The 259,190-nt window shown below is 43.1% G+C and overlaps 1 protein-coding gene and 1 long non-coding RNA gene across 6 annotated transcripts; one reads left to right on the top strand and one right to left on the bottom strand.

The window, feature by feature from the left end:
* Positions 1-31,513: 31,513 nt before the first annotated feature.
* Positions 31,514-215,375, bottom strand: TSPAN5 (tetraspanin 5). Of its 5 annotated transcripts, none has more exons than XM_032632315.1 (8): positions 214,884-215,375; positions 62,392-62,442; positions 45,162-45,308; positions 40,749-40,919; positions 38,348-38,473; positions 36,294-36,341; positions 36,081-36,197; positions 31,514-33,687 (listed from the first exon to the last, which is right to left on the bottom strand). In XM_032632315.1, the coding sequence occupies exons 1-8, from the start codon at positions 214,962-214,964 to the stop codon at positions 33,622-33,624; spliced, it is 807 nt and encodes a 268-aa protein (XP_032488206.1). In that variant the 5' UTR covers positions 214,965-215,375; the 3' UTR covers positions 31,514-33,621. The 5 variants fall into 5 exon arrangements, with proteins under 5 accessions (XP_032488206.1, XP_032488208.1, XP_032488210.1 ...); XM_032632317.1 differs by lacking the exon at positions 214,884-215,375 and adding an exon at positions 144,413-144,550; XM_032632319.1 differs by lacking the exon at positions 40,749-40,919 and having other exon boundaries at positions 214,884-215,356.
* Positions 215,376-215,449: 74 nt separating this feature from the next.
* Positions 215,450-216,764, top strand: LOC116754118. Its single transcript, XR_004349958.1, has 2 exons — positions 215,450-215,607; positions 216,138-216,764. It is a non-coding gene; the product is annotated as an uncharacterized LOC116754118 (long non-coding RNA).
* The last annotated feature ends 42,426 nt before the right edge of the window (positions 216,765-259,190 follow it).

Here is a 259,190-nt window from a genome sequence, read left to right as displayed (position 1 = left end):
ATGTGAAGATTTCAAAAAGAAATACTCCTTGGTATCATTAGAAGGCTTATTATCTAATTCTGTTGAACATAAGGGGTGAAGATGTCTATCACTCAGGTAAGCATTATCCTTTGTATCCAGCTGTTACTAGAATCAGTAAGCTTAAAAGACACTTCTTAACTCTAGGAAGCCATACATTTGAATCATACAAGTGTCTATTAAAAAGCACTTAATGAGGGGCTTCCCTGGTGGCACAGTGGTTGAGAGTCTGCCTGCCAATGCAGGAGACGTGGGTTCGTGCCCTGGTCCGGGACGATCCCACATGCTGCGCAGCGGCTGGGCCCGTGAGCCATGGCCGCTGAGTCTGCGCGTCCAGAGCCTGTGCAGCGCAATGGGAGAGGCCACAACAGTGAGAGGCCCGCGTACCGCAAAAAAAAAAAAGCGCACTTAATGATATCTGGGGTGAATCTTCATGGCTGTAACCAGGAAAATTGAGGGTTTTTTTTTTCACAGATGTGATCTCTTAGTTTACATACAAAGATACATCATTATATGTCATGTGGTGTCACAGATATGTTTTAAAGGTCTGTCTTACTAAAATGTTGTGGAAACTATTTGAAAAGTGTGATAAGTGGAAAGAGTAAGGCCTCTGGATACTGCCTCTTCCGTAGTCACATCCTGGTTCTATTACTTACTACCTATGTGACCATTGCCAATTACTTAAACTCTCTGGGCCTGTTTTCTCATTGAGTTTAATAATTCCTCCTTCCCAGGGTTTTTGTGACAATTCAAACTTTCGGGGGTTGACGGTAAAGCTGGAGGGAACTGCGACATCTTACGGCCTAAACTATATTCCCCACCTTCCCCCTACAGGATTCCTGGCTAAAGGAATTCAAAGAACAAAAGCCAAATAGGAGAATTAGTTCTAGAGAGATTGATAGAGAAATTGAGATTTAGATATTTGTCTGACTTCAGAGAATTTTTTTTGATAGTAGACTCTGTCTCTATTAATAGTGTATTAATAATGTATTAATAGTGTCTATTAATAGTTTGAGGAGCACCCAGTTATCCTCCATACAGAGTGTATAACCTCTTACCTCCTTCCCCCTGAAACTAAGATGGCCTTTCAGTGTAGCTCCCACTGTAGTACTTCCTCTTCCTGTCTCAGACCTCTTCATCTGTAAAGTGGGAATAACAGTACTAGCTCAGTGATATTAGCTTTTATTAGTATTATTACTAAGTCAATATAGATAAAGCTGTAGTACTGAGTTTTTCCTCAGTATAGAAACAAAACAATCCCCCCTTCCCATTTTCAGTGCTGCCAACTTTTTATCAGTACGTATAAAATACACCTTTTTAATATATATACTTCTCATATGTCTTTCATCTTTTTCTTATATATAAATGCTGTGTGTTTTGCACAAAGGTTTATGGTAACTGTGCTCTGAATCCTGTAATAGAATCCACCCATTTATCATTATGCTTCTTGACTAGACAGGCAGAGTCCCTTGTTGGAGGTTTCCAGGGGTAAGTTATTAGTTCCTTGTATGCCGTGAATGGTAAGCTACAGTATTTGAAGGAAAAAGTGAGCTTTGCATGGAACTTATGCTCCTAAGTTCAATTTATTTATTCTTTCCTTCTCAGCTGACTTTTTGAAGTTCATTATTTCCTTATCCTTACTTTGTTTCTTCCCAGAAAAACAAACCAACCCTTTTACCAAATTGAGCTTTTTAGCCATGGCCACAGAGATTGTAATCTGTCATCATTTCAGAAATGGACAATATGCGTCTGTCTGCTATTTAGAACACTAGGTAGACATTTAATATGGCAACCATTCATTTATATACTGGAACCAATTATAATTAGACCAAACTTAAGCCAGGTAGGAACTGATGCCTGGGTTCTCCTGACATTCGTTTCCTCAGTCCCTGGCTTTTCTACTGCCTGATGTCACATTTGTCCAAAGAGAAATGTAGAGCCTCCCACTTCCTAAGCAAACTGGAGGATCAGGGTGATGTCTTCTCCCAAGTGGTTTTAATGGTTTCTCTGATCCCCAGCATTATGAATGCAGCTTTTAAGGAGTAAAAATGGAGCACGTAGGATGGTTAAGTCATGGACACAGGGGTTCAGGGGAGAAGTGACTTGATTCAAATACCATCCACAATCTAAAAAAAAAAAAAAAAACTTCATTTTCATATTCACCCCCAACCTCAGAGTACATTCTTAGAATTTATCCATGACTCAGAGATCTGTGGTTTTGCTGGTAGGCACGTGTGCAATCTTATATTAATCTGCTTAACCATACAAAGGTAAAACCACACTCAGTGTGTGTGGGACTTTATAGTGTTTAGTTGGTGTTGGTCACATATAGAGAGCATTTTGTTTCAGGATTAGGTTTTAAGAAAATTAGCTAGGTTTTTTAATCTTCATCAAGGAAGTTTAAAGCCTAATCCTGTCATACTTTGAAGCCTCTTAGTTTCAAGTTTGGGATTTTTTTTAATTAAATAATTCAAAACATCTTTATTAGATTTCTGTTATCTCAAGATAAAAAATTTTAAAGCTTTAACCCAGATTTCCAGTATATAAACTTTATACATAGTTTTAGAAGATCTATGGCTGGATTTAGTGTTCCTTGAAAAATTAAAAATAGAACTACAATACAATCCAGCAACTCCCCTTCTCTGTATTTACCCAAAGAACACAAAAACACTAGTTTGAAAAGATATATGCACCCGTATGTTCAAGATATGGAAGGAACCTAAGTGTCCATCAATAGATGAATGCATAAAGAATATACAGTGGTGTATGCAGTCGTACCTTGATATCCACTGGGGACTGGTTCCAGGACGTGCCTCAGATACCAAAACTCCATGGATGCTCAAGTACCATAGTTGGCCTTCTGTATCCATGGTCCTGCATCTGTGAAATCAACCAACCACAGATTGTGTAGTACTGTAGTTTTTATTGAAAAAAATCCGCGTATAAGTGGACCCGTGCAGTTGAAACCTGTGTTGTTTAAGGGTCAACTGTACTTACAATGAAATATTACTCAGTCATAAAAAAAGAGTGAACTCTTAGCATGTGCAACACCGTGGCTGGATCTAGAGGATATTATGCTGAGTGAAGTAAGACAGAAAGACAAACACCATGTGATTCACTTATACTTGGAATCTAAAAACAACAAAAACAAAACAGAAGCAGACTCACAGATACAGAGAACAAACTGGTGGTTGCCAGAGGGGAGAGGGGTGTATAGCCGGATGAAATAGATGAAGGGGATTAAGAGGTACAGATTTCTGGTTATAAAGTCACGGGGATGTGATATACAGCATAGGGAATATGGTCAATAATATTGTAATAACTTGTTACTAGACGTGATTATTTCATAGTGTATTTCAATGTCAAATCACTATGTTGTACCCTTGAAACATTATATTGTACATCAACTGTACTTAAGTTTTTAAAAAATCTGATTTTCAAGTATACTTGACAGATATCACTTACTATTGCAGTAGTTATTTTGTCATTTATTGATTCCCAGGAATCCTGAAGGAAAGAAACTCACACTATACCCTCAGATTACTGTCAAAAATAAATTCCTATACGAATTCTCACTTTGAATTTTATAACCATATCTACTTTAAAATAGGCCTCCCTTCTAGCCAAATGGTGTTTTTGTGGTTTCTTCGGTTCATTTTTAATGAACTGTCATACAAAGAACAGAGCTAAGCCTGCTGGGAAGCTGGCTACACCCCTGCCCTTAGGGTGTCCGTGCCCTCAGATGAAAAACGCCTGCTCCTTCGAGGACATCTCACAGTTCTCTCGTGTGGTCACCATCACCCCACCACCAGGACCAGAGAAGGTCAGCTGCCTTCGACCTTGAGCGCTCTAAAGGGGTGTCTGCTCTGCTTCTCGGCGCTCCATTCTTCCCCGTGTCTAACATAAGCACATCAGATGAATACCTGCGATTACCTAGAACTTACGAAGGAGGTAAAGGTTGAATCATACTCTTAAGATTGCAACCCAACAGTAAAAGATTCAGTGCTGCCCTGATCAGAGTGAACCACGGGGAGGAAATACTAACCAGAGCGGCTTTGATTTTAGACTCGCCTCTGCAGGAACCCAAAATGGTCCCTAACTTCAACTGGTGCCAACTATCCGTACACAGTTCCTTCACCCTCACCCTCCGGTTTTTTATGGTTCTAGAATGTATCCCACTCTCCACCATGCCTCTCCTATAATGACTTCCCTTTTCGTGCAGGTAAGTATGGAAGGAGTTATTAATGACTCATATTCCACTCTTTTCACCCACACCCCGCACCCCCTGGTGCCCAGTAGAAGTTAGGGGAAGTGACACAGCGAAGTGACCATTGAGCTTCATAATAGCACGGTCTACACGATCTGTTAAATCCTCTGCTTCCCCGTCTCCTACCCCTTGCCCTCTTGTTCCCCTTATCAGGGTCACTGTGAGACGCAGGGCCTTCCCCTGCACTGACCAAAGCGAGATTACCTGTACATCTGGACGTTTAGAACCTGGTTGGGTGGTCCCTTACTCTGTAAAATGCAGGCTTCCTCTGATGCCGTTTCGGAAGGATGTTCTGGCGTGCTCTCCACAGCAGTTGCCCTGTGTGTGTGCATAGTTTACATAGTTGAAGTGTGAAGCCACATGTAGCTACCTCCTTTTTTTTCCATTTACACAATAAGCATTTTTCCACATTACTAAGAACTGTTTCATAACCTCATTTTTAATGGCTGCATATTCTCCAATTATATGGATGCACCATAATTTACTTAGCCGTTTTCCCACATCGGGACATTAAAGACATATTCCAGGTTTTGAAAAACAAACCTCAAATGCTAAGTCGTGAGCATTTGCAGATGCTCAACTAAAAACATCTGACCTGTAAGTCCCCTCTGCTTTCTGCCCCTAGTCCTAAATTAAAAACTCCATTCCTTTCTTCTTCAAGAGCCCTTATCAATTTCTCAATTCGGCCTCTTTGTACCCTTCCTGATCCACTTGTACGTGTCACCTCCTGGACACTCTGCTCCTGCAAAGTTCTTTGCTCCTGCAAAGCTAGTCTCCTAAGGGGACCCACCACAAGGGGTAGTGGCGTCACAAGGGTGGGGTGGCCGCACCTCCCTCCTGGCATCCGGGCCTTAGATCAGCCACACCCACGCACCCTTCACCAGCGCCGCTTACCAGATGTATCAGAGAGGGCCTCTAAAAAGAGGTGGCACAGAGCACACCTCCAAGTACCCACTGGAGCTGGTGTTTAGCTAACTGGAGTCTAATTGCCTCTTAGCACTGTCATCCACCTCTCCCAACACTTCTGCACCTGCTGCCAGGCCTGTGAACTGCCATTCTGATTGATTCCAAGTGATAAACACACTCCAGGCACCACTCACATGGAGAGAGGAGAGAGGGGTGCGGGGCCTCTTCTTCCACAAGAGTCCTCATTTAACACTCCTGAGGCATCTGTGACCTGGCTAACCCATTTCTTCCTCTAGAGACCACGGCAGACTGGGGGCCTTCATACATCTGCGTTTGTTCCACATGGTATTTTGAAAAAGAAAGAAGAAAACAAACAGCTGTAAACACTGAAATTTTGGATGATTCTGCATAAAAATCCAGTTATTGGACTTTTAAAAGGGGGAGAGCTGGCAACCAGGCATTCTGCATCCCAGGAGGGCGGTGTGTGGCCGTGACCCTGTGCCTTTGGGCAGGGCATGCGTCTCCAGCCTGTTAAGAGGCCCCACCCGGCCCACCCCGCCCTGTTCCCCTCAACTCCAGAGCCCCCGGAAGCCTGCGTGGCTTGACCCTGTGGAGACCTCACGTGTAGTCTGTCTGCTCCCAGAGCAGAAGGGGTGGGGATTTTTAGGGGAACAGAAGCAGCGCCATGGGAGGGGCCTTGTCAAACAGAGGTCCAAATACTTGACCCCAGGGCATTTTTATGACCTGTGCAAACTTGGATTGTTTTTATCCCCTCAGAGAAAAGACTCGACATTCTGAAGGCCAGTGACAGCTGCAGTCTCACTGTCAAGTGTCAGGAATCTTGGAAACCCAAACAGCTGTAAGCCGTACCCACGCCCATACCCACGCCATCCTGCTGATAGAAGTGGGCTGGGGCTGACCTTCCTGTCCCCTCACACGGCTGGCAGCACCCTGAGGGGACTGTAGGAATTTAGGACATCCTTTCTTGGCTGGATCAGGAATGCAGCCCTTCTCCTGAGGCCAAAAATATCCTCCCCACCCCCTTTATCCCATGATTCAGGAGCTCTTATGGAATACGCAACCCTGCTAACCCAAGCGATTACACTCTGCTCTTTGAGAAGCAGAGAATTCTAACACCTGCCAAACTCCCGGGATAACCTGATCAACCACAATTTCCTCTTTGTAGCCAACCCTTCAGATATGAGTCTCCTCATTTAAAAAGGCTCATACAATTAAAAGTTTCAATCCACTCTCAGCCGAAACACCCCTGAAGAGAAACAGCCTGCTCCTAAATGTTTCATTGACATAACGCACCAAAGGAGAGTATGTTCCTCATATCCCCCAGCGTGCGGAGGCCCAGGTAAGTCTCCACGCTTCAGCCCACCAGGGAATGCACAGACCAGGAGCTGAAGTGTGGCTATAGCACAGGAATGGTTGTCAAACCTTGTTTTCTCTAGAGGTGACCAACCCAGGACCAAAAAATGCCGGAACTCCCCACCTCCCTGCCATGGTTGAAGAGGAATATAATATCAATAAGAGACACAAACAAACAAACAAAAATGCCTTCAGTTTCTGAGAAGACAAGGCAGAGCATGAAAGGGAAAGAGGAAGGAAAAATCATTCAGGACTCAGGACATGAATGTCCACAAAGCCATCGGACACAGGAACAGTGGGCCTGGGCAAAAGCTCACGTTGGTAGGACCAATAAATAAAGAAACTACAGATTAGCAGATGCAAAGTATTACGTATATGTATAACTGAATCATTTTGCTGTACACCTGAAAGTAACACAACATTGTAAATCAATCTGTACTTCAATGAAATAAAAATTTTTAAAAAGAACAATACAAAGACAAAAAAGAAAAGGGACATCTGTCTTTGGGACAGATATTGCGAGTTATTTACCCAATATCCAGCTACCCCTTCTGCCCTATTTACGGAACCCCAATTTTGTTCAGGAGGACAATGTACCAAGCTTAAAATACTCCAATTCCCTGGCTTTCCAAGTTGGTGTTACCACTCTAGAAGTTCATGGGAAGGGCATCCCTTAGTAAACAAAAAGGCAGAGACCTGCTAGAAGGCCTTTGGCCCTTCGCCTTTTCATTTCCTTCCTTTTCCCTACCTCAGATGTTGATATGGGCCCCAGAAGTGCAGGAGCCCTCTTGCAGCCAGGAAGTACGAACATGAGAATGAAAGCCTCCACATTAAGCACAGCGGAGCAGAAAGGTGGAAGGAACGTGGATCCCACAATGAACCAAAGGATCAGCCCTGAGGAACCTTAGATAATGCAGGAGACACACACCTACCTGTTTAAACCCCTAGAGCAAGGTATTCTGTTATTGGGATCGGAATGAAATCTTGATTCACATGGCTAGTCACTAAAGCATCGAGACCTCCCTAGAACAACTTTTTTTTTTTTTTTTTTTTTTTTTTTATGCGTTACGCGGGCCTCTCACTGTTGTGGCCTCTCCCGTTGCGGAGGACAGGCTCCGGACGCGCAGGCTCAGCGGCCATGGCTCACGGGCCCAGCCGCTCCGCGGCATGCGGGATCCTCCCAGACCGGGGCACGAACCCGTGTCCCCTGCATCGGCAGGCGGACTCTCAACCACTGCGCCACCAGGGAAGCCCTAGAACAACTTTTTATGCTTATAGGTTATGGCCACAGAACTCAGGAAAACAAAGCCCGGAGGACTGAAACAACTGGGGCTACCAGCTTTAACCCTCAAAGTTCAGAAAAACCCCAAACAGCCTGACTTGCTGACCTAGCAGCCTTCCTCACTACACAAAGATCTACTGACCACATACTGGGTACATCAGGCACCATGTTGGACTATGGCTAGAACAAGGAGATAGATAGGTTCCACTGGGGGAGAAGATGAGAAACCTATTTATCTGACTACCATAATAAAGTAAACAAGGAAGGATATTAACTGACGTATAAACAGAGTCATAGGGGTTCTGTAGAGAGACGACTCAGCTCCAAGCATCCTGGAGCAGAAGCTACTTGTGAAAGCAGAGTAGAAGTAGAAGAGATAAGGAAGGAAAAATAGAGCAGAGCAGAGCAGAGCAGACCAGATGGGATGGGGCCTTAGACATTTTAACTTGTTATTATGTAGTGGAAAACCAAAGTTTAAACAGATGATCGGCATATTTGCTTTATGTTTTGATCTAGAACCAGAACTATTGCTAGTGGAAAAGAGACCAATAGCAGAGATTCATAGGTAATTGTGATGAGTTCCTAGTGTTGGGAGACAATTCTCCATGGGTATCTCATGTTTCTATACTTCTGTGAAGAGCTTTCATCTCAAACTATCTCTTTGAGGATGTTTATGTAACAGCCTTGTAAGATAGAGATAGGGTCTCCTTCTGAGGGCAGGGGCATATTTTTGTACTGTGTGAGATAATAAAGATAACACCTCCCTCGGGGCAAAGTTTGGTCGGGATTGTTTGCAGACTCCTTAGAAAGTTGGGGGATACCTGGGAATTCCCTGGCGGTCCAGTGGTTAGGACTCCAGGCTTTCACTGCTGGGGACCGGGTTCGATCCCTGGTCAGGGAACTAAGATCCCGCAAGCCGGGAGGCACAGAAAAAAAAAAAAAAAAAAAAAGTTGGGGGATTCCTGAGCTCAGTGCACCTTGCAGCACAGACACTGTGTGTGCAGTAGCCACCTGGGTCACTGTCCTCTGAGGGACTAGGGGCTCAGGAACTATCACAAACATGAAGCTCACACCATCTGCAAGGCCGTCCTTTGTCTCTGACCCAGAAGTCTCACGCCTCCTGTGAGCGTTGGTGAAACCGAGACAAGCTAAGCAGTTAGCCTGCGAGAAGGGTAAAGCCTCTGAGCCTTCACAGTTCTTGGTACTTGAACTAGGACTAGAGAGACGGCGAAGGTCTGAGATATGTGTGTGTCGTGGAGATTGGAATCAAAGATGATTCCCAGGGCCTCCCTGGTGGCGCGGTGGTTGGGAGTCCGCCTGCCGACGCAGGGGACATGGGTTCGTGCCCCGGTCCGGGAAGATGAGCCATGGCCGCTGAGCCTGCGCGTCCGGGGCCTGTGCTCCGCAACGGGAGAGGCCACAACAGTGAAAGGCCCTCGTACCACACACACACAAAAAAGATGATTCCCAAATGTCTGCGCTGGGAGACAGGGCAGTGGGGACGTGAACTGAGAGCAGGAACAAAGGAGGAGCAGCCTCCCGTAAAGGAACGTGAGCTGGGCTGAGGTGCTTAGGGATCTTGAGGAGATATCCAGGGGGCACTTCCTCATTCCAGCTGAGCCTTCACTGCACGTGCTGCTCCACACACAGAGGGAGCCCCTCAGCCCACAGCGCTCCCTTCAGCGCTTCCTGATTCACATGGCATTGTGTCACATCGGAGTCCCCAAGAGACACCAACAGACCCCTCTAAGAAAAGAAAAAGGGGTGATTTACCCAAAACTTACAGAATCAAATCTTTGGAGCTGGAGCCTGGGCATCTGAATTTCTTAAAGCTCCAAAGGTGATTTCCGATCTGCAGCCAGAATGGAAAAGCATTGTTCTATTAGAATGAAGGGCAAGCAAACTTTCCTTAAAGTCCTCAGAGAGAGGCTGACCTAGCCAACAAAAGGGTCATCATCCTATTTGGGCAAGCAGATGGCCATTTACTGCATCAGTAACCCAGGATTACTATTCTACTTCCATCCTTTTTGAGGCCCCTCGTTTCTGACCCAGGGATCCATTACCACTTGCCAAGTAAACTGCTGCACTTAGAGCAAGCCAGCTTCCTGAGCTGTTCAACTCCAGATGTGGTCTATGGTAGATCTCTCCCAGAATGGTACCCTGAACTACCTGGGATCTGTGCTGCCTGACACATCCTCTGCAGAAATCACCTGGATACCCTCACGCTTGCTTAGTCTTACTGGGCACAGCCCGGAAACAACCATCCACCACAGCAGCCTGTCCTCCATCACCCTGATGGAAGGCCCAGGCGTCAGGAGCCTCTTGCTGATAGTCTGGGGCCCTGAGCATCTAGAGAAGGCAAAGGGAGTTGCTGCATTCCTGAGGGGCACAGAGCCTTCCTCGTAAGCTTTCCATGTGTCCAAGTGAGTCTGACAGCCTTACAGTCATGGCTGACTCATGACTTCCGCTTGTCTTGGAAAGCTTGGTCTCCCTTTGCCCTGCAGGACATGAAGGGTAGCCACCTACTCCAGCACATACACCCTTTTTTTAAAAAAAAATTACTTATTTTTGGCTGCATTGGGTCTTCGTCGCTGTGCGCGGGCTTTGTCTAGTTGCGGCGAGTGGGGGCTACTCTTCATTGTGGTGCGCGGGCTTCTCATTGCGGTGGCTTCTCTTGTTGCGTTGCATGGGTTCTAGGCATGCGAGCTTCAGTAGTTGTGGCTTACGGGCTCAGTAGTTGTGGCTCACAGGCTCTAGAGCGCAGGCTTAGTAGTTGTGGCTCACGGGCTTAGTTGCTCCATGGCATGTGGGACCTTCCTGGACCAGGGACCGAACCTGTGTCCTGTGCACTGGCAGGAGGATTCTTAACCCCTGAGCCACCAGGGAAGTCCTCCAGCACATACACTGTTATACTGGTTGAACCTAAAAGCATGAGATTCATGAGGGTCTCAATTCAGTCTGGCAATCCTGCACGAGTTTTTCTCAGCTTAACTGTGATTCCCACCTCCTGGCAACATAGCTCTTTCAAAAAATGTTGAGTTCAGAAATCCTGCAAGCCTGGAAAAAACTCAGAATTCATTAGCGAAATAATGTCTTCCAAGGCTTAATCCTCACCCACCTTTGCCTTTCCTGTTTGATGCTTAAACAGGATTGGTGGGCGGGGGAGATGGAGGTGCCCTGGGAGGATTAGGCACTTGCTGTACTCAGTGCACAGGCCTGAGCCCATCCAGGGTTGGCTGACAGATGCCAGGGTCAGTTCCTCTTTGAAAAAGCCATATTACAGGAAAATAGAAATCGTTTTCTTTTTCAGAATAAAAGTCCATCTGTTAGGTGAGCACATACTCTCTACACAGAAACAAAGGTATGCTCATCCCCTTTGGCTTGCTCAAAGCAGTAGCCTGGTCTGGGTGCTAGAGACATAGAGGTTCCTGATTCCACGGAAAAGAGATGCCAATCAAGTAAGTTCTTCCAGAGACGATGCTGCAGGCGCACATCTTGGTGTGGAGAGGAGGGGGCTAACGGAGCTCCCTGAGAAAGCTGATTTAGGTGAGATCTGAAGCATGAATGGGGTTTGGGGAAGAAGGGCAGTTCGATACTTCTCATCTTTGCAACATTCCTGTGGTATAGGCATGACTATCTCCATCTCATGAGGGAGGCTCTGAGGACAGGAGAAAGTCACGTGTTTAAGGTCACACCCACACTATAACCAGTGGCTAAGCTCTGAGTCCAACCAGCACACACACTGTCTGTGACTTTCTTACTTCGCCACGCATGGGTTTCCTTCGCTAAAGCAACCTGAGGAGCTTTTTCACTGAGTACAGATTGTACGATACTCTTCAGGCTTAGCAACTGACCAGCCTCCTAGGGTCTCCCCAGAGACCGAATCATTAAGGCATTTGTCCCCATGTCCAGCTTGACTCCAGGTCTTTCCATGACAGAGTCAATAAAGGAATCAAATCTCTTCCAGCCTTTGCTCCGCACTGCAGTGAAAGGAGTAAGCCCTGCCTTACTCTTCGTTCTGGTTTTAGTACGTCCCGCTCTTCCCTCTCTCGCTCTAGAACTTAGTAGAATGTTTGATATACGTGAGGCTCAAAAAATGTGCACTAAGCTTGAGAAACAGCAGACACAGGGAGGGCTCTGGGACTCCCCCTTTCTACCTAAAAGCAGGACATGAAATTTCCCCTGAGAAAGGTGCCCTCCCTGTACCAGGAAGAACATTCATATCACCAGAGACTGGGAGGCAATGCCGAAATGGACCTGTACAAACACACCTACTAAAATGACCTTCCATTCGTTTCCCATATTTAGTTGCTAGTGACTGTCCCACAAGATACTGCTCATAGCACCAGCCCCTCTGTCTTGTCACATCCCCACAATTTATTGTTCGCTGTGTAACAAGGTATTTAAGCTTTTGGTCCTAGTGACTTCTGGTCTTCATTTTCCTTTTGAAGACTCCCATGTACATGCAAAAAAATTAAATTTGTTTGCTTTTTTTCTTGTTAAAAAAAAAGTGTGCTAAGAGTCCTCATTACCAATTAGCATCAGTAGAAATTAAATTAGAACATGAAGCCAGAGTCCTGAGATGATCTTTCCTAAAATGGCCTGACAGAATCTTGAGAGCCGTTTTCTCATTTAAGTTCTCACACTCCAAGCAAAAGACAGGGGTAGAGCATGCAGCTCTGCACTCCAGACACCACAATGGTAATTAAATACCTCCATTGCAACAGGTCTGGGTTTGTGGTGTAACTGGAGTTCTATTTTTGTTAGGTAAACAAAAATGCTAATCTGGAGACATTAATCTTTCCTCTTTTGATTTGGGTGCAAATCTTGACTTAAACAATTTTCACTTTAAAATTTAAATGTCTATGGTAAGGTATTCTTTTAGTGCCACAAATGAGACGTTTTTAATCCTTTGATCCAGTCATTCCACTATTAGGGCTCTATCAATGTGCAAAGTATAAGAAATATATAAGAAAGTTCACTGTGGAGACTGGTTCAAGATGGTGGAGTAAAAGGATGTGCACTCACTCCCTCTTGAGAGAGCACCGGAATCACAACTAACTGCTGAACAATCATCAAAAGGAAGACACTGGAACTCAGCAAAAAAGATACCCCCACATCTAAAGACAAAGGAGAAGCCACAGCCACAGTGAGATGGTAGGAGGGGCGCAATCATAATAAAATCAAATCCCATAACTGCTGGGTGGGTAACTCACAGACGGGAGAACAATTATACCACAGAAATGAAGGTCCTGAGCCCTGCATCAGGCTTACCGACCTGGGGGTCTGGCAATGGGAGGGAGAATTCCCAGAGAATCAGACTTTGAAGGCTAGCAGGATTTGACTGCAGGACTTTGACAGGTCTGGGGGAAACACAGACTCCACTCTTGGAGGGCACACACAAAGTAGTGTGCACATCAGGACCCAGGGGAAGGAGCAGTGACCCCATAGGAGACTGAACCAGACCTACCTGTTAGCGTTGGAGGGTCTCCTGCAGAAGCAGGGGATGACTGTGGCTCACAGCGGGGACAAAGACACTGGCAGCAGAAGTTCTGGGAAGTACTCCTTGCTGTGACCCCATTAGCCCCACCAAAGTGTCTGTGGGCTCCACTGCTGGGTCACCCAGGCCAAACAATCAACAGGTAAGGAACTCAGCCCCACCCATCAGCAGACAAGCAGATTAGAGTTTTACTTAGCTCTGCCTACCAGAAAAACACCTAGCTCTACCCACCACCAGTCCCTCCTATCAGTAAGCTTGCACAGGCCTCTTAGATAGCCTCATCCACCAGAGGGCAGACAGCAGAAGCAAGAAGAACTACAATCCTGCAGCCTGTGGAACGAAAACCACATTCACAGAAAGACAGACAAGATGAAAAGGCAGAGGGCTATGTACCAGATGAAGGAACAAGATAAAACCCCAGAAAAACAAATAAATGAAGTGGAGATAGGCAACCTTCCAGAAAAAGAATTCAGAATAATGACAGTGAAGATGATCCAGGACCTCAGGAAAAGAATGGAGGCAAAGATCAAGAAGATGCAAGAAATGTTTAAAAAAGACCTAGAAGAATTACAGAACAAACACCTAGAAGCACTAAAGAACAAACAAACAGAAATGAACAATACAATAACTGAAATGAAAAATACACTAGTAGGAATCAATAGCAGAAGAACTGAGGCAGAAGAACAGATAAGTGACCTGTAAAACAGAATGGTGGAATTCACTGCCACAGAAGAGAATAAAGAAAAAAGAATGAAAAGAAATGAAGACAGCCTAACAGACCTCTGGGACTACTTTAAATGCACCAACATTTGCATTATAGGGGTCCCAGAAGGAGAAGAGAGAAAGAAAGGAGCTGAGAAAATATTTGAAGAGATTATAGTTGAAAACTTCCCTAACATGGGAAAGGAAACAGCCACCCAGGTCCAGGAAGCACAGAGTCCCAGGCAGGATACCCTAGGAGAAACACACCGAGACACATAGTGATCAAATTGAAAAAAATTAAACACAAAGAAAAATTATTAAAAGCAACAAGGGAAAGATGACAAATAACATACAAGGGAACTCCCATAAGGTTAACAGCTGATTTCTCAGCAGAAACTCTACAAGCCAGAAGGGAGTGACATGATATACCTAAAGTGATGAAAGGGAAGAACCTACAACCAAGATGACTCAACCTGGCAAGGATCTCATTCAGATTCAATGGAGAAATCAAAAGCTTTACAGACAAGCAAAAGCTAAGAGAATTCAGCATCACCAAACCAGCTCTACAACAAATGCTAAAGGAACTTCTCGAAGTGGGAAACACAAGAGAAGAAAAGGACCTACAAAAACAAAACCAAAACAATTAAGAAAATGGTAATAGGAACATACATATCGATAATTACCTTAAACGTGAATGGATTAAATGCTCCAACCAAAAGACAAAGGCTTGATGAATGGATACAAAAACAGGACCCATATATATGCTGTCTACAAGAGACCCACTTCAGACCTAAGGACACATAAAGACTGAAAGTGAGGGGATGGAAAAAGATATTCCACGCAAATGGAAATCAAAAGAAAGCTAGAGTAGCAATGCTCATATCGGACCAAATGGACTTTAAAATAAAGAATGTTACAAGAAACAAGGAAGGACACTACATAATGATCAAGGGACAAATCCAAGAAGAAGATATAACAATTATAAATATATACGCACCCAACATAGGAGCACCTCAATACATAAGGCAAATGCTAACAGCTATAAAAGAGGAAATCGACAGTAACACAACAATAGTGGGGGACTTAACACCTCCTTACACCAATGGACAGATCATCCAGGCAGAAAATTAATAAGGAAACACAAGCTTTAAATGACACAATAGACCAGATAGATTTAATTCATATTTATAGGACAGTCCATCTGAAAACAGCAGATTACACTTTTTTCTCAAGTGCACATGGAACATTCTCCAGGATAGATCACACCTTGGGTCACAAATCAAGCCTTGGTAAATTTAAGAAAATTGAAATTATATCAATTTTCTGACCACAACACTATGAGATTAGAAATAAATTAGAGGGAAAAGAACATAAAAAGACACAAACACATGGAGGCTAAACAATACATTACTCAGTAACCAAGAGATCACTGAAAAATCAAAGAGGAAATCAAAAAATATGTAGAGACAAATGACAATGAAAGTACGATGATCCAAAACCTATGGGATGCAGCAAAAGCAGTTCAAAGAGGGAAGTTTATAGCAATACAATCCTACCTCAGGAAATAAGAAAAATCTCAAATAAAAAATCTAAGCTTACGCCTAAAGGAACTAAAGAAATATGAACAAACAAAACCCAAAGTTAGTAGAAGGAAAGACATCATGAAGATCAGAGCAGAAATAAATGAAATAGAAACAAAGAAAACAATAGCAAAAATCAATAAAACTAAAAGCTGGTTCTTTGAGATGATAAACAAAATTGATAAACCTTTAGCCAGACTCATCAAGAAAAAGAGGGAGAGGACTCAAATCAATAAAATTAGAAATGAAAAATGAGAAGTTACAACGGACACTGCAGAAATACAAAGCATCATAGAAGACTACTACAAGCAACTCTATGCCAATAAAATGGACAACCTGGAAGAAATGGACAAATTCTTAGAAAGGTATAACCTTCCAAGACTGAACAAGGAAGAAGTAGAAAATATGAACAGACCAATCACAAGGAATGAAATTGAAACTGGGATTGAAAATCTTCCAACAGGGCTTCCCTAGTGGTGCAGTGGTTAAGTATCCGCCTGCCAATGCAGGGGACACGGGTTTGACCCCTGGTCCGGGAAGATCCCACATGCCACGGAGCAACTTAGCCCGTGTGTGACAACTACTGAGTCTGCCATCTAGAGCCGATGAGACACAACTACTGAAACCCTCGTGCCTAGAGCCCATGCTCTACAACAAGAGAAGCCACGACAATAAGAAGCCTGCACACCACAATGAAGAGTAGCCCCCACTCACCACAACTAGAGAGAGCCCACTCACAGCAACGAAAAACCAATACAGACAAAAATTAAAAATCAAATAAATAAATTTATATAAAAAAAAATCTTCCAACAAACAAAAGTCCAGGACCACAAGTCTTCACAGGTGAATTCTATCAAATATTTAGAGAAGAGCTAACACCCATCCTTCTCAAACTCTTCCAAAAAATTGCAGAGGAAGGAACACACCCACACTCATTCTACAAGGGCACTATCACCCTGATACCACAACCAAAGAAACTACAAAAAAAGAAAATTACTGACCAATATCACTGATGAATATAGATGCAAAAATTCTCAAAAAAATACTAGCAAACAGAATCCAACAACACATTAAAAGGATCATACACCATGATAAAGCAGGATTTATCCCAGGGATGCAAGGATCCCTCAATATACACAAATCAATCAATGTGATACACCATATTAACAAATTGAAGAATAAAAACCATATGATAATCTCAATAGATGTAGAAAAACTTTTGACAAAATCCAACACCCATTTATGATAAAAACTCTCCAGAAAGTGGGCATAGAGAGAACCTACCTCAACATAATAAAGGCCATATATGACAAACCCACAGCAAACATCATTCTCAATGCTGAAAAACAAAGCATTTCCTCTACAATCAGGAACAAGACAAGTATGCCCACTCTTGCCACTATTATTCAACATAGTTTTGGAAGTCCTAGCCACGCCAATCAGAGAAGAAAAAAAAAAGGAATAGAAGTTGGAAAAGAAGAAGTAAAACTGTCACTGTTTGCAGATGACATGATACTATATGTAGAGAATCCTAAAGATGCTACCAGAAAACTACTAGAGCTAATCAATGAATTTGGTAAATTTGCAGGATACAAAATTAATGCAAAGAAATCTCTTGCATTCCTGTACACAAAAAACCAAAGATCAGAAAGAGAAATTAAGGAAACGATCCCATTCACCGTTGCAACAAAAAGAATAAAATACCTAGGAATAACCCTATCTGAGGAGGTAAGAACCTGTATGCAGAAAACTATAAGACACTGATGAAAGAAATCAAAGATCACACAGATGGAGAGATATACCATGTTCTTGGATTGGAAGAATCAATACTGTGAAAATGATTATACTGCCCAAAGCAATCTACAGATTCAATGCAATCCCTATCAAAATACCAATGACATTTTTTACAGAACTAGAACAAAAATTCTTAAAATCTGTAGCGAGACACAAAAGACCCCAAATAGCCAAAGCCATCTTGAGGGAAAAAACTGAGCTGGAGAAATGAGACTCCCTGACTTCAGACAATACTGCAAAGCTACAGTAATCAAGACAGTATAGTACTGGCACAAAAACAGAAACATAGATCAATGGAACAGGATAGAAAGCCCAGAGATAAACCCACACACCTATGGTCAACTAATCTATGACAAAGAAGGCAAGAATATAAAATGGAGAAAAGACAGTCTCTTCAATAAGTAGTTGTGGGAAAACTGGACAGCTACATGTAAAAATATGAAATTAGAACACTTCCTAACAGCATACACAAAAATAAACTCAAAATGGATTAAAGACCTAAATGTAAGACCAGACACTATAAAACTCTTAGAGGAAAACATAGGAAGAACACTCTTTAACATAAAGCACAGCAAGATCTTTTTTGACCCACTTCCTAAAGTAATGGAAATAAAAACAAAAATAAACCAATGGGACCTAATGAAACTTAAAAGCTTTTGCACAGCAAAGGAAACTATAAACAATACGAAAAGACAACCCTCAGAATGGGAGAAAATATTTGCAAGCAAATCAATGGGCAAAGGATTAATCTCCAAAAAATATATGCAGCTCAATGTTAAAAACACAAACAACCCAGTCTAAAAATGGGCAGAAGACCTAAATAGACATTTCTCCAAAGAAGACATACAGATGGCCAAGAAGCACATGAAAAGCTGCTCAACATCACTAATTATTAGAGAAATGCAAACCAAAACTACAGTGAGGTATCACCTCACACCAGTTAGAATGGGCATCATCAGAAAATCTACAAACAACAAATGCTGGAGAGGGTGTGGAGAAAAGGGAACCCTCTTGCACTGTTGATGGGAATGTAACTTGATACAGCCACTATGGAGAACAGTATGGAGGTTCCTTAAAAAACTAAAAATAGAATTACCATACGATCCAGCAATCCCACTACTGGGGATATACCCAGAGAAAACCATAGTTCAAAAGGACACATGCACCCCAATGTTCATCGCAGCACTATTTACAATAGCCAGGTCACCAAAGCAACCTAGATACCCATCGACAGACGAATGGATAAAGAAGATGTGGTACATATATACAATGGAATATTACTCAGCTATAAAAAGGAACGAAATTGGATCATTTGTAGAGACGTGGATGGACCTAGAGACTGTCATACAGAGTGAAGTCAGAAAGAGAAACACAGATATTGTATATTAACACATATATGTGGAATCTAGAAAAATGGTACAGATGAACGGTTTGAAAGGCAGAAATAGAGACACAGATGTAGAGAACAAACGTATGGACACCAAGGGGGAAAGCAGGTGGGTGGCTGGTGGTGGGATGAATTGGGAGATTGGGATTGACATATATACACTAATATTTGTAAAATAGATAACTAATAAGAACCTGCTGTATAAAAAATAACAAAATTCAAAAATAAGTTATTTAATGGGGAAGAGTCTAAATTTCTAATAGTGATGGGTTGGTTAATTAAATTATAGTTTATCTACACCAGGAGTTCCCAAACTTTTTGGTCTCAGGACCCCTTTACACTTTGAACAATGACTGAAGCCCCTAAACAACTTTTGTGTATGTGGGTTATTTGTATGAGTATTTCCTATATCAGAAATTAAAAGGGAGAAATACTTAAACACAGAAATGTTCAATACACACACATTCCATTAGCTGTCAGAGTGATGATATCACATCATCGTGTAGTCTCTGAAAAACACCACTGTACACTCAGAAAGAATGGTATCAAAAAAGGTAAATAATGTCTTATAACATTATGAAATAATTTTGAGCTTATGGACTATCTGAGAGGGTCTTGGGAAGCCCCAAAATTCCCTTGTCCACATTTCCATATTTTGAGGACCCCTGATCTATACAATAGAATACTATATGACCACAAATTTTTATTGTGTAGAATATTCACTGACATTGAACACGTTCTGTTTTGAAAAAGAAAAAAAAAAGAGCAGACTAGAGAACATTATAAACAGTATTATACAATTTAAAACAATCAAAAAAGTAATGGAAAGACACACACGAACATACCTCTAGATGATGTATACCAGCATAGGCCTCTAGATGGTGGAAATTCACGTTATTTCTTTTTCTGTTTTCCTGTGTTTTCTGCATTAAGCACATTTTTCTTTTGTAATCAAAATAAAATGTATCTAACAAACATATACCCACTGCCTATTTATAATCACCCTGTATTTTCTTACCCAGACCTGAAAATTTCAGCTTAGTAGTTTTAGGAAAGATATCACCCAGAAATGTCAATAAGGTATTAATTTTGCACGGTTCTAAATAAGGCCTACTTGTAGATTGTCCTTGCCTCTCAAACTGTGCTCTGCAGATGACATCAGTGTCACCTGGGAGCCTGCTGGAGCCTCAGACTCTCTAGCTCCGCTTAAGACTGGCTAAATCAGACCCAGATAATTTAAAGTGAAATATGACCCAGGTGAATTAAGACCCAGGTGATTTATATATATTGAAGTTTGAGAAACTCTGGTGGCACATTAGAATTACCTGGAAGCTTTAAAAGGGGGTGGGGGGTGGGGAAGGGCTGCGCAGTGGTTTGTTTGTGTGATGCTCCCGGGTGATTCTCACGGGCATCTAGAGCTGAGAACCACTGTCAAACGCAAGGACCTGGTCACCTCCAACCTCTACCTGCTTCAGGGCAATGTCCCCTGCTGCAACATGGTGAGCTCCATGCCAGCCCCCAGCTCATAGAAATTTCAGAGGCACACTGGAACTGGTTGGAGGAAAAAAGTGGATTCCAGAACAAGGATAAAACACAGCATTTCCTGTGGCCTGTAAAGTTATGGTGACTTCTTTAGAAGGCCTGGGGTGTTGCAACTGGCACTGCCTTCCGCAGAATGCTTTGATAGACAATTCTGGCAGACTTTTTGGAATGGTTTTTTTGAATATTCCCAGATGGCAGGGGGTTTGCACCTGCAGACACTGACCAGCTTCACCCTAAATTCTACTTTGCATCAGTCACCTCTTCACTCACACCCATCACCTCAATTATCTCAACTCATCATTCAGTAAGTTTTTGAGTGCTTGGCATGGGCCAGAGGCTGGCCACGACTCCAGCACTCTCTGTACCTGAACTTCTCATGGCTTACCTGCACTTCTCCTCACTCCTGCATTGTGGAAGCTCTGGGGCCTCCCCATCTCCCCAGCGGCACTCACCTCCTCATTCCTCCGCTCTCCCTGAGGGCCCAGGTCAGGCCTCTCTTCTTCCTCCAGGCCTTCTTCCATTACCCGTGATCCTCCCATCTCAGCCAGCACCACCTTGGAGGACATGCTCTTGACGAAGTTTATATTTTCCAAGAGTGTGGGTTTTTTCTCTCCTGCAGTTTACATTTCCTCAAAAATGTATGCAGAGTGCTTATAGCACAGTGCCGGGAACACAGTAAACTTTCAGTGAATGTTACCTGTTATGTCAAGGGATGGATGATGCATTCACCTCTGGTAGCTGGCTTGCAGCAGGGGTTGGTGAAGTAGTGGGCTGATTCGGTCACAAACTAACAAGACTAAAGAAAGCAGAGTCATGGAAATTAGCTGTTTTATTTGTAAGACTTTAATCACTCACACAAGTTGCATTTAAGATGGTTTACTTCAAAGAAATACATACTGCACTGTGACCATTTTTTTTTTAAGTTTTATATATTTTATTTGTTCAGTGCCGTTATTTTTTTTAACATCTTTATTGCAGTATAATTGCTTTACAGTGTTGTGTTAGTTTCTGCTGTATAACAAAGTGAATCAGCTATATGCATACATATATCCCCATAACCCCTCCCTCATGTCTCCCTCCCACCCTCCCTATCCCACCCCTCTAGGTGGTCACAAAGCACTGAGCTGATCTCCCTGTGCTATGCAGCTGCTTCCCACTAGCTATCTATTTTACATTTGGTAGTGTATATATGTCACTGCTACTCTCTCACTTCATCCCAGCTTACCCTTCCCCCTCCTCGTGTCCTCAAGTCCATTCTCTACATCTGCATCTTTATTCCTGTCCTGCCGCTAGGTTCTTCATAACCTTTTTTTTTTTCTTTTTTTAGATTCCATATATATGTGTTAGCATACAGTATTTGTTTTTCTCTTTCTGACTTCCTTCACTCCGTATGACAGACTCTAGGTCCATCCACCTCACTACAAATAACTTAGTTTCGTTTCTTTTCATCGTTGAGTAATATTCAATTGTATATATGTGCCACATCTTCTTTATCCATTCATCTGTTGATGGACATTTAGGTTGCTTCCATGTCCTAGCTACTGTAAATTGTGCTGCAGTGAACACTGTGGTACATGACTCTTTTTGAATTATGGTTTTGTCAGGGTATATGCCCAGTAGTGGGATTGCTGGGTCATATCGTAGTTCTATTTTTAGTTTTCTAAGGAACCTCCATACTGGATGTATTAATTTACAATCACACCGATGGTGCGAGAGGGTTCCCTTTTCTCCACACCATCTCCAGCATTTATTGTTGGTAGATTTTTTGATGATGGCCATTCTGAATGGTGTGAGTTGGTACCTCATTGTAGTTTTGATTGGAATTTCTCTAATGATTAGTGATGTTGAGTATCTTTTCATGTGTTTGTTGGCAATCTGTATATCTTCTTTGGAGAAATGTCTATTTAGGTCTTCTGCCCATTTTTGGATTGGGTTGTTCGTTTTTTTGATATTGAGCTACATGAGCTGCTTGTATATTTTGGAGATTAATCCTTTGTCGGTTGCTTCATTTGCAAATATTTTTTCCAATTCTGAGGGTTATCTTTTCGTCTTGTTTATGGTTTCCTTTGCTGTGCAAAAGCTTTTAAGTTTCATTAGGTATCATCTGTTTATTTTTGTTTTTATTTTCATTACTCCAGGAGGAGGCTCAAAAAGGATCTCGCTGTGATTTATGTCATAGAGTGTTCTGCCTATGTTTTCCTCTAAGAGTTCAATAGTGCCTGGCCTTACATTTAGGTCTTTAATCCATTTTGAGTTTATTTCTGTGTGTGGTATTAGGAAGTGTTCTAATTTCATTCTTTTACATGTAGCTGTCCAGTTTTCCGAGCACCACGTATTGAAGAGACTGTCTTTTCCCCATTGTACACTCTTACCTCCTTTATCAAAGATAAGGTGACCATATGTGCGTGGGTTTATATCTGGGCTTTCTATCCTGTTCCATTGATCTATATTTCTGTTTTTCTGCCAGCACCATACTCTCTTGATTACTGTAGCTTTGTTTTATAGTCTGAAGCCAGGGAGCCTGATTCCTCCATCTCTGTTTTCCTTTCCCAAGATTGCTTTGGCTATTTGAGGTCTTTTGTGTTTCCATACAAATTGTGAAATTTTTTGCTCTAGTCCTGTGAAAAATGCCATTGGTAGTTTGATAGGGATTGCACTGAATCTGTAGATTGCTTTGCATAGTACAGTCATTTTCACAATGTTGGTTCTTCCAATGCAAGAACATAATATACCTCTCCATCTGTTTGTATCATCTTTAATTTCATTCATCAGTGTGTTATCGTTTTTCACATACAGGTCTTTTGTCTCCTTTGGTAGGTTTATTCGTAGGTATTTTATTCTTTCTGTTGCAATGGCAAATGGGAGTGTTTCCTTAATTTCTCTTTCAGATGTTTCATCATTAGTATATAGGAATGCAAGAGATTTCTGTGCATTAATTTTGTAGCCTGCTACTCTACCAAATTCATTGATTAGCTCTAGTAGTTTTCTGGTAGCATCTTTAGGATTCTCTATGTATAGTATCATGTCATCTGCAAACATTGACAGTTTTACTTCTTTTCTGATTTGGATTCCTTTTATTTTTCTTCTCTGATTGGTGTGCCTAAAAGTTCCAAAACTATATTGAATAATAGTAGTGAGAGTGGGCATCCTTGTCTTGTTCCTGATTGTAGAGGAAATGCTTTCAGTTTTTCACCATTGAGAATGATGTTGGCTGTGGGTTTGTCATATATGGCCTTTATTATGTTGAGGTAGGTTCCCTCTATGCCTACTTTCTGGAGAGTTTTTATCTTAAATGGGTGTTGAGTTTTGTCAAAAGCTTTTTTCTGCATCTATTGAGATGATCATATGGTTTTTATTCTTCAATTTGTTAATATGGTGTATCACATTGATTGATTTGCGTATATTGAAGAATGCTTGCATTCCTGCGATAAACCCCACTTGATCATAGTGTATGATCCTTTTAATGTGCTGTTGGATTCTGTTTCCTAGTATTTTGTTGAGGAATTTTGCATCTATGTTAATCAGTGATATTGACCTGTAGTTTTCTTTTTTTGTGACATCTTTGTCTGGTTTTGGTATCAGGGTGATGGCAGCCTTGTAGAATGAGTTTGGGAGTGTTCCTCCCTCTGCTATATTTTGGAAGAGTTTGAGAAGGATAGGTGTTAGCTCTTCTCTCAATATTTGATAGAATTCTCCTGTGAAGCCATCTGGTCCTGTGCTTTTGTTTGTTGGAAGATTTTTAATCACAGTTTCAATTTCAGTGCTTGTGATTGGTCTGTTCATATTTTCTATTTCTTCCTGGTTCAGTCTCGGAAGGTTGTGCATTTCTAAGAACTTGTCCATTTCTTCCAGGTTGTCCATTTTATTGGCGTAGTTGCTTGTAGTAATCTCTCATGATCCTTTGTATTTCTGCAGTGTCAGTTGTTACTCCTCCTTTTTCATTTCTAATTCTGTTGATTTGAGTCTTCTTTTTTTGGTTGATGAGTGTGGCTAATTGTTTATCAATATTGTTCATCTTCTCAAAGAACCAGCTTTTAGTATTATTGATCTTTGCTACTGTTTCCCTCATTTCTTTTTCATTTATTTCTGATCTGATCTTTATGACTTCTTTCCTTCTGCTGACTTTGGGGGTTTTTGTTGTTGTTGTTGTTGTTCTTGTTTTTCTAATTGCTTTAGGTGGAAGGTTAGGTTGCTTATTTGAGATGTTCCTTGTTTCTTGAGGTAGGATTGCATTGCTATAAACTTCCCTCTTAGAAATCCTTTTGCTGCATCCCATAGGTTGTGGGTCGTCATGTTTTCATCGTCATTTGTTTCTAGGTATTTTTTGATTTCCTCTTTGATTTATTCAGTGATCTCTTGGTTATTTAATAGTGTATTGTTTAGCCTCCATCTGTTTGTATTTTTTACAGATTTTTTTCCTGTAATTGATATCTAGTCTCATAGCATTGTGGTCAAAAAAGATACTTGATACAATTTCAATTTTCTTAAATCTATGAAGGCTTGATCTGTGACCCAAATATGATCTATCCTGGAGAATGTTCCGTGAGCACTTGAGAAGGAAGTGTATTCTGTTGTTTTTGGATGGAATGTCCTACAAATATCAATTAAGTCCATCTTGTTTAATGTATCACTTAAAGTTTGTGTTTCCTTATTTATTTTCATTTTGGATGATCTGTCCATTGGTGAAACTGGGGTGTTAAATTCCCCTGCTATGATTGTGTTACTGCCGATTTCCCCTTTTAATGGCTGTTAGCATTTGCCTTATGTATTGAGGTGCTCCTATATTGGGTGCATAAATATTTACAATTGTTATATCTTCTTCTTGGATTGATCCCTTGATCATTATGTAGGGTCCTTCTTTGTCTCTTGTAATAGTCTTTATTTTAAAGTCTATTTTGTCTGATATGAGGATTGCTACTCCAGCTTACTTTGGATTTCCATTTGCATGGAATATCTTTTTCCATCCCCTCACTTTCAGTCTGTATGTGTCCTTAGATCTGAAGTGGATCTCTTGTAGACAGCATATATACGGGTCTTGATTTTGTATCCATTCAGCCAGTCTATGCCTTTTGGTTGGAGCACTTAATCCATTTACATTTAAGGTAATTGTCAATAGGTATGTTCCTATTACCATTTTCTCAATTGTTTTGGGTTTGTTTTTGTACGTCTTTTCCTTTTCTTGTGCTTCCTGCCTAGAGAAGTTCCTTTAGCATTTGTTGTAAAGCTGGTTGGGTGGTGGTGAATTCTCTTAGCTTTTGCTTATCTGTAAATGTTTTAATTTCTCCATCAAATCTGAATGAGATCCTTGCTGGGTAGAGTAATCTTGGTTGTAGTTTTTTCCCTTTCATCACTTTAAATATGTCCTGCCACTCCCTTCTGGCTTGCAGAGTTTCTACTGAAAAATCAGCTGTTAACCTTATGGGGATTCCCTTGTATGTTATTTTTCCCTTGCTGTTTTCATATTTTTTCTTTGTATTTAATTTTTGATAGTTTGGTCAATATGTGTCTTGGCATGTTTCTCTTTGTGTTTATCCTGTATGGGACTCTCTGTGCTTCCTGGACTTGATTGACTATTTCCTTACCCAGGTTAAGTAAGTTTTCGACTATAATCTTTTCAAATATTTTCTCAGACCTTTTCTTTTTCTCTTCTTCTTCTGGAACCCCTATAATTCGAATGTTGGGGTGTTTAATGTTGTGCCAGAGGTCTCTGAGACTGTCCTCAATTCTTTTCCTTCTTTTTTCTTTATTCTGCTCCCTCTCAGTTACTTGCAGCATTTCATCTTCCAGCTCACTTATCCGTTCTTTTGCCTTAGTTATTCTGTTATTGGTTCCTTCTAGAGCATTTTTATTTTCAGTAATTGTGTTGTTCATCACTGTTTTCTCTTTTGTTCTTCTAGATTTTTGTTAAATGTTTCTTGTATTTTCTCCTTTCTGTTTCCGAGATTTTGGATCATCTTTAATATCATTACTCTGAATTCTTTTTCAGGTAGGTTGCCTATTTCCTCTTCATTTATTTGGTCTTATAGGTTTTTACCTTGCTCCTTCGTCTGTAACATATTATTTTGTTGTTTCCATTTTTCTTTTTTGATGAGTGGTGCTGTATTCCTGTCTTACTGCTTGCTTGGCCTGAGACATCCAGCACTGGAGTTTGCAGGCAGTTGGATAGAGCCAGGTCTTGGTGCTGAGATGAGGACCTCCGGGAGGCCTCACTCGATTGATATTCTCTGGGGTCTGAGGTTCTCTGTTAGTCCAGCGGTTTGGACTTGGACGTCTCCCCACAGGAGCTTGGGCCCGACATCCGGCCTGGAAACCAAAGTGGAGCGGTAAATTTAAAAAAAAAAAAAAAAAAAAAAAAAAGGAAGAAAGGAAAAAAAAGGAGCAGTACAATATCGAAGAATAAAAAACTAAATACAAGTAGAAAAATTTACAATATATTAGGAACAATAAAACTATAACTGAAACAACTGCAACAAGGTAAAATAAAACTACAACAGAGAAAAACAAAAAAGGGTGAGGGGACAAGCCAAAAGGAGAGAACAATAACAAATTATAAAGAATAAAATAAAATTAGAAAAATAAAAGATTTGTTAGGAAAAATAAAAATTTTAAAAGACTCAACAAGGTAAAACAGAACCCCAATCTAAAAGAGGAAAAAAGAAAAAAAAAAACAAGCCTTGGTTATGGGGACGGAGTTTAGGCGGGGGGGAGGGGGGTGGAACTTAGGCAGGGTCAGGGTTTTGGGTGGGGCAAGACCTAGGCGGGGCGACGTTCAAGCGTGGGGTGGGGCCTCTGCTTAGGACCTCCGGAAGGGGAGAGGCAGCAACTAGAAAGGAGGGCCTCTGGAGTGTGGAGTTCCAGACTTTGGAGGTAGGGCCCTGAGTGAGGGTGTGTGGGTGGGGTTTAGGCCCAGCGCCTTGGAGGGGGTCTCCAAGTGTAGAGGTGGTGCCCTGGGTGGGGGTGTAAGGGTGGAGCTTGCGCTCTGCGTGGCAGGAGGGAGGCTCCGAGGGCAGAGGATTAGGCCCAGGAGCCAAACAGGCTCCCTGGGGCCTAAGTGGACAGGGAAAGCACAGGCCACGTTCCCTTCTGTTCCTTCGCATCCTTCCCCCACTGTCTCCCACAGGGTCTCCCCTGTCCCCACTGGACCCCTAACCGTGGGTGGGTCCCGCTGGGTGTAGGAACTCCTCCCCTCCCCCAGCCACCCCTCAGAGGCGCCAGTCCCATCCCTCCTCCACGTCTCCTCCCCCCTCACTCCCCCCATGCCCCACATCCTACCCGGTAGCTGGGGGTTCCTCCTGTCCCCTTAGGTGTCCGTGGTCCCCCACTGGTGCCTGGTAGGTGCCCTCGTTGGAAGGAGACGCAAATTCTGCATCATCCTAGTACAGCGTCTTGATTCCACCCCAGTGTGACCATTTTTAATCATCATGTAATAAAGCATCCCTTGTTTTAAATGCCCCACAAAACGTATCAAGGCTGTTTTCAAAGAGCTGAAAGCAGATACAGAGAGCAAGTCCTTAGCCATGTTCCGGTGCATCCATTCAAATAATAAGAGCCACATACACATTCTACCAGCTAAAAGCAGCACATGGTCCTACCATTTCCAGCCTGAAAGCCAGCAATAGGTGCTCAAAGTCTATTAGGTTCCTAGCACTATTAAAATGCCACAATGTAGATGGCTTAAGGCACAGAAATTTATTGTTTCATAATTCTGGAGGCTAAAAGTCCAAAACCAAGGTGTTGGCAGGGTTGGCTCCTTCTGGAGGCTCTGGGGGAGGGTCGATTCCATGCCTCTCTCCTGGCTTCTGGTGACTCGTTCGCAGTCTTTCGCATTCCTTGCCTTACAGATGCATCGCCTGATCTCTGCCTTCATGTTCACATGGCTTTCTCCCTGTGTGCATGTCTGTGTCCAAGTTTCCCCTTTTTATAAGGACAATAATCTACTGGAGTAGGAACCCACCCAGTATGACCTCATTGTAATTACGTCTGCAACAACACTATTTCCAAATAAGGTCACATTCTGAGGTCCTGGAGGTTAGGACTTCACATGAATTTTTGGAAGACGCAATTCAACCTAAAACAAACTCCTAAAACACAAGTTACAGTCAGGAACACTCTACCAGTCTTCACAGCCTTTAAAATCAAGGTTGCAAATTCTCAGATCAAAGCAAACTCCACAGGGGTGCTTTTAGAGGGAATACAAGGAATATCTAATCTTTGTTTCAGAAGACTTGCTTGTCTTGAAGAGGAATACAGATGCAGATCAGGACACTGGGGCCTTGTGTCACAGAAGCCTCCAGAGTGCCAGTGGAGGGTAGGGGTGAGCTGGGAGGGAAAGTGTAAAAGCTCAGTGCACCTCCCCTCCTCGTTGGGCATTTTGACTGAGGCAGTGCCTCTTGCCTGGCAGATTAGCAGTTTCAGACTGTCTCCACCCCTTCTAGAAACTTCGTCTGAGCCTAGGCAGGAGGGCAGGGCCCAGCTTCAACCTGTACACATTGCTACAGTGACCTGGAAAGTCCCAGCCATAAGATTGGGACTTAGATGGTGAAGGGAGCTTAACACCTGCTCCCTAACTTTCCAAAAGCAAACTCTGTCATTTTTCAGGAGTGTCAAAGGAATAAAACACCTACCCACCCTAAGCAAGCAACATACAGCTGTACACCCTCAAGTTTCTCCAAAGAGCAAGGGTCTCTGAATAGACTGTAGTGACTCTTCCAACTCAAGTCAGGAGTGGTTCTACAAGGTCGCCACTAGAGGGCAGGCTGTTAAAACGTTCCTTTCAAACCAGTCGTTCTGCAAAAGCAAAAGCTAATACAAGCTGACAAGCTCCAGGTTTAAAAGGCGGCTTTCTAGCTGGCCCTCTCCTACACGTACTGCAACGACACATTCAGTGGAGCGCAACACCATGCGAAGCACTACCTTGTTTGCATGCTACCATTTTCTTTTCAGAGTAAATTCACAGGGTAAAGCCCAGGAACGAACCTGCTCTTCCTTCAGCTTTCCTCCTGTTGGGGGTTCCTGGAAGTGAAGGAATTACTGGCCAGGGCAGGTCCTGAGGAGTTTGGTTTAGGTTAAAGGATACCAGGATGAACTCACTCAGGCACCCATCCTCTCCTTGGTGCCAAGCTTACAAGAGTACTACTCAGCATGAACACTCCCCGAAGGAGACTGTATTTAATACCTCAAATAAGTCTTAAAAACCATAATTTTATAAACTCTTCTGTCACAAACTCTTCCAAAAAAAGAAACGCTCAAGTCTACAGATGGCTTTGGTCCTGTGCAGAATTTGGCTTCCCTTCTCTGTCCCCTACCCACACCTAGATACATCTGTCTTGTCTGTTGTCACGTATAGACTTTATCATGTCACCATGATAAGGCCAAAACTAAAGTATTTCCAAACAGTGCATTTTCCTTCTCATTCAAAGACTAGGCCTCCTACTGCTGAAAGGGCATCACTTAGAAACAGCCCCCCGGCCTCCCTGGAGAGAGCTGGCCACCAACCTCCTTGGCCAGCGTTTATGGAGAGCTTCCCAGTTCTTCCTTGGAGGTCTCAACAGGATTTCCCTAGAGGAGGAGGGCTTCGTGGAGTAAATGACAAAGAGCTGGGGAAGGCCTGCCAGGTCGCTGGGCCCAGGCTTCTCATTGTTCAGCCCACCGGCTTCCCAGGGCTCTGGTCCAAGGCCGCAGAACCAGGAAACGGCAGAATTAGTGCATCCACCCACCCGCTACACACACACACACACACACACACACACACACACACACACACACACACACACACAGGGCACGCAGGAGGAAACAGTCTGCATAATAAGAAAAAGCCAAGAGACACTTCTCAGCACCCCCTTGAGAGAAGGATGACTGAGACCTGGGGCAGGAAGAAAGCTGCAAGAGAAGCAGAGGTTTATTCTTTGCGAGAAGGAGGGAGAACAAGGAAAGGCACTTCTTTTTCAAGTGCTTCATGACACGAAATTCTGCTTTTGAATTCCTGCATTCATTTCAAAAAAAAAAAAACTATCAGATATTTTTAAATCATAGAAACAAATGATGTTTGTGGGAGCTGGTCAAACAACAGAGACAGAGAAATTTAATAATCATCCCCTTCTAAATATGGAAGAAACTTCCTGTAAGTTCTGAGTTTTGTAGACAAAGCACCTTTTTACCTCTGAGCTGTAACATTTCTCCTTTGTTGGCCCAGAGTTTGCTCTGAACAAGGAGGGCCAATTACCTCACGTGCACAGATAAGCTCTATAGCACAGCTAAGAAAACTCAAGAAATAGGGATTAGTTATCTCCAGTTACCCCTGATAAACTTCCTTATAGTCAAAATAACATTTTTGTCTTAAATATCCAGGGAAGTGAGGCACATTGTTTCTCAAACAAGTATTGAGACATAGTGTCAGGGTCCGAGAATACTATGTGAACCATAAAATCTTGTTTTCTTTTGATCTTTGAAAATCGTCTTTAATAGTTTGAAAGAGGCTTCTGAGGTGATACTTCACAATGAAAGGACATTTACATTGGCATTTTAATCTTAAAAACTTAGATTTTTAAGACTCCTGCTCTGAGACTGCTAGAAATTATTTTCTCATAAAAGGCCTGTGAATATTATTAAGATTTACCTAGGTCCACGGGTCCTAAATCTCACTGTGCATTAAATTTTCACGGGAGCTTCTTAAAAATACAGGCTCTGGCTCTCCCACTCCAGAACTGCTCGGGGCAAGATCTGATCTGTATTCTACGTGGTGCCCAGGTGATTGTGACCAGCAGACAATGATTTCAGAGACAGAGGTTTTCCTCCATCCCCAGCTCTGCCCCCGTCTCTCATCAGTCCGTGTCCAGCAGCACAAAGGGCCTTCCCCTCCCCAGCCACAAAATGTCCCCTCTCCTTTTCCCCTCTGAGAGAACCTGATCAGAACGGTGCCTTTCCAAGTGTCCTTCCCAGACAAGGAGCAACGGTGTCACCTGGAAACGTGTCAGCAATGCACATTCCATTCTCAAGCTCCACCCAAGACCTACTAAATTAGAAATTCTGGGGATGGGCAGACCCAGTAACCTGTGTTTTAACAAGCTTTCCAGGTGATTCCAATGCACACTTAAGTTTGATCACCACTGGATTGGAGAATTTCACAACTGCAAGAGAGAATGAAGACAGACATAACTCCACGTAAGGTAGAACCAAGTTTATTAATGACAACCTTTAATTACAACCACTCTCAAGTGTAAAAAATAAAGGGTGATTAATTAAAATTTAGAACTCACTTGAACTTGCTGTTTGGCCTTTCACTGGATGTGCCAAAGGGTGGGAAGCTCGCCTGATTCTTAATCAACTGGTCAGGTGGAGTTCACTGGAGAATGAGGTAACAAACAAGACAAGAGTGCCAACTGGAGAGCTCAAGTCTTCCCCATGTTGGAATGACAATACGGAATGACAACAGTGGTGGGGGCAGAGATGAAACAAAATAATCTTACAGCCAGAATATGGAACGAACATCTCTAACTACACAGAGACACAGAAACACACACATGCAGAGTCATACACACCTTAACTCTGGAGCCTAGATTTTCAAAGAATTTTTGTCCTTTCTCTGAGCAGACGGACACATTCATCAGCCACAGCGATGCAACATGGGGCTGAAATGGAAAACCTTGCTAAGTTTCCACCAACTATGCTAGCTGGCTGCCCAGTTCTGTGTTGGTAAGTGTGTCATCACCGTAAAATACACCTGTGGTCTTCCCAGTGCTCCAGACTAACATCTCCTCCCCAGGGGGTGCGACATCCTGGTGGACCTGGATGATTAAAACATGGGGGCAAAACTCGTCCCTCCCACCTGGAATGGGGGCAGGTGGCAGCATCTGGAAGTGTCTCCCACCTCGTGTCACAGAACACTCGCCCCATCGATGCTCTCCCCTCCAAAGAGTTTGTGCTTTGTTACCATCCGGATGGTGAGTCTGTACTAAGAAAAGAAGGAGCTCTGGCCATGCACTCTGGGTTTTTTTTGTTTTTGTTTTCGTTTGTTTTTAATAAAAACGAACTAAAACCAGAAGAAAGAAACCATCGGAAGCTTTGATTGTGTCCACATTTCAGAATTGGGTTTAATTCCCTTCAAAGAGAAAGACGGGGAGGCTGCAGAAGAGGCCACGATGATCAACCGACACGGTTCAGAGAGTGCTGAGTCCACAGAAGCATCTGCGATGGCCCAGGTGGATCCTTCGCAGACAGGGAGGACACATCTCTAAAGGCTGTGAACCCAAGAAAGCAATGCTGACCGAATAACGTTTTTAAAGGTTTGTAGAAAAGACGGCAGGTAAAGGAGTTGGTGGATTGATTCACAGGTCATGCAGGGAGATTATATAAAAAATTAATATTCGAGCTGAGTAAAAAAAAATCTTTAAAATTTAAGAAACTGTATCATAGCTTTCACTTTTGGAAGAAGAAAAAAACAAAAACAAAAAAACACCCACAACAAAACGAAACCCATAGTATTCCAGAGTTTCCAAAGAATCCAGCGACTAACTTGGTAGGCTGCAGTATTTACTACCTCTTCATTAACCTCATTTTCTCCTTGGATTTCATTGATAAATAAAGCTCAGGCCTACTTAGAAAAGAGATCAGTCCTGCTAAAATTCAGCATCGTGAAGTGTTCCAAAGCCCCTGCTCAGCACACAAGGAATATACAACTTCTCTTACGAGGAGAAACTTCAGGAGAGACCAGACGTGCCCACCCAAGTTCCTTGTTGAATGCGGTCACAAAATCTGAACCCAAAGGCAAGCTGTTTTCTTCTTGGGACCATGGCTGTAGCAGTTCCTTGAAATGTACAGTGAAGGGATGCCGAGAAACCACAGCCCTCCCAGGTAAGGGGTTGAGTTTTAGAAAAGACGCACTTCCTCAGGCCATGACACAGGAGGCAGCCTTCCAACTACCGAAGCAGAGAACAAGCCTTTTCCACAAATTCAGTACATCTGGGTCCCCCACCCTCCCTTTTTTTTCTCATTTGGTAAGTGTCCAACCATCCAGAAATTCATGGCTACAACAGAGATTCACGGCGCAACGACTTTCATACTGGTTAATTTTTTTTTTTTTTTAATTCTGTCAGTGAGCAGCATTTCCCAGTTCTACCCCCCCAAAACTAAGTTCTGATGGCAGCTCCATCAGGTGGGATCGCAGGATGCCTCTGTGATTAGGGTCCGTGCAGCATGGGTATCAGTTGGGCGCACTGGAGGGTCAGGAAGGCGGGGTCTGTCCAGTGTCTGGAGGCAGCTGTTGCAGGCGCTCTACCAGCTAGCCCTGACAGCTTCAATATCACTCACCAGGTTCTGGGCCAGGCAGATCCCAAAAATCTGGGCAAGGAAGGAAAAGACAGTCAAATAGTAGAACTTTTAACTTGAGGTTAGGCTTTTCTTTGGCTACTGAATTCCACTTTTTAAAAATCTTTGATTTTTTAAAATTAAGATAGAATTCACATCCCACAAAGTTCATCCTTTTAAAGTGTATAATTTATAGTGATTTCCGGTATATTCGTGAGGATGTGCAACTATCACCGCTATCTAAATCCAGAACATTTTCGTTACCCCCAAAAGAAACTCTGTACCCATGAGCAGTCATCCAGACCCCACCCCCATCCCGACAGGCCTGGCAACCACTAAGCCACATTCTATCGCTATGGATTGGCCTATTCTGGACATTTACTATAAACAGAATCATATAACATATGGCCTTTTGTGTTGGTCTGCTTTCACGTAGCAAAATGTTTTCGAGGTTCGTCCATGTTGCAACGGTAGTTCAATCTCTCCGATGGCTGAATAACATTCCATTATATGGATACACCACATTTTGTTTATCCATTCATCAGATGATGGACATTTAGATGGTTTTCACTTTTTGGCTATTGCCAATAATGCCGCTCTGAACATCTGTGTACTCTTTGGGTGAACATGTTTTCAGTACTTTTGGGCACACACCTAGGAGTAGAGTTGCTGGGTCATATGGTAACTCTGTTTAATTTTCTCATGAACTGACAAATTGTTTCCCAAAGAGACTGCATCATTTTCATTCCCTTCAGCAATGTATGAGGGTTCCAATTTCTCCACATCCTAACCAGCTCTTTTTTGGTTTGTCTTTTTTATTATAGCCATCTTGATATGTTTGAAGTGGTATGTCATCGTGCTTTTGATTTGAATTTCCCTCACAGTTAACGAGGTCATCACAAATAGCTAATGTGCATTTTCTTTGGAGAAATGTCTATTCAAATCCTTTGCCCACCTTTAAATTGGGTTTGTCTTCTTTTATTGTTGAGTTGCTTTTCATATGTTCTATATACAGGATCCGTAACAGATGTACTGATGTGCAAATATTTTCTCCCATTTTGTGGGTTGTCTTTTCACTTTCTTGATAGTATCATTTTCAGCACAGAAGTTTTTAATTTTGAAGAAGCCCAATTTGTCCACTCTTCCTTTGGTTGCTTGTGCTTTTGGTATCGTATCTAAGAAAACACTGCCTAATTCAAGGTCACAAAGATTTACGCCTATACTTTCTTCTAAAACTTTTATAGCTTCACCTTTTACATTTAGGTCTTTGATCTGTCTTGAGTTAATTTTTATTTTTTGGCCAAACCATGAGGCTAGCAGGATCTTAGCGCCCCCCCACCCCCAACCAGGGATCAAACCCAGGCCCCCTGCAGTGGAAGCACAGAGTCCTAATCACTGGACCGCCAGGGAATTTTGAGTTAATTTTTATATGTGATGTGAGTTAGGGGTCCAAATACAGTCTTTTGCATATAGATATCCAGTTGGTCCAGCACCGTCTGTTGAAAAGACTATTGTTTATCCATTGAATGGTCTTGGTTTCCTGGTCAAAATATCAGCTGACCATAGATACAGAGGCTTTTTTGAACTTTCAGTTCCATTCCACTAATCTGTAGGTCCAACCTTATGCCAGTACACTCTATCTTGATCACGGTAGCTTTGTAGTAAGTTTTGAATTGGGAAGTGTGGATTCTCCAACTTTGTGCTTTTTAAAGTTTGTTTTGCTATTCTGGGTCCCTTGAATTTCCATATGAATTGTAGGATCAGCTTGTCCATTTCTGCAAAAAAGGCAGTTGTAATTTTGGTAGGGGTTGCACTGAATCTGTACATCAATTTCGGGAGTGCTGTCACCTTTACAATATTAAGTCTTCCAATCCGTGAATGCGAATGGCTTTCCATTCATTTAGGTCTTCTTTAATTTCTTTCAACCATGGCGCCTCATTTGTGACCCTCTAAGTTAAAGGTATCACATCACCATAAGATGCAAAGCCTAGCTCTTGGGACTTCCCAGGAGGAAAAGCACTTTGGCAAGGTGGCCCAGAGAGAGAAAGGAGCAGAGCGTATCTGTGAAACTCCAAAAAGCCTTAGCCTTGCCACTGGGCAAGGCTCTACATCTGACCATTCCTGTCTGACCGGTTGTCACAATGCCGCATTACTGAGCCCATGGCAATGTTGGAATGCCAGCAGGCAAATACTGACCCAGTCAATTTCTCTTTCTTGAAAAGGAAAAAAAAAAGGTTTCCTGAAGTCTTTCAGGACAGTAGCATCTAAAATCAGAGCTTCAATAAAATACAAACCAAATACAGTTGAGGTCTGTTCCCCAGCCCTCCAATGTGTCTTAAAAACTGTGAAATGATGGTGAATAAGCAAAGCTCCTGTCCTGGTGAGCGCTCTCCCAGGACATCATTTCCCTGCGACATCCATCTTACCTGTAGCAATGCAATGCCTATGAAAATACCAGCCACAATGGTTAAGTTGTCCTGCAACCACTTCTCAAACTGGGGCACACAGCCTTTCGTGTAGATTACAATCTGCTGATCGACTTCCTTCAGAAGGGAAGAGGAGAGCACAGCATCACTAAGCAAGTTCAAAAGCTCCTCCAACACCCTTCGTGCTAAGCGACAAGATGAGTTTCCACTTACTGGTTTTTGCCTGGCATCATAGCCACACTGAGTGTTGATGACATCTTCCTGGTGGAGAAAAGAAACAGAAGAGTGAAATTCACTCTTGTCAGAGAGAAAGCCCACCTAGGGGTCAGCAGAAGACCCCTGTTAAGTGCTGGTCAGAAAATGCTTATTTGGGCACACAGATGTCCCAGGCACCATGTTAAACACCTTTACACATAATTCCATGGAATTATTATAACCATCCTCGGAAGTAGGTATCAAATATCCCTTCCTTTCCAAGTGAGGAAAACTGAGACTCAGGAAATATCAGAAAGACTAGTAATTCCATTATGTGGAAGGCTCTAGATTCAAAGTTGATAATCTCAAGAAGCTTACGGGTTTAGGAAACTGGAGACATAACAACCACAGTTAAAGGTTTCTTATAATTACTTTCATAATGACTATCTTCACTTATGATCTTTTGGGGGGAATTCTACTTTTGAATCTATATACTTGTATGTGATTTAAATGATTTTTCAATGAGAATGAATTATTTTGATAATTAAAAATGATACCCTGACCACACAGCACACGGACAGATGCCCTGAAATCTTACAGGCCTGATCTGAAACGTGGGTTGCGCTGCTCTAGGTTTGTTTATGTTTCCCCTCTGGAGGGTATGGGGTGGATTTTATTAGCTTAGCATTTATGGAATGGGATATCTCTACCCAGAGGATCTGTCGTTGAAAGGGGGACACAACACCTGAGAATCTTCAGAATTCTTCTGATGGAACGGTAACTCAGGGCAGGGGCTGGAGACGGAGACAGCAGGGCTTGCATCCACTGCCTGGGTGGGCGCCCTGGGCTCTGTGCTGGGCGCTCTCTTGCCTCCCAGCCTCCTCAGAGGAAAGGAGAAGTGAGCTAGTGGGAAAGGCTGGCGTTGCCGCTGAGGGCTCAGAGCAGTCCTCACCGACTCTGTCCCCTTCAGACCACCTCTGGTGGGCAGCCTACGAGAAGCTGTGCTTTGCTACCTCAGACCACTGTCCCCTCTTCTCTCTCTCTCTCTCTTTTTTTAAATCGAAGTGTAGTAGATTTGCAATATTGTATTAGCTTCAGGGGTACAGCATAATGATTCAGTATCCTTACAGACGAACCACGCCCCCTTTTAAAGAGCCCCGCACCCCCGCTACCTTGCAGGGGAAAATCGGCCATGAACTCATCAGCGCCCACTCGGCTCTGCTCCTTGTGGGGAAGGGCGGGTCTGGGAGAGGACACCTGGGGACTGACCAGCCAGAGAGAGGCTGAAGAGGGCGGAAGGGCCGGGGGCACCTTCTCTCTCACATTCATTGTTCTAACCCTCAATTCTGGCTTTTAACTTACAGCAGGGGTGCTGCATTTTAAGCTGTTCTACATACCAGGCACATGATTTGACTCAAAATACAATCAAACCTGTGGTGAAGAGGGTGGCTTGTGAACAGGTTTTATGTTTTTGTTTCTGATTTTTTTAAAAAAAAGAATGACTGTAGTCATTCTGGCCCAGAGTCTGGGCAGCTGCAGTCTTCCTGCAAGTGGTCTCGTCCTATCTTGTCTCAAACTCTTCTGCTATTCCTAGGATTCCTTCGGAGCTAAGTCGGCCAGAAAAGGGTTACCAACCCCGAGCAATGCCGAGAGCTTCCACACAAGCCCATCCTTCTCGCAAAGAAGGAATCACAGGCAACACAGGCAGCTGCCTGAGTCTAAGCTCGGTTCCATCACTTGCCAGCAATGTGAGCTTGGGAAAGTCACTTAAACTCCACGGGCCTTGATTTCACCTGAAAAGGGAAGATAATGGTGGCATCTACCAGCAGGGATGTTCCAAACTTAAGCCAACACACAAAAAGGCTTAGAATAGGAACCAGCACGTACCGCTAAATTAGCGTCAGGGATGGTTACTCCTGCTGGGAAGATCTGAGCACTAAGCCCCTACAGGAGCTACAGTTAGGAATAAGAGGGTAAGAAGAGGTTTCCAGAAAAAGCCCACTCTGCTCGTCCCACACACGCTCTCGGTGTGATGCGCGGAGCAGGCCAGCGGGTTGCCGGCAGCCACTTACTGCGGGGTCTTTAGTACAGCAGGAGAAGGGCACACCGCATCGCTCTCGACTTGCATTGGAATCTGTGCAATTGAAGTAAATATTTAGGTTCCAATCATCAGCTCCAAAAGCCCCACAGCACTGCCACTAGAGCAAACAGGAGAGAATTAGAACATCTCGACTTGGAGGCGACCAGGTGCCTACACTTGCACCCGCCAGGATGACCCGCACCCAGCTTCTGCCAGCTCTAACCTTCTCTGTATCTCAGAATTTATTTTTAAACCAACTGAACCTAAAGGGCCCCTGTAAAAGCTTCCAAGGTAAGGCCGAAGGTTTGTAAGGATGTGTTGGCGTGAGACTTAGAAAACAATTGATGAGACCCGTGGTGTTAGGTGGAAGACGGGCAGAGCCTGAGTTGTACAGCAGGGCCCAGTTAGAGATAAGCAAGACAGAAAACAGCGGTAGTGTCTGAAGGAGGCAGCTGGGGTTGTGGGTAGGAGATCTAGAGGCTTACTTTTTTTTTTTTTTTAATTTCCATCTCTACACCTGAACGGTTTTTTTAAAAAATCCATTTTATTGAGGTGTAATTGACATACAATAAACTGCACATATTTAAAGTATACAATTTTATAAGTTTTGACACACTTGTACATCGTAAAACCATCACCACAAGCAAGATAGTGAACATGCTCGTTACCTTCCCCCAAGTTTTAGAGGCTTACTTTTCATCCTATATCTGTTCCTACTCTGAATTTTTCTAAAAAAAGAGCGTGTATTTACATTTTCAACCTGAAAAAAATTCAATCATCTAATTAAAATATAATCAAACAAGCCGTTAAATTCAGTGGGTCTTAAACGAGGCCTGATTCAAGGGCCGCTCCATCATAAGCCCCTTTGACACTCCCCATGCTGGACTAGCCCTGCTTCTCCAAGTTAAATAAACATTAAGCCTTGACCATTTTAAGGGTTTCAAGACCAATAGCTACTTCAAAGTATTAAAGGCCACGACAGAAAAGTGAAATCACATGAAATAACAGAATCTCCATGTAAAGCAGACAGCATCTCAAGAGAACGTGTATCTGCACAGTCTTCCAGCTCATCGAGTCCTCCGAGGGCTTGGGTTGTGCATCTCCAGTTTGCCTACAATGCTCCATCAGATTTGTCACGCAAACTAGTCAGCAATAATACTTGGCAAGGTGTGAGCTTGCATCCATTATGACCCAACAAAACAGTGAAGCCTGCTGAGGAGATGAAACAGGGCTTAATTTCACACCTGAGGGACAGCAGGCTCCAGGACAGTCGTTGCTGTCACCGAACAAAGGCAACACAATTCAGCTCACCTCCGAGCACCTAAGGAGGGCAGGGGGCCTCCCTCACGGCGAGCGCCGATGCAGCCCTCTCCTCCCTTTATCAAAGGGACCCCAGCTCACTCTGGAAAACTGTCCAACCAAGAGACAGCCACTGGTCCGCTGAGTTTCTGTGTGCCCTCCAGTTGTGCCGTATACGTGAACGTCACGGACACGGCTCTCCAGGTCTGCTCACCTTATCCAGTTTCTCAGTGCGTGCAAATAAAGGCCTGTCAGTTTGTAGGACGATAACACCTGAAGCCTGATATAAAACCATGTACGTCTTATGAGAGTGGCATGATATCCCCATGAGTTAAGTAGTTGCTACTATTATTCCCATTTTACTCTTGGGGAAATAGCTCAAGGTCCTATTAGCCCAAGGTCACTTAGCTAATCAGATTCTGGCACTAGCTGTGTCTTCCGAACCCTTGTTTATACCATTCTGCGTTGTGAGTGGAACAGGGCATCCGCTACTTCGTTCGCGTCGCAGGGGCTGTCACGTCGTAATGTTGAGAAACCTGAGTGGGATGGCTCTACTCCACAGGTTCTTCACTTGTGAGAAGCCACCAAGGCTTGACTTTCAGTTTTAGCTGCGGGTGCTATAATAATATTTGGATAGGCACAATTCTAGGAACTTCGTGGATGAACATTCTATTGACTAAGTATATTATTATGAGCTATGAAGTGCGGAGAATGATCAAAAAGGGGGCCACGGATAGGAAAGAACCCACATCTAACACCAAAGAACAGGGTTAAACCTATAGCAAAACAATAGTCTTCAAATGTCCACAGGAATGGGCACCTTTGACGCTAACCTTTTTGCCTAAGAGTTTTCTTCCTTGTTCTTAGTAGAAGTTGAGGTAAGTGAAAATAAGACATTTCCCATTAGGGTACATATCGTGTACGCCCTAGAACAAGTCAGAAAGTAATAAATACACAAGCAAACAGACAAACACCCATGCAGAAAAGTCAGAGGTAGGTTCCAGCTGGCAGGTGCAGAAGCCAGGAGGAGTTTTCATTGGGGTCATCCTTCCGAGAAGGCTTTCAACTTGAAAATAAACCACATTTAAACTTACATATTCCTGGGTGAAGTCTATGAGGTTTTGCAAATCAATGTCATCCCTGTACGCTCTGATGTTGTTGTTTATAAAGAAATACAGCTGGTCTTTGATCCAGTCTTTGAAAACAAATGCCAGAACCCCGGCAGTGAGCTCCAGGAAGAAAATGATTCCCAGGAATACAGAAAACTAAAACAAAAGGCACATACACAGACAACAGTTATAAGGGCTATTTTGATCCTATACAGTCAAATGCTTCCTTCTAAAAAGCTGTATAATACCATTGGGTTGTTACCCATGGCCAAAGCAGATAACCTTCAGTTTCTTAAGATTCATTAACAGAAATATGACACTCCAAGAAAGGATTTTTAAAAACCACTTCATAATCACATCTTAGGGGCTCTGGTGTTCCATGTGGTAATTAACCCACAAAGCCCATAAGCAGACATGGAAAATAGGAATTCCTCATTAGACCCACATTACGGCCTAATGAATCTCTCCTGATGAATGCATTGGACAACGACCTGCTCCTACCTCTAGTAAGCTTTTGTAACGCTGAAAAGCCCAGTATTTTAAGATCGCCTGTCATTTGTTACTGTGGCCTTGATTCTGTGAGCAATACAGTCCTTTTCCGGATTCAGATGCTGTTGTGTTAACTCCCCTTTGCACCTGCCACACGGGGCAAAACAGCAGATGGGTTCATTTTAGGTGGAGGTCAAAGAGGAACTGGGTGGGAAGGAGGGGGCAGCTAGGACATGAAAATAATTTCCCATGATGCCAACAAAACGAAACCACTGGGCTGAAGGCTTTCTTGGGACAGCAAGCTGTGCCCGTTTTCCTTTGTGAAGCACCAGGCTCAGAACACTTTAAATAGCATCAACGCGCAGCCAGAGGAAGACTTCGGGTTGACGCAGACAACAAGAACTTAAAAGGAAGGCTGGAGACCATGGGTTACAGGGTAAATTGCCCACAAATCTGCAGAAATTTCCCTTTCATCTAGAAGACCCAGAAGTGTCTCATCTTAGTCATATCAACGTCCCACTCACGCCCATGGTTCTTTCCACTTCCTCCCACCCCCATGTTCTCACCCTTTTCAAACTATTTTGCTCAAGCCATTTACGAGAAATGAGGCTGAGAAGGACCAGAGGGTAAACGGCAGGCAAACTTCTGTGGACAAGGGCAGAGAGGGTGGCACTGGGGCCACCTGCTGAGCCGAGCTCCTGAGGGCTCCTGCCACACAGGGAGAGGCTGGGGAGGTAGAGGGGCTACGGTCTGCTGTGCCTACATTCAGCGAGCAGACAGCATGCAGCCAACCAAGAGGAAAATATATTGGCAACGGGTGCAAAGGAAGCTACAGCTACTTATGAAAATAAAAGACAAAAATGGTTTATTCACTCAGCAAACACCTACTGAATGGCCCACGAGAGATCAGGCTCGGGCCTAGGTGGGCTTTGCAGAGGCAAGGATAAGTAGGACCACAGCTCTGCCTCCAAAGAGCCCACAGTCTTATGTGAGGGTAGGAAAGGACCGTGGGGTCAGGTCTTTCCACATTAGATGTCAGTATATCTGGCAGTGTTTATCCAGGGTGCCAAGTGCCATTCTGGGAGGATGGCCATGAGGGGAGGGGTGGAAGGAAGAAAGAAGTGCCTGCCAAAGTCTAGGACCCCAAGGTCTAGGTCCCAATTCCAGACGCTCCAGCTCAGCCCCTCAGGTTCCATAGAGCTCCTGGTCATCTGTCCTTGATGAGTTCACTTTAGAAATAGAATCTAAACAGTTCTTAACAATCATCAGTAGTACCCATAATTTCAAAGTGAGCTTTCCTCAATCTAGAAAAAAGGAAAGAAAAAAAATCCTGTCACTTTCACACAATACCTACCCCACCGCATAAAACGACTCCCTCCTTTATCGGGTACTACTCTACACATGTAAATACGACAGTTATCACACTATAGAAATGAGAGAATCATGGCTAGTTCACAGGGGCGCACATGCAAAATAGCAAAACACAGGTCAGGCAAAGGTTTTAATTAGATTTTTGTTCTCACCTCTATCAAGGTGAGGCCCAGTCACCCTGGTAAGCTTTCTCATAATGTTACATAATATATGTATCAGAAATTGAGTCCAAATTAAATTCTTATCAAATATTTGGCAGAAATCAGCGTCATTCAGGTCCTATGAGCTAATTTCCCCCGTTTCTGAAGGTGCAGAGACTGACTCCCAGGCTTCATCCAAGGGCCTCAGTCAGGAAGCTCCATTTTCTCAGCTCCCGGATTTTCCCCCAGCAGTTCTCTTAGCCTTATGACATCAGATGTTTGAAGCTGTTTGGAGCCATGTTGACATTACTTCCTACTTCCTCCATAGCTCCTGCTTCAAAGCATATTCTAGGCCAGTTTTGACTGTTTGTACTAAATGGAGAGAGAGGGCATTTAAAATATTCTCCAAGACTTAAAAAAGCCAAGAAACAACACAGTTCTCTTCCCTTCCAACGTGGAACTTCATAAATTAAGATGCCGATCTAGAGAAATGTATGTATTTCTGCCTGTTCAGTTAACTCTGGTATCTTCAACTACAAAAATCGTCAACTATATTAAACAGGCAACCCTTATAAACTAAACTATATGCAATCAAGTCACATTAAAGGGGAGCAAGGAGACTAACGCTGATAAAATAGTGGCCAGTGGTAAGTATGATCTGTGGCCCAATGAGGCTACAGAAACGCTGAGCGAGGTGAGCTCAAGCATTTAGAAGTACCTCACACCAAGACGACTGGCAGGTTGGTAGGTCACAATCAGGGACAAAGCTCTCCTGAGGGCTCCAGAGATCAAGACTAGGTGAGGAATGAAGTAATTGTGTGTGTGTGTGTGTGTGTGTGTGTGTGTGTGTGTGCGCGCGTGTAAGACAAATGGAGTCTTGGAAAACTATTCCCAACACAGACCTATGTATAAAGAACAGAGAGCCAACTGCTCATTAAATTGTACACAGCACCAAGCATCCCTTGGTTTTCCCTGTTAGCATGAGTCATATGAACTTTCAGAACAGCCTCCAGAACCTTGTCTGAGGCAGAGCCGCCCAAATGCAAAATGAGCTATAGCCCAGGGGGCCAGTGAGGAGACAGCGTCTGCTCTTCTTAGGGCGATTCAAGAAAAGATGCCAGAGGAGATGCGGCAGAAGTGCGGGGGAAGGGAATCACATGGGGCAGGGCCGTTGGGACTAGTTCTGGTCAATGCTCTTGTTTTAAATGAAAACGCCCTTAGATGATGATGTGTCAGCGGAGGTAGAGAATGACCCTAGGAACAGGGGATATAACGCTAAGGCCGTTCTTCCAAAGTCCCACCATCTTGCCTCCCCACAGGATGGTGGGGTTTTGAAAAATCATTTTTCTGTTCTTGGAGAGGGGTGTGGATGCTGTCGTACATGGGGCTGTGAGACAGACGCTCACCAGAATGCCAAGCTCGAGACAGACAGGCACACTTAGCTGAAGGCGGCCACTGGCTACACCTCCCAAACTGATTTCAAACACACACAAGTAAACACAGGCCATTCTGATCTCCTGAGGAAGGAATCTCCAAAGGAAAAGGCTTTTACTTTTCATTCTCGACTTTTTTTTTTGCAGTACGCGGGCCTCTCACTGTTGTGGCCCCTCCCATTGTGGAGCACAGGCTCCGGACACGCAGGCCCAGCGGCCATGGCTCACGGGCCCAGCCGGTCCGCGGCACGTGGGATCCTCCCGGACCGGGGCACGAATCCGCGCCCCCTGCATCGGCAGGCGGACTCCCAACCACTGGGCCACCAGGGAAGCCCATTCTCGACTTTTAATACTCATCTACCCCCTGGTTAAACTCCTCCTCCAAAAATATTCATGCTAACAATGATCACACCAAATACCCCGCAAGGGATCTAAAAATTATGCTGGTCACACAAAGGAGGCCTTTGCGCTGGCAGAGGACACAGGAGATATGCATTTACTGTTTCTCTTTATTCGCCAGAACCTACTGCTTAACAGATTTAATCTGGACATGTCACAGACACTGTTAGGTCTGGTTTCTCTAAACCAACTACCTAAACAGCTTTCTATTGACTATGTGCTTAAAAGAGAGGGCAAAAAAATCATTCAAAAGAAGAAAACTAGGTACCTAGGTAGACCTACCTTAGTCCTAAAGCGATTTTAGGGATTGGAATGCAAACTCATGATATCCATGTACAAAGCCTCCATGGATGGCATGGGGAGGGGCTGGTGCTGATATTATTAAGGAGGCAGGAGCAGAGGAGGATGGAGGGTGGGTATCTAGAAAGCCCTCCTAAAAGAAAAGCATTACCCAGGCTACATGCTCGCCAGTGCTTGCGGTACGGCTCACTCTTGCTGGTAAGGGTGTCCTTTTGATGTGAGATGAGAGTTTGGCTCTCAACCTGAGAGCAGAGTGCGGTACTTACAAACTTGAGAAGGAAAGTGTTTTCCCGTAGAGCTCCAATGCACCCAGCAAATCCCAGAATGAACATCACTCCTCCTACCACGAGGAAGAGCCAAACTGGGTCAAAGCCGCCAAGATCGGTGATGGAAGAGATGTTGGACAGAACTCCCTGGAAGCGGAAAAGAACACACAACAGGGTGCCAGGAGGCGGGGTCAGTTTTCTATCATGAAAAGATGACTGCCACTGTCTTTCCCCACCCCACCCCAAGAAAACCTTGAAAGGCATCTGACTGTCACATCACATCAAGAAACACCGCCAGACAGAAAGAAAGAAAGATAGATAGGAAGATAGGTAGATAGGTAGATAGATAAAACAAGAGAAAAGAAAAACTACTTTCCAAGGTCTAGGTGGGTTCATATTTTTGGTAAAACTACATAAAGCAAAGACATGACCCCTAGAAACCGTCCCCAGACCCTGTATGGAGAAGATGTGGATGTTACTTTGCTTTCTATGTCTCCAAATATAAGTGGTCTGAGTGAAAAACAGACGTGTAAGAAAGACACCTCTCAACACCCAAGAGGTGTCATTCTTACATCCCCAGGGCATGCAGATGCCAGACAAGGGCCACCTTCAAATCACTGGTGCTTCTCAGGAAATAGGGTAGAGCTGGAATCTTAAAGCTAACAGGGCAGCCAGTCCCAGCCACAAGCTCCTAAAAGTTTTCCAGGGAAAACTCACCTCAGGTCCACCCTTGAGCTCCCTGGGAGACCCTATCAGGCTCAGATCCCCAAAGCCCACCTGGGTGGTTTGTGCCCGGCTGTCCCACACTGAGTTATTAGCGTATTTCCTTACCCTCATTTAAATGACTTAAAAATCAAAGGTTACTCCCTGGCTTGCAATCCGTTTGTTCTCCTGCCAAAAGGACCCAGAGTAATTTCATTTCTCCACAAACAATGCCACTCCTTTACAGAAATTTTTTCTCCCTTAAGTGTGATACCACATCAAATACCACCCAGAACCTAAGTTAGAAATTTTATGAGATGTTTTCCTCTACGATGGAAGGTATATATTTACTATTCATTCTTACAGAGGCCAGCTACTGCTATTTTGAAATTGTGGAGGTATGTGAGTCTTAAATACCCGATATCATCAGTATTTTATTTTCTTATCTTATTAAATTTCTTTTGAGCTCTCAAAATACCCCCAGAGTACCATGGTATAGTTTGCTGTAAAGTTTTAATATTAAACAATTTGTTTTCAAAGCATTCCCAACAACCTGGAAAAACAGGAATACTCATCTCATTTTATCCTCGAGGAAAACGGAACCCAGAGAAGTTTGGTGATTTGCTGAAGGTCACACAGCTATTGATTTTTTAAAGAATCAGAACAGAATGTCTACTTCAATAATCTTTCTCTACCAAGTGGAAGCTGTGTACTTGCTTCCCAGCACTTTTCAGTCAGCACTAATCAACACCTGAGTTTAGGGTTTCTATGTTTTGACCCATTTTAAGGTTGTAGGAACACTGAACAAGAGAATTTTGTTTATAAGGTTTCTGTTTCTTGCAGGGGTGGGCGCAGGGTGGGCAGGAATCACTTTAAGGCCAATAATAGGATACTAATAATAGAACACGTATGAGGCACAAAGGACTCCTAAAATGCACAACTTTAACCTTATGAAAAAGGCCAGAGTTTAAATAAAGTCAGAGATGAAGGGCTGAGAGATTATTAAACACTTAGGAATGTAGGGTGTATTCACTAATGTCTGGGGTGACATCATACGAGGCAACCACACCCTTCGTGAAACTGCCTAGATCAATGGTTTGATCCAACCTTGTGTTTCTTAGATTTCCAAGCTCTGAACTATGAATACTCCAGGGGAGAAAAAGGAAAACCCAGAAATACTGTAACCAATTCTCCACCTACGCAAATGATGCTGAGAAAAAAAAAAAAAATTGCCATAAGTCAAACAAAATCTAAGCGACAGTGGTGAGGGTCCAGAATTGGAAGGAAATCAACTTCTCCCCTCAGAATGCCTTTAAACAGAAGTGGTAATATTTAAGGTCTTAATGTTTCGGACCTGCTCAGCCAGGGGAGGAGAGGACTTTGAGGGTGTGTGATAACATTCTTAAACTTTAAAAAGTCAACATAATTGGGCTTCCCTGGTGGCGCAGTGGTTGAGAGTCCGCCTGCCGAGGCAGGGGACACGGGTTCGTGCCCCGGTCCGGGAAGATCCCACATGCCGCGGAGCGGCTGGGCCCGTGAGCCATGGCCGCTGAGCCTGCGCGTCCGGAGCCTGTGCTCCACAGCGGGAGAGGCCACAACAGTGAGAGGCCCGCCTACCGCAAAAAAAAAAAAAAAAAGCCAACATAATTATGGAAGAAGAAGTAGACTCAATTTACTTGGCACCAAAAAGAGGCAGCAGAGCTGGAAGGGACAGGAGGAGATGTCAGTTCCAGCATAAAGAGGCCTTTCTAATACCAGCGGGTCTCCAGCAGTGGGGCAGAGAAGGCGGCCTGAGAAACATGGGCTTCCCCCGGCGGGAGCTGAAGCTGTGAACCTCCCTCAGCCGCGCTCCAGGAGGGATTCTCAAAGAGGAGGGGAATTTGGCACCTACTGCCCTTGAGGTTCCTTCCAGTTTTAAGACCATTCTATGATTTCATCCATTTTTAATGGGCTTTTTATTTGTGATTCACACCAAAGTCTGAGCAAAAATCAGATTGTTCCCAAACACTCTTCCATGATCCATGGCTGTACACAAAGAGCTCCATGGATAACAGGACAGTTATCTGAGGAATTTAGCAAAACAAGCAAACCAACACACACCTGTGCCTGAAATACCGAGACCCTCCCTCGCCAAAAGGCAAAAAAAAAGTATGGTCCCAACTGTCAGTAGACTCCTGGAGCACTGTCCTCTCTGGGTTTAATTTGGAGGATGAGAACTTGGCTTCTCAAACTCATTTTCATACTTGGACCCTCCGCAGCCTGCAGGGGCAGTTTTAATTGAGGGGCCTTCAACTGTTTCCACGGAAACAACAATCATTTGGGGGCTGAGCTGGACTGAAGATTCTACTCATTTAATCCCACATTCTGGCAAAAGACAGGGCTGGAGACAGATACTGAGAGCTTGCAGGAAATAATATTCCGCAGAGGACAGAAAAGACAACCAAAAACTTAATTTTTAATGGATTCCAGGTAGTTATCAGCCGCAAACTAACCTGAATCTTAAAACACAAAGTACGGCAGTCAAGGCCCAGTTTTCTCTTCCTGAGGATTAGGATAGCTAACCTGGATGGGGCTGGAAAAAAGACTTACTCTTTCACCTGTGCAGTGTCTCCAAATACTCACTGAAGAGCAGTCTTACTGTTTCTAACTACACAGAGAAACCAAAGAGGAGCTGAACATAATCCTGGCAACGATGACTGGGGACTACAAAACCGACAGGCAGTTGACAGCTCAGCCTTCTGTTGTCTCAAAGATGGGGTCTTTCACTGGACTCCTTAACTGTGTTAAACTCAAGTTGACAGATGAGTAAGAAGCGCTAGGACATGCCAGCTGAAGAACAATTATAATTAAAGCTTGTAGTTGACAAGAAGCCAGAAGAAAAAAAAATCCAATATTACAGTTAAGTCTGCCAAGTGATTTAAAACAGGCATTCAGATTCGTGGTAAATCCTGAGGAATGTGCAAGCACACCAGCGGCAGACACCTTATCTTCCGGGCACCTGTGGGCACCACCCTCTCCTTCAGAGAACAGCGCCTCCCTCTTCTTGTAAGGATTCCTTTTTCCCAAACCCACTCCACCACCACCTCAGAGCTGCCAGCTCTCACGTGACCCCACCGCCCCGGTAGGAGTCGGAAAGCCTGAAATTCCCTGCCTCCGACACCAGGATCTGGAACAGGCATCTGTCTCTAGCGGCTGAGGCTGTAAATGGCCCAACACTGGAGCCACGTGCAGCGTGTTTTTCACCTCGTGGAGAAAGTCAGTCTGTAGCGAGAAACAAAGAACGAGGGTAGGGGAAGAAAATCCTGACAGTATTATAAGCCCTGGCCTGACCGTGAGTTCTGTGAGTCACTCAGGATCCTCAGACCCCTTGATCGCATAGAGTGGTTGTATCTGGATCTGAATTTGCACCTGAGGAGTCCCACACAACACGACAGCTTCGAATAAACTGTGCTTTAGTGTTGCATGTATGTGCGTGCGAGCACACACACGACCGAAACTAAAGCTCACAATCTACCCTGGAAAAAAGTATTGGGTCGGGGGTGGGAAGCAGACGGGGCGGGGTGGGGAGTATAGAGGGAAGTGTTGGATTTAATGATGCCTTTACTCAGACGGCTGGTATTTCCAGTCAACACAGCAACTGAACCAGTGTAAATAATCTCCTTCACGTTGACTCACTATTGATAGTGAGTCAATCAGTTCTGGAAGGAACTTTTAGGTTTTGCCTACGTCACCAACGATACGTACATGATTTCAGCTCCAGTTCTCCACGTTGACTTGAATGGTCAGTCCTTGGGTTTAAAGAACCACTTTTTAGAACTCAAACTTATTGAAAAAATAAACCAATACAAAACGTTATCTGGCTACTCTCCTTTGTACCCAGAGCTGCTGCTGATGTGAGAAGAGCACACACAGAGCCCGAATTTGCACCCCAGTAATAAGTCCTCCTCCTGCCTGGATCCTGCAGCAACACCCCGGGAGTTAAAGACGTCAAGGGTACTGGCCTTGTGCGTAAGGTCAGAAAATAGCATGCTATGAAGCTGAATCTAACCGGAATAAGGATAAACGGATGAAGAGCAGGACAGCTGTTCCTTTAGCCATCTGTTAGGGCTGACGTGAAGGTGGAGTTCACAGGAGCAGCAAAGACAGCAAAGGAACGAGTGAGAACGAGAGAGAGAGCCAGAGACCAAGGTTGCAGGTCACGAGAAGCACATATTCGAACACTACGGAGTCAAGAATAAAAGGAGGATTTCTCATACACATATCCTTTGTTAAGACATGAAGATTACATTAAGAAAAACTAGTATAAGTGAACCTCCATAAGAATTCTTCATATTCATACTGTAAGTATACACCTGTACCTATATTCTTGTGACCCTCGCTCATCTCCTCCGAGTCTACAGCTGTTGCTGCAGCAGAGGCAAAAACAAATCGACCGTAACCAAGTGCTGCCGTAAAGACAAAATGAAGAGCAGTCGATTTAAAAAGTTAAAACAAATATTTTCAGCAAATTAGCCATTCCACAAATTGGCTGTTAGACAACCAGCTTTTGGCATATCAATCTGGAGCCTGTAAGAGATGACTGCCAAGGAAAATAGGAGATTCCCATTAACCCCTACGTACTAGACAGTATCTCTCACACTTAGCAAGGAGACCAAGATGAGTCTAAGAAGAAATAAGACATTAATGGAACACGGCTGAGGCAATACCATTATAACAGAAGTTTAGAAAGCCAACAAACAAAAAATGTACTGACGTGTATCTGTCACCATACAAGGGAGACTCTGAAATTCCAGCTACTTAGACAAGTCTGCTCTAGGGTGTGGCAGAGAGCAGTCCAGGGTCGGCCTCCTCCCGGCACAAGCCACCCGGCTCACCTGCAATTTCCCCTGGAATCCAGAAAAAGGGCAGCCTGGACAAGGGCTAGATGTAGGGCAGACAGACAGACGGGACATCGCAATACAGACTACCTTGTCTTGAATCTCAGTTCCACTACCTATTACCTGTGTGATCTCGGTTAAGCTACCAAACCTGCCTAAGCCTCAATCTCCACATCTGTGAAATGGTACCCTACATCATAAGGTCATCGTGAGGATGCAGGAAATAATCTAAGTCAAGTCCGAACACTGTGCTAAGTCGTTGGCACATAACGAGAATTCAATCAAAGTGTATCAGCATCGCCATTATCATCACTACCATACTGGACCAAGAGGAAGACATCAGATGCTCAGAAAGCACACCGGAGGGGCTTCTAACCCAACGGCTTTGGAGAGGAATCCATTCTGCTTTGGCACTTGCCCTGCCTGTCCCCCTTCTAAGAAACTCCGTGGCCACACTGGATGATCGTGTCTAAAGGAGGTGGCAGGAACCGACGTGCCGATCACTCTTCTTTCTTGAGAAACTGGAAGTCACCTAAAAGGCATTCAGAGTAAAGGCAGAAGGAAGAGGCCATGCGTAAGCAAAAGCCAGGGGCAGGCAGAGGCCACGAGGGGGTGGAAGCTGAGAGTACACAGAAGCTGTGCAGCGGAGAAAGGAGCAGTGAGAAGTCAGCCAGTAGCGGAGAGCATGCCCAGCAGCCGGCAGCCACGTGGCCGGGATGCTGCACACTGAACCAGGCCAGGGATACCACCGCTGCCAAGAAGCTGACTGCGCACGCTGGTCGCTGAAGATTCATGGCTCCTGAATGACTTCCCAGTTACTAAACCATGTCCCATTCCCTTCGAGATCTCGTCCTCCAATGGTCTGATGAACATGGTAAGTCTCAGTAAGGATATGACTCCACCCTCCACCCTCCACCCTCCATCTCCCCATCAGCACCTCGTTCATTCAACAGTCTCTGGAATTTAAGCAGCCCCTCCCCAGGGTTCGGCGATAAAAGACTATATTCTGAGCGTCACTATTTCTTCTCGGAAGAGGTTTTTACACACCTGCAGAAATGAAAACACAAGCAAAACTCCAGAAGGGTTTCAAACCAATAAACCTCAGGAGTGTCTGTGGTTTTCCCCACCAGCACAGAGCAGCCTCTGTGTGCCACCTGGCAAGCTTCAGTCTCTTCTCTCTCAACTCAGCAAAGAAATGCAAAAATAGCATTAATAAGCCCCTAAAGTCTGGGACTCTTCTGCTTTGGCATATACAGGCGCATTCCTTCCAACTGCTGGATAAGAAACAGAGAGACAGGCAAATGGAATGTGCGCCCAAAGCCAGGCCAGATGGACCCCTCGGAGATTTATGCCCCTGGGCCCTGATTCACCCACCCTCCCTAAACTACTACTGGGTGAAGCTGGCAACACTTTTCCTAGAGTAAGAGGGGGAGAAGCATTTCCCTACCTGAGAAAGAATGACAAGATAGGACATTTTCAAGAAAATGAGCTACTCAGAGAGGATGGCCCTGGAGAGCTGGCGATGGGGTTTTGAAACAGTGTCCACAGGAAGTCCAAGCTGGGACACAGGGGCACAGGGAAACGTGCCCCCTTAACAATTCATTGGAGCTCCTCAAGGAATGTTACAGGGCAAAGCCACACTGCAAACTCCAAAACACCCATGTATCTAAGGAATTCCTGCAGGATCCAGAGAGAGGACGCAGAGGAATGGGAGCTTGCTGGGACCTGAGTTCAGGGAGATGTGAGGGTGTAGGGGCAGCATAACTCGTGGCCTGGCGAAGAGATGTAAGGTTAAAGGAAGACCGGACGCTTTCAAGATGTGTGGTTTTCCATTTTTTTCTTGTCAGAAAAGGTCATCGGTGAGATTCAAGTAATCCCTTCTTGCAGATAAAAAACGGCCACGGCCTGCTTTTGTGGTGAGAAAGAAAAGGAGGGGTAGTCGTATCTCAGGGCTCCATAAACGCCTGCAATCAAGCAGCCACTGGGGAGGACAGCTGCGCCAAGTCCCCTTGCTGGTACCACTCTCAGGCCGGGAAACTACCATCACCACCCTGGTGGGAGTGACTGCCTCTCTGAACAAGGAAACAGCCACTTGCAAAAGTGTCGCTTTTCAGAAATCCAGCATGTTCCTAGCCACTCTCCAGATATTTCATTTGCACGTTCAGAAGATGAGAGACATACCCAGGAATATTCCTGAGTAAAAAGTTTAAACTGAAATATGTAATAGAGGCTCTGATCACGGTGGCCCTGCAACTAAAGAGAAAAAAAAAAAAAAAAATCCAAGTCTAGCCTAGTGGCTGGTGATCACTGTATTCTAGGGCTTCAGAGATACACAACTCATTCAGACCCTGAGCAAACAGGAATCACCTGAGAGGTGCCGGGTGCTGTGCTTCTCATGCGTATTCGGAGAAAACGTATGGTGACACCGTCAGGAGTTCGTCTAGAGGGAAGACAAGTTAGCAGGAGTGCGCTGGGCAGAGGTATTAGCAGTGTGTGTTATGGGGGTGTAGACAGGAGGGGCAGAAGGTCACGTCAGCAAGTACAGAGACAAAGCGGCAGGACCAGGCCCACCGAGAGGTCTACCTGTGAGTATGACAAGTGGTGAGAGGAGACAGAGGTTGGTGGAGCGGGGCAGGGTTTGAATCTGAAGGCCTTTTGAGCAGAGGAGGGTCATTTGTGCATTTAGAAAGCTTACTCCTTGGGCAGCGGGTAGGTGCTAAGGAAACTTACACCTGCTACAGCTGCTAGCAGCTAAGGAGCCGCTACGTTCCATGGTGACGCAGGCGAGAGATGCTGAACGCTGGGACGAAAGCCACGTAAGAGCTCCCCTACTGAGCACGGACTCTGCCAGGCACGGGGCTACCTGCGTTATTTCCCCCTCACAGTAAACCTTCCAGGTACGGCTACTATCCACGGCAGGACACAGACCCAGAGATGGAGTAACTTGCCAGGTGACCCAGGTGAGAAAGTGGCAGAGCAGGGGCTTTGAGCCCTGCCACCCGACCCCAGAGCAGTGTTTTAACCACGATGCTCTACTGTCTGAAGAGAGACAGCAGCAGTGGGCAAGCCGGTTCTTGTTTCCAATGTAACATCATATGCTTGTTTCTAAAATGTTGAGAAAAATATGAAACGTGATGTTAGAATGATAGTCATACCTCAGACTTTACTGATAACAATCTGAAAACCAAAGTGAGTAGGAAACGACCTCCCCCTACACACACACACACACACACACACACACGCGCGCGCGCGCAAAGACTTCCTTCTCTTGCACATCTCAGTGAAACCAAGTGGGTGAGGGAATTGAGATTTCTCCGGAGAAAGCAGTTGCTGTGCTGTGTGACTCTCCTTCCTCGGTAGGGGAGCAGGTTTCTTTTGATTCAAAACCTAGTAAGGAAGTTTCAGGGGGACCCCTGAGGAAGCTCTGAGACACCACAATGAGGGCCTGAGTCTGCCCGGGAAGGAGGCTGTGGCTTGAGGTCTGACCCCTGCCCCGGAAATCTGGGGTTGAGGAGGGCTGCAGGGCAGACAACGGCTGTCCCGGCGGGACTGGCCTCACCCCCCGACGAGCGTGCCCAGGAGAAAAGATGAGGGCAGCACAGGGAAGGCAGCTTGGGGTGAGAAGAGACCCGAGAAGCAGATTTGAGAGGAGCTGGTGGACGGCACGTCCAGGCAGGGGTGCAAGGCGGCCACGGGGAACAGAGATGTCCACCAAGCTGAAGGGAATCACCAGGCAGAGGGACTCGCAGGGAAGCTTCCAAAAGACCAAGGCAGCATCCCCTTTACCAGCTGTCAGGCCCAGAGGGGGAAGTCCCACCCCTACTTATGGCGTGACAGGAAGTGGGTAGAGGAACCTCAGGGGGACCGGGGGAGGGGTGACAGGAGGAAGCAGGGGGCGGGTGAAGGCCTCAGCCCTTCCTCTCTTCAGGGGCGCAAGTCTCACGGTGCTGGGCAAGGGAGGACACTTTAATGCAATGTTAGGTTTGGGGTTTTGATTTATTATCCAGCCCTGTCTAATAACTGGGCCTGGACTTGGGCCTAAAATGAGCGCAGGACTCTGGTATCTGAGGGTAAACAGCAAAGACACTCAACTTTTGACCCACCTGAATTTTCATTCCTGAGAAATCCTTCTGCAAAGTTTACTGGGACATACGAAAAGTGAAAAATTAAGGGTTTTTCCAACATATTTCATGTGTCTGCTGACCATACTGGGTACAGCACCTACAGATCATAGGCTGACTTTCCAGGTACTGAACGATAGCTGTGGTTTTCAGATTTTTTTTTTTTTTTTTTTTTTTTTTTGCAGTGCGCAGGGCCTCTCACTGTTGTGGCCTCTCCCGTTGTGGAGCGCTGGCTCCGGACATGCAGGCTCAGCGGCCATGGCTCACGGGCCCAGCCGCTCCGCGGCATGTGGGATCTTCCCGGACCGGGGCACGGACGCGTGTCCCCTGCATCGGCAGGCGGACTCTCAACCACTGCGCCACCAGGGAAGACCCTGCTTTTCAGATTTTTAGCTGCAACAGAGAACCTGAGGGGATTACATGGACAATTGAGAAAGAGATGCAAACTTCCTACATTTCAGGTAATAAACTGACATCTTCGAAAGTATTTTCAGCATCTCAGAGATGTCTCCTTGAAGTAGTATCTCAGGCGCCTTTTTCTGTTTAAGTGACCTGGTAGCCACTTCCACCTACCACCTTCCCTCTGGCTACCTTGACCGCTACTGCTAAGAACTGCCTGAATCACGGAATCTCCTTGTCTAACTTCTCCTTCCTGGGAAAACAGGGAAGGTATTTCCAAGGCGAGTCTACTGTACGATTGTGACAGCCAGCAACTGGAGGGTTCTGAAGTGACACTGACAATTACAGTCAGTGGTCAGGGCGCAAAGCCTCCAGGACAGCCAGGAAGAAAAGCGATAGAAGCTAGAGCCCTTCTCATTGCCATTCTGCCTCCTGGGGCAGGACTGTGCACCAACTCTCTCCTTCCAGCTGCTGCCGACAGAGCCAGGCCAGGCGAGGAGGTTGGAGGAGCAGAGAGGGGACTCAGGGAGGGAGAGCCCGTGGGGGGCACTCTTGCATATTCTCATTCACTTAGTCACAAGCAACAGGGCATCCGCAGTACAGGAGGCACGGTGCTAGACCCGAGCGTAAAGCGGTGAAGGAGACGGGCTCCTGGCCTCAAGGAGTCTTCAGGTCAGACAAGCCAGGCCCGGCACCCCCTCTGCCCAGGGGGCTGGTGCTGGGGAAGCGGTGGCAGGACGCCCAAGAGGAACCAGGAGCTCACACTGAGGACCAGGGAAGCGCACTTCTCCCACTCGGAAAAGCCGAGTCTCCCCCTAGCGCTCAATAGCTCTGCTGGCAGCAGCCTCACTGGCGGCTGTCAGTGATCTGTCGCTCAGCCTCTGGCCCCGACCTAAGACTTAAGTAAAAAGCGTAAACATGGGAATTCCCTGGTGGTCCGGTGGTTAGGGCTCCAAGCTCTCCCTGCCAAGGGTCCGGGTTCCATCCCTGGTCAGGGAACTAAGATCCCACAAGCCACGTGAAAGTGGGTGGGGGAAGGCATAAACATTGGGCAAAACGGAAGAGGAAAGGTACCCCTAATTTTTCCACAAATCAAAATCATCATATATAGGGTCCCACTTTTATGCCAGAAATAAATAAAATTTTTCCCTGATATCCAGAATTAATGGATGTAAGAAATGTGCTATTTCTAACACTGAACCCCTATCATATCAGACATCAGAAACCACATGTAATTTTACTTCCTTTTAGGCTGTAAGAACTGATAACATGCTTACTAGAGATCTGAGGTGACTACTGACTTCTATACCGCGTGATAGAGCCAGGGTTTAAAAGAATGCTTTCATCTTCCCTTTTTGCTCATTCATTCACATAACGTCTATTATGTGCCAGTTAATGTTCTAAGTACTCGAGTGTAGCAGTAAACAAAAGTCCTTCTTTGGGGGGGGGGGGGGAAATCCTTGTTAGCACAGAAGTGATAAGTCCTATGAAAACACAGAGGGGGAAAAACACAGGGAAGAGGGGAAAAGGGCTGGGATTGGGGTGAGAGTGGCTGCTTCAAACAGGCCGGGGAGGCCTACAGACAAAGGTGACATTTGAGCAGAGACCAGGAAGTAAAGGAAAACACTCATGTGGACGTCTGGGGGAGAGCATACCAGGTAGGGGAAGAGCAGTGCAAAGGGCCTGGGGTGGTGGGTCCATTTGAGATGTCAGAGGAACAGCAAGATGATGAACGGGGGCTAGAGTGCATCAGGGGAGGGCACAAGGTTTGTGGGAAACAAGGTCTCAGAAGTGAGGGGGCACCACACCTAGCTTTGAGCGAGACAGTAAGTGCATTGGAGGGTTTGGAGTAGAGAAATGACAGCATCTGTCTTATATTTAAAAGAATCACTCTGGCCTGGGGTGGGAGTACAAGAGGGGCACAAGAGCAGAGGGGCACACAGAGCAAAGGGGCACAAGAGCAGAGGCGGGGAAACAACAGAGGCTTCTGCACTAACACAGGCAAAAAGTGGCAGCTTGGACCAAGGTATAGCAGTACAGGTGGTGCAAAGACATCAGATTCTCAATGTAGTTTCAAGGCAGAGCAGATGGTGTTTGCTGAGAGACTGAACACAGTATGAGAAGAAGAGATAGAAGGGTGTCATGAACACCCAAGTGGGTGAAAGGACAGAGCTGCCATTTCCTACAATTGGGAAGAGCAGGTTTGCGGGGAGAAATCAGAAGCATTGTTTTGGATTATTACGCTTCAGAAGCCCGGTGGGCATCTAAGCAGAGATGCTGGGTAGGCTTGCGGATATGACGAGTCTGGGATTCAGATGAGGCCAGGACCAAATATCTAAATTTGGAAGTCATCAGTGACAGATGGTACCCAATGCTCCAAGCCTGGATGAGAGCTCCCAGAGCATGAGTGAAGAGAGAGAGGGGTTTCTCCAAAATTCGGAGGTCCGAGAGGCGAGCTGGACCTTGCAAAGGAGTGTGAGAAGGCAGTGCTTAGGAGGTAGGAGACCCAGAAGTGCGTGATCTCTTGGAAGCCAAGTGAGGCAAGTGTTCCTGGAAGGGAGGAATGATAAAACATGGCTTAGTCCTTGCTTTGCTGGTAAGAGTTTCAGGGCACCTGGGTGAGAAAATGATGTGCTTCAGGACCCATATGGTTTCAATAAGAAAGTGCCAGGTTGAAATAAGTCCTAGGCTGGTTATTCAGAGAAAAACACAAGATGCAGAAAGACAGTCTGACAGTAATGACAAGTAGATGGATTAGAAATTCCTTGACTAATGACACCCAAGGGCACACGTAAGTGAATGAGTGTCAACCCCAAAGCAAAGTTCTAGTGACATGTCATTGGGTTCTGCCCTTGGCCTGCTCAACGTATCAGTGGCTTCTATCAGTGATAACTACACTTGACTGCAATCAGAACAATATAAGAGGCTTGCTAAAAGAGAGCCTCCCTGGGGTGTCTACCCCAGACCTACTGAATCTGAATTTGCCAGGTGGCACTGGGACAGAGAGCTAAAGGAAGGCCTGAGTTAAAAGAAGGAATTGAGGGAGGAGGTTGATTAAGAGTACAGCTAAAACCAAGCTAAATGGAACGGGGCATGTGCTGGATGACAGCTTTGGGCTCCAAAGCAATCTTAGCAGGTAGACACGCAAGTAGAATATAACTGGGTCAATTTGGAATCTTGCATTTGCCTCTGAAAATCAGCCAGATGTGGGATGGATGGAGGACACCTAGCTGGATCTGAGACCAATTTGGGACTCTCGGTGATTAACTGTGTGATCTCAAGCTGCACTGACAGCAGACAGGAGAGAAGGGACATGATCCAGCCATACCCTCTTTGGCCCCTAAAGCACCCTCTCCCTGGTGCTCATGAAAGGGCTCCACCCAGAGAGAAGCAAATGTGCAGCCTGTAAACTCAGAAGGAACCAAGGACTAATACGGAGAAGGACTTACTGTGGGATCCAACAGGGCAGACCCACATTCAATGAAGGAAAACTAGTAGGCTAGTAGGACATGATTCTAATGGGGTGGGAGGAAGGTCTTTCCAACAGTAAGAGAAACCCAGAGAGAGAGAAGGTCTGAGCACTTTGCCAAAGGAATTGTTAAACTTCTATACACTCCAAATTAGCATTACTGCAATGTGTTGTTTTATTTCTACATATGTATATGTATTATGTATATATGCATGCCTTTCCTAGACCATAAATTCCCTGAGGAATTACTTGCCCAGAGTCCAGCGCAAGCCCTGCCCCATGCCGTGTGCTTGGCAAATGTTCTTTGAATGAATGAGTTGATTATGGCTGGACGTTGCCAAGCCTGTTGTAGAGGTGCTTCATGCTACACGATGGTTAATGTTCCTTCTAAAACAGCAGACCCTATGATTTCTGAAAAACTGCACACAAACCAGTTCCCTCTGGAGACACACCCATTCTTTGCATCTCGACAGTCTATTTGGAATTTAGATAATATAAATTATTTAATTATTATGTCTAATATTCAACTGTAATATTAGTCCTAGGTTTAAAGCTCAGCCTGGTATTAAGTAAGTATGAGGGGTAATAACTTTTGCCTCCAACGTTTCTGTACTCCACACAAAAAAGTGCAAAACCCCATCTGTTAAGGAAATCTGATCCTTCCAGCTGTGACCCAGTTTGGGGATTTACCCTCTAGGCCTCTTTTCAAGTAAATGTCACCACATCTCCACTGGGGGGATTTACTGACTCATGGGCTGGTGTGATCCGCCCTGCAGGTGCATGCGGCTGCCACCCTTGGCCGGCTTTGGTTCACCTCAGAACGTCATCCCATCAGAGGCCTGGTCTAGCTTAGAAGTTAACCCAAAGGGCTTCAATAGAGTAGCCTCTGCAGTTACCAAGTCAATCAATGCACGTCACATCTCCCTTAAGAGACCCCAACACAAAGCCAATTCTCGGGTCCACGGATCAGAGCCTGGAACTCTCCTAAAATTTGAGGCAGCTTTCAAAGCCACCGTTCTGCTCTTTTCCCCATGTAGGAGTGGACGTACCGTAGTAATGCATCCAGGGGAGGGAACCATGTCTCCAGAGAGCATTTACCTCATACCGGGCACTGTGCTGGGAGCCATCTCATTTCATCCTCACAGCAACCCTATGAGGTGACATTAGCGGCCCTTGCATAAACAGGGCAAGGGTATCTCAGATGTTAGTGCAGTTGCCCAAAGTCACACCGACGGAAATGGAGGGGTCAGTATCTGAACTCTGGTCTGTTCAGCCTAGAGCTGTGCTGCTTTTTTCCTCACGGCAACCAGAGCGATCTTAAAACAAAAGCCAGATTAGGACACGCCCTTACCAAAATGCCCCGGTGACTGCCTCTCATCCAACTTCTGCAGGACGCTGTCGGCTCCGGGCTCTGCCTGCCTCTCTTTCCACATCCTCTACTTCTTCTTGCTCTGGCTCTCTCCCTTCCAGTCCTACCGGCCTTCTTCCTGTTCCTTGGAATCGCTAAGTCCCTGAGACTCAGGGCCATCATACTTGCTATTCCCTCTGCCTGGAATGCTGTTCCCCTAGTGCTATGCAGATCCCTCTCACTTCATCCAGGTCTCTGCTCCAGTGCCCCCTCCTCAGGGAGGCTGTTCCCAACTACTCTACCTAAAAGAGACCCCTTTCCCCACCACTCTCTAACTAGCCCTTACGCTACACCTGACGTTTCTCAGCAGCACTCACCATACCTGCGCGCGTATTCCTGGCAAGTTGACTGCTTACTGCCGAGGCCCCCACTAGAATGCAAGCCCCACGGGGCAGGGACTCTGCATCATTCACTGCTGCATCCTCACCCCCAGGCTCAGGGCCCAGGCGCGTAGCCAGCGCACACCAAATTGGGCTGCTGCGCGTCGTTTACCCTCTGCTACCTCCGCTTGGTCCCAGCTCACAGAGCCCTGCTACACAGTAGCTGGGTAACCTTGGCCAAGTAACCTCAGCTCTCCAGAGAAACCTTCCATTTGCTGACGCCACTGGCCCTGACCAAAGAGGGAACTGCTGTTTCATCCCTCCCTAGAGACCGCATCATTCCCTTGCTCTGATATTTGTATGACACTGCCAGTTTTAGAATTTTGTGATTTTATCAGAGAAGAGACATCTGGGGCAACTGATGAAACAAAAGGATAATTATATTTCACAAAGAGAAAAAAAAAACCTTCAAAACAATGAATTTTCTATGTATTGCTAGAATAGACAATGAGTTCATATAATGCCTTCCAGCATCATTTCAGAGCTGACAGAAATGGATTGATTAAAGGAGAGCTATAGAGAGCTATATGATCTGTCACTGAACCAAACAGAGGGCTTCTAAAAGTGGAATTTCTGAGATTCCACCAATACAAATCTCCAAGCTTACAAGGGGATTGAGGCAGAAGCTGATCATAAACCACAAGGCCAGTATTCAACAGAACAGTTTCTAGAGATAAAATTACCTCTGTTTTGGGAACGTAATTTGTCTCCCTTGATGTATAATCCCCGCCCTTCCTCATAAGGTGGCTGGAGGGTGGTTCATTTTCCATAAAACACTTCACACTCTGTAGAAGTATTATGTAAATAAACAGAGGGTGGTTCAATTTCAAAACTCTGGATTTATTTTGAATTTATTGGACGCAGTCTATCTAAACATTGTTTTACTTGTGGAAATTCCTTCCTACGTCTGAAGGGCTTTTGTTTGCTGGACTTTCGTAGTTTTTCTCTTCTTTCTTAGTACATGTAATACTTCAAAGGAACTCCTGACTTTGGGCCTTGGTCAAGCTCAGAGGGTGAAATACCAAAGTGATAAGAGAACGGTCTTCTGGGGAAATTTCAGCCAATGTCTTCGTTTACAACTTTTAACCAATCCATCCACTCACTCACTCTCACAGGGGGGCGATAACAAAGCTTCACTGTGTAGCCAAATACCAGAACAGATAAAATGCTGTCAGTGATCTCACATCCAAAGAAGGAAGCAAAAAGGAGTTTGTGTTTATTTCTGAATTCCACTGCTTGGCTTCAGTAGAAGTTGCAGAGAAAAAATGGAAAGGTATGGATGGGAAGTGAAGTGGAGGAATGAACACAGGGCAGTGGTGTCGTGAGTGTGTTGTTTACAGAACAAACCACCCAGAACACCGTATCTTCACGCAGCCTTCTCCTGCCAGATTTATCCCTTTCTGTGCTGCATTTGCTTACAAAGTTTGAATATTCCTTTAAACTTTCCATCAGCAGACAAGTGTTCACATTCTTTAGCAACAGTGGTAAGTTTATCTGATGTTCAAACATGAATTATATCTAGCTTCCTTCATACATACCGCATGCTAACAGCTCAGCACGTAATGCTCACGCTAAAATACCATTGTTTATGGATTGAATAATCTTCCAAAGGGTTTTTTTAAGAGTAAAAGAGAAAAAAGGCTACAGGTGCTTTAGCATTATTTGTAAGCATTACTGAAATTCTTGTAGAGCGACCAATTTAGGCTCCACGCTTAAAGCGTCTTTGAACTGTGACGTTACCTTCCAAGAGTACTTTTTCATTAAAGAGCCACGTTTCCATATACTTGGCAGTTGTCAAAGAGGAAAAAGAGACAGCATATGATGTGCAGCTTCTTACAACCAAAACGTGTGCATTTTAATGACGTTTAACTTACTTTTTCATTCCACGCCCACAGTCCAATTCCAAGAAATGCTATTCCCAAAAACTGAAAGAAAGGGAGAAAGTGGTGTAAGTATGAAGGTAAATGCCATGTTTTTACTAGTACAAAGTTTTCAATCACTTTTTTGGTTACTTTACCTGCTGAGAAATAGTTTTCTCTAAAACCTAACAGTCTTTAACAGGAAAAGAAATACCATCGTCCCCTTGATTAAAGTTATTACAGTATGAAGAAGGGCACCCGCTTGCTGTTAATTAAGCTGAATGCTTAACAGATCATGAAGAATAATAATTAGGTAGAATCTGGAGTAAAATTAAAGTCATCAGTAATGCTGAACGCTGCCTGTTGGCTAGGAGAGGAAACAGTGAGTAAATCTGAGCACGATGTTCGCTAGAAAATGGATAAGCAGGGCCATGAATTTAGAAGAGCTGGAGGTTCTCTCCTCGCCATCATGCCGCCATGAATGGGCCGGGGCAGGGAGGGCGTGCCGAAGCCCCCAGTGTCCCTCAGCAAGCTCTCTATCACTCCTTCAAAAGGGAACGTGAGGGACCTCTCTGGTGGCGCAGTGGATGAGACTCCGCGCTCCCAATGCACGGGGGCCCGGGTTCGATCCCTGGTCAGGGAACTAGATCCCACACGCATGCCACAACTAAAGAGCCCACCTGCCACAACTAAGACCCGGTGCAACTAACTAACTAACTAAATAAAAGGGAACGTGAACCTTATCAAGTCCAGGGTGACCCAAAGAAAACACCTGGATTCTTCTGTTTGTCGGAAACCTAAAATACTTATATTGCAGTTGGGAGGGCTTCCGTGACTCAGCCTGGTCTCAGCTCAGTGCTATAACTGCATGCATAACACAGAGTACACAAATAACCCCTGAGATCGAGTTGAAAAACACACAGACTCCCTCATCAGCTGCACTGCGTATGCGGCTGCGGAGGGGAGCAGTCAGTAACCAGGGGGACGGTCCATTTGAATTAGTTCTCACTGTACTCCACCTCCTTTGAGATACACATTTTCCACCACATTTTAACATCTCTGAAATTGGGATGTGTCTTAAGATCGATGAGGTCTCATAGTCTGCTTTTTTTCCCTTGATCGTACCTAAAATAATGGTGTGTCTTATAATCAGAGTTTCACAGGTTTGGTGACACATTGCACAGGGTGGTCCACCCACTAAGAGCTCAGTGATCAAGACTGGGCGTAACTGGCCATGAAGAAAAAGACACGTCTTAGTTCTCTTCTTTATTATCAACAGCAGCTCTGAGTTTCCTCTCCAAACAGTGAAGTGAAAAGAGGGTGGGCAGGTTGACAAGCAGTTTCAGTCTCACAGCAGCTGTTTATTTTGCTAACATCTTGATCAAGTTAAGTGTCAGGGAAGCTGTCCACTGAGAGGGGGGCGTGGAGAAAACAAGAGTGAGGGTGGCTACTCTCTCCAGTTTCAGGGTTATCTGAGACGGGTCCACCTGGCGAGGTCTCAGCCATTCGCAGCGGGGAGTTACTGACACTTTGTAGGCAAGGCTTATAAATCCGAAAGGGCTGGGAAAACAGCAGGAGCAGAGAGGGAAAAGAGGGGACTGCAAAAAACACCAAGGAATGACTGCTCTGAAAAGGTGGTGGTGTTTTTAAAAGCAGAACTTGCCAAATTCCCGGACAATTATCTGACACCGCAGTGAGACAGCATTCAATGCCTTCTGAGTCCCTACACAGAAAAGCTCAGCAATGTGTCCTTGATTTAGCAAAAACCGAAGACCCCTTTTTTCCTACCCTTGCTCATACAGGTTTGAAAAGTGTTCAGAAAAATCTGTCTTCAACATCCCAGCAAAAAAGCCCACTACGCTCAGCCCCTCCACTGCCCAGGCCAGCATGCTATTTTGCTTTGCAGTTCTGATCCGAAGCCACAAATGCACCAGTCCTCCAAATGACTCAAAAGGTTTGGGGGACTCTGTATACACAGATAAAGCAATTCAGCAGGTCACTCTCATATTCATAGGTCCTAGGCACAGTAGGGTAACAAGGGACAAGTGCATACACAGGAGCCCTTCAGACCTTAGAAGACACAGAGCGCTTGACTTCCACACTGACATCAAACTCAGCCCAGTGAAATGCAAGATGTTCTGATGCTGAAGCTCTTTGTGGACAAAGGTTCGGTCACTTGCCTGATGCAGTATTTAATCACAGTGTCGCCTCAAGCAATGGGTGAGATGTTGTGGCAGAGGACGTAGTGGTCCACTGTCCCTCTTGCCGTCGAAGAGGGTGAACGTATCATTGCTGAGGGCCCCTGCCTCATCGCTAACATTAAACTTCTCTTTATTACTTTCCAGGCACTCTGCTTAGTGCTTTGTATGCCGTGTCTCTCTTAAGCGTCACAATAATTTTGTTCTGAAATAGGCACTATTATTAACCCTATTTTAAGAATGAGACACATGAGGCTGAGAGAGTTTACTCCGCTCAAAGGCACACAGCTTCCGAGTGGAAAAGAGATTTGAACCGAGATGAGTCTAAACATCAACGTACGTGTTCTTACCAGGTTTGACACATCCCCCTTTTCCCCTATGGGACAGAAAGTGGAGGCATTCAGGTTAGAATTATATGGGATGTGACATGGGCATCATATATTCCCTCCCCAGGAAGCAAAGGGGAGTTGAGGAGGTAAAGAGAGATGAAAACCTTGCCTTCACATTAAGAACTGGTTGTGGAACAGACGTTCCCCGTGCTGGTGTCATCAGTGGAGTAAAGCGGAAAACAGAAAACTTCAGCGGTGGGTCAACTTTCTCCTCTTTGTGCGGAGTTCTCCTCTCTCTTCCTGGCACTTTGGAAAACATTTTCCTCTCCCAAATCATATATAAACAGATTGGAAACCAAGTTTTCAACAAAGAGAAAAAAATCAGGACCTAAAGAAGACTCACAATTTCCTTTATAATCTTGCTCCAATTATTTCCTGCCTTAACTGTGACTTTCCAAACAAGGTTTGAGAATTTGAAGAAAGAACACTGAATCTGAAGTCCAGGAAAGCCGTCAATAGCTAAGCGAGTGCCGCAGGGCCAGGGCCTAAACCCGTACATAACTTTGCCGCTCCATCACCAGTAAACGTCCTCCCAATTACTCTCAGCCCATATGTTTTGCTTTAAAATCAAGTTGTTCCAGCTCCAAACAATTAAACAGAGAAGAGCCAAAAAAACAGAGACAGGCACGCAGCACACTGAGTTTCCCCTTTCCCACCTCCCAAAGAAAAGGCAACCATAAACCCCCAAACCGACCTCATTCTGAAACCCAGAGGCCACTTACAGGGAACAGCCAAGAACATTAAAGTCAGCTCTTTATTCCTTTGAAACAGAAATAACCAGATCTGAGGCGTCTTCCCATGTGGCAATATATGCAAACACGCAGTCAAATGTTAGTCTACCCAGTTTTTGATGATTTTAAATGAATATTAATTTTGCCAACATTTGTCGAATGCGAAGTATGAACTAAGCACCGTGCTAAGTATTGTGTTTTATAAGAGTGAGCTAGAAGAGCACTGCCTAATACAGCAGGCCCGAGCTACTGGGCACCTGAAAGGTGCTTAGCTCAAACCGAGATGTGCTAGTAGGTGTCAAATATACACTGGATTTAAAACACTTAATATGAATAAAAAGAATGTAAAAGATCTCATTAACCATTGTTTATTTTTAATTGAAGTGTAGTTGATTTACAACGTTGTGTTAGTTTCAGGTGGACAGCAAAGTGACTCAGTTACACATATATCCACTCTTTCAGATTCTTTTCCCATATAGGTCATTACAGAGTACTGAGTAGAGCTCCCTGGGCTATACAGCAGGTCCTTGTTGTCTATTGTATATACAGTAGTGTACATCTGTTAATCCCAAACTCCTAATTTATCCCTCCCCCCCCCTTTCCTTTCCGGTACCTATAAGTTTGTTTTCTACTTCTGTGAGTCTATTTCTGTTTTGCAAATAAGTTCATTTGTAGCACTTGTTTAGATTCCACATATAAAGCATATGAGTGATATCGTATGATATTTGTCTTTCTCTGGCTTATTTCACTCAGGATGACAATCTCTAGGTCCGTCCATGTTGCTGCAAATGGCATGATTTCATTCTGTTTTATGTCTGAGTAATATTACAGTTGTTTTATTTTTGATTACATGTTGAAATGATAATACTTTGGATATATTGGGTTAATAAATATATTTAAATTAATTTCACTTATTTCATTTTACTTTTTTTAAATTGAAGTATAGTTGACTTAAAAGATCGTATTAGTTTCAGGGGTACAACATAGTGGTTCAATATTTTTATAGATTATACTCCATTTAAAGTTACAAAATAATGGCTATATTTCCCTGTGCTGTGTCACAGACCCCTGAAGCATATTTATTTTATACATAATTTTTAAACTACAGCCACTGGAACACATAAATGATATATGTGGCCTGCACTATATTATTATTGGAAAACACTGTTCTGAAGTGTCCCACAACAACCCCATGCGGTGGTAGTAGTATTATCCCCGTTCTATAGAAAAGAAAACTCAGAAACATCGAGTAAGTCTTCCAAGATTACACAGGCACCTGAGCTGAGCTGCTCAGGAAACATGACTTCTCAGTCCAAACTCAACACCATTATAGTACTAATATGCATAAAATCTCTGTCCAGCCAAACAAGGGATGGAGAATTATACTGAAACTCACGTCCTAAGACTCAAAATCACTTCTTTAATCTCTAGGTGTTCAAGGCAAAGGTAGGTTTTCCTGACTGGGAGCAAGGACGGCACTGGGTAGAAACAGAGAGTGGCACGCTGATGGAAGCCTGCCAGGCTTGGCAGGACAAGAGCCAGCAGAGCTGATCCTTAGGAAAAGCTGGAGAGGAAAATGGCCCTAGGATGTGACTAGGGTGCCGGGGCTTCTCTGCCAGGAGGGTCACATCTGCCCCCTTTTCTCTGAGGCCTACAAACAGAAAATCTCTTCCTCAGTCTGTTGTTTTCACCCTTGCTGAGCCTCCAACTTATTAGAAATGGATCAGTGCTCCATTCTAACTGGTACAAAAATGGGTACTTCAAGAAGCCATTTATCCATCTATCTACAACCTTCAACAAATACTCTCGAGTTCCTACTTTGTGCTAGGCACTGCTTTTGTCTTGGGATAAATGGAGGTAAGAAAACAGATTTCTGGGGGGAAGGGAGTGGGGGTGTTACTAGTTGCCTCCAGCAAAGAGAACTGGGGCAGGGGGTGGGGGTGGGAGAAGAGGAAGGCTCTTCCTAAGAACCCTTTTGGGTCTTCTGAATTTTGAACCATTTTAATGTATCGCCTATTCAAAATACAATACGTTTTTGAATGTTTACCAAAAAAAAAAAATACATTTTTATCAAATAAAGTGTAAAAGGCAAAACCACCCTTGATGGTGCTCTAAAGGAGAAAAAAATAAGGCCAATACAAACCATAAGAGGGAGATTTGACCTAGAGAGAGGTCCAGGAAGGCTTCCCTAAGTCAAGGATGTAGGAACTGGGGTCTGCAAGATGAGATGATGTTAACTGGCAAGGAAAGGAAGGAAGAAAGTTTCAGGCAGCAAGAAGAGAATGTACAAAGGCCCTGTGGTGGGAGAAGCACAGCAAGTAAAGGGGTCTAAAAGGTGACCGGTATGGCTGGTGCACAGAGAATGGGGGAACGGGGGAAGGTATGGCAGGTTTGCAATGAGAGATGCAAGCAGGACCAGCCCACGCAGGGCCTCCTAAACCACACTAAGGAACTCAGTCATCACCCTAAGAGTGACAGGAAGGTATTCAGGGCCATACATACGTAGTCAGCTGAGGTGGGGTGAGAAGGCAGGTCTTTATCAGATTTGAGCTTTGGAAAAATGATCTGAGTTGCAGAAAACATTGGAAGAGAGTTCAGAGTAGATGCACAGCAGCTAGAAGGAGGGCACTTTGGTCATGCAGACAAGACCTGATTGTGTCCTGGACTGAAATATGCTGGAGAAGCACATGGAATTGAGAGTATTTAGAAGTAAAACTGACGTTTTCGATGATACCTGGATATGGCGAAGGGGTGGGGGTACGGGTGAAGGAGAGGGAGATATAAGGATAACGCCTGTGTTTCTAGCATCTTCTACATGGAGACTCTGGCTCTTCTAAATCCATCTTACGTCCTCCGACAGAAACAACTCTCGGGTGTCAATTTCATAACTAGCTTAGATCTAGCAGCATTTCTGAAGGACAGTTTTCTTTCATGGGTATTTTGGCTGCTTATGTGAATTCTCTTGGAAACAAGTTTCAGCTTGTATACTTTTTAAACATAAATTATTTAAAATCCATATGCATGTCTACGACCTCCTACTACTTTTACTCATAAAAGGAAGCAGTTATGTATAGATGTATGTTAAAGTTCACAGGCAATTCTTAAACATTTTCAATCCTTTTCGCTTAAAAAATAATAATTACATCAATGGCATCTGCCCAGCACCCTGTGAACAGACTCAAAATAACAATGCAAGGTAAACACAATAGAGGAAAATAAAAATCAGGTTAATCTTCTCACCTAGTTGGAATCTTGAAAATATTATCCTAAATAACAATGGAAAGAACTGGTATTCTTTAATTATCCTGATGACATTGTTTTTAACAATTTCAAGCTCTGCCTGAATAAACAGGAGAGATGCATTTAAAACATCTGACACAGAAGAGGGGAAAGAGAAAGAATGCCATTAGGAAAGATGTATTTTCCTGAGCCTGCAACACATGTACGTTTCATTAAGATGTTTTTCTGACACTGGAGTATGAACAACACCCCAGGCCTGGCGGGGCAGGTGGGGGGGAGCCGTCCACACAAGTGTGCTAAATGCCTCTGTTAATAAAATCCATGTTCTCTCTATCAAGCAGGGGCCGACTGCAGGAACAAAGTGTCTCTGGCATAATTCTTGCCATGTCTGAGGATTAAATATGGGCTGGTGGAAAATTCAATGCACAGAAAGGCAATCCCAATTTTGCCACTGGGTCTCTGCATCCCAGTTTGTACATTCAAACTGTCTGGAATCCTCATGATAAGATGGCGTGGCAGACAAAGTTCGAACTTGTAAACAGGACATTCCCCATCTGAGCCAGGGTCAACCTCTCACTTCACTTCACCCACGTGGCCTCCTCCAAGCGGCCTGAACACACACAGCTTGCAGAAGCCCAGCTCTGGAACTCTGTGGTTCTGTAATCTCAGGAAACGTTCCTCATTCATTCAACACATATTTATTGAGCATCTACTGCGAGCCAGGCAGCCCTCTAGGGGCCCTGGATAAATTGGGAAGCAAAACAGACAAACGTGCCTCCTCTTGGGGCTGACATTCTAGTTGGGGCGAGGCGGGGAGGGAAAGACAATTAAGAGAAATATATATGAGTTAGATAACATACAATTTTAGAAGCACTGCAGGAAAAGAGAACGGCATAAGGGGAATGAAACATGGTCCAGGGTGGAGGGAGGTGTGACACTGAAATACAGCCGACAAAGCAAGTCTCCACTAAGAAAGCTACATAAGCAAAAACATGACAGACATGAAGGAGCTGACTGGTGGATGTTGGGGAACTGTGTTCCAGGCAAGACAGCAGCCTGGCTAAGGTGCTACGGCTGAGATGTACAGGCTCACTGGAGGAACAGCCACCCAAGGGCCGATGCAAAGGATAGAGAGTAACAGGAACCACGCTGGCTGGGCTTTGAAGGCTATGGTGGGTGGTGATTGTCATTTCTCCCACAGAGAGAAGGAACCACTGGAGGGTTTCCTGACTTCCTAGAGCCCCCTGGCCCTCATCTGTCAAATGGAGATACTAAGGGCACCTGAGGAAATGCACAAAACAGCTACAGGGGTCAATGTGACAACAAGCGACTGGGTGAGATTCAAAAATCAAATCAGGGGCTTCCCTGGTGGCGCAGTGGTTGAGAGTCCGCCTGCCGATGCAGGGGACACGGGTTCGTGCCCCGGTCCGGGAAGATCCCACATGCCGCGGAGCAGCTGGGCCCGTGAGCCATGGCGCTGAGCCTGCGCGTCCGGGGCCTGGGCTCTGCAACGGGAGAGGCCACAACAGTGAGGCCTGCGTACCGGAAAAAAAAAATCGAATCACATGCCCAGAATAGTTGGTACTTCCTACGCCTTAGTTTCCTCCCTGTCCTCAGGCCTCCCTGGACCCACCACGGGTCAGTGTGGCACCCTGTTTCCAGTCCTGCCTACCCCGAGGATGAGAAAGCATCCTCCTTCACGGTGACCACAGGGCCCTCTCTTCTCAACTTGCGCACCTCTCGCTGCATGTACCCTTAATTTGATGTTTACACACACGGGATCGGATAGGAGTGATGTGGCCTGAGGTCAGACTCCAGGAGCACTGGGGGCTGTGTTAACCAGAGAACATGTGCCTGTCTAACACCTGCCCTCCAATTAATCATCTTTCCCTGACGCAGGCTGGAGGCTCCTTCCAGGAACAGTGTATGCGATATCCCTGTGCATTTAGAAGAAACAGACTCTAGCCAGAATACCAAGATCAGGTTTAACCGCAAATCTTTTCTCTTTCTTATCCTAGCAATCTGGTTCATGAATTCGGGGTGTAATTGGCCCCAGAACTTGAAAACCTACCAATTCTGAAATCCCAAATTACAGTAAGTTTCTCCCCATCAGGGCTTTTTTTTTTTTTTGGTACGCGGGCCTCTCTTCTTGATGCATCGTCCCTCTCCCTAATCTTACCACTCCTCGTTTTTATTTTATATCCTCTGTGATGTGTTTTGGTTCCATTATATCCATTTTTAACAATAGAATCTTTTTGGAAGAATGTGGGATATAAATTATCAGCAATACTGATGGGGACAACTTCTCCATCTACATGCCCCTTTTTCTGAAAACTGTCCCCTACCCTCAAGGGTAAGACCCTGCAGCCACGTCTGCCAAGGAGGGCCCACTCCCTCCCAACCCTCTCTCTAGACTGAGGAGCAGACTAGGGTGGGCTGCGTCTCAGGAAAAGTCAATTATTAAATATGAAGCTGAGCCAGAGTCTCTCTTCCCCAGAAATCGGGTGTTGGACACAGTGATTTCTGTCAGCTTCAGTCTCCCTTATGCTAGAACAGACTGGGGTGCTGTGGATAGAGCATGCACACGTAGAAGCAGAAAAGAGACCAAGGAAAACTTCCGTTCCTGTCTGCCCTCTGCCCCTTATCCCCAGGACCCCTGGCCGCACTTCCTGATCCTGGGGTCCACGTAATGCCCCCGGGTACCTATTGTACGTCTCCCCCTCCCATCTTGGCTCAAGCTACTTTGGAGGCTTCCTGTTACTTGCAACCAAGAGGGTCCTAAGACGCAAATAAGAAACCGGATTAAGTTCCCTCATATTTAGTCCTGTGACAAGCTCACTGTAAACAATTAAATGTGTGGAACAGGCATGAGCGTGATGGGGCTCGAGAGACTAATGATCTGGTGGAAAATGCTGTTCCTTTCCAAACAGCTGAGTCGAGACTCCAGCGGTTCTGAACTACCGGGTAAGCTGTTGTGACTTGGTGTGAGAAGTTACACATGATTCAGCCACACTCTACCTGACAGAAAGGGCTGCCCGCTGCTTGCTTGTTGAATTTTGGAAGCTCCGCCTTTGAGCTGGCTCTGCACCAGCAGGTCAGAGCACCTCTTGAAGAAATGTCTACAATCCAGGGACAATCTTGTTCAGAAATTCCTGTGTTAGAATTTGGAGCTTAACATTTTGGCAAGAACTAGTCATCTGAGATGGGAGGGGAAAGAAAGGGGGAGGGCTACACAGGCAATAAAACCTATATTCCTCTTGGGAATTACTCAGGCAACGCCGGCTCACAGAAAGGAACGTGGGGGATTATGTAATTTGGGATGGAAACGTGGAGGCTGCAAGTTTACAGCCCACTGATCTTTGTCTCAGTAAAAGCCAGGCTTACACCACCTGTGCTATTCCATCTGTAATTCTCTGATTCGATGAAACCAAGGCTAAGAAGAGACCAGAGAGAGGTTCTGAAGGCTGAGGAGGACTGAGGGATAACTCAAGTATTTCAAACCACAGGTAAGACAAGTAAGCTGTCTGCAGACAAACATCGGCCTTTGTGGGAATAAGCTCCCGCTGTTTGCATTAAACAACCAAGCAGTGCAGCAGCTTTGAAAGTTTAATACTTTCAGATGTATACTGCTTTTGTTTTGAAACACCTTAAAGTTTTAAAGAAACATCGTAGGCAAGCCTTAAAGGTTAATGCAAAGAAAACTTAAAATAGGATTACTTTTTTAAAGCACAAGTAGGATTATACATTTCAACTCATTTAGTAAGTACATACCTTCAATATATACTGGGCACTATGCTAGGTGCCAGGGAAAGAAAGGTGAAAAACATAACAGATGATCTCCTTTCTTTTTTTTTTTTTTTTTGCGGTACGCGGGCTTCTCACTGCTGTGGCCTCTCCTGTTGCAGAGCACAGGCTCCGGACGCACAGGCTCAGCGGCCACGGCTCACGGGCCCAGCCGCTCCGCGGCATGTGGGATCTTCCCGGACCGGGGCACGAACCCGTGTCCCCTGCATCGGCAGGCGGACTCCCAACCACTGCGCCACCAGGGAAGCCCAATGATCTCTTTTCTTAAAGAGCTAACTGTCGTGGGTCAGTGAGTAGGAACAGATAAGTAAAACCAAGGCTCAAGCACAGGGGATGGAATGACGCCTTCCCAGAAACACGGTGCCACAGAAACACAGAGGCGAGGCTCTGGGATCGCTGTGCGTTGTCAGAGGAAGCTTCCTAGGAACTGACACTTGAACTGAGATTTAAAGGGAAGGAGAGAGGAAGACCATCTCCTGCAGAGGAAGCAGCTTGTGCAAAAGGATCAAAGCCTGAAACAGCAGTCCCTCAGGAATCCGTAAATGCTCCCAGGGCTGGGGCAGAGACATCAGGCCAGGCCGCTGCCAAGCAGGGCTTCTCACAGTGTGGGTCCTGCTCCAGGGACTTGTTAGAAATGCAAATTCTCAGGCGGTCCCAGATCTACTTCCTCAGCAACTCTGGGGATGGGGCCCAGCAAGCCCTGTCTTAAGAAGCCCTCCAGCTAATTGTGATACACAGTGAAGTCTGAGAACCATTGGGCTAGAGGTTGCTAAGCAGGGACCTTATCACGGCAGGCTGTCTGTGTCCTGGGGACCAAGGTATCACCAAGTTACTTGAAGCCAACCAAGGATTTTTAGCAAAACAGTGACAGGATCAGACCGCATTTTAGAAAAATCATTCCAGTACAGCATAGAGAATAAATTGAAGGGAGGTGAGACTGCAGGCCATGAGACAAGTTGGGAGACTCCTGCAGTCATCCTGGTGACACTGACACCAGCGCAGAAAGGCAGAGGCAGAGGCACTGGCAGTAAGATGAAGACAGAAAAGAAGATTAAGGAGGAGACTCTACAGGACTTGGTGACAGGAAGCACAGGGTATAAGGTCAAAACCATGGTTTTCTAAACCACAATGCCTGGGTTTGAATCCTAAATATGTGACTTTAGGCAAGTCACTTAATCTACCTATGCCTCAGTTTCCAAATCCATAAAATGGGGATATTAATTTCCATGAAAACAAGCTCCATGGGAGCAGAGATCCTTGTCTATTTAGTTCATTCTGTACCCACCAAAGTTAGAACAATGTGTGCTTCACAGGACTTAAATAAATAACTGTTGAATAAATCAGCGAATTACTTTTGGAAATAAGGAAGAGAGAAGAATCTAAGAAAATTCCCAGGATTTTAACTTGACAGGCTACGGTGTCCTTTTCAAAGTTAAGGATATGGGTCAGTGAGAAGATTTTAGGAGAAAGATCAATTTTTGAATTCAGTTTTAGACACATTACAAACTCAGATGAATGTCAGACATGCACGTAAAAGTGTCCTGGCACAACTGTATGAGGGCCAGGAGGCCAGACAGCAGACTCGGGGTTAGGAATCCAGCTCCATCACTTATTAACTATGTGACCTCAGACAAACAGTTTACTCTCTCAGTTCTCTATTTCTTCCTCTACGAAACGTGGAGATAGCAGTATCCATCTCATAGGGTCACTGGGGTAGACTGAATAGATGATGCATATAATGTGCTTTGCAAAGGGCCTGGCACACAGGATACGCTCAATGAATAATTGTTCCTGTGGTTACCGTTAAGGCCACATAAAGAGTTCGTGGAGAACAGGACCAAGCCATCATCCCAGAGAACAGTAAGATTCATGGTGCAGTGCACAGACGGAACTTGAGGGGAGACTGCAAAGAAGCAGACACAGGGGCAGCAGGAAACCAAGACAGACAGGTGCCCCCAAAAGCACGGATGGAGAGTCTGACACCAGACTGACTTAATGTAATTATACATTAAGTCCAGGAGAGCCAGGGGCTGCTCTACTAAGCAAAGGGGCTGAAACAGTGGAGACTGCTTGTGTTCCATTAAACTGAAAATAAAGTGTAGAGCAATGAGGAAACATTCAACACAATCGCTTCCCTTATTTCAAACTCCTTTCTGACCCCAGACACCACTGGCACCACCACCAGACAATCCCCCCAGGATGTCTGGGCAACACCCAAGGTTAATTGAGAGGGATGGCAACTACCAAGAAGGAACTTGGGACTGGCCTTGGGTCATCTCTATAACGGCTGGTAATGTCCTCTGCCTTGTGTAAGAGACAAAAGGGGAACAGAGTTAGGCAACGTGTTTCAAAGACTAACAGACTGGGTATCAGGAAACCCCGGGTTTAGTGCCAACCAGAACATTAACTAGTGTGTGAATTTGGTCAAGTCACTCTGGACAACAGTCTCCTCAAGTGTAAATGGAGAATAACAACTCCTGCCCCAGCTACGCAGGACTGTGGTGACCAACACAAGGGAAGGGAAGACATTTTGAAAAGGATGTGTGATACAGATACTGAATGTAATTAAAACACCACATTTTCTCTAAGTGATAAAATAACAGTGAGATACATGCTGTCGCTACTGGCTATATCATCGGAACATATGCAGCCCTAAAAATCAGTGCACAGTAGCTGTTCATGGAATCTGTGCTTATTTGGGTCTGTTTCCAGAGTATTTTATGTTAGAAGATAATTTTCTCGAGTTTCTGCACTTCTTACGAATCGTTTGGAATTACAAATGAGTCATTTGTGACAGACTATCTTTTCAGGGAGATGTGTACAGCAGACAGCCTTGGAAGACACAGGTAGTGTTTTACAGAGATCCTACAAAGGATCCAGCAGGCTTGCTGACCATTATAAAAGTTTGGGTTCCCTAAACGCAGGGTTGCCCTCCTATAACACAACTCACTACGTACACAGGTGTTGACTGGCCCTCTCTGCATCACCCTACGGAAATTGGGGCTCAGGAAAGGAGTGAAAAATATTGATACACTGGCTACTGGTATTGCTGTGATTAATAAAGTCCTGTATCTCTGACCCAGGAGTTTGGCATCTCTGCCAGCATCCACGACACTGTGGAAGGGTAACTTGCTAGCTGGCAGGTAGGGTAAAATCTCAGATCCCTCACAGCTCTAGACATTTAGTGTTATTGTTTTACAGAAGAAGGGTGGGTGTTTCCCTCTCACCCAACAGATTGTTCTCTGGCACCCACAGCTTGCCCTGGTCTGCCCTGTTGGAAGTCAGCTCAGTCAGAGCTGAGGGGGCAGAGGAGCTGTTAAGTCAGAGCTAGTTCTAGTACTCTATTTCTTTTTTTAACCTAATGCAAATACTCTCTGTGCCTATGTATCTGTGTGTTTTAAAATTTTTTTATGCCTTTAAAAAAATTTCTTTATCCAAATATATATATATATCCTTTCTTTTCGAAGAAATATAGTGACATTTACACATTTTCTTGGGGAAAAGGTGACTCTCTTACTAAACAAATGTCTTTGCTATAGTCAATGTATAATGCTTTCATTTAAAAATGTTCTCATTTAACTGTAAATATTAAAAATTCTTCTAAGAAATAACTGCATGTTTCAGGTGAATTTTAGTAATCACGTGCCTTACTTAGGAATAATTGTTAAGGAATGCCGGGGGACGTAACTCCAATTTTTCAGGCATTATATAGAGTGAGTGGAACGGTGGTGCCTACCCTCTCCACTCGCATCGCCCACTCATCACCCACCTGCATACCCTCCTCCCACCCCACTTAGGCAAAACCACTACAGGAAACTACATTCAGAGTACACGGACTTCTTGTTAGAATTCAGAATGTGTAAAACGAAATCTTACTGATAACGTTAGTAACAAAGGCATCCAAGAAATCATCTCTGAGAACCACAAGTTCATATTAAAACAGGAACCGAATTTTCTCCCAGTGGGCCTTTTGAAATGCTAAGTTCTAAAAGAAACATGCTACACCCTAGAAATGCCATATAGCCTTCTTAATAGCTATCACAGACGTTGTAATTCTAATCCAATTAACCATGCACAAAAGGACTAGTGGTAGGTACCTTCATTTCAAGCTCATGTTCTACATTTCCACACTCATGTTTAAAATCCCCTTAATGATTTTACTGGATTGACATTATCTTTCTGATGCTTTATATTCAATCACAACCTAAAACATCTTGAGAGATGAATGCAGGATACATGGAGCACACCCAGGAGGTCCAAATCCATTGGTTATCACCTGAAAGGAGTCCTAGAGGCAATTGGCCCTTTGCTGTGGATGACAACTAAAGCTCCACATAAAATGTTCTGTACACTGAGGCGTCTTTGATAGGTCTTGCTGGCTCAATGACTCACAAAGGATGGGGGAGGGAGAAGGTCTGAAAACAAAAGGGCCGACTGCCGGCACCGTTTAGTTATTTATTCTGTACGTTCAGCTCAGTTTTTCCTCTTTCCAACTTTTCATGACCCTATGAAAAGAAATGGAATTGATTCTTTTCAATCAAGAATATGAGCACTGCATACTAAGGAGGAAACTGTTGGCTTAAGACAGGACCCATATAAACCAATGAATATCAACCTGCTCTCTCCAGTTAGGTAGTTTTAACAGGGGAACTGGGCTGTGACAAAACACTCTTTTGTATGTTCTTTCACAGAAGAGTTTATTACACACGCTCTTGGAAATTAATTTACATATAGGACAAGCTGTAGCCGAACCATTCACAGCTTCAGGATGGAAGGCTGCATTCTCAATAGGCACTGCCTTGGAAACTGTCCGTGTACGTGCACTCTGGAATTTCCCTTTTCTACTGGAATTGTTTGGAAGCATCTCAAGATGGACAGCAGCGTGAGTGATGTGTGAATAAGCTGCACCTATTTCCTCCGGTTTAAAGACATCCACAACTTTTTGCTCTCTGAACAAAAGCTGCGTGACATTAAAGTGATTTGAAGACATAAAACAATGTGCTAGAGATCAACATGCTTCTAAAATGATGTATTTATCCAGATGAATGTAAAAAATGAATATGGAAACAGGAATATTTTTAAAGACTAAGACCATTCATATTTTCCTGAAGTTAAAAGGAATGGTACAAAGGGACCAGATGAGTCATGAATAGTAACACAATCAAATGAGCATGGTCTTTGGTGACAAACCATGGTTCAAATCTGGGCCCCAGCATTTACTAGATGTGACCCTGGACAAGTTGACAGACTCACAATTTTCTCGCCCATAAATGGTGGCAGTAATAGCATCCTCATAGGAGATATGTGTTTGTGTACAGTATGCCTTTAATGAACAGATTATTATTGCAGTTAAAAAATATCATGGAAAAAGTCTCTTCCTTAAGCATTATATAGGCTCACTTTTCAGAAAACAAAAGGCAATTATCATGTCATCTGTGCATTAGATTTTTTACTGGAGCCAAAATAGTATACACCATGGGAAAAAAGATTACAAAGAGGATTTTAAATCTTCCTTTTTTCCCCCCTTTTGCAAGAAGCTTTTCACTCTCAATATAAGATTTCATTTAAAGCTGTTTAACCAGAGAGGGTCGCCATGGGAAAGTAAACCGCTGACACTATATATTAGGTTCACGTTAATTTATAGAGGTAGCATAATGCCTATGAAAAATCAGCTGGCTGGATGCCTATGGTTTGCCCTTGAGGCTCAGCCAGGAGGGAAGTTTCATGGAATGTGATTAGTGAATGAGGAGACCCTGGGTAATTAATTAGCGCTCCATGTCAATCCTATCAGATGGGTTTCAGCCAGTAATGAAAAATAAGCTACCTGATTTTCTTTTCTTTTTTTTTTTGGTACGCGGGCCTCTCACTGCTGTGGCCTCTCCCGTTGCGGAGCACAGGCTCAGTGGCCATGGCTCACGGGCCCAGCCGCTCCGCGGCATGTGGGATCCTCCCGGACCGGGGCACGAACCCACGTCCCCTGCATCAGCAGGCGGACTCTCAACCACTGCGCCACCAGGGAAGCCCAGCCACCTGATTTTAACTTCCTCATCTCCATACTGACTTCCGTGTGAACATGACTTTGTCAAGCACTTTAAATATTGAAGGAAGATTTTCTCCAAATCTCTTTTAAGACAAATCTCGCTTCCTTTGACACACATTTTAACTCTGGTAAATGGCAGACTGGATGGGGAAGAATCAAAATAAGGAAGCTTGTGTGCAAATTCTCTGAGTGCTGAATTTAACTAAACTCATTTCATAAGTCCCTACAAGTGTGTGATGCTCAAAAGAGAAAAATGTGCCTATGGATGAACAGATGTACTATAAAAACCTAAGGGTCCATCAGCCTCTTAAAAAAGAAAGTCATTATAAAAACTGTGCATCAGTAACTTCTACCAGATATTATTATGCAGTTATCAGTAGGTTATCTTTTTACTGTTTGCTTCATTAGCTGTTAAGTAATTTGTTTTTAATACACAATTCCCTAGATATTTCTGCTATGTATTTTGTCTCTGTATGTTACTGTGGAGACGTCACTATGTCCAGATCTGCCGGTTTACATTGCTGCACAGGCAGTCCTCTGCTATCTATTACTATTTCAGTCAAGCTTCTTAAATTAGATTTAACAGAGAAAAATAACTTTCCTAAATTAAATCAGTGGCTTTAAATGAGGTTGACCTTTGGGTAGATAATTTGAGTAAACATAAAATGGGTCCTGCACGCCCCTAAATCTCATCATTAGTCAGGATCTCAAGACTGGGCTCCCAACATGAGGTAAGTGTACGTAGTTAAGATATAAATATTCTATTCTGGCTTATATAGTATTTTCTCATTGTAGATGAAAGGCTCTACATCATTAATACTGTGTATAAGTACCCTCACATATAGGATCAAGAGAACAGTATATCCACACATGGAAACATATCTAAAAACATCTTATGTTATAAAATGCGAGTCTCATAGGCTAAAATCATTATCTGTTCCATGCTGCAAACGCCTGAGGTTTAAAGATACCACGCTGTGCTTAATCAGAGAGGAGGCTGTTACTGATCTTTGCTCACACACTGCTGGAGCTGAAAGGAGCCTCAGGTCTAGCGAAGTCAAGTCAGAAAACCAGAAATTTAGAATCTCCATTTAGAAGCTGGAACCCCAATATCAACCCAGAGCATTCTTTTCCAGATACACAGGAAGCCAACGCAGCCCGACAGATGAAGACCTCTGATCTAGGCAGTGGTTACGGAGAGAAGCTGCTGCCCCCAAGAGTCCACACACAAACCTGATTTTATGGCTTTCAAATGTCAGCACAAAGGCAGCAAAGCTGTCAAGACACCAGGCAATTTAATAAACACCTCGGAGTCTGGACCTCAGAGCAATGGGCATGACTCCTGCTACACGCACAGGTTGATAAATGACCACAGGGACCAAGCCCTGACCGCACTTGCCATCTAGTCACAGAGATGGTATAAGTCAACAATTAACATAAAAGCCAACTTGCAGCAAATTCCATAAACGAGATTGAGAAAAAATGGTAAGTTCAGAGAAGGCCATCAGCTGCCAAGATGAGGGAAGATTTCATGATGGGGGCATGGGTCTCAAGGGAGGGTTTTCAAGAATTTCAAGAAGTGGAGATGAAGAGTTTTCTAGATCAGTGGGTTTTCAACCAGCAAGTTTGAAAACCTGCTGATATCAGTTTAATGGTCAGACCAGCATTTTCTATGTAGAACAGAATGTATTTCATGTGGCAAGGTGAGGTACTGCTTCGTGAAACTTTTGTTTCATGTGTTTCTTATTGAGGGTCCTGGTCAAAAAGTTTGAAAGTTTTCTGGAAAATGAAGAGTGAAGTTGTCTATCTGGCTGGAAAATAACAAGTTGGCTCTGAGGTCACTGTAGGCCAGACTATGCAGGGGTCTAGAACATGGCAGCAAAGAATCTGGATTTTATATTGTAAAGACAGAGAGGTCCTTACAGGTTTTTAGCTTTCTACCTTTTTTAAGTTTTATTGACAGCTACTGTGCTTAATATCTCACACACACGATCTCACTTAATTGCCATAACCGTCCTTTGAAGTGGGTATTATTATCTCCATTTTACAGAAAGAAAGTGAGAATCAGAGAGATTATATAACAGCCCATAAAATGAAGCCAGGTCTTTTGACTTCAAAGCTCATAATGCTTAAAAAGAAACAAAACAAAATTATGAAATGATCAGAGCTAGACTTTAGGCATGTTAATCTTGCACCTTCAAACAGCTAAACTGAATAGATTTTAGACAACTGTATTATTAAAGGGGTTTCTTTTGATCCTTTAGCTTCACAATTTAAGATCAATTTAAATACACTCCAAATCCTAGGGGCAGAAAAAAAAATCAAACCAAAATCAACAGTTAAAACTGCACTTTCTTAATGACCCTAAAAAGATTTGAGTGAAGGTTCGTATTTCTCAATAGCTACATTAGTATCCCTTTTATTTCATTCTGCAGCAATGAAGTTAATGACTGTTATCACTTGAAAAATTCTTTGTAGAAAATACGAAAATAGGTGCAAATGCAGAAGTCTGCAGAAACGCTGACATAAAAGAGGTAAGCCGGGGCTTCCCTGGTGGCGTGGTGGTTGGGAGTCCACCTGCCGATGCAGGGGACACGGGTTCGTGCCCCGGTCCGGGAAGATCCCACATGCCGCGGAGCGGCTGGGCCCGTGAGCCATGGCCGCTGAGCCTGCGCGTCCGGAGCCTGTGCTCCGCAACGGGAGAGGCCACAACAGTGAGAGGCCCGCCTACCGCAAAAAAAAAAAAGAAGTAACCCACTGCTTTCCTCAGACTCAATTCACTGCGGCCCTCTGTTCACACACCCAGAGGCTCTGTCTGATCCTACCTACCTCTGGGGACAACCGTGAGGACTAACGGTGTCGTCTGTGAACAGTACAGAGTTCCCAGGGAAAGAATGGCTGGAGAAAGCCTGGATATTATCACTGGGCGGTGGGCGGGGCAGCGGGGGGCGGGCGCTGAGAACTTGCCAACAGTCAACTTCCTAATATAAAAATGTGAAAAAGAAATAACAGTCGATAGAACAATGGTGTGTCTCATTTCACGGTGAAAAAAATAAGACTTTGGAAGTGGCTGTATCCGATGAACAGAATGTGGAAGGTAGGAATATTGAGTGGTAAAAGAGAGAATATGCTTCCCCCTTGCTGCTAAAAGCACACAACAAGAAGAGAAGAAGCTCTCCACACAATCAGAATAACCCGGTGATCCAATGCTCAGAGAAACCAGGGTGGTAAAAGTGCTCTCCTGTCCAATGTGTGAGCTGGACAGAGAAATGTCTACCAAGTATCCAGCAAATCAGAAAAATCAGCTGATGACACACTCTGCACACTCTGAATGATCCAGCCAATGTTTCTTGACTGAAGTACGGATCCTCTTTAAAAGAAAAAAATGACTTTCAATGTTGACTTCATTTACTTTTATTAAAATATTCCTTAAATGTGCAGAAACAGAAAACTGGTATAAAATCCCCAGTATATTTAGGAATCAACTCCAAACACTACCAAACCAACGGAACTCAAACTAGACACAATAATTAAATGTAACAGACGATGGGTTTCTGCTCCCACTAAAACACTGATGTAGCGTCCGGCCTGGTTCTAGCTTTCACCTGTTTTGGTATTTTGACTTTCACAGATGTTTACCTAGAGAACACTTGTTTATGAAAGTATGTTGAACAAAACAGCAAAAAACCTAGAGGCCAGATTGGGATGATCAGACCCCATACTTAACCCAAAGTCAGCCAATTACTATGAGGAGTCATGAAAACTCTGCAAAGCTCTCTTATTCACGTCAGAGGTAGCACTGCAGCATTATTGAAATTTGCATTTCTCCTGCTTTACTGAGGTATAACTGTACACTTTAAATAGAACTTTTACTCGTCAACGTGATTTTTTTTTTAATTATGTATTTATTTTGGGCTGCATTGGGTCTTTGTTGCTGCGTGCGGTCTTTCTCTAGTTGCAGTGAGCAGGGGCTGCTCTTCGTTGCGGTGCGCGGCCTTCTCACTGCGGTGGCTTCTCTTGTTACGGAGCACGGGCTCTACGCACGCGGGCTTCAGTAGTTGTGGCACACAGGCTCCACAGTTGTAGCTCTCGGGCTCTAGAGCGCAGGCTCAGTAGTTGTGGCACACGGACTCAGTTGCCCCGTGGCGTGTGGGATCTTCCCGGACCAGGGCTTGAACCCGTGTCCCCTGCACTGGCAGGCGGATTCTTAACCACTGTGCCACCAGGGAAGCCCCCAACGTGATGTTTTGATATACACTGTGAAACGATTACTGCAATCAAGCTCATTAACATAGCCATTGCTTCAAAGGGTTACCTTTGTGTGTGTGTATGTGTTGAGAATACTTAAGATCTACTCTTTTAGCAAATTTCATCCATACTGTAAAGTATCATTAACTACAATCACATTGCTGTACATTAGATCTCCAGGACTTATTCATCCTGCATAACTGAAACGTTGTACCCTTTACCAACATCCCCCCATTTCCTCCACTCCCTTAGCCCCTGCCGACCACCATTCTACTCTCTGCTTTCGAGTTTGACTTTTTCAGATTCCATGTAAAAGTGAGATCATGCATTAAACGGATATCTAATCCAATCACTGCTAAAGTGAGAAACAGACATTTTTTTCATTGAGTATCTACCAGCGATGAACTACAGTGCAAGGTGCACATACGAGGGCTGGTCTTGCCCATTCTCCTGCAGGGAATGGGAGTATGGTCTGACTGCCCCCAGCTCAGTAAGACCTTCGTGCAAACTGCTTCTCATTGATCTTATTCAGTCTTTGAACTTACCCTAGGGGAAAATGTACTTTATCCACATTTAGCAGATGAGGAAACAGTTGAATTAAGTGACTCACCCATGGTCACCATGGTCAGATTGACAGTGGTGAAGCCAGGATGTAAAACCAGGAAGGCTTACTCCAGACCCCAAGCTCTAAACCACAAATGCTCTTGACCATTGCAACTGCCACCTGGTCCACATCCACACACTGAGAACACACACACAGAGGCCGGCAATGCCCTTACATCCAAGCATTATCTTAGAATGTGGTGGAGCACATGATCCAGAAGACGCTAATATCTTTATCTGCCCACTAGATATCTCCATCTGGTTGTTCTGCATTCAACCAAGACAGATGCCCTCAAAGATCAGAGACTTTTCCTGCAAACTGCGAGGGTCTAATTCAGGACTCGAAAATCATTACTTCTAAAGAATAAAAGACGGTGAGATGCAGGCAACAAGTTTAAAAATGATATGCCCATTATAAATAAAAACAAGAGCTAACATTTATTCGAGTCCTTGAAATGGACCTGGTACAGATAAGCACTTTATCTGTATTATCCCACTGACGTTTTGCAACACCCTTCTGAGGTGAACGCCATCACCACCTTCACTCTGCAAGGGTAGAAGGTATAAGTGACGTGGACTACAGCAGGCAGCCAGGCATCTGACTCCAGAACCTGGACCCCCTCTACGTCACAGCTGGAGAAGAACCTGGGACATCTGCAACCAGCTTCACCTGTAACCTGCCTGCCCTATGTGGTTGGTCAAGAGACATTGTTCTGTCAGAAGAGCACAGATCTGTGATAATTCTGAACATTTTGGCTCTGAGACCAAAAACTAGTGTGACCCTAAGATGCAATTAAAGATGAAGAGTTTGAGGGAATTCCCTGGCAGTCCAGTGGTTAGGACTCCGCACTTTCACTGCCAAGGGTCCGGGTTCGATCCCTGGTTGGGGAACTAAGATCCTGCAAGCCGCATGGTGCGACCGAACCAAAACAAACAAACAAAAAAGATGAAGAGTCTGAGAATGTTCAAGTAAAGAGATCCACAATGCCCTGGAAGCACAAACCTCAGCTTTGGTCAGAAAGCTAGACCACCGTTAGTTCCTCCTCGTGGCATCACCTGTTGCACGTATTACCTGGCAGGAAAAGGACTGCTGAAGACTCCCGTGAGCCTCAGGCATGGCCCACGCTGCTCTGCTTCACCCAGCCATCTCCTCACTCTTTAGGCAGACATGATGGATGTGTCCTGCCAGAGGCTGACGAGGACGCTGGGACCAGGGCAGAGGAAAGTTCCGAGGCAGACAGGGCTCATGAGCACACCCTGTGAAATGGCCCGAGATGCCCAGGGATGAAAGGCCCCTTGACTGAGCCACGGTGATAACAGCTACCTCGCAGTGGTCAACAGTGTATGCCAGGAACTACAGGTGCCTTCCGTATAGTAAGAATTCTCATCTCCCCACGAAGTAGACAATGCTATTCCCCCCCACCCCCCCGCCTCACACAAATGAGGAGACAGGCTCAGAAGCAAGACAGCTGTAGGAAGCAGCTTGAGGCCAGAGCCCCACTAAACTCACAGCCGTCTCCACTTTCCCAGCTACATGCTCCCCTCCACCGGAGTTCCTGCTATTGCTCCGAGCAAGGTGATTTGGTGGCGGCTGGACTTGGGGAGAAAGAAATGGGAGCTAATCTGAGGAAGAGCTGTTTAGACCCAACAAAGAGTCTAGTCTTTCCATTTACAGCAAACTAGAGAGGTTATTAGATTCACACAGGATCACACAGCTTTTTTAAAATTTTTAACTAGGATTATTAAACCCTTAACTCTGTACCAGAAACGATCCTAGAGCCTTTAAATACATTATCTAATTCAATCCTCACCACGACCCCATCAGGCAGGTCCCCCATTTTACAGATGAGGAAGCTAAGGTGTAGAGGAGGTTACATAATCGATTTTAGACCTTTCTGCTGCCAAATCCTGTGCTCCCCACAAAGCCCGCATCCCCCTCCCAGTGCGCTAATCGACAAGCCAACGTTCAGGTCTCCAGTGCTGCCTCTCCCTGCCAGGAGGTGGTAAGGACCCCACATGCCACAAGCCTAGCTGTGGCTTCCGTCCGCAGACACATCCCTCTGCATCCTGTCACCGGGCTTTGCTCCGTGTTCTCGGTGGCACTTTTATGCGCAGCACTGCTCCCCACGGAGAGGTGTCAGGGTTCACCTTCTCCCGGGCCCTGGGCTGGGTTGGCTGGATTCCAGCTGACTGCAGGACAAAGGGGGCTGCGTACCACCTGTAAGGGGCTCAGCTTGATGTCTGGCAGAGAATTTTCTAAAGTATGAGCAGTAACGGGGGAAACCCGCTCACGCGAAGGCTCGGGTTCCTCACACTCTCACAGGGGGGCCACATCTGGATCCAACATAGGACACAGACTGTTCCAAGGCCACAGAGCTCAAGGCCTGAAACAGAGGACGTGAAAAGGGCTTCAGAGCCAACTGCAGGTTATGAAGTTGCTCCATTTTCAAAACGACGACTCTGAGCACCTCACCTCTCTCAGGGTCCAGCCAAAGAGCAGGAGGAACTACTTCGTAGCTGTCCTGCCCTCTGTCCACCTGGGGCCGCCAACAGGTCTGGCCTGGGATGGAGAAACCCCTGGGTCGCCTCTGGCTGAGAGAGGCCGGGCAGGGAGGCTACACCAATTTGCTGTGTTCGCTCCCTGTCTGCCAGAGGGTCCTCAGATGGGCAGAACGGGGGCCACGGAGCCTTCCCCCCCACCCCGATATCTAGGATCCACAGTGCTATGACGATTGCAACCTGCAGCTCAAAGCAGCAGACACACAGTCACAAACCTAGACTCAAGCCACCCCGGGAAAACGGATTCAGTTTCCCCTCTGTCGCTTTGTACGCACACACTACCGTTCTGTGAAATATTAGCTTCTGTTGAATGCATGACGTAGGGATTCCTTCAAAATTAATATTCTGTTATACCTTGTATCAGTTTATGTTGAAATATTTATCAACATGTCCTGTGACTGTCTATGCAGGCATTTATTCAAATTTATTCCATCATGTTGTTTGTTTCCTGCCAATTTTTGCTGATAAATTTCCTCTGACTATAAAAGAATTCATTCAAATTCACTTGATATTAACGTTTGCTTCCGCATTACCATTAGTCACCAAAATACTACACAGGTATGTGCCATTTGCTTTTAAAGCTCTGCATGTGTGCTTTTAAAATGTCACACATCGGGGGGGACCTTGAAGATGGCGGAAGAGTAAGACGCGGAGATCGCCTTCCTCCCCACGGATACACCAGAAATACATCCACACGTGGAACAACTCCTACAGAACTCCTACTGAAGGCTGGCAGAAGACCTCAGACCTCCCAAAAGGCAAGAAACTCCCCACGTAACTGGGTAGGGCAAAAGAAAAAACAGAGACAAAAGAATAAGGACGGCACCTGCACCAGTGGGAGGGAGCTGTGAAGGAGGAAAAGTTTCCACACACTAGGAAGCCCCTCCGCGGGCGGAGACTGCGGGAGGCAGAGGGGGTTGTTTCGGGACCGCGGAGTAGTGCACAGCGACGGGTGCGGAGGGCAAAGCGGGGAGATTCCTGCACAGACGATCGGTGCCGACCAGCACTCACCAACCCGAGAGGCTTGCTGCTCACCCACCGGGGCGGGCGGGGCTGCGAGCTGAGGCTCGGGTTTTGGTTTTGGACGGAGCTCAGGGAGAGGACTGGGGTTGGCGGCTTGAACATAGCCTGAAGGGGTTAGTGCACCACGACTAGCCGGGAGGGAGTTCGGGGAAAAGCCTGCACCGGCCGAAGAGGCAAGAGACTTTTTCTTCCCTCTTTGTCTCCTGGTGCGCGAGGAGAGGGGTTTAAGAGCGCTGCTTAAAGGAACTCCAGAGACGGGCGCGAGCCGCGGCTGAGGGCGCGAGCCCCCGAGACGGGCGCGAGCCGCGGCTGAAAGCGCAAACCCCAGAGACGGGCGCGAGCCGCGGCTGAGGGCGCGAGCCCCCGAGACGGGCGCAAGCCGCGGCTGAAAGCGCAAACCCCAGAGACGGGCGCGAGCCGCGGCTAAAACCGCGGACCCCAGAGACGGGCGGGAGACGCTAAGGCTGCTGCTGCCGCCACCAAGGGGCCTGTGTGCGAGCACAGGTCACTCTCCACACCCCTCTTCCGCGGAGCCTGTGCAGCCCGCCACTGCCAGGTTCCCGGGATCCAGGGACAACTTCCCCGGGAGTACGCACGGCGGGTCTCAGGCTGGTGCAACGTCACGCCGGCCTCTGCCGCAACGTCACGCTGCCTCTGCAGCTGCAGGCCCGCCCCGCACGTAGTGCCCCTCCTACCCCCATCCCCCAACCCCCGGCCTGAGTGAGCCGGAGGCCCCGAATCAGCGGCTCCTTTAACCCCGTCCTGGCTGAGCGAAAAAACAGACGCCCTCCAGCGACCTACACGCAGAGGCAGGGCCAAATCCAAAGCTGAGCTCCTGTGAGCTGTGAAAACAAAGAAGAGAAAGGGAAATCTCTCCCAGCAGCCACAGAAGCAGCGGATTAAAGCTCCACAATCAACTTGATATACCCTGCATCTGTGGAATACCTGAATAGACAAGGAATGATCCCAAATTGAAGAGGTGGAATTTAGGAGCGAAATCTATGATTTTTTTCCCTTTTCCTCTTTTTGTGAAGGTGTACGTGTATGCTCCTGTGTGACATCTAGTCTGTATACTCTAGCTTCCACCATTTGTCCTAGGGCTCTATCCGTCCATGACTTTTTTTAAAAAATTCTTTTTCTTAATAATTAAGTTTAATTGTAATAACTTTATTATACTTTACCTTCGTTCTTTCTTTCTTTCCTTCCTTCCCTCCCTCCTTTAGACAACGAATCACCCCAAATTGAGGAGGTGGTCTCAGGGAGCAGGATTTATGATTTTTCCCCCTTTACCTCTTTTTGTGAAGGTGTATGTGTATGCTTCTGTGTAAGATTTTCTCTGTATAGCTTTGCTTCCAACATTTGTCCTAAGGTTCTATCCGTCCCTTTTTTTTTTTTCTAAATATTTTTTAATTCAATAACTATATTATACTTTATTTTATTTTTACTGTATCATCTTTCTTTCTGTCTTTTTTTCCTTCTTTCCCTCCTTCCTTCCTTCCTCCCTCCCTCCCTCCCTCCCTTTCTTTCCTTCTTTGCTTCTTTCTTCCTTCCTTCCTTTCCTCCTTTCCTTCTTTCTTTCCTCATACTTCTACTAATTCTCTCTACTTTTTCTCCCTTTTATTCTGAGCCGTGTGGATGAAAGGCTCTTGGTGCTCCAGCCAGGAGTCAGGGCTCTGCCTCTGAGGTAGGAGAGCCAACTTCAGGTCACTGGTCAACAAGAGACCTCCCAGCTCCACATAATATTAAACAGCGGAAATCTCCCAGAGACCTCCATCTTAACACCAGCACCCAGCTTCACTCAACGACCAGCAAGCCACAGTGCTGGACAACCTATGCCAAACAACTAGCAAAACAGGAACACAACCCCACCCATTAGCAGAGAGGCTGCCTAAAATCATAATAAGGCCACAGACACCCCAAAACACACCACCAGACGTGAACCTGCCCACTAGAGAGACAAGATCCAGCCTCATCCAGCACAACACAGGCACTAGTCCCCTCCACCAGGAAGCCTACACAACCCACTGAAACAACCTTAGCCACTGGAGACAGACATCAAAAACAACGGGAACTACGAACCTGCAGCCTGCAAAAAGGAGACCCCAAACACAGTAAGATAAGCAAAATGAGAAGACAGAAAAACACACAGCAGATGAAGGAGCAAGATAAAAACCCACCAGACCTAACAAATGAAGAGGAAATAGGCAATCTACCTGAAAAAGAATTCAGAATAATGATAGTAAGGATGATCCGAAATCTTGGAAGTAGAATGGACAAAATGCAAGAAACAGTTAACAAGGACCTACAAGAACTAAAGATGAAACAAGCAACGATGAACAATGCAATAAATGAAATTAAAATCACTCTAGATAGGATCAATAGCAGAATAACTGAGGCAGAAGAACGGATAAGTGACCTGGAAGATAAAGTAGTGGAAATAACTACTGCAGAGCAGAATAAAGAAAAAAGAATGAAAAGAACTGAGGACAGTCTCAGAGACCTCTGGGACAACATGAAACGCACCAACATTCGAATTATAGGGGTTCCAGAAGAAGAAGAAAGAAAGAAAGGGACTGAGAAAATATTTGAAGAGATTATAGTTGAAAACTTCCCTAATATGGGAAAGGAAATAGTTAATCAAGTCCAGGAAGCACAGAGGGTCCCATACAGGATAAATACAAGGAGAAACACGCCAAGACACATATTAATCAAACTGTCAAAAATTAAATACAAAGAAAGCATATTAAAAGCAGCAAGGGAAAAACAACAAATAACACACAAGGGAATCCCCATAAGGTTAACAGCGGACCTCTCAGCAGAAACCCTACAAGCCAGAAGGGAGTGGCAGGACATACTGAAAGTGATGAAGGAGAATAGCCTGAAACCAAGACTACTCTACCCAGCAAGGATCTCATTCACATTTGATGAAGAAATTAAAACCTTTACAGACAAGCAAAAGCTGAGAGAGTTCAGCACCACCAAACCAGCTTTACAACAAATGCTAAAGGAACTTCTCTAGACACGAAACACAAGAGAAGGAAATGACCTATAGTAGCGAACCCAAAACAATATATAAAATGGAAATAGGAACATACATATCAATAATTACCTTAAATGTAAATGGACTAAATGCTCCCACCAAAAGACACAGATTGGCTGAATGGATACAAAAACAAGACCCTTATATATGCTGTCTACAAGAGACCCACTTCAGAACTAGAGACACATACAGACTGAAAGTAAGGGGATGGAAAAAGATATTCCATGCAAATGGAAACCAAAAGAAAGCTGGAGTAGCAATTCTCATATCAGACAAAATAGACTTTAAAATAAGGACTATTAAAAGGGACGAAGAAGGACACTACATAATGATCAAGGGATCGATCCAAGAAGAAGATATAACAATTGTAAATATTTATGCACCCAACATAGGAGCACCTCAATACATAAGGCAAATACTAACAACCATAAAAGGGGAGATCAACAGTAACACATTCATAGTAGGGGACTTTAACACCCCACTTTCACCCATGGACAGATCATCCAAAATGAAAATAAATAAGGAAACACAAGCTTTAAATGATACATTAAACAAGATGGACTTAATTGATATTTATAGGACACTCCATCCAAAAACAACAGAATACACATTTTTCTCAAGTGCTCATGGAACATTCTCCAGGATAGATCATATCTTGGGTCACAAATCAAGCCTTGGTAAATTTAAGAAAACTGAAATTGTATCAAGTATCTTTTCCGACCACAACGCCATGAGACTAGATATCAATTACAGGAAAAGATCTGTAAAAAATACAAACACATGGAGGCTAAACAATACACTACTTAATAATGAAGTGATCACTGAAGAAATCAAAGAGGAAATAAAAAAATACCTAGAAACAAATGACAATGGAGACACAACGACCCAAAACCTATGGGATGCAGCAAAAGCAGTTCTAAGGGGGAAGTTTATAGCAATACAAGCCCACCTTAAGAAGCAGGAAACATCTCGAATAAACAACCTAACTTTGCACCTCAAGCAATTAGAGAAAGAAGAACAAAAAAACCCCAAAGCTAGCAGAAGGAAAGAAATCATAAAAATCAGATCAGAAATAAATGAAAAAGAAATGAAGGAAACAATAGCAAAGATCAATAAAACTAAAAGCTGGTTCTTTGAGAAGATAAACAAAATAGATAAACCACTAGCCAGACTCATCAAGAAAAAAAGGGAGAAGACTCAAATCAATAGAATTAGAAATGAAAAAGGAGAAGTAACAACTGACACTGCAGAAATAAAAAAAATCATGAGAGATTACTACAAGCAACTCTATGCCAATAAAATGGACAATCTGGAAGAAATGGACAAATTTTTAGAAATGCACAACCTGCCAAGACTGAATCAGGAAGAAATAGAAAATATTAACAGACCAATCACAAGCACTGAAATTGAAACTGTGATTAAAAACCTTCCAACAAACAAAAGCCCAGGACCAGATGGCTTCACAGGTGAATTCTATCAAACGTTTAGAGAAGAGCTAACACCTATCCTTCTCAAACTCTTCCAAAATATAGCAGAGGGAGGAACACTCCCAAATTCCTTCTACGAAGCCACCATCACCTTGATACCAAAACCAGACAAGGATGTCACAAAGAAAGAAAACTACAGGCCAATATCACTGATGAACATAGATGCAAAAATCCTCAACAAAATACTAGCAAACAGAATCCAACAGCACATTAAAAGGGTCATACACCATGATCAAGTGGGGTTTATTCCAGGAATGCAAGGATTCTTCAATATACGCAAATCTATCAATGTGATAAACTATATTAACAAATTGAAGGAGAAAAACCATATGATCATCTCAATAGATGCAGAGAAAGCTTTCGACAAAATTCAACACCCATTTATGATAAAAACCCTGCAGAAAGTAGGCATAGAGGGAACTTTCCTAAACATAATAAAAGCCATATATGACAAGCCCACAGCAAACATCATCCTCAATGGTGAAAAACTGAAAGCATTTCCACTAAGATCAGGAACAAGACAAGGTTGCCCACTCTCACCACTCTTATTCAACATAGTTTTGGAAGTTTTAGCCACAGCAATCAGAGAAGAAAAGGAAATAAAAGGAATCCAAATTGGAAAAGAAGAAGTAAAGCTGTCACTGTTTGCAGATGACATGATACTATACATAGAGAATCCTAAAGATGCTACCAGAAAACTACTAGAGCTAATCAATGAATTTGGTAAAGTAGCAGGATACAAAATTAATGCACAGAAATCTCTGGCATTCCTATATACTAATGATGAAAAATCTGAAAGTGAAATCAAGAAAACACTCCCATTTACCATTGCAACAAAAAGAATAAAATATCTAGGAATAAACCTACCTAAGGATACGAAAGACCTGTATGCAGAAAATTATAAGACACTGATGAAAGAAATTAAAGATGATACAAATAGATGGAGAGATATACCATGTTCTTGGATGGGAAGAATCAACATTGTGAAAATGACTCTACTACCCAAAGCAATCTACAGATTCAATGCAATCCCTATCAAACTACCACTGGCATTTTTCACAGAACTAGAACAAAAAATTTTGCAATTTGTATGGAAACACAAAAGACCCCGAATAGCCAAAGCAATCTTTAGAACGAAAAAAGGAGCTGGAGGAATAAGGCTCCCTGACTTCAGACTATATTACAAAGCAACAGTAATCAAGACAGTATGGTACTGGCACAAAAACAGAAAGATAGATCAGTGGAACAGGATAGAAAGCCCAGAGATAAACCCACGCACATATGGACACCTTATCTTTGATAAAGGAGGCAGGAATGTACAGTGGAGAAAGGACAGCCTCTTCAATAAATGGTGCTGGGAAAACTGGACAGGTACATGTAAAAGTATGAGATTAGATCACTCCCTAACACCATACACAAAAATAAGCTCAAAATGGATTAAAGACCTAAATGTAAGGCCAGAAACTATCAAACTCTTAGAAGAAAACATAGGAAGAACACTCTATGACATAAATCACAGCAAGATCCTTTCTGACCCACCTCCTAGAGTAATGGAAATAAAAACAAAAATAAACAAATGGGACCTAATGAAACTTCAAAGCTTTTGCACAGCAAAGGAAACCATAACCAAGACCAAAAGACAACCCTCAGAATGGGAGAAAACATTTGCAAATGAAGCAACTGACAAAGGATTAATCTCCAAAATTTACAAGCAGCTCATGCAGCTCAATAACAAAAATACAAACAACCCCATCCAAAAATGGGCAGAAGACCTAAATAGACATTTCTCCAAAGAAGATATACAGAATGCCAACAAACACATGAAAGAATGCTCAACATCATTAATCATTAGAGAAATGCAAATCAAAACTACAATGAGATATCATCTCACACCAGTCAGAATGGCCATCATCAAAAAATCAAGAAACAATAAATGCTGGAGAGGGTGTGGAGAAAAGGGGACACTCTTGCACTGCTGGTGGGAATGTGAATTGGTTCAGCCACTGTGGAGAACAGTATGGAGGTTCCTTAAAAAACTACAAATAGAATTACCATATGACCCAGCAATCCCACTACTTGGCATATACCCTGAGAAAACCAAAATTCAAAGAGAGTCATGTACCAAAATGTTCATTGCAGCTCTATTTACAATAGCCAGGACATGGAAACAACCTAAGCGCCCATCATCGGATGAATGGATAAAGAAGATGTGGCACATATACACAATGGAATATTACTCAGCCTTAAAAAGAAATGAAATTGAGCTATTTGTAATGAGATGGATAGACCTAGAATCTGTCATACAGAGTGAAGTAAGTCAGAAAGAAAAAGACAAATACCGTATGCTAACACATATATATGGAATTTAAGGGAAAAAAATGTCATGAAGAACCTAGGGGTAAGATAGGAATAAAGACGCAGACCTACTGGAGAACGGACTTAAGGATATGGGGAGGGGGAAGGGTGAGTTTTGACAGGGCGAGAGAGAGTCATGGACATATACACACTAACAAACGTAGTAAGGTAGATAGCTGGGGGGAAGCAGCCGCAAGGCACAGGGATATTAGCTCGGTGCTTTGTGACAGCCTGGAAGGGTGGGAAGGGGAGAGTGGGAGGGAGGGAGACGCAAGAGGGAAGACATATGGGAACATATGTATATGTATAGCTGATTCACTTTGTTGTGAATCAGAAACTAACACACCATTGTAAAGCAATTATACCCCAATAAAGATGTTTAAAAAAAAAAAAAAAAAAGCAAAAAAAAAAAAAAAAAAAATGTAACCCATAGATAAGTGTGTATTACCTACTGTGTACCCATGCGTTTCCTATATTATCTGTATGACTTAATAGCTGGGGGAAGGGATTATAGAACATTATTGTTTATCCAGATGTTACGATTTCCTATTAGATCTTGGTATACTGTTTTTGCATAAACAAAATCCTTTCCGCCACAAAACACTTTTAAGTCACTATCTATATACATTTATGATTTAAGTACTTACACCTTTTTTTCAAATAATTATTTGTAAAGATTGGAATATTTCTTACAAACCTCTGCTTCTTATACTGTATCTAAAACAGCAGAGTGAAGGGGTCTAGGAGCCAAGAGCCTCTCCATGTTTCAGCTTGGACAGAATCCTAAATTCCTATCCCATCCCAGAGGCAGGAGGACCTCTGGTTCCCCAAAACACAAACGACCTCAGAATCAAGGCACACCCAGACCCTTCCATTCACGCTACTCCCATTACTCCCCTCCACCCCAAACCACACACATCTCAATGCGGCCGACTTGGAATAAAATCGGCAAGTGTCTCCAGGATGGGAGAGCAATGAACAGTTTATTGGTGCATTCGTCCCTCAACATCGTGTTCTCTTCAGATTTGTTTTTCCTGATGATCTTTTGTATTTTGTAATACTCTTGGGGGAATAAAAACAGTGAGTAAAAACTTATGTAATTTATTCTAACCAAATTTTAATTGACAAAGTGGTAGGCAGCTTCACGATGGCCTCCAGTGATCTCCACTTCCTGGTATTCAGAGCCTTGGGTAGTTCCTCTGACGTTATACCTGGGTTGGTTATGTGACCAACAAAATTCAACAGAAGTGATGGAATGTCATTTCTAAGATGAGCTTAGAAAAGATTCTGGCTTCTATCTTGGTCACTCTCTAATGCAAATTGACTGTCTCTCAGATCCACATGGTGTGGAGGGAAACCATACCGTGAGCAGCCCTATGGAGAGGCCAGTATGGCAAGAACAGAAGCCTCCTGCCAGCACACACGTGACTGGGTCTGAAAGCAGACTCGCCAGCCCCAGTCAAACTTCTAGATTTCTGTAGCCTCAACTCACAGCTAGACTGCAGCTCCATGAGAGAACTAAGCCACTAAGCCAGCTAAGCCACTCCCAGATTCCTGACTCTCAAATCATATGAAATAATAAAAGTTTGTCGCTTTAAGCTGCTAAGCTTTGGGGTAATTTGTTATATAGCAATAGATAACTAATACACATAGGTTTTCATATTCTTCCTTGAGCTTTCTTCAGTTATCCAAGTTTCCATGCTAAACATGAACTACTTTTGTAAACATAAGAGAACTCTAAAGCAATGTTTTAAAAAGCTTCATCCTGTAAAAGACTATATGTGAGTGTGACTTCCTGGCCAAAGATGGAATTGGCTGTCTAAGGTGGTGAGGTCCCTCTGTCTTACGTCTCTCAGTTACTGGGCTGAAAACCACCCAGCACAGGCTTGATGGAGACGCTACACAGCAGATGTGAGCATGGGTAATGGTGATGTGAAGGAGATTCCTTCAACCTTAAGATTCTACTAGTACCCAAACACCCCTAATCGGTCTTCTTTTCCCCCCTCAAGTAGGCTCAAAAATATCCAAGATACAATTTCACTCACAAAATGTCATCAAAACTATAATGAGAGATCACCTCACACCTATCAGAATGGCTACTATCAAAAAGACAACAAATAACAAGTATTGACAAGGGTGTGGAGAAAAGGGAACCCTCATGCATTGTTGGTGGGAATGTACATTGGTGCAGTCACTGTGGAGAACAGTATGGAGGTTCCTCAAAAAACTAAAAATGGAACTACCATATGATCCAGCAATTCCACTTTTGGATATTTTTCTGAACAAAAACACTTATTCAAAAAGATATATGCACCCCTATGTTCACTGCAGCATTATTTTCAACAGCCAAGATATGGAAGCAACCTAAGTGCCCATCAATAGATGTAGTTAAAGAATATGTGGTATATACATATATAATGTATTATTACTCAGCCATAATAAAGAATGAAATCTTGCCATTTGTGACAACATAGATGGATCTCAAGGGTATTATGCTAAGTGAAATAAGTCAACAGAAAGACAAATACCATATGATTTCATTTACATGTGGAATCTAAAAACAAAACAAACGAACAAACATAACAAAACAGAAACAGAGCCATAGATACAGAGAAACAACAGGTGGTTGCCAGAGGGAAGGGGGTGGGGGATGAGTGAAATAGGTGAGGGAGATTAAGAGGTACAAACTTCCGGTTACAAATAAATGAGTCACGGGGATGAAATGTACAGCATGGGGAATAAGTCATCAATATTTTAGTAACTTTGTACAGTGACAGATGCTAACTAGACTTGTAGTGGTGATCATTTTGTAACGTACAGAAATACGAATCACTATGACGTGCACCAGGAACTAAGTGTTGAAAGCTGATTATATTTCAATTTTTTAAAGTTCAATAACAGAAACAATCTTTCAGGGCTTCCCTGGTGGCGCAGTGGTTGAGAATCTGCCTGCCAATGCAGGGGACACGGGTTCAAGGCCTGGTCTGGGAAGATCCCACATGCCGCGGAGCAACTAGGCCCGTGAGCCACAACTACTGAGCCTGCGCGTCCGGAGCCTGTGCTCCGCAACAAGAGAGGCCGCGAGGCCGCGATACTGAGAGGCCCGTGCACGGCGATGAAGAGTGGCCCCCACTTGCCACAACTAGAGAAAGCCATCGCACAGAAACGAAGACCCAACACAGCCAAAAATAAATTAATTAATTAATAAACTCCTACCCCCAACATCTTCTTTAAAAAAAAAAACAAAAAAACGACCTTTCACAATGTATGCATATGTTGAACCATCACATTGTACACCTTAAGTGTATACAATTGTTATTTGTCAATTATATCCCAATTAAAATATAAACATATAAAGATTATTACCCAAAAGACTATGACCAATTGCTTTCATTGCTGACTGAGGGCTGCAGAAGGATATAGATTTAAATTAAAGAGATATTTAGGATTAGCTTTTGGAAGAACTTCTTGCCAAGAGAACCTGTTGTCACACAACCGTACCAGATGAACAATTGCCCTGAGCCCTGGGTGGCATCCTGAGGCAGCACAAAGACCATGGGCCTCGGCTTCAGCAAGAGGAGATTCACAGGCAGCTTCTATTTCCTTCTGGCTGTGTGATTCTGGATAATCACTTTACCTCTCTGAGTCTCAGCTTCCTCACCTCTAAAGAGGCTCAGCCGGCCTCAGTCCTTCCTTTTCTAGACAGGACAGATAAAACCACGTCACTAGGCCCTTTCCAGCCCTAAGAATCTCTGGTACAAGCTTTACACTGGCTTGAGATGGACAGATGTGGATTCGATTAACACTAAGGTGCTCGTGTCTACCAACCTTCCTTCTCTCTTGGCAGACTCTGACTCATTTCCTGAATGTTTCTCTCAGGAAGGCACGCATCCCTTTCTCCTGAGAAAATGTGGATTAAGCCAGGAAGCTTAATCTCACGAAGAACCTGCCACTAACTAGTTGGGTCCCTGTAAAGCAAACCATCTCACCTCTCTGGGCCTTGGTTATCCTGTCAGGATATGTGGGAGATAGGATAAGTGATTATGTAGGTCATTTCTACCTCTAAAAGCCTAGATTCTAATTTTAGAGCACTATAGAGACTGTTTCTGAAGGCTTTCTGTGTTATGAAGGGGGGTTTTGTTTAAGGGATAAATACCTCTACACAGTTTCGCTCTCACTCGCTCTCCCTGATCTTAATTTACCTGCATGTAAAATGCTCTCATTCCCTTTCCAAGACAGAATGACTAAGGCAGGGTGAATGCTGACAGCTAGCAGGCTACTCTTAGGCAAATCTCTCAACCTCTCCGGGCATCATTCTCCTCATCTGGGAAAAAGAAATAACAGTGCCTTACCCGACGGGGGTACCGGGAAGATAAAATGAGTCAACCTATGCTAAGAGCTTAGAACACACAGTGACTCCCAGTCAGTCGCCTACGAGCGTCAGTCACCAGTGGTCAAAGCGCCAACACATTTGCTTGCATTTGCTCCCACCAACAGAGCTGCGTGTTCATGCCAGGCGGGCTGGGTTTCCTTTCTCTGCCAATTGTATTTGCTTTGCATTTATACTCTCCGAGCACCATGTAAAAGCAATTAACTATGAATGTCAAAAAGGAGTCATTTCTCTAAAAACTAAGTTAAATACCTTGTAAAGGCTCAGTGAAGGCAAATCATGAAAGTCTGCTGGTGAATTAGGTGTGCGAGAGACAACTCTAAAAGACTGGTAAACGTCTGGAAGGATCCTGAACGTAGATGAACTTTGCAAGGATTGCTAAATTCTAGGTCCGCCTTAAAGAAATATAAATGGAAGTTGTAGGCGATAGATTATGGCTGAGTTTATATATAAGAGAGACACTGCAGTCAGAGGAGCCTTCCTTAAGGAAAAGGCTTTGGGCCGACATCAGAACATTTTTGGTACACTCCAAATTGTACAGCAAGTGACAGAGCACCAGGAGGAAAATATCACGGTCTCCCTGTGTACACCACTAGCCGGGAAAAATCAAAATGCTCATCAACAGGCGGCTTAGAAATTATGTTTTCATTTAAAATAAAATGTTTAAAGTATGTGTCAATTTTCACGTGTCCTCATCATTTTAATGGACTCTCCAGCTTAACCAGTGACCAGTCCTACTGAGTTTGACAACGGGGCTGCAACTCTGTGTGTGAATGTGTTTTCACACAAGTGGATGTGCCTGGAGTTACAAAGCTCCCAGTAGATAACATATGCAAATCACATCTGTTTCTTGCCTGGTATTTAATATACTTATGTTTTACACACACACACACACACACACGTATAAATTTACGTGTGTGTGTGTAAAAAACAAAGTTACAAAAACTTTGTGACTTTAAAAAGAGTTTTTAAATGTCTTTGGGGAATGTCCTAATTTTGCCGCCAAAGTAATACTTTGGGAATAACTGAGTTCGTATCTTTGTGTATATGTGGACTTCACAACATTTGGTATCTATTCTACACAGTCATAAAGTATTACAGCATAATATTGGGCTTTAAAAATAAAGGAGTGCAAATAATTGCAAAAGGACTTGAATACACATGTCTCCAAAGAAGATGTACAGATGGCCAATAAGCACATGGAAAGATGCTCAACATCACTCATCATTAGAGAAATGTAAATCAAAACTACAATGAGGTATCACCTCACACCCAACGGGGTGGCTACTATCCAAAAACCAGAAAACAGCAGGTGTTGACAAGGATGTGGAGAAAATGGAACCCTTTTGCGTAGTTGGTAGGAATGCAAAATGGTACAGCTGCTGCAGAAAACAGGATGGAGGTTCCTCAAAAAATTAAACATAGGGCTTCCCTGGTGGCGCAGTGGTTGAGAGTCTGCCTGCCAATGCAGGGGACACGGGTTCAAGCCCTGGTCTGGGAAGATCCCACGTGCCACGGAGCAGCTGGGCCCGTGAGCTACAAATACTGAGCTCTGCGCGTCTGGAGCCTGTGCTCCGCAGCAAGAGAGGCCGCGACAGTGAGAGGCCCGCGCACCGCGATGAAGAGTGGCTCCCGCTTGCCACAACTAGAGAAAGCCCTTGCACAGAAACGAAGACCCAACACAGCCAAAAATAAATAAATGAATAAATAAATTTATAAAAAAAAAAAAAAAAAAATTAAACATAGAACTACCATATGACCCAGCAATTCCATTTCCGGGTATATACCCCAAAGGACTGAAAGCAGGGTCTCGAAGAGATATTTGTACAGTCATAGTCACTGCAACATTATTCACAGCAGCTAAAACACAGAAACAACCCAAGTGTCCATCAGTGGATGAACGGATAAGCAAAACGTTAGTATATGCATACAATGAGGACTATGCAGCCTGAAAAAGGAAGGAAATTCTGTAATATGCTGCGACATGGATGGACATTATACTAAGCGAAGCACGCCAAAGAAGCATGCCAAATTTGGCAAAGCACAAGACAAATACTGCACGATTCCACTTACGTGAGGTACTTAGAAAAGTCAAAATGATCAAGACACAAAGTACAATGGTGGTTGTCAGGGGCTGGAGAGAGGGGAGAATGGAAAGTTACTGTTTAACAGGCACATAGCTTCAGTTTTACAAGATGCAAAGCATGAAGGGAATGGATAGTGGTGATGGCTCCACAACAATGTAAATGTATTCAATACCACTGAACGGTGCACTTAAACGGTTAAGATGGTAAATTTTATGTGTATTTTAACACAATAAAAAATAAAGGAGTGCTTATCTTATTTCTAATTTCCTTAGTGGGTTAAACATATCTTGCCCACAGCAGATGAAAGGCTCTGGGGGTGTGTCCTCAACTTTGCTGGCCCCAGAGGCACAGTTCTGTTAAACAACCCGGCAGACACAATTCACCATCTGGAGTCCCCACTGAAACCACAGTGCCCAATGTCTCTGGCCCCATCTGTGCCTGTGTGCATGAATGAGTGTGTGTGTGTGTGTGTGTGTGTGTTGTGTTGTGCATGCAGGCACAGGGAGAGTCAGGGGCTGTCCAACAACTCAGAGACCCAGCCTCACAGATTCTGGCAAACAGGCGATCCTCATTCACAGCCAATGGAGGAAAAGGGTGTTACAAACACAGTCTGACCCTCAGACCGGCCAGACCACAAAATGAAAGGGAGTGACCACTGAGGAAGTGAGGTGTCACATTTCTGTATTTGGTTGTTTATAAGGAGAGTAACAAGTGCTAAAAGCTTGGGAAAGCAGATTAGAGAGGGAGGCATAAAACAAGACAGGAGGAAATTATAACTTTTAAGTTGCAACAAAAAGATGGGGTGGCTGGAAAAGAACTTTTTTTTTTTTAAGCAGTGATCAGAAAAGAAGCGATGGCACATCTTCCAACACGGCTGTACTATACGAGTGGAGATGAAATGTAGTCTGGAATAAGAAGTACCTAAGTGTTAACACTACTCTCAGTTGGATTATTCAAAGACAGTACCTTATGCAGAAAGTCCTACATTCCAAGAAGGAATGGTGGAGGCGCAGCATGGACACCTGTTGTGATTTCCCCATGCAGCAGCCCTGCCCTGTTATTCCTGTGTGGTTTGAGTGGGGCAGGCAGGTATAGGACCCAGGGTAGGTACCACTGCCCCCCTTGACTCAGCGACTGAGGTGGCAGAGGTCAGGAGGGGTGACCTGAGGCCATCGGAGTCAATGCCCATCAGATGTAGCACTAAACTGAAACCACTAAAAAAGAGGCTCTCTCTTTCCGCTACTGGGATATAAAACTAGAGCAGCCAGTGGCTGTTTCTGCCACTGCTTGGGGCAAGCTTGCCTGAAAATGAAGCCAACAGGGAAAGGCAGAGCAAGAAAGGAAGAGAAAGACATTTCTGACATTGTCAGAGCAGCTGGATATGGCCAATGCCGAGAGCCATACCCCTACACTTTTCCGTTATGTGAATCGATAATTTCCTGTTCTCACTTAAGCCAGTTTGATTGGGGTTTGTTACTTGTAATTGAAATCAGCCCTGACTAATTCAAGGTGTAAATGGCTGCAATATATTGTGTCCATTTAACCACACTGCTTACGATCTAGGCTTTGGAACATGGGGTTTTATCCCTACACTTAAGCCACATACTCTAAATGGGCTCAATATAGATTATTCCAAAGGGCAGAAGGAAAATGCAATCCAGTTGGGGACCCATGTAAATATTAAGCTATACTGACAACATTCATAGCAAACATTTGTTAAACGTTACTATGTGCTTATGCTAAATGCTTTCTATAACTCGACTCATACAATGTTTTAAAGGAAGTATTCTTATCGTCTCTATTGTAAATATGCAGAAACTAACTCAGGTTAAAAAACCTGCCCAGCACCAGAGACAAAGGGTGATGTCACAAAGCCAGGAACGAACAGAGCACTTACGCTGAACCACTATGTGCTACAGCCTCCAGATGATCACAAGTGCCACTGACAACACACAACTCGGTTCTGCCACATAAAGAGACTCAGCCGCTCTGCGTGACCTGGGCCCCCTTCACCACGGTGATACAAAAGTCAATACGCCATAGCATCTCCCTGGGAGAAGTGGCTTTCCAACTACAGGTAGCAAACCATTAACGGGTCATGAAACTGATTTAATGAGGAGAGACCAGCAGTATTTCCCCCATGGAATAGAAAATATGGCATCAGAACACAGTGTATAGGAGTAAATATTGTTTTTAGTTATAGCTACATATACACTTATACAGGTATATGCTGAGTCGTGATGTAAAATATATCTTATTATACTATAGTTCATTGTCAAAAGAGTTTGAAGCCATTAGTAAGCAAACGGCTCTGTGCAGGCTGGCTGTGAAATAACCTACACCAGGACCCACAGGGTCGGGGTGGGGAGAGAGGGAGACATTAAAATCAAATGGCCTCAAGAGTTGAGGAAAGTTTAAGCTGACTAACACAGCACATTTTCATGGGGAAACCCACGAATCCACTGGACTCCCTGGAAGAACTTTTTTCCTTCACTAAATATGAGAGACTACATGAATCCTTTCACAGAACCCTCAGTATCTGATGTTTATGTAGTAATTCAAAACTGAAAAGACGGATGCCAGTGATATTAACACAGAACGCCCTGTGCATAAACCAGGGAGGCTCACACCGCCAGCAGTGATGAGGCCCCACTCCAGGCAGCCCTGCAGGCGTTGAGGCTGAAGCTTAGACTCACTGGGCCAACTTGAGTTTGGGGGGGGGGGGGTGGGCGGGAATCAAAACGGACAAGCATACCAGCAGCCCTGACTGGGTAAAGCAACATCAGGCTCACTCCCCCTCCCTCTTTCCCACAAAGAGATGCAGGGGATGGTGGGGGAAGGGCGGGGGAAGTTCACATCTGACACTAAACTCCCAGCCAGGCTTCCCAGCGCCCCTCCTCACTCCGGGAAAGAATACTACTTACACTTTTATTAAATGGTTGTCATAAATTGCTTATGAGAGCAGAGTAATGTGTTTTATCACTTTCCCTTTACTGCCAAATGGCGAGAGGTGGGCCTGTGCCTGCTTCAGAGACTGAGCCAAAATCAGCTGGCAGCACAGCTACAATCATTAACCATCGAACTGGCCGCGCTGAGGAAGCCCATTTGATTACAGGCTCTTCCAGAATATATTTCGTTTGAACCTTGTACAGACTGAATTTGTTAACATAAGTTAACAGTGCACCCTAAAGCCTAAACTCCTTTGTGTCTCCCCAAAGTTGCTTTACTCTTTTAACTCCCCCCCAACTCACACTAAACTGTTTAACGTCATAAAGTCAGGAACTACTGGTCAGTGTAAGACAGATTCATTCCGTGGCTCTGAACCTTTTATGGATTAGGGGTCCCCCTTTGAGGATCTACTGAAAGCTATGGACCCTCTCTCAAGAAAACTGCACACGGGTGTAGAGATGTGCACACACATACAAATTTGCTAGGATTTTAGGGGGCTCACCGACACCCAGAGAGCTCTCCATGGTCTCTCAGAAAGCATATGAACCCCAGGTTAATATTCTCAGTCCTCATCTGTCACCTTTACAGTATTAAATATATTGGTAGCAAAAAATCTTCCCACGTCCTTATAGCGAAAAAAAATTTGCCCACTTATGGAGTTAAGCGATGTCTCTCAAACACATACCGAAAAACAAAACAAACTAAACAATGATCTCAACATTTCCTACTTAACTCTATTATACTTCAGAAATTGATAATCAGCTAAGTATTTACGCTCAGTTATTCAGGACCATTCTTAGTGCTGAAAGGGTAAGACAGTAGAAGTTTCTGTCCTTCATCTTAACAAAACCAATGAGATGAAGCAATGGTGGAAAACGAAGTCCACACACAGTTATATGCTAAATCATATGGCACCAGCAAAAGGTTTCATGGGAATTAGACTTCACTACTGATCATGATAGCAGACAGCCAGGGGCTTTTCTGCCTGCTTAGAGTCTCTTTCTTCTCTTCTAGTTATATCATCCTGATCTTTGTTGGGGCAACACCCTGGTGCCCTAGGGTGAGATGGGAGGTATGTGACCCAACACTGGTAATCATAGCCTTCCACCTACCTTACCACAATGATTGGTTTAAAAACAGCAAGTGATCAAAGCTAGTTTAATAAGACTCAGTATTGGGACTTCTACTTAAGTATTTGGCAAGAGAAACTCTCATTTGCTAGGGTTTTTAAACTGGTAGGAAAGATGCCAGGAGCTGCTGGTAGCCATCTTGAAACCATATGGGGGGGTACCCTGACCGAGAATGAAGTCAACCCAGGAGAAAGTAGGGCCAAGAAATGGATGGATCCCTTATGACGTGGTTTGACTATTGGATACAGCTGTGGCTGAAGCTCTTTTCAAGTGTATAAGCTAATAAACTCCAACCTCATGGAGTGCATTGATCTCCAAAGTAAGTTCAGGTTCTGTACTTCTCCATCCTTTCCCTATAACTAGTTTACCTCTCAAGGACTACCTGGAATTTACTGTTTGTCATGTAACATGAAAGATTTAAAATAATGAATGACCCATTTATTGTTACTTTACTTGATGCCACTACAAGGCTAGTCAACAACACAATGGTCTTTAACTACAGGAATGTATTTTCAACGTTTTATTTAATATGTATTTATATTTAAAACTTTTTTGTGAGCTAACATCTTAAAATGTAACAGTAAGCAAAATACATTGCTAGATAACACTATTAGTATAAAATTATCTGATTTGTTGTCCAAAAGTAATAGAGTGAATGAAATAAAAGCTGAAACAGTATGGTAGTATTTTAGGACCAACCAAAATCTCCAAGAGGAAAAAAAAATTAAAGTCCAAGGCTAAAACGTTAAAATGCATCTTAAAGGAAGTGAAAACAATACACTAAGTACTAGGCAGTTTGAAAACTGTTATCCCTAGGTGGTGGTATTACAGAAAAGTAGAACAAAAAGAATCTTGTGTCTCTCCCAAATTGTCCATCCAAATCATATTGGCTTGATAAGGAGTAAAAAATTGAGCTTTTAAAAATAAAAGACAAGATAATGATACAGAGTGAAAATAATAATATACTTCTTCAAAATGTCATAAGAATGGATTCACTTCATAAAAATATTATTCATATGCTTTTACTGAAAGAACCTTTAAATGGTGAAATAGGCATTTGCGCATTTTCAAGTATGTCTCCAGAAAGCTTCTCAGGATCACCAGATCAGGGGGTCAAAATGACTAACCACCAGTTTGGACAAGACCACAGCAAACCAAATTTCAGACTTCAGCTAGTTCTCCAAAAGTCTCCCAAAGAAAATGCCAAAAGCATTTTCAGTGACGTGTTAAATAACAGGGTCTTGCAATCAACAAGTTTTTCTCAAAGTGTAATAACTTCAATTCCATTTTATGCTTGATCCCTTCAAAAGTACAATCTTCTTTGCATTATAAAAAGAAACATCTTGTCCCAAATCCCCAAAAGGATATAAAATATCTGGTTATGTAACTGCCTTTTAACTTTTTAGCTGTGTTTTTAAAAATGTGAAACTCATCTCGATTTGAAACACGAGCCTGTTGATTCCAAAAACCCTGCTATGATTTAGTGAAGTTCCGTGTCCCACACTTTGTCTGTTCACAGCGTGAACCATTACAGAGAAAGCTTATTAAGAGTTCTCATTCCACATTACAAGCCCATAATCGAACACACTAATTATATTCATTTGGGGGCTGAATATCCATAAATGCCATTGTACACAATAATCATTAAAATTCACATGGGAATCACCACTTTAAAATCTTCATCTTGAACATAAAACTATTTGAAATTACTATATTATCCTCAGTTTACTTCTAGCTTAAATTTGGTCTGATGCCCCTGTGGGCTTTTCATATAAAATTATAAATATAATGAGGCAACAAACCCTAAAATATTCCATTACCCCAGAAAATATAAACTCTGTTAACATATACATAAGTTCCAAATGAAAAGTTTTGGCTTGGACCTAAAGGACAAATCCACAAATACTTTGAGAACGAATCCTCGGAAAGAACAATTCTTGCTTTCTTAAGAAAAGACTTTGGGAAAACATATGTGTATCCTAGTTACCAAATAATTCCATGTCCGTGTTCATGGTGAAGGCTGGGGGGAAGATGTGGCGTTATGATGAAATCCCATAGAAAAATACCCTGTGTGCTGCTAGAAGCACTTAGGCATTGGGTAGTTATAAAAGAAACAGCCTGAGAAAACTACAAGTTTCCTCAAACCAAGCCCCTGACACCTGATTGGATCACACATACAAGTAACAGCAGGGGGTGAGCTATAACCCCAAACAATGCTTCCCAATGGTCCCAATGGAGATGGTTAGTTTTTCCATCTGAGTGCTGGTTACACAGTTATGTTCAATTTGTGAAAACCCGTCACTAGGAGCACTTTCCTGTAGGCACATCATACTTCGTGACCCATGAAGGTCTCCCTGTCCTACTTCCTACTACCTCTCCAACTTCACTTCTCACCATTCAATCCAGTAATACAGGTCTACTTTCAACTCCTTGACCACACACCACAAAATTTCCCATCTCAACCCTAGTGCTAATTAAATCTCTTCCTTCTCGTTTTATAAAGATGTGTTATTCCATCCCCCAGAGGCTCCTTTCGGATGACACCTCCTCAGAAAAGTCTTTTTTTTGCCCACCCTTGCTAGTCCTGACTACATCACCTGTTTATTCCCCCTTCACTTCCCTTACCACATTCTGAAATTATTTCTTTTAATTGTTTTCGTAGCTGTTTTTCAGCTGTTGCCCCTACTAGAACGTATGCTTCATGAGGATGGAGACCATACATATCATTTCCACTCGTGTTTCCCCACACAGTGCCTTGCACGTAGGTATTCAAAATCGAGTTAGCTGAATGAATAAACGGTACCTCACATCAAAATTGTTCCAGTTATTATGCTAAAAGGTAGATTAAAAAAATAATAAGTGGGCTTCCCTGGTGGCGCAGTGGTTGAGAGTCCGCCTGCCGATGCAGGGGACACGGGTTCGTGCCCCGGTCTGGGAAGATCCCACATGCCGCGGAGCGGCTGGGCCCGTGAGCCATGGCCGCTGAGCCTGCGCGTCCGGAGCCTGTCCTCCGCAACGGGAGAGGCCACAGCAGTGAGAGGCCCGCGTAACGCATAAAAAAAAGTAATAATAATAATAATAAGTAATTAAAAATTAAGAATTAGTTTGAAATGAGATAGAATAAAAACTATGTAAAGGCTGCTTTCGCGTACCTTGCTTTCCTCACCACCACCGCCAGCATCATCATTATGCTAATGACAAAGCAATAAGCTAACAACTTCCCAGCAGTTTAACCTACACTTTTAAAGTAAAAAGGCCTACCACACTGTCAGGATGTTATTAGGGGAAAAAAAAGCAATCCTATAAATTCATTATTTTCCTTCCTGTAAAAAGACTGGAAAAACACTTCAGGCATTTGTGCCTGCACACACACGCGTGCACACACACGCACGCACGCACACACACCTCTGTCGCGAATGGCTCTCCAGCATTGGACTGGTATCTCCACCTACAACCCTATCCACTGGAGACTTCGTAATCCTTACACACGGCCCTGGCCTGAGATACAGAAATTTTATGCCAAATCTGTGGGTGGGAAAGCCAATTCTCCTTCCTGCAGAAGGATATACAGGCAATTATAACACAACTTTGGGATGACCCATGCCTTTCTGTCTCAGGAAGCTCCCAGAGGCTCCCTAATTAGCTCTTATTAATCAGTGCAGTGGGTCTCAAACTTCTCAGATGATGCAGCAACTGGCAGGAACGCTGTCCATTGAGGAAAAGCACGCAATACTGAAATACTCTGTTCCTTCTTATGAACCAGGAACAAGTTTTCTGGCAGAAGAGGCAGCATATGAATGCCATGTAAAAGCACAGCCTAGGGCTTCCCTGGTGGCGCAGTGGTTGAGAGTCCGCCTGCCGATGCAGGGGACGCGGGTTCGTGCCCCGGTCCGGGAAGATCCCACATGTCGCGGAGCGGCTGGGCCCGTGAGCCGTGGCCGCTGAGCCTGTGCGTCCGGAGCCTGTGCTCCGCAACGAGAGAGGCCGCAACAGTGAGAGGCCCACGTACCGCAAAAAAAAACCCAAAAAAACCCCCCACAGCCTAAACCCATGGGTTCTCTACAAAATTAATAGAGTTATTGAACTCACTGGCTGGCTGAGTTTTTCTGTTAATATTCTTTCACAGCTTATTTATTCATGTCCACTAATATTCAATAGGTATGTGGTAGCTGATACCAAAGGCTTAAGCTGACAAGAGAAAAACTTGAAACTGAAAAAATTATTTTTATTAACCCATTTTTTTTCTTCTGTGGATAGGGATATGTCATTAGTCATTTTTAGCAATAAAATTGCTGGGTTGGAGGAGTATCCATGAATCACTGCCTTAAGAGACAGCTTCTCTTAAAGTCCAATTATTATCATTTTTTGCTAAAGAAAAAATATATATTCATCTTTATATATAATACATGTATATTCATATTAATATTTTAAAATCTTATCTTTTTAATCTTTAATATCTCTATAAAGAGAATAAATATACATAGAAGAAAAAATACATATACACTTTTTCTTGTGGCCACACCACGTGGCATGCAGGATCTTAGTTCCCTGACCAGGAATCAAACCCACGCCCCCTGCAGTGGAAGTGCAGAGTCTTAAACACTGGATCACCAGGGAAGTCCCTATAGACACTTCTATGTTGGGAAGAAATTTCCAATTCTCACCAAGTTTATACTTATTAAAAAGTGAAATGGCTATTCTAAAATAAATTTGTTAAAAATGATACCAATATTTTGAAAGAACCAAGAAGCAAAACGATCCCTACAACTACACTGTATTAAAATGTGCACAAATATTAAATATGAAGTAATCTGAAAGTTGATTACACAGAAAATCTCTAATTATATACTCTTACTAGGGGTGACTAAAGCCAAAGCAATTAATAGACATGAAAAAATGTCTTTGATGGGAATGCCCTTAAAATATATAAAGATGTTAAAATAGTAAGTTTTGTCCTAATAGGTCTTTTCTAAACAAGGTCCACCCTGGACAGTAACATACAGCGCAAACAGGTCTGTGGGCTCCAAAAATGACACCAACACAACCGAAGCAGAAGAAAATGCACAAACAGGATTCAATCTTGACACAGAGAAAAAGAGAGGGCAGCGTCTGGAACTTCTGGCATGCTACTAAGAACAAACACTGGCGGTGACACAAATCCTGCAGTCTCTGATCAGGGCTGGGGGGTTTCAATTTGGGAAGCCTATTTTTCTCTCTTAGTTAGAATAAAGTGTTTATCAGAACAAGTTTGTAGGTAACTATAATGAATTCAACAGTAACTGTTCTACCATCCTAGTAGTTTTTAAAGTCACACACTTAGAAATAGATTTAACAATTCCAAGTAATATATGTAGATACTCTCTCCCCAGTGGGAGGGGAGCCATAACTCCCTATTCCTTAAGTATGGGTTTTGTACAGTGACTTCCAGTGAGGACAGTGGGGATGCTGGGGGTGAGGAAAAACTTTACAGTGGAGACACACGGCAGACCCTCCATCAGCCAGGTCCCGAGGCCAACGTGAACAGTGATAAGTCACGCTGACGCTAGTAGGTACCCGTGTTACAACAATAGCACTTTACCGCTGTAGTCTCCTCCCCAAACCGTAACTCCAGTCAAATCATGAGGAAAAACATCAGACAAATTCTACAAAGCACCTGAACAGTTTTGAGACTTTCCTCAAGACTGTCAAGGTCATCAAAAACAAAGTCTAAGAAACTGTCACAGACAAGAGGATCTGAAGAAATCATGACGATTACATGTCATGTGGTATCCTTGATGAGACCCTGGCATAGCAAAGGGCATTAGGTAAAAACTAAGGAAATCTGAATAAAGTGTGGACTTTAGTTAATAATGTATCAATATTGGTTCATTCATTGTAACCAATATACCATGTTTGCACATAAAATGTTAATAATGGGAAACTGGGTGTGGGGTAAAAGGGAACTCTGTACTACCTCTGCAACTAAAACTCTTCCAAAAAATAAAGTTTATTTTAAAAACTATGATTGAGTTTGAGGTTTCAGTTTCCTTATACCCACAGACAAGACAGAAATATGATGATGAAAGTTCTTTAAACCTTTAAAATGTTTCTATGGTTATCCAGAAGGTGGTTGTTCTAGTGAATGAGAACAAAAGAGATTCTAATAAAATCATCCAAAAAAGGAAGATTAAGATGAGCTCGTTCTTACTACTCCCCTCTTCGGGAGCAGTGGTGTCTCTTACACTATCAAATTTGACAGGCATCTCCCTAGTTCCTGTCCAAAGTAGACGCAGGACTGCCAGGTCCACAGAGCCATTATGGAGAAGAGTCAAAGGTGGGTGTGTGTTGCACAAGTTCTTACCACGATCTCTTGGCAGGCTTAGTACTGTCAAGGTAAAATAAGTTCCTTTGTGGGTGAACACCTTAGGGTTTCTAATTCCAACGTGCAGAGTGAAAAAGATGATATTTCGCATCATTTTCCAAACTTCTTCAACCAGAAAACTTTTACGGACTGAAGCAGGGGGGGCATCCCCAGAGACTGGGTGTCATGGTACAATTTTAGAAAACATAATTCTTAATGCAGTGTTACCACAGCTCCTGTAACAGCCTGGCAAGCCGCCCTGCCCCATGGCACCCAGGACCCGAAGGGGCCTTAGCTTCCCGACACTGTGAATCTACCTACCCCACAGTGTTCACCACTAGGTGTTATTTTTAGTTATTGAAGCAGATGGATTCCTATCTTACTTTTCCACCTTTCTACGTAAGCTTACAATTTAAAAGTTGGGGGTGGCAGGGTATAACATGTGCTTTCATCTGGAGAAAGAGAAGCTTACAAAGTGTATTTTCTCACTGCTGTGCACCCCCACAGATATGATTACTGACTTTAATTTGGAAGGAAGAGCTATAGTACTCTGGGAAAATTTCTTCATAAATTGTGGATCAGTCACTGCAGATAAGAACAGAAACTTTCTCAGCCCAGAACCAGGGCCTGCAGTTCCCTTCTAAGCTGATGCTCTAAGGGCTTAAGAACAGCTGAAGAGGTGTGACCTCTTCATGGTGAAAAACTAACATTTTTCTACTCAAATTTATTCATTCTTCTTTACTTAATTTCTTCACTAAACAGAATGATGTTATTTTTTAAAAAATCAAGTAAGTTTATAGATAGAAGGTTTGCACGGCACTCCAAAATATTAACTAGATTTAATTTAATGAATGTTGAAAAGACTCATCTCCCTTCCTAGCAGTTCTAGCCATAGTTATAACATAACTTACATCGTTACACTGTAATATGTCTGTCATCAAACGTGGCTGATGAAGGGTTCTATTTACCCAAACTTTTCAGCTGGCTAAGTCCCTGAGTAGGACACAGGAACCTGCCTTAGAATCCTCTTTGGGGTTGAGCTGTTTTATTGACCACTCAAATACCAGTTTTAAAACATAGCCATTTGAAAAAAAAAAAAAAAAGACTAACAAAAATAAAAGGTATGTTTTTCTCAGAGAGCTGAGCACAATAAGCTTAAAAGGAAAAATAGTTTTCTCTGAAATTTCAGATACTAGAATACTATCATATTTTTAAAGTCCTGTCAACATTAAAAGCACTTCAAATTTTCCTGGAGTGTCAGACTAGAAAACTAACAAGCTCAAAAAAAAAGGCTTGAAAAAGTCATTTTTAATAAAACTAACAATTAAACTCTATGTTTCGCACTGCCCTGGGACCTCAATCTGCTAGCTGACAAAGTCAGTCCAGACAATGCAGCACTGAGATTATTAAGCAGAAAGTCTTAAAAGCTGCAGAGAAAGTGCTTGCGCAGCGCTGCCGGCTAACATGCACAGTCCCCACGGGGGATTTTAATGGGGGTCGACTTGAGAGATCTCTGCCAGATCAGCTTTGAGGCTCCTGAGTAGCATATGTAGAGTATTTCAAAGCGCCTTTCAAGCCCCTGCAACAACTCTGCCATCATCTGAACACTCAAGAAGGCAGTGTTTGAATTTAGTTTCAGCTGTTTCTAGCTTCTACCTTAGCCTTCGCCTTCCATGTTTATGATCACCCGTCCATGGGCACTCAGCCATGTGGGCAAGCTGATCTGACTGGCATGGGCCAAAGTCTAACTGAGAGACCGCAAGGTTGGTCAGACCGTCATTTAGACAACACATTGAAAAAAGTTTCATTCCTTTTCTTTAGCAGCAGGACATAAGCAGGGACAAGAGTTCCTGCCTACCCTGTGCTGGGCCACCGTATGTTTTCCTGTTCAATCTCCCAGGACCCTATGGAGTAGGTCCTGTAAATATCCCCACCTTAGTGACAACGACACAGAATTAGCGGTGAAAAGAAGGTCCCTCTAGGAATGGCAGAGCAGAATTCTAACCCACGACTCTTTGCCCCAAACCCGTATTCTTGCTGGCTCACATGTTCCCTTCTTTGCGTATAACGCAGCAGCACACAGATGGGAACAGCCCTTCAAGAACTGGAACAGCATCAGTAAAGACAGGAAGACAGTGTGTCTCCTATGCTCTCTACAGCAAAAGGGCATCACTGTTTGGTAAGATGTCTAACAGCCTAGAATCTCCCTTCCAAGTCTCTCAAATTTGGGAATCATCAAGAATAATTTTAAATATAATACAAATGGCTAAACATGACCAGATATTAAAATGTGTTGCTGGCATTAACGGTCTAATGTGATGCTACAATGAAGGGGGGGGGTGGGATTTATATCTATCCTTATTTATGCCTGTCCTTATCCAGAAAGGAAGGAGAATTTATAAATATGAATTAAAATAGGATAATAGAGAAATTGATGATTAGGAGTTCACAAGAGACTTTAAGGCTTCATATATGCTAAGTTACACGCACACCATTTTCTTGAACACTTTTAAAGCAGCTTTTTACTATCATTAGATACTGATTTTGCTTGAATTACTTTCATAGCGACTAGTTGGAAATACTTCAAAACATGGTAAGTAGGTTCCAAAAGCTTTTCTACATTTGCTGAAATCTCACCACACACAAGCCGTAGCTATATTCCTTAGCCCCTGTATCTTCGTACAGAACCTGAACATTCAGGCACTCTTCAAATTAAGGCTGAATTTTCACAATTGGTAGGAAGTAAAAATTTGAGTCGACCAACGTTACAGCTTACAGAAAACCAACAAGCACTTCCAGTTATTTTTTCTTCAAAGTAAAATGAACTGACTGACTGCACTGAGCCGTTTCTGTGCTTCCCCCTCCTGAGATATCACTTCCCTGAAGAATTTCCATCAACATACAACCATCCTTTCAAAGACAGGCATTCCCTTAAAAATTAATTTTAATCTTTTTCTAATCCAAAACATTTTGAGGTGGAAAAAAGCAATTTTTCTAAGCAGAAACATATTTCTGTTTGTCCCCAGGTAGATTCTAAATTCTAATCAGATTCAGTCCAAATGCCAAACTTAATGACTACGTGTTCCACCCAGATAACAAGACATGCTGCTAACTTACCATTTGGTGACAAATGCCTCTTTATTCAAGTGTCCCCCCCACTGGTGGTATTATTAGCAATGAAGAGAGTGACTTAGAGGCAGATTTTTTCAAAGGCTAGAGCAGAGCACAGATTTTCACCCAAGTTTTATTCTCATGACCTGCACAGTAGTTCACTTAGATTATCATGACTTCCTAAAACTAAGTAAGATATTTACTACAGGGAGATTTTTTTTCTAAGTATGCTGTTAATGAGTTTTTTCACTCCACAAACATAGTTAAACACTTCTAAATGCTCGGCATAAGAGAAAGGTGAAGAAGATATGGAATAAACTATACGCTCTAGGAGGGCAGGGGCTTAAACACCTTGTTCAGCATGTGTCTCCAAGATTTGCCCAGAACAAGGCAGTATCACCAAATATTTGCTGGAATGTAAATGTCTTCAAGGAGTTCATAATCCTTGAAGTGCCAGGCACTGTTCTAGGCTCTGCAGACACAGCAGTGAGCCTTGTGCCCTCAAGGCCCTTATATTTTAGTGAGGGGTGGGGTGAAAGGTGAGATATTAAAACTATATATAATAATAATAAATTATATAGAAATTTAAACTATAAATTATACTAGATTATATATAATAATATTTATTATATTATTATTATAATATAATATTATATATTATATATGGGGAGCTTTTCTAGACTGGTGGCCTTATACTGGAAGACCTTTCAGATGAGATTGAGATTTAAATGAAGTGAGGGAGCAAGTCTTGCAAATCTGGGGGTTAAAATGTTCTAGACAGAGAGAACTAACTCATATGCAGGCAACTCATGATAACACAATTTGCAACCAGCATCGTGAGGGGTGTGACTGGGTTTGCTAGTTGTCTACCAAAACCCCATCTCTTCTTCCAGGGCACCTAGTGAGACCACAGGTCTCAGCTGCCCTTGCCGTTTGGGGCAACCCTGTGACTCATCTTTGCCAACGGAATGTGAGAGAAGCTGTGTGTGTCACTTCTGAGGCAAGGCTTTCAGAGGCAGGCATGTCTACTCCATTCTCTCTTTTTCATTCCGTGAAGTAGAGCACGGGGAGGTCAGCAGAGCCACATGGAAGGGCCAGGGCTCCTGCATCACTGCATCCACTAACCAAGCCTGCAGCAAGGTAGGAACACAATGCTGTCTCCTATTACACCATGAGTTCCTTGACGGCCGGGATCAGGTCTTTTTCATCCTCACAGCCCTAAAACCCTGCACAACTCCTGGTGAATGGCAGGTTCCCAGCAGTAATGGAATAAAAGCTACTGAAATAGTGAAAGAAAGCAATTAGTTCTGTGAAAAGGTAACTGAGGGAAGAAATTAGCAAGGGGTCACAATAAGGACATTTTAAAGGACAGAGTGAGTGGCTTATAAGGGATGGGTGGGGTACAGGAGTAGATATTCCTAGAGAGAAAAGAGCATGAGCAAAGAGAGGAAGAAAACACAGGAAGCATTTGAGGAACATGACCCCAAAAGGTGTCCACAGTTGTGTACCTCTCAGTAAACAATTTTTTTTTTTTTTTTTTTTTTTGTGGTAGGCGGGCCTCTCACTGTTGTGGCCTCTCCCGTTGCGGAGCACAGGCTCCGGACGCGCAGGCTCAGCGGCCATGGCTCACGGGCCCAGCCGCTCCGCGGCATGTGGGATCTTCCCGGACCGGGGCACGAACCCGCGTCCCCTGCATCGGCAGGCGGACTCTCAACCACTGCGCCACCAGGGAAGCCCTCAGTAAACAAATTTCAAGCAACTACTACGTGCCAGGCACTATAGAAGACACTAGAGGCACAAAGCCTGGTAAGGCTAGGCCCTGCTCGAGGGGAATCTTGAAGTACGGGGTGCAAAGAAGACATAAAAAGGAATGGGACACTGTAGTGAGTACTGTGATACCATAGCTGACCCTGAAATTGCAGCGGATACTCTCTGGGCAGATCAGTTGTGGGAGGCACTCCAGCGGAAGGGGAGGAGCAGAGGCTTACGCAGCTAGAGAGAGTTCTTGGAACTGCAAATAGCCCAGCCCCTGAGAAAGTAAGCTCCAGGAGGGCAAGGTCCTTGTTTTCTTCACTGCTGAATCCCCAGTGCCTAGAACATGACCTGCACTTAGCAGATCGGGAATGCCGTAAGATTTGGGGAAAGAGGGTATGTTTAGAAACAAGGCTGGAGAGGAGGTGGGGACTGGATAAGAGAAGGAATCAGAGAGCCCGATGGGGACAAGATCAGATTTGCATTTTACAAAAACACTCTGGTTGAAAAGGTGGGTGAAGGGGTGTGACACCAGAGGACCCCCTCAGGAGATGACGACAACGGCCTGGGCCCCAGGCGAGAGGAGATAAAAATTGAAATAAGGGGGCTGGTGGGTGGGGGGTGGTGTAGAATGAAAATCACAGGATTCAGGAACTATTTGGGTTGGCCCCAAAGTTCATTCGGGTGTGACCACAAGATGTTATGGGAAAAACCCAAGCGAACTTTTTGGCCAACACAATACATGGAGGGAGCGGGACTCAGAGGGCTTGTGATGGTTTTATATATAAAGGAAGAAGGGGAGTCTAAGATGACTCTTATATTTAAGGAAAAGTAAGCTGGGAGAAAAAACAGTAATCCAAATTTGCATATATTACATTTGGGATGCTTGAGGGTTTTCCGAGAGGAAATGTCCAAAAGGCAGCTGGGCATGCAGGTGTGATGCTCCAGGAAGAGGTCTGGTCTGGGCTCAGAAATGGAAGAACCGCATCCAGGTGACAGCTAATGTCACGGGAATGAAAGAAACTGCCCAAACGCGGCCAGCATGTACTGCTGCGCAAGTCGCACACTGCACAACTCCTGAGGTGCCAGTTACCCCGGGTCACTGTGGTTTTGTACCCTCATCATGGCACTTTCCTGGTAGATAACTGTCATACGTTATCTGGAGAGAAGGGCATTGTGCTCTAATTCATCAGAGTTATTGTGCGGATGAACAAAAGGTTTGCCAAAAAAGAGCTTCTCCTGAACGAGCAGAGGCGGGAGGAAGGAAAGAGAACAAGAAGAAGGAAGGCAGGTGGGGTGAGAAACGGATAAAGCAAATCCATTTTGTTTCGGTTCCACTTCAAAACTGATCTCTAAAAGTCTCCTATATCCTCTACATTGAAGATTGCAACAATTTTATTAACTTCTAAACTTTCATGGTCTCACTGGGTTCTGTTACTATAGGGAATACCAGGAGTTTACTAAAAACAATCACGGCCCTGCTTGCTCATGAGATCTCATTTGGGTCTTCCTTCAGCTCACCGGTTTCAGGGCTGCATTTTCTTTGCAAAACGATGATGATGATAAAGAAAACACCCCTACACATATACACTCACCTACACACGATTAACAATTCTTCTCTGGCCTAGAATAAAAAATCACTTCAGGGTATTTCCAAATGGCTTTTCCAAAATTAGAAATAAACGTTAAGTAATTGAAAACTTGTAATGGCATAGAATGCTGCTGAGTTTCTACAGCAAAATGCACCGAATCAAACCAGTGGTTCTGCAGTGGGGGTGATTTTGCTTCTCCCCCAAGGGACACTGAACCATATTGAGACATTTTTGGTTGTCACAACAGGGAAACGGGGTGGGGGGAGTTCTACTGGCTCCTGGTGGGTAGAGGCCAGGGATGCTGCTAAACATCCTACAATGCACAGCTCAGCTCCCACCACAAAGAATTAGCTGACCCAAGATGTCAGTGGTGTCAAGGTTGAGAAAAATTCTGTTAACCTATAAGCTTCTTGAGGCCTAGGACCAATAAGTACTTCTGATGCCCAAAAGTGTTTGATAAGACAAAATTAAATGGAAGACAGTTATTACACTATATCGCAGAAGAGCGCAACAAATTCATTTATTTTTCTCTCCTGCTATTACTGCCTTCCGTTTAGGCTCCCAATTCAGATTACAGAAAAAGCCAATAAGAACTGTTAGAAAGCTAAATGATATACACAGTTTAAGTGCTTTCTGATAAAGCAAAGTCTATAATTTCTGTCAAATTCTTAGAGAATATATTAAATCTCTGCCCCAAATAAAATCATTAAGAGTAAATAGAATCCACCTGCCAATGCAGGGGACACGGGTTCGAGCCCTGGTCCGGGAAGATCCCATATGCTGCGGAGCAACTAAGCCCGTGTGCCACAACTACTGAGCCTGAGCTCTAGAGCCTGCGAGCCACAACTACTGAGCCCGTGTGCCACAACTACTGAAGCCCGCACGCCTAGAGCCTTGCTCCGCAACAAAAGAAGCCACCGCAATGAGAAGCCCGCACACCGCAACGAAGAGCAGCCCCTGCTCGCTGCGACTAGAGAAAGCCCGCGCGCAGTGACAAAGACCCAACACACCCATAAATAAATAAATAAATTTTTTTAAAAAAAGAGTAAATAAATCTTCCTATGTAAAATTCCATTATTATTTTTCAAAGAGTCACATAAGTAATAAGAATAATAATGGTCCATTATAAAATACAAACACACACCTCTTCATCATTGTTCTACATATTGAGAAATGCAATTCTGGCAGTTAATTTAGATTGATTAAAAAACCAGGGCTTCCCTGGTGGCGCAGTGGTTGAGAGTCCGCCTGCCGATGCAGGGGACACAGGTTCGTGTCCCGGTCCGGGAAGATCCCACATGCCACGGAGCGGCTGGGCCCGTGAGCCATGGCCGCTGAGCCTGCGCGTCCGGAGCCTGTGCTCCGCAACGGGAGAGGCCACAACAGTGAGAGGCCCACGTACCGCAAAAAAAAAAAAAAAAAAAAAAAAACCAAAGAGTGAAATAAAAGTGGAAGCTAAATACAGATGATCTAAGTTAGTGTATTCGGAGTCCTTTTATCCCATTACTAATTACTGCTTCCCAAGCCTAACCTCAATAGCCATTCATTTGTTTTCCCAAAATTTAAATGAAAGTAAACAACATTCACACATTTTGTAATGAGGCAGCTGATTTAACTTCTACCATTTGCTTGGGTCCTGACACTAAAACTGACTGTGTTCCTAATTTCTAAGGTTCTATTTTAATTTCCACTGTAACTAAATGAGAACGAACAAAAGCTTTTTTCTTTTAAAAACCCTAGACAATCATCTCCTGCCCTTATGGAAAAGGAGACAGGATATCACTACCCCAAACCAGCACCCTTTGGTAACTGAAGGCTTTTTGTCCCTCCAATGTCAAGACAATGGCTCCCTTAAGCATCAGATGCCCTGAGCGTGTTACAACTGCTGAATGGATTTTCATGGAACATAAATCACTTTCCCACTACCTGCCACTTACAAACTTGCTTCTCATGAACCTTGGACCCTGCACAGTATGGCTCATCTTGTCCTTTGTGACAGCTAGGAACAAGGGAACTGTTTGCATGAGTAGATAAAGGGCATTTCTTCCTTCTGACACTTAGTTTTTTTTCCCCTTGTGCACTGAAATTTTTAAAATTAAAATCACAGGAACATCTAATTCCCCCATGCCAATTAAATTTTAAAACATCTAAGTACTTGCATGGTTCATATAACTGTTGAGCATTTTAATAGGATTTTAGAAACATATTTATCTGATCATTTCCTAATATATCTCCATGTGGATCAGATCTCCTGCTCTTGTGAGTTTGCCTGAGAACTTTTGAGCAAATTTTCATCCCGTTTTGGGGGTCTTTAAGGATTGAGGAGGATACAGACACACAGTAGACCTCACATTTACTGGCTGAGAAATTTTTCCCCATATGAATTTCCGAAATTCACTTAATCCTCTTGAAACAGAATTGTTGAGAATAACGATTAAAGATACCATCGTTGATGTGACATCATTCGTATACATCTAATTCCATTGCTCTGCATGAAATTCAGCCTGCTTTCAAGTAGGAAAGTTATATATTTCCCAGAGGGATTGAAGTTGCCTGCTTTTTCGTAGCCCTTATCGCAAGCAGCTGAGGACCCCAGGGGCTGTTTGAAAGTCACCTAAGCAACATCTCTGCGGACTGAGTCACAGCTGCCAACAGTCAGCTTGGATGTCTGGGCTCTCTCCTTTTCCGCTCGCCTGGAGCACACACACCTCACCTGCGTGCCCGACTCAGACATAAGCAGATGCCTCTGCAGAGAAGTGGTCCAAACGCAAAAAAACAACACTTCTCTGAGCCAGGTCATGCCAAAGGCTCTCCGGGCACGAAGTCACAAAGCAATTGAATACAAGCTTGGACACAAAGCTAAGTGAGCAATTTAGAAGCCGAAAGGAAACACGGGGGAAAGTTCTTTGGCTTTAGTGAGGAGAGAAGGAAAGAGGCAGAGAGCATCTTGGATCCATTTGGATGGGAAATGAGAGGAGAGGTGGGGCAACGGCTGTCTGCTCGGTCTGTTTGGGGCAAATGGCTTAAAACAGTTTTCCTTACTCTGGCTCCCGAGACTCTGAGTGCTTCGGATCCTAAATCTGTCATTCTAAACTCTTTCTAGGGTCAGAAGCAAGTGACATTTAATGGAACTGAAGAACGAGAGTTATGTACGCTGGTTGTGCTAAAACCAAAGTGAAGCCAAAGCAGTTTTCTGAAGGTGTCTGGAAATCAGTCTCTGACTTGGCATGGAAAATGCTTGGGGCGCTAGGGCAGGGGTGTGGGAACCTCAGCCTCAACAGGTCTCGAAGGGAAAAGCGTCTGTCGATGAAAATACCTTTGCATCAGAGAAAGATGGCCGTAGGGATGTATGCTGACAACTCTGAGAACAATACCAGCGGCTGGAGCCAGAACATGTGATTCCAATGTCAGGCCAGAACCCAGCTGGAGCAGCCATGGGAAAGAAAGATTCCATACAGAGGAGAAGCCGGGGGCCAGCGCCGAGTGAAGTGGGTGACAGATTGGTGCAGGGGCACCACAAGCGGCAGCCTTGTTTTCTCCGGCCCGAGGATGTAAGCTGTGAGAGGCTTCCACCCTGGAAGCCTGGATGCTGGGGAGACCAGCAGGCAGCACAGACACAGCTGAGCCTTGCTGAGGCCGAGGGAGGCTGTCCCCGCCAGCACAGCAGGGAAGACACGATGCAAACAGAGATGCTAGCCTCGGAGATGGGTGGGTGTGGGTCCCTGAGCAGAGGCAGAGCCTACAGGGCAGGAGATCCGAAATCCAGCACAGCACACCCCTCCAGGCCAACGAACGTGCCTGGGCCGGGATAGGAGGAATCCAACACTATAGTCGGTTGTCGCAGAAACAGCTGTGCTGAGGCCTACGCGGCCAAGTGGGGGGACGCCAGCATGATGTCTTCAAGAGGGTGCAGGCTCCTGAGTGGAGCAGAAACAAGGCTGCCCCCAGCATCCTGTTGGCTGAGTTCTGCAAAGGGGCGCTCAATAAATGATCGTGGGCTTCCCTGGTGGCACAGTGGTTGAGAGTCCGCCTGCCGATGCAGGGGACACAGGTTCATGCCCCGGTCAGGGAAGATCCCACGTGCCGCGGAGCGGCTGGGCCCGTGAGCCATGGCCGCTGAGCCTGCACGTCCGGAGCCTGTGCTCCGCAACGGGAGAGGCCACAACAGTGAGAGGCCTGCGTAGCGCAAAAAAAATAAATAAATGATCGTATGATTGGCTCAAGTCTCCTCTTCCCTCCCCCTCAGATGAAAACCCATCAACCAGACCCGGCTGAGGTTCTCATAACCTGTTAGGCTTGTGAGAATACAGACTGACGAAATACTCTCTCTGCCCTCAGAGGGCTTATTGTCATCTGGGCCAGATGGTTTTTTCCAAACTGTGGGTGGCCTTCCATAGTAGGTAGTCAAAGTCAATTAAATGGGTCAAAATCAGCATTGTTTTTCACACACACACATACAAGAATAAAAGAGAAAACTCTTGTGGAACTTTTGATTCAAATGTGTGTATTCACCACCACCAAGTCCTAGTGTTAAAATATACTCCTTCCTGTAGGTCAAAATAAAAATACGTTTGAAAGTAGCTGATCTAGTGAGGAACATGGGAACAGCTAGCCATTTACAAAGAGCTTTCACACATACTCTTATGAAATCATCCAGAAACACCATAAGGAAACTGCCCATTTTTTCAGTGACTCAGAGATGTTAACCAACTTGCTCAAAGCGGCACAGCAGAGCCTGGATGTAATCCCAGATGGTCTGACTCTAGTACATCCTCAAGTACCACAGGAGTTCAGGGGTAATGGTGAGCAAAGAGGGCTGGAGAGGAAAGGAAGGGGAGTGAGAGGAGGTACAATCTGAAAGAGACTTGGGAAAGTGACTAGGTCTTGGCTGGGATGGAAAGGCAGAGATGCAGAAATAGGCTGGGTTGGTTCGGGGGTGAGTGGAGAGTCCGGCCCGATGTAGCAGACAATACAGGAAGTTCAGAGTGGATTAAAGGAGTTGGACAGATTCTGGCAGCCCCTACCAGTCCTGAGACTTTGAGCCTTACCTTCCTCATCTGTAAAATGGGGATTATAATAGCACCTACTAAGTGAGACTATGTATATAAAGTGCTTGTGCTCAACATATGACAGCTTAAAAACAGAAGTCACCTCACCCATGCAGAATCCTGCACCGACAAGTCAATGATCAGACATTACTTTACTTGGCCATGACAGCACTTCTGTGAAACCGACAAGACAATTGCAGAGCTCAGGAAACTTCAGCAGAGACACAGAAGGATGTGCACTGGGGCTTCTGTTCTGGGCCCTTATTCAACAGGGAGAAGAACAGATAATGGTGCAACAGAGGCTGAAGGACTTCGAAGGCGAAGCACAGAAATTCAAAGAGGGAGGCTCACGAGGGAGGGGATATGGGGACATATGTATGCATATAGCTGATTCACTTTGTTGTACAGCAGAAACAACATTGTAAAGCAAGTATACTCCAATAAAGATATATTTTTAAAAGAGGGGGCTTCCCTGGTGGCGCAGTGGTTGAGAGTCCGCCTGCCGATGCAGGGGACACGGGTTCGTGCCCCGGTCCAGGAGGATCCCACGTGCCGCAGAGCGGCTGGGCCCGTGGGCCATGGCCACTGAGCCTGGGCGTCCGGAGCCTGTGCTCCGCAACAGGAGAGGCCACAGCACTGAGAGGCCCGCGTACCGCCAAAAAAAAAGAAAAAAAAAAGAGAAATTCGGACTTTCACCAACAAGAGGCAGGGAGCTTACAAGGTTTCTGAGGAAAAGTGCTATGGGGTGGGGTGATGGGGTTAGATAATAGTAAGGCTCTGAAATCAGAGAAATAGTGCTGGTCTCAGAGCTAAACTTTGAAAGTTAAGATCCACAAAGACATCCTAGAGAAACAGCTCCAAAGCCAGCAAACTTGAAAGTATTAAATCCAGGGGCAAGAAGGTCAATCAGATGGGGCCTGGTCAGACCTGAAAGGGGAGATTTAAAGGGACTCACAATGGCCTTGCCACTCCAAGCAATAGACAGAGCCGCACGCCACCTCCTTAGTCCTTGGAGGGTTCAGGACCTACTGGCAAAGTCAGCCTCACTGCGGAGCAGGACGCAGGCAGCTGAAGCCAGCTCCCTCTGGGAATTCCCGCTGGCAAGGCTTCCGACCGTGAAATGGATGCATCGGACTCAACCTGATGCCATGTGACACTTAACTTCTCTTTGTTTTTATTCCATACTGGCCAACGAAGCGTCTGATTATGATTTGGCTTCCCACACAGGCCTGGCCACAGGAAGAGAATATGTACCAGTTGTTCCCACACTGGAATCCCAGGCCATGAAATGGAAATAGCAAAAGTTCTCTTCTCATTTTAAGTCAGTACAGCTGGCAATCTGGTTTTATATATCCACTTCCTGAACCGGGTTGACAAGATGCAGAGATGAACCCTTGCTATGCTCCTCAAATCCGTTTCTGAGCCTTCAGAGCTGAGGGTCATCAAGGGAACAAGGATGCCTATTGGAAGAGGCTGCTTTGCACAACTTCCTGGGAAAACCCACTTTGACCATCTCCAGGGGCGACCTCAGAGAGGGATGCCAGAGGCAGCCAGTCTGCCTATGGTGGGGTGAACAAGGGAGACTTCTGTCAGCAAAGCTAGCCTGCAAGCCACAGAAGTTAGGTGACCAAAACTCAAGTAGAGGCAATAGGGATGGGAGGGGGAGCGGGGAAGGAAAATACAAGAGAAAATTAAGGGGATGAAAGAAATGCAAAGATGACTCTAAGATTTTCAACTCAGAGGAACTCAGAGTAGGGCCCCCGCTTCTAAAACACAGGGCGAAGGTTTATTGAACTGGATTTGGCTTGAGATGTTCCTTTGAGATGACACGATAGTAGCTATGTCCTATCCAATGACTGGCTGGAACCATAAAGGTATTTATTACGTAGCTGGTCACTCTTCATTCCACAAAGGTTTACTGACTGTCTACAACATGCCAGCCAGGTATTACTCCATCAGTCACCAGGGATTCCTGCCTTCAACGAGCTTACAGTCTAGTGGTGTTGACAGGTTAATTTACTATTTTAGTAAATAAAAGTGCTATGATGGGGGTACGCACAGATTATGATGGGAACGTCTAAAATAATGAACACCATGCAGGAGGAACACCAAACTTTTTCAGCCAAAAGAGATAAATCATTTTACAAAGAAAAGAATCAATGTTGTTTTTTCACCTTCTTGTATTTCTGAATCCCCTAAAATGTTGAATTTTAAATCAGACATCTAATTTTACTTCCTTTCATCTTATGAGTGGTGAAAAAGAAATAGCAAGAGGATTGGAAAATAAGACCTTAGCTGAGAGATTGCAGCAACATGTGTAGAAAACTCCCAATAATAAAATAAAGGTAGATGCCAGATCTATGACAGCCCATGAAAAGGCAAACATCCAATATTCAGGCCAAAAACCAAACCTGTAAGACACTGCCTATGTAAAGACCACACACCCATCCAGTTTCATCATCTGGTACAAAATTCCCAAATGTAATTCATATTAACAATTTAATCTTCCAGGATATTATTATCTTGCAACCCAATGGACTTTTCCAAAAAAGTAACGATGTCCACTGTATAAACCAAAGAAAATATTCCAGGGTCACCAAAAACCGGAAATTTTGGAAAGACATAGGATCTTCCTCAATCACCATGATAGAGTTGACAGAGGTACATAGGAAAATACATAGCTAAGAGCACTGAATGACAGACATAAAAAAAATGCGGAGACAGATGTCAAAAAGCAGAAATAAAGACAGTCTTGGTTAGAGCTCATATCTCCTGCCTACATTTTTTCCCCTAACCCCACACTCCACCAGTCTTAGTATAAAGTATAAACATATACTTAGAATAGCATAAAGTACTAATTACTGTGTATAATGTACTGTTTGCAGAAGGATGAAACTGGAAGATCTGGGAACAAATATTTCCATTACACATTCTATAGAATACACCTTCCAAACTACTTTGTCCCTGGTGGACTGCTCTTATTGAGATGCATTTTTTTGGTTGTCCCAATGGCCAACACTGAGGGATATTATAGGAGGCCGCTCTAAAAATTCCTTATTGTGTGTACTGCAGGGATTTTGCTAAAGCTGTTTTCCACTTTATCACAAAGTATCCATTCTACCAGGCCCTGTGACTTCTCTAAGCAGTATCACATATTTTGTAACATGAGGCTGACATGTTTCCCTTTTTGCACTGGCTAATAGGAAGCTCAGAAAACATTTGCAGCACACTTGCAGCAAGTTCAACCACCTGCCAGTGTAAAAGTATTACTTTTATCCCTGATTTTCCCTTCACACATATTCTCCTAATTAAAAACAGTAAAGCAAAAAAAAGTGTAAGAGTCAATAGCAAATATTTATGGAGTGCTTATTATTAGACATTCTAATATCCACACATCCCTTATGTTATGACTCCTTAAACCATGTAAGTATTTTTAATAGATATTAAATTTCATATATTTAAATATATTAAATTTTGTTTCTGGAAAAGTCAAGGTACGAAGAGACGGCAGATGGATGAATGAACTGCAAGGTGGAGAAATAGATCAGTATTTCACATCTGTGGTGGCTTTTCAACCAAATCATGGAGAAAGGGCACTAACGATGGCAAATGGCTAGATACACCAGGTAGGACTTGGTACATCCTGGGCTGCAGAGCGGAGACTCGCACATTAATGGCAGTTTTAGCTTTGGTCTGTGAGGAAGAACAAAGCAAAACCAAAACTACCACTCCCCTGTAGTAGAAAGGCTACAATCCACGGCAGCATCTCATTTGTACCCCTAATATGCCTTGTTTATAGGGCATATATAAATCCTGACTGCAAATTTCAGCCCTCTGCAAGGTGAGAGGAAAAAAGCGTGTATCTGAAAAGCCACAAGACAGCCTCTGCACTGCTCAGAGCCAGGGTAGCTTAGGCAGAGGGAGAGGGGTTTGAGGAGGCATTGACACGAAGGCGACTTGCCCAGGGCCGTGCTCTTTCATCTCACCACTCCTTTCTCCCTCTCTACTCTTTCTGCCCATCTCCCTTAGGTGCAGAGCCCAGAACTGGCTGGTGTGCAGTGAGTGCCCGGGCGACCCCTGGTAGCAGGGACCCTGAAAGGGCGCAAGATCCGGGCCTCTCAGGGCTGAGGCCAGACTCGACATAACAAATCCCATGTCGCACGGGCCCCTGCAGCTCCCTCAGAGCCCACCTGTCTGTTTTCCTCATTCTTACAAGTTCCAGCAGGCTTGATTACCTGCCTTTCAAGCCAGAGGCTGATGACAGAGCAGCAAATTAGGAGTGAGAAAAGGGGCCGGCCACGAGCTACACCGACAAAAGGAAACCCGACAGCCGAGGAGACACCACATCCTGAAATGCGGTGCACAGACTAAGCTGGCCCAGAAGTCTGTGGCTGCTCATGGAGGGGAGGTTGCACAGGGGGTGCAGAGGTGGCTGAGAGGTGGGCCCAGGGCCGCCAGGCAGACAGAGTTACTGCAAGAAGCTGGCAGACTCCAGGGAGCACCAAGCATCGTCACGTACGAGAAGGCTTCCCACACAGTAGGCCGTCTGCTTTCCAAGTTTATGTCAGTATAACTAATAAAACTATTAAGTAAAAGCACTACTGATCTTATAGCATTGCTATATTTTTTACTTATCTGATCGCAAAACTGTATCTACTATAATGATGGATACACGTCATTACATGTTTGTTCAAACCCACAGAATGTGCAACACCAAGAGTGAACCTGAAGGTAAACCACAGACTTTGGGTGCTATGGTAGCGTAAGTTCATCCTTGGTTAAAAATGTACCACGCTGAAAAAGAAAAATGAAAAAAAAAAAAGAAAAAGAAAAAAAAGACCCATAATGAAGAGATTTAACACACACACACACACACACACACACACACACACACACAAATGTACCACTCTGGTGGGTGATGCTGTTAATAGAGGAGGTTATCAAAAGGCATGCTGGGGAACAGGAGGTATATGGGGAATCTCTGTCCCATCCTCTCAATTTTATTATAAACCTAAAACTGCCCTAAGAAAATAAAAGTATTTTAAAATAATAATTAATAAATAAAAATAAAAACAGAGTACATCTGCCATCATGTATAAGGTTTCTGAAATTTGACAATGAAAAGAGAGTCCTTGCACTTGAAAAGGCTGGGAATTACCAACATATTCAAAGATGGGCCCTGAAGTCAGACAAATCTGGATTGAAATCATGGCTGCTTCTCTCAGTTGAGCATCTGTGAAATGGGCATGAAACCACCTACCGCATAGAGTTTTGTGAAGGAAAGAGCCCAGGGTAGTGACTACTTCCCTTGGTGAATTAGTTTATTCACATAGTCAGTAAACAAGTACCAGTACCACTGGGCATTGTGAGCACAATGGCGAACCTCTACAATTTCCACTGTCAAGGATGAGACGGTCCAATGAGGGAGACAGACCAGAAAAGGCATTAACGATATAGTGAGCCGAACACAACAACCATAAGCAGAGAAGCACTGCATGAGAGGGTCATCTGACCAGCGCACAGACAAGAGAGAACAAGGCCTACTGTGTGGCACTGTGGTAAGATGAACAGAATTTTAATCAATCGATTAATTTTTTCAGCAAATATGTAAAAGCTGCTATGTACCAGCACCGTTCCAGGGCTCGAGGTCACAGCAGAGGGCAGTTCAAGACCCCTGTCCTCGTGAAGCTTACATTTGGGGAAAGAGCTGTAAAATTCACACACGTTCAAGTAAAAAAATATATATATATATGATCTGCCAGATGACTGAAAAGTGTGGTGAAGGAAACTGAAGTGAGGGAGAGGGAGAACCCGGAAGTGGGTGCAATCTTAGAGCGGGGATGGGCCCAAGGGAACCGTGAGCCTGGGGAACAGCACTCACTCCAGGGGGCCGGGTGCTCATCTCAGAACTTACTTCTGCTCCCAATGGTATGTTTTCGAGCTCAACAAAGACTTCGAAAGGGGCTCCATTCCAAGCGATGAAAAGACAAATGTTGATGTTTAACGAGGAAAACCCTCAGCTCTCCAGAGTCAGCTGTCCAAAATAGTGCAACGGTAGCATAAGCTGAGGTTTTGTTTTAACTGCTTCTCTTAACCTCTTCTCTTCTTTTCTCCCTTTAGCCACTAAAATGAAGATGAAGATGAAAAGAAGTGGCAAATATACTCCCCTCTTGTAGCACCTTTTCCCCATTCACCTGGAACTTGTTTACCTAGTGTGACAATAAACAGTCCAGATTGTCTAACTCCTGAGAAGGAGCCATGTCACAATCACAGTGATTTGTTTAAAGAATCTTGCCCACTGCATAATTAGCCCATAGGTCACCATTTGTCTCTAAGTCCTCATAAAACTAACCATATGTTGTTTTCATCAATGGCTGAACCAGGGCAACATACACCCCTCCCCAAGAAAAATGCTACAGACCCATTTTTCCTCTGGTGCAGGGGGTTTTGGGGGGGACGCTTACTCCACCTTGCTTACTCCACCTTTACCACGTTTTTTTAATTTAAAAAATTGTTATTTTGTTCTGTTTATGCTTTGTCCATGGCTACCAACCCAAACAACCCCAACAATTTCTAGGAATTTCTGTAAAGGCTCTTCCAGGAGACACGGGGTAAACAGGCTTAGAGCCCCAGAATTTTGGTTCTCTTCTGTGGTTTGACCTGGTCATGTGAAGAGAAACACACACAGGCAGATGCATCTTACAAACAATCCTTCATATCTATTGTCTGCTGCATTGTAGAACTCCGAGTCACCAAACATCAACTTTTCCATCAGAGTAACTCCACTCTAAAGTAGGTAATGACTATAAATGACTTTAAATCATCTGAAGCAGTACAAAATCTGTCATCCAACAGTCTTGACTTATGAGAGAATTCTCAAACTGTTGAATACTGTTCTCTTCATATCCCCCACCAATGACTAAGCAATCATAGTAAGAAGCAGACGTACAAAATGTTCTGGATCTTAGTTTGGTTTAGTTTATTTTTTAAGCAAAATATGAATAAGATTTATCCCCAAAATGTGCCTATGCTTTAAAATTACATGGCAGGGAACACTAAAGCATTTAGATAACTGAAGAACGTCAGAATCTCATGGTAGAAATGGGTCATTAATGCTGTGGGTAAGATGCAGAGAAACCAGTTCTCCATCAACCAGCTTCCACTAGGGCATCACAAGAGTCATCTGATCCATGGTCTACAGAGTCAAGCATAAATTATATTTACAAAACTGGCCACAATTTCAACATTTAAAAAAAGGCCAAGACCTTCCTACAAGGCTAATGATTCCATTTGGCCTAGGAAAGTATTTGTTGAACTGAATTGAATGGTACAAAGATATTTTCACTTTGTAGCTCTCTTGACTCATTAAGCCTTAAGTTAACCCTTGTCACCAAAACAATCAACCTATTCAACCTTTAGAGGTTAGTACATCACATTTCATGGACTTACTGAACCAGAGGTGCACTTCTTTATTTTTTTAAATGTACCAACTGCTAACGACGGGTAGGGTTTCTCCTCAGAGAGCAGAGATTTTGTTAAAGGCTATTTTCCCTTCTGTGTCAAGATCATTTACCTTACACACAAGTAGTAGCATAAGATTAATTCTTAGATTTTTAACGGTTATCCCTCAGAGATCTTCAACATTCTCCCAGAGACCTCCTAATCTTAAGGTATTTCAGGACTAGATCACTTAACAAACACCATTTCCACTCCAACAGAGCCTTGGTAATGGTTAGCACAGCTGTGGTGGTTCATCAAGTGTCCTATCAAGACTTCTCCCACTCTGCTGAGGGCCATGTCCCAGTGAGTCACAATTAAAAGAAATAGGATCAAACAACAAAGAGACAGAGGTGGCTTCCAGTCCTGGCTCCACCTCATACCTTACTTTCATCTTTCTTGGTTTCATCTTTTCTAAAATGAGAAGGCCACCTCCCGGCCAGGGTAACTATGAACATAATGTGAAAGCATGAAGGGTGCTTAACAAGGGGCCTGACCACCCCCCAAAGGGACACACAACACATGATAACATTATTGAAGAGGTTAGAGATTGTCCAAACCAAAGAAGCCTACTTTATGTCATCCAGTGAAAATGGTCTTTACCCACTTTCCCAATGCATTAAAATCCATCAAAATTAAAAAAAAAAATACCATGAAGATTAAAAGCAGAGAATGCGAGGAACCAAGATGGCGGAGTAGAAGGACGTGCTATCATTCCCTCTTGAGAGAACACCAGAATCACAACTAGCTGATGGACAATCATTGACAGGAAGACAGTGGAACTCACCAAAAAAGATACCCCACATCCAAAGACAAAGGAGAAGCCACAATGAAACAGCAGGAGGGGCGAAATCACAGTAAAATCAAATCCCATAACTGCTGGGTGGGTGACTCACAGGCTGGAGAACACTTACACCACAGAAGTCCACCCACTGGAGTGAAGGTTCTGATCCCCACACCAGGCTTCCCAACCTAGGGGTCTGGAAATGGGAGGAGGAATTCCTAGAGAATCAGACTTTGAAGCCTACTGGGAATTGACTGGAGGACTTCGACAGGAGTGGGGGAAACAGAGACTCCACTCTTGGAGGGCACACACAAAGTACTGTGTGCGTCGGGACCCAGGGGAAGGAACAGTGACCACAGGGGAGACTGAACCATACCTACCTGCTAGTATTGTAGAGTCTCCTGCAGAGACAGGGGGTGGCTGTGGCTCATCGTGGGGACAAGGACACTGGCAGCAGAAGTTCTGGGAAGTACTCCTTGGCGAGAGCCCTCCCAGAGTCTGTCATTAGCCCCACCAAAGAGCCCAGGTAGGCACCTGTGTTGGGTTGCCCCAGGCCAAACAACCAACAGGGAGGGAACCCAGCCCCACCCATCAACAGTCAAGTGGATTGAAGTTTTTCTGAGCTCTGCCCACCAGAGCAACAGTCAGCTCTACGCACCACCAGTCCCTCCCATCAAGCCTCTTAGATAGCCTCATCCAAAGGGCAGACAGCAGAAGCAAGAAGAACTACAATCCTGCCGCCTGTGGAAGAAAAACCACATTCACAGAAAGACAGACAAAATGAAAAGGCAGAGGACTAGGTACCAGATGAAGGAACAAGACAAAAGCCCAGAGAAACAACTAAATGAAGTGGAGATAGACAACCATCCAGAAAAAGAATTCAGAAAAATGATAGTAAAGATGATCCAGGACCTCAGAAAAAGAATGGAGGCAAAGATTAAGGAGATGCAAGAAATGTTCAATAAAGACCTAGAAGAATTAAAGAACAAACAAACAGATATGAACAATACAAAAACTGAAAAGAAAACTACACGAGAAGAAATCAATAGCAGAATAACTGAGGCAGAAGAACGGATAAGTGACCTGGAAGACAGAATGGTGGAATTCACTGCTGCGGAACAGAATAAAGAAAAAGAATGAAAAGAAATGAAGACAGCCTAAGAGGCCTCTGGGACAACATTAAACACAACAACATTCACATTATAGGTGTCCCAGAAGGAGAAGAGAGAGAGAAAGGATCAGAGAAAATATTTGAAGAGATTATAGTCGAAAACTTCCCAAACATGGTAAAGGAAATAGCCACCCAAGTCCAGGAAGGGTAGTGAGTCCCATACAGGATAAACCCAAGGAGAAACAGGCCGAGACACATACTAATCAAATTGACAAAAATTAAAGACAAAGAAAAACTACTGAAAGCAGCAAGGGAAAAACTAAAAATAACATACAAGGGAACTCCCATAAGGTTAACAGCTGATTTCTCAGCAGAAACTCTACAAGCCAGAAGGGAGTGGCATAATATACATAAAATGACGAAAGGGAAGAACTTACAACCAAGATTACTCTACCCAGCAAGGATCTCATTCAGATTCGATGGAGAAAGCAAAAGCTTTACAGAGAAGCAAAAGCTAAGAGAATTCAGCACCACCAAAACAGCTGTACAACAAATGCTAAAGGAACTTCTCTAAGTGGGAAACGCAAGAGAAGAAAAGGACCTACAAGAACACACCCAAAACAATTAAGAAAATGGTCATAGGAACATACATATCAATAATTACCTTAAACGTGAATGGATTAAATGCTCCACCCAAAAGCCATAGGCTTGCTGAATGGATACAAAAACAAGACCCATATATATGCTGTCTACAAGAGACCCACTTCAGACCTAGGGACACATACAGACTGAAAGTGAGGGGATGGAAAAAGATATTCCATGCAAATGGAAATCAAAAGAAAGCTGGAGTAGCAATACTCATATCAGATAAAAACAGACTATAAAATAAAGAATGTTACAAGAGACAAGGAAGGACACTACATAATGATCAAGGGATCAATCTAAGAAGAATATATAACAATTATAAATACATATGCACCCAACACAGGAGCACCTCAATACATAAGGCAACTGCTAACAGCTATACAAGAGGAAATCGACAGTAACACAATAATAGTGGGGGATTTTAACACCTCACTTACACCAAAGAACAGACTATCCAAAATGAAAATAAATAAGGAAACAGAAGCTTTAAATGACACAAAAGACCAGACAGATTTAACTGATATTTATAGGACATTCCATCCAAAAACAGCAGATTACACTTTCTTCTCAAGTGTGCACAGAACATTCTCCAGGATAGATCACATCTTGGGTCACAAATCAAGCCTCAGTAAATTTAAGAAACTTGAAATCATATCAAGCATCTTTTCTGACCAAAACGCTATGAGATTAGAAATCAATTACAGGTGAAAAAACGTAAAAAACACAAACACATGGAGGCTAAACAATACGCTACTAAATCAACAAGAGATCACTGAAGAAATCAAAAAATACCTAGAGACAAATGACAATGAAAACACGACGATCCAAAACCTAAGGGATGCAGCAAAAGCAGTTCTAAGAGGGAAGTTTATAGCTATACAAGCCTACCTCAAGGACCAAGAAAAATCTCAAGTAAACAATCTAAACTTACACCTAAAGGAAGCAGAGAAAGAAGAAAAAACAAAACCCAAAGTTAGCAGAAGAAATCATAAAGATCAGAGCAGAAATAAATGAAATAGAAACAAAGAAAACAATAGCAAAGATAAATAAAACTAAAAGCTGCTTCTTTGAGAAGATAAACAAAATTGATAAACATTAGCCAGACTCATCAAGAAAAAGAGGGAGAGGACTGAAATCAATAAAATTAGAAATGAAAAAGGAGAAGGTACAACAGACACCGCAGAAATACAAAGCATGCTAAGAGACTACTACAAGCAACTCTATGCCAACAAAATGGACAACCTGGAAGAAATGGACAAATTCTTAGAAAGGTATAACCTTCCAAGACTGAACCAGGAAGAAACAGAAAATATGAACAGACCAATCAAAAGTAATCAAACTGAAATTGTGACTAAAAATCGTCCAACAAACAAAAGTCCAGGACCAGATGGCTTCACAGGTGAATTCTATCAAACATTTAGAGAAGAGCTAACACCCATCCTTTTCAAACTCTTCCAAAATACTGCAGAGGAAGGAACACTCCCAAACTCATTCTATGAGGCCACCATCACCCTGATACCAAAACCAGACAAAGATACTATAAAAGAAGAAAATTACAGACCAATATCACTGATGAATATAGATGCAAAAATCCTCAACAAAATACTAGCAAATAGAATCCAACACCACATTAAAAGGATCACACACCATGATCAAGTGGGATTTACCCCAGGCATGCAAGGATTCTTCAATATACGCAAATGAATCAACGTGGTATACCATATTAACAAATTGAAGAAGAAAAACCATATGATCATCTCAATAGATGGAGAAAAATTTTTGACAAAATTCAACACCCATTTATGATAAAAACTCTCCAGAAAGTGGGCATAGAGGGAACCTACCTCAACATAATACAGGCCATATATGACAAACCCACAGCAAACATCATTCTCAATGGTGCAAAACTGAAAGCATTTCCTCTAAGATCAGGAATGAGACAAGGATGTCCACTCTCACCACTATTATTCAACAGTTTTGGAAGTCCTAGCCAAGGCAATGAGAGAAGAAAAAGATAAAAGGAATACAAATTGGAAAAGAAGTAAAACTGTCACTGTTTGTAGATGACATGATACTATACCTAGAGAATCCTAAAAGTGCCACCAGCAAACTGCTAGAGCTAATCAATGAATTTGGTAAAGCTGCAGGATACAAAATTAATACACAGAAATCTCTTGCATTCCTATACACTAATGATGAAAAATCTGAAAGAGAAATTAAGAAACACTCCCATTTACCACTGCAACAAAAAGAATAAAATACCTAGGAATAAACCTACCTAGGGAAACAAAAGATCTGTATGCAGAAAACTATAAGACATTGATGAAAAAAATTAAAGATGATATCAACAGATGGAGAGATATATCATGTTCTTGGAATGGAAGAATCAATATTGTGAAAATGACTATACTACCCAAAGCAATCTACAGATTCAATGCAAGCCCTATCACATTACCAATGGCATCTTTTACGGAACTAGAACAAATCACCTTAAAATTTGTATGGAGACAAAAAAGACCCCGAATAGCCAAAGCAGTCTTGAGGGAAAAAAATGGATAGGGAGGAATCAGACTCCCTGACTTCAGACTGTGCTACAAAGCTACAGTAATCAGGACAATATGGTACTGGCACAAAAACAGAAACACAGATCAATGGAACAAGATAGAAAGCCCAGAGATAAACCCACGCACCTATGGTCAACTAATCTATGACAAAGGAGGCGAAGATATACAATGGAGAAAAGACATTCCCTTCAATAAGTGGTGCTGGGAAAACTGGACAGCTACATGTAAAAGAATGAAATTACAACACTCCCTAACACCATACTCAAAAATAAACTCAAAATGGACTCGAGACCTAAATGTAAGACCGGACACTATAAAACTCTTAGAGGAAAACATAGGAAGAACACTGTTTGACATAAATCACAGCAAGATCTTTTTTGATCCACCTTCTAGAGTAATGGAAATAAAAACAAAAATAAACAAATGGGACCTAATGACTCTTCAAAGCTTTGCACAGCAAAGGAACCCATAAACAAGACAAAAAGACAACCCGCAGAATGGGTAAAAATATTCGCAGATGAATCAACAAAGGATTAATCTCCAAAATATATAAACAGCTCATGCAGTTCAATATTAAAGAAACAAACAACCCAATGCAAAAATGGGCAGAAGACCTAAATAGACATTTCTCCAAAGAAAACATACAGATGGCCAAGAAGCACATGAAAAGCTGCTTAACATCACTAATTATTAGAGAAATGCAAATCAAAACTACAATGAGGTATCACCTCACACCAGTTAGAATGGGCATCATCAGAAAATCTACAAACAACAAATGATGGAGAGGGTGTGGAGAAAAGGGAACCCTCTTGCACTGTTGGTGGGAATGTAAATTGATACAGCCACTATGGAGAACAGTATGGAGGTTCCTTAAAAAACTAAAAATAGAATTACCATATGACCCAGCAATCCGACTACTGGGCACATACCCAGAGAAAACCATAATTCAAAAAGACACATGCACCCCAATGTTCACTGCAACACTCTTTACAATAGCCAGGTCATGGAAGCAACCTAAATGCCCACTGACAGACAAATGGATAAAGAAGTTGTGGTACATATATACAATGGAGTATTACTCAGCCATAAAAAGGAACGAAATTGGGTCATTTGTTGAGACCTGGATGGATCTAGAGACTGTCACACAGAGTGAAGTAAGTCAGAGAGAGAAAAACAAATATTTTATATTAACGCATGTATGTGGAACCTAGAAAAACGGTACAGATGAACCGGTTTGCAGGGCAGAAGTTAAGACACAGATGTAGAGAAGAAATGTATGGACACCAAGGGTGGAAAACCGCGGTGGAGTGGGGATGGTGGTGTGATGAATTGGACGATTGGGACTGACATGTATACACAGACGTGTATAAAACTGATAACTAATAAGAACCTGCAGTATAAAAAAACAAACAAAAAAACCAACTAATACTAAACTTTCTTTAGGTTATTTTTATGGAAATATGTTAATATAAATGTTTCAGACATTTAAAAAAAAAGCAGAGAATGCAGGAGCTGAGAGCAGAGTAGATGCTGGAACACTGAGTGCTGACTGGAGACGGACAAATCAGGGCTCACCAAACTCACACAACTGCAAAGCTTACAAATCGCTTCTTCAAAGAATATCTAGTGACACAGGGGAAAAGCTTACTACATACTGGTACAGTAAAAAAGACAAAGCACAAACTAAAAATAAATATAATTTTATATTTTATAAATTTATAAAAAATATAATTGTATATTTAAAATATATAATATATATAATTATATATTTTATATGTAATATATAATTTATAATATAATTACATGTAATTATATATTACATATATAATTAGATATAATATAGAACTGTATATAATTATATATATTATATATAATTATAATATATTACAATTGTATATAATTATATATTTATATGTAATATAAAATATTTATTATATATAATAAAATATATATTATATAAATATATATAATTTTATATTTAAAAATAAATATAATTTTATATAAATATAAAAAGGTGTGGATACATGTATACAAATATTTGAAAAACAAAAAATATGGAAAAGTGTTTAAAAATATAGATCAGCAGGGACAACCACTACAAACACACACACACACACACACACACACACACACACACACACACCCTTTCTCTCTCCCTCCCTCCCTCCCTCTCTCCCTCTCTCTCTCTGTCATATTTATATACAAGTTCGAAGTTTTCCAGAATGATTTGAACACAGAGTATTATCTATAATGGGGGTGGGGGGTGAGTTTGTTTTGAAAGAAGAAAGAGCCCATGCTGTCATTCCCCTTCCCGATGAGACAAAAGAAATGCTAATCTTTGAGATCTAAACTCTTCAATACACGTATGACCTGAGAGTCTGCGAGCCCTCAGAGCATGCTGTTTCCTAGCTCCTTCTACTTATGTCTTCTCTTCCTAGTTAAAAGGTGTCTATGATTACTTACTGAGTGATTTGGGCAGTCAGAGCCATTGGGGTTTATCCCTGGGTTTCTTCAGATTGCAAAGGAGGGTCAGGAATAACATCTGAACTCTTTTACATACCTTAACTAATGAAAAAAAAATCTCCTTAGCATTTAAATTTTTTTCGAAATAATCAGCACTTAAAACAATATTTACACAATATTCTGGGAACTTCTTCTCTTTCATTCAAAACTACAATACCGGGCTTCCCTGGTGGCACAGTGTTTGAGAGTCCGCCTGCCGATGCAGGCGACACAGGTTCGTGCCCCGGTCCGGGAAGATCCCACGTGCCGCGGAGCGGCTGGGACCGTGAGGCATGGCCGCTGAGCCTGCGCGTCTGGAGCCTGTGCTCCGCAACGGGAGAGGCCACAACAGTGAGAGGTCCGCATACCAGAAAAAACAAAAAAAACTACAATACCCTGAATATTGTATCCAATGCCATCTCCTTGAACGAAAAAAAAATGTCATTTTGTTTCTGAAGGTGATCAGCAGGTGATCTTCTCACCTTCTGGATATTCACATTATTTACAAGAGGATTGTTTTAAAAACCAAACAGTATTATTTTTTTCTTTTCCCCTAAATTTATGTGCACATATCCACTTTCCCAATGTTATTAAAACTTCAAACTGTTCAATTAACTCAAAGTCAATCTGTAATGCTAGAAAAGCTATTTAAAGTTGTACTTCCAGGACTTCCCTGGTGTAACAGTGGTTAAGAATCCACCTGCCAATGTAGGGGACACGGGTTCGAGCGCTGGTCCCGGAAGATCCCACATGCCCTGGAGCAACTACGCCTGTGCGCCACAACTACTGAGCCTGAGCTCTAGAGGCCCCGAGCCACAACTACTGAAGCCCGAGTGCCTAGAGCCTGTGCTCCGCAACAAGAGAAGCCACCACAAGGAGAAGCCTGCGCACCGCAACGAAAAGTAGCCCCCGCTCACCACAACTAGAGAAAGCCCGCACACAGCAACGAAGACCCAACGCAGACAAAAATAAAAAATAAATAAATAAAATAAAAAAATAAAGTTGTACTACCAAGTCTATAACATGCACAAAATTTACCTTTTATAAAAAGAGGAAAATAAGTCGTACATCAAATTAGATTATCTGAATATATTATCTTTGATTATCTAGACACTTTGATCCAAAAAGCGTCATGACTGATGATTTTTTTTCTAGCATAAACTTAGCTATTGCTTTTTATTGTCTTTTATCCTGGTATTCAATTGTTTTATATTCTGCTTCACCAAAATCTAAAACTCAATTTCAAAACAATTCATCTTCTGTCATTTTCATATTTCTGTTAACACAGAAGAGAGAATTGGTATCATCCCCACTTACCAACCACAATGCTCATACATTAAACTTCAGTGTTGTGAAGTACCTGGAACACCTCATTCAAAAGTTACTGATGTACTGAATGTAAAATGCTTACTACTCTTAAATTTTCCAAGAGTCTTGCCAACCAGAATCCTTAATCTTTTCTCCCTTGAAACCCCAAGTCCCCTCAACATGTGGCTTCTCCCAGCCCAAAGGTCTCTGCAGGTGTAAATCACACACCTTTTCCTCATAGTATTGCTCCAAAACTGGCCTTCAGCGCATTACGTGATCATGACCTACCTTTATACAAGTGATGTGACTTGCCAAAATCTTTCTTAAACTGTGTTATGGCCTCGGGGGTCTGTTAACTTAGGACCTGTGCCATACCCACTTAAATGCTATTTATCACATCTGACAAGAGTATCAGAATGACAGACAGAAGCTATGAGGAAGCTCTAAGGAAAACAGAAATGCCCAGGAGAAAGAAGCTATGTCGCCTGGCCTTTAGGAGCCTGACAGTTTCAACTCAAATCCAGTTCTTCTATTTACTGGCTGTGTCAACTTGGAGTGACTTCGTCACTTTGAGAGTCTGTTCTCACAGCTAGAAATGGAGATACTCATGGTGCTAATTCTTAGAGTGTCTGAGATGATTTTTAAAAAGATAATCAAAGGAGGTAATGAGGTAAAGCCCTCAGAACAATGCCTGGCCCCTGGTAAACAATAAATACTAGCTTTTTCAGAGACCTGTTTACCAACTCAGGAGCTAAGGATGCCCCGAGATTCAAGATCATTAATTACACCTTTTCGAGGAGCTGGGTGTATCACATCAGATCACAAGTTTCAACACACATCCTGGTTTTGGGCACTTATTAATTCCAGATAGTCCATTAGAAAATGAAATTTATTTTAGGAAAGAAATGCAAACAGCTCTGCAGTGTTAATCAATTATGCAAAGCTGTGTGGTCAGAGGAGGCAGCCCTAAGTCTCACTGAACCTCCCCCTGAGACATGAACTTGGAACATGAGCTGAAAACCCCACCCCCTTTATCCCTGCGGAGCCAACCCTGCAAAGGAAGCTCATCACAGTCCCCCCAAACGCTTAAAGAGAAAATAATCCTGAAATTATATTCAGTTTATCTACTCAAAATTGAATTCCTCTCTTTGCTCTTTCCCAAATTATAACCCCTAGACTTTTTTCCTTCTTTCCACCAGTATTTATTAGCACTCATTATATGTCAAACCCTGTGCTGGGCTTTGGGGATAGGATGCAAACAAAACAGCCACAATCCCTTCACTTTTTTTTTTTTTTTTTGCGGTAGGCGGGCCTCTCACTGTTGTGGCCTGTCCCGTTGCGGAGCACAGGCTCCGGACGCGCAGGCCCAGCGGCCATGGCTCACGGGCCTAGCCGCTCTGCGGCATGTGGGATCTTCCCGGACCAGGGCACGAACCCGCGTCCCCTGCATTGGCAGGTGGACTCTCAACCACTGCGCCACCAGGGAAGCCCTCCCTCCCCTGTTTTGAAAGCTGAGAAGAATTTTCCCCTTTAGAAAATCCATACCCACTAGATTTAAGTTTTTAAAAATTCACTTCAGAGTAATGTGAAGTTATGTGGAATAGATAGGACTGCTGGGCTATTGGGTGAAACAAGCATTGACAAAAGGGTCCTCATGGCATACGAAACTATACATCCCAACCTATACGTCCACACATACCTGAACATTCGTCTTCAATCTTCCCTTTGAGGAAGGGAATGTTCCCTTTGTTAGGGACCCACCCAACCATGGAAGATATTTGTTTCTGCTACCATTTTCTCAGGTGGACCGTGCCGCCTCTCTCCTTCCAGATTTGTTACAAGCTCTCACCTCCTCCCCCAGTCCTCCTCAGGAATCCTTTCCTCTCATCCAAATATAGCACTTCCTTAAGGCACACCTCCCCCCCACACACACACCAGCTGAAAGCTTCTAAGGGGTAAGGATATCTATTTTTTCACCTCTGTATGCCCCATAACATGGACCACATTGTCCTGTGTTCTTTCATACATAAATATATATCCCTGATATGGTATGAATGTCAAGACAATGAGTGGATGTGCTGAGGTGGGGGGCAGCTTTCCTTCTCATAAAGTGGCTGAAGCAGAACAGCTGCCTCCCCAGGTCCCCAGAAAGGGCACCATCAACTGCCACAGGACATCTACAATGGTACTGCTTTCCCAGGGAGCCGAAGCTGGCTCTGGTCGCTCTGTGCTCCTGGCTTCATCTTGACATTCTCCAGCAACCTCTTCCCATGTCAGAACCTCCATAAACCCAACTGCAAAGTGGGTAGGGGGAGGGATAAATTGGGAGATTGGGACTGACATATACACACTACTATATATAAACTAGATAACTAATAAGAACCTATTGTATAGCCCAGGGGACTCTTCTCAATACTCTGTAATGACCTATATGGGAAAAGAATCTAAGAAAGAGTGGATATATGTATATGTATAACTGATTCACTTTGCTGTACAGCAGAAACTAACAACACTTTAAATCAACTATACTCCAATAAAAATTAAAAAAAAAAAAACAATTGGAGGAAGAAAATAAATTCTCAACCGGACAAACCTATACCAAGTGCAGCATTTCACACATGAACCAGGAGCAAGTTAAATCTCTGGAGTCCCAAACCAAAGAGCAACCTGAGAAAGAGTTAACACCAATCTATGCAACTGTGCACAAAAAGGATCCATGGTTCTGTTTTTTAAAGAGAGGGAGAGAGAGAAGTAAATGAATGTTTAACCGAAAGCTAGAGCTCCATTTTCTGTTAAATTTGATTATTTTTTTAACCACATCTTTGAAATAACATTGTTGTTAGTTTTCCCACTAAAAGTCTAAGACAACACGGAGGACAAGAAAAATGCATTACAAGAACATACTTCAACATTAAGGCTTCCACACACAGCTATCGCTCCCCATTACCAATCTTGCTTTTCAAGAGTTCTAATCCTAGCTATTTTATGCAGCATCAGGATGGCATTTCGGCTTATCTATATAAAGCAAAAGCTCCCAAGGTTGTGTTTATTCGAGTCAGATCTTCATAAAAAACGTGAAAGGCAAGACGTTTTAAAAAAAAAAAAAAAGCAAATAATTTAGTTGTAATTATTATGTGAAATTTTATGTAAGAATTTATGTAAAATTGTTCATACATTTGTATTTAGGTGCCAGGTAAAGATATTTTTAAAAACACCATAAATCCAAAGGGATGATTAAATCATCCTTTAAAAGAATTTATATGTATATATGATAACTGGCTAGGATATCTGCTTTGTGACATTTTAACAGTACACAACAGCATTTTTTTCCATTACTGGTTCCCTCCAGGTTTTTGTCTAGGAAAAAAAAAATTCATATCCATTTTCCCAGAGGAAAATAGGAAACAACTGGAAAAAAAATTGGAAAAAATTTTTCATTATCCTTTTTAAGAAAAATAAGCTCTTGCCCATCACGATTGTAAACATACATGTCTAGATGTAGGTTTTACACGCAGAAATCGCTGAGAAATATTACAGGTAGTGACCGCCCACTATGACCAGGCTAGTGCAGATGGGGGCTGAGGAGGCTGACTAGACAGACAAGCCCATCTGACCCAACAGAACAGTCCATGGGGGGCTTCCCTGGTGGCACAATGATTGAGTCCGCCTGCCGATGCAGGGGACATGGGTTCGTGCCCCGGTCCGGGAAGATCCCACATGCCACGGAGCGGCTGGGCCCGTGAGCCATGGCCGCTGAGCCTGCGCGTCCGGAGCCTGTGCTCCGCAACGGGAGAGGCCACAACAGTGAGAGGCCCGCGTACCGCCAAACAACAACAACAACAACAAAAAAACAGTCCACGTAAGCATCACCCGGCTGAACTGCTTGGGTCCAGTGAGGTTGAGCTGTCCAGCTGACCTCCTTGACTCTGAGGCCAACTGTGGAAAGATTTTTGAGGGTAAAACTACTCCGGGCTCAGACTTCCAGGGTAGACAAGAAGCCCCACCTGTACCTGCTCCAACCTTGCTGCACGGACCAGTGGGGGACAGCACGACAACCAACATGGAGAAGGCTGCTCTCAGCAGTGCCAAAGAAAGGAGGAGTGCAGACACCTGAACATCAAGACGATCGCCAAAAAGGCCGAGATGAACAACACAGCGGGGAGGAAGGGTAAAAAATTAAAAGAAAGCTAAAACTAATGTCTAATTCATCTGTGAACAAGTTATTTGATTTTAAAGCCAAACCACAGAATTTTTAATAATTTAATACGAAAGCCTATTTTTCAGTTCAAAAATGAGAATCCTGCCACTAAAGAATATTTACCATGCTTTGCTGTATACCTGAAACTAATACAACATGGTAATCAATTATCCTTCAATTAAAAAAATAATAATCTATTAAAAAATCAACTCTTTTACTCAACATTGCTAATTATTAGAGAAATGTAAATCAAAACTACAATGCAGTATCACCTCACATTAATCAGAATAGCCATCTTCAAAAAGTCTACAAATAATACGGGACGTCCCTGGTGGTCCAGTGGTTAAGACTCCAAGCTTCCACTGTAGGGGGCATGGGTTCGATCCCTGGTTGGGGAACTATATCCCTCATGCTGTGCAGTGTGGCCAAAAAAAAAAAAAAAGTCCACAAATAATAAATTCTGGAGAGGGTGTGGAGAAAAAGAAACTCTCCTACACTGTTGGTGGGAACGCAAACCTTCATACTATTCTCTGTGATGTACAGCCATCACAGAGAACAGTATGAAGTTTCCTTAGAAAACTAAAAACAGAGTTACCACATGATCCTGCAATCCCACTCCTGGGCATAGATCTGGAGAAAACTATAATTTGAAAAAATACATACACCTCAATGTTCATTGCAGCACTATTTACAATAGCCAAGACATGGAAGGAACCCAAGTGTCCACGGACAGATGAATGGATAAAGAAGACATGAGATATATAAAGAAATATATAGATACACACATACATATATACATACACATACAATGGAATATTACTCAGCCATAAAAAATGAAATAATGTCATTTTCAGCAACATGGATGGACCTAGAGATTATCATACTAAATGAAGTAAGTCAAAGACAGATATATGATATCGCTTATCTGCGGAATCTAAAAAAAATGATACAAATGAACTTATGTACGAAACAGAAATAGACCCACAGACATAGAAAACAAACTTACAGTTACCAAAGGGGAAAGGAGGGGGCAGGGAGGGATAAATTAGGAGTTTGGGATTAACATATACACACTACTATCTAAAACAGATAACCACCAAGGACCTACTGTATAACACAGAGAACTATACTCAATATTTTGTAATAACCTATAAGGAAAAAGAATCTGAAAAAGAATATACACACATATATATACACACACATATATCTATGTGTGTATAATTGAATAACTTTGCTGTACACCTGAAACTAACACAACATTGTAAATCAACTATACTTCAATTTAAAAAAATATTTTAAAAAAATATTTACCATGTCGGCCAGGTGGAGACAAGTATAGAAAGAACTTCTGCTGCTTGCACAGGGGCTGTGAGGGAAGGGCAAGGTTCACCTAATCTGGTTCCTAGAGTTTTTTCCAACTGCACTTATTTCTGTGGAAAACAAGAAATTCCAGCTAGATCTCCACTTTCTCCTCTCTACTGCTTCTTCTTCTTCTCAAATACCTTTCGTTTGGGTCCAAGTTAATGATCTCAACGTGAAGCACAGGCTGACCACGAGAAACTCCAGAGCCAATTAAAGGGGCAAGAAAAATTAACTGGAACAATTCGTTGGCCCTGAGAGGCCCACCCTGCTCTGACAGAGAACCGAGGAACTGAGAACTCGCTTAGGGGAACTCCTCCTGATTTTCTAAGATTTGTGTAGATGAGATAATGACCCTAAAGATATTTTAATAACAAAATAACAAAAACATGTAAATTACAGAGATGAGAAAACCTCTGAGAAAATAGCAAAGGCCCAGTTGAGGGCTGGTGGCCTGGCTGGATCATTCTTGCTGATCCAGCAAGAATTCATTCACCCCAGGACTCCATCATTTCTAATATGTTTTACCTGTCTAACCCAGCTGATTATCACTAGCAGACAGGAAAAGGTATACAGTAGTTAGAGTCAGGAAAGCCTAAAATCACCCTCAGGAAATTCCATGTCTCAGCACTTTCTAAACTCCCCTGACTTCTAGACAGCTCAGTCCTTCTTTTCTCCTTGTTCTTTTATCTCAATCTTTACCGCTAATCCCCCTGTAGGGCATTAATTACTCTGTCACAATTACATTACTCCACAAACAAGGACAACACAAGGAAGTCCAACATGGATTAACTTTGTATTTATTGTATTAACTTAATATACTGTAATTGTATCATTAGTGCATATTTTGTTGGACATTGAAAAGAAAAATATAATTCTTTCCCTTTGCCTTCAGCTCCACTGGCTTTCTGATTTTTTTAAAGCACTAAAAATATTTCAAAGTAACCTGTGCAGCCAGTAAATCTGCCTATAAATGTGATTTTTGCCTAAGAGACCTGCTGTGTGAAACCTAATTATACTATTTTTCACAAGACTGGTTAGCAGTTGAGGTCACTTAGGGACCCAGTAGGGAAAAACTCAGATGCTGACCAGGATGACTCAGATGCCTTGAATGATTACCACTAAAATCTGGTTCAAATTGTGATGCTATCTAGGACCAAATTCATGCAAACCAGCAAGGAAAATAAATGCACACTACATATGCACTAACAAAGGAAATGAGATGGAAAAGGGTGCACGAGAGACTGGTTTGCAGTTCTGATAGTAAAGTGCAGGAAGGCATCCACCACACAGATCTGAAGAGAAGCCTCACCGACCAAGAAATCTCACCATGATCAAAACTAAATCACAACTGAAAATCACAAGTCTTAGGGCAAACGATTCTGCAGAACAATTTGTTTTTAGGAGTTCCTCAAGCTCCTTGTAAAATAAAGTCCAAAATACCTTTCCATTAGCTTGTTTTCCACATCACTAAAGTTTAAATATGAATTCACACTATGTTTACTGGTGCCTCCCCAGCACTAATCCCACTACATTGTAATCACACATCCCCTACAAACTCTCTAAAGACAGGGATTATGTTGACTTTATTGTATCAAAGCATGAGTCCCTAGAATGAAGAAAAGTGTGCGTGGTAGCATGGTATACCCACTGAAGAGGTAAAAATAACTACCGTTAATTATGAACTCCCTATGTGAGAAGAAAGCAAAACACACTCCTTGGGACCATACAGAAAGAGGGGGCGGACCTACTTCCATCTAGAGCACAGAAAGTTGTATTTATCCAGAACTCGCCAGCTCCCTGTTGACTGAAATAACTTCAGGCAAAGTGGACTAGAAGTCAAAGCTATGGATGTGATTCCTTTCATGCCTACTTCATTTTACCAGTGTGGTCTTAGATTTTCACTTCTATTCTTGACACGGCAGTGTCATTTTCCTTCAGTCTGTTTCCCCTTTAGGGTCCACAGGGATCCCATTTTAATGATTAAAAGGAGGGAAAAAATTAGCCCCATGGTCCTGACAAACTTCCAACTTATTAAGAGAGTTGGGAGGGCTTCCCGGGTGGCGCAGTGGTTGAGAATCTGCCTGCTAATGCAGGGGACACGGGTTCGAGCCCTGGTCTGGGAAGATCCCACATGCCGCAGAGCAACTGGGCCCATGAGCCACAGCTACTGAGCCTGCGCGTCTGGAGCCTGTGCTCCACAACAGGAGAGGCCGCGACAGTGAGAGGCCCGCGCACAGCGATGAAGAGTGGCCCCTGCTCGCCGCAACCAGAGAAAGCCCTCGCACAGAAACGAAGACCCAACGCAGCCAAATAAATAAATAAAACGAATTTATATTAAAAAGAGAGAGAGAGAGAGAGAGAGAGAGTTGGGAGTGTTTGTTGTACGAAGGCAAGAGCTGGTGGGCTCGGACAGCAGAGTGCCCCGGGTTAAACACCTGCTCCACCACGTAGCCCCAGGACCCTATCCATGTTGCTGATGCTGACAGCATCAGTGTCCTTACCAGCAATACAGGAATATGCGACCAGTTCACCCTCACAGGGTTGTTAAGAGAAACAAGTGGGAGAATATATATATAAAGTGCCTAGTATGGAGTCTGGGTCATGGCAGGTGTCAGAGTAAATGGTACTGAACGTTGCCTCTATTCATTGCTTCCCCGTCCCTGTTCCCATCTCTGTGGTATTTACACACATACATCCTTGGGAACTCTGCCATACTTGGCCCTGGTTCCTCCTACCTCTACCTTCCAATCTCAAATAACCCCCTCAGCCCAGAGGCCATGGGACCCCATATACCCTGTGGCACCAGATCTTGTTTTGAGGAAAATGAGTGGTGAGACCTCACAAAGAAAGACCTCCTGAATAATTCTCAGTATCATAAAGATGCTTGAACCACTGCCATCTTTTTAAAAGTTACTCAGTCCCTCACATTAAATGTGAGCAGTCAAAACAAAACGCTCATCTCTTTTTAAAACTGTCCAGTTACTGGACAAGCATATGCCTCCGTATTATTGAAGCCAGAGACTATGTATAATACTCGACGCTGCTTCCCAAGCACCTCCATGGTATGTAGTACTTCACATCAATACAAGCTGAACACCTGTTGAATGCATAAATAACCAGCAGGTAAGAAAACATTTATAAATGAGGAACGAATATACGAAAGATGTTATACACGGCTCCTACTCTTACCTGCAGACCTCCCAGTTCACAGTCAAAGACCAGAATCCTGTGTCCTACCGAAAAAAAACATTTCCTAGCTAAAAGTCTCTCTTTTTTTTTTTTTTTGCGGTACGCGGGCCTCTCACTGTTGTGGCCTCTCCCGTTGTGGAGCACAGGCTCCGGACGCGCAGGCTCAGCGGCCGTGGCTCACGGGCCCAGCCGCTCCACAGCATGTGGGATCTTCCCGGACCGGGGCACGAACCCGTGTCCCCTGCATCGGCAGGCGGACTCTCAACCACTGCGCCACCAAGGGAAGCCCTTAAAAGTCTCTTTTTAAAGATTCTGTGATTGCCTCGGGCTAACTTGTCCGTATTCAAGTTTTCAAGAGAAAAAGCCTAAGGGACATCTTGTCTCCTCAAACTACGGCCATGGCAAAGCGTGGTCAACGGGACTTCGGGGGAGACCGAGTTACCAAGAGAACCAAATGTGCCTTGAATGGCAAGGCACACTTTTGACAATTCATCCTCAGAGCACCCATGGTCCCAGACTCGATCTAATTCCGTCTACTAACAACAAATACCAACAGGAAGAGATTTAAAATTTGAGGACACAGTCCCTCCTCCTTCCCAAGTTCCCCAAGTTGACTGGTGGCTGGCTTCGTTCAAGACAAGAGCGTTCTTCTCACACTTCCTTCACACAACTTTACCTCAGACAGAACTCAGAGCAAGTGTTTTAACAGGTCAGGACTGACGTGGAAAGAGCCGTACACGTGGAGTCAAGAAGTCTGAGGTATAATCCGGACTCTGCCCCAAGCAGAGGTGTGCCATGGGTGCTCTCCTCACCTGGGTGCTGAGACCACAGCAGAGTGTGAAGGCTCCCTGCTGCGCCATGACATGCAGCCTACATATTCAGCTGGGAAAATGGGCCAGTTTTGCTCTCTGGCTGCTGACTGAATCCTATTTTTAAATCTTGCTTCTCAGTCTCCTGAAAAAGTTGGCCTGAGAAAATAAGATGCCATGAACCAATGTGGAAGAACAGTGCTATTAAACAAAGCAGTGAGAGGCGAGACTCCCTAATGGTCGGTTTGGAATGCAGTGTCAATTGGTAGCTGCTCTTCCTATGCCAGGGCTGCCAAAGGCACTGGAAGGTTCTTCTTAAAAGCAGTCTCACGTGATCAGACGCCACAGTCTGACTTTCTTTTGAAACCTAGGTAAACTGCCTGCAATTAACTTAAAAGTAGTCTGGAAATATTACCAGAAGAATACACCTCTCTCACTTTTTCTCCTTCCTCTCCCTCCTCTATTAACCACTGAAGACACTCTGGAAAAATCCAACCTTTCCCCATTAACTTCCTTCTCAGCGCGCAGAAGCCATACGGAAGGTCTGCAGCATGCCTCGCACAATTCCTGAGCCAGGGCATTGTCTCCAAGGTAACAAGTAAGGAAAAAAGACAGAGATAGGTCTAGCACATTTAACTTGCAGATGAACTAGGTCCCTCAGTAGTATTTCACTAACAGGCAAGAAGATAGATTAAAGCCTTCTATATTCTGTCTTCTCCATTTATAGGAGGAAGAATTTATTTGAGGCATTTACCACAGACACAGTGATTCTTCTCTGGCAACGTTGTTTCCAAAACACAAAACTCCAAAGAGAGTTTGTTATAGTTAATCAAGTGAAAAGGAGCTTCTGTGGAGAAAGGCTAAATGGAAAAAGGAACGGGGGTCCCGGAGCAATGCATCTAATTCTAGACACTTGTTTCTGCAGTTTGCTTACAGATAACAAACAATGGCACAGCACACGCATCCTCGCTGACTCTCCACGCAACAGGCGGCCAGAATCCCGATCTTCCCACCAAGCCAGTGGCGTTCACAAGAGACTCACAGCTCCCCAGCTGCAGGGGTGACTGGCTTCCAAATGGGAAAGGGAAGCCAAGGCGGTGGCGCTGTGCCCTGCACCCGGACAAAGGCGGGGAGCTGAATGCGCTGGCAGTTGGGAGGCAGAGGGGGGCCCAAAGCCAAGGGCGAGGGGCCGAGGGGGAGCGGCTTTTCCTTTGATGGATATCCTCCGATGGCCAGCCTGCAGCGCTGCCATCACACACGCCAACGGCTGCTTCCCAGCCCTCCTTCAAGAAGAATGAAAGAAGCCACAGAAAGGGGGGGATTGGGCACGATGGGTCAATTCACAATACTGCAGTAACAAAAACAAATAGATGCTCTGGAGAGACGGGGGCAGAGATGATGAAGAAACATGTGTGTGTACCAATTAGAGGGCCCTGCTTCGCACAGGCAGGGCCGGGCTCCCCACAGCGACAGGACCCTGAAGCACTGGGACACCATTTCTAGTGTTCTTAGTTGAAAACAAAGACCCATTGTGTTTTCCCGGGCAGCCATGCTGCCAATTTGCCTCACACCTTCCAAAGAGGCCTAATTATTAGTCTCTTCCTCGGCTATCTGTCTTTTTCTCAGCTTCGTGAAAAGTAAGCATATTTCACTACTCTAAAGGCGGTGGGGCAGGGGTCGGGGAGACACGGTCAACTCAGGAAGAGGAACGCCTTCCGTCCAGACCTCAGTGAAGCGAGGCGCTCACGCCATCTCCACAGAGACCAGGGCGCTTGGACCCTGGTCCCCGAGGCCCAGCCATTTCCAACTTTTCTAATAATAATCAGCCCCGTTGGCATTTCCCTGAAGGCATTCCCCACACTTTCCACCCTGTCCTTTTACTTGGAGTTCTTAAGTGAAACCCATGGCCGGCCATCCCCCGGCCGAGCGCAGGCCTGTACGGTCTATTCTGCAAACTGGATATTCTGTGTCTCGCTTTTGAAAGTCCTTTCATTTTCCTGTTTTGTAAAAAAAGTGGTCGAAAGTTGAAAAGGAATTAGCTTCACCATATCCTGCAGGACGAAAAACTAAAACAGAAAGTCATTAGGCTTCCAAGACATCACTGAGTCTTTTAAATGAGCCAACTGTGCCAGTAGTCACATGAATGCGGTGACCGGTAACGGAGCCCGCAGAGGATTACAAAATTTGTTTCTGCCATATGTCTCACTAAGTAAAGAAAGGGCAGTGCTGGGTGCTGACTTAAAAAATATATAATTTTTTTAATCAACTCTGTTCCTGAGTCTGTCACTTCTGAAAAAATAAATTTTTAAATTACCATTGCCCATTTAAAAAAAATCTCTTTTCTCTTCCCAGAGGTCTTTCAACTTATTCTTCACTATTTGTAAAACTCTTCCAGTTTTCCCATTATTCCCAATGCTTGGAGATAAAGGACACAGATGATAGGATTAAACAACAGAAAAAGAAAGCCAAACAAAATTCAGTTATGATGTTCATAGAGATGAGTTTGCCCTACAGCATATCGATCTGTCCTAAAAGAGCCTCACCAAAGGGAAGTTTAAGCTTCACAATTATTTGTGTGCTCTCAGAAGTCTTCAAATATTGTTTCTCCAATGTGAGCATTGAAATAATGTCATTGAATTTACATTTAATAACATCTTACATTTGTAGAGTGCTTTGATTTTTAAGGTGTCTTCATTTATCATGTATCATTATAAATGTCACATTTATTTTTTGATAAAAACCCTAGAAGGTTGGCAGGAAAGTAAGCTACTACTATCACCTTCTACAGATGGGGAAAGTGAGGCCCAGAACAGGTAAGAGGCCTAGAAAACGATACACAGCTAGAAGGTGACTCAACTTCACACCCTTGACCCCTAATCCAGAGCTCGTTCTGCAACAACTCCTCCACCACCACCAGCAATGCGCTCTAGGTGGGGAGAAATCACCCTGGACTGGTCCATGCTGGAAACAAGACACACCTTACCTTTAACACCGGCCAACTGCGGGCCACCACATTGTGAATTTCTGCACCCTGATCAGAAAATTAGGGTGGGCATATATTTGCATTATAATATTTCTTAAGGGTCAACTAATCCCCCAGAACTAAAACCAATCCTGGCCTGGAATCACCACAGAAGCCCCCGGCCCCATCCCCATCCAAGTGCGTGTTTCACAGACTGATCGCTGGCCTTAGAGAAGAGGCCGGAAATACTCCCAGGGCTTTCGCTTGAGACTTCTGATGATGGTGCTAACAGACAAAGAAAGAGAGCAGGCGATTATCAAAGAATTTAATTCTCTAGAAACACGAATTTCGAGTAATTGATGAGAGGGTGAGAGGCGCCTTTCTTTCCTCCGTAGCAGGATTTCTTTATATTAGCTGGATAATCGCTTCCGTTCTCCAATTGCCTAGACCCACAACTAGGGACTGGCACGCCATCCACGTGCGGACTGCCAGAATTAGACTCAGAACAGAAACACCCATGATGGATTTAATAATTAAGTTTTTTACAAATACTTTGCCCTGGCACAAAAATATTCATTACCTTGTGTTAAGTGTGTTTTCTCTGACCGAACTGTAAAATGTTGGAGCAAAATACACTGAATCTCTATCTGGCGTTGCAGTGTCAGTAGAAGCATATCAAGAAAATGTTGCCATGGAAGGCGAGGTTTTCCTCCCTCTTTTTCTTTTAAGAATCTGAGTTACTTCATTAGCACATCAAGCTCCATTTACACAGTCGCACCTCCTCTCTCCCGCACTGCGGTCACAAGTAACGAGCCTCCAACGATCGGATTTATTCTCCGCATCCCAGCCTGCTGTCTGCAATTCCAGTCACATCGCTGCATATCGCGAAGGCAAAGTACACAACACAAGCCAGGAAATGAAGGTGCACCACCTCCATTTCCAAAGGTACTACGTATTAACAAACATTTAGCACGTGGTCTAAAACTCTTCTCACTTCATTGTCATCATTCAAGCATTTTATAAAATGAGTATGGTGCTACCGGACATATAGTTGTATGTATGTAACAGGGACCAGAGTCAGAAAGAGCTACTCAACAAAGAAAGGAAAGAGACTCAGGTTTACCAATTGCCTACTGTGTGCCAGGCACAACACCAAGCACTGTCTCTTCTTGCATCTCATTTTCCAGAAAACTCTGTGAAGTTGATATCCCCGTTTTACAGATGAGGAAACTGAGGCTCAAAAGATGAATTAATTTGTCCAGAGTTACAGTGCTGGCCAGTGTCATGATTTGAACATGGGTCAAACTCCAGGTCTAGTGCAGTTTCTACTCACTTCCTAAACCAGGCTGAGGTGGTTTAACCTAGCGACCAGCATGAACAAAGACTGGAGTTGATCTTGAAGAAGCTGAGAACTGCCTGTGATCTAATCTGCTTCTATGAGGGTAGGATAACTCTGGGCCATAAACAGTCTGGCAATACAGTTGGACTTGGTCTTGGAGGCCAAAGTATTACCTAAATGAACTGACCTCATCCCCTTGAAAATTCAACAACCTGTCCTAACCACCTCAACTCACGTTTTCCATGCCAAACATACAAGATACTGACTTCTTCTGACATGTGCCTTTAATTTGGGGTTCATCAAATTTAGGTTTACCTTGACAAGGTAACAGCTATGAAATTTTGAGGTCTTAAAATAACTGACTCTCCAAATAACCAGCCATCAATGCAGGAAACAGAGAAGGCAGGAAGGAACACACATTTTGGGAAATTCAGTAAACCTCAAATATCTGTGTGTGGATCAGGTAGGAAATCAACTTCCCTTGTTTTTTGCCGTCAGTGATAGCTCATTAGAGACCAGCATCTCTGCCCTGCCAAGCTTCTCCTGTATTTTGCGTTTTCTATTCATTTCAGGTGTACGAGAGATGGTCTGTTTTTCTGAGTTCAAAGGCAGGAGCAACAGGAACTGAAGAGTTACTTAACATAAAAGAATCAGGACAAGAGGAAGATGTGCCAGCAAATGATCCTGTCCTGTTGTTATTTATACTCCTTAAACAATAGAAGTGTAAAATTTGCCAAAGACCTACAGGAAAATCCTGTTAAAACATACACTTTAAAGAGTCTCCAAAAGCTTTCTGAAAATAGCACATAATCCAGAAAGCTATTTAGAAAGAATCAAAATGGACCAACAATATAAAGTGCAGATAATCCCCAATTTCATACAGATGATAATCTAAAAAGTCATTTTTAAATGGACTTTTTGACTTGGAAAGTAACGTGTCTATACAGCAAGGTAATAAGGAGTAGTAATATTTACCAAAAAAAACCCCAACAAAACCAAAAAACCCCACGAATGTCTTCACTTTTTAACAGAAACTTTTAAAAACGCAACTCTGAGGTATATATATTTAGAACACACTCATTCAGGATGCACAGAGTAAAGGGTGTTCTGACAATTATATATACCATGTAGTCATTCCACATCAAGATATAGAACATTTCCACCACCCCAAAAAATTCCGTTGTTAATTCTGCCATTCCAAGCCCCAGGCAACAATTGATCTGCTTTCTATAAATACGGACTGCTTTTGCCTCTTCCAGAACTTCATATAAACGGATTCATGTAGTATGTATTCCTTTGTGCCTCACTGCTTTGACTAGGCACACAACATTTCTGAGACTCAGGCATGCCACTGTCTATACCCATAGTTCAGTCCCTTTTTTTGCTGAGCCGGATTCTGTTGTACGGATATACCACAATTTGTTTCACTGGGTGATGATACTTGGGTTGTTTCCAGTTTTGAGCTATTATGAATAATGCTGCTATGAATATTCACACACAAGTCTTTTTGTGGACACACGTTTTAATGACTTTGGAAACTCTAAATGGTTTTCCAACATGACTGTACCATTTTACATTGCAATTAATGGTAAAGTTTAAAAGCTGACCCACAAATGTCTTTTCAATCTGCTCTGTACCTGATACTATCCTAGTTTCTTTTTTAAAAAAAGGCTTGCAGTATAAGAGAGTTGTTGAGAAGAAATTCCTTCCTATTTTTCTATTGGCAAAACTAGAAGCATTTTGCCCCTTTCAAAATAAGATTTTTTTTTGACAAAGCGCCATTTATGCACTTCTCCCTCACTCCTCCTTCCCCATAGACGCCTTAGTGCTCACAGCCCTTATACTAACCTTACTCTAAATCCCTGATGAAGCTACAGAACTGGCCCAGCTCACTTCCAAAGTGTTCCATTTTCCAAAGCTACATTCCTCCCCTTGCCTTCTTGTCCCATTACAAATCAAAACTTCTGCTCCTCTGTTTAACTGCTCGCGTTTAGGAATTAGGAAGGCAATCTCATTAAACGGACCTTTGCAAGAAGGACTGGTTAAATGAAGATGTTCAAAAAAAGATTAGAGATGGCTGCCTATAATTCTACAATACTGCTCTTATTCCAAATGAGTCCCTAACAGCAGTGCAATAAAGTAGAGTGAAATAATGAAAGGTGGGTGTACAAGTTAAGGCAGGAGAAGATATATTTTATCATTTTAGGATAGAAAGTTCACTGTGTTTATAAACTAGACCTGCCTAGTGATATTCGGTCCCCCAAAACTATTTCTGGTTTTCACCATTTCTTTCCTTCCTCTGTACCTCTGAACTCACAAATTCTCAAAAAGTCTCAGATTCTTTTTACGCTAAACCCGTAGTAACAGCAAGCATGATGGTGGCAAGGGGATGTCATTTGTAAACTGGATGCTGCCATCTATACTAGAATAAGATCTTGAACAATCATATTACCTACTAGTTCCTTTAGCCTTCATCCTACCAGGTACTTTGCTATATGGCATTCTTGCAACAAATACACACATACATTGTTGAAGAGTCCCCCAGCCACATCATTAACATCACATGTTTTCATGACGTTCTGAAAGGACATTTGCCATGGGCCTATTGTAAAGGATCAGATTTCAGAAACTCAAGCCTGAAAGCAATTTTACTATCAAAACAAGTCTGTTATCAATAGATGGCAAGCCTGAAACCGTTCTTAGGTAGCCAGCTCGGCACTAGGGCATGGAAGAAAAACCCAGTGCCTTTGATACACCCATGCCACTGTGGTTTTTTTGTCTTCTCCTATCTCAACTCTCGTGAATAAAGTTACCCACAGAGCTTAGATGGACAGCCAGGAAATGGATAAACCACTTCTGCAACCGTCTTATGCAACCGTCTTAGAGGTCTAGTGGAGCAAACACCTTCAAGTGGATGAGAACCCTTTCAATTAAATAGTGTAAAGTGAATGTACCACACAAGGGTCCAGTTTAATGCAGCAGGCTGATTCTGCGGCAGGTTACAGACACAGCTCTCCTTCACGATGGCAACGAGAATCGGTGCTCGGTGCCGCACTGGCTCCTTAGCATTTCTTATCTCCCTCCCCTACCACTTGCTCTGGAGTCTGAAGCCAGCTCCAGCCAGTAGAGAACAGAAAAGCCACAAAACCCCTCCAATCACTTCCAAGTTGTGCAGACTCTAAGGCAGCCCAATCCTTATAGGCACTTGAGAAACAATTACTTTCTTGAATTTGGGGAATTATTTGGCCGTTCTGAACTACCACTCAGTTCGCCTGCCATTTCCTCTTCCCGGTCTGACGCTTCCTTAGCCTTTGGAGCTGTATGAAAATAGCGTGAGCCAGGATGAAAAGAGAGAGGATGTTAGCGCCCTCAATCATCCAGCATCGCGCGAGCTCTGGGTGCTCTGTGATTTCGGGATGCTGCAGCACCAGGTCAGCTCATTACCATCACTCCAAGAAACGAGGCCAAAACAGTTCACATAATCACTCTCCCTATCACCAACCACCCGAACTTCAAGTATGTTCTCTTCTTAAATCTAAACCAAAACAGTTATTTTAGTCAATTCCTGGGCTTCGTGAAGATTTCTTTCCACAAAAATGAGTGTTTTGTAATGCTAAGCAGATTCTCACACTGGAAAATCATTCTAACATCTCCTCATCAAAATGACAGAGTCACTGCATCCTTGACACTATGCTGTCCCAGAACTGAAGAGCTGAGATGAATCAGCAGTGAATCAACTTATAAAACAGCTAACATGACATCAGACGTATTAGTAGGAAGAAAGCATGTAAGCACTAGGAAGCCATCGCCCTACCATACCACATGCCGTCTGAGGTTCCAACTTGCAAGGTACTGGGACAAGCCCCGGAGGCTTATTACATTTAGAGAAAGATGTGTTCCCAACTGTGTAAAAAAGTTTACAACGGGGCTTCCCTGGTGGCGCAGTGGTTGAGAGTCCGCCTGCCGATGCAGGGGACACGGGTTCGTGCCCCGGTCCGGGAAGATCCCACATGCCGCGGAGCGGCTGCGCCCGTGAGCCATGGCCGCTGAGCCTGCGCATCCGGAGCCTGTGCTCCGCAACGGGAGAGGCCACAACAGCGAGAGGCCCGCGTACCGCAAAACAAACAAACAAAAAAACAGTTTACAACGATCCTCAAAGCCCAAAGAGAAGGGAAATGGAAAAGAGCATATTTCTTGAGCACACACTACGTGCTTAGTACTCTTTACATGACTCTGTTTAATCTCTAATACAATCCTAAAAAGCAGTCTTCACGCTTTTTGTACAAACTGTGGCAAGCGGGGCTCGATATGAAGCAGCTTTGCTCAGAGACACCCAGCTAGGACAGCTCATCCCTCTCTCCCACTCAGACTCACACACATCCAGCTGCTCTCAGGCAGTGCAAATTCAGCAGGTCCAAAACGGAATTCACATCCCATTTGCTCCCCATTTTAATTAGGATGTATACTAAATATTTTAAATAAATATTTCCATGAAAGAAGACAGTTCATGATGGTTTAACAATAATAGTAGGTTACTGCTTAATGTGTCTTCTCGTCTGGGTTTTAAAAATTTTTTTTGGGTGATTTTTTTTGGGGGGGCGGGGTTAAAACAAAGAACTATTTCACAAAGTCTAGTGATCTACTGACATCATCATAAACCCTAAGGCTTGAAAGAGCCAAACATTTTAACAGAACCTCGAAGCAATAACTGGATTATCAGCATGTCAGGGAAAAAAATATGCCAATTATCAAGCAACGACTTGGCTAAAGTTCAACTGTGGGGACGCTAATTAATTCACCCCCAGAAAGTTGCATCACCCTTCCAAAGCTGGTACCAGGACCGACCTGTGGACAATGCCCCGGACATACAGCTACAGCAGCTGAGAAAAGCAAAGTCCCCTTTGTCCTCCTACCTCTTCCCATGGCAGCTGCTCTCACCTGATCTCCTGTAGGACACTCGGAGCCTTTAACACAAAAAACACCCAGAAGACAACAAGCATACAAATTTTAAGCAAAGTATTCTACAGGACACCGCACTTCATTTATAAATGAATTAATTTAAAATGCCTCCTGTGTGGGGACTTCCCTGGCGGTCCAGTGCTTAAGACACCGCGCTTCCAATGCAGGGGGCGTGGGTTCCATCCCTGTTTGGGGAACTAAGATCCCACATGCTGCGTGGGGTGACAAAACAAACAAACAGGACAAACACAAAATACTCACACAACAAAACCTTCCAAAGCAATATTAGGTTCTCCTCATGAGCTACTCCAGGAAGATAAGGAAACATCTGTCTGCATCACGTACTATTTCTGGATAAAGTCATAATGGAGGCAGATAATTCTTTAAAACTATGTAAGTATTTAAATATTTTCCACTCCCTACCTCATTCTCTACCCCTCACCCCAGATCAAACACTATTATCAAGGAAATACATTTTGAAGTATTGATGTATTAGGAAATTTTTTTTTTTAGTTTTCAAAAAAAAATAAAAGCTATTATTAGTTATGGCTTAAGTGCCAAAGTTTACCCAACTATTCAACACATACGGAAGGAAATGAGGAATTGAATAAAACATCTTTTGTATTCCTGAATTTTTACGACTTTTGTAAGGAGGAAAAGGAGGAGAAAAAGAAAGCCTTGAAGTTCGGTCATTTGATTCTAAAGAGGCTTTACTGTGATTCGCATTCCAAATTTTAAAATATATTTTCAACTTCATGAGGCGTTTATGAACAGTCATGAAGTGAATGTCCTTTGCAAGAAGGTGAGAGAAACAGTTCTTCGCAAGGGGCAAGGGGCAGACTGGCCGTAACAGAGGGCCTTCCCGCAGCTCAGCTCCCTGATATTCTGGTCAAGATCCTGAATTCCCATAGCAGAAAATCATCACTGATGCTGGTAGGGCCTGAAGCAAAGCACACTATCACGCCCTGGGCGGTTCCAGAGTATAATCTTGCACTGTCAGCTATTACAATTGCTGGCAGCTAAGACAACTAAGTTCTCAGGAAGATGAGAGAGAAAACTCAGAGAGTCACAGGCTGGGATCCCATTAGCCAGGTATCTCACACAAAGACTTTCCCTATAAAACAATTGTTGAAGTGGAAAGAGAAGCATTTCCATATGTTTGGTAAAAGTGCAGAGGATGACACATACATGGAGACATGCTATAAAATCTTAGACATTAACCACAGATAGTATCTCACCTACTAAAATAATTTGCTTTCTTTTTTTTTTTTTTTTTTTTTTTTTTTTCCCGTACGCCGGCCTCTCACTGCTGTGGCCTCTCCCGTTGCGGAGCACAGGCTCAGCGGCCATGGCTCACGGGCCCAGCCGCTCCGCGGCATGTGGGATCTTCCCGGACCCGGGCACGAACCCACGTCCCCTGCATCGGCAGGTGGACTCGCAACCACTGCGCCACCAGGGAAGCCCTGCTTTCTTTATATAAGAAAATTCTAATACCCACCATGGTATTACCTTGGTTTACCTTCTAATACCCACCATCTTTTTACCTTGGTTTCCAGGAAGCTCAGATTTAAATGTAATGCTCATTTGCAATAACTTCACTGCCTAAGTTATTTGGTACAATTATTTCCCCCTTCCTCTATGTGGTTTTTATCATTTATTTGTATTTTATCAGCCCTTTTGTCTACAGTTACATTGTTATAATCTTCCTTAAATTTTTTTTGCCTACAATTAGAGTACAGTTTGAAAACTTTTTGTAACGTCTGAAATAAAATTTATATACACTGTAACTATTAATAAAATGGCATTTTATTTTCTGAGAAAGCGTCAGAAAGAGTTTAACTTTGGAACCTTATCCATTATAGAGTAACATGCTAGACATAAGCTGCCAGTGTGTGACTGAGGAAAAAAAACCCTGTTTGAATTCACAGGATTCTCTACTACATTATACAGACATCCCCTTCTCCCCACACAGACAAACACACCTATGATAGGAATCCTTCTCTTAAAAGTCAGTTGAACCCCTTTAGGATTCCGATTTTTAAAAGCCATGGGACTTCTTCCCCAGAAAAACATGAGCCCTCGAATCCACACACACACACACACACACACACAACGTTTAACACGTAATTTAAGGTGTTCACAGACCCCTCACCCCATCTGGGTTCCTTCTTGCCAGAGAAATGACAGGGAAGATGGTCGGTTTCTACTGCAGGAAGCCACATGGAGTCCTTCCTGTACCCAACATGCCCAGCAGTGCAGCTCCATGTGGAGCTAACCCCCTGTCCCTGGCCTCGTGAATCACCACCAAGAGGACCAGTCTTCTGTGAGAGACCAGAGTCCCAACACTGGTGGGTGACAGTGGCAGAATGAAGCCCCGGTCTCCTGACACCACCAGGAGCTCTAATGATTTTCACCATCTTTACCATTAAGTGATACAGATTTTCTTTTCCTGAAGAGACGCATTCTAACACTTTACAGCTGTTGTGGAAGAAACAGATTAGACATATGCAGCGTCTTATTTTTAACCACAAAAAAATTCACACAGTGCTTCCCTCAGTCTCTCCCCTATTTCTCCCTGATTTGAATCATTTATTTTCCAGTTTTGAGAAATAATGGACCTACATCACCATATATGTTTAAGACCTACAGTATGATGGTTTGATTTACATATGTCAACGATTACCACAATAGGTTCAACTAACATCCAACTTCTCATACATAGATACAATAAAAAGAAAAAAAAAAGGACAAAAATATCTCCTTGTGATGAGAACTCAGCATTTACACTCTCAACAACTTTCCTATATATATACAGCAGTGTTAGCTCTGGTCATCACGTTGTACGTTACATCCCTAGTACCTAATTGTCTTATAACTGGAAATTTGTGCCTTTTGACCACCCTCCTCCAGTTTCCCTCCCAGCCACTGGTAACCACAAGTCTGATCCTTTTTCTCTAAGTTTGGGTTTTTTTTTTTTTAAGATTCCACATATAATGAGATCACATAGTATTTGTCTTTCTCTGTATGATTTATTTCACTTTGCTTAATGCCTTCACAGTCCATCCATGTTGTTGCCAATGGAAGGGCTTCCTCATTTTTTTTTATAGCTGAATAATATTCCACTGTATATTCATAAAAATATATTGGCCTATAGTTTTCTTTTCTGGTAGTGTCCTTTTGTGGTTTTGGTATCAGGATAACAGTGGCCTCATAAAATGAGTTTAGAATTTTTTGGAAGAGCTTAAGAAGGACTGGGCTTAATTCTTCTTTAAACGTTTGATAAAATTCACCAATGATTTGAATTTTTTGAGGACTTTTTCCACTAAGTTCGAAACCTTAGTACTTGCCCTCAAAGACAGCTGTTTGTTTCTTCTTTCCCCCATCACTGCGTTAAAATCTTTTCTGTTGTTCCCTCAGATACACTTGCAGTTATCAATAAATGGTACTTATTTCTTTTTATTGAGCAAGGTATCTCTTACCATAAATCAAAGCTTACATCACTCCCTTGTGTAAGACTTAAATTTAGAGGGTTTTTTATAGCATGTTAGGGTAGACTAGTAAATCACAATGGTCTTGAGGGTAGTAAAACAAATGGATGCAAAAAGAAAGGGAGGGAGGGAGACAAAGAAAGGAAAAAAACCACCAACACTAAGCAGTTCACCTAGACCAGAATTTTCAATCCCAATCATAATATTAAATTCAACTAAAAATTTTAGAACTTTTTTTTTAAAGAAATACTGTTGCCCAAGCCTCATCTGTAACTAATTTACTCAGAATTGCGAGGTGGGAGCTGGACATTGGATATTTTAAAGCTCCTGTGTTACTCCACTGTGGAGGCCAGAGTAGAGAGACACCCAACCCAGCCCTTTTGCTAAGGGAAGTGGGGGACAGGAAAGAGCTTCAGGGCAAAAGCAGAGGTGGTGCCTGGAATGCTAGAGGGAAAAATCAGACTGTCCTGTGTGTCCCTTTTTGCTGGTCCTCCCAGTAACAATCACCAACTTGACACAATGCCAGGTGTTTGCAGGGCATCTGTTCTCTGAGCAATCCTGGGGACAGACAGCAGCCCATGTAGCACAGGGGACAAGAACATGGCCCCCAACCTAGTCTCCACCCTCTGGGGTTCTGGCTGCAGATGTCCCTTTCACTCATGGGTGTGTTAAAGGACAACACTTCCAGGAGCTGTTCACCATTACTACCACGTCTCAGTTCAGAGCACGCCTGATGCCCCAAACTCTCCCCCCTTCCCTTAAGGTCAAGGTGGAATTTGTCCCCTACCTTAACGAAGCAGGAAGCCCCCCTTCCCGCCAAAACACAGGCCTGGGACAGACCAGGGGAATCAGAGCCAAGACTGAGGGAAAGTGAGCATGACAGCCAGTTCCAGCTGAAGGGTTCTGAGCAGAAAAAGAGCATGCAGTAAGTCAGAGGCTAACTATCTGATCTCTGTGGCTTTGTGAGCACCCGGCCTTCAAGGGAACAAGCAGGAGGGCCCCTCATTCAACACAAACAAGCTAAAAGAATTCGCAGTCATTAGCCCAGCTGTGGCACAGGAAACGCCCCAGGCGGACACAGCCCTCCCTCCTTCTCAAGCTCCACTCAGTTGCTATCAGTAGCAAAAATCTTTCTTTTAAAACTTGATGACAGGTAAGCCAACCTCCTTCCTTCCTGTCTAAGGTTCAAAATTAGATGCCAAAGCAGGACCTTTGTCGTGAGTCGTGAGCAGGGCTGTTCCAGGCTATCTTACAGGTACCATCAATCACTGGACCTTTCAGGAAGAGTCAATACTCAACATGTATTTGTTGAGTGAATGAACTGGACCCCAAGAAACACATTCAAGTATATGTATAAAAAGCAGTCTGCTGGGCTTCCCTGGTGGTGCAGTGGCTGGGGGTCCGCCTGCCAATGCAGGGGACACGGGTTCGTGCCCCGGTCCAGGAGGATCCCGCATGCCACAGAGCAGCTGGGCCTGTGAGCCATGGCCTCTGAGCCTGCACGTCCGGAGTCTGTGCTCCGTAGCGGGAGAGGCCACAGCGGTGAGAGGCCCGTGTACCGCAAAAAAAAAAAAAAAAAAAAAAAAAGCAGTCTGCTAAATTTTCAGCTACAGTACAACCATCATAAAATGTTCTGTTGAAGGCTTTCATTATATATCTTTATTAGCGAACCACTCACCTAGTGTCTCTCACTCACCCTCATGTTACATCAAGAAGGGATGAGGACTTGAACAGACATTTTTCCAAAGAAGACATACAGATGACTAACGTGCACATGAAAGATGCTCAAAACTATAAGACACTGATGAAAGAAATTAAAGATGATACAAATAGATGGAGAGATATACCATGGTTCCTGTATTGGAAGAATCAACATTGTGAAAATGACTCTACCACCCAAAGCAATCTACAGATCCAATGCAATCCCTATCAAACCACCACTGGCGTTTTTTACAGAACTAGAACAAAAAATTTCACAATTTGTATGAAACACAAAAGACCCTGAATAACCAAAGCAATCTTGAGAATGAAAAATGGAGCTGGAGGAATCAGACTCCCTGACTTCCAACTATACGACAAAGCTACAGTAATCAAGACGGTATGGTACTGGCACAAAAACAGAAATATAGATCAATGGAACAGGATAGAAAGTCCAGAGAGAAACCCATGCACATACGATCACCTTATTTTTGATAAAGGAGGCAAGAATATACAATGGAGAAAAGACAGCCTCTTCAATAAGTGGTGCTGGGAAAACTGGACAGCTACATGTAAAAGAATGAAATCAGAACACTTCCTAACACCATACACAAAAATAAACTCAAAATGGATTAAAGACCTAAATGTAAGGCCAGACACTATAAAACTCTTAGAGGAAAACATAGGCAGAACACTCTATGACATAAATCACAGCAAGATCCTTTTTGACCCACCTCCTAGAGAAATGGAAATAAAAACAAACAAATGGAACCTAATGAAACTTAAAAGCTTTTGCACAGCAAAGGAAACCATAAACAAGACCAAAAGACAACCCTCAGAATGGGAGAAAATATTTGCAAGTGAAGCAACTGACAAAGGATTCATCTCCAAAATATACAAGCAGCTCATGCAGCTCAACATCAAAAACACAAACAACCCAATCCAAAAATGGGCAGAAGACCTAAATAGACATTTCTCCAAAGAAGATATACAGACTGCCAACAAACACATGAAAGAATGCTCATTAATCATTAGAGAAATGCAAATCAAAACTACAATGAGCTATCATCTCACAGCAGTCAGAATGGCCATCATCAAAAAATCTACCAACAATAAATGCTGCAGAGGGTGTGGAGAAAAGGGAACCCTCTGGCACTGTTGGTAGGAATGTAAATTGATACAGCCACTATGGAGAACAGTATGGAGGTTCCTTCAAAAACTAAAAATAGAACTACCATATGACCCAGCAATCCCACTACTGGGCACATACCCTGAGAAAACCATAATTCAAAAAAAGTCATGTACCACAATGTTCACTGCAGCACTATTTACAACAGCCAGGATATGGAAGCAGCCTAAGTGTCCATCGACAGATGAATGGATAAAGAAGATGTGGCACATGTATACAATGGAATATTACTCAGCCATAAAAAGGAATGAAATTGAGTTATCTGTAGTGAGGTGGATGGACCTAGAGTCTGTCACACAGTGAAGTAAGTCAGAAAGAGAAAAACAAATACTGTATGCTAACACATATATATAGAATCTACAAAAAAAAAAAAAGGTCATGAAGAACCTAGAGGCAGGACGGGAATAAAGACGCAGACCTACTAGAGAATGGACTTGAGGACACAGGAAGGAGGAAGGGTAAGCTGGGACAAAGTGAGAGAGTAGCACTGACATATGTACACTACCAAATGTAAAATAGATAGCTAGTGGGAAGCAGCTGCATGGCACAGGGAGATCAGCTTGGTGCTTTGTGACCACCTGGAGGGGTGGGATAGGGAGTGTGGGAGGGAGGGAGATGCAAGAGGGAGGGGGCATGGGGATATATGTATATGTAAAGTTGTTTCACTTTGTTATACTGCAGAAACTAACACACCACTGTAAAGCAATTATACTCCAGTAAAGATGTTAAAAATTAAAAAAGAAAAGATGCTCAACATCACTAATTATTAGAGAAATGCAAATCAGAACCACAATCAGGTATCACCTCACATCTGTCAGAATGGCCATCATCCATAAGTCTACAAGTGGGGGACTTCCCTGGTGGTCCAGTGGTTAAAACTTCATCTTCCAATGCAAGGGGTGTGGGTTTGATCCCTGCTCGGGAAGCTAACATCCATATGCCTCACGGCCAAAAAACCAAAACATAAAAAAAACAGAAGCAATATTGTATCAAATTCAATAGGACTTTAAAAATGGTCCACATCCAAAAAAAAGCTTAAAAAAAAAAAAGACTGCAAGTAACAAATGCTGGAGAGGGTGTGGAGAAAAAGGAACCCTCCTACACTGTTGGTGGGAATGTAAATTGATACAGCCACTATGAGATCAGTATGGAGGGGTTCCCTAAAAAACTAGAAATAGAGCTACCATATGACCTAGCAATTCCACTCCTGGGCATATATCCAGAAAAAAAAGAAAACACATACATACATATATGTGTGTGTGTGTCTGTGTGTGTGTATCCATATACATACATACATATATACATACACATATGCACACAATGGAATATTACTCAGCCGTAAGAACGACTGAAATAATGCCATTTGCAGCAATGTGGATGGACCCAGAGAGAATATTATGCTTAGTGAAATAAGTCAGACAGAGAGAGACAAATACTATGTATCATACGTGGAATCCAAAAAATAATACAAATGAATGTATATGCAAAAAAGAAACAGGCTCACAGACACAGAAAACCAACTTGTGGTTACCAAAGAGGAGAGAGGAAGGGGGAGGGACAAATTAGGGGTATGGGATTAACAGATATAAACTACTGTATATAAAATAGATAAGTAACAAGGATACACTGTATAGCACAGGGAACTATATCCATTATCTTGTAATAACTTCTAATGGAATATAATCTATAAAAATAGTGAATCACTATGCTGTACACCTGAAACTAACACAATATTATAAAGCAACTATACTTCAATTTAAAAAAAGGGATGAGGGATTGACATACACACACTACTATATGTAAAACAGATAACTAATAAGAACCTACTGTATAGCACAGGGAACTCTACCAATACTCTATAATGACCTATTTGGGAATAGAATCTAAGAAAGAGTGGATATACGTATGTGTATAACCGATTCACTTTGCTGTACAGAAACTAGCACAACATTGTAAATCAACTGTACTCCATAAAAATTAATTTAAAAGAATAAGAATAAAAAAAAGGGGATGAGGACTAATGTGGGAGACGGTCTCCCAGCATCTTCCTCTTGCTCCTTTTGGTAATAAGCCCCCCTACTGTTAACCAGGCTCGTGCCCCCCCACCCGCCCCGTAAAGACTACATTTCCCCAGCTCCCTTGAAGCTGGGTAGCTCCTGTGACTAAGTGATATGATATGACTTAAAGCGATATGTCACCTTCGGGGTCACTTTCTTAAAGACACAGCCAGTTGCACCACTGGCTGAGACATGGTAGCAAGTGGAGCTATCTGCGCCAGGAGTGGAAGAAGGGCAGAGCCAGCCCCCCAGCCCTTACTACTCACCTCCGCACTGTGATCTGAGGACCACCGTACTTGGAGGTACCCTTGTCACCAAAAGATATTAAACCACATCATGATTAATTCCAGAAGGAAGAAGAGAACCCATCTTCTAGCCCTAACTCCAACCTTTAATTTGTTCGGGGCAAGCCTCTTAAACCCCCCCCTTCCACAGTTCCCTCCTTTATAAAGAAGGGGACAAAACCAGCTGCTCAATCTTACTGATGAGAAGAATCAAAGGCAACACTAACGTATAAATGCTTTGGAAAGTTACATGAGGCGGCCTCTGAACGAAGATGATATAACTGTAATCCAGGCACGGCACACTTGTGGAAAGCACTGCCCCAAAGGAAATTAGGTTTGAGTCATACTACAGTACTACAATTTTGGACCAGCTAAAATGGGAATTCAGCATGGTGATGAAAATATTTTAAACTATACTGAATACTTACAGATATGATTTGTATGCACTGACTGCACAATTATGTCCATTAAAACTAGTGACACACCAGGAGAGAAAAGTGAGGCGGCCCTGTGTGGTGTAACGAGGACTAAACATGGTTCTAGGCCCCTCTCACCAGGTCAGGGGAGGGCATTCCTGGGAAGGAAGGTGGGGTCCTGAGGTTTCTCCCAGTCGGGGCCACTGCCAGCCCTTATGGCCCCTCTGAGGCATCTTAGAAATAGGCTTGGCTTGCTCGGTTTCTTTCGTGACAAACAGAAAAAGGCAACCCCTTCCTCCAGGCTGACCCATCTCCACGGCCTTGGGTTGGAGAGTGGGCTACGTTTCAGTGGGTTCAGCCATGGGGCCCTTTCGCCAAGAAACACCCTACAGCTGTACACAGGGCCCTGTCGCAAATTTAAAGTGTGTATGGCATCGTTAATAAAGGTAGTTGTACCTAATGTTTCCTGGGGATCCCAATTCTGGAGGGAATCCAGTACCTGTCACTAAATCTGCCAGAATTCCTTCACTGGAAACTGAGGTATACTCCATTTCAAAGAAGAATGGCTTCTTTGAAATGGAATAAAGTGAACACTTTTTCCCATCTCCCTTCCGTGTGCTGGGGGGGAAAAATGAAAGCTGCAAGCATTACAAAAAGACAGGTTGGAGGTGAAGGCTTACCGTCCAGTACTCCAAGCAGAGTGAACACTGAATGAAAAGGCTACAAGACAATGGCCAAGCATCAAAGTATTTGCAAGAACAATGATGCGTCCTTCAATTAAATTCTTCTGCTTAAACTAATCTTTCAGTTCTTGTAATGTTCTCAAGTGAAATCCATTTACGACTCCCAAAACAAAGCCAACAGACACCCAGAGTTTTGCTTAACGGACCTAAACGGTGAATGTAGAATAGGCACAGCGCAGCCATCTCTCCCAGAAACAGTCCTCTCTCACTGCCCCCTCTCCCTCCGCAAGGCCCCCACCTCGGCCCTCCTAACTCCCTGAGCTTCCTCCCACTGCAGGGCCTTCCAGCACGGTGCCCCTCCCCTCAAAGGGCTAATCCTCTGGATCCCCGGATCAGCTGCCAGTATCACTTCCTCAGAGAGGTCTTCCCTCCCACCTAAACTGCTTTTCCTGTCATTCTCTTCCATTGCCCCCGCGCTTTGTTTCTCTCTCCACTGCAGTGTATAAATTTGTTTCCTGCAGTATTTATGTATTTATTCCCTGCTCCCTTAGAGACGTAAACACAATAAGCCAAGAATCATTTTGGTTTTGCTTATCGTTTTATACCCAGCTCAGTGACAGTCACCAAGTATGTTATTCACTGAAGGAACGGAGGCTGCAAGAGACCTGAGAGTGAGAAGGACAGTGATGGGCCCAGCCCTAGAGATTTAAGTCAAACAGCTCAGGGCTGAGCCCCTTTTTAAGTTCCACAGGTGACTGAGATGCACAATGCCCTACCGAGTGAGAGGAGTACTAACCTGCCATTTTCCTGGCAAAACAGGACACTGAAATACCAAATCAATTGCTCTATTTGAAAGAAGTCTGAAGAAAAATTTACAGTAATGCAAAAATTTCTGATAAGCACAATGTGTCCTGAAAGCAGCAGGCTTACACAAGTGGTGCCTATGCTCTACTCTCTTATACTATTTCCAGACATGTTGACTACACCACAAATGACTGTAATAAAACCTACCCAGGATATGACAGCTTCCACAAGCACACTGAAACCCTATTTTGTGAATGAACAAGAATCCACATCTACTGGCTAATTTAGTTCTTACAACCATTTTGCCCATAAATAATCCTGCGCTCCCTAATCATGCAAAGGTGTCTCTGCAAAACATCAAGGTCCAAAATCCCTTCCTTCGTAATGCAACAAGGTCTCAGACTGCTTACCTCAACGTCTGTTAACATGCCAATTTTTCCCCATAAACTTTTCTAGTTCTAGTCCCTACTACAGACATCAAAGCTTTGGTGTAACAACAACAAAAATGGTGACTGATGCAATCCAGCCCTGCCTACAGTATCTCGTGGTGATCGTTACAACATAAATCATTACCGGTTGATAAAGAGAGATGGGGGTGGGGAGGCAGACTTAGGAATTTAAAATGCATGGTCATTATTACTACTAAATACCAGGTGGTCATTTCAGAGTTCCCTCCAACAATGACTCAAGCTGCATTTTTACATTGCTTTCCAATTTTTTTTAAATATAAATTTATTTATTTATTTTTGGCTGTGCTGGGTCTTTGTTGCTGCATGCGGGCTTTCTCTAGTTGCGTTGAGCGGGGGCTATTCTTTGCGGCGGTGCGCGGGTCTCTCTTTGTCGCAGAGCATGGGCTCTAGGTGCACGGGCCTCAGCGGTTGTGGTTCACGGGCTCACTAGTTGTGGCTCGCGGGCTCTAGAGCACAGGCTCAGTAGTTGTGGCACATGGGCTTAGTTGCTCCGCAGCGTGTGGGATCTTCCCGGACCAGGGATCGAACCCGTGTCCTCTGCATTGGCAGGCAGATTCTTAACCACTGCGCCACCAGGGAAGTCTCTGCTTAATAATTTTATCCCTCCCTAAGCACAACAAATTATCACTTCCAGCCTTCATCTAGCTGACTAAATGGCCCCTTGCATCTCTTTATCCCCTTTTTATTTCTGGAACTGTTTTTCTCATAGAGCCATTCACTCTGAAATTTTACCAAAACAACTGCCAACTGCCTGAACAATTACTTCATTTTTAAGAAAGTATTTTAGCAGTGGCTTGATATCTCAAAGCACAAATGAGTTTTACAGTCTTCAGTTTCCAGAAGTCATTTGGTGTCATTCATCTGTAGTTTACAAGAGGAGATGCAGAGAAATGAGCTGAACTGCCTAAAACTTTAGGAATCTCCTGCCTAAATCAGAGTCCTGCTGAGGGCCTTATTCTTCAGTCTTATAAGGCAGACTCCCAGGTTCCTCATCTTCAGTTCAGTCATGAGCCTGCCACACCCACAGCACTTTCTGAGGCAAAAGGTCCCAGGCTGGTCCATGTACCCAGGAGGCAAAGTTTTCTGTATCAGGTGACGGCCCTGCTCCCAGCTGATTGGACCAGAAGTGAGCGTGTGACCCAGGACAGCCAATGTGAAGACGGTTCAGCAGGGCCTTTCAGAGTCAAGAGGATGGAGTGAGGCTCAACTGTTAACGCTCCCAATTAATTTAAAACTAAAGAGATGACAAGACACTTTAATGCCTACATTGAATAAATTAACATTTCTAACACCCAAACACTTCTGACTAATTACGCTCTTCATAAGACAGTTACGGGATTTATAAAACACATTAATTCATAGGGCACTACAGGCAAAATGACTATTAATGAGAAACAAATTTAAATTTGGATGATGAATGCCAGTTTGTCTCTGTGACTGAATGTATAAGTTCCTGTGGAGGTAACACTAAAGGGATAAATTTGAGGCCCTTCACGAATCTGAAGCCCCAGCTGCCTCCCTGACCACACACACACACACACACACACACACACACGCTGAGGCCCCCATGGCCAGCAACGGAGGACAACGCATTTAAGTCAAAGTTCTCCTTACACAGAGATGCTGGTAATTAACGAGACGCACCATAAGTCATCCCAGCAGGTTTCAAGGAGGAAACGTTAGTCACAAACCCCTGCTGATGACATCCCCAATGCTGCCTTGGGTCTAAAACAACCTGTCAGCCCAGTACTGTAACACCGTTTATACCCTTAGACAGTCCTGAGAGTCCCACCTCCCTTGCCACAGGTAACCTGTATGATAACCCAGGTGTCTTGGGACCAAGAGAGCCTAATGCCACAGCTTTTCTAAAAACCCTTGAGGGCCTGCCCCTTTGCAAAATTTACACAAGCTGGGAAACCTCAGGGGGCAAACAGAACACGGTGTTTCTCCATTTCACTTAGCAGATCATCCCCACCTTTATGGTTTTCTTGCCCTTTCCTTCTAATCATTTTGCTCTCAATCCCCCAGCTTCTCTCTTCACTAAGAAAGTCCAGTGTGTAACTCTTGCTATTTCCGGATTCTCAGAGGCAGAGATTTCCTAACAGTGTTTCTAGGGAAAAGAAAAACACTACGTTAAATATATACATTGATTCTTAGACTCACCGGAATTTCAGACATGGTTTTTTTTTTTTGCAGTTAATGTCTTAGAATGAAGAAAATAAGGTAAGTGTGTCTATTTCAGTTAGGGAGAAGGGGTGGAATTAAAGCAGGAATGACCAGATCTGGCTGGTAGCAGAGTCCTAGGAAATGTCACGCAGGGCATTTGACGGCTTCAGCAAGGTAAGAAGTAAAACAATGAGAATCAAAAGGAAGCAAGACAAAGACCTTGGAACTCTAGACAATGCGCATGCAATCTCTAGAGAATGTTTCCCATTTCCCAGAGCCCCGTAAAAGAACTTGATCCAAACACTAGGTAGATTTGCAAGGCCTTTCTGGTTGCACTTTTCCCTCACAATGGTTTCTTAGTTCCATATTAACCCAACCCACTTAGCTCTTGCTTCTCTCGCATTCCATAGTATCTGCATCACTCCTCAGAACTGTACCTCTGCTTTCCTCTTACAAATTAAAACCCCAGAGAAAAAAAGGAATTGTGGAGGAGGAAGAGGTAAGAAGTGACCTCTCATGTAGAGCACTTCCAGGGCCTGAGCCCAGCTCCTGAGAAGCAGCCCATGTTTACATAGACCATACGGAAGAGGAAACCCAAGCCTCCTAGAATTGGCTCTACCTTGAGATAATTCTTTGAAACATGGGTGACTTGACATTTCAGAACCTAATGGGTCAGGGAAGAATTTATATTGTGAAGCATCTTTACCTAAGGTCACTCTGACAAGCACTGATAAAGAAATTAGCTGGATGTGATGCTCAAGAGACACTGGGGATGTCGAGATGAACCAAGTACTGCCTCGGTCCTCATGGGGTCCAGATGCACAGTCTCAGACAGGTGGTGAAACCTTTCAGGGCCTCAGTCCTCTCTCAACATGATAGGGTTGATCAGATGGCCTCTACTGCCATTGCCATAAGGCACCTCTATAATTCTATACCATGCTTTCTATACTTTACCTCCCCAATGGCAATTTTGATCAGTATTGTCCCAACAACAAATGGGAAGAGATCATTTCCAGGCTGCAGAAAGAGATAAAATCTGAGGCATGGACATATATACACTACCAAATGTAAGGTAGATAGCTAGTGGGAAGCAGCTGCATAGCACAGGGAGATCAGCTCGGTTGCTATGTGACCGCCTGGAGGGGTGGGATACGGAGGGTGGGAGGGAGGGAAGAGATATGGGAACATATGTATATGTATAACTGATTCACTTTGTTATAAAGCAGAAACTAACACACCATTGTAAAGCAATTATACTCCAATAAAGATGTGGGGAAAAAAAAAAGATAATGGTACAGACTCTAATTTCCAAACTCTTGAATACTAGATATGGGGAAGGACCACCTGAATCTTTAAGGCAGAATTAAAGAGCAAAAGAAAAGGTGTATGTTTCACTTTGTACCAAAGTAAATTTGTGGAGCCCACTATTCAAAGAAGCAAATACCAAAATATATGGATACATAAAATGATTTAATCAGAGTTGGGCATTAAAGGTCATCTCATACCTATGACTTCATCTAGTCTGGCCTCTTCATTTTATAGATAAAGTTAGGCACAGAAAGATTAAGTAATTTTCCCAAGGCCACCCAGCCAGTGAAAGGCAGGCCAAATACTAGAACCCAGCCAAGAATGATCTAATCATTCCAAAAAGGTATCAGAGGATGCTAGCAGAGTCTGGGATAAGCTCCGAGTCTCTGGAGGCTAATGTCAAAGAGGACAGCCAAGCCCTCCCACAAAGCACCGCTTACTGTTCCGCACAAGCCAGAACACTGGGCTGATTGGTGCAGGACACATATATCTTTGGCTCCCATATTCACACATTTCCATCTGTGCCAAAGGTGGCCCAAGTCCCATAAGGCCCCGTAGCTGACACTCCTTCCAAAACAGGCCAACAGCTCCCAAGTGGTTATGACCTTCTCAGGTTCCAGGCTGTGTTTCCCACCTCATCGCTGTTATCACACCACATACAATGACCTCACCAAACCTAGGAAGCCAGTGCTGCCGTGCCAGCCCACCAGCTTAGCGGCAGCAGCTGCCCAAAGACATCACCCTAGGCCCTCACTTGCTGTTCTGGCAATCGGGACTGTATCTGTGCCTGTTCGGGGTCTAGCCCATCGTTTTCAAAGCTTAGAGCTGGATAGGCCCCAGATATCCAAGAAACCATCTGTTACAAAACCCTCCCTCCTCCAACTTCACTTCAAAACACACCACGGCATCTCCCACCGTCCCTGGTTACGCAAGCGGGAATTAGCGAGAGCCTTCTGAACCGAGGGTGTGGACCTCTCACAGGCGACCTTGGAGAGGACACCACCCACGCTGACCTTGTCCAGAAACAAGGGAGCCACCAGTTTTACATCAGACATCCTGAAACAAACACCTTCATGTACTCTGTCTGGCGGCATTCACCACAGTAGATGCTAGAAAAACACATTCAATTTGCTAAGTCCTAGAATTTGAACCATGTCTCCATTTCAATTTACCTTTATTTTTCTTTAATAGTCACTTTTCAAAGCAAAAGTCACAAGTATTAAAGACAAGGTAGGAACGATCACACTAATAAAACACTAATATCCCAGACCTAAAACAGCAAAAACTTAACTTTCCGATGAAGAGCAAAACCAGAATGAGATCGAGCATTCTTTGAAAGCCACTCCAACCGTATTACATTTAAATTCCAAGTAAACGCCAAGCAGTTACATTTGTATAATAATAGTCATAATAACATTGAGCATTCACTACGTGCCAGATTGCACTAGGATCTTTTTATGTATGATCTCACTGAATTTTTCTAACAGCTCTATTATCATCTCCCGCATTTTTTAAGCGAAGGAGGCATATGGAGGGTAACTTAACTTGCCAAAGGTCACATCAATAAAAAGCAGCAGGGTCAAGGTTCAAACCTAGCTCCTTGTGACTCCAAAGCTGGTGTTCTTAACTTTCCTCCACTCGGGCTTGGGGTCTTTGGTGTGTAGGAGCAAAAACTAAAACTGCATTTTAATTTATTGAACCACATCCCTCTGCATTTTAAGAGGTTCTGTGTAAATGACTGCCCTGAAAATTTTTATAGGCAAGGAAGGGAAATTGGCACTCTTCTACCAAGTCTGTAGCACAGATGTCAAGCAGCTGTGCAGGAGCTGGGGGGACGAGTGAACTGTGTGCCTGGCAAAGTTATATGGGCATCTGTCTCAGGCTTGAAATTTTTAAAAGAAATGAGAAGCCAAGGAGATGCGAGGGAGACTCATTCTAAATTCTGCAGAGACTGTTAAATAAACATGATCGGCCCCATACGGCTCTGACAGGCAGTCGGTTAAAAATAAAAAATAGGAAACCGTATCCCTTACTAACCTTCCCTTCTTCCCCTAATGAGCACAGAAATCCATGAGCACACACACAAACCCTATTAATATTAGCTTATTTAAACCTTAAATTTTTAATTCTCTCTATTCTCTTTGGGGGGATTCATTCGACAAACATTTGGCTTCACTTTTACATCTGTTGCTATGTTTTACTGCAGGCGTCAATATGACTTTCTCCTGGGTAGCAGCTCTCAGACAATATCGATAGTCACAAGGCAGCCACAGATTTACTGCTGAACAACTCAGATCAGGAGGATGGAACAATAAAGCTACAGGCCATTGGGCATACTTACTGGTGATCAGCCTCACGTGCTTGTGATGTTTCCGATCTAAGCCAATGTCTTTCCTTGCTCTCTACCTTTCCTAATTCTTCACAGTTGACTTTCATTTCGTAGTCTTACCAAGCACCTGTTCTGTGCTGTCTGCAGTGTTAGAGGCTGGGAATATTATGGTGAGTGAAATAAGCTTATTGCCTAGTTGGAAAGGCAGAAATTAACCAAATAAGAACTCAAAGGAGTGAGTGATTTACAGAGGAGCACTGCGAAGGAACACAGATCGGTGAGTACCGTGCCAGCCTTTACACACAGCTGCAGATTCTGACACTCCTCCCACTGAGAGGGGAGGTCTGTGTCCCCTCCTCGTGAATCTGGGTAGGCTCTGACAGCTTCAGTCATTAGAGTAGGGTGGAAACGATGCTATGGAACTTCCAAAGCAAGGTCACAGAGGTCATGTTGCTTCTTGCTCCTTTTTATTTAACGCTCAGTCTTGGAGCCCTGAACTGCCCTGTAAGCGGTTTGACTATCCCGAGGACACTCTGCTGTGAGGAGGTCTAAGCCACATGAAGGAACCCTGGGTAGGAGCTCTGGTTAACAGTCCCAGCCGAGCCTGGTCTTTGAGTCGCCCCATTCCAGGCCCCAGACACACGAGCGGAGATGCGCCCAGATTATTGCAGCCCCCAGCTGCTCAAATCTTCCCAGCTGAGGCATGTCTTCCCAGAGGAGAAACAAGCCCTCTTCAGTGTGTCCGAGTTCCTGGCCCACAGAATCCAAGAGCATAACAGAATGGTTGTTTAACACCAGGAAGTTTTGGAGTGCTTTGCTACCCAGCGGTAGACAACCCAATCAAAGGTAGTGTCTATAATAAAAGAGCCTGCCTTATCCTGGCAAGTCATACAAGCACTCTCGATGAAAGTAACACTGGAGCTCAGAGCTGAAGGGTGAAAAGGCTTCCAACAAACAGAAGGGGAGGGGATGGTCCAAAAGGAATAAAAGTAGGTTGTAGCACAGGCCCTGCGGTCAGAGGAAGCATGGCTGGCACAGGAAAAAAGCCAGCTGGCCAGAGCACAGAGGAAGAAGAGAGCAAAAGGCTGGCGAGCTAGGCAGGGGCCAGACGGTGTTCAGGGCTCTGGTCTCTTACTCATCAGCCGTTACAAGTTCCTGAAGGGTTAGGTTTCTGGTTTTTTATAATTGAGGCAAAATTCACGTAACATAAAAGTCACTTTTATGGTTGAATCATGTCTCCCCAAAATGCATACGAAGTCAACACCAGTACTTCAAAATGTGACCTTATTTGGAAATAGGGTCACCATAGATATAAGTAGTTAAGATGAGGTACTTAAGGTAAGTCCTAATTCAATAGGACCGTGTCCTTATAAAAAGGGAACATCTGGACCCAGACAAGCGTGAAGATGGACGCAGAGATTGGCGTGACGGGTCTAGGAGCCAAGGAATGCCAAGGACTGCCAGCAAGCACCAGAAGACGGGGGAGAGGCATGGACAGAGGAAACTGCCCACCTGGATCTCAGACGTGTGGCCTCCAGAACTGTGAGACGATAGATGCCTGCTCTTTACATCACCCAGGCTGTGGTGCTTTCTTACAGCAGCCCTGGGGAACTCATATAATCACCATTTTAAACCACTTTAAAGTGTGTGATTCGGTGATTTTCAGTATCTTCAAAATATAGTGCAACAACTACTGCTATCCAATTCCAGAACATTTTCATATTGGAAAAGGAAATCCTGTTCCCTTCTCTCCCCAGCCGTGGCAACCATTAATCTCCTTTCTGTCGCTGTGGATTTGCCTCTTCTGGACATTTCATATAAATGGCATCACACAGGGGCTTCCCTGGTGGCGCAGTGGTTGAGAATCTGCCTGCTAATGCAGGGGACACGGGTTCGAGCCCTGGTCTGGGAGGATCCCACATGCCATGGAGCAACTAGGCCCGCGAGTCACAACTACTGAACCTGCGCATCTGGAGCTTGTGCTCCGCAACAAGAGAGGCCGCCATAGTGAGAGGCCCGCGCACCGTGATGAAGAGTGGCCCCCGCTTGCCAAAACTAGAGAAAGCCCTCGTACAGAAATGAAGACCCAACACAGCAAAAATAAATTAATTAATAAACTCCTACCCCCAACATCTTCTTTAAAAAAAAAAAAAATGGCATCATACAACATGTGGTCTTTAGTGCCTTGCTTCTTTCACAAGAAAGATGTTTTCAAGGCTCATCCATGTTATAGCATGCATCAGTACGTTTCTCTATATAGCAGATTAATATTCCATTGTATGTATTTTATTTATCCATTCATTACTTGATGGACATTTGAACTGTTTCCATTTTTTGGCTATTATGTATTACAGTGCTATTGAACATTCCTAGACACATTTTATATGAAGCTCAGTTTTCAGTTCTCTGGGGCATATACCTAGGAGTGGAATTGCTGAGTCATATGGCAACTCTATGTTTAACTTTTTGAGGAACCACCAAAGTGTCCTCCGCAGTGGCTACACCATTTTCATTGCCATCAGCGATGTCTTAGGGTTCCCTGGAAAGTTTTAAGCGAGAGGGGTAAACATCAGAACTGTGCTTTGAAAAAAATAGGAATCAGCTTTTCTGAAAGAATGTGAGTTGATTTGGTACTGCTGGGTCTGACATGCCTTTTAAAACATTCAAGTGGAAACATCAGGTAGGAGAGGCTTAGACAAGAGGTCAGTCAGCTCTGAGTTAAAATTCGAGACTCAGCAGCCTAGAGCATGGACAAGATTCCTCATGAGAAAATACAGAACATAGAAAAAGAGAAGCTTGGTCTGATCTTTTAGGAGCTCCAAATGAATGGTGGGAGAGAGGAAAATTGAGTCTGAAAAAGGAGCATGATAAATCGGATGGAACAAAACTGTAAAACTGCTAGATTAAGAAAGAGGAAGGAGACAAAAGACAAAACAAACAAACCGCCAAAAGAAAAAAGAAAGAAAAAAAGAGACAAAATTGTAATAAGAAACAGAAGATCTGCAAAGAGACTAAATCCTGATACTTTAAGAATCAGATAAATACCATTTTACATTTTACTTCTTCCTACATTTTTCCTTTTTTTTTTTTCCTTTTTTTTGGGAAAGGGGAGCGTGGTGGAGAGGAAGCAGTTTAGTTCCCTCAGTCTTAATGTTGTGAGAGGTTAAACTACTTGACCTTTTATCAGAACTGGTGAATAAATGTTTTCAGTCTGGACATCAAACCTAATTTAAAATAGACCTCCTGTAAGGGAGCTGCGTGGAAAGAATCTGGTTACATACTTAACAAGTTCCTATTTCATCAAAGCATCTGCAAGCCAGGGAAGACAGTCCCACACCACTTCAAAGTAAGAAATCCACAGAGGTTATTAAAGCGGGAGAAAAATCGTTCCCCTACACACTCTCCCTGCCGACAAGTACGTACTTAATGACAGAGGCAAATCAAAAGATGAGAATCCTAAGAATAAATCTATAATAACATCTTCTGTCCCATTTCAAAATTATAGTTTAGATTATTTTGTTCCTCAAAAGCCATATCCAGAGATTATAAAGCTCTCTTGCAGCTAATCCTTTCAGGCCTACATTGCAAGGAATTGAATTTTAACTCTGTAACTAGGTGAACAAAGGACTTTTGGGGTTAAATAAACACTGCCTTTAGAGGAGCAAAGGAACGAGTCTCTGCTGAGTCCACGGCCCTCTTTGGATACATGTGAATACAGGTCTGTGTCCTAGGTTAGCTATACCTTTTGGTGGCCTGCAACACTAATACAAAATCGGGGAATGTAAAATTGCATTACACTGAATTACTTTACTTGAATAAAACACACAATTCCCATGTTCACACTATATTCACATCCTTTGAAAGATTTAATGTTATCGATTGATAGAAGAGGTGTCCTCCCAGGGTAAGTTTGGAAACTAGCAATTTAAGATAAGTCCATGTCAGGTAGAAATCCAACTGACATTAGGACCTAGAAGATATCTTCTTTTGCTTTATAGGAAAACTATTTAATTGGTTCCAGTTACATTAGAAAAATGAATCACATTGGAAAAAGTAATAAAATCACTGCAAGTATTAGCCACAGTCAGCCACGTACGCTGGTATTAGTGCCTGGTACTTGACATGTGTTATTCCAAAGGTATCATTATCCCTGTTTTACAGACAAAGGTCCGGAAGTGCAGAAACTCCAAATCTGGCCTCTGGTAACACAGAATTGAAATACAAACTTTCTGTGTTTTTTTTTTTTTAAACCAGAATACAACTGCCCCTACCACACTAGGCCTTCAAAGACCTGTTGTGGGAATTTTCAGAATGTTATTGCTAAGTACAAATAGAGCCGCTGCATGACAATGAGAAAATAAAGTCAAAAATGAAAGATGGTGACCTTCCAGAGGAAACAATAATGACTTAATACTTATTTAACGGGCCTCCCCGGTGGCGCAGTGGTTGAGAGTCCGCCTGCTGATGCAGGGGACGCGGGTTCGTGCCCCGGTCCGGGAAGATCCCACATGCCGCGGAGCGGCTGGGCCCGTGAGCCATGGCCGCTGAGCCTGCACGTCCGGAGCCTCTGCTCCGCAACGGGAGAGGCCACAACAGTGAGAGGCCCACGTACTGCAAAAAAGAAAAAAAAAAAAAAAAAAAACTTATTTAATAAAGTAATATTTTATTACTAAGAGTTCTACAAGAAGTTGTTACATGTTTTAAGTTTTGCTGTTGCTGTTGGGAGGTATAAGCATTTTAGATATGGGGAGTAATTTTCATGTTGTTTTAGATGTGGGAAGTAATGAAACAGCCAACCTGTTATAAAACACCATTTCCCACAGTACATAAGGAAAAGGCCTCTCGATGCCCCTAGTTCAGAGAATCAGTTTGATGTCGGTACTGAGACTATAAAAGAGCAGTAACTAATGCTAATTAGCACTTAATGGGGTAGAGCCACAAATATTAACTCATTCATTCATTCTCACCACATGTCCCTGAAGCAAGTATGAACATCCCTCTTTCACAGGGGAAGAAAAACAATGTTACAAAAACGATGGCAACCTACATCCAGGAAAGTGTCCTCCCAAATACAAAAGACAAACACTACACTGAAGACTTTAAATTCTTTATATACAGAGGCGTGGATGAGGATCTTTTTAGACACAATAACTACACTCATCCCCAAACAACAGTGACTGAAAATCTGTGGTACTCCAAAAGGCAAAAGATGATCTGGAAGCACTGAAATATAATAATAGTAATAATAATAGAGGGTGGAGGAAAAATGTTAATAATTGTTGAACGCATACGATCTGCCTGACACCATTTCATTCTGCGTACCTTGTGAGGACTAACAGTTAATGTCCATTATGAGCTTGTGAGGCAGGTACTAGTACTTCCCTCCTGGATCTGTCAGTTGCCCAGAGTCACACTGAGAGTTCAGAGCAGGATTCAGAGCTAATCTGGCTCCAAAGTCCATGCTCTTGACCACGACATTCTACAGTTAAACAAGGCACAACTTGTTTTCACGTTCAACCTGGCATTAACCACACAAGATTGAACTTATTTCACCAAGGAGAAGAAACAAAAATCCCTTAATGCTTTGCACTCAACCCTGTTTCCAGGGCTCCTTCTGACACACGTCCCGTGGATCTCTGGTACGATAAAATGCCAAGCCAGATCTGGCCCACTCCAGCTCTAAAATACTCATTTGTATCAAAAATACTCATTCACACTTTAATGGCTTCATCCAACCTACTACTCCCTGAATGCAATCTCCTCTTGGATACATTTAATAGCTTCTTTCTGAATGAATCCTATTAGCACAATTTATTCATTCCTTCTGAAACCCTGTGTTTGGAGGCAGAAAAATAGCTTGTTGGAATATTACGTTTATTTCATACAATACACATCTTCTCTTAAAAGAAAAAAATAGCCTGACCTAGTTAGATCTTTACATACCAGATAAGTCATAAGAGGAGACTTATACTACCACATATAATTTTTTGGAGTAATATGTTTATAAGAAATAAATGAATAAGAGTGGAAACACTTCATATCTAAGTGTCTCTAAAGGATATTCAATAAACCACTTATTCACTCAATCCAAAATCACTTGCTACTCTGTTTATCAGCCTGTGGTTTAAGGAGCATCCACATGACAATCACCTGGAGGCTGCTGTTAACACAGGTGAGGCCTAAAGATTTCTATTCCTGGTGAAGAACTGTGCCGCCCACAAACAGTACACACAAGTCTTAGGTACCCTAAAGTTTGAGAACCACGGTCCTCTATGGCACATCGACAGGATTCAAACAACTATGCACAGAGCTTATCTCAGCCCCTTAATTGCTCTCCCTGGTTCTACCCTTCTCCCTATCCCCACACACCTGCTATTCTCTACAAACAGAGGGCTCCTTTTAAAGGTCAGGTCATGTCGCTTCTCTGCTCAAAATTCCCCAAGTGCTTCTCATCCCCTTCATGGCCACAGCTCTGAATGATCTCCCGCTTTGTCTGACCCCTTTCCTACCACGCTGCCCTCCCCTCGGCCAGTCACCGACCTGCTTCCTCTCACACCTGGCCACCTGAGGCGGAGCCTCTGTGCCCTGCAGGTTCCCTCTGCCCAGACTGCTCTCCTGCAGGTACCTGCACGGCCTGTCACCTCACTTCCTGGGGAGTCTTGCTCCAGCATCACCTGGCCGCCCTATCAAGGACCACTCCCCCCATGCCCACACGTACACTCTTTCCTGATTGTATCCTCTTTAGCACTTTAACCAGTAACTGAAATACTTACCAATTTACAATACTGTTGTATCTTTATTAGTTGTCTGTTACCCTCGCTAAAATGTAAGCTTCAAAAGAAGCAGGGATTTTTTTTTCCACTCTCTTTTGTTCTTAAATGTAACCCATTTGGCAGAAGTCAAAAAGTACTCATTGAAAGAATGAATGAATATCATAAATGCTCGAATAAAGGTATCAATGGAGTGTTGTAGGAATCTAGAGGAGAGACAACCAATTCCTCACGGCAACAGCCCACCTCCTCTCACAGAAGGTAACACAAGCTGGGTTTTGAAGAAAGAACGGAGAACACCCTCTAAGAAAAGGAAGGATATTCTACATGGCAACTGGCCTGCAATCTTCAAAAAAGTCAATGTCGGGCTTCCCTAGTGGCACAGTGGTTAAGAATCCGCCTGCCAATGCATGGGGTGTGGGTTCGAGCCCTGGTTCGGGAAGATCCCACATGCCATGGAGCAACTAAGCCCGTGGGCCACAACTACTGAGCCCACGTGCCACAACTACTGAAGCCCATGTGCCTAGAGCCCATGCTCTGCAACGAGAAGCCACCGCAATGAGAAGCCCACACACTGCAACGAAGAGCAGCCCCAGCTCACTGCAACTAGAGCAAAGTCCGCGCACAGCAACGAAGACCCAACGCAGCCAAAAATAAATACAATAAGTAAATAAACAATTGAAAAAGAAAAAAAAGTCAGTGTCATGAAAGACAAGGAAAGAACAAGGAACTCTTCGAGACTGAAGGAGACTAGAAAGACGTGACAGCTGGGTGTGGTGCTCGATTCTGAACTGGATCCTTTCGCTCTAAGGACATTATTGGGAAAACCAGAGAAACCTGGAGTCCATCGTTAAAGGTATATATAGCAGTTCTTTTTTAGTATTCTTGCAACTTTCCTACAAGTTTGAAATTGTTTCAAAAGAAGAAAAATGGTGGGAGGGGGAGGCTAGGAAAACACAAAAGGAACCAGAATTATATGAGTAAGTGTAATGCATTAAATAATCTGTGAATTAAATGCCCAATGAATAAAATACGAGGAAAAAGGACTACTTCTTCCAAATGTTTCTTTTCCCCTTGCTCTCCCATTCCTCCAAGAAAAACTTTGGGCCTATATCATCTTGGCTTAGAGTCAGGCCAAATATGGTCATTTTTCTTTAAGTGTAACACAGATAAACCCCCTGGATTACAGTGGAAACACAGCATGCAGCAGGACATCTGTCTATAAACTCTGTAGTAAATGACATCTCTCTTCTCCCTACAGAGCAGAGGCTTGATCCCCATGAATTGCTGTAACTCAAAACATACTTTTTACATAAAAATAATGATGGGGTTGGAAATAGAAAAAGTAAATCTTTGGACTGGATTGCTGTTGTGAGCCAAAGAGAATGATTAAATATAAAACGGCGGCGGGGGGGGGGGGGGGGGCGGGAATAGCACTGGGATATAAAGAAACAGATTGACATAGATTTTTTTTTTTTGAAACTGGAAGTTACAGGCAACATGCCTAGAATTTAGACACCAGTATTAAGGACCGAACGCTCTTCCAAGCGGCTACAGCTCCCGTGACAGGTCAAATATCATTACAGCAAACACCACAGCCACAAGAATTTCTGAGTAACCCAAAGCATACCTAACTAATGACTTCCTTAACTCAAGCAGTGTATGATAGCCAACAGCGTTCCCCATTTTAAACACATTAGTACAAACGTACAAAAGAAATACACTGACTATACAAAGGACTCACCAGAAGTTCCCTGATCTTCCATAATAAGGTACAAGTCAATTTTAAAAGACAGAAAAGAAATGAAATGAGTTTACATACAATTTCTCAGGGATACAGCTATGCACTGCACAACCAAACCACCAACAGGCAAGTGAAAGCAGAAGTTCAGTGCCACAGCAAGGGTCTATGGAGACATGCAGAGCCCCTTCCAAGTTCCCTACTCTCCTCTGTATGTGGAGTCCACCACGCTCTCTGGGATTGGTTGGTTTTGATTTAAATTTTCTTCCAAAGCAGTAACGTTGAGAAATTGCTTATTTAAAAAACATGAAGTTTCAACTGGTCCTGGGAAATGGTTAGATCTGGCAACACCGGCTCATATTCTCTGGTCAACCAACAGCTGGAGGAAAGCAGCTCCACCCACACTGGGCAGAAGCATGGCTGACCCTTTACCACACTCCCACCTCTGACCCTCAATGGCTTGTCTTTTGCCTGGTCCCTCAAAGCAGAGGATCTGCAACCCCAGCTTTGAAGAAATCCAGAACAACAACAGTGACGACAAAACACCCAACTTCAGAGGATACCAAAACTGAACTGTATCTTACACATTCTGCTCTAATAAGACTTCAGAGAGAAAGCATACGTTAATAACATTACGTATAATAAATTACACTCACGTTCTTCCAAAGGCATTCTCACAAGCGTCACTGGCGGAGGCAAAGCTTATCATTTGAAACCACTTTGCTGTGGAAGCAGGAATGCTTTGAAAGTCTCTTAGCTTACCAAAACGTGAAGTTGTTTGTTTTAGAAGCCCTCTACGTGAGTTCAAAACTAACCATCATAGTTATGTATATCTTACCACAATTTAGAAAAGAAAAAATAATAACCATCATAAACACATACATACTGTAATGGAAACAATTTAACAGACCTAACTGTCCTAAACTGTCAAAAGAATGACTATTTATTTACTATAAATTTATTTATTTATTTTTATTTATTTTTGGCTGCGTTGTGTCTTCGTTGCTGTGCACGGGCTTTTCTCTAGTTGCGGCGAGCAGGGGCTACTCTTCATTGCAGTGCGTGGGCTTCTCACTACGGTGGCTTCTCTTGTGTGCAGAGCACAGGCTCTGGGCACTCGGGCTTCAGTAGTTGTGGCACACGGGCTTAGTTGCTCCATGGCATGAGGGATCTTCCCGGACCAGGGCTCGAACCCGTGTCCCCAGTATTGGCAGGCGGATTCTTAACCACCGCGCCACCAGGGACGTCCCAAGAATGACTATTTTAATTTCTTTCTGAATATTTCCCAACTTTCCAGTTGCATACTATATAAAATCAGAACATCTTTAGTACCAGAGGGATTGTCCGTGGGCACACAACCATGCCCACGGACAAGTCACACACTTCCTGTGCCCCAGTGCCCTCACCAGTACAATGTGAAGAACAGCACAGACACCTCATGGGGTCACTGGGCAGATTAAATGAGTTAATATACAAGCAGCACTTCAGAACAGTGCCTACCACGTCATAAGCGCCATGTAAGAATTAAAAAGAAACAATCACTACTGCCCGGCCTTGTATTACTTGACACAATGATCTAAATTACTGATAAGTTATGTTCTCTTGTCGGAAGCATCCTCATCTCTGCCCTGGTCTGCAGAGTGAAACACTGTCTGTCTGATACAGTTTTCTACCCAAAGCACATTCCATTTTTATCAATTTAAGTTGCTGCCAAATCTCAAAAGCATTAATAAATGTACTGATATCTCAAATGGTTTATGGTAAACCACTCTCAAAAGTATTTAACAGAAAAGAATTAGGTCTAAGCCAGTATCCAAGAGATAGAGATTTATTGAAACAATTATCAAGTTTGAAGAATAAAATCCCCAATGCAGTAAAAACGTAGCATTCAAAAAAAAAAAAGAGAACGCCTCAATGCAGGAAAAGACAAGTACTATTTAAAGGTAGAGCCTGTAAGTGAATGAATGAATTAAAAAATAAATGAATGAACATCAAACTGGTGAGATGCTGATGATCACAAACTCGTGCTATCCTTAAAAACAACAACAACAAAATACTGCTTATACTTAAGAGTCAATGCCGAACTGTTCTGTCATATTACAGAGCCAGGTTAATAATGATGTATGAAAAATACTCAACTAGCGTTCCCTCAATGCTTCCCGTATGCACTGATGCATTTGTGCTTAATGTTGATGGCACGGTCCCCGCTCTGAATCTAAAATATAGTTGGGGAACAAAACTAACAGAGACCACTTTGTAACCTCTGAGTATCCGCTGTAAGAGTTCTCAGAGAGGTGCACCCAGCAGATGCTACAGTGTCCTCAAAGTGAGTGGGAACAGAATCCACACAGAGGAGGAAGCTCCCAGAGTAACAGCACTGCAGCCGTCCCCGTCCACCAGGCTACATGCAGCAAAGCGTAACACGCATAACTCAGGCTGCCTCCTAGCAAGCTGGGGTGGCTCCGTGGGGGTCTGGGGGGCTGTTTGCTATTTTTGGAAAAAAATACAGCAAGCGTTGTTCTGCTCAGCAATTCCCTAACCCTTCTCAAAACACATAGCAACACCACCTCCTCCGAGCACTCCCTGACCACTCCTTCCTCGGGCTTACACACCCGTTTCCCTTGATGGGTATTTATTTACACGTCTTTCCTCCACTGGACCAAGAGCTCCAAGAATGACGTGAAACCACGTGGTACTGCAGCCCCAGGTCTGCAGGCTCGGCGAACATCCCTGGAGTGAGAGAGGGATGGGAGGATGCCTCAGCCAGGGAAGGGTCCTACACACACAGGGAGGCACTGAGGCAGAGCCCACAGGTTCCAGCGCCAAGCTCCCCTGCACGTTGGTGCTGTGCAGCAGAAGGTAGAGCCTCTGTCCTCAAGGATCTTAGAGTCCACTCAGCCTCCAAAAAGCTGTCTGAGAAAGCACCTTAAGCGCTCTCTCGAGACAGCCACTCATTACCAGTAACGTGAAGAACATGAACCTTTAAATGAGGGGTAGTGGTTTTCAAAGATGCTGCAGGGCTGAGGACGTCAGGACACCATACAAAGAGCGAGCGAGCGAGAGTTCACTGGGTCACACGGAGAAGGGGAATCAACTTACTCATAAATCTCCAACGCTCCACTCCCTCTCTTGCTTACTGGCTGAGCAACTGCCATCTGGAAGGCTTAGCACATGAAAAGCATTATCGCGGTTCTGCTGGAATATTTCTGGTAGGCAGAGAACACAAGATGCCAGAACTTTAAAAAAAGAAAACTAAATCCTATAATTCCGATTACCTTATTTCACCTTTCTTTCCAGCCAATCCAAATTCCACCTGTTGTAGATAGGTACTATTAGAGAAACCTTGCACGTGCTTTGCTGAATCATTCAACGTGCAAAATCTCCACAAGGCCTCACATCTCCCACATTCTGATGGTCAGGCCTAAGCTGACTGGGCAAGCAAAGAGAGACCCCTTGCACACAACCTTCCAACTGAAAGACAGCAGAAAAGCAAGGCAGGCTGTGTTCAATTTCACGGAGCCCATGGCGGGCTCTGGTTAGGTCCACCTGAACACCCCCAAAGCCTGGGACCTTAACACGCATCTCCCACCCCTGGCTCCGGCTGGCTGTGCCTATATCCCTTAATGACCTCACCTGAGCTCTCATCTGTGGTTCCGTTGTCTGTCTTGTTCTCTGGCACCTCTGCCTGCCTGGGTCTCTGAGGGTCTTCAGGGGCTGCCCGGCCCTGCGGGGCCAGCATGAAGGAAGCCACCACTTCAAGGTTCAGCCTGGCTACTTTGCAGAAGCCAGGCCTGAGAGGGGCTCCTAGCTGTTTTGTTTTGAGACCTCAGGCTATGGAATCCGATAAAAATGTTCTTCAGTCTAGAGTCACAAAAAGCCCTTTTCCCCTAAAGGGACCCAGCAATCTGAAAGTGTCTTGCAAAGCATGTTCCTGCTCTAGTCTTCAGAGCCTTCCCTGAGGCAGGCATGTGGCAGGCTCCAAGTCAGACAGAAGGATACTGAGTCTCCGGGGGCCTGGCCCGTAACGGACCGTACAACAAACCAGGGCCTCCCTCATGCTGCCTTTTAGGTTTTCGTTTTTTTTAATTCAACAAGATCGCTTGGCACTGTCCGCGTCACCATCTGAGTCTACAGATGGGAAGGGAAATTGGAGCACAGGCGATCTCTGTGCTTCCCACCAGGTCCCCCCAGACACACTGCCCAGTAAGACCAGCTCACGCTAACCTGAGGGCAGCAGGGACTTCTCTTGCTGGCCAAACAAAATGTAAAACCATCCTCAACCCCTTCCGATCAAAAGTTTGTCAGCCTCTGACTGGAGGAAGCACCTACCTGTCGCTACCCTGTGTTTATTTTCCATTTCTTTAACAGCCTTGATGCCTCTGCTATCATATTCTAAAATCCCAGGTGCACAGGGAATGTTCGCACTTCTTCAAAATGTTAAAAAAAAAAAAAAAAAGCCACAACAAACGTGCATATCTGTATATGCTGCTTGGGTTTCAAAAACATAAATTATCTTCAGCCGGAATCAGAACTCAGCAACAGCTCCCTCCTGCCCACACCCGGCACGAGGGTCTCCTGCTCTAGGAGCCTGACAGTGGAACCCTTTACTGGAGTGACTTAACATCCTTGAGCTTCCAGTAGGATCACTATGTATGCTGTCATCCAAAATGAATAATTTTCAAAGGGGACACTATTAATCATTACATGGGGACTACAGGTATAAACCAAAACTGTTGCAGAAAACCAAGACCCAGTAAGCACTTTAAAGATGCAACCCTGGGTGCTGAGGTTACCATCAAAGTCGCATTAAATGGGTAGCCCTCACCCTCTCAAAGCTGATTGACTAGTGCAGTATACGAACAAATAATCACCCAAATAAGTAATGATGATCTAACCTAAGTATGATGGGTGCTGGGAAGGAAAAGTCCTGGGTGTTATGACAGAATATTTCAAGGCTTAACCGGATTTGGGGGGGTGGGGCAGAATCCCATGTGCTCTGGGAAGAGCATATGCAAAGGCTCTGAAGTAGGAAGGAATACCAGGGAGAAAAGAAAGGCCAGAGGGCCGGAGGGGGAGAGGAGGAAGGAGGGGATAAGGCCGCAAGGTAGGCACTGGAGAAGGAAATGATGACAGGGAGGATTTTAGGTGAGACCAAGTGCAGTGGGAAGCCGGGGAGATCACTCAAAGTCTGGACTGTCATGATCAGACCTGGGACTGGACCACTCTGGCTCAGGGCAAAGTGGACCACAGGCAGGTGAGAGACAGCAGGAGGCCAGGGCAGTCGGGAGGATGAAAGCTCAGACCAGGACAATGGTTATACAGATGGATTAATGAGGGCAGATGTGAAAAAAATCGAGATGTAACGTCCAACGATGCTGGTGATGGGGGAGAAGGTTGCCAAGATTCTGGCTCAGCCAGAAAAAAATGTGCCTGAACGTAAGACAGCAAAGCCAGTTCCTTACACAACCCTAAATTGCCTAGGCTTGCCTTGTAACCTTGTTCACACAGCCTCAAAAACCCTGAGCGACATAATGTTAAAATGAAATGCAAATGCTAAAGCTACCCTACCACAGTTTTCTCTCTCCCACAAATCAATGAATCTTTCAACAAATCTAAACAAGACAGATCTCAACAACTCAATATTCTCGGTTTGTCGTGACCTCCGCAGCTATGCCACCCAATAATACAGTTGAAAATGAAGTTATTAAGAGTTCTGAGTGACACGGGAAGTTTGCCTTTCATCTTTAGAGATGGCGTTCAAATTGCAGATCCTTTCTAGGATTGAAAATCTGTAAAATCACATCTGGTCCCCATTTATTTCGATGTTCATCACTTCGATGAACAGAATTAAAAATGACTGGTAGTCACCCTTTGAGAGGATATGATAAATAAATGGAAAGGAATCATTTTGGTTACAGTGGTTATACCGCCCTGTACCACTACCCCTAAAGATTAGCTTTTCGTGAAATATATCACAAATAGAAAATAGAACAGTGCCTAGCCTCTCCTCTGTATGTCAAGAATTCCCATGCACATAACTAAAAATGATCACAGTAAAAATTACTTACAACTTATATTCATGTCATACCCTCTAGTTTGCAAAGCTCTAACTTTTTTCGGTTACCTTGAAAGCACAAGCAGGCATATATGCACTTGACTATCAAGATTTTTCACAAGGGCCCTCCATGAGCCAACAAAGGAAAACTGCCTGGGACCAAAGTCTGGATTACAGTGTATAAAGTTTCCCTATCTGAGAGTGCTGTGACCCAGATCTCAAATAGTCAGATACTGTCAACTGACACATACATATGTGCCCTTTTTTTTTTTTTCCTTTTCTGAGTAACTGTATTCTTTGCAATATTCATTAAATGTGGTTTAATCTGTTTGTGATTATAACGTGTTTGTTATAAAAGCAGTCCACAAACAGGAGGGGAAAATATCTGTGTGGATGCTTTGTCTCAATTTGAATTTTTAAAAATACATAGTCACGGGGCTTCCCTGGTGGCGCAGTGGTTGAGAGTCCGCCTGCCGATGCAGGGGACACTGGTTTGTGCCCCGGTCCGGGAGGATCCCACATGCCACGGAGCGGCTGGGCCCGTGAGCCATGGCCGCTGAGCCTGCGCGTCCGGAGCCTGTGCTCCGCAACGGGAGAGGCCACAACAGTGAGAGGCCCGCGTACCGCAAAAAAAAAAAAAAAAAAAAAAAATATATATATATAGTCACCACTTTCTTATCTTACTAGACATACCCTAACTCACTGCAAAACAGAAAGGCCCTAGAACACAAAGGAGGGCTCGTGGTTCTGGAAGGGACATGCAAAACGGCATCAGAGCCTCTGCAGGTGGAGGTCAGAAGAGAGGTGGAGAGAAGTAAGGGACTAAAGGGGTTATAAACTCAACTGCGAGGAGTGGGAGAAGAGACAATAGATGCCCAATCTTTGGAAAGTCCTGTAGGTCTGAGCTAGAACGGATCACAGAAGTCAGGACGACAGCACTGAGGCCTTCCTCCACAGCCAGGCTTGCTGAGCTTTCAGGGAGAGGGGTAAAAGGAGGACGGGAGCACAGCAGAGAGAAAGCCAAGTAAAATCAGGCAACTCCCGTCACCCCAAATCTCCGCCGTCAGGCCCCACTCCCTAACCAGCACATCTTCCCACATCAGAGAAGTGGGAACAAATTAGTTCACGTTGGGCTAATGGTTTACAGCTAACTAAGCACTCTCACATTTTCTTATATTTAGTCATTCATGCATTCAAAACAATTTCTGGAATGCCTTCTAAGAGCCAGGCCCTGCCAAGACCTGGAACGAAACCCCATTCAGGTGCTGTCCCACAAGGACCTCAAAGACCAGTGGAAACGGGCCCCCTAACCGAATTGGCACCAAAGACAACCACTGTGGCAAGCACCCCATGCAGGTGCAATTCCACCAGCCTAATCCCTACACAAGGGAGGGATTTACTGCCTTTACTGCCTGATGTCTTCATCTTTTCACCATTGTTTAAAATGGTTCCAAGGGTGGACCTAGCTAGACAGCACACAATCCATGTGATTTGATAGCTTGTAAAAGTCACGATGGCCAGCTTGTATTTTAACCATTTAAACCCACCTTTGATGTATCCTTTTAAAAACAAACAATTTGCTGTGAATCAAAGACAATGAGGTAAAAAAACAGCGCGTTAAAAGGGAAAAAAAGAGACTACAAAACAAAACAGATTGCCCAGAACCACTCAAACTGAGAAAGGCGGAGTGCCAGGCTGCAACTTTGCAGCTAAGAGCATCCCACAGCCCTCCTCTATATATGCCATCCAACTGGCCAGAAGCAAGACATATCAGCTCCTTCTCTTCTGTATTATGGTAGATTTTGGTGTATTTTTAATGGTTTTGAAAATGTTTCTGAAAAAGAGCTGTAAGGCATTTATGCTGAAGACAAAACAGCTAAATGGGATATAGTTAAATGATGGGGTGGGGCGGGGGCAGAGAAAGTTTAGCAAAGAGTTCTCAAAGGCTGTAATTCTAGAACCAGCTCTTGTAAGAACAATTACAGCAGCGCTAGCGGCAGCTACCCAGGTCCTGAGAAAAGTGCTTCGCACTCATGGCCTCTTTGCTTTTTACAACTTTTAATGGTAGATACCACACCTTTGGTAGAAGGTAGACAGAAATGGTGGACACATCATTGAAAGCAGAGGTAAGTGCAAAGTTACAGTCAGAAAACATAAATAAGCTCACAATCTGGGGCCAGTTCCCAAGCCCCTATTCGCACAGGGTGACGGGGAGAGAACACAGTGACACCTGCATACACCACAGACTGCATCACAGCAGAGGACCCCTGAACTTAGGGAACCCGACTTTTATAATGGACATCATATATGCCTATCCCTTTGCTCCATACAAGTATGGCTGGGGAACAGACTGTGGATGAGAGGTGAGAAATAGGCAAGGTCCCTATAACGGAGTTTAGCTTTAATCCTGTCCAAATTAAGAGCCATTTAAGAATTTAAAGTAGGCAATGTGACACAATCAGATTTACCACTGGAGAACTCTCCCTGCAGGAGAATGGAGCATTGGGGAAGGAAGGGAGTACTACAATCCTACAAGTGAAAAATGCTGCAAATATCCTTGAAAAGGTGCTCCAGAACAAAGGCAGTCAGTACGTCAGCTTGCAAGACATACAGAAACACGAGAAATTTATGGAGACCTGTTTTCCGACATACTCACTTTGCCTGTGAGGATTAACTGAGACTCAGAAAGCTTAAGATGAGTCAGGGTAACATAGCTAGAAGGTAACAGAAGTGAGATTCAAACCCAGACCTTGTGATGCCAAGTCCCACTACCCTCCATTATTCAAAATCCTATTACGGAAAACATACCGGCTTCTGCTAGGGGAAGGGGATATGGGGGTGATAAACAGGTCTTCCAGGTATTCCTGGAGGTTGTCAGCTCACATGGGAAGGGAAAAGGGACATACTAGTGGCTGGTAATTCTGCCTAGCTATAAGGATATAGGTTCTCCTTGGGTCATAGGGCTCAAAACTCGAATGAAAGAACAGAACTAGCCTGCTCTAGGAGACAGCAGTGATGCATCTCTATGTGGCGGTGGAGTTCTACTCCCAAGTCTTTTGTTAGCCCCTTCCTAAATCCACCGGACAAAATTTTAAGTGAGAATGCATTCAGAATGGTGAAGAAACGTTTATATGTGAATACTTGGCCTTGGCCTTTATTTCCTAAAACTACTTACAGAGGTATGCAATAAAATAACATTCCATATAAAAATGATCTCACTTCATCTGTGTATTTAAACTAGCTAACACTTCACATACATAATTAAAAGAAAGTAAAGTAACTGTATTAAGAAACTGAAAAGAATTTGGTTGGCAGCCTCTTCATTTTGATAACAAACATACCGGATTCAAGAATCAAAGGTAGGGGCTTCCCTGGTGGCGCAGTGGTTGAGAGTCTGCCTACCGATGCAGGGGACGCGGGCTTGTGCCCCGGTCGGGGAAGATCCCACATGCAGCGGAGTGGCTGGGCCTGTGGGCCATGGCCGCTGAGCCTGCGTGTCCGGAGCCTGTGCTCCGCAACGGGAGGCCACAGCAGTGAGAGGCCCGTGTACCGCAAAAAAAAAAAAAAAAAAAGAATCCGCCTGCCAATGCAGGGGACACGGGTTCGAGCCCTGGTCCTGGAAGATCCCACATGCCACAGAGCAACTAAGCCCGTGCGCGACAACTACTAAGCCTGCACTCTAGAGCCCGTGAGACACAACTACTGAAGCCCGCGCGCCTAGAGCCCGTGCTCTGCAACAAGAGAAGCCACTGCAATGAGAAGCCCACGCACCGCAATTAAAGAAGCCCATGCGGAGCAACGAAGACCCAACGCAGCCAAAAATAAACGTTTTAAAAAAAGAATCAAACGTAACTGCAGGCAATTACTTTTTAAATGGGGTTCATTATTTTGAACATGAGTGATCGAGTTCATTTATTAACATAAAAGTGAACAAATGACTTACTTGGCTTCAAGGGGACAGTAACAGAGGTTCAGCACCTGCACGTCTTTTGGTCTCCCTGGGCTCAATGGGGACCAGCTGGATTGCGGACACTAGTCTGAGGTTTCTTAGCTCAGTCTGCAAGGTCCCAAGGTCTCTGAGCAGTCCTTGCCAGCCGGGGTTACCCTCTTGCTTGGCAGGGAGCTCCCAGCTCCACATGAGAAGCCTCCACCCTCACCACCATCACCACCAGGTTCCTCCACCAGGAGTGAAAGGCACAGATGATACTTATCACACTAACAAATGTCTGAATCCACTCAGCTTAACGATCACCCACTTTATAGGCCACTTTTTAAAAACATCTTTATTGGAGTATAATTGCTTTACAATGGTGTTAGTTTCTGCTGTAAAACAAAGTGAACCAGCTACGTGTATAAATATATCCCCATAGCCCCTCCCTCTTGTGTTTCCCTCCCACCCTCCCCATCCCACCCCTCTTGGTGGTCACAAAGCACCAAGCTGATCTCCCTGTGCCATGCGGCTAATTCCCACTAGCTATCTATTTTACATTTGGTAGTGTATATAAGTCCATGCCACTCTCTCACTTCGTCCCAGCTTACCCTTCACCCTCCCCGTGTCCTCAACTCCATTCTCTATGTCTGCATCTTTATTCCTGTCCTGCCCCTAGGTTCATCAGAACCTTTTTTTTTTTAGATTCCATATATATGTGTTAGCATGCAGTATTTGTTTTTCTCTTTCTGACTTACTTCACTCTGACAGACTCTAGGTCCATGCACCTCATTACAAATAACTCAATTCCATTTCTTTTTATGGCTGAGTAATATTCAATTGTATATATGTGTCACATCTTCTTTATCCATTCATCTATTGATGGAAACTTAGGTTGCTTCCATGTCCTGGCTATTGTAAACAGAGCTGCAATGAACATTGTGGTACATGACTCTTTTTGAATGATGGTTTTCTCAGGGTATATGCCCAGTAGTGGGATTGCTGGGCCATACGGTAGTGCAATTTTTAGTTTTTTAAGGAACCTCCAGACTGTTCTCCATAGTGGCTGTATCAATTTACATTCCCACCAACAGTGCAAGAGGGTTCCCTTTTCTCCACACCCTCTGCAGCATTTACTGTTTGTAGATTTTTTGATGATGGCCATTCTGACTGGTGTGAGGTGATACCTCATTGTAGGTTTTTTTTTTTTTTTTTTTTTTTGCAGTACGCGGGCCTCTCACTGTTGTGGCCTCTCCCACTGCAGATCACAGGCTCCGGACGCGCAGGCTCAGTGGCCATGGCTCACAGGCCCATCCGCTCTGCGGCATGTGGGATCCTCCCGGACCGGGGCACGAACCCGCGTCCCCTGCATCGGCAGGTGGACTCTCAACCACTGCGCCACCAAGGAAGCCCTCATTGTAGTTTTGATTTGCATTTCTCTAATGATTAGTGATGTTGAGCATCCTTTCATGTGTTTGTTGGCAATCTGTATGTCTTCTTTGGAGAAATGTCTATTTAGGTCTTCTGCCCATTTTTGGATTGGGTTGTTTGTGTTTTTGATGTTGAGCTGCATGAGCTGCTTGTATATTTTGGAGATTAATCCTTTGTCACTTGCTTTGTTTGCAAATATTTTCTCCCATTCTGAGGGTTGTCTTTTGGTTTTGTTTATGGTTTCCTTTGCTGTGCAAAAGCTTTTAAGTTTCATTAGGTCCCATTTGTTCATTTTTGTTTTTATTTCCATTTCTCTAGGAGGTGGGTCAAAAAGGATCTTGCTGTGATTTATATCAAAGAGTGTTCTTCCTATGTTTCCCTCTAAGAGTTTTATAGTGTCTGGCCTTACATTTAGGTCTTTAGTCCATTTTGAGTTTATTTTTGTGTATGGTGTTAGGGAGTGTTCTAATTTCATTCTTTTACATGTAGCTGTCCAGTTTTCCCAGCACCACTTATTGAAGAGGCTGTCTTTTCTCCATTGTGTATTCTTGCCTCCTTTATCAAAAATAAGGCGACCATATGTGCGTGGGTTTATCTCTGGGCTTCCTATCCTGTAGGCCACTTGTTTAAACCTTTGGATGGCTGCCCAATGCACACAAGCTGCCACACTGCACAACCCAGGGAGCAAGCACTATGCATGTCCTGGGGAGTTATACAGTTCACAACCTGTGTAGCTATGTGTGGCAGCGACCAATATTCCCCCTCAAAATCCACTTCCTGACCCATGAGTTTTTTTATGTAATCCGTGAATCCCCAGATTTCAGCAGTCATCATGGATCTCAATTGATGGCTGCAGGAAGTTAACCATTTTCACATATCATTATGTGAATGAAAAATATTATTTAGAATTTGTTTCTAACTGCCAGTAAGATTCACACTGGAAACACCAGGAGCGGCGCTTCAACATCTAATGTATTTGAGCCCTGAGAGCCCTCTCTCCATCAAGAAACTTAATGTCAGGCCTAATTACCACACAGACATATTAGTCTTTTGATGGGGGAAGAACTAAATACCTACTGCAGATAACCGGTAAATACACTTTTACAGATACATTTTAAAAAACACATACCCACAGAAATTATTGTTCTGAACAAATGTCCTTCCTTGGCTCTCATCAGCTGCACGACTGTTCATTATAAACGCTTCTCTAAATTGCCTATACCAGCTTGAAGGCGATCTCAGTGTCATTCTCCAAGAGGCTGGTTAACTGACTGCTTGAAAACAATTCATTCCACAAGTATCAAAAAGCACACAGAGGGGCTTCCCTGGTGGCGCAGTGGTTGGGAGTCCGCCTGCCGGTGCAGGGGACGCGGGTTCGTGCCCTGGTCCGGGAGGATCCCACATGCCACGGAGCGGCTGGGCCCGTGAGCCATGGCCACTGAGCCTGCGCGTCCGGAGCCTGTGCTCCGCAGCAGGAGGGGCCACAGCAGTGAGAGGCCCGCGTACCGCAAAAAAAAAAAAAAAAAAAAAAAGCACACAGAAAGTCTCTTCCCCAGTCCAATTCAACAGAGCCAGGCTGCTTCTGAGATGAGCTGTTCCTGCTCTTCCTCAGCTGCAGCCCACTGCCTTGACATGGACTTTCCCATCTCTCTCCTTTCAGGGCCAGACATCTGACAATCTCTGCACCTTGCCCTGTGTGTGCCCTCTGGGGCTGCCCAGGCTCCCAATAACCTGTGCTCTCCTCCACGGCCCCCAAGAATTCTGAATCCTGTCGCTCGGCACTCTCAAAATCAGCCACCCACGTGTGTCAGCTCTGCGTCTTACCTCAATTAGGATGCAACAATTCTTGGTGAGGATGTGCTGGTCTCCTTGGTTCCCTGGAGTCGCATTGACCAGTGGCACAGCTGTGAAGTGCCTGAGAAGCCCTCATCAGGTCTTAGAAACCTGAGAAGGAAGCTCTGAGGAGCCACCCACTGTCGCCTTCCTAAACACATTTGTAGGTGAGGCCCTGGTGATTATGTTCTAAACAGGACACATCTGAACACATTTAACAGGCTATGTATTCAACTTATATACAGTACACCTGTGTCTGGTCTTATTCGCTTTTACCCTACTTGCAGGGTAATACATTAGCCTCAGCAGCACAGCAGGCAGCATGGGCGCCATGTTTGTCTGTTCTCCTCACCCCAAAGTCCAACGGCGGTGGCACTGAGGGGCCCAGACGGAAGCTGCACGTGCTGCTTTATGTTTGCGGCACAGCTGTGCAACCTATGCTTTGGGGACCTGCTACTGCATAACAAGTGTAGGTGAGGTTGCTCTTTGCCCCAGGGAGACACATCACCTCATCCTTCAAGGCTGCTCACCACAGACACAACCCTAAGAAATGGCCCGAGTCAAGAGCATTTTCCGCCCACCCAGCAAGACATGGCGAAGCACAAGAGACCCACTGAGGAGTGTCTCCGGACATTCCTCAATTTACACGACTGTCCTTATGGGGTTCCTGGTCCCAAAAACTCCTCCACATGAGCCGCCCTACACTCTTCATGTCATGGGTTACAAAAGCAGCAGTATTATGCCCCTCATGGGAAAGGTACTTTGAAACACTCCAGAGTTAATTGTTCAACAGCACAGTCTGGGATCCCCCCAAGCATATCCTTCCCTCAATACAGTGGCCCAATACCACCTCTGCTTCTCCTCTCCCTTTCTGTTTCACCTCCCCCACTTTTTGAAACTTTTCTATATTTAGAAATACACAAGAAATAAAAAATAAACTACATATACATAAATATACACACATTTACATATATATACATACACACACACACACACACACACACTCACATATATATAGTGTACAAGATAAAAGCTATTCTCAATCTGGGCAAAACTCTAGTTCCAGAAATCTTCATCTATATAACTGAAGGAAGAGAAACCACTTACGATAGTTCAGAAAATGAAAAACAAGACAAAAATCCACTTGACAAATACACTCTGAAAAGAACTAACTTCGGGGAGGGAAGCTGCTTTCTTTTACTATAATGTCAATGATTTTTCAGACTTATATTTTTTTTTATTTCCCAAGCAGTGAAAAGCAATTTAAAATGCAAGATTCCTTAAAGTTCAGCAGCCAATAAAACACCATTTGTAACAAAAACTTGTAAGCATCTAAATATAAATTCAGTTAGAAAATTTGTAATTACAATCAGAATAAATTATATATTAATAAATTAAACTTTATAAAAATACCTACTTGTGTATAACAAATTTTTGCAGAGGGGCCCAGATGAATGCTAATCTTGTTCCTAAACGGAGAAAATTAATATAGATGGCCAACAGGCCCATGAAAATATGTTCAATATCGCTAATTAGAGAAATGCAAATCAAAACTACAATGAGGTATCACCTCACACCAGTGAGAATGGCCATCATCAAAAAGTCTACAAATAATAAATGCTGGAGAGGGTGTGGAGAAAAGGGAACCCTCGTATACTGTTGGTGGGAATGTAAATTGGTACAGCTACTATGGAGAATAGTACGGAGGTTCCTTAGAAAACTAAAAATAGAATTACCATATGATCCTGCAATCCTACTCCTGGGCATATATCCAGAGAAAACTCTTAATTCAGAAAGATACATGCACGCCAATGTTCATAGCAGCATCATTTACAATAGCCAACACTTGGAAGAAACCTAAGTGTCCATCAACAGATGATAAAGAAAACATGGTATTTATATACGACGGAATATTACTCAGCAACAAAAGAGAATGCCATTTGCAGCAACATGGATGGAACTAGAGATTATCACACTAAGTGAAGTAAGTCAAAGACAAATATCATATGCTATCACTTATATGTGGAATCTAAAAGAAAGATGTAAATGAACTTATTTACAAAACAGAAATAGACTCACAGACATAGAAAACAAACTCATGGTTACCAAAGGGAATGGGGGGGAGGGGGGAGGATAAATTAGGATTCTGGGATTAACAGATACTGACTACTATATATAAAACAGATAACAAGGACCTACTGTACAGCACAGGGAACTATATTCAATATCTTGTAATAATCTAAAATGGAAAAAATCTGAAAAAGGATAGATATATATCAAGATATGTATAACTGAATCACTTTGTTGTACACCTGAAACTAACACTGTAAATTAATTATACTTCAATTAAAAAATGGTTATTAAAAAAGAAAATTACTTTAGATTCAACTAACTTATTTCAATTAATAATTACTGGGTACTTGCTATATTTTAGGTATTTTTCCAGGCATATTTCTGTTATTAGAATTTTTATTTTATTAGAGCTGTAATATTCTGCATATACTACCATTAAAAAAAACCAAAAAAACAGGTAGGTTCGTGGCCTCAAAATGACCCTCTAGGCAAGACACGAGAAATGTTGGCATTTGTGATAAAGAAACAGAGGGCTGATCAGGTCATGCCAGCAATGGACATGGTGAACAGCTGCAGCTAAACGTGAGAAGTAATCAGGTCCAGGAGGCAGGGGAATGCAGCAGCTGCCCCAGCTAGAAAACTAAACTCTCAGATAGATCTAGTTGCCGAAGGAAAGTGTGGAGACGCAGTCTCCTCCAGTAGGTGAAGCACCAAAGGAAACAAAGTTTGACGTGAGAGAAAAGCACTATTATACAGACAGCGCTTCCCTAATAAGGAAAGTTGAGGTTCCCGGACTCCGACAACACCTTTCCCGGCTGATACTGAATCAAAAGCCAACACCTGTCCCAAGTAGTCATCTATTCCACACCTGATTCCAAGGTCAGCAGTCACGGAGCGCTCACCCGGCTCAGGCTTGGCACATGTATCATCGCATTGCATCTTTAGTTATCCCAGAGGTAGGCTTACTGTTACCCACTTTTTGCCCAAAAGAAACAGTCCGGAATGATGACATAACTGTCCATGGTCACACAGCTTAGAAGTGCCAAGGCCAATATTTGAACCCAAGTAGTCTCACTCTTAACCACTATCTTAAACACTGCAATATTCTCTACCTAGCTTGGCTGGGGTGGAGGTGTGGGGATAAAAAGCAAATGTACCGGATTTGTTTTCTTTTTAAATGTCACCTCATACTATCTGGAGTACATCAGTGCAAACCAAATAACAAATACCACGGGTATCCACTTTCAGTAATAAAAAACCCAAGTAGGACACATGAATTCGTAAGTTAATTCGTAAGTTCATCACCACAGAATCTTCCAACACCTAATAGTTTGTTTAAATGAAATATGAACAATATTAGAGATGACAAAGAATTTCAGATAATATCTATGCCATCAAGATTAATCTATTCAAGATGCAACTTCACGTGCTATATAATTGGAAGCCTTTGCGTCTCTGCTAACTTAAAAGCCACATATGGAATTCATATGAAGAAGGAGTTTTCGAGTCTGCTCATTCCAAAGGCAAGAGTAATGCATAATAAATAACCTGAATACTTACTTAACATAAGCAAGTTGATGTTAATCAAAATGACTGTGCCAAAGCTGTTTAGTAGAACCAAATGCGGTCAAAGCACTGGGACTTGGAAACTTGGGCAATTCAGCCAGCACACAGCCTACTAGGCCAAATGCCGACTTCATCCTCGTTCAACGCGTAAATGGTACACAGAAACCTTCTCCACCGTCCTCAGCACGACATCAAATCCTCCAGGACACCCGCCGTCCCCTCTGCACGCTCTTCCCACGCAGCGAGGCCGGGAACCGCGGAAGCCACGGAGACGCGTGGAGGACACGGAGACGCGCCGAGCCCAAAGAGACGCTCTGCGCCCAGAGCACCAGCTGTGGCTGCTTTATAAATTGGGGGCTTTGCGGAAAAGTTTGGATGGAAAGAAAAAAAAAGTATTCCACTATTAAGAGGGGGAAAAAGGTGAGGAGAGGGGCAGGTAAAACTAGAAGCCTAACTGATTTTTGAGGTCCGTTTCAACATATGTTTTGAGATTATATAATCAAGAATGCAAAAGACCAATTAAAGGATAGTTCCAATACTTGAGCACGAAAAGACCTGCCAAAGAACACTCAGTTAAATATTTGCAAAGCCATTCCTGTTGAAAATAATTCCAACCTTCTGTGCTTTCATCAGCAGGTTAACGTTTTTAAAGAGTAAGAAAGAGATTTAGTTACCCCCAAAGCAAAAAGCCCTATCTTCTCCGTTCTGGAATTAGATTCACAGAAAATGGGGGGCGGGGGTAAGGATGGGACTCAATAGCAAGGATATTTGAAATTAAAAAACTGCATTCTGGGCTTCCCTGGTGGCGCAGTGGTTGAGAGTCCGCCTGCCGATGCAGGGGACACGGGTTCGTGCCCCGGTCCGGGAAGATCCCACATGCCGCGGAGCGGCTGGGCCCGTGAGCCATGGCCGCTGAGGCTGCGCGTCCGGAGCCTGCGTGTCCGGAGCCTGTGCTCCGCAACGGGAGAGGCCACAACAGTGAGAGGCCCGCGTACCTCAAAAAAAAAAAAAAAAAAAAAAAAAAAAAAAAAAAACTGCATTCTGAAGGTTCTTAGCAATAATTAATGATCTGTTGGTGCCTCCAGCTAGGCTGCAGTAATTTCATAATTCAAAAGAGTTTATTTTCTAGTCTTCATCTAAGAACCAAAAAAGCAAGAATAGTGTTTTTTTCCTGCTTATGTCTTAGGTACTAAGACTGATCTCTGGTTTTTATTTTTAACTTACAAAAAGTTTCATTTAGCTTGCGTATTTATAGGATACTGTAATGAGGAAATTTTAATCTTTTATTGCAAATAAAATTGTTTGGAGGTCATATGATCATTTAGGTAGTTTTTCTTTCTTTATCCAAAGAAAGCATATATCTACTCATAAAAAAAATCCAAGGATATAAATCAATATTTAATATGCATGAAGGATATACACTGATAATATATATTTTAAATATCCAAGGATATATGTCAATTTTAAATGGAATGTATGTATTTCACAAAATGTAAAAGATATTTCAGTCCTCTTTTTAGTGAAAGCAATCCTTTTATTTCTAAAATATTGACTCTATATCTTAAAAAACGATGAATGAGTAAAACATTATTTTCAAACTTTTATGCAATTGTTTCAGAGCCTCACTGGAGAGCAACTTTAAAACTCTCAAAGCATACAGTAAGAATATTAGGGATTATTAAATCTTTGCAGACTTGCAAAAACCTTAAATGCCACATATCATCTAGCCACCTCTTCATTCAATTTATTCTTTCAAAAACCCCAACAGACAAAGCTAAAAAGAACTGGTACCAAAAAAAACACTACTTTCCATAGGATTCCAGTTATGAGATTAGAAAAAAAAATAGAGTAGAATTTCTCACATGAGTTGCCATGTGGGCAGTTGCTGTCCATCCTTGAATAAGCAGGCACCAACAATGAAACAGGTGTTCAGAAAGTTCCAACTACATTTTTCTAAGTAAAGGTCATGTTGAAAAACATTTAAAGCTAAGAGCCTGGGTTTTTGGGGGGTTTTGTTTTTCAATTACTTAACACTATAACTCCTTCCTTTAAAAGTACAGGGTTTTTCAAATGCCTAAAGCAGATTTATTGATTTTTTTTCCTTGTGTGAAATTGATGTTTATTCACAAGGTGTTTGTTCTGTATGTTGAAACACTTATTCTAAATGTTGTCCTGAGGGGGGATATACTGGTGAAGTCAGAAGAAATGCTTAAAAGCTAGTGATGGAAAAGCACATTCTTCCTTTACAAAGTTAAGTGACTGCGGTTTGCTAAATTTGAATCCTTGTAAGTGACTACCACTGAAACTCTAAAATGGGCTGTTTGTTTGTTTGTTTTGGGGTGTTTGTTCACTGCTCTCAGAGCACTTGACTGAGTCTCTACTTTTAATATAATTGAACTGAAAGTTACTGGAATGTGGTGAATTTCTTTTCCTTAAAAAACAAGGTATATTAATGTTGCTGTATTGTTTTTACAATAAAAAAGTATAAAGAAAGTACCCTATTCTAAAAAATGCATCAAATAAATGGATTCATTCCAAATTGAACATAATCAATAGTAACTTGAAGGAAGAGGAGATGGGGGAGGTGTAGAGGAAGAAACCCACTGATAGATTTCCTAAGTATTTCAGGTTGACTTTCTGTTCGCCTGAAATCCAATTTTCCAAAGCATTTTCCCTTTTAAACCTAAGATGTAATTATTCACTGGGCCTGGGGGTAGCAATTTTTCATAAATTGGGGGTACCCCTCTTTTTTCCCAACAGAAAACAGAACCTGGAGTCGGCAAGAATCTGAACACATCCCCCCAATCATTTTACCTCTAGAGATTCACCCATCTTGCTAACAGGTTTCAGCTTATAAATGCATGTCTTCCTGCAAATTACTTAAAAGCAGTGTTCCCCAAAGTGAGATTCCCTGGTGACCTGGGGTGCCAGAGGAGACAATTTTAGAATACAGTATTAAATAACCTTAAATAAGAAAGTCATTTCCTTTTCAACTCTCTTTTAATCCTCTGGTCTAGTCAAGGAGAAAGTCTCCATTTGATCCCAGGATGCTGAATACTTTGTACACTTGTTAACTTCCACTGTAACAAAGGAAAATAAGCCTCCAAGTCAGGCCTGCCAGCAGGCACCAAGAGCTACCTGGAAGTTAACAAGCCATATTACTGTCATTGTATGTATCTGAATAGTGATATTTTTCAAGTTTCCTTTTTAAATAAATGTATTTAAGGTTTAAAAACGGAGTCGATTTAAAGGGAAAGAATACGTTTGAAATGGTCCAGATCCTTGAAACTGAAAATGAGATCAGTGGACCAGAAGCACCAGCCTCACCCGGGAGCGCGTTAAGGTACTGGATCTTCGGCCCCTCTCACACCTACCGAATCAGAATCTGCATTTGAAACGAGTTTCCCACGTGACTTAAATTTTACAAAACTCTGGGGTGGCACAACAGTTTGTCCAAAACCATGCAGGCAGTTTGCAAACGCCTGAGCTTTGAGATTCGCTGCTTCGGTTTATCAGGTGGCCATCCTTCAGACCCTCAACGAAACCAACTAGCGGAGAGCTGACGACAAGGAGAAAACTCAGTGCTTTCCCCACGGGGGGTCACAAACCATCAGTGGATTGTGAGGTCAGTGAGTGGGTCTAAAGTGGCAGCGTTGGGGATGCTACAGTAAGCTAAAATGACTTTAAGCATGCTCCTATGATGTCCTATCCGGCCACATAAATCATCTTTTTTTTATATTTTTGCGGTACGCGGGCCTCTCACTGTTGTGGCCTCTCCCGTTGCGGAGCACAGGCTCCGGATGCGCAGGCCCAGCGGCCATGGCTCACGGGCCCAGCCGCTCCGCGGCACGTGGGATCTTCCCAGACCGGGTCATGAACCCGCGTCCCCTGCATCGGCAGGCGGACTCTCAACCACTGCGCCACCGGGGAAGCCCATAAATCATCTTTTTTACTAACGAATACTACAGTAAAAATTCTACCTAACCCTCCCCTTCATCCCTCCTCTCCCCGTTCAAGGGCTGGGGCTTTCTGCACATCTTCAGCATGGGAATGAGTGCCAAGGCTCCTTGGACCTACTGAATTAACATGTCCTGGCCTTTTCTCCCAGAGTTGAGCCCCGTTAGAGAGAGAATTATGCTTTGGAAATAGGGCAGCCCAGGTCTTCTGCATCAGGTGATAGTGCTGGAAGCAAAAGAGCACAGCTCTCAGGGCAGCCCAGTAACGCTTCAAAGGAGAAGCCAGGCAGTCACTCATTCCCAAGATAGATGGCCCAATTAGTCAATGATCCAGGTAGTTCAGGCCAAAATCCTACTCCTTCATCAGTTGGAAAGACATCCAAGGGGAAAGCCTGAATTACCTGTGTTGCTGACTCAGTGTTCACCTTCACAGCCTAAAGACTGTGTCGGAAATACAGAGGAAAACAATGACCAAAATATACAGGACTTATGACACCATAAAAGCTAAATATATATACTTATAGCCATCTAGGCATTTCCACAATATCCCGATTTAACAGGTTTTAATAAAATGTTTCTATTTCTCCCCGGTGCTAGGCCTAACACCAGAGTCCAACATCAGAAACTCAACTTCCCAGTACAAAACACCGATATGAGACAGTTTCGTTTTGCAAAGAAAATGAAGAAGAGTGAAGCTAACGGGTAAAGAAAAATGGGCAAATTAACAACAAACAATAGACATGAATTCATGGTCTGGTATCCATGATAAGAATTACATGCTATTCATTACAATGAAAAGAATATTGTGAACATTTGTTAGACCTTTTTTTTTCCTTTAGTTATTTTAGGAATGTACTTATGTAGGCAGAACATTACAGAGAACAAAAAATACATGTTACAATGTAAGATTACTGTAATGGTTCTGAAAGAAGTCAAGAAAAAAAAAACACCAAATGAAATTATGGGTGTTGAGGAGAATAGAGTAATAATTGCTAATACCTATTGATTAGTCTAAGCCGTTTAGAATATTAACTCCTCTAATCCTCGTGACTGTGAGGTAGATGTTGGGTCTTAATATTACTGATAACAACGTTAATACTACAGCTAAGAATGCCATTTTGCAGATGGGGAGACATGCCCTTAAGTAGCCTAAGATCACAAGCCTGCGAATGGAGCTGGGTAAAAATCCAGACATACTCAAAACCCAAACTCCTTAACACCAGACTTCTGCCTGCCTACCACCAGAGCGCCAGAATGCCCAACCCAGCATAAACCTTCTATCACTCTCTAATACTAGACCCTATAAAGAATTTTCCTTGAAGGTCAGTGACTGTGGAATCTTCACAAGTTAAGGGACTGAGCTATATTGATAGGACTGTACCTTAAAACAGGAAAACTGAGTTTGGGCATTAAATGCTTCAGGAGTGATTAGAACTACTCACTTGGCAGAATTAAGTTTTAAGGCTGCTTTGGGGGAAATATTAACAGTTGGGGGAAATTTTTGTTGGAAGCAAAACATTATACTTTGAGAAATGCTTAAGTCAAGTATCCCTTTTATTAGGATGACTTAAGTACAAAGCATTAAAATAGCTGGCCTGAATATTTATTAGAGCAACAGCTGTTCCCTCCAGATTTTTAGAAATTCAGGACTAAGCGCCAACTATAATTTAGAAAGCAATTTTTCAACAAGTAAAAAGAGCCCTATGTCTTGCAATACTTATCCAAATAGTAAATAGTAGCTGGAAGAGGTATAGAACATCACTATGCCTTTTCAATGAGAAGAGCCAAAATGTTTGGCCAAACACTTCCAAATACCATTGCTATTTTGTTATTGAGGTTGGTGATTACGTTACTTAAAAATTATACCTTACATTTCATAATTAACAATCCTTTATGTACAGACAGATAATACCATAGCGCTAACCACAGGGTGTGTACGCCATTCTGGGTATGTTTGTTTAGGAGTGCTGATAACTATGCCCCAGTAAAACATCTCAGAGAAATCATTTAGATTTTTATTCAAAATTTTCTTTCTTTCAAAAGATTTCCACTTTAGGTGCCTAGCCATAATTTAATACCTCATTTTTTTGTTTCTAAAAGGGGTAGACGAAAAGGAAGACATCAGGGGGAAAAATGAAAAACTTTTTGTGCACACTCTGAATGTTCCACATTGAAACTTTTCTTTGTAAGGAAAACTGACAAATACCAGGTTTGGGTCTCCTGTGTTTGCTTTACTGTCAGCTCTCCGTGACAGTGCTGCAAACTTGGATACGAGAAAAGAAATGTCCCTGCTTGGCATGACAGCAGAGGGAAGTCAACGGAACTGCCACAGAGGTGCAGAAAGCAACTCCCCTTCTTCCCACCCCCAGATGAAGATACTCAGGGCTGGGGGCATGGAAGGAAGCCTCTGGAAACAGCCTGAAAGGAAGGGCACCTTGGACAGGGAGGCTGGTTTGTGAAGGGGAGGACCGTTTGCTGTCTTGCAGCTGTGTTTAGACCCAGTCCACTGTGCTAAAGTGTGCAGGACAGCAAGGGCAAAGGAACAAATGTCTATTTCTTCAATGTTCCTGTCGAATAAATAACTAGCTCCTATCCCAATGTGATGCTAATTTTTAGCCTACTAATTGCAGCACAAGAGGTTCTCTTTAGCAGAGATTTTCTCATTTTGCTTTTAGGGCTTTCAGGTTTAAAAATAAACTGGCATTTATGGATTAATAAAAACAATTCCATGAGGGATAAAATAGGCCACATTATTTTTTTCTCATAAGCAAAGAACACTAGCTTCATGTGCTGGTGAAATCAGTCACCATTTGGTCATAGCCCTATACCACCCACTCCCAGCTCCCCCTCCAGAGAGTAATGGCAAGAGATGCCACATCTTGCCAAGAAAAACAAGCTAGAGCTTCTCCACCTCAGCTGGGCATCAAAATCACCTGCAGCGGGGGAGAGGGGGAAGATGGCAGAAGAGTAAGACACAGAGATCACCTTCCTCCCCACAGATACATCAAAAATACATCTACACGTGGAACAACTCCTACAGAACACCCACTGAACGCTGGCAGAAGACCTCAGACCTCCCAAAAGGCAAAAATCACCTGCAGGGATTAAAAACAAAAAAAACAAAAAAATCCCCACTAAGTCCAGGGCCCCATCCCAGACCTACAGAATCAAGATTCCCTGGACCTACAGAATCAGATTCCCTGGTGGACCTACAGAATCAGTCCAGGGCCCCATCCCGGACTTACAGACTCAGAATCAGACTGAAATTTCCTAACAATTCACTGGTTATGCTGCTGTGCCTATAAAGGCACCTGAAATATCAATGAATCCTACAGAAGTCACCCCTGATCAGGGAGAGGGACGTCCTATGCATGAAGAAAAACCCACAGGAGAAAAACCCATGTGAGGAATAATGTTTTCTAAACTTGCCTTGACCTTCAAGATTTAAAATTATCTGAAGGCTAGAATGGTGGTTTTCAATTGTTTGTTTAAGCAGTAGACCCCTTTTGCAAGCAAAACCCTTTACGATATCTCAAAATATCAAACCTACTGGTTGAGCTTCTCCAGGAGAAAGAGAGGGCAGAAACCCACTCAGGCCCCGGTACACCTCAAGGAAGCCTAGTGCTGCTGGTAGCATGGTTTGAAAACCACCGGGTCAGAATAAGACATTTAAATGGAATAAATATGTAGTACTAAATCTAAATTCAAATAATTAACTGGAGGGTTAGGGCTTGTGACTCGCACTTAGTCTAGGGAGATGGGTTTAACAGAAGTTCACTTGAAAAAGAGATAAAGGTTCCATTTCACTAGAAACACAACTTGAGCCAACTATGTTCTCCGGCTACCAAAAAGCATATGCAGTTTAGCCTGGGTTAATAACTACTATTTGTACTGAGAGATTTACCTTGTAGAAAGCACCTTCATGTGCATGATCCCATTTAATACTGGATAACTCTGCAAAGCTATTGGAATGATTTTTGCCATATTTTAGATGAGCAACTGAGAAAATAATGTGCGAGAGTAACTTACTCCAAGATGAATCCAGGCTCTGCCTCCTGGGCTACAGACTTAAGGGGGAGTTTGAGAATAACCACCCACCGCTCTCTGGATGGTAGGAATGGTGTGTGAAAAACGTGTTTCATTCTGGTCGCTACATTCACGGAGGTGTGTCCAAATGGGACCATAGGCAGAGTACCTTAATCAGGGCAAAGAACCATCTGGAAATAGTGTATGAAGAAGACATGGAAAAACCAAGAGCCTTTAAAGATGGAAAGCAGAGGGTTTAGGAATGGCATCATGGCTGTTTTTAAATAACAAAGGTCTATGCCCAGGGAGATATGTCTTATATTGTATGCATAAGAGTAACCTAGGCCCTTCCCCTTCTCTTTCCTGAGAAATTCAGTCCTAAAGTGGGGACAAGGGAAGGTAAGCCTTTGTCCAGGAACAGGTATGGGGAGGGATGTGGAAGCCCAGAGCAGGGTATCAGAGAAAGGTGTTCACGGTGGGAAGTAGGTTGTGGCACGGCATGCTGGAGCAAAAGCAGTTAAGGAGGGCAACCCTGTGAGGGGCAGGGGCAGCAGTGGAAGACTGCCTACATAGGGGGAGATTTAATCAAATAAGTAAATCGTTAAGAACAATTGGAGCTAGGATTCTCACTGTCAAAGAAGGGAGTTATAAATATGGAAAAGGAAAAACCTAAAATAAACCCTGTCGTGTCAGATAGGGATTTGAGATACCAGTGTGAACTCGTGGTTTTCAAACTATATAGCTGGATATAGCAATGCAGATGTAAACATGTGTATGTGTACACATGTGTATATACATACACATATTCCGTAGTCCTGTCCACTGAGAGGCCCCAGGGGTGGTGATAGCCTCAAAGCAATGAGCACACTTAGCAACCAGATCTTGGCTTCTAAATATCATTCTCTATGCAAAGGAACCAGGGCTCCTTGGAGAAATGGCTGATACAAAAGATGAGCTTGGAACATGTTGTTCTGCCAGAAAGCAAAGAAGGGCTCAAAGAGCGATGGGAGTTAAAGGGCAGAAAAGACTGCCACTGACTGCCAAACCTGGAACTAATGGGAACATCAAAGTAAGTAACGAGAGTAACAGTTTAATTAAAACATACTGGAACAAAAGAGATCAAAAGTTCTTACTGATATTAATTAATCAATCAAAATTCTGATGAGGAATGGGCTTTTTAATACATAATTTCACAATAACTTGCCACAAAATATGTATAAATTACAAAAGGGAAAAGAGTCACTTTATGGTGGAGAGATTTGGCAGACAACGCTTTAATCAAGTGACCATCATCACTAATGGAACAAACACAAACAGAAATCAGTGCCACTTGACGGATGCAATGAGAGGAACACAGCACCATTTCTGTAATTCTCCTGCCAAAGATGCACAGCCTGAATCTAAGAATGACAAAATGGCAGACCAACCCAAATTAAGGGACATTCTACAAAATAACTAGTTTTAAATCTTCAAAAGCGTCAAGAACCTGACAGTGAAAGACTGAAAGAGACTAAAAAGATCCAACTAAATACAACGTGTCTTCTGAACTGAATTTCTTTGCTTTAGAAGACATGATTGGAACAACCCGGAAACTTGAATGAGATCTAAGATTTAGATGGTGGTAATGTATCAGTGGTAATTTCCTGGCTATGATGGCTATACTGTGGTTATCTAGGAGAACATCCTAGAACATATACACTGAAGTATTGGTGTTATAGCCGTCATGCTGGCAACTTTTTCTCAGATGATTCAGGATAAAAACAAATTGTACTACTTGCAATTTCTCTGCAGGTATGAGACAGTTTCCAAATAAAATTAAAAATCTACAACAGTATATTAGGAAGATGGAAGTTCCAAGGGAAAACTACACCTAGTTTGCAAGAAAGATGAAACTCTCAAATGATTAAAGTGGTCCCCAAACAGATCCATCCTAAGGAGGGTTGGCAGGATGTTTGAGAGAAAATGCCTCACTGAATAGTAAGTTAGAGGAGATGATGCCTATGTACTCTCCAATGATTTCATAATTTATTCATTCAACAAATATTTATTAAACACCTACTGTTTCAGACAATATACTAGACACTGAGCTTATGAAAATAACTGAGAGACAGTCCCTGCAGTTGGAGACCTTATATTCTAGAGAAGGATGGTGATTCAGCAGCCTATAGTTAGAATTTTAAGACAGGCATCAGTGTTACACATAGAAAGAAGCATGTGACTCAAGAACACTTTAATAACGCTTTAATAACAGTCTTTAATACTCCATTTTTCATTTATGAATTTTCAGTAGACTACACAATAGTTTATTATTCTATCATACTCTTTCACATTTTCATCCTAACTTTTGTGTGCTTGCGGGTGGTGTTAAGACATATGCAAAAACTTTATCACTTTTCAATTATGAACAGATGTAAATGACTTACTTGATGTTTTATTTTAGAATAACAAGCATCTTCTAAAATAAGATTCAAATGAGAAGCTAGGGCTATAGTTATTGAAAGAGACTTAACACTCCAAAAGTGAACCCAGATATGTTCTTCAAACATCACTCCACGTCTCTGTTCTCCAATTTCTACATCTGTCACAAAGATGTCATAATATGCCTGGAAGATGCTTTGAGATGCTTAGAAGAAAGACGTCGTAATTATAAAGCTCTGTTAAAATACAGGTTACTTTCACCTTTTGCCAGGGACTAATGATTACTGTGGCCATATTAAGTAAGACAGAGTGATCCATCTAAATGAGCTCACCTCGGCAATTTTATGGTGGGTGAAACATTATTTGGTTTTCCAACTTTTCCCCTTGGCTTTATTTCAATCTTCCAGGCAGAGCATCAAGTGAGAATGCTTCAGTGCTTTCTCACTGACCCAGGAGTGAGAGGCCAGAGCAAGCAAGTCAGTATTCAATTACTTTCCCTACTTAGGTCTATACACCCTTCTTACACTTTTCCCATTTGACACTTTCATAACCATATTTAGCTTTCTTCCTACCATCTCCTTGTAATTCAAAAGGCAGTTTAGACTCCCATATGGTTGCCATCGAAGCTAACAGATGTCTAGCAAATTAAAACAAAAATTATGACTTATAAACTGCTGACGTATCATCATTCCAGAACATCTTACAATTTATAGTGAATCATAAGATAAGACTTCATACTTATGCCCCCGGCAAGGTTCCCTAAATCTCTCTCCTCTCTGAATTTAAGCCCTGTGGAAACAGATGAGATGCAACATTCTGCCATCAAACCTGGATAAACCTCCACTTAAAGATACAATGTAGGCTTCCCTGGTGGCGCAGTGGTTGAGAGTCCGCCTGCCGATGCAGGGGACACAGGTTCGTGCCCCGGTCCGGGAAGATCCCACATGCCGCGGAGCGGCTGGGCCCGTGAGCCATGGCCGCTGAGCCTGCGCGTCCGGAGCCTGTGCTCCGCAATTGGAGAGGCCACAACAGTGAGAGGCCCGCATAACGCAAAAAAAAAAAAAAAAAAAAAAAAAAAAAAGATACAGTGTAATATTTGCTAGCACAACAAAGAGAAATTTGGCCTCAAGGATCCAAGGCTTTCTAATCTTTGTACAGCAAAGAGAAGAGAAAAATGACTTGGTTCTCCCAAGTCACTCAGTTCCACTGATCCGTAGTGCTTTTTTTCAAATACGTGACGATCCAATCTACGGAATCCATTCGCCTCATCTCCTTGGCAGATACTAAGAGGAGCATCATTACCTGGTAGCAATGTTGCCAAAGGAGCAAGCTAAGGTATTCTTAGTTTTATAGCCAGGGTGGAACTAGTACAAAATCTGGAGACAATGACACAGACCATATTCACCATTTGTTAAATACTGAGACACTGTGCTGGATAATATCTTATCTGATTGCATCCTTGAATCTGCAACTCTATTGGATAATGTTATCTTTCCTTTATAAATGAAATTAAGGCTCAGTGCAGAAGACTATTTTCCAAAGATGGCCACAACCCACACGACCCTGACACCTGTCTGACAAAAGAGGGAATTTCCTTCCTCAGCACTTTGAAACTGAGCAGGCTCCACTCCTGCTTAAACCAGTGGAATAGATGAAACTGACACTGGGCCAGTTCCGGGAGTAGCCTTCACTGGCTGCAAGTTTCTTCTGCCAGTCTCAAAGACAGGAAGAGGCCACGTTTAGGTGCTCTAGCCAACAAACCTGGCTGAACTCTCAGCAGGCATCACCTGCCGGTCATGTGAGGGTACCCCCTTGGGCATCCCACTCCAGTGAGCCTTCAGTTAACTCCAGCCCAGCCACATCTCACTGCAACTGCATGGGCCATTCCAAGTGCAAATCACCCACATGAGCCTGGTCAAATCACAGAACTGTCAGATAGAATAAAGTTTTATTTTAAACCACTAAGCTTTGGGGTTGTTTGTTATGTAGCAAAAACAAATCTACAGAATTTGTAATAGCAATAACAAATTTACAGAAGCAGGCTGCCCATTCCTGACCCCAGTTCTCCAGTCAATAACATCTTAGTCTGAGTTACTGGGATCAAGTATCATGACTACCTTCCTGCTGATATCACTCTAGAGACCAGGGTACTAAAAACTCAGAGATTCCAATATGGGGTAATTTTGAAGCAGACAGCAGGATAGGAAAGGTATGAGGGTGTATATGAGTGGAAGGCTTTAGGCACAGAAAGGAGGGACAAGGTGTGTAGAAAGCAGAGTAAGAGAAGGGCCCTTGTAACAAAGGCATCTACATAACAATTCTGCCTGGGGCAGCTGGTTTAGTTCCACAGCCTACATCTCTTTTCAGGCTTCCCATAAGACTTCCCCCAAGAGATGAAGACCTTCAAAATGAGATAAGACATGACTCTCTTCTGCAACTCTCTATGCAAGCACTCTGCAATTCTTTGAAGCTCTCCACAGTTCCAGAGGTTTTGCTACAACCTAATCCACAGAAAATACTCAATATGCCTCTATACACTACAAAATTACACCAAACTGTCAGGGAGACAGGCCCAAATCCCTTTATTTCTTTTCCACCTCCTGCTACGAAACTGCAGAGAAAGCCCCTAGGTACTTTTTGTTGCCTAGCTGCTGAAATGTGCAACTTTTAGAAGTGTTCAAGTAGAATCAAGAGGCTTGGACTCATTACAACAACAAGATCCCGTCCCAATTCGGTAGTCCTTGACTCTCAAAGTTATGAAAGTTTCAAGTTCAGATAAAATCAAAATGCCTCACCCAGAAATGTGACTTTTAAACATTTCCAACAAGGGTTGAAAAAAAGGAAGCAAGGAAAGAAAATAATTTCTTCTTCCTATATTTGTAGCAGTGTTTGACTGCAGGGAGGGGGGTGACTGCTAACAGGAATCATGTCCAATCCCTGGCAAAAATGGCCTGTGAAAGACTAGATCTGATATTTATTCATGTGTCCCCCTTCATCATCAGTCCTGAGGCCAGATGACATGCTGACACAGAAAGTGGTCTCCAATCCCTCCCATTTCCTTTTGCAAAACATTCATGAGCAGTGCAAGGTACTCCTACAGAAAACAGAAAATAAAAATAAAATAGCCTAGTACATGTGTGGCAGAAAAAACAAGAATATAAAAAGCTGTATTGACAACTATTCTCATCGATGTATATGTTTACAGCATATGGCCAAAATTAAAGGAGAATCAAAATAAATGCACCGTGTTAAGACTGTTGTGGATTATTATTGATCCCACGACTAGATTATTGTTTATCTCACACTGAACCTACACTGAACAGCAACTTGGAGAACCGCCCCCACCCCAGACAGCCACCATCTTTACTTTCCATGGGGGGAAGAGTGGGGGGCAGGAGGAGTGCCCAATAAGGAAAAGGATGGGATGGGATGGGATGGAAAGGAAAAATAACACGATCTTTGAACCAACGTTTTCCTCTTGTCCTAGTGAACTCTTTGTCTGGTCGCTGAACATGTTTGTGAGATCAAGGAAAAGAATTCAAACAAAACAAAAGAGTAGGCATCCCAGCCTAATTACAATAGGTGCCCAGCACATTGTAGCGCCAGCAAAGCATGGTCTGAATCTTTCCTTCAAGCATTTGCTCTCCCAGTAGCCCCATAAAACATGCCTCGTACACCTTCTCCTCTGCATTTCTCCAAGGTTTCCCCAAAACGGCCCGCTCTATGTCACTCCTCAGAAAGGAGGACGTGAGGCACGGACACACTGAAACATATGTTGATGGTGACTTCCTCTTATCCTGACAATAATACAGAGAGAGAAATAAATCCCTCCAGCCCACACGCCCACTGGTCAGTCCATTACGCAAAAGGAGCGCTTTCCAGATGAAGGGGAAGAGCGTGCAGGAAGCGTTATTTACGTGCACATTACAGAACCGTATACCACCGCATCTGCATCCTACACAAAGCCCGAGATGGTGCAAGAAGATACACGCTGAACATGGCACAGACCAGCCGCGGCAACACGGAGCCAAGCCCTCGTCCAATCAGATCCTTGTTAGAAGGTGGACCTCAGGGTCGGGTCTGCCCGATTAGCCTTCCCTATTATGACACCACGCTCAGCCCAACATCCATATCCCACCGGGAGCAAATCTCATTCGAGTGGTTGCTCATCTCTCAAACTGCCGAGCCCTTTCTTTCATCTGCATCCACGCTATTCCTCCCTTAAAAAGCCACCCCAAGGCCTGGGTGCCCCCTTTCCGGCTCGGTTTTTCTTTTTACCTCTTCGCGTTCCTAGAAAGGATTAAATGTTTATCTCTCCAACGCGCAGGCTGAAAAGGCGGAAGGCAAATGCCTCTCCGTGCTACCGCAAGCGCCCGAAGGGCTGCGAAAAGTAAACGCAGAGAGCAACGTGGGGGAAATCGTCGCGAATCGATCGGCCACGATAGTCGAAATCCCAGAAGCGCTCCAACTTACCCAAAATATGACATTGAAGCCAAATATGAAATATTTGATGCAACAACTGACTTCAGGACCCTTGTAATGCTTCCCGGACATCCTCTGGGTTCATGAAGGCACTTGCCCCGGCAGCCCGAGTTTGGAGCCCCTGAGCACCGTTGCTCGGAGCAGCACGGCAGGGAGCTGGGGCTCAGGGACGCCGCTCGGGGGCCGCAGCGCAGCGGTCGGGGCTGAGCAGCGCAAGGACCGACCTGCGGAGACCGGCTCCCGCACGTCCAGCCCCTCGCGCGCCGAGGCCGCCGGAGCCGGGATGGCCGCGAGCGGGCGGGGAAGCGCGTGCTGCAAGCCCCGAGCCTCGCTGGAGCTGGCCCCGAGCACAAGGCGAGCTCCCAAGCCCGTCCGCCAGACGATCCGTCCGTCGGTCAGTCTCCGGGCAAACGCGGCCGCGGCAGATGCTGGAGGAGACGCTCCTCGCCCGCCTGCCGGCTCGCGAGCTCCCTCCCACCCCTCGCTCCGCCCGCCGATCGCTCCGCCCGCGCCGCCCGCAGCTCCGCCCGCCTCCCGCCGCCGGAGCCTCAGCGAGGTGCGCGCGCGCACGGGCTCGGGCTCTCCCGGATGGCGGTGGGACGAAGTACGCGCGCCGCCCCCTCGTTCTAGCGCTCTCCGCTCCTGCTGCTCCCTCCATCCTCGCCCGTCCTCAGGCCAGCCCGGAGCGCCGCCGACCCGCGAGCACTGCAGCGGGGTAGGTGGGGAGGATGGCCGGGCGGAGGGAGAAGTATTGGTGCCCGGGTAGCACGCCCATTGGGAGCAGCCTGGAGGAGTGACGGGGGTTGATGAGCAGCGGGTCCCCCTCTGCCACCGGCAGCAGCAGGCAGCTTCTGGAGGGACGCGGGGGAAAGGGTCGCTTTGGGGCGACAGTAGGGATCCTGAGTGAGAATCTTCCCCGCGACCCCCGGACGAGCCTCCGTTCTGGGTGTAGCCACACTCACGGCTCCTGCTCCACCACCCGGTTTTGTGGCAATAGAAGACGCCGGGCCACTGAGCCGGAGAGGAAAGGGGTCGTAGACTGCTGGGAGCAAAGGGGAAGGATAAGGTGTTAGGGAAGGGGGAGAAAAGAGAGATGGGAAATGGGGGCAGCGAATCGGGAGGGTTGCATGCGGCTCCAGCCCAACTTCCCCACCTGCGGGAGAAATAGGCTTATCCTAGAAATGGGGACGCGGAAGGAGAGATGGCCCAAAGGAATCCTGACCCGGGATACAATCCTTGCCCTAGGGCCAGTTGCCAACAACAGAAACCCGGATTGCAAATGCTCCCACGAGACGGAATAGTGCCGAAGGAACTTGACTGATCTTAACTCTAAGAAGGAATCCAGCGAGGCGTTCCAGGATGGTCTTCCGGGGAATCCGAATTGAGTTAATAGATCATGAACGGTTACGCTTTTGACCTCTGAGGAAGGATGGAACGTGCCTGGAAATTGTATTGGAGCCCTACCTGAGAAGGTGTGCCCGTTAGTTGTGTATCTGCCTCCCGCCTGGAGCACTTTCATAGGTGCTGACAAGCGGGTACCAGTATTTCATGGAAAAAGAATGAAGAACCGCTCAGAACTGTGGGTAAACATCTGTGGGAATTTTTTTTAAGGCTTCAGAAAGCTTCAGAAACAAAGAGATGAGATCAGGAAATTTTTCCAGTACCACCCCGTGTAACCTGGTACTGGGCACAGAAATCTGCATGTTTCCTAAGCTCTCACATGATACTTAAGTATGCTTGAGAACCTTTGTCCTAGGGCTTCCCTGGTTAACTACTTCTCACTTTTCTCAAAAACTAGCTGGCTTGTTGACAACCTGTTATGTGGAGGAGCAAGAAGTTACTTTTTCTTGCAATAAATCGCACTTAAGTAGACTTGGCCTTGAGAGGAATTGGGGCTATATTGAGGCCACAGGTAGGAGCCAGGGTCCCCACAAAGGTGGAAGAACCAGGAGATTCTAGAATTATGACACTGGTTAACAGTGACTTGAGCCGTTTGGATGAAATAACCCTCAAAAGTGTCCTCCACCCACCCAAAACACACAGCATAGTACTACCACCAATCTGGTGGGCTTGAAAGGTAAAGTCTGCTCTTAGCAGCAGATTCCCTACTAACAGGAAGGCACTGACAAGCTTTACCTAAGCCCACTGGTGCTATATTGTAATTCTTTCTGTGCATAAATAAAACAGTTCCTGCAGATTCCTGGATAAATCAAAGGAAAGGTCTATCTTAAGCTGATATGACACAACTCAGAAAAGGACTAGAAATTAGATCCAGTTGATGACTGAGCTGATCCCTAAACAGGATTTACCTTTGAAATAAAACTCAACAGAGAAGGGGAAGTTCAGATAACTCACTGGTAATTTGGGGCAGGGGGGCTAGTTGAGTTCTCATTTCATATGTCAAAAGCAAGTCCAAGGAGGATTTATGAGTTAAATGTATTTTTTTTTTTTTTTTTTTTTTTTGCGGTACGCGGGCCTCTCACTGTTGTGGCCTCTCCCGTTGCGGAGCACAGGCTCCGGATGCGCAGGCTCAGCGACCATGGCTCACGGGCCTAGCTGTTTCGCGGCATGTGGGATCTTCCCGGTCCAGGGCACGAACCCGCATCCCCTGCAGGGGCAGGCGGACTCTCAACCACTGCGCCACCAGGGAAGCCCGAGTTAAATGTATTTTTTAAAGCAAACCAGAAAATACTATTTGTTAAACCTCTGGCTAGAAGTCTTCCTCAACTTAGAAGCAATCGAGGGAAATGATCAATGGATATGACTGGGTAATACCTAAAACTTCTATGTGTCAAACATTATTTTAGACAAACCTAAACCGAAAAAAGAAAAGAAGTGACAGCAAATATAAAAAAAAGTATGAATATCTATAAGTAGGGCTCATACAGCTTAATTAAAATATAGAATCTCAGTTATTGAGTATAAACAGAAAACAAACAAATCACATACAAAGACATCAAATAGTAATAATAAATATATGGTGAAAATTAACCTTATAGTAACTAAAGAAATAGATGTTAAAACAAACCAGTGATAAAGATATAGAGATAATAAGCAATGGTTTGCTCATACATTGCAGGTGTCATTATAAAATGATACTGTCCATTTGGAAAGCATTTTGACTATATGTCGTAGGTCAGGGTGCTCCTACATTTTGATTCAGAGGTCCCACTTCTGGGACTCTAGCCAGAGACATACTCCAAAATATGGGGAAAGTTATATGCTGCAAGTTGTATATCACAGCATTATTTATATTGAAGACTAGGCCACAACTTCAAGATGCTAGAGGTAGGGGCTATACCCAACTCCCTGTAGCCACCTGGACCACGATGCTACTTCATGTTTCTCTGCTTTGCACATATTCCTGGTCTCTACCTGAAGGACTCTCCTTGCCCTGTGTCTGTGAGCTGAGCTCTCTTCTCTCACTTATCCTCAACACTTTTGATCAGCATTTTCCTGGCTTCCTCTTTCATCCCCACAAGCCCTCCTACACTCTTCCATTTTGGCCCTTGGAGACTACCTGTAATTAACTCATTTCCCTGCCTGTCTTTTCCACTCTGCTACGTCTCCTTCAAGGGTGTGTACCGTTTCCTTTTAATCTTAGAATTACTAGCATCCTGCCAATGTTTCAGGTGCTTGATAAATATTTATTTAAAAATGGATGAATCAGGGACTTCTCTGGTGGTCCAGTGGTTAAGACTGTGGGCTCCCAATGCAGGAGGCATGGGTTCGACCCCCGGTCGGGGAACTAGGATCCAGCATGCCGCATGGCACAGCCAAAAAAAAGGATAAATCGTTTACTCAAAACTTTTACAGACATTAAGGATGATGATTCTAATCGCTTATATGTGGAATATAGAAAAATGGTACAGATGAACTTATTTGCAAAGCAGAAATAGAGACACAGATGTAGAGACCAAACTTAAGGATACCAAGGGAGGAAGGGAGAGTGGGATGAATTGGGAGATTGGGATTGACATATATACACTAATATGTGTAAAACAGATAACTAATGAGAACTACTGGTATAGCACAGGAAACTCTACTCAGTGCTCTGTGGTGACCTAAATCAGAAGGAAATCCAAAAAAAGAGGGGATCTATGTATACATATAACTGATTCACTTTGCTGTACAGTAGAAACTAACACATCGTAAAGCAACTATATGCCAATAGAAATTAATTTTAAAAAATGATGATTATAAAGAGTATGTGGCAATGTGTGAATACATTATAATGTTCAATTTTAATTTTGTGGAAATATCTCAAAGTAATATAAAATATGAAAAAAGCAAGGTGCAAAATAGTATACAGAGTAGGCTACCATCTTGTAAAAAAATAATAATAATAAAGCATGTTGGCAAAGGAGAGTGGAAAATTTATATATGCACATATTTCCTTGTTAATGGGTAGGCTATGTATAGAAGAAAATAAACTGGTAGTAGTGGTTTGAGGGGCAGGGGTCAGACTAGAGGCCTAAAGATATGATGGGAGGGAGGCCTGCTTTATTTTTCAATATATAAAAAATATATATATTTTTTGTTTTCAAAATTTGTACCATGTATATGACATACCTGTTTTGAAAAACAAATCAATCTACAAAATTGTATGCAATTATATGAAAAAAGTTAGGCGTGAATTCTTGACAAATAATGGTTGTTCAGCTGTGGGATTGTGGGGGATTTTGTTTTCACGTTTCTGGTTTCTTTTGTGTTTAATGTGGTTATACTGCTTTTACAATGACAAAGATAAAATTATAAATAAAGACATAAACAAATAACTAAGTAATCATTATATTTATTTCAGCACCACCTTTCATGACTCAATAAATTCTGGCCTATTTTAAGGAGGAAAAAAAAGGAGAGTAATTTTCTCCCTGGAGACAGCTACAGCCATCTCCTTTATAAGTCTGAGGTTGAAAAAATGGTTAATAAGTTTAATTACTGAAAAGTTAATCAGCCTTTCAAATGGCAGTAAGAACAAGTAAAGCACATTCTTCTAATAGTTGCCCAAAAGGCAAGATATGACAAGAGCGTTTTAACCTAAGACACCAAATTTAGTGAGCTTGACTCTCTCTGTATTTCACTCTCCCCACTGACTTTCTGCCTCCCTCCTCTCTCTCTTTCACTGTCTGTCTCTCTGCTCCTCTAGTCCTGTATGTTTCTTTTCCTTCTCTGTGGCCAGCACTGGTGGTTGTCTACCCACCTAATGTTCCAATGTCCCCCCTCTTTTCACAGCCATAGGCCTGGGAAGGTCAGCTCCAATGGGTGAGCCAAACCTGGCTCTTGCCAATGTTCAGTTCAGAAATGGGCATGAGGCTTCCTTGGTGGCGCAGTGGTTGAGAGTCCGCCTGCCGATGCAGGGGACATGGGTTCATGCCCCGGTCCGGGAAGATCCCACATGCCGCAGAGCGGCTGGGCCCGTGAGCCATGGCCGCTGAGCCTGCGCGTCCGGAGCCTGTGCTCCGCAACGGGAGAGGCCACAACAGTGAGAGGCCTGCGTACCGTAAAAAAAAAAAAAGAAAAAAAGAAATGGGCATGAGACACAATTCTGACCAATAAGGAGAATCTTCTGGGAGTTTCCTCACATCTAAGAGATGTTTTCTTTTTGGCCTTGGATGTAATTGTGTTTGGATGTGACACCTGAGTCCTCCACAGCCTGACAATAATAAAGACCATACCAAGCATGGCAGAGTGAGAAAGTGAAAAGAACCCAGGCTTCATGCCATCATTGCCTGGCTGACTTCAGCCTATTCAGGACTTCCTGTCACAGGAGAGAACTTGTTAGTTAAGGCACTGTGAGAGAGGTTTTCAGTTTCATGCAGCTCAAAGTATTCTGTTTTAAACACTCTCCTTCTGGCGTTCTCTCCTGACCCTTTGATTTTCTCTTCTTGAATCACCACCAGTGTTTCCAGGTTTCTCTCAGTACCACCCTTTTTCTCCTTTTCCCTCCCCTCTCCTCTCTTCCCCAACTGTTCCTGTCCGTCTTCAACAATACAGGGGGAACCTTTAGCACAGTCTGACCAGATTACACCCACCCCTTTCTCTCACTTTCTCAACCACAAGATGCTTCCCCACCTCCGACCACACTCATACTTCACGGCTGACAGGCCTGGGTGGATCCACGCCCGGCCAGCCCCAGAGTCTGTCTCTCTCCATGTTGGAGTTCCTTAACAAAGGAATCCCTGCATGTGGCTGAAATGGAGGTGATGTTTTTTAGGAGAGCTGAGGGGCCTGTGTTTCCAGGAGGAAGACTCTCACACTCTCTCTGCAGAAAGAGGAAGGAAGCACAAACACCAAGAGAAACAGGGGCAGAGTCTCTGACAACGTGGGCCACACAAACTGTTGTACATTTTGTGCTCTGAAAAGCTTCCGGCCCTGCTAAAGGCTTTCTATTTCTGGATTTCTTCAAGAGGACCCTATCCTTGAGGTTTAAGAAGTTTTTAGACAGAATTCTTCCATTGCACCCCATTTTAGCTTTAGCTACTTTGGAGTAGGCATCTCACATTTGCAAATCAAAGAACCTTGATTAAAACAAGTCATTCCACCTCAAATCCATTATCTAATGAGGTCAACTGAAAACATTTTTAATTGGCCATAATATAAATATTTGTTGTCGTTAATGAATCTAATATTGTGCCTACTGTTCTTTCATCAAAAAGTGAGTAAATTAAAATATTACATTTCTCTAAAAAACAAAGGATCCCCCAGAATCAGTATCACCCCGTGCCCCTCTCACCCCACGCCCACACGTATCCATCAAGGAAGTCTAGTTTTCAGGGCCCCAGGAAGAACATAAAAAGAAAGAATATCTGTCTCATAAATATGATTAAACAAGCATATGTAGAACACAGTTGTTTCACTTTTAAAAATCAATTATAATTGCTTGTGTAATAAGATGAATTCTATCTTTTACAAAACATGACAGCACAAGCGTTGATTTTGTTGATGTTGCTGTTTCACCTTCTTTTGGAAATATCACCTCAATTTCCTACTGCTTTGGAAATAGTCAGCGAGGCCTCCCTCTGAATCAAGGTGCCAGGCCCTACCCTCACCTTACCAGGGGCAGATGCATGACACACATTTGGCCAGTCAGAAGTTCCCTTCATGCTACTGCACAGAGGGAGGAAAAGACAAAAACTACCTGGAGTTCATTCATTGCAGCCCCTGGACAAGTCTGAGGCTGCCCTTGGGACCTTCGGGGTCCTCCTGGTTCTTCTGCCCTCCCTCTAGTTCCGTAAACTAGCTTATTTCCTCGAGTAAATTTCCCTTCTGATTAAATCAGCCTGCTTCAATGGCTTAGACCAAAAAATTCCTAATCAACACTTAGTGAACTTTTTTTTTATAACTTATTTATTTTATTTTTGGCTGTGTTGGGTCTTCGTTGCTGTGCGTGGGCTTTCTCTAGTTGCGGCAAGCGGGGGCTAGTTTTCATTGTGGTGCACGGGCTTCTCATTGCAGTGGCTTCTCCTGTTGCAGAGCACAGGCTCTAGGCACATGGGCTTCAGTAGTTGTGGCATGTGGGCTCAGTAGTAGTGGCACGTGGGCTCAGTAGTTGAGGCGCTCAGGCTTAGTTGCTCCGCGGCATGTGGGATCTTCCTGGACTAGGTCTCGAACCCGTGTCCCCTGCATTAGCAGGAGGATTCTCAACCACTGTGCCACCAGGGAAGTCCTAGGTGAACTTCTGAAACTGCACTTTCAGAGAAAAGTGTTAACTTTTTTTCTGATTTCCAAAGTAGGATAGCCTTATTATACAATATTTAGAAAATTCAGAAAAAAATTTTAAGGACTCCCACATGACATTCCAAAGAAAACTGTCAATATTCTGATATATTTTCTTCATTAACAAATATTTTTGTATGATTGATCTCATTCGGTAGAGAAAAAAACTTAAACCTACTACATTTTCCATTTGCCAGTGCCCCCAAATAGTGCGGAGAAATCCCCCATCAGAATAGAAACAAGTCCAACTCATTTTCCAGGCTGTGGTTATCAGTCAAGATTCTAACCTCGTTGCCCTGTATCTCTAACCCTTGAGTGTTTTCCTTTTCCACCACGTATCGGTCTTAGTTTCCTTTCTCCTAAGACAAACATCCTTGCTTGCTCCCTTACATTCCTAACTCACTCCTACCTCCAAACAATCTCAAAATTCCATTCCCACCCCACAAACTCCATCCTTCTTTTCATCCATCACCAAATCAAACTATATTGCAGTTAAGCATTTCAACTCCTTATAAAAATCTGCCCCCATTTAACACTAGGGATGCTAATCATATCTAGTAATTTCCTCTTTCACCAGTTGGTTTCTTTCACCGTCTAAAAACTTTGCTTCTGTGATATATCTCTTCCCAATGGAACTATAATTGGTGGAACATTGAACTTAATGTCCAGAAGCAGGGAATAGATATTAGCAGATTCATCAGATATCCATTTAGGTTTTATTAGGCAGAATCAATCGATTCAACAACAAATATTTACTGAGCACATCTCCCATTAAGGCACCTGTAGTCATAATTTCTGCCCTAAGACTGAACTGGAAGAAATAGACAGAGGTAAGGACACAGGTCAGAATGGACTAAGTGCTACAATTCCAACGAAGTACAGTGTGATACAGAGTCATAAAAAAACTTCTTCCAGGGCTTCCCTGGTGGCGCAGTGGTTGAGAGTCCGTCTGCCGATGCAGGGGACACGGCTTCGTGCCCCGGTCCGGGAAGATCCCACATGCCGTGGAGCGACTGGGCCTGTGAGCCATGGCCGCTGAGCCTGCGCATCCGGAGCCTGTGCTCCGCAACGGGAGAGGCCACAACAGTGAGAGGCCCGCGTACCGCAAAAACTTCTTCCAGTTCTATTTTTCCTTTTCTTTTCTTTTTTTCTTTTCTGTAGTAGTAGCATTAAGGTGCAACTACTAGGGACAAAAACTAGTTCTATTTATGAAGACTGAATGTCTTATATCTGAATCATTTATTTGAATGAGTCCAGGACTCTGAAAGAATAAGTTTTAAAATTTATAAGTAACCACAATGGTATAACCATTGTGGAAAACACTTTGGCAGTTGCTCAAAAAGTTAAACAGAATTAACATATGATTCAGCAATTCCATTCCCAGGTATATACCCAAAAGAAATGAAAGCAGGGAACCAAAGAGATACTTGTTTACCAATGCTCATAGCAGCAGGAGAGCCAAAATGTGGAAATAGCCCAGTGTCCTTCAATAGATGAATGGATAAACAAGATACAGTACATTAATTAATTTATTTATTTTTGCTGTGTTGGGTCTTCGTTTCTGTGCGAGGGCTTTCTCTAGTTGTGGCAAGCGGGGGCCACTCTTCATCACGGTGCACGGGCCCCTCACTATTGCGGCCTCTCTCGTTGCGGAGCACAGGCTCCAGACGCGCAGGCTCAGTAGTTGTGGCTCACGGGCCCAGTTGCTCCGCGGCATATGGGATCCTCCCAGACCAGGGCTCGAGCCCTTGTCCCCTGCATTAGCAGGCAGACTCCCAACCACTGCGCCACCAGGGAAGCCCTGATACAGTATATATACAATGGAATATTACTCAGCCTTAAAAAGGAAGGCCATTTTGATACATGCTACAGCATGGCTGAATCTTGAAAACATGCTAAGTGAAATAAGACGGACACATACGGACACATATTGTATGATTCTACTTATGTGAAGTACCTAAAAAAGGCAAATTCATAGAGACACAAAGTAGAATAGAGATTACTAGGGATTGAGGGGAAAGAGAATGAAGAGTTATTGTTTAATAGATACAGAGTTTCTGTTTGAGATGATGAAAAATTCTGGAAATGAATAGTGGTGATGGTTGCAGAACACTGTGAATACTTAATGCCACTGAACTATATGCTTAGAAATGGTAAATTTTATGTTCTATATATTTTAGCACAATAAAAAAGTCTACACTTATAACAAATAACAAACTGAAGAATAGTTCAAAATATAGAAATAAGTTACTGAAGTCTAAATATGATCAAAATTAAATGTCCAATATATGCATTCTAAGGCTATGAGCTGTGTGTGTCCTCACTTCAGGAAATCTAATAGAAGTGTAAAAATAAACGTAGAGATGATTGCATATAAAAGGATCTGTTTTACACTGTGTGTCCTCACTTCAGGAAATCTAATAGAAGTGTAAAAATAAAGGTAGAGATGATTGCATATAAAAGGATCTGTTTTACAGAGGGATTTATCCAAGCATTCTTTTAAACAAGGAGCTGCCCCTGTAAACGTAATTGTTTGCTAACTGATCAGGAGCAACACAACAAAGGCTGTTGAGAGCAGAACACCCTCTGGAAAGAGGTATCGGGAAGCTGAGGCCGCTCTCTAGTGCACAGTCTCACACAGGAGACCAGCCACCTGTTTCTCTCTTCCCAGAGGAGCTCTGGGCCCTCTCAAGACTTCTAGGAGAATCCAACATAGCTGCGGTGAGTTGGGGATACAGTGGTGAGAGGATTAGCTACCTTCTAAGCTGATGATCTGAGGTTTTATATCAATCACTCAGCAACCTTTTCTCTTAGACCACAAACTCCTTGAGGGCAGGGATCAAATTTTTGTGTAGTGTGTTGCCTTGCAAGTATGCCACACGTGCTGGGTGTATAATATTATTTGCTGAATAAATGAGTGAATGAATGGCAATGGAAGGTCAAACAAAAATAGTTATAAAGCAGCTCTGAAATTCTAATATACAAGAAATCCACTTGAGTCATAAAAGTTCAAATGACACATACAATCTTAGAGAAACACTCCTCAAAGCATAAAGTGAGCAAAATCTGTGTCCACGCTTATCCTATCTTCTCCTACAAAAGGGACCTATTTTCTACTGTGTTTGTAACTCTGTCTTATACCCAAATGTACCACATTCACTGGGTTCACCATAAATACTGTCAACAGAATGAGTGACAAGGCAAAAAATAGCTTGCAGTACTTTTCATTTTTTACAAATGTGGAAAGCATATTAAACCATCTGCTGATTAAAAATATGCATGTTTTGACTTGCATATGAATCAAATTAACATACATAAATCCAGCACCTCCACATCACTAGATTCACAGCCACAGCCAATAAATTGCCGTGTTTCTTCAAATTCATCAATCCCAGAGTGACATGATTGTTATTAGAAATAAAATACACAGTAATGGTTTAAAACTAAAAGCTAACTTTTGTTTTATTTCAATTCAATGGTCATTTATCCTCTAAAAATAAAAAAGGCACAAGATCGTTGGGAATCTAAAATTTTATGCTCCAATTTGCTCTATAAATACCTAATATCACCATGGGAAGCTAAAATTTGAGGAATAGAACAGGAACCATCGTCCTTCAATATGATGAATTAGGATTAACCGAAGTACAACATGTTGAACCCTAGCACCTTGCTGCCTTATATAACCCCAGAAATGTGAAAGGTCTCAAGTTGCAGCTGCTAGGACTTCAGGTTCTACCTGCCCCTCTGCTCCCAAGGGTCCGTCACCACCACATTCTCTCCAAGACTAAAATTTATCCAGAAACTTGAAGGATTCTTCCCGAACAACTGCATCGAGGAGATTTAACTGTCATGCTATTTATTTGTACTATGTGCCTTTGTTGAGTTGAGTTGCTAATATTTAGCCATGTAATCATGGCTTTAGATGAGATCATGAAAAGCTGGTCCATTTCTTCCCTGGAGCAGGGAAGATTCTCTGGGAAGTAGAGGAATAGCTCTACTAATGGACCTGTCAACCCTCCTGGGAGGAAGAACACCTCCAAACTACAAACCTACGTTGGGCCCAAGACAATTAAGAGGGGGTCAAGGGAATTCCCTAGTGCTCCAGTGGTTGGGACTCTGGGCTTCCACTGCCAGGGGCCAGGATCGATTAGCTGGTGAGGGAACTAAGATCCTGCAAGCCACCTGGCACAGCCGAAAAAAAGGGGGTCAATCGCTGTTACTGAGAGACACCCTGCCCCTTCCTCTTAACTCCTCAGTTCCTCAGGATTCACCACCATCTGGAGTACTGCTCTAGGAGCAAGGATGTAGCCTGGGTAGAATCTCTGGCACCCAGCCTCTCTTTGCACCTGGCTGTTGACATACCTCTGGCAACATATAAATGCCCAGCACTTTGGTCATTGGGTCCTCCCAGGACTGCCGGCACTGAGCCACAGAGGACAATGGAAATCTTTCCAGAGCAGTGTTTTCTAGCCTTGTCTGGTGATGAGAATCATCTAGGGCTATTGTCATAAACACGGATTCCCAGGCCCTTTCCCTAGATGTTCATTTTTAATAGGTCTATACGGGGTCCAGGAATCTGATTATTTAACAAGGGCTCAGGTAATGCTCTTCACCAGGGAATTTAGGGAAATACTGAGTTCAGCACATTTTTCAAAGTGTTCCTTGAGTATCCTGGTAGGAGGCAGTTGCCCTGTGTGGATTCAAGCCTTGTCATCTCTGGGGATAATGACGGTGAGTGTACTTTGTACACTGGGAATTCTCTGATAGCTGCGCTATCATTATCATAATTATATACCTCTAGCCACAGCCCCCGGACCACACGTAGAGCTGGGGTAAACGTCTCGTCAGTGTGCAGGGCTAAGGCACCAGCCCCAGTCTCTGCGGATACGGAGTGGCCAAAAGCAGAGGAGAAAGGGAGGAGGAGAAGCAAAGGCTGGAATCTGGAAATGAATACATATGTATTTCAATCCACAGCTGCTCTGGCCGCTGATATAAATTAAAGGAAGAAGGAGGGAGAGTCAGGGAGAAAATGTTAACAGCATGAATTTTCCAGATATTAAGGACTGAATGTGTTAGCTGAATTATTCATTTATTAAACTTTTAATTTTATTTTTTAGTACTACTACGTGAATAAATGTGAGTTGGACTCAGAGACACAGCTCAGTACCAAGATAACCACCTGCACGATGGGTCGCCACGCAAAGTAGCCTGTGAGGTTTAGTCATCCACATGAGGTGCCACAGCTGGGGAAAAGCCTCCAAGCTGACAGTTTTGCTGCTGACTTACCATAAATTAAAGATGGATCTGTAGTTAGAGCACTTCCCCCCCCATGGACACAAAGACCAGGCCCTTCCTTACGATACTGATGAAGAAAATTTGCAATGATGCCAGAAATGAAAGAAGTGCATATTCTTACAGGATGCTGGGAGATAATTTAGAAATAACAACCGCTCTTTTCTGAGACTTGAACAAGAAGTTGTGAGTTAAATAGCAGCCTATAGAATCTGTAGAATAGAAACCTGGCACTAAGAAAAGGACCACCATGCTCCAAGTCTCCTTCAAAAGATGAATGCAGTCTTCTGTGACTGAGTATGTTCTGCACAGTAACAGAGAAATGGACCAGCTTTTCATGATCTCATCTAAAGCCACGATTATACGACTAAGTATTAGCAACTCGACTCAACAAAGGCGCGTAGTACAAATAAATAGCATGACAGTCAAATCTCCTCGATGCAATTGTTTGGGAAGAATCCTTCAAGTTTCTGAATAAACTTTAGAAGATACAGGACTTCAGAGTTAACGCTCCTCCAAGCCAGAAAGGTACCTTAGCCTCCTTAGAATCTTTGGTTCCTCCTGTTGTGACAAACATTCCCAAGGAGTTGAGTTGCAGCCAGGAGATGGCCTTGGGATAATTAGGAAATACATTAGATGCCAAAAGTATATTAAATGCCCAATACGCCTCAGAGTAGCCTCTTTTGAGAGTCACATAAAATATGCAAGAGACACTTAACCATTCTCATCTTCAATTATAATTCCTTAGGTCTCATCACTTTTTTCCTCAGATATGTATAAAAAAAAGGTTTTTCATGCCCACCCTGCTGACAAAATTTCAACCACTGAAACTTTCCCTTTAAAACTAAAAAGGCCTTTTATCTCCCTGAGTTGTCCAGATAACGAGTTTACAGGCCACTCAGAATCACCAGAGAGAGCAGAAACTGGAGCAGTACAGATGAGATCCTCGCAGATAAAGCACATCATTCAGGGCAGTCAGGAGCTGCAGCCTCTTCCCTCACTTAACCTTGTACCATAGCTGCTGTGGGTAATTTGATTCCCTGCGCACCTTTCTCTGTTGAAATGGAACATGGATTTTTAGGGTGATGTTAGAGGGGGAGTCCCTGTGAAGGAAGGAAAACTGTATAAGGACTTAGGAAATCTACCCTAACTCATTTGCCACGTGAGATCAGTTACTTCACTACTCAAAAACCTGTCTCCTTACCTGAAACGGGGGAGGTTAGATCAAACCGGTGGGATAAAGATCTTGATCTGGAAGAATTCTCTAAAGTCCCCACTTGGGGCGAGTGGGAAAAGTAAGTGGGTTCTAGGCTGTGGTTCTCTCAGAACACTTCTACTTTTCTCTGTTTCCACATTGGTGTTTCATATAAGACTTTCTGAAAGGTATCCCATGCTAAAGAAAGTTTGCAAACCCCTGGACTAAAACAACTGTTTCCTTCCAGCTCTCACACCCACTGATTCTTTAACATTCAATGATAAGAGGGATGCATGCCTGCTAAAACAACCAGAAAGTTCTCAGTTAGAGTATTACCTAGATATTGATCGAATCTGCAAATTGAAGAGATGCTTGAAGGATGTGAAAAAGGAAATTTAGAGAAACCCAGATGGCGCATCTTATTTCCAGGTTAGGAAGGAGACCTGTATCACTCTTTCTTCCTTCCCTACTTACAGCCAATATCTACCCCTTACTCAGTGGTTCTCAATTCTGACTGTCTAACAGATTAGCCTATAAAATTATTCAGGGATCTGGGCTCCTGAGATTCTGAGTCAACAGATGTAGAGACAGAGTTTTTTCAGCTACTTCATTTTAATTTGGTTTTGTTTTAAGATCCATAGGTCATTTTGGTGTGCAACTAGGACTGAGAATCTCTGCTTGGCTTCAGCTCTCCAACCATCACTAAGACCATTCCCTTAAAAGACATTAATGACCTCCCACAATGTCAGTTATCATTTTTAGGCAGATGACCCCAAACTGAACTCTCAAGAGACATCCATCTTCCATCTCGGTGTTTCAGAAGCTCTTCACCCACCAACCAGTCTTGTCTCGAATATCTATCATTCTGTGAGTGGTCCAGCCCTTCTTCCAGTGTCTAAATCTTCCAGTGACCTGAAGGCATCTTTGATTCCGCCACTCCTGTGCTACCAGCATGCTATCTGCACAAACTTAACAAACCTACCCTGTATCTGACCCTAAATCAGATCCCAGCCTCCTATTCCTACTGCCACTCTTCAACCATTCTCCCTTTATGTCTTATCTATATTGTTTATAGCCACTTAGAGAATTCTCATTTTCCCATCTTTACCCTCTTTGATCCATATTAATCTGACTTTGTTAGCCCCTTGTTTAAATAATTACAATGCTTCCCTATGGCCTACCCTTAAAAAAATAAACCCCTTCGGGCTTCCCTGGTGGCGCAGTGGTTGAGAGTCCGCCTGCCGATGCAGGGGACGCGGCTTCGTGCCCCGGTCTGGGAAGATCCCACATGCCGCGGAGCGGCTGGGCCCGTGAGCCATGGCCGCTGAGCCTGCGCGTCCGGAGCCTGTGCTCCGCAACGGGAGAGGCCACAGCAGTGAGAGGCCCGCATACCGCAAAAAAACAATAAAATAAAATAAAATAAAATAAAAATAAACCCCTTCATCTTTTAGGTTCCACAGTAGGAACCCAATCTAAGTTTCCAGCCTCATCTTCAATTACATAGCAGCATGAACACAATACACCAACCAAAGAGCATGGCTCTCTCTTCCCTACACATGTCCTAGGCTTTCCTGATTATGTGCCTTCACCCTTAACCACTCTCTCAGCCCAGAAGACCCTCCTCCCCATTCTATGCCACTCCCTTCCTAAAGGCTCTCCACAGTCTCCAAGTGAATCTGAAGCACAACGGAAAACATTGTGCTTGGCCCTCTTTCATGACAGTCATTATATCCTGTCTTGTAGTGTAGTTATCTATGGCCATATCTTATCCCCTTTACTGAGCCATTGCTTCTTCAGAGAATGTCCTGTGAGCCTTGTAGCTATATAGAAAGAGAGTGGACTTTGGAGCCAGACAGCCCTGTGTTGCAGTTCCAGCTCTGCCACCCAACAGCTGTTTAAACTGGTTCATATTATTTACCCCTTCCCTGCTTTAGTCTCCCCATCTGTAAAATGGGAATATTAATATGCAGTTCCTAGGATTAGTGTGAAGTTTTAATAATATAGTACATGTAAGGTGCCTGACACAAGAAAGGCCCTCAAAAAATTGTGGTTCCCATTAGCAAATGTCAAATGGAAGCTGGACAGGCCTTCATCTATAATGGAAGGTGATATCCTGCTAACCCAGCTTCATGGGAACCTTCCTCTGTAGATATTCACCACCCGGTACATTTTACTCATTAAGATGATAACAAGGCTACTTTAAATTTTGAGACAAGATTCTGAAGCAGACTATTGGTTTCTTCCCTTTTATCTATTGGCAAATAATAATAAGGGTTGGTAGAAATAGTGAAATGGTTGGTAGACAGGAAAGGGAAGAAAGAGCAGCATGAAAACACTGGATTAAGATATCCAGCAATACATACTGAGAGACATAAAATGGCCACAATTTTGCCAAGCAAATATTATCAACTTGCATTATGCAGTATGTAAAGGAATAAGCCACCATAGTCAGGGGGGTAGAAATCATTAAATAAAAGTACAGTTATTAACATAATACATTAAATCATTACATGAAATACAAAAAAAAATACTTCTATAGAGGCTTAAAGTGTATTTGATAAGATTCAACACCAATCCCTACTAACATTATTTTAAGAGTAGAAATAGAAAAAATATTTCTTTAATATAAAAAAAGGAAGGGCAGACAGCAGAAGCAAGAAGAACTATAATCCTGCATCCTGTGGAACAAAAACCACATTCACAGAAAGATAGACAAGATAAAAAGTCAGAGGGCTATGTACCAGATGAAGGAACAAGATAAAATCCCAGAAAAACAACTAAATGAAGTGGAGATAGGCAACCATCCAGAAAAAGAATTCAGAATAGTGATAGTGAAGATGATCCAGGACCTCGGAAAAAGAATGGAGGCAAAGATAGAGAAGATGCAAGAAATGTTTAACAAACACCTAGAAGAATTAAAGAACAAACAAACAGAGATGAACAATACAATAACTGAAATGAAAACTACACTAGAAGGAATCAATAGCAGAATAACTGAGGCAGAAGAACAGATAAGTGACCTGGAAGACAGAATGGTGGAATTCACTGCTGCGGAACAGAATAAAGAAAAAATAATGAAAAGAAATGAAGACAGCCTAACAGACCTCTGGGACAACATTAAACACAACAACATTCACATTGTAGGGGTCCCAGAAGGAGAAGAGAGAGAGAAAGGACCCGAGAAAATATTTGAAGAGATTATAGTCGAAAACTTCCCTAACATGGGAAAGGAAATAGCCACCCAAGTGCAGGAAGCGTAGTGAGTCCCATACCAGATAAACCCAAGGAGAAACACGCCCAGGCGATAGTAATCAAATTGGCAAAAATTAAAGACAAAGAAAAACTACTGAAAGCAGCAAGGGAAAAACAACAAATAGCATACAAGGGAACTCCCATAAGGTTAACAGCTGATTTCTCAGCAGAAACTCTACAAGCCAGAAGGGAGTGGCATGACATATTTAAAGTGATGAAAGAGAGGAACCTATAACCAAGATGACTCTACCCGGCAAGGATCTCATTGAGATTCAACGGAGAAATCAAAAGCTTTACAGACAAGCAAAAGCTAAAAGAATTCAGCACCACCAAACCAGCTCTACAACAAATGCTAAAGGAACTTCTCTAAGTGCGAAACACAAGAGAAGAAAAGGACCTACAAAAACAAACTCAAAACAATTAAGAAAATGGTAATAGGAACACACATATCCATAATTACCTTAAACGTGAATGGATTAAATGTTCCAATCAAAAGACACAGGCTCACTGAATGGATACAAAAACAAGACCCATATATATCTTGTCTATGAGAGACCCACTTCAGACCTAGGGACATGTACAGACTGAAAGTGAGGGGGTGGAAAAAGATCTTCCATGCAAATGGGAATCAAAAGAAAGCTGGAGTAGCAATATTCATATCAGATAAAATAGACTTTAAAATAAAGAATATTACAAGAGACAAGGAAGGACACTACATAATGATCAAGGGACAAATCCAAGAAGAAGAGAAAACAATTATAAATCTATATGCACCCAACATAGGAGCACCATAATATACAAGGCAACTGCTAACAGCTATAAAAGAGGAAATCGATAGTAACACAATAATAGTGGGGGACTTTAACACCTCACTTACACCAATGGGCAGATCATCCAGACAGAAAATGAATAAGGAAGCACAAGCTTTAAATGACACAATAAACCAGATAGATTTAGTTGATATTTATGGGACATTCCATCCAAAACAACAGATTACACTTTCTTCTCAAGTGTGCATGGAACATTCTGCAAGATAGATCACATCTCGGGTCACACATCAAGCCTCAGTAAATTTAAGAAAATTGAAATCATATCAAGCATCTTTTCTGACCACAACGCTATGAGATTAGAAATGAATTACAGGGAAAAGAACATAAAAAACACAAACACATGGAGGCTAAACAATAGGTTACTAAATAACCAAGAGATCACTGAAGAAACCAAAGAGGAAATCAGAAAATACCTAGAGACAAATGACAATAAAAACACGATGATCCAAAGCCTATTGGATGTAGCAAAACCAGTTCTAAGAGGGAAGTTTATAGCAATAAAATTCTACCTCAAGAAACAACAAACACCGCAAATAAACAATCTAATCTTACACTTAAAGGGATTAGAGAAAGAAGAACAAACAAAACCCAAAGTTAGTAGAAGGAAAGAAATCATAAAGATCAGAGCAGAAATAAATGAAATAGAAAATAGCAAAGATCAATAAAACTAAAAGCTGGTTCTTTGAGAAGGTAAACAAAATTGATAAACCATTAGTCAGACTCATCAAGAAAAAGAGGGAGAGGACTCAAACCAAAAAAATTAGAAATGAAAAAGAAGCTACAACAGACACCACAGAAATACAAAGCATCCTAAGAAACTACTATAAGCAGCTCTATGCCAATAAAATGAACAACCTGGAAGAAATGGACAAATTCTTTGAAAGGTATAACCTTCCAAGACTGAACCAGGAAGAAACAGAAAATATGAACAGACCAATCACAAGTAATGAAATTGAAACTGTGATTAAAAATCTTCCAACAAAAAAAAAAGTCCAGGACCAGATGCCTTCACAGGTGAATTTTATCAAACATTTAAAGAAGAGCTAACACTCTATATGTATTCTCTATACTTAGAGAATCCTAAGGATGCCAGCAGAAAACTACTAGAGCTAATCAATGAATTTGGTAAAGTTGCAGGATTCAAAATGAATGCACAGAAATCTCTTGCGTTCCTATACACTAATGACGAAAAATCTGAAAGAGAAATTAAGGAAACACTCCCATTTACCATTGCAACAAAAAGAATAAAATACCTAGGAATTAACCTACCTAGGGAGACAAAAGACCTGTATGCCAAAAACTATAAGACACTGATGAACGAAATTAAAAATGATACCGACAGATGGAGAGATATACCATGTTCTTGGATTGGAAGAATCAATATTGTGAAAATGACTATACTATGCAAAGCAATCTACAGATTCAATGCAATCCCTATCAAATTACCAATGGCATTTTTACGGAACTAGAACAAAAAAACTTAAAATTTGTATGGAGACAGAAAAGACCCCGAATAGCCAAAGCAGTCTTGTGGGAAAAAAATGGATCTGGAGGAATCAGACTCCCTGACTTCAGACTATACTACAAAGCTACAGTAATCAAGACAGTATGGTACTGGCACAAAAACAGAAATATAGATCAATGGTACAAGATATAAATCCCAGAGATAAACCCATGCAATTTTGGTCACCTAATCTATGACAAAGGAGGCAAGGATATACAATGGAGAAAAGACAGTCTCTTCAATAAGTGATGCTGGGAAAATTGGACAGCTACATGTAAAAGAATGAAATTAAAAACACTCCCTAACACCATACACAAAAATAAACTCAAAATGGTTTCGAGACCTAAATGGAAGACCGGACACTATAAAACTCTTAGAGGAAAACATAGGAAGAACACTCTTTTTTTTTTTTTTTTTTGTGGTACGCGAGTCTCTCACTGTTGTGGCCTCTCCCTTTGCGGAGCACAGGCTCCGGACGTGCAGGCTCAGCGGCCATGGCTCACTCGCTCCGCGGCATGTGGGGTCTTCCCTGACCGGGGCACGAACCCGTCTCCCCTGCATCGGCAGGCGGACTCTCAAACACTGTGCCAGCAGGGAAGCCCAGAAGAACACTCTTTGACATAAATCACAGCAAGATGTTTTTTGACCCACCTCCTGGAGTAATGGAAATAAAAACAAAAGTAAACAAATGGGACCTAATGAAACTTCAAAGCTTTTACCCAGCAAAGGAAACTACAAACAAGATGAAAAGACAACCCTCAGAATGGGAGAAAATATTTGCAAATGAATCAATGGACAAAGGATTAATTTCCAAAATATATAAACAGCTCATGCAGCTCAATATTAAAGAAACAAACAACCCAATGCAAAAATTTCTCCAAAGAGAACATACAGATGGCCAAGAAGCACATGAAAAGCTGCTCAACATCATTAATTATTAGAGAAATGCAAATCAAAACTACAATGAGGTATCACCTCACACCAGTTAGAATGGGCATCATCAGAAAATCTACAAACAACAAATGCTGGAGAGGGTGTGGAGAAAAGGGAACCCTCTTGCACTGTTGGTGGGAATGTAAATTGATACAGCCACTATGGAGAACAGTATGGAGGTTCCTTGAAAAACTAAAACTAGAATTACCATATGACCCAGCAATCCCACTACTGGGGATATACCCAGAGAAAACCATAACTCAAAAAGACATATGCACCCCAATGTTCATTGCAGCATTATTTACAATAGCCAGGACATGGAATCAACCTAAATGCCCACTGACAGACGAATGGATAAAGAAGTTGTGGTACATATATACAATGGAATATTACTCAGCCTTAAAAGGGAACAAGATTGGGTCATTTGTTGAGACGTGGATGGATCTAGAGACTGTCATACAGAGTGAAGTAAGTCAGAAAGAGATAAACAAATATCGTATATTAATGCATATATGTTGAACCTAGAAAAATGATACAGATGAACTGGTTTGCAGGGCAGAAATTGAGACACAGATGTAGAGAACAAACTTATGGACACCAAGAGGGGAAAGTGGTGGGCAGGGGTGGTGGTGGTGGGATGAATTGGGAGATTGGGATTGACATATATACACTAATTTGTATAAATGGATAACTAATAAGAACCTGCTGTATAAGAAAATAAATAAAATAAAAATCAAAAATTCAAAAAAATAAAAAAGAAGTAAGTCTGATATTCCTCTAACACATGTAATAGAAGAAAGTCTGACTCTTAATGTTCAGCTTTTTGTAGAAAAACTCCATTAAAACAGAAATGTGTACAAATGATAAATGTATATAGCTCAATAAATTTTTCAAAAATGAAATGCGAATGCAGAATAAAAGACAGATAATGCTCTATACTTAAGGTGCTGCCCTCATGTTTCCTTTCCATTCTCTAGCTGCATCCATGCAAAGAAGTGACTTCTGTTAACATTAAATAAATGTACCTCTTTTTGAGGTATACAGATATAATCATGTTATCTGAATTACTTTGTTCAACATTATGTTTTTGACATTTTTTCATGTTTTGTTTCTAACTATGACTAGTATATTCTATTGATGGATAGTGTTCTAAAAAAAAAAAAGAAAGAAAAAGTATAAGATTAAGACTAACAGCCAGTATTATATGTAATAGTAAAACATTAGTGATATCACCATTAAAAATATGTACAAAAGGGGCTTCCTGGTCATGCAGTGGTTAAGAATCTGCCTGCCAATGCAGGGGACACAGGTTCGAGTCCTGGCTGGGAAGATCCCACATGCCGCAGAGCAAGTAAACCCATGTGACACAACTACTGAGCCCATGCGCCACAACTATTGAAGCCCACGCGCCTAGAGCCCGTACTCCACAGCAAGAGAAGCCACCACATGAGAAGCCCGTGCACCGCAACAAAGAGTAGCCCCTGCTTGCTGCAACTAGAAGAAAGCCCGCGTGCAGCAATGAGGACCCAACACAGCCAAAATAAATAAATAAATATATATATATATAGTTAAAAATATGTACAAAAGAAGGAATATTACTTAATATTGTTCTGAAAGTTATAGCCAATACAATATGACATAATACAAAATTAAAAGTATATTATTAATAATGAAGAAATAAAAAGACATTTATTTGGGGATGAAGTCATTATATAGGTCCAAAGAAATAATTTAAAAATTGATTAAACACAAGGGGATGAATGTAAGATAAACACACAGAAATCAAAAGCGTTCCATACAGTTGAAATTATAAGCTAGAAACTTTTAAAATATATATTTATATGTAATTCTAAAAAAGATTTGAGATGGTTGTGAGAAAAAATGAATATAGAGAGCCCATGCACAGTGACAACAAAAATATAAAATATCTTAGAAATAGCCTTAATGCATAATTTCTTTCATCTATGCAAAGAAGAGAGCAAAATTTTATTGAGATATATTTAGTGAAGCTTGAGAAAATGGAAAAATATGCTGTGTTTCTGAGCAGGAGGACATTGTTACAAATATTTACATATTTTCAAAATAATATAGGTTTAATCACGACTGTCATCAGTCAAACTACTATATGCCTAACAAAATTCTAGGTACTGAGGATAACCATGCAAGCAGTAAGTAACACAAAGACTCTGCCCACATGGTGTTTAGATATTTACGGAGTTGACACACCAAACAAATAAAGTCTTACCCTTATACAATGTTAGGAAATGATACATGCATTGAATAAAAATAAAACAGGGTCAAGTGAGAATGAAGGGCAGGGATGCTGTTTAGAATAAAGGGGTCATGAAAAGCCTCTGAAGAAGTAACATTTAAACAGATATTTGAATAAAGTGCAGTGGAGAGCCATATGGCTGTCAGGAGGAATAGTGTTTCTTGCAGAGGGAACAGCAAATGCAAAGACCCAGACATGGAACCATGTTTGACGTCTTCCAGGAATAAAAAGTAATCCAGTGTTGCTGAAGCAGAGCAAGTGAGGTGGTCACTGGTAGGGGATGAGGACAGAGGTAATGAGGGACAGATCATATGTGGGCCTTGTAGACCACATAGGGACTTTGGGTTTTGTCCTAAGTCTGATGGTAGCCATTGGTAGATTTTGATCAGGTGAGAATGTGATCTAATTACATTTTTTAAAAAGATTTGTCTGGCCTCAGTGCTGAGAATAGTTAAGGTAGAGGTGAGGGGGGAATAGTGAGATCAATGAGGAGGGTATTTCAATGATTCAGGTTGGAAAAAATAGGCCTGTATTGGGTAGTGGGGTAGAGTAATCAAAAGTGGAATCCAGATATAGGTTGGAGGTAGACATAAAAGATTTGCTGATGGGTTGAGTAAGAGGGGTAAGAGAAAGAGAAGAATCAAGGTTGGCCACTAGGTTTTTGTCTTGAAGCAACTGGCTGGATCATAGTGTTACTTAATGAGTTGAGGTGAAGACTGGAAAAGGAGCAGGAGTTGGGGGACTGAAATCAAGAGCTGTGTTTTGAAGATGTCAAATCTGAAACTTCTATCAGACTCCAAGTGGAGATGTTGAGCAGGCAGTTTCCATGAATCTGAAACTCAGGGGAACTTCTCAGGCCATCAGCATGTAGCTGGAATGTAAAGGCAGAAGATTGGATGAGGTCATCTATGGAGAGAATGCACAGAGAGACACCCAGGGCCCACCAGTGTTTAGAGTTTGAGACAAGGAAGAAGATCCTTTAGAGAAGACTGAAAGGAAGCAGCTAATAAAATAGGAGAGAACCTGGGAGAGTCTGGAGTCTCAGAAGCCAAATAAGTAGTTTAATATAACTCCCATCAAAAATATCAATGATTTATTGTTATTAACTGACAACATCATTCTAAAACATATCAGCAAAGCTTAATGCACACCTAGGATAATGGACCATCTTGTCACATATTTCTTTTTTAACAACTGATCTGGACATGATGTTTTTATGACCTTGTAAAATGAAAAGGAAATCTTTCTTACTTAAAAATAATCTATTTACCTATGTAAGCACTCTGTCTTCCACTATACAACCCCTCCATTTTATACAGGCACACTTGTTTCAGTCACCTTGCTGGTGTCCTTGCAGCAAGTTAATAAAATGTAGCAGGAGTTTGAGAAAAATTTGTCTAAAAAATTTTGCTTTTGATACTTGGAAATTGATCCTATTTTATATAAGAATCTATTATGCCATTAGAAAGCATATTAAACCATTAGCCAGGCATAAGTTATTCAATAAATAGTGTTGGGACAAGTGTCGAGACATATGTAAACTAAATTGTTTTCTCACTTCATTCTACACACCAAAGTAAATTCTAGACTGATTAAAAGTTAAATCTTTAGGGAGTTGCCTGGTGGCCTAATGGTTAGGATTCTGAGTTTTCACTGCCAATGGCCCAGGTTCAATACATATAAATGAATCACTGTGCTGTACACCTGAAACTAACATGATACTGTAAATCAACTATACTTCAACTTAAAAATAAGTAAAAAAAAAAAAAAGAGAGAGAAAATTAAAAAAAAAGAAAATACAACATCTATTTATAAAACTTCAACAAGGGGGAAGATTTCCTAAGCTTAGAAATAACAGAAGACATTATAAAGCAAAAGACCAGCAGATCTGAATATATAAAAATAAAAAATGCTATGCATGAGAAACCATACAGTAAACGTTGAAATGGGAAAATGTTTTCAATAAAATATCAAAGTTGATATATTTTCTACATAAAGAGTTTATGCAAACTGATAAGAAAAGCAATAGGATATAAAAGTAGATAACTAATAGGGACCTACTGTATAGCACAGGGAACTCTACTCAGTACTCTGCAATGACCTGTATGGGAAAAGAATCTAAAAAAGAGTGGATATATGTGTACGCACAACTGATTCACTTTGCTGTACACCTGAAACTAACACAACATTGTAAATCAACTCTACTCCAATACCTCTGTTTTGCTCCTCCCCCCAACTGGTAACCACTAGTTTGTTCTCTATTATCTGTGTCTGTTTCTTTTTTGTATATTTACTAGTTTGTTTTATTTTTTAGATTCCACATATAAGTGATATCATACAATATATCTTTAAGAGAGCCCTCTTTTGGTCCGATGGTATACATTTAGACAAGCAACTTGAATTTGTATCAAGATCCTTAAAAAAGGTCCATACTCAATGGATGGCCCAGCATTTCTACTTGTAGACTATCTTAAAGAAATAACTCTTATATGGAGAAAGCATTTTACCAAAAAAATAAATAGGATTATTTATAATAGCTTCAAAATGGAAATAGAAAAGTTTTGCAGATACAGTGGACATGAAATGGTTAAATTAGAAAAACAGCTTTCCCTGTTACAGCCAGAAGTAATTCTTAATGCTACAAAGGAAGTTTCACTGTGTGCATATTTCTGCCCAGTGGGGATCTCTTTGTAGTTCTGACCCTAATCAGTAAGTCAGTCCACCAAAAGAAGAATTTAACTTCCATCCACACAATGTGGGCGGACCAGGGAACACAGAGAACCCAGATGAAAGGACTAGAAAGCTCCAGGGTCTTACAATTGAAAGGGAGGCTCCTCTGATAACAAATAAGTAGCAGGAGACATTTTGCAGAGTTTACTGAAGGAAAACAAAGTTTCCTTTGTGATAAAATTGATAAAGACTATTATTTTGAGCAAACTCAAAGCAAAGACAGACTTTCTGCAGAGAAATAAGGGCTACAATAAAAGAAAATGACATTCTTGCAAAACTAGCACAGGAAAGAAGGTGAAGATCAGTAGCAGGACTCAGGTGAAGTTCAAAGTAGAGGAATCTGGACCAGACTGGAGGCTGCTTACTTAGTCACACTGCCATGCATATTCCTTTATTCACTCATTCACTCTTTCATTAATTTATTAGTTGATTCATCAACTATTTATTGAGCAGCAAATATATGCCAGGCACTAAGCAAGTATTGGAGGTTCAGGCTTCCCTGGTGGCGCAGTGGTTGAGAGTCCGCCTGCTGATGCAGGGGACACGGGTTCATGCCCCGGTCCGGGAAGATCCCACGTGCCGCGGAGCGGCTGGGCCCGTGAGCCATGGCCGCTGAGCCTGCGCGCTCCGCTGCAGGAGAGGCTGCGGCAGTGAGAGGCCCGCGTACCGCAAAAAAAAAAAAAAAAGAAAAAAAGTATTGGAGGTTACCTTACTGAAAAAGACAGAGAAGATCTTTCATAGGACACATAATAGTTGCAAAGCTAATCTAACTCAGAAGATCAGAGAACCTAATCTAACTCAGAAGATCAGAGAATCCTTCTTTGGGTTTCTATGAGATTTGAAATTTTAAGTAAAGTTTGAAAAGTGAAAAAGATTTAGCTAGGGTAAGGATTTTTACCAATTCCTTAGTGGGGAAGGAACTGGAAATCTTATTTGTGGTTTACTGAATATATGGTGCACATATGTTTTCTATACAGTGAAATTAAGTGTAATTATAACTTTTGTTCCATTGTATGAATTCCATCATATTCAACAAATTCTATTATTTTTATAAAGACATAAATTATTCATCTGGATAGATTTTTAGGCTGTGTGACCCTTTCCATCTATTTAGTCAAGATTCTCGTATTTAGCAACACTTCTAACCATTACCAAAACTTAACCATTTAGTATAGGCTTATTAAGATCATACTTTCATTTCAAACAAATATGTGTTGAACACCTGTTGTGTGCTAAGCTCTATTTTTGCAGCTGAAGTTACAGTGGAAAGGAAGACAGAAAAGGCCCCTGACTTTACGGAGCTCACATTCTAGTATGAACTTAAATTCTATGCTTCTAATGTTCTAATTAACATTCCCAATAGCAATACATAGGGATGACCACTTCATTGTATTTCATTGGGCATTATTGTTCTTGTTTTTTTTTTTTTTTTTGCAGTACGCGGGCCTCTCACTGTTGTGGCCTCTCCCATTGCGGAGCACAGGCTCCGGACGCGCAGGCTCAGCGGCCATGGCTCATGGGCCCAGCCGCTCCGTGGCATGTGGGATTTTCCCGGACCAGGGCACGAACCCGTGTCCTCTGCATCGGCAGGCGGACTCTCAACCACTACACCATCAGGGAAGCCCTGTTCTTGCTTTTATAATGAAGAAAAGTACAAAAAAACATTAGGGCATTGTTACAGGTTGAACTATGTCCCTGCAAAAAGATATGTTAAAGTCCTAACCCCCATTACCTCAGAATGTGACCTTACTTGGAAGTAGGGTTTTTGTAGATGTAATTAGTTGCCATGAAGTCATCAGGGTGGGCCCTTATCCAGTATGCCTGGTGTCCTTATAAAAAGGGGAAATTTGGACACAGAGACCTATACAAAGGGAGAATGCCATGGGAAGATGAAGATAGAGATCAGGGCTATGCAACTACAAGCCAGGGGATGACAGTGACCACAGCAAACCACCAGAAGATAGGAGAGGGGTGTAGAGCAGATTTTCCCTCACAACACTCAGAAAAAATCAGCTCTGCCAACCCATCAATCTCAGACTTCCAGCCTCCAGACAATAACTTTCTGTTGTTTAAGCCACCCAGTCTGTGGTACTTTGTTATGACAGCCCTAGCAAACAAATACAGGCATATTTCTTACTTTGGGTTCCCCTAAAAGCAAAGATTGAGAAAAGGACTTGGGTGTATCAATGTTGTTTGACAACTGTGCACAGGATATAAACCTTGCTCTCAGAAGTATTGCAATGTTTTGTTAGTTTGTTTTCTCTTATTTTCCCAGGGGGTTTAGACCTAAAGGATAACCAAGCAAACCAAAGGCCTTCAATGAACAATAAAAGTCTCCACCACAGACTGCCAAATTTGGGTACTCAATGATTAGAATGGGATGCAGGAGTGGATCTAGGTTTTGTGGGGAGTGAAGTTAATCTTCTCTAAAAGCATTAAACGATAAACTAAAAATTAGGTAGAAAAGTCAATATTTATTTAGAATAAAAGGGAATTAAAACAAATTACAAATATTAGAAAGATGATAAACACTACAAATACCCCTAAATCTTGAAATATATAACATTCTTGTTTCTTAATTATCTCACACCCTTTCACAATGCTTTTTTTCCTACATATTTTGACTGCATGTTTTTTGATCACCTCTTCATATGGCACCAAGTTTGTTACATGATTTTCAATAGAGAGAAAAGAAAATTCTCTTCCTTTAGCATTTGTTTCATTATTGACAATGCGATGCATAAAACATGCAACTTCACACACAGATGTACTCACTGCTACAGAATTTTGAGCCAGAAAGACAGGAATTCTAATAAATCTATTTTAGATTATTTCCAGAAAAAATGTATTTGGAGTTTATATATAATGTATTATCAAGTATATATATTCCTGACAGGAGAGAATTTCCGCCTTGATGAGGCATTGATGATAACTGAATCCTCTGCTTATAATTTTACACATCTGATGCTTGGAGGAATTTTCCACAGAATTGCTTCTGGCTCTGATCAGCGCAAGCCTTGCTCTCTCTATTCCCCACATACTTCCAGTGTTAGGTGCTGCAGGACACATCCTTATGCTGACATGACTTCTGACCCTGGTCCTTCAAGTCACAATGCCTGGTAAGTTGGCTAAAGGGCATGAAGAGTATCCAGAAGCCATTTCCATAGCAGGCCACCCAAGAACAGCTTAACTATATAAAGGAGTGACTGGGACCTCATAAATATATCCCACTGAGCCAAAACTTACCGTGCTCCCAACTCAACTTGCCCCGTAACCAGATCCCCAAAATGCTTGTGTCCTTGACTTAACTGCAGTGTGATACATAAAAGTATTTCACTTTTTTACAAAGTTCACAAAAATCTATAACTGTGTGAATGTGTCAGGATCTTTCCCAGGACCTTAGAAGGAGCCCATACATGAAAGGACCCCTTCATGAGAGGGACCGGGAAGCTTAAATTTCATTTGCTTCATGGTAAACCTACCTTTCACGATGCTAAAATGAATGATCAAAAGCTTCATCACAGATATGTTTTTTACATAGTGAATTTTTGATCATTTGTCCTTTGGCAGCAGGGAATAAAGTTTAGACAATGGTTGGCTCTGATGCAGTAGAAGGAGAGTGGGTAAATGAGAAAAGAATTGTTAGAAGAATAGGAAATTGGCACTGGTAGTGATAGAATAGGATAATTAGTTTAGAAATCCCACTAGGGGATTAAAGACAGAAAGGGAATTTTTTTTTTTTGCGGTACGCGGGCCTCTCACTGTCACAGCCTCTCCCGTTGCGGAGCACAGGCTCCGGACGCGCAGGCTCAGCGGCCACGGCTCACGGGCCCAGCCGCTCCGCGGCATGTGGGATCCTCCCGGACCGGGGCACGAACCCGTGTCCCCTGCATCGGCAGGCGGACTCTCAACCACTGCGCCACCAGGGAAGCCCCAGAAAGGGAATTTTAACAGAGTTTGGAAGACTGTTGTAAGCTAATGACCAATCCAGAAAAGATCCAGTAACCTAGCAATAATCTACTCTACCTTGAATGAAGACCAGGCACATTCAAGTACCAGGCACACTCAAGCCACAAATCCTGATAGTTAAAACACAAGACAGTACATATAGGGTCTATGTCTTGTTACATGAAGTCAGGGAGTTAATGGTCCTTGAAGAATAGCATTTCTGCATGTAGCCAAGACAGAAATATAGGTGAAAGGGGAAAGAAACTAGGTGAAAGGGGACATTATACCTAAACCTGAGATGAATGACCACATTTTAGTATATGTTACCACCTTTCTGCTAATATACATATGATTTAAATAGTGCCATGACAGTCCAGTTAGACCATATAGGGGCAAAGGAGAAACTAATGATCTAAGCCTTGACATCTACCCAACATGAGGAAGATGGTCTTCTCCCTTCCCCACTTTTTCTTTGATTATAAAAACATAGCCCGCTTTGTTCTTGGGGCTGTGCTCCCTTGTCTGCCCACTTGTATCTCTCACAAGCATCCTATGCTAATAAACTCACTCTTCGTCTTTCACTTTGCCTCACGTTGAATTCTTTCCCTGCAGAGACAAAAGAAGCTGAGCTTCAGTAAATCCTGACACCAGGTGAGCAGTTTCAATTAAAAGACAGGGGGTTGGGGCTTCCTTGGTGGTGCAGTGGTTGAGAATCCACCTGCCAATGCAGGGTACTTGGGTTTGAGCCCTGCTCCAGGAGGATTCCAGGAGCAACTGGGCCCGTGCACCACAGCTACTGAGCCTGTGCTCTGGAGCCCGTGAGCCGCAACTGCTGAAGCCCGTGCGCCTAGAGCCCATGCTCCACAGCAAGAGAAGCCACTACAATGAGAAGCCTGTGCACCGCAGCGAAGAGTAGCCCCTGCTAGCCGCAACTAAAGAAAGCCCGTGTGCAGCAATGAAGACCCAACACAGCCAAAAATAAAAAAAATAATAAAAAATAATTTTTTAAAAAAAGGACAGTGGGTCTGGGTCCCCTCCTAAGTCTGGGATCATGGGTTCAAGTCCCAGTCTGAGATGTGGCTGGGTGTGAGACCCATCCGAGAAGGAGTGCAGTTTCAGTAGTGTGGATGGAAATAATAAGCCACGAGTCCAAAATATACGCATTTTCTCTGTCCTTTACGTCTAACATAAAGGCTAGAAGATGATCCTCAAAGACAAGATGTCTACCTGATTTTTTTAACCGAGGGAGTCAGAGAACTTCGTTTTGTTCAATCTAGAAAGGTCTGTGATATAAGAACCTATCCACTGAAATTAATATGAGTTATTACTTTGTATCTTGTTTTCATGTGGGCTTCAGACCAAATGATTTTCCTAACACGTTTATAAATGGAAAGTACACAAGGTTCGTTTTTAGCATTGGTGATAATAAATTGGAAAATGCCTAAGTCTGTATTTGTCACAGTGACAGTAACGATAATGTTTGTAGGCCCACTAAATTCTGTTTGGTTTTGTATTCTTTGGTTCAACTGAAGGCATCGGCATTAAGGTAAGAGGAGACCTTAGCTATTGGGTAGATTTCTTTATAATAACAGGAGTACTCTTCTGGTTAATAATTAAATTACACTATTAAATCTTCAGATAGAGGAAAGGCAAATAAATAAATTTCAAAGGCATTAACATGTAACCTGTTTTTAGTGAGTATAAAAACAAAGACTCTGGTAGATCAATAAAAGTAACAACGACTTTAATAGTTTTTGACTTTGGTCTAAGCAGCTAGAGATTGTGGGGTGTTCTTCCCCACCAAGAAGTATCCCGCTGATGGAGCTGTAAGGCTGAGGAATATGCTGATAAAGGGGTCCAGTTCTCTAACTGCCTTGATTTGTTCTCTCCTGTATTTATTTTCGCATGCTTTTGGAACAAATTACCTCTGTACTATCTTACAGTTCTGCAGATCAGAAGTCCAACATGGGCTCATGAGTTCAAATCAAGGTGTCAGCAGGCCTATGTTCCTTTCAGGAGGCTCTAGGAAATAATCCATTTTCTTGGCTTTTCCAGATTCCAGGCGTTGCTCATACTCCTTGGCTTGTGGCCACTTTTCTCCATCTTCAAGGCCAGCAGTGTAGCATTTCTTCCATCACCACATCTCTTTCTGACCACAGATGGGAAACTTTCTTCACTTTTCAGGGCTTATGTGATTAAATCTGGCCCATCTGAATAACCCAGGATAATCTCCAATTTTGAGGTCCTTAAATTAGTCACATCTGCAAAGTCCCTTATGCCACATAAGGTAACCTATTCACAAGTTCTGGGGATTAAAATCGGGATGTCTTTACGAGGGAGTCTTTATTCTGTCTACCACTGTTCCCTAACCTAGAACGTGGAGTGGGGTGAGAGGTCAGCAGCCTTCCCACTTTTCTGCAAGGAACATTTCATGGAATATCTCCATTCTTAATCCGTCAAAGGGAAAGGTTTTCTGAAGTGGTAGTGCAAGAGTGAGATAGATAGGCTTGGCTCTTTTCTCTTTTAAAATTAATAATAATAATACAGGAATACCTCAGAAATATTGAGGGTTCAGTTGCAGACCACCACAATAAACCAAATACTAATAAAGCAAATCACACAAGCTTTTTGGTTTCCCAGTGCACATAAAATTATGTTTATGCCATACTGTAGTTTATTAAGTATGCAACAGCATTATGTCTAAAAAATATACAAATCTTAATTTAAAAATACTTTGTTGAGAGATTGGTTCAAGATGGCGGAGTAGAAGGACGTGCTCTCATTCCCTCTTGCAAGAACAACAGAGTCACAACTAACTGCTGAACAATCATTGACAGGAAGACACTGGAACTCACCAAAAAAGATACCCCACATCTAAGACAAAGGAGAAGCCACAATGAGACGGTAGGAGGGGCGCAATCACAATAAAATCAAATCCCATAACTGCTGGGTGGGTGACTTACAAACTGGAGAACACTTATACCACAGAAGTCCACCCACTGGAGTGAAGGTTCTGACCCCCATGACAGACTTCCCAGTCTGGGGGTCCGGCAATGGGAGGAGGAAATCCTAGAGAATCAGACTTTGAAGGCTAGCGGGATTTGATTGCAGGACTTTGAGAGGATTGGGGGAAACAGAGACTCCACTCGTGGACGGCACACACAAAGTACTGTGCTCAATGGGACCCAGGGGAAAGAGCAGTGACCCCATAAGCGACTGAACCACACCTACCTGCTAGTGCTCTAGGGTCTCCTGCAGAGTCGGGGGGTGCCTGTGTGTCACCATGAGGACAAGGACATTGGCAGCAGAAGTCCTAGGAAGTACTCCTTGGCATGAGCCCTCCCAGAGTCTGCCATTAGCCCCAACAAAGAGCCTGGGTAGGCTCCAGTGTTGGGTCGCCTCAGGCCAAACAACCAACAGGGAGGGAACCGAACCCCACCCATCAGCAGACAAGCGGATTAAAATTTTACTGAGCTCTGCCCACCAGAGCAACAGCCAGCTCTACCCAACACCAGTCCCTCCCATTAGGAAACATGCACAAACCTCTTAGATAGCCTCATCCACCACAGGGCAGACAGCAGAAGCAAGAAGAACTACAATCCTGCAGCCTGTGGAACAAAAACCACATTCACAGAAAGACTGACAAGATGAAAAGGCAGAGGGCTATGTACCAGGTGAAGGAACAACATAAAACCCCAGAAAAACAACTAAATGAAGTGGAGATAGGCAACCTTCCAGAAAAAGAATTCAGAATAATGATAGTGAAGATGATCCGGGACCTCGGAAAAAGAACGGAGGCAAACATCGAGAAGATGCAAGAAATGTTTAATAAAGACCTAGAAGAATTAAAGAACAAACAAACAGAGATGAACAATACAATAACTGAAATGAAAACTACACTAGAAGGAATCAATAGCAGAATAACTGAGGCAGAAGAACAGATAAGTGACCTGGAAGACAGAATGGTGGAATTCACTGCTGCGGAACAGAATAAAGAAAAAAGAATGAAAAGAAATGAAGACAGCCTAAGAGGCCTCTGGGACAACATTAAGCACAACAACATTCACATTATAGGGGTTCCAGAAGGAGAAGAGAGAGAGAAAGGATCAGAGAAAATATTTGAAGAGATGATAGTTGAAAACTATAGTGGAACTAACTAACATGGGAAAGGAAATACCCACCCAAGTCCAGGAAGTGCAGAGAGTCCCATACTGGATAAACCCAAGGAGAAACACGCCGAGACACATAATAATCAAATTCGCAAAAATTAAAGACAAAAAAAATTACTGAAAGCAGCAAGGGAAAAATGACAAATAACATACAAGGGAACTCCCATAAGGTCAACAGCTGATTTCTCAGCAGAAACTCTACAAGCCAGAAGGGAGTGGCATGATATACTTAAAGTGATGAAAGGGAAGAACCTACAACCAAGATTACTCTACCTGGCAAGGACCTCATTCAGATTACACAGAAAATCAAAAGCTTTACAGACAAGCAAAAGCGAAGAGAATTCAGCACCGCCAAACAAGCTCTACAACAAATGCTAAAGGAACTTCTCTAAGTGGGAAACATAAGAGAAGAAAAGGACCTACGAAAACAAACCCAAAACAATTAAGAAAATGGTAATAGGAACATGCATATCGATAATTACCTGAAATGTGAATGGATTAAATGCTCCAACCAAAAGACACAGGCTTCCTGAATGGATACAAAAACAAGACCCATATAAACGCTGTCTACAAGAGACCCACTTCATACCTAGGGACACATTCAGACTGAAAGTGAGGGGATGGAAAAAGATATTCCATGCAAATGGAAATCAAAACAAAGCTGGAGTAGCAATACTCATATCAGATAAAATAGACTGTAAAATAAAGAATGTTACAAAAGACAAGGAAGGACACACATAATGATCAAGGGACCAATCCAAGAACAAGATATAACAATTATAAATCTATATGCACCCAACATAGGAGCACTTCGATACATAAGGCAACAGCTAACAGCTATAAAAGAGGAAATCGACAGTTACACAATAATAGTGGGGGACCTTAACACCTCACTTACACCAGTGGACATATCATCCAAACAGAAAATTAACAAAGAAAACACAAGCTTTAAATGACACAATAGACCGGATAGATTTAGTTGATATTTATAGGACATTCCATCCAAAAACAGCAGATTACACTTTCTTCTCAGGCGCGCACAGAACATTCTCCAGGATAGATCACATCTTGGGTCACAAACCAAGCCTCAGTAAATTTAAGAAAATTGAAATCATATCAAGCATCTTTTGTGACCACAATGCTATGAGATTAGAAATCAATTACAGGGAAGAAAACGTAAAAAACACAAACACATGGAGGCTAAACAATATGCTACTAAATAACCAAGAGAGGGCTTCCCTGGTGGCGCAGTGGTTGAGAGTCCGCCTGCCAATGTAGGGTACACGGGTTCGTGCCCCGGTCCGGGAAGATCCCACATGCCGCGGAGCGGCTGGGCCCGTGAGCCATGGCCGCTGACCTGTGCGTCCAGAGCCTGTGCTCCGCAACGGGAGAGGCCACAACAGTGAGAGGCCCGCGTACCACAAAATATAATAATAAAGTTTGAAATGTTGTAAGAATTACCAAAATGTGACAGAGTCACGAAGTGAGCAAATGCTGTTGGAAAAATGGTGCCAATAGACTTGTTTGACACAGGGTTGCCACAAACCTTCAGTCCGTAAAAAACACAATACCTGCGAGGTGCAATACAGCGAATTGCAATACAACGAAGTATGGCTGTTGTGATAATAATAATAACCATAACAAAAAGTCCATTGGTGAGATCTGTCCTCTTAAGAAGAACTCTGAGAGCTGTACTTTGTATGAGTTGAGTGGCTATCTAGCCTGCACATGAGACTGAGAGATAAAATACTACTACTTTGGTTATTATTTGTCTTGGCTGATTATACAATAAAACCAAAGGGCATCAAAGTCCATATCCAGACTCCTGGGCGGTCCATTTCCCTTCACTGCTACTTCATCATTTTGTACTTTCCTGATTTTGCCCAAATATTTGCAGTTTGGGTGGAGCCACAGCTTACCGGTCAACCCAGAGTTCATTTCACCTGTATGCTATTATTCAACTTGTTAGTAAACTCCAGTCTAACAAAGTTCCTTTGAACTTTACATATCAAAGAAAAATCACTTTTTTAGACTAACATCTAAAGCAGCTCAGCACACAGGGAGAGAGAGATGTCACAGCTGCGACTTAGAGACCAAAATGGGATGTTCTGGCAGGCTGTCACCTATTGACTAGAAATCTTTCATTTTAGAAAATGATTGCTTCTTATAGAGACGTTGGCCTCTGCTAAGCAATCCTTTCCTTTTATGCCTTGCCGTTTAAACTGTTTACAATCAAGATGCTTAACCTCTTACTTGTTCTTCCTTTGAATTGTTTGGTTAATTGTTACCCACAGATGCTAGCCCACAATCAAGGCAGTTCTTTGTACACTACAATCAGGACTGAACAGATGAATGAATGGACAAAGGAGACGATGCTGTGCTGTAGATAAACCCAGGTCTATGAAGTCTTGGCTCCAATGATAATATCTCTATGGCCTTGGGCAGGTAAGCTTCTGTGGGCCTCAGTTTCTCCATCTAGAAAATGTGTGTAATCATACCCACCTTGTATGTTTACTGTAAGAATTTGAGATAATATATGTAAAATCCCTGAAATACAGAAACTGGCAGAAAATCTCTCTCAATAGGAATCATTACCCAGTGTTTGCTCTTTGGGGATTACACAGCTAACACTCAATAATCCACATGTGGGTTATTCTCTTTGCAAATTAGCTCCAGCAAAATTTTGAAAGTAAGTAGATTTTCCCATGAACTCCTCATTTACTCTTGGCTGACTTCCCACCACCAATCTCGTGTGTTTATAAAATGAACTCAATTTAAGAATAAGATACATATACATGAGTAGAAAGGTAAATCTGTGGCCACAAATGGGATACATTATAAAACCAAACATTTGTGACATTTGAATTCTCTAGCTTGCAGTTAACTTGCCAAGATTGCTGAACAAGCCAGATGTAAAATTTTGAATTTCGTTGTATTAAATGGGGGGATAGGATGGCCAAATAATTGTGTGGTTTTCTAAATTTTTAATTTTTTTTTTTACTTAACACTCTTAGATCATGTCTATTGTATGAACACCAGCATTAATTTTCAGCAAATATCTTTTGTGACATCTAAAATGTTTGCTGTCACTGGCTCCATTGAGATCATCAGATCAGTCACATCTGACCTCAGTCCCCTCTCTGGGCCCCCAGAGAAGAGGACTAATCATTGTGGCTGGCTGATGAGTTACCAGCCATTCCATGGAGCTGAATCCCACAGATAAATAGAGAAGGAGCAAGGTTCAAGCCACTGGAAAAAGGCTGAAATATAAATACGTGGGGACGGTTAATAAAAGCAGTGAAAGTTGAAATTGAGGGTCTTAGGTTATAGTCCAGAAGGGAAGGCATCAGAATTCCAAACCAAATTAAAGACCCCGCACTTCAAATACATTACCAGAGGCTGATGGATAAAGATTTCAAAATAAGGGGGAAAAAAAGGACAGTTAAGTGTTATTTCTGGTGTTTATGGATGAAGAAGAAAAAAAGTGAACAGAAGGAAAAGAAGGCAAAGGCCAAGGACCTTCACAGGGAAGAGTAGGGCTGGGGTTGGCTGACGCCAACACCAGGCGAGGAAGAATGGGGTGCCTGTCGCGTGTTCTGCTTTTTGTTTCTTTTTCAACAGCTTTATTGAGATAAAGTTCACATACCATAAAAGCCACCCACCTAAACTATACAATTCAAAGGTTTTTAGTATATTCACAGATATGTGCAACCATCACCACAGTCAATTTTAGAATATTTTCATCACTCCAAAAAGAAACTTTGTGCCTCTTAGCTATGACCTCCCACCCTCCCTCCCCTAACCCTAAGCAACCACTAATCTATTTTCCGTCTCTATAGATTTGCCTATTCTAGACATTTCATATAAATAGAATTATATAATATGTTGTTTTGTGTCTGGCTTATTTCACTTAGCGTAGTGTTTTCAAGGTTCATCCATGCTGTAGCATGTATCCGTACTTCATTCCTTTTTATGGCCAAGTAATATTCCACTGTAAGGATATACAACGTGAGTTAATCCATTTGTCAATTGATGGACATTTTGGTTGTTTCTACCTTTTGGCTATTATGATTATTATGAATAAACATTCAAGCATAAGTTTTTGTGTGGACTTATGTTTTCATTTTTCTGGTCATACACCTAGGAGTGGAATTGCTGGGTCATATGTTAACTCGATGTCTAGCCATTTGAGGAACAGTCAGGTTGTCTTCCAAAGTGGCTACACTATTTACATATTTACCAGCAGTCATAGGATGTTGCTCCACAACCTCACCTGCCATTTACTCTCATCGTCTGGCTTTAAATAGCCTCTTCTAGTAAGTCAGATAGAGAAAGACAAATATCATATGATATTGCTATTATATGCAGAATCTTTAAAAAGTGATACAAATGAATTTATTTACAAAACAGATACAGACTCACAGACTTAGAGGACAAGCTTATGATTACTGGGGGGAAGGGTGGGAGGGAGGGATAGATTGGGAGTTTGGGATTGACATGTACATACAACTATATTTAAAATAAATAACCAACAAGGACCTACTGTATAGCACAGGGAACTCTGCTCAATGCTCTGTAATGACCTAAATGGGAGAAGAACTTGAAAAAGAATAGATTCATGTATATGCATAACTAAATCACTTTGCTGTACACCTGAAATTAACACAACATTGCTCATCAACTACACTCCAATAAAAAATAAAATTTTTAAAAATAAATAGCTTCTTCTATGTGATAAAAGAAGTGAGATGAAAACACAGGATTTGCTTGGGGGCACAAACACCCACTATTATTAGTGTTCAAAGAAATACTGATGTTCTACTTTTTTAAAAAATTTATTTTATTGAAGTATAGTTGATTTACAATGTTGTGTTAATTTATACCGTACAGCAAAGTGATTCAGTTATACATATATATACGTCTTTCTCAGATTCTTTTCCATTAGGGTTTATCACAGCATATTGAATATAGTTCCCTGTGCTATACAGTAGGATCTTGTTGTTTGATTTTCTACTTTACGGCTGTGAGCTGTTTTTCAGCATGTGCTATAATAATTTGGATAGCGAAAGAAAAACCCAAAGCTGGATTGGAACTATGTAAAAATTAATTCCTATATTACCACTTACATAATAAACAGCCCAAAGTCTGCTCCCACCCCACCACCTTGAACTGGTGACCTGTTACTCCTTTTTGGTCCCGTGGGTGCCTTCCCCAAGTCACTGGCTTGAATTAGGTCACCTGGGGCGAAGTTCCCATTGGGTCTCTACTTCCTCCGATGCAACACGCAACAGAGTATACACATTAAAATATTTCTAATTGTATAATATCTTCATTATTAGATTAATATCTGTTCTTTCCTCTAGTTTGTAGAGCACTGGGGCAAAGTGACCTTGGCTATCTTTCCCGACACCCCCAGCGTCCAGCACTTGGGTGCGCTCTGTAAGCATTTGTTGAATGAAGGAGCAGAAGGGTTTTACACTAAAGTTTTCCTGCTTAACGAAAATTTTCAGGAAGTGTGTACAAATTAAGCTTTACCAAGGTGTTTGCTTTGTTTAAATACAAAAAGCCCAAGCTGCATCTTAGCTTTTTGACGTGCTCCAAGAGCAGGCTTATTTTACCAGCAAATTGCTCCCTGAGTCAGCTAATGCTAAGGTATGTTCAATACTTGTCTAAAAACTATCCTAATCTTCCCTAACAGAGACCAGAGGAAAGCTGAAACAGCTCTTCTGACATTTGGGAAGCTCTGATTCTGTCAGTCATTTTCTGTTCTTTATCGTGTTTTTTTTTTTTTTTTTCCCAAAGGAAAAAGCTGTTTTCCTGTGTGTGAGAACATTCTCTCCTATCTAATAATGCTCAGTTGTCTTTCTGTTCCATCCGTGCGCAGGAAACCACCTGTCCAATTGAGATCCGAGCTGGGCCTGTCAAAGTGTCTCATTTTATATAGATGTGCAGCTGTCAGATCAGGGATCAAAGCCTTGCTTTTAATGGAAACAAGTCATTTTTTACCAATATGACTGTAGAATTTATATGAATACAGCTCTCTGGATCAAATGATTGGCATTTGTACTTCTCAGGCTCCAATCATTTTAACAATGACTTGGTTTTCCAAATAAAAGGACAAGGGAAACCTCTGCTCCCTCCCGTCCAGTCCTGCTCCTTCTGTTGTGGTCTCTAAATGGTGGGTAGTCTCATAGGTCTTGCTTGAGAGATCTGTTTTATTTAACCAATAGCATTAGAAAAATTTCTTTTGGGGGCTTCCCTGGTGGCGCAGCGATTAGGAGTCCGCCTGCCGATGCAGGGGACGCGGGTTCGTGCCCCGGTCCGGGAAGATCCCACATGCCGCAGAGCGGCTGGGCCCGTGAGCCATGGCCGCTGAGCCTGCGCGTCCGGAGCCTGTGCTCCGCAACGGGAGAGGCCACAACAGTGAGAGGCCCTCGTACCGCAAAAAAAAAAAAAAAAAAAAAAAATTTCTTTTTGGATTAAAGGCCAGTATTTAAAATTGGGAAGATTTCACATAAAATTTTGACTTGCAACTTTTCTTGAAAAATCAAGCACTAGCAATACTGGGTAATGTTCCCACAAGGCAAATAATGTAGCCTCTAAGATGGTCCCCAATGATCCCACTTCCTGGTATGCATGCCCCTGTGAAATCTCTTTCCCTTGAGTGTGGGCTGAACCTGGTTTTTGTCTCTCCTGAGGTTAGGTTACAAAAGACTAATTTCCATCTTGTTTTCTCTCTTTCTTCTTTGCTTGCCCTGGAGGGAAGCTGGCTGGCATGTTGGGAGCTGCCCTAAGGAGAGACCCTCGTGGCAAGGAACTGATGCCTCCAGCCAACAGCCAACAAGGACCCGAGGTCTGCCAACAGCCACGCCATCAGTTTGGATGTGTGTCCTCTCCCAGCTGAGCTTTAAGATGAAATCACGGACACAGCTGACACATTAATTATTGTCTGATGAGCGAACCTGGACCAGCGGACCCAGCTAAATGATGTTTGGATTCCTGGCCCACAATATCCGTGTATAAGTCAAGAAAATATATATTTGTTTTAAGAGAGTAAGTTTTGGGGTAATTTGTTACTTAGTAATAATAGGTAACTAATTCAGTGAGCACAGCTATGCCCTTCGGAAGGCATACATTCTCTCTGGTTTGTGCCTGTGCAGCCCTCCCCAGGGTGACTGAGACCCAGCCCCGCACTGTGCAGTAGGCCACCATTCACTGAGTCACCCCATCAGGACCTAGAGTCACCCCTCAGTCACCCAGTCGCCAAACCCTCTAGGATCAACCTCTGGTTTTCACTCCCCTTTCTTCACTCTGCCCTCTCTTCCCAGGGTTCAGCCCCTCACAATGTCTTGCTTGGGCTATGGCAACAGTCTCCTAATTCTCCTCTCTGCTCCCTGTCTCCCCACCATCAATTCATCTCACCACACCGCCGACAGAGTGCTCTTTCTAAACTCTCTCCAGGATAAAATCCAAGCATCTGGGCTTGGCTTCCAAGGCCCTCTCTAACCAAGCCTGCCCCACACTCCAGCCGCACCCCTCCCACACCCCTCCTCGCTCCAGTCACCTGAAACTCCTCGCTAATCCTTAAACGTGCCACAGTAAACAAACGTACCTTTGCCCTCACTGATCCCTTAGCTTGCGAGGAAACATCTCTTCCCTACTTGGTGACCACACCTCCTCTGTCGCCGTCACCTCCTCTGTGAAGCCATTATTAAATCACACCCCAAGTGATTAACTGCTTCTTCCTTGTTGTCCCTACAGCCTTCAGTTCATGCACCTGCCTCCTTACCTGTCATTCTTCTCTTCCTGGATAGTAAGCTCCTTGAGGAGGGGATGCTGAGATAGCCATCCTGCGTTTCCAACACAGTGTCCGGCACAAGGGAGGTACTCAGCTGACAACATTGTTTCTACAAAACAGCAACAACCAAAATGATTCTGTTGTGTCCCCTTAATGTCACCCCTTTGACAGTCTTGCTCTCTGGAAGAGAAGCCACCCAAGTTTCCCTCTTCTACTCATCCTTCAGGTCGCAGCTTGAACGGCACTCCCTCAAAGAACACTCCCTAATCCTTAGACCACACTGACCTCCCTCTCAGTGAGACTCAACACCGACGTAATCACTTACACAGCATTCGTGCATTCCAGACACCGTTCTAAGTGATGTGTATATATATTAGTTCATTTAATCCTCACAACAATCAATCTGGGTCACCCTGATTGAAATGGAGGCATTTCAACCCAAGCAGTCTGGCTTGGGGTCCGTGTACCTAACAGCTTCTTTAATGCCTGTTTAGCAGCACCTCCCTTCCCCCGCCACTCACAGAAACAAACCATTAGATAGTAGGCCCTAAGAGGACAGGGTCAGGCCTTACCAGTGTTTCCCCAGCCCCAACCCTGGGCTCCTGAGAACAGACGGACAAAGGAACTTTTGGAACCCAGTAATTTGTACCTGGTCCCCCAGGCTCAACCTCCTCGGAAAGCAGGAGACATCCAAGCTCCATACCTGGGCATGAACGCCTGGGGCCTGCTCTGCCACTGGCCACGGAGTGAGATCCAGAAACGACCCTGGTACCGACTCTTCACAGTGAAAGAGCTGATGTCTAGTAAGCCCACATACAGTGTTCCAGAAACTCCCCGCTCTGACCTCAAATCCTCACAGCGCTTCAAGGAAACTATCCCGTCAGAGCCTGAGATCACAAGGGCACACTTTCTGACGGCAGTGCTTCATCCCCAGCACCTAGAACAACCCAGAGCAGCCCAGAGGGGGTGCTAGATAAATACTGTCTGGTGAACTTTACAGATGAGGCTCAGCAAGGTCCAGTGACAAGCCCATCGCCAGCTGGCAAGGTGTACGGTCGGAATTTCAAAGTAAGTCTCTCTGAAGCTAAATCATGCTTTCCCCACGATTTCCCACTGAATTTCCCATCCCCAGTCGTTTCCCATTCCCAAGAAACTTTTCAGTACTGTTAGGGTCTTGATGGTTGACAGGTGAGGGCCATGACACCCAGGGACCAAAATATGGCTCTTAAAATTTGTACTTATTTATTTAGGTTTTTTTTTTTTTTTTGGGGGGTCGTGCCCCACAGCATGCGGGATCTTGGTTCCCGGACCAGGGATACAACCCATGCCCCCTGCAGTGGAAGTGCGGAGTCCTAACCACTGGACAGGGAAGTCCCCTTGAAAGTTATACTTACGTGGCTTAGCCTGGCTGTGGATGTCACAGCACCTCAGAAGTTCTGTCTTAAAGCCGACCGGGGCCATAGAAGTGTGGAAACCACGCTCCCCTCCCTCATTATCCCTCGGGCCTGTCTTTTCCCTTTATTGTCATTGTTCACAAAAAAAAAAAAAAGTCAGAAAGCCTCTTTTTGCATTCTCTTTTTCCTGATCATTCATGTCAGCAGGTTTCTCCTTTTCTTGAACGTTCGTGAGTCACTGATGTCCCCTGTTAAATGCATTGCTTTCAGGGCTGGCTTTCAGGCTGGATTAAAAGGTAGGCAGTCCCGTACAAGCGTTAACTCACGGTTGTGCGCTGCATTTTTAATGGCCCAGGAGCTGCTGAAGTATGAAATGACATATCTTTTAAAAACGACTGACCTCATTTCACTCCATAAAAATGCTGGTCTTGTTATTTATGCAGAAAACCTATCTCCTCACTGTAAATATTGGAAAGAAATTTCCATCTGCACCCTTGAACGTTACATATTTTTGAGATTCTATTTCTGTTACTTTCAAAAAAAATTAACAGCAGGAGAAAGTGTTATGGATACCTTGGGAAAAGATGAGCTATTCTAACTAGCTACGGAACCGGTGCTATCAGATAGGTATTGACCATCCTCCTTGCCTACTATGCCCTTTCTTGTTTGGTGTGTGTGTGTGCGTGTGTCTGTCTGTGACGCTAGGAATGGGTAGAAAAGCCCTGCAAACATCTGAGCTGGTTGACCATAGCTCTCAATTTACAAATTTAAAAATCGCCACTAAGTTCAGAAAGTACGTGCCTCTGTGAGAAACTGATCATGCTGGCCTTGTATGCTGGTGGAGGAAGCAGTTGCTTACTACGTGGCACAGTTTGAGGTTCATCCTGAAAACCAGATACCTGAGTTTTAATACTGTTAGGGTCAGATTTGCTACCCTGGCTCCCATGCTACTGATCTGGGAGTTAAGAGGTAGCGTATAATCAAATGTGAGCAGACTAGACTGAAGATACAGTATCCTGAAATGGAAACCGCATAGGATTTAGAATCTCAGCTCTGCCAGTACTCACTGTGTGTCCTTTGCCAAATCACTCACCCTCTCGGAACCTCACTTGCCCCATCTCTAAAATAAGTTTAATGATATTTACTTCACAGGGTTGTAACAAGGGTGAAATGAGAGAGTATTCGTGAAAGCCCTGGGGCCTCCCACCTACTCCCTTAAACTGGGGCTGGAAGCTCAGCTTAGCCCTCCTGAGGCTTAACTG

The sequence above is a fragment of the Phocoena sinus genome, chromosome 5 (assembly GCF_008692025.1).
Source record: "Phocoena sinus isolate mPhoSin1 chromosome 5, mPhoSin1.pri, whole genome shotgun sequence".
NCBI classification, from domain to species: domain Eukaryota; kingdom Metazoa; phylum Chordata; class Mammalia; order Artiodactyla; family Phocoenidae; genus Phocoena; species Phocoena sinus.
Note: the sequence above shows the minus strand (reverse complement) of the source record. Positions and strands in the feature narration are given on the sequence as shown.

Coding starts and splice junctions, on each gene's coding strand:
- TSPAN5 (XM_032632315.1), bottom strand. CDS start 214,964: ATGTCCGGGAAGCATTACAAGGGTCCTGAAGTCAGTTGTTGCATCAAA. Junction 45,309..62,391: donor TGTGGGCGTGGAATGAAAAA/GTAAGTTAAACG, acceptor TTCCGCTTCCAG/GGAGTTCTGTCCAACATCTC. Junction 36,342..38,347: donor GCTGTACTAAAGACCCCGCA/GTAAGTGGCTGC, acceptor TTTCTCCACCAG/GAAGATGTCATCAACACTCA.